Source organism: Tiliqua scincoides, chromosome 2 (genome assembly GCF_035046505.1).
Source record: "Tiliqua scincoides isolate rTilSci1 chromosome 2, rTilSci1.hap2, whole genome shotgun sequence".
Classification (NCBI taxonomy): domain Eukaryota; kingdom Metazoa; phylum Chordata; class Lepidosauria; order Squamata; family Scincidae; genus Tiliqua; species Tiliqua scincoides.
The window spans coordinates 241493362-241781719 of NC_089822.1; the positions used below are offsets into that span (position 1 = coordinate 241493362).

Here is a 288358-nt window from a genome sequence, read left to right on the forward strand (position 1 = left end):
GTACAAACTGTTAAATGGTAGTTTCTTTTTTTGACCTCTGATAATGATTGATTGAGTGACACCACAGCAGACATAAACCACACAAGGAGCTGATAGGCTGCAGTATCCAATTTCATGGTATCCAGAAATGTATCACAAATGTGCAGCTACCAGAGAGTGGCTACAAACAATTATTCTTCTACTTCTTCTGCCATATAGCTCATAATTGCACCTGGTGTGTGCGAAATCTTTCTTGCTGTTGGACAGGATGAGACAGATGACCAAGTTATCCCAAGGTGAGAGAGTTAAGCCCAGAGTAGTTTTGACACATCTGTGGGCTCTCAAATCAGAGAAAGTGATTTTTTTTTTTCCCCCTCACCATAAGGCGTGATTATACAGATAGCAACCCAGCAGATGCCCAACAGGCACCTGAAGCAGGGCATCAAAGGCTATTCCCCCTACTCCTCAACAGATGCATACTCATCCCACTTACCTGACTGCTCAGTAGAGCTGGGTGAAGGGTACTGGGCAGTGAATAGCACCTTGCTGCTGCTCCTGCCACGCTGCCTTTGCTCTTTGCTGATAGATTGGCAGTGAGTGGGACCACTGCTGCAGTGGAAGCCACAGAGGAGGGAGGAGGAGTGGAAGGGGAGGCAAGGAAAGGAATAGGGACCTGTGCTCTTACCATTGGGCTAGAGTGGTGCCTGTAGAGTTGGTACCTCTCCTTATCTCCTCTTACACTTCCCCTCCCTCCTTTTGTGGCTTCCACTGCAGCAACGATCCCACTCACTGTTCTGCCAGATTCCCAGTCCAAGCCTCACTTAGGGAACTTATGCCCACTCTAAGCTAATTAGTTCCCCTTTCGTTCCCCCAACAATGGCCCCAGTTCTCTACAGCAGCACTGCTAGACTCCACCACCAGGGTAGCTTGCCTGTTTAAACTGCAGGGAACCAGTTCCTAAGGCAGCAGTCCTTCCCAGTATAGCAGCACACCTCAGCTCTCCACATCCTGTTCGAGTAGTCCTTTAGTCAGTCCATTAGTCACAAAGTCAGAGTATCCAGGGCAAAGTCCAAAGTCAATAAGCCAAGTCGCAGTTCAAGGTCAGATTCCAAAGTCAGTCAGTCCCATCCCATTTCCAACCTGTACTCCTTCTACAACCCACAAACCCTTCCTGCCTCAGGTGCTCCTTATATCCCTGAGGGCCCTATTGCCTTCCAGTGGCTGCAGCTGTGCAGCACACTCTGCTGGATGCCCAGGCCTTACCCTTAAAGGGGCCACTGCTGACACCACATCTACCTCCTCACCAGATCTTCTGTGATTCCTATACACTCACCCATAGAGTTGGGCTCGAGAGACTGGTGCCACCACCAGTTCTGTAGCACTTTCAGCTGTAGTGTAGGTGAGCTGGGGTGGTCTTAGCTCCAAATCTGTCACTTCTCCAGACTCACCACCTGAGGCAATTCACTCCACCCTTCTTGCATGGTAGGACCAACTCTGTAACAGTCTCACCTTGGTTACTCTACAATCACGCTTGCTAGCCATTCACCATGGTTTGTTGTCCCTTGCGTTAAATGCAGGCACTGTTCGAAGAATCATAATTGGAGCTTCACTTCAGCTTTAGACAGGGATTAATTTGCATTTAGTTATCTTCTGAGTGTTTTGCTGTCTGTCTCCATGTCTCTCATGTTATACCCTTTCCTCTGCCTCAGGAAAGATATTAAATGGCTACTCATATTTCTTCCCCTTGGTTAAGGTTTACACCTAAACCTTTTAAAGTGTGGCTGCATTGAAGGATTCATAGAGGAAGGTAAACCTTCTGTTTACATCTCTAAACAAGATAAGGCATAAACTGCTACAATATAAACTTTCTCCTGCTGGCCTTCTCTTAGCACCAGTCCCCCAAATCCGTCCTAGATGTAACAGAAGGCACAATGATCAAGAGGTTGGAGCACCTTCCCTACAAGGAAAAGCTAAAACACTTGGAGTTTTTAGTTTGGAACAAACACAATGAAGGAGAGAAGACGTGAATTATTATGCCTTTAGTATAGAAAAAATGGCTAGAGAACAATTTTTTTAATCTCCTGTAATACTACAACTCAGAGTCACTCACTAAAACTGATTGTCAGTAAATTCAAGGCAAGCAAAAGACAGCCCTTCATCACACAATGCATGATTATTCCTTTATGGAGTTTGCTGCCACAGGATGTGGAGGTGGTCACTAACTGATAGCTTAGTTCAGTGGTTTTCAGACTGGGGCATCATGACGTCCCAGCCTGTGGGCCCTGGCCTGTTCCCCCTTTAGGGGTAGGGTCAGCCAGGAGGCAGGGAGGAGGCAGTGGTGCAATCCCCAGGATCGCATCACTCAGGGGGGTTGCAGGGGCTTGGGTACACTTACCTGAGCCTCCTGCAGCCTCCCAGGGGTGCAGGGAGCCCTACGCAACTGTCCACAGGGTTCCCTGATGCTTCACAAGCGAAAGCGGAGCGATTGCACTCCGCTTCCACTAAACAGCCCCACTGCCTTCCCCCTGCTCCCGCTGCCTCCCCCCCTCCCCTGCAAGAACTTATTGCGGCTTTCAAACTCCCTGGGAGTTTGAAAACCACAGGCTTAGCTGCTAGTGACACTGATTTTCAGCAGGAAAATGGTGCAGAAGTAAAGGGTTAAATACATCTACTGTGACTCCAAAGCCCCTATCCAAACCACAGGCCCACATGAGTATAGGTAAGACCTTTATATGTCATATGATTCATGTTCCAAATAGGTTGGGCCTAAATAATTTTTAAAAAAAAGTCTCAAACATACAGCAAAGGCAGTGAATTAAAAACAACTCTTAAAGTTCACTTCAGACTAAGACATCAGGAAAGAATAGTCCAAAGCAGAGTGACATGAAGGTATGTGGAAAACATAAAACAGAGGAGGAGGGGAAGAAACGTCTCTAAAGTCAACTGGAAGAGGAATTCATTGTGTTGTCATACAGACTGTCACTATAATAACCATATAGAAACTCTGTACAGTAGAATGTGGTAACTAAAGGGGTTATGGTGGCTCACAGCCAGAAAGCAGAGCTATAAAACAGGTGGGAAGATGCCAAGAGCAAGAGAGGACGTTCCAGGCGTGTACATGTACCTACATAAACAGAGTAGAACAGGCAAAACATTGTAAAAGACAATTGAATTTATTGCAGAAAAGAGAATAACAGAGAAAAGCTGAGCAGATGTGTGCTCATCAAGCAGAAATTAAAAAGAAGAAGAAGACAGAACCACCATGTGACAGAGTTATTGAGAAAGTAGCTGGAAGAGCACAAAATGCCTTTATGTGGAGAAATAAAACAGAAACAAAAAGCCCAGGCCCATTCAGAGTGGCAAACACATCATCTATCTTTATATAGGCAATTTGATACATGGCCTATATATGTTGACTTTGGGTGTCAGCATGGCTCGGCTAAGCGTTTCAGGTGACGGAGAAGCGGCGACCATGAAGTCACCTGCAGTCTCCGTGAGAATGCAACTGTCCCTTTGACAGAGCATCCAAGGTGCTCACAAAATCTTGGAACAAGTGAGCACCTTCACAACATTTTTAGGTGATACTTGCCAGTACATCAGTGCGCTTTATCTTGTTACCTATGGGAGTTCATTTTAAAAATTCCATCTGGCCATAGAGGACATAGAGCAAGAAGCTGTGTATCATGGCAGTGTTCTGCCCCAACTGGGCATTATTTGTTATATTCCGACCCCCATATATGAACTACTTTTTGTTGAAAAGCAGTATATACATATAATAATAATAATAATAATAATAATAATAATAATAATAATAATAATAATAATAATAATAATGTAGAAATCTCTTAATTATCCCTGCATTAACCTGTTACCAATTGATTAGAACTTACTGTTTGTATTCAGTCTATGTTTGATTTGCCCAAGCTAGCGTATCTATCCTTGCTTCGTTTAGGTCTGGATAGTTGTAAAAAAAAAATCCTTCCCGGGGAGTCCTTTGCCTTACTGAACTGCAGAAGCGGCCTTGCATTGACTTTTCACCTCATCCATTTTCATCCAACCTGATCCAGTCTCAATTCATCTCATCCATCTTGTTCAACCTTGAATTTGCCAATCTGCACAGCTAGGTATTTCAATATCTGTATTTAGAAGTTGTTTGATGTCCCAGTTGTATATCAATAATGTTCAAGATCGGCTAACAAAAGTTGTGGCATTGGATGTGAGTTTAGCTGACTGAATAGACAAAGGATATCGAGGCCAGAACAGACATAACAAACCTTTACACTAAAGAACACTCTGTGCCACCCCATGGGAAATTAGTTACACATTAGATCCAGCAGAAGAAATTGATGGGCCAGTCCTACACTTACCTTCCGACATCATCACATCTCCTCCACCGATGCTGACTGTTGTAAGCACTCAGTGCTAATTGTAAAATGCACTCTGGCAATGTACTACTCAGCATGCTGCCAGGCAGGGCCTAGGAAAGGTGGGTAAAGGGGGTAATTTGTACCCAGGCCCAGGAGCCAAAGGAGGGGGCCCAGAAATTTCCTGGGATCTTTCATTTTCCAATCTCACCCAGACTCACTGCCCATGTGGGGTGCTGACAACACCGGGCAGGCAGGTAGACCTGAACTATGCATTGGAAGATTGGTACACCTTGGCTCCAAAGACTATTCCGGCTTTTGCCACTTTCCCCATTTTGCCCCCCTGCCCCCTGCACACCCCATTGCCACCCCCCACTCTGTTTCACCCCCTTCCTCTTTAGGAAGGGTCCCAAAAGAAACTTTGTACCCGTTGATAAAATTTCTCTCAGAGGCCCTGCTGCCAGGGATGCTGGTGGGAAGGATCACCAACCACCTGCTGATCCAGGGAAGATAGGGGAGGTGGGAGGGGTGGCAGATGGGCAGAACAGGGTGGGAGAGGGCAAAATGAGGCGGTGACGTGGTTGGGAAGGTGGAACGGAGCAGTGACAAAGTGCAGGCTGGGTGGATTGGGTCTGGGAAGGGGCAGTGGTGGCTCCTAAAACCCTTCCCAGACCCGATCCCGTGTTGTGATCCCACGCAAACCTACACCAGTGTAATGGAAGAGCAGAAGATCATCAGGTGGCTGATATGGTGTTGACAGTGATCCCATGTTTTGACAGCTGGTTGACAGCTCTGGGAAGGGCAGGGCTGGCTCCACAGCTGTAATCAATCAAGGCCAATGGAGACTCTGATGGACACCTGAGCTTCATTTGACCTTGATGGGACTTTGAATGGACATGGACTGAAGAGATGGCTCACCTGAGCCTAATTTGGACTTAATGGGGCATACAAGGATAAAAGGCAACTTCAAAAGGAGCAAAGCTACCAGACCAAGAGGGCTACCTGACCCAGAGGGAACCAGACCAAGGGCTACCTGATCCAGACCTACTGGAGTAGGGGACTGCCAGGACCCTGCTGGAGGGCACAGAAGAGAGGACTGCCAGCACCCTGCTGAACAGGACACAGAGGAGGGACTCTGCTGCAGAACACTGGACTGGACTGTGCTTTGGAGATTAGACTGTGGACTTGGACTGGAGGCTTTGGACCTTTACCCACTAAGTTAAGTGGAGTTTTGGGGAGGGAAAGCCTCTGGACAAGAGGAATTGCAGGGAATAAGTGTTTGTAGCAATAAATCTTGTTAACTGCTCAACTGATAAGGAGTTCTGTTCATTTCTTTGCACACCACAGCTGTTGTTCTTGGAAAAGGAGGGTGTTAATTAGCCAAAAAGTGGGCATCAGAAGGGAGTTGGAATATTTGGATGGGACAACGAGTTATTTAGCTAGTACAGAACTGAGTATACCCCCTGTGCTGCTGAGGCTTGCCCTTGGATAAGGGACCAATTGTTCCCTTACCCAGAGGAGACCTCTTGGACTGCCCTCCAACGAAGGATGCAGTGGTAGCCATTTTAGCACTGCTGCATAGGCGGAGGAAACAATAGGATTGGACTCTGAATTATGTTCGCAGGAAGGAGAGAATCCCAATCTAAATCCTGTTGGTATGCCGTTTAACCTTGATAAACCAAAAGATAAAACCATATATTTTCTTTATTATTGTACAGTAGTTTGAAACTGGATAGGAGCACTTGCATACAGTATTCTTACAGGACTACATTGTCTCAATTTTTAATGTGGGAGTAACTCATTTGAAGTGATTTAATTCCTCTATATCAAATTTAGTACTACAGAGAAGGTACATTTTGGCACTGGGTGCAGTTTCTTGAGAGTCTCTCAAACTGGTGGCTCCCCATATGAAAACAAAGGTATTATATTCTTGTGAAATAAAAGAAAATAAATGTTCAAGCGCCCAATCCTATCCAACTTTCCAACACCTGTGCAGCCACAATGCAGCCCCGAGATAAAGGAACATATGTCCCCATACTTTGAGGAGGCATCTGTGACTGCCTCCCCACCACAGGATGCAGTGCATGCCCCATTGGCACAGCTGCACCGACACTGGAAGATTGGATAGGATTGGGCCCTGAACTGGCACTCGGGTCTAAATGTTTTAAATTTTGTGAATTTACAGGAGGAACAACCATGGGAGCTCTACACAACAATCTCTTTGTCTTCAAAAGAAAAGAAGACCAGAAAAAAAAAAATCCTTCTCAACCTTCTGTTTTAGAAAACATTCAGTTTCTGCATTTTCTTTTTTATTCTCTGGTTCACATTTTCGTAGTAACTAAAACCGACAATGCAGACAAATTTTGCTTTAAAAGAAATGTTCTGTTGTAAATATAAACACAACTCCTCGATGAATTTAGGCATGCCAGGAAAACTTGTCTTCTGTTTAATATTCTTCCAAAACCATCTGGTATCTTATACTCATGGCCAAGAAATACAGTAATTTTATTTCTTTTAGAAGAAGATCCCGCTTCTAATCTTAGACTGTCACCTCTCTGGGGTACTAGTACCGACAAAATATTTCAAGTAGTACAGCACAGTCTATCTAAAATTGGTGGGTGGTTTGAATTAGTCTGTGCCAGTGGTCAGGACCTCTTTCCAGGAAAGGCCTCAGAAACAGCTGTGGTGACCAAGCCATAGCCTAAAGGCACTCATTTCTTATGGCAAGCAATTAAGGCTTCGAGTGGAATGCTGTACTGTTCCATTTGCTTTCCACACCCATAAGTAGCGTTACTTCAAGGGTCAGCACGCCCACTTCATCAGCATTCCAGAGGAACCACTGCAGTGAACTCAAGACATCTAAATGGCTGCCATGCCCACGGCCAGCTTGTTTGGCCAGGGAGAGAACAACTGCGCTAAGCCTTTGGAATCGGAAGCTTCAGGATGGCAGAAAAGAAGCCCCTGTATCAGGGGTGTCAAACTCATTTAATCTAGCAGACCGAATAGCAGTCACGATGCCTGCTAAGTTTCAGGAGTGATGTCATTAAGCAGGAAGTGATGTCATTAAGGAGATGATGACCAGAACCAAGCACTTTTTTTCTTGCTTCGGAACACATTAGCTGCAAATGGCAGAACAGACTGTTACTTTTATTTTATTTTTATATAAAAATAAAATTTGATTAAAATTTCTTTAAGATAACAAAAGCATTCATGTATAAGAAGAGCCAAAGTACATTTCTTGATTCCAACACCTCTGAAAGAAATGCCATCTCACTGGAAATTTGTCCTGGAATTATTTCCTTTCCTTCAGATCAGGTTTGTGGGGGTTTTTTGCCATTAAAAACATTTCCAATATTCTATATAATCCATTATTTATTTCCAGGGTCCTTGTCGAGGGTTCCCATGACCAGTTTTCTGTGGCAGTAAGGTGATGCTTTTAAGTTATTTTCTTCCAGGGTAAAAATATTGAGATGCATCTATGCAGCCCCCATTACTATGCCAAGGGGATGTATATGGAAAGAATTCATCATTTGTTCTGAAGTTTGACAGCTTGAATAAAACAGTGCAAAACCTCCAAGTCTCGCAGCCTATATTTCACACTAGTACACAGGTTTTGAATGCATAGGCCTCGTTTTGCTTGAAAACAACGTATGGAATTGGAAATAGGGCCCTCTTCTTTCCGTTGCTGATAAATTGCTTGACTTTGGCAGAAGCATTTGATTGCCGCAGGTTTCCCAGCTGTAAGAACAAAACAAACCAAAAACTTTCCTCGTGGGCTGGTTTGAGTGATTACTTTATGGAAACATGCATTATGAAATCTTTAATGGAAGAATACATGGCCATAGGGCCAAAAGCTCCCTGGGCCTGTATATAAGCTCCACATTTCACAAGTCATTTTCTGGCTTGGAGGCAAGAAGCATCTGTGTTTGCACTGAATTGAGTACTATTTATAATGTTATTGGCAAGGATGCCTGGGTCACACGCCCAAGTGCACTTGTTCCCACAGATTCACCACCACATCATTGTATTAGCTCAAATGTGCTTGTTCAGTCATTAAGTCATGTTCCACTCTTTGTGACTCCATGGACCAAAGCAAGCCCCCCTCTCTACCACTAACTTCTGGAGTTTGTCCAAATTAATGTTCATTGCCTCTGTGACACTCTCTTACCAACTCATCCTCTGCCATCCCCTTCTCCTTTTGACTTCAATTTTTCCCCAGTATTAGGGTCTTTTCTAAAGAGCCCTCTCTTCTCATGATATGACCAAAGCATTTAAGCTTCAGCTTCATTATCTGTCCTTCCAATGAACAATCAGGGTTGTTTTCCTGTAGGATTGACTGATTTGATCTCCTTGCAGTTCAGGGGACTCTCAAAAGTCTTCTCCAACACTATAATTTGAAATGTGCTTACTCGTAATTAGAAGGTGCTTACTCACGAGAAAACCATTTCAGTGGAACTGTTAGGTACACTATGAGCAAGCACAGTAAGAAGATCATATCCAGAGTTAAGGGGGAAAGTACAGTACTGTATAAAAACGACATTTAACAAGAACAGATCATAAGTATTCAAAAAGAGTTTGGCTGTGCTCTCCAAAGGTTGCTGCACACGCTACAAAAATATATTTGAGTGAAATATTAGCTGAAAGAAGATTGCTGACACAGCAGAAATACAGCAGAACCTATCCCTAAACAATTGTAATCCTTCATAAGATTCTCAATAAGCCTGCAGTCCGACATTTGGTTTAAGCATCGATAAGCACTATGGAAATCAATGGGACTTGCACAATAATAATTTTTAGTAGTTACGTAGAGCATTGCAAGACCTTCACATTATACACAGTTCCATCTTATAGCCCAGTCCTATTGCCTGCTCGTGCCAGCCAGCACGAGATTAAGCTGGGGTGGGGTCAGTAGCATATGTTATAAAGGAAACCCATTCCTGCCTTCTTCCTGCCCCTTTATGTCCCTTTCCGTCCTCCCAACCACAAGCCAGACCTCATGGAGCTTCCCTTCCCCAGCACATGCTAGTCTTCTGCAGACACCGGCAGGCTTTCCTCCAGTGCCTCAAATCTTTCCACTGTCACAATGTACTTTCCAGCATGCAGTGGTGTAGCTAGTAGGGGCAGGGGTGCTGGCTGCCTCAGGTGCCACCCTTGGAGGGGGGGGCGTGCACCACTAATGACCAAAATGGCAAAAATCACAGTTGTTAGAAATAATACCATTGTGTTATATTCCATTCAATGTGTAATTTACAACAGAATTCAGTGAAAGAAACCAGAGTGAAATATCTCCATTCTATCAAATGTTATGGCCAAAAAACCAGGGAAAAAATACAACTGTCTTATGTAACGAAAAGTAGATTCCCTGAACTCAAAACAGACTAATAAGACTGATTGTTCAAAGAGGCAATGAGATGTTACTATGACACTGAATGGAACCAATAAGGTGTTATTAAGGTGACACCTTCATGGGAAGGGGGTGATAGCACTAGTGGCAAAAATTGTGGAAAATCATAGTTTTTAGGAATAATATTTATTTATTTATTTATACCTGCCTTTCCACCGCGTTTAAGGGCCTTCAAGGCATCTTACAAAATAATATTTCAATGCAATAAAAACAATGCTAAAAATATTAATATAAAACAATTGAACCCATAAAAACAATAAGACACAATTAGATCACTGCTAAAAGACGTTTCATAAAAAACGCCAGCCCCCCTGATGTCAACATTTCAAAGCTTCCCTAAATAAAACCCCACCCAAAGGACTTCAAAGAGGTTGCTGTTCTCAAGCCCAAGAGGAAGGGAATTCCAAAGATGGGGCACCATCACCGAGAAGGGCCTGTTTCTTGCTGCCACCCCCCTCACTTCTACTGGTGGCAGCATAATTATTAGGGCACCCTCTGAGAGGATGGGTAGGATTATATGGAAGGAGGTGATCCCTCAGATACCTTGGACCTGAGCTGTACAGGGCTTTAAAACTCAAAACTAGCACTTTGAATTCAAACCAGCAGCCAGTGTAGTTGCTGAAGCAATGGCTCAACAGGGTCGAACCAGCGAGCCCCAGCAACCACAGCTGCATTCTGCACTAACTGCAGTTTCCCAACCATCTTTAGAGGCAGCCCCACATAGAGCTCATTATAGTAATCTAATCTAGATGTCACTAGAGCATGAGTCACTGTGGCCAGGTCTGAGCAACCCAGGTTTGATTGCAGCTGGCGGGTCAGCCAAAGCTGAGTAAAAGCTCCCCTGGCCGCAGTTGCCACCTGGGAATCCAGGAGCAGCTGCCAATCCAGGAGCACCCCCAGGCTGTGGACCTGCTCCTTCAAGAGGGAATGTAATCCCATTCAGAGTAGTACAATAGTCCAATACCCAAGTCATGGACTTCCAGACTAGGAGAACCTATGTCTTATCAGCTTTTTCATCCACATCCAGCTGCCTCCAGACAACAACCCAGTACTTCAACTGCCCCCTCAGAGGAAGGGAGAGAAAGGAGAGAAAGAGTTGGGTGTCATCAGAATACTGATGGCATCTACCCCAAACCTTCAGATAACCTCTCCCAGCAGCTTCATATAGATCAGGGGTGCCCAAACCCCAGCCCGGGGGCCACTTGCGGCCCTCGGGGGCTCCCAATCAGGCCCTCAGGGAGCCCCCAGTCTCCAATGAGCCTCTGGTCCTCCAGAGACTTGCTGGAGTCCATGCTGGCCCGATACATCTGCTCTCAGCATGAGGACGACTGTTCGACCTCTCACCTGAGCTGTGGGACAAGGGCTCCCTCCACTACTTGCTGTTTCACATCTGTGATGCAGCAGTGGCAGAGAAGGAAAAGGCTGGCCTTGCTTTGTGCAAGGCCTTTTATAGGCCTTGAGTTACTGCAAGACCTACATTCATTCACATAAGTGCAATCTCTAATAAATTCATTTATGTAAATTTATTCACATTTTAAATGTAAATTAACTCTTTCCCCCCCCCCCCGGCTCCCAATGCCAGAGAGATGATGTGGCCCTCCTGCCAAAATGTTTGGACACTCCTGATATAGATGTTCAATAGCTTGGGGGATAGAATAGAATCTTGCGGCACTCCGCACCTAAGAGGCCAGGATGCCGAACAAGCATCCCCCAGCACCACCTCCTGGGATCTGTCAGCCAGGAAGGAGTGGAATCACTGCAAAACAGTGCCTCCAAGCCCCAACTCAGCCAACTGACACAGAAGGACACCACAGTCGATGGTGTTGAAGGCAGCTGAGCAGTCCAGTAGGACTAATAGGGATGCACTCCCCTTGTCCATTCCCCAGCTCAGGTCATCCACCAAGGCACTGTCCCATACCCCAACCTGAAGCGAGACTGGAACAGATCTAGATAATCAGTTTCCTCCAGGACCCTCTGGAGCTGTGACGCCACCTGCCCAATCACCTTGCCCGAAAAAGGAATATTTGAGACTGGTTGAAAGTTGCTTGAATTAGTGGGATCCAAGGAGGGTTTCTTCAGGAGGGCGCAAACCACTGCCTGCTTCAAGGTCGGCGGCAACACCTCCTCCCTCCGAAATGAATTCACTACCCTCCCTGTACACTGGGCCACCCGGGCTGATCTAATAGGGTTGGGAAAAATATATTAGAAAGAATTCCTATATTAGAAAGAATTGGGTAGAACAGGGTACTGACAGGAGTGGGGGAGACAGCGGATTGGGTCCAGGAGGGGGGCAGGTTCAGTGGCAGTGGTACACACCAAATCCTGAGCCCCCTCCCAGACCTGATCTGCCTCCTGGGGTCAAGGTGGACTTCCTTCTTCCTGTTAACATTCTCTGAGTTGTCCCCTCTACCATGCAGGCTGCCTGCCTGCTTGTCTGTCAGAGTTTTCTGCTTATAGCGTCATGTAAAAGCAAGATACAACTGCTTCATGCAAGTGCAAACAAGATAAACAAAGGTAATGGGCTCGGGAGAATTGGGAGCAAGGGAAACTGCAGAATCAGATCCGCAGATACAGAATCTGTGGATACCAGGGGACACCTGTAATTTTCACATAACGTTAAAGGAATGTACTTATTTTGTCTGGCAAATGTTGGACAGTATGTGAATCCACTGTGTTTAATCTAGCTGCCTGTGCTCCACAGAGAAAGAGGTGGTGGAGAGCATGTATACTGCATCAAATCTTTCTGAGCGCTGGCAATATAGGGACATTGAGATATAGGGATAAGTGGAAGCCAGAGGCAGAAGGACTAGCTACTGGGTAAGAGTTAGACCAGAAATTAAAAACCCTTGAACCAATGCATGATCAAAAGCTTTTGCTTGGCAGACATTGAAAATTAAATGTATTCCAAGAACCTGCAGGTTTTTGGCTTCCTGGCCAGGGATGAAAATCTTGGATGCCGTGGGATTTATAACAAAGGCTCTGGCACCATTACTGAAAATATATTTACAAGTGATAACCTCTCCCTGAAGAAGAAGGCTCACTGAACTCAAAAATAGTGAACAGTGTAAGAAAAAGAAAAAGAAAACCAGGAGCAGAGCTTGAGTGAACACAGCTGAAGTGTGCAAGACCAAGAAGGAAATGTTTTTTTAAATACTGGATTTTACAAAATGTGATGTCTGTGCAGAATCAGAATTATTTCTAATTCCCACTAATATGCAGTGCATCATGAGTATGACCCACAGAAATGTGCTGTATTGTGTTTTATTCTGGAAATGGTGCATTTCACATTTATGATCTTTGGATTCAATCCAGAGAAAGATTATATTTGTGCTCTGAAAAGTATTGGGCAGATATTATGAAATTAACAGCCCAATCCAGCGCAAATCCCCAAACAGAGATGGAGCAGGGCCAGGATGGGCTGAGCTTCATCCTATGTGGGGATTAAGGCTACTGGAGGTTTCCTTGAGGTAAGGGGGCATTTGTTCCCTTGCCCTGGGGTAAGCTCCGGCAGCCACAATAGGGAAATTTTGGCCCGCACAATCCATGTTGCCCCATGTCAATGCATAAGGCCCAGGAAGGGAACAGAATGTGGCACATGCCAGCACTGCCAATCCTGCCCTTCTACACCCCATCCTGCCTGCCCCCACCGCCTCATTCTACCGCCATGCTGCCCCATTCCACCACCATGATAATCAGCTGCTCAACAGTGGCAGCAGTCCCACTGACCCTATGCCCCCTTCTTGGCCTCAACACGCCTCCCTGGACCCACTCAGATTTATGCCAGACAATGGGCTGGTACAGATCCAAGTAGTCCCATTGGTGACCATGGCACAGCAGGATGGGTACATTAAAAAGTTGTTTACTTGCCACTCCATCGCACCATGGTCTTTGGCTGGCCCATAGCATGCAACGGAAGCTGCATCAGCACCACTGCATGCTATGAGCCAGCCCAGGTTAGGCAGTTTGGTTGGCAACCTTCAGTCTGGAAAGACTATGGTATAAGCCTACAGCACCCGGTATTCCCAGGCAGTCTCCCATCCAAGTACTAACCAGGCCTGACCCTGCTTAGCTTCCGAGATCAGACGAGATCGGGCATTAGCAGTGTGGGAGATGTGCCATGGAAAATGAAAGTATCGGAAAGCATAGATGTTCCTCCAGTTAGATTGTGCAGAATTCTAATGCTGTTGTAGCTTAATAAAAGATAAGATCCTGAAAAGTAGTTTATTCCTAATGAATACTTCAGCACTTGTTTAAGACTAACCCATGCAATCCATGCAACCTTGAGATTTATTTTCTCCCCCTTCCAAGTTGTCAGGGAGCATACATCCTAATCATCAACAAGTAGATGGACTGTTGGAAACAAATGCAACTGTATATAGCCCACAACTTCTTTGCAGTCTGGAGCCTTTCTCATGGTTAGCCTCTGATACTGAGAATTGTGTGGAGCAGAGGTTGTCAAGCTGTGGGTGGTGATTCAATTTCTGATGGGTCGCGAGAAGCTGGTGGCCGCCATCTTGAGAAAGGGCAAAATGAAGTGGGTGGTGCCATTTTGAAAAAGGGCAAACAGACCCTGGGGGCCCCATTTTAGGCTTCCAGGCACAGAGTGAATAAACCAAAAGAGCGGCTTGCACATGCGCAGGGCAGGCAGCGTGCTGCTTTTCCTTTGTGAGTGTGCTGCTGCCCAGCCCCATTCGAAGGAGAGGAGAGCATGCTTAGAGATTTTCAGGTGCGTGCTCCCTCATCCTTGGAGGGTGCAGGGCCCCTCTGTTTGGCTCCCTTTTAGGCAGGCGAGAGGGAGTGTGGAGAGGCGTCCTGGAGTGGAGCCTCTCACCTGGCTGAGTCTGTTGGTTCCTGCTCCATCAACAGGTGTGCCTGGGTGTCCCTTGCCTGCTGCTGCTGGTGGTGGTGGTCCTCGCAGCCCCCCCAGCCCACCCCTCTCCCTCCCTCTGCGAAGCTGATCCTGCTGACTCCACTGCAGCACAGACCCCTCCCACATGGCAGGCTTGCCTCCTGCCCCCTCCTCCTTCTTCTAAACTTGAAGCCCGGTCCCCCGTGTGCTTGCATCTTGCCAGCCAGGCAATCATGGAGACCCCTTCAGTCGTTGCACCTCGCCACGTGTCCCAGCCATGACAAGCAAGCGCTCCCTCCCAATGTAGCTACCCCACTGTTTGGTTCCTTTTAGCAGCTGGGAGGAGAACAGTAGGGCATCCCTACTCCACGGCCCCCCCCCACTCACTTCTCTGATGCACTCCATTTAAAGTAGTCAAACAGATATGATACACCACTCCAAGTGCCTTGGCCATCTCTTCTGCACTGAGCATATGTCTGAGAAGCTACAGACGGGGGTGGACTAGATGACCTCTTATTTCCCTTCCAGCTCCATGATTTTGGTGATCTTTGGGGTTGTATGTGAAATTGACGAAAACTTGAAGGGGAGTTGCCAGTTTCTACAAGGGATGCTTGCAAACTCCAACATGGTGTCTTTTTAGACTCTGGCTCGGATGTATCCTGCTTCACAGCTGAATTTCTTCACTGTTATGCTACCCCAGCTCTTAGCAAATGTACCCAGGTAAACAGACTAAAGTGGAACTGAACCAATTTTGTCAGTGGTTCCCAAACTTTTCAGAAGTCCTAGAATAGGAGTGTCAGACATAAGGCCCATGGGCTGAATATGGCCCCCGGAAGCAATTTATCTGGACTCCATTATAATTGGGCTCTCCCAGCGTGACAATTAGGCTCTCTCATGTTTTGAAAGTATGAATAAAATTTGCACATTTTATCTTCTGTCATTTGCAGCTAATGAGTTTCTATGTGAGAACAAAGTGCTTATTTCTGGCCATCTTCTGCTTAATGATGTCACTTTCTAATTAAGGATGTCACTTCCGACCCTCAGCAGGCACCATGAACGCTAACTTTGACCCTGTGTTTTAAAGGAGTATGACACCCCTGCCCTAGAGGCTGCTGTCTGATTTATAAATGCCAAGGGGTGTGGCTATAATAGTGATTGGGCAGCAGTGCTCTCCCCCCCAAGAAGCAGCTAGTTTAACCCTTGATGCACATAGCCTAATCTGCCCTGTTGGTTTTGCGAAGCACCAAAAATTGGGTCACGACCCTCTGGTGGGTCCCAGACCCACAGTTTGAGAACCACTGACCTATGTCATTTTAGTAATACAACAATCAAGTCTATGTCTTGGTGAAATAAGTTCAACAAATTAATCTTTATTAGCTTCATTTCCATTATTTCTATGGACCATATTTTCAAAATAGTTTGAGTAGTCACAGAGCCCTAGAATCAGATTACTCACCTAATAATCGCAATCATTAATCCAGTTTCATATAGCAGAAAGGATCTGCGGTTGAGATCCATATTAATGAGATTTTCCATCTCTTTGTATTGTGCATATGTTTAGAACAACATTTGCACAAATATTATATCCAGAGCTGCCTGTAAGTAGAAACAGATCCTTCATGGTAGGGAAGATATTTGCTGAGTTTGTATTTCAGATTACGGTTTCATTCTTTCTGATGCTGCATATATTACATTCATTCAGGCTACGATTATCCTGTTGTCCCTCGGAGCCTCCCATCTGCAAAGATTCACAGTATGGAACCATACGAGGCTTATCTGTGTAACATCCAAGCTGCCAATAAAAAAATCATTCAGCTTGTCAAATACTGTACCACCCAGGAACTGGTGACAACAGCATGAGATGATGTTTAGCACCATTCCACAGTTGATGAGTCTTTAATCATAAGCATAAAAATCTGTTGATTGAGTCTTGGGGGGGAAAAAAATTCAATTATCGTCTGATATTAAATTTGGAGCTAGTTTTAAAGAATACAGAAGAAAAAGCAATGTGATTCAGATGGCCATCACTACTATCGCAGGATGTATCTCTCCCTCTTATCCACAACAGAACAGCCAAATCGGTTTGTCAGTTCCATCTGGTCACACAGTATAATGTTATATCAACAGATCTTAATACTGCATGCTCTTCCTTAAAGCAACTGCCCCTTATGGCACACACTCTATATAGAAAACACAAAAGATCAAAAGGTAAATTAAAAAGGCACCATTCTTCTTAAGCTTTGTACTGAAACGTAATGGTTAGATGCTTGAGTTTCTTTTCTTTTTTGTTCTTTTTTTTGTTTAGGATTCTTTTTATGTTTTCCAGGTTTCCTGTGGTCTGCTCAGAACCTGTAACCTCCAAGGATATGACTACATCAGCCAATTTTAAGTAATGTGATTCACAGCCCAGTCTTAACTTGCGCTGGAACAGGCAAGCCGAGTGGTCTGTGGGGTATCCAGCGCAAGGTAGGTTCTGACTGGAGGGCAACCTGGGATAGGGAGATATTTTTCCAGCCACTCCTGTGGGGCTACTCGGATCTGCACAGGTGAACTTGCTGGTGCAAATCTGAGCAGCCCATGTAAGGCCATAGAGCCCGGGAGTGAGGTTTAGGATTTGGCCTGTGCTTCCACAGCTGATCCTGCCCCCCTCCTGGGGCCCGATCCACCTATGGAACCACCCTCCCCCTGTCCAAAACCCCCTGCTCACCATCTTTCCACCCTCTCACCACCCTCCCACCCACTCCATGCTGGTCTGCCTTGGCTGGCAGACCCTCTAGGTCTAGATCTGGTGCAGGGAGACTGGCACACATCTCACACCGGCCTAGCCATCTCAAGCATAGTTGTGAAAGTACTTTACGGCAAGTGTGTGACACTCTTGAGGCAGCGCAGGAGGCCAATCACTCTGTCTGGTTTGCACTCTTCCAGTGCAATCCTATGCATATCACCTCAGAAGTAAGTCTGAAGTAGCAAGAGCAGAGGGTTAGAGCAGAGGGTGAGAAACATGCGTGGAGTGTGATTAGTGGACCTCTGCCATTTTTTCTGAATCCAACAAGTTGCAGATGTTCACCTGTTCACACTGACCTTCACAAAACCGAAACCTCTTCGGTTTGGTATGTTTCTGCCTCTCCCTCCTCCAGCCCTGATTTTCCACATGCCCTTCTCTTTTGGAGTTGCAATGCCTGACATGGAACAGGTAACATTAGAGCTCCACAAGAGTACGGGTATGGTCTCCATCAGCTTTCAAAGGCCTGCTTTCATCCGGAGCCAGAGCAGAACACGAGAACAATGGCTTTGCGTGAAAAGTGTGCCCAACAGCCTGAAGTAATTTTAAAATGGATTGGTCTCTTTCTGATTCCCAGGGTTTATTTTAACTTGCTCAGACACGTATATCACATTAGCTGCTAATAGACCGATGTGGTTTACAAAAATTGGACCTTGCAGGATAACGTTAACTAGCGACTGTTAAGCATGTTGAGAAAATCTTGACGCACATCCAACAGCACATCTAGTTGAGCCAACGTGACTCTCGCACTCAATATAAATTTGGCGCACAAGAGAACAGGAGGAGGTCAACCACCTTTCTCACTGGGACCTAACTCTGCTGTTGTGGCCATGATTTTGTTACAGTTATCTCCAGATAGGTGACCAGATGCAAAAGAAAGAAAGTGCTCTTCCTTTAGCAGAAGTAGAGACAGTGGCATCACTAGGGTTTGCATCACCTGGTGCGGGAGGCCAACACGTCACCCCCATGATGGACCACCTCCCAAGCTGTGTGCGGGCCAACATCCCAAGCAGTGGGCATGGTGATGCACCATTGCCCCACCCAATGGTGTTTTTTTTTTTTTTGCTATATTATTTGATAGAATAGAGATATTTAAATGTGGTTTGTTTCATTGCATTCTGCATTTGTACTATTTGAAATACCAAGATTTTAAAAATTTTGACCAGTAGTGGTGTCACCTCCCCTGTGCATGTCACCCAGTGCAACCTGCACCCCCTATACCTCCCTAGTGACACCACTGAGTAGAGAAACTGGAATTTTTTGGCAGGTTCGCCTTTTCATGCCAACGTGCCAGAGCACTATTGTCATAAGAACATAAGAACAGCCCCACTGGATCAGGCCATAGGCCCATCTAGTCCAGCTTCCTGTATCTCACAGCAGCCCACCAAATGCCCCAGGGAGCACACCAGATAACAAGAGACCTCATTCTGGTGCCCTCCCTTGCATCTGGCATTCTGACATAGCCCATTTCTAAAATCAGGAGGTTGTAACCCGTAATGGATTTTTTCTCCAGAAACTTGTTCAATCCCCTTTTAAAGGTGTCCAGGCCAGATGCCATCACCACATCCTGCAGCAAGGAGTTCCACAGACCAACCACACGCTGAGTAAAGAAATATTTTATTTTGTCTGTCCTAACTTTCCCAACACTCAATTTTAGTGGCTGTCCCCTGGTTCTGGTGTTGTGTGAGAGTGTAAAGAGCATCTCCCTATCCACTCTGTCCATCCCCTGTATAATTTTGTATGTATCAATCATGTCTCCCCTGAGGCACCTCTTTTCTAGGCTGAAGAGGCCCAAACGCCGTAGCCTTTCCTCATAAGGAAGGTGCCCCAGCCCCGTAATCATCTTAGTCGCTCTTTTGCACCTTTTCCATTTCCACTATGTCTTTTTTGAGATGTGGCGACCAGAACTGAACACAATACTCCAGGTGTGGCCTTACCCAGCCTGGGGGCTGGGGATAAGAATAGGCCCTCAGTTTGGCTGTACTTGTTGTAAGAGGCGACTAAACAGCCACCGGGTAGATGGGACTCGTCAGCCTGGGAAGGCAGCTCATCTGAGAAAAGGAAAACTTTGATGCCAAACCTCCACTGCCTTGTGGCTACATCCAGTTATGGAAAAGGCTTGAGGAGTCAACCTCGAGGCAAAATCAGGAGCCGAAGTCCCTGAGGCAGTTCATGGCTGAACACAGTCACGTTCTGGCAACTCCTGCGACGCCGCTGGAACCAACCGTATTGGCCTCTGCCTTTCCATTGGACCATTTCAGCGACGTGGAGAGGGGGGATTTGCTGCATGGGTAACAGCCTATCCTCCATACCTACTTTACCCAGGCTTCACGCACTGGAGAGGACACTCTGTTCCAGAACCACCATTCAGAGCGTGACACCGTAGTCTTCTGAGACTGAAGGATGCCAACAAGGCCTTACCATTGATTTGTACAACGGCATTATAATATTAGCCGTTTTGCTCTCAATACCTTTTCTAATGATCCCAAGCATAGAATTGGTCTTCTTTACTGCCACCGCACATTGAGTCGACACTTTCATCGACCTGTCCATCACCACCCCAAGATCTCTCTCCTGATCAGTCACAGACAGCTCAGAACCCATCAGTCTATATGTGAAGTTTTGCTTTTTTTGACCAAATGTGCATGACTTTACACTTACTGACATTGAAGCGCATCTGCCATTTTGCTGCCCATTCTGCCAGTCTGGAGAGATCCTTCTGGAGCTCCTCACAATCACTTCTGGTCTTCACCACTCGGAAAAGTTTGGTGTCGTCTGCAAACTTAGCCACCTCACTGCTCACCCCTGTCTCCAGGTCATTTATGAAGAGGTTGAAAAGCACCGGTCCCAGGACAGATCCTTGGGGCACCCCGCTTTTCACCTCTCTCCATTGTGAAAATTGCCCACTGATACCCACTCTCTGTTTCCTGGCCTTCAACCAGTTCTCAATTCATGAGAGGACCTGTCCTCTAACTCCCTGACTATGGAGTTTTTTTAATAGCCTTTGGTGAGGGACCATGTCTGTGAACACTGCCCTAGATGTCACAACTGCTTGAAGTAGTACCTATTGAAGTTCTGGTAACTGTTGGACCAGCAGCTCAGATTCAGGGAACATCCAGGGAATGGAATTTCCAAATCCTTTCATTCAAAACCCCTCAGTTATAGACTGAGCATCATCCAAATGCTTGACTGATCCATCATGTTCTCTGTGATACTTCAAAAACCTCCATAAAGACAAAGGCAGCTGTTGAATGCCAACTGCATACAGTGCTGACGATAATGTCCTGCAGTTTGAATCTGATACCAGTTTGAATAGGGTCATGGCTACTTGTTTTTGGGGGAGGGGGAGTACTTGGATCCTGCATTGGGAATGACTTCCAAGTGAGCTGCAGTTCCCTGAATTGGAAAAGGACGGGGGGGGGGGGCAGAGTGGAAGAGAAGGAGAAGCATGAAGGAGAAGCAGAGAAGGTGAGTGGCCAGGCAAAGGTGGGTACATCCCACCAATCTGCTGCTTGGGATAACAGCCTCATTAGTTATGTGGGCCATTCCTGCCTGCAGCAGACTGGGATCCCCCAAGATCCCAGTCTGCCAGTGATGCCCTGCAAGCCATTGCCAGTGATGCATTGCAAAGAAGCTGGCCAATGACATCAGCAGCCAGCAATGCACAGTAGGACAAGGCCAGCAAGAGCCAGCTGATCAGCAGCCAGCACAGGTGAAGCTTGTCAGCTGGGCTCATCTATATAAGGCAGCCATTTTCAACCACTGTGCCGTGGCACACTAGTGTGCCTCGAATGGTCCCCAGGTATGCCACGGGAGTTTGGTGGAGGGTCATTTATTAATAGGACCATTGGGGGATAAGAGCCCCTCACTAACAGCATGGTGTCAATTGCCCAAAAACTGATGTGTGCCTTGACAGTTTTAGTGCCTTCTCAGTGTGCCATGAGATGAAAAAGGTTGAAAATCATTTATATAAGGGGATGCCTGAGGAGGAAAGGAAGAGGGACAGAGGTATGAAGGAAAGGCAGAGAAGCTGAGTGGAGGAGGGGCAAGACAATGGTGAAGGAAGGAGATGAATAAGAGACTAGAATGAGAGGAGTACCCTTGGAGGAGAGAGGAACAAGGAAGGAAGGCAGATGAGAAAGGAAGCCAGGAAAAGCAAATTGAACCTGAATTGGCAAGGGCAGAAGCAGTCCTGGAACCAGTGCATACTTCTGTCCCTGCTTGTGTGGGTGCCTTAATCAGAGGTTAGGGGCAGGTCCAGGTCCCAGGCTGGTGAACCAGAGTCTCCCTAGAGTACAAGCCTTGCCCCCAAAGTGGGGCTTTCCTATAGACACTGATTCAACCACTTGACCTGGACCAACATGCAAGCCAACTCACCCCCCCCCTCCCAATTCACTCAAGAAGGTGGGACCAAGACTGTGTCAATGTGAAAAGCCTAGGGCAAGGGATGAGGTTAACCACCTGGATCCAGAGGCAAGTTGATTGGGGTTGCAAACTTTGGGTGTATCCTTTGGGCTATTCTCCAAATAAAGTATGGTACGCTAAAAGCCACCTCTGGAAAGCATTTGGCCTCCATTCTTGGATAGAAATGTGCAATCCAACCCCGCAAGATGTGGAAATCCTCCCCCCATGGGAATTGGGGGACAAGTCCAGTGGCAACACAGACTCATGGATGGGCTATGCTTGTTTCTGGTTCTTTGCCATGACATTTGTCAAGGTACCAGAGAAGGTAGTAGTTGATTGGCTTAAATTCAGAATCAGAGATAATCTGGGGAGAAAGTAGCTAGGTAACTGATGAGCATTATAAGGTGAACAGGCTCATGTTTTGAGCCAGCTAATTAAAAACTGGCAACATTACCACATCTTTTTTGATATGCAGAGTCATCTTCCACCACCCTTTAAGATTATTTTAAGTGCTGCAGAACTAAACAGTTTGATAGCTCATGTGGGTTTCAATAAGCTTTTGAATAGCCTTGGGGAGAATGGATCATCTTAAAGAGAAAGTCCTTGTTTTTTTAAGAGCAAGCATAACACATAAACATCAGGTATCCAGGAAAATAAATACCTTAAACCAGGGGTCTCCAAACCCCTGCCCGGGGGCCAGATGTGGCCCGCAGCAAGCCTCTTTCCAGCCCACGGCCAACCTCTTGTCCCCTGAAATCCTCTGGCCCACTCAACTGAACATGACCAGAACTGTGCTCTGATAGTGTCTGGAGGGTGTTCTGAGGGCCAGAGAGGTTGAATGAATGAGCCCATTCATTCATTTATTCACTCACCTAAGTTCAATCTCTAATTTATTTATTTAAATTATATATATTTAAATAAATAAATATATATATTATATATATTTTCTGGCCCTCCACACCACACTGGATATTTGATGCAGCCCTCTGGCCAAAAAGTTTGGAGATCCTTGCCTTAAACTTTCAGAAGGTGCTGAACTTTTCAGAGGAGATTTGACACAGTCAAATTATACTTTAAAAGAACCTCTCACTCCTGTAGAAAGGGTCTTTTTACTCATGTACACATACTGAGGGCCCAATCGTATGCATGTCTACTCAGAAGTCCCATTATAGTTAATGGAGCTTACTCTCAGGTACATGTGGGTAGGACTACAGCCTTTAATATATACACACCCCCACCATAAGTCAATGTAGAAAATATTATTTTCCAAGGTGAATGTGAGAATTGTTTATTGAAAGCATGGTAACACTGGTATTCCTGCCAGAATTGTCAGAGTAATGTTCTGAATTATCAAAACTGAAATAGTGCTCCCAATTCTAGAGGGACTTTTGTGTGTGCTAAGCAAAGAAAATAGCATGGTTTATATTACACCAGATCAAAGCCTAAGACTTAAGAAAATGAAGGGGAAGATGATTTACAAGACTGATGTTGGCCCACTATCATTAAATCATTGTTAATTGTTCTGCGCTTTTGATATAATCATGGTGGTGGTGGTAGTGGTAGTGGTAGTAGATAGTAACTAGACTAACAAACATTTTTGCCTATATAATACATACAGAGAGGTTACACAAATCGTGTAAAACATCGAGCAACTGGTTTTAAAGAAACTCTTTTCCCCCTTTTCCATTTTTTGGTCTCAGTGGCATTGCTAGGGGATACTGGCTGCACCAGGTGACGCACACGGGGGAGTTGACACAGCAACTGGCCGGAATTTTTAAATCTTGGTATTTTCAAATAATACCATCATGTTATATATCATTCAATGCATAATTTCATGCAGAATGCAATGAAAAAAACCACATTGAAATATCTCTATTCTATCAAAATTATAGCCAAAAAACCAGCGGCGGTGGGGCAATAGTGCATCACCAGACCCACCACCCTGGGCATTTAACAGAAAATGTGTTTCCCCGCCCACTGCATGGGAGCAGATTCGTCGTGGGGGTGACACTGGTCTCCCGCACTGGGTGATGTAAACCTTAGTGAGGCCACTGGTAAGTCTGCTATAATTAGATTGGAAGTGCAAGTTTATCGCTACGTATTCAAATTAGTTTCAAATTTGTATTCAGTGATACTAATAATCAGTGTTTTTGTATGAGAATTTCACACATTTTCTGTTAAATGATGAGGACACACACATCTTCCCCAGTAGAGGAGATGCTAAGGGGATGTAGGGAAAATTCTGTATCTGTCAAAAAAAAGGACTTGGCATCAGGAGACTTTGAGGGGTGAAAGCTGAGACACTGGCCCATCATTCAACCCCTTCTTCAAGTAGTATCCAGGAAAATTATTTGCTAGTTGGAAAATTAGTTGGAGATTGCACCAAGGACAAGAGAGGGTTTTTTGTTGTTGTTGTCGTTGTTTTGGTTTTTTTAATGGTATTAGCTATTGGTATATACACGCTTATCCTTTTGGCAAAGTTGCTATTTGATTGGCAGGCTATTCTTAGTCCTGCAGTGCCAGTGCTACACTGTACAGTAGTTGTATTATTGTAGTGCACTTCCACTGGAAAGTAAAAAGCACAGTAACTGCAGTCAAAACAACAGTGACAGCCAGGCACCGCTGTGACAAGGTCTTGAAGGACTAATAACACTTCCTTCTAGTAACCTGGTGCCCCACCAGAATTTCAGGCAGGCTTGAAATCAAGGCTGAAAGTAAAAAAATATTTATATAAAAGATTTTGATGCTGTTTTTTCCAGTCCTCAAAGCAGTGTACAACTCTGGGTTGTTTTGTTCCTCCTCCTTTCACTGTGGGAGGCAATTTCAAATCCAGCCGCCCTTCTCTCCTTTTTTTAAACTTACATAATTTTGAAGGAAAACCTTAAGTTTGCCTTCTAACGGACTTCACACAAACAGAAAATAATACCGCTTTCACATCTGCTCATGGCACTGCAATGTGCCTTTTTTTTTTATTAAACCTGGTGTGCTTTCAAACACATGTTAACATGCACGCATGGGGAAAACCATTTTATGTGCTGGGATCCTGTGCAGTGGCCAATTGGTTTGGCTGGGAATGAAGAGCGAGGCAAGAGAAGCTGCAAACAACAAACTTTTATTGTGAGGATAATTGAACCACAATAGAGAAAGGGAATAAGGCAATAAGACCAAAATAAACACTCCCTCACATCACAAGCGCTCAAAGGGGGAAAACGGTGGAGGGTTATCAATTTGACTATACGTGAAATAAATGGCAAGGCTTGCCATGGCAAGGCTGTCGGGAAGCTCCTGGAAAGGCTTTTGTTGCAGGATCCAATTTTCCGTGCAAGCAAGGTGCAGTTGCCCATGGAATTTTCTTTGGTGCTGGTGAAGCTCTAACCAAGCCAGCCTGATAAAGAGGGACAAGGGGGTGATTGTTCTGATCAAAAGTGTCACCTTCCTCTTGACCTCTTACCATCAGTTCTAATCACATTAAGACTATGCTTTCTTAGTAGACACCTAGCACCCTAGCACCCTTAGTAGACACCCTAGCACCTTAGTAGACACCTAGCACATATGCACAAGCCTGTCCCTGCATTCATCAAAACACAAATAGAAGAGAAAAATAGAAGACCTTTCACCAAGATTCCCGATTCCTACAGTTCCCATTTGTGTATCCATCAGTGGTGTTGTTTGTTACTAGGGTGTGCATCACCCAGTGCGAGGGGCCAGCATGTCACCCCCGTGATGGACCTCCTTCTACACAATGGGCAGGGCAACATCCCAGGTGTTGGGTGCAGGGCCTAGGAGAGGGGGGTAAAGGGGGTAATTTGTACCCAGGCCCAGGGTCAGAAAGGGGGCCCAGGAGCCAAAGGAGGGGCTCCGAAATTTCCTGAGATCTGACATTTTCCTGTCTCACCTGAACTCACTGTCTGCGCCTGATGCTCAGGCACAGCCCCGCACATGCAGTGTCACTTGCTGCTGCACGCCATACGCACTGGGCTCAGGAATGCCTCCATGATCCACAGTGTCAAATCTGGGAGGAAACTGGCCTGCCACAGTAGCTCTTTGGCTTGTGGATCCCATAACCATGAAGGAGTGCATAGATGCTCAGTGACCCAGGTGTGGGGCTACTGCTGCTGCAGCTGCAGAAGTTCATTTTGGTCCATTCTAGTGTGAGCCTAAACACAATGATGCTAATTTTCTGCAATCCATTTTCTGTATTTCAAAGATTTGAGAGAAACTTAGGAATGTGTTTGGTTTCCCATATCACTTTATCTAGCTGCCGGTGCTGCATGATCCCTGGGCTCTGCATCAAGTAGCCTAGTAGACCTGGGCTCCAAAGACTATTGTGGCTGTCGGCACCTTCCCCGTGCCTTATTTTGCCCCCCTCCTCCTCTGGGAAGGGACTTGACAAAATTCCTCTCATAGGCCCTGGGTGGGTGTGGTGATGCACCATTGCCCCACCCCTCTAGTTTTTTGGCTATAACTTTTGATTGAATATATTTCAGTGTGGTTTGTGTCATTGCACACAGCATGAAATTACACATCGAATGATAGTATTATTTGAAAATACCAAGATTTTAACATTGTTAAGATTTTAACATTTTTGGCCAACAATGATGTCACCCCTCTTATGTGTGTCACCCAGTGCAAGCCACACCCCCAGCAACTCCCTGGTGCCAATCTCTCTGTAGCCGTGAAGGCAGAGTATGCAGTCCCATGCTACATGCCTTGATATTTAGGCTGTGTTCCCTTGCTGAGGAATGGGCTACTGAATTATTCAGAACTCAGTCCTCTAAAGCAGCTTTGGAGGGGGTAAAACAAGGAGGGGGGAGTCATCTTAGACTTTTCACTGACTCCAGTGGGAACATTTTCCATATTATTTATTCGATTTATAACTTGCTCGGTCCCATTGGCACAGATAAGTTTACGGCAGTTTGCCTAAATGAGAACACTTCTGTCTCCAAGGGACCTCATAATGGAAGTAATTAAATGGCTCGAGGAATAAAAGAGGCCAAATGGAGTAAAGATTATATTGTAGAATAAAAAACTATTCTAAAACACACACTCAAAGTGCTCACAGCATGCCATACAGAAGTAGTTCCCACGGGCATTAAAAAAAACATTGAGCTCTGCTTGTTTGTTGAACTGGTGTGGTAGAGTGGACTGAGTGATGGACAACAGAGCACAATCTCAGCTGGGATGAGGGCGGTACCTCTTCGACAGAGTACCAAAGGCATCTCCATTCTCAGGTTCTGGAATGTTCTCTGGCAGCAATAGCAGCTGGTAGCTGTCACTTGGAAAAGGTGATGCAGAATAGGATGGGCTGTTATGTCATAGTGGGGAGCAGGACCAATCTTTAAGTGAGCAGAAGATGCTAAGTCAGTGTGCCTCCTACACCTTCAACAGTGATGTGCAAGTTGGGAAGGCAAGGCCTCACTGGACCCAACAAATAATGAAAAATGTTTCTTTTTCTTTCTTTCTTTCTTTCTTTCTTTCTTTCTTTCTTTCTTTCTTTCTTTCTTTCTTTCTTTCTTTCTTTCTACATACATACATACATACATACATACATACATACATACATACATACATACATACATACATACCTCACCTTTCTATCCAGCTAAGGGCACTCAAGGCGGCTTACAGGTAAAACAATGCCAAAACATATGTATAAGATAAAAACAATTAAAACAATAATTTCTTCTTCTCCAGCACAGTCAGTGAGTTAGGCAGCACACACAGAGACATTACGATTAGCTGCAATCATGGCTGGCTTCCAAAGACAAACAGGCAGGGTGCTTGCTTCCGCAATTGCTGGGGAGGCAGCCGGAAGAGCTGCCTCAGCAGGTTAGACAGCAATCATGCCTGGCTTCCAATGAAAAAAAAAAAGGCAGGATGCCTGCAGCAGCAAACCCTGGGGAGGCAGCAGGCAGAGTTCTCTTCTTAAGAAAGTCATGAAAAAAGCAGGGAGCTTGCACAAAGCTTGCCCTCTCTAAGGGCTCGATCCTGAGCCCAGCACACAGGCTTTCCGCTGGCGCACACTGTGGCAAACATGCTCTAAAGCATATTTGTAAGCCTTACTGTGGGCCCAGTGCTGGAGCTAGCCCAGTGGAAGCTCGCGCTGGGCCAGCTCTGGCGCTGGGCCTGTGGTCCACCACTTGGCGGCTCACCCTGACACGGGACTCCTTGATTCTGCGCCAGCTAAAGAGCTGCTGCAGAATTGAGTAGCCCCATTGTGGGGCTTCTTCCCTTATCTGGGGAAGGGGACAAAATTTCCCTTCCCCTGAGGAGCCACTGGTGGCTGCCCAGAGTACCTAGGATGCCACAGCAGCCATTTTTGGTGTCGTGGCACCCCACACACTGGGGAGCTCAGGATTGGGTTGTGAGGCAGCTCAGCAGACATGTCATTGAGCTCTCTAGTTCTGAGTGGAGGAAGAAAAGGTGAGTTTTTAAAACTTATTTCTGGAGGGTGGTGTGTGTGTGTGTGTGTGTGTGTGTGTGTGTGTGTGTGTGTGTGTTTCAAGGAAGGTAAAGTCCACTGAAAGACTGAGCTTAAGGGTGAGTGAGTGAGTGAGTGAGTATTTGTGTGGCTGTGCTTCACAAATACCCACAATATCCCACCTGCACAGCCCACAGAAGGGTAACACTCTGCTGGTAGAATTCCACTGTCTTTTCCCCTGCACCATTTTGATCCATCAACACAAGGGACACAGTAGTGATTCAGTCCTGTCCAGTGAGCATAGCTTCAACATAGGATCTTACTGATAGTAATATAAAATCTTTATTATTGCATATATTTTCAGCTGTGGATGAGCCAAGCATTCTTTCAGTGACTCACTTGTTTTCCTTACTCTGAAAAAACATCTTTAATATTTAATTTCTTTTTAATATTTGAACATTTTGTTTCTTAATGAAATTACTTGCTCTAAGCCTTCAAGGACGGAGTAACCTTAAAATCCCAAGCAAGAAAGAATATGAGTGCAGTCATGCTAGCCTGTGCCTTTCATATGCCTATGCGATAAGGGGAACAGTGTTTTTTATAACTACCTGACACACTCAGCTTAGAATTACATAAATGGAATAAAACCAAATTAGCATAAATAAAACTGTTCTTATTTTTTAATGGATTTTAAAGTACTGCTCTAAGAGTATATTGTAGATTTTTAATATACAACTTGAAGTGGCAGGAGCAATTATCAAATATAAAAAATTGCTCGTACAATCTACATAGTTAGCATTAAGCACTTTTAAATCCTTTTGTTCCACAGAGTGTTGCCATTATAGAATGATTTATTCTAGGTTATTTCTTGACTAATGGCCAAACACACAGGACTGCAACAATCGGTTATGGTAAGGTAATTATTCTTTTGTGTTCAATGTATGTTAATGGAAGTAACAAATACAGCTTCTATGCATACAGCTTTTCATACTAATGCTGCACACATGTTGGAATGGGGCCAGCAGGCAAGTCTTAATCCCCCCCTCCTCACATTCAGTGCACATGGGTGGGGAAAATCATGTGAAGATATCTCTTGGCAGGACAGTATGAATTACCGGTTTGTCAGACAGCACATGTACACCATGGTAAGCTGCCACTTCATAAGTGGTAAACTGCGTACCCAAAGTATTTTAAGAATTGGGGTGCCTTCCAAGAGCTGAATATGGAATAATCTGGACAAAGATTATAATCTAGCTCTGATCATTTGTCTTGATCAGGGGTGCCCCAACCCTGGCCCAGGGGCCATTTGCAGCCTTCAGGGACTCCCAGTCCAGCCCACGGGGAGCCCCCATTCTCCGATGAGCCTCTGGTCCTCTGGAGATTTACTGAAGCTTGTGCTGGCCCAATGCAACTGCTCTCAGGATAAGAGCGAGTGTTCGACCTCTCGTGTGAGCTGTGGGATGAGGGGTCCCTCCACTGCTTGCAGTTTCACGTCTGTGATGCAGCAGTGGCAGTGAAGGAAAGGCCAGCCTTTCTTTGTGCAAGGCCTTTTATAGGTCTTGAGCTATTGCAACACCTTCATTCATTCATATAGGTTCCATCTCTAATATATATATTCATTTATGTAAATTTGAAATGTAAATTAATTTTTTTCCCAGCCCCTGACACAGTGTCAGAGAGATGATGTGGCCCTCCTGCCAAAAAGTTTGGACACCCCTGCTCTAGACTTACATTTTCATGCATGTCAAAAGGTAGACCAATTTACAATGATTCAGAGTCCAATCCTAACGGGCAGCCCAATCCTGAGCTGCCCGGGGAGCCCCAACTCTGCGGCACCTTGAGGGCTGCCGCTGAAATGCGCTACCACAGGAGGCACCTTGGGAGTAGGGGACATTCGTCCCCTTTCCCCGGGTAAAGGAGGCAGCCCCATAATGTAAAGGCGCTAATGTAAAGGCGCTCGTGTAAGGCACGCAGCCATCATGGGCGCCTAGGATTATGTGGAGCAGAGCTCTGCGAATCTTCCTCCCACCCACCCCCTGGCACACCCCTTCCCAGAATCACACTGGCCTCCCCTCTCCCCGGAATGCCCCCGTCCCCGCCCCCGTTTGCTGTTCCACAGCCCAGCAGTGTCATCCACTGCTGGGCTGCGGAACCTCCGCCACCACCCCGCGCTAGCCCAGCACCAGTCGGCACTGAGCTAGCACAGGTGCTAGCTCGGCGGTGAGCCCTGTGAACGTGAGTTGCGGTGCATTTGAGACTGTTCTCAGCAGTGCGGGGCCATGCCGCTGGGTTCGGGATTGGGCTGTCAGCTGGTGAAACTGATTTGCAGTGAGTAAAAGCTGCCATTATGAACAAATATCTTCATAAAGGTAAATCATTATAAGCGGCATGAGATATTGTTAACAGATCAGTGTTGTGGTGGTAAATTTTGAAGTACAGGAACTCTCCATGACCATGCTCCCCACAGCCACATCCCACTAAGTTATACACACACACACACACACACACACACACACACATGTTCATTAGAGTGTTCTTCTGACACTTATTTCTACTTTAAAATTTATTGTCCTTCATTTAAAGGTCTAGTTTATTTCATTCCAAACTCTTGGAGTGAGTTATCATAGCTTACAGCAGATGTATGAAAACTGAGAGATGGAATTTAAATATATTCCAGATATAAAAAGTACAAGGCAGTCCAGTCCTATTGGGTGCATATGATGGGCAGATCTCCTAATCTACTGCCAAAAGAATGGGTGTGGTGCCGCAAGAGGCACGCTGCAGTTGTGAACTGTGGGACTGCAAAACATAAATGGTCAAAGCCTCACATGTGTACCAGTGGCCACCCAAGTTGCACCAGCGGAGGTAAGGGGGTGGGATGGGAAGATCGGGGTGGGGAGCAGGCCAGGCAGGGGCAGTTTGGGGATGGATCTTGGTGGCAACAGGATCCTAGCCCTCTTTCCCTGCCTGGATTCACCCCTGAGGCTCCTCAGACACATGTCAGCAAAATAGCTGGTGTAGGTCCAAGGAGACCCACTGGAGACCAGGTAGCCTCCAATGGGTCTCCTTTATTTAAATTTACTTTTTATTTTTACTTACATCTCCCAGGCAGTCTGATGCCTCTTCCCACCATAGGATGCAGCTCTGCTGGCACTACTGAATCACGTAAAATGGTGGGGATAGGATTGGGGCCTTAGGGCCCCAATCCTATCCAACTTTCCAGCACCGGTGCAGCTGCAATGCAGCCCTGATGTAAGGGTACAAACGTCCCCATACCTTGAGGAGACCTCTGTGATTACCCCCCAATTGCAAGATGCAGTGCATGCCCCATTGACATGGCTGCACCAGCACTGAAAAATTGGATAGGATTGGGCCCTTAGACCAGCCATTTTCAACCACTGTGCCGTGGCACACTGGTGTGCCACTGGAATTTGGGGAAAGGTCATTTATTAATAGGGCCAATGGGAGATGTGAGCCCCCCCACTGGCAGCATGGTGTGCCTTGTCAATTGTCCAAAACCTGCTGATGTGCCTTGACCATTTTAGTACCTTGTCAGTGTGCTGTGAGATGAAAAAGGTTGAAAATAACTGCCTTAGACTGTTACCATATTCATGCCTACTCATAAGTAAGCCCTACTGTGTTCAGTAGAACTTTCCTCAAGGTATATCTGCATATGATTGAAACTCTGAAGTAACATGAGCTATGTCTTCCAGGCAGCCCTTGGGAAACTCAGCCCTAGACATTAACGTGAGTCTTTTGACACAGTTCTCAGTTTGCCTTCTGCTGAGTCTAACCCCCCCCCCTTTGAAAACGTTTCAAAAGCAGCTCCGGGGACTCCACACCCCACTCTCTCTTGACTACACTCAAGAATGATCCTGTAAACCTGCTCTTTCCTGAAGTTACTTAATGCAGAATACGAACCCTGTGCTTCCATTTCCATTCCTTCTTTCCGAGCCCAAGCCTATGCCTGTCTACTCAAAAGTAAGTCCCATTATAGTTAATGGAGCTTACTCTCAGGAAAGTATGGAAAGGATTGCTGCCTTACAGCCCATTGCTATCCACACGTTCCTGTGAGTAAGCCCCATTGACTCTAATGGGACTTACTTCTGAGTAGACATGCATAGGATTGGGCTCTCAAACAGCACTTTCCCTTTCTGCCATCATCCTACCATACTCATAATTGAGATGTCTAAAATATAGAAAAATGAATTTTTTCTCTTCCCCTGCCTTTTCAAGCATGGTTATGGTTTAAGCAGGGAGTGGGAATTGATCCCATGAAAGCAACTAGGAGTGCAAAACAAAAAGATGATAATTAACATACAGAGATAAATGTTAACTACAAAAGTAGTTTGCCACCCTTTTTATATGTAGATGTATGCAAACTAATTACACATTTCTTCAAGCCAGGTGAGTTAGGGTTTCCTAAACAAGGAAACAGCAACATTTAATATCTAATGCAGGGAAATCTGGTCATTTAAATGCACATATACTATTCATGGTTGATAGGCTTACATGCATAGTTTGCAATTAAACTCAAGTGCTTTTTGTACCCAAGCGTGACTTTACTGTCAGCTCAGTTATATCATCATAACTTGAGTTTCATATACACACACAGACATCCATTCATTCAGTGCCAACACTGGGTTGATGACAGTGTATAGAGGGCTCTACCACCACCATTAGTCCTGAAGGTTCACGGGTCAGCAGGGCAAGATAGGCACTGCAATGGACCGGAGTTTTCAGCCCAAGCTGACCAACCTCTGATGCATCTTTGCATCCATTTAGGCTTTCTCAAGCACAGATTAGATTTTCCAAGTTCTGTCTTGCAGGCCTTCTGTCTCTTTAACAAGGGGAAATTTGTCAGGTGAAGCTTTTCCCACAATTTCATCAGTATGCCCTCATCAGCTGAACATGGCTACCCTTCACTCTGACTTCTATCCCTTCAGAGTTCTTCACCCAGTGTCAAAGAATAGCCATTCCATTAAAAAAAAAAATTAGGGCACAATCCAGAGGGCACCTTTGGCCCGTGCAAGTCTCTTGCGATGGTCAAAGAGTGTTGCAAAAGTGCCATAAGGCTTTTCTGCAATGACTCTGGAGGAGGGAGCTGGCCCAAGCCAGTGGACATTGGGCACACAGGTCAGCCTGCGCTGACAAGTCAGGCCAGTGTGGAGGTCTGGGGTGAGGGGTGGGCCCATGGGCAGGTGAGGCAGGTGGGCAGGTGAGGGGTGAGGGGTGGGCCCATGGGCAAACTGCAGGTTAGTGGGGATACTACCAGCATCTGGCACTTGTGCTGGATCCTATCCCATGTCCCGGGCAGCCTGGTGCAGCTCTGGACTACTTGGATCTGTGCCACTGGACTGCCCTCCCGCCACTGATACCAAAAGCTGTGGATAATTGAATCAGTGGGTGGGAGCCATCACTTGTGTCCAGGAGGTGGTCTGAGGCCTGGCCTGAGCCAGAACACCTCCAGGAGGTGGTGTGTGGCTTTCCCAGGTGTCAGAAAGCCTCCTGGATGCCTTAGAAATGCACTTCTGGTTTCCATGATAATTGAAAGTGGAGAGGGTTTGTAAGCACATCAGCACAGGGTTTTAAGAGTATTCTCTTGTGGATGCTGTACCTGGGTACAACCAGAGCTTTCCCTACAGGTGTGGGCAATTCAGCCAATGCAAGAGCCCCCTATATTTTGACCATATATTGGTCATGAAAGCATGGGGTCCAGGGCAGCCACCCCAGTTGCCCTACCCAAAGGAGAGCTGTGGGAACAACATTTAATGTCTGAATAGTGCTCTCTTGAATAGGACTCTCTAGGTAGCATCCATACTTTTTCGTCCTCTGGAGCAAGTAGCTCTGGATGTTGTCCCATGGCTTCAAACAGCCAAGAAAGAAATAAAATGAAAGTAAAAGGGTTGGGGTTGGTTAGCTCATGGGGTGATTCTGGGGTTGCCAACCCTGTGGTGTTTGATTTTTGCTTTATGTGCTTCATAACCACAGGCATGGAGCAAAAAAATACAAAAGCAGTCTTATTGAATTCTTATTAAATTCTTGTCATTAAAAGTCAATAGAAACTTGGATTTCCAAGAAAAGGAGCGAAAATGCACATAAGTTATTGAAATGTTCCTGGTAAAAATCTCAGAACCCTAAAACTATTTATAGTGGATAGGATTTAGTCCAAATCAAACAGTTTGAAATCCCAATATTTCAGCTGGAGTGCATTAACCAGAGCGGGCAGAGTGCATTAACCCAACCATATATTGATTTATTTTGCTATGTAAACTGCTTTGTGAACTACTTGTTATTGAAAAATGGTATATAAATATTCTTAATGAATAATAGTAGGTATACGCTTAGTTAGGGCGCATTATAAAAATATACAACCCGGAAGCAAGTCTCATTTAAATCAAGCTGGATTTACTTTGAGTAAGAATTAGACTTGTGCTGCAACTCACCCATTGAATTTAATGAGGTTTCAAGCACTTGACTGTCACAAAGTTCACTGGTGCACTTGGGCAAGTCACTCAACATACGTCACAGAGTGGATGTGGGGATGCATACTGTATGAGGATATATTGGAAACTTAAGAGCATAAGAGTAGCCCTGCTGGGAGAGGCCAAGTGCCTAGTCTAGCTTCATGGTTGGTTGGCAATCTTCAGTCTCGAAAGACTATGGTATAAGCCTACAGCACCTGGTATTCCCTGGCGGTCTCCCATCCAAGTACTAACCAGGCCTGACCCTGCTTAGCTTCCAAGATCAGACGGGATTGGGTATGTGCAGGGTAACAGTTGCTGACTTATGTCTAGCTTCTCACAGTGGCCTACTAGATGTCTCTGGAACCACACAAGACAAGACACCTGTATCCTGTTGCCACTCCCTTGCATCTGGCATCAGTTTTGGACCAGGCCCCTGTGCTGCCCTGGGGTACAGGACTGCAACATGTCGCCCCCCCCAGATACTTACCTAAGCTGCACAGAGCCTCTTGTAGTGTTCCTAGCAGCTCTGAAAGCCTTCTGAGGCTTCTAGAGCGCTCTTAAACAGTACTTAAGGTTTTTGACAAAAACCAGAAGTACTGTTTAACCCATTTATGCCCAGCCACAGGTGTACACATTTGGTACCTGTTGCGTATGTGCAACGTTGGGCAGAAATGGCTTTCAGAACGGTTAGGATTGCCGCTCACAGAATGGCTCTGGAGGGCAAGTGGAGGTGGCACGGTGGACGAGCTGGCAGTGGAGGTGGTGCAGCAGGCTGGTTGTGCCGCCCCACAAGGCCCAAAGGAGCTTGGAGCTTTTGCGCCCGCCCCCGCCACTGTATGGCACTCTGAGGTAGCCTACTTCTAAAACCAGGATGCTACATACACCATCATGGTTTGTAATCTGTGATGGGCTTCCTCTCCTTTCTACTACTCTACTCCCCCTAGGGCCTAGTTGGATGAGGATGGGACGCAACTAATCTCCTGTTTCACCATACTATTTACTCCGTCTGAGAATCAGTATCAAGTACTATATTAGGAGTCTACCTGGGATGGTTTTTGTGGTATTTTCTCAGTGTTACAGTTGAAGTCATGTTCTGCTGATGTCAAGCAAATATTGAAGCTTTGTGTGCATGGTTAATGTGGGCTGGCCCTGCATTTTGATCAGTGCCTGCCATTCAGGAGTAGAGTAGGGAGGGGCATCAGCAGCAAGTATCATTCTTATTGGTCGGTGGCAATGGAATCACTAGCAAGACTATATCGGTGGCCAACATTTTTTGCTTTGTTGTCTCTCTGACATAAGAGTGGCCATTTGAATTGAACTGCAGGATTGCCTTGCCCAATAGGTTAACTTAAACTCCCCTGGACTTCAGTGAGGCATACATTCAATCCTAGCCATGTTGTGTCTTAGAAGTTCCACTGAATTACATGGAACATAGTAAGCAAGGGTTACTTCCAACCTACTATACACAGGACTATAGTCTTGAATGTCATTCATCTTTGATGGGATCATGTCTGTAATGAGAAAGCCTATATTTTGCAGGTTTAAAAATAAATGAAAACACTGACCACATCCTCTCCAAGCTGAATAAAAGGAACCAAAAAAATTGCACTTCCTTAGAGCCCAGTCCTATGCATGTCTACTTAGAAGTAAGTTCCATTGTAGTCAATGGGGCTACCCATTGTGTGGATAGGATTGCAGTCTTGGGCTACCACAGTATGGGAATCCACACTTTCCTGGGAGTAAGCCCCATTGACTATAATGGGACTTACTTCTGAGTAGACATGCATAGGATTGGGTTCTTGGTGGTCTTAAAAGAAATGAAAATATCTAAGGCAGAGGTAGATTTTGTGCTGATGAGAGAGAGAGAGAGAGTGAGAGAGAGAGCCCCTAGCTCAGCAAAATGACAAAGGCTTTTCACACTCCATAAAGTATTAATAAAGTGCTTTATTGTTCCAGATTAACTCTTAATCCAGGGAAGGCTAAAGAGATGCAAACTTCACTGGCTGCCCTCTATAATTTCAAAAGCTCAAAGTGGCTTCCCTCTTTTAGAAGAACAAATTATAGTGAAGAATCCATTCCAAAGAGGCCGTTTAGGCTTTCACAAGGGAGGTGGGTGGCTGGTGGGTGGGAAAGAGGACGGAGTGCCCAATCGGAACCCAGCCACTAAAACTTGGTTGAAATGATCATATTCTTCTGTGCCACTTTATGGGCACCTCAAGCTGCTGAATGCGCTCTCTCTCTCTCTCTCTCTCTCTCTCTGTGATCACTCCTCAAAGGAGAAGGCTAGAGGCGCTCTCTGATCCTTGCATAACTTGGTCTTGGCCTCGATTCTATAGAACTGTCTTTTTTATTCTTATATTTTCACCCCACCGCTCCAACACACACACGCGCCCGCGCACAAGGACTTTCTTTCGCTGGACTCCTTGGGACTGCTGCCTAGGGGGGAAAAAAAGTGACCAGGATCAAGGGAAGGAAGGGACTCCCCCACTTGCTCCCCTCCTTAAGGAGAGGCGGGATCTCTGGGCATTTGATCTGCAAGATTCCGCCCCTCTGGTATCCAAAAGCACTTCCCAGGCACTCCAGTCCAGCAAGCAAACGGGGGGGGGGAAGAGTGAGAGAGGAAAGGCAGCCCACCGAAAGTGCAGCCGCGTCTTTTGCCTGTCTCCTCGCCAGCCCCCCTCTTACTGCACAGTATGCTGGTGCATCCGATCCTCCTGCGGGCTCCAGTCTCTCTGCTCCTGCCGATCAACTCCCCAGAGTGGGCAGCTGCGGACTTGGAGGAGAGTGTCCCCCACGTTTAATCAAAGTGAAGTTGTGGGAGGAGGAGGAGGATCTAGGGGGAGGAGGAGGAGGGGCAGCCACAGAGGAAAAGCTCCTTGAAGTTTTGGCTCCAACCCACCTCCCCTCCCCTTTCCGCCCCCCCCCAAAGGCTCAAGAAGGGAAGGACCACTTTTTTTTTTTTGCAAAAAGGGGGGGTGGAAAGGCTGATCGCGGCAGCGAAGCGGCACAAACCACCATGCAGCTTGTGTTATGGGCAGTGGGATTAAGCACGCTCTTCCTCCTCCAAGGCTTCTTGAATTTAGCCGGTGCAGCAGCCAGAGCAAGGAAGCAGGGGTTGCATCCGAGACAAGGTAAGATGCTGCAAGCAGCCGAATAGCCTCCAAGCTTTTGGATGAGACAAAACTTTGGACCTGGCTTTGCTGGGATCGGGGAGGGGGTCAATCTCTCAGTCCCCCTGTGGACCGAGGGCTGGTGGAAGCCTTGCCCAGGCAATGCAACTGATGAGGCAGCGGTGGCTCCGGACGTATCCAATCCTCTAGCAGCTCCGCCTCCCAATGTATGCTTAAGGTTCCAGAGCACTTGTAACCCTCCTTGCTTGGTCGTCTGTGGCTAGAAAGTTTCGATCCTCACCCCAGGCTTCCAAAAAATAAAGCATCCACACACAGCCCTCCACAAAACTGTGGCATATTTATTTACGGGCTGCAAACTTCTGTTCCTCCTGAAACTTTGCTTCTTGCATTGCAGCTTATTCAGTCCCCCCCCCCCCCAATAAATCTTTTGAATTGGAGGGGGAGGGTGCATCATTTAAAACCATTGGCGATCAGTACATGTGCACTGGAGTTTATTGATAGGTTGAGATGCTGCTTGCAGTGGCCCAGGGCTTTCAAAAAGTGTCCTCTTCCCAACACTGGATGGGCTTCTCTTATATTAGGGTTGTAATGTGGGTGTATTCATACCTGTGGACTGTATATTGCAGTGAGTGGGTTTGTAGGCTGCCCATGCAATTAAAAACAGGGTTACATTTTATTTTGTGTTTCCTGTTGCACTGCCTAGCCTAGTTACATAAGAGCTAAAAGTTGTTAGAGCTCTCCCGGCATCTTTGGCAGGAGCTTTCTGGGCCAGTGCTCTAATTTATTTGCCGTCTTACCTATTTAACTGTAGGCTGCTTGCTGGACACCCCAGTTTGAGGCTCCTAATCTGGAGTTTGCTAATCCTAATCTAAATTACATCTGGAGTGGGGAGGGAAGGGAGACAGATTGAGATTCTGAGCTCAGTGAGTAGCATTTTGGAAAAGTATCCACCAGTTAGCAGTTGTTGCCAAACATTTGGTGAAGGAGATCCCACTCTTTGGGGAATTGTGATTTGTCCAGCACCTTGCACTGTTTTCCACCACTTACTGTAGTTGCCCCACGTGGTAGAATTAATATCTTCCCCCCCAGCCCCATAACACAGGCACATATGCGTATCTATTCACATTGGTGTTAATTCTCCACAGCCAAACTTCTGGAGACACTGAGCGAATACGAGATAGTAACTCCAACCCGGGTGAACGAGTTCGGCAAGCCCTTTCCTCACAAAGTCCATTTTCAAAGAAAGAAGCGAAGCCTTCCTTTGGACACTGAGCCTTGGGGCCTGAATGCTACCTCCACCTCCTCTTCCAGTACTACCCAAGCTCACTACAAGCTCTCAGCGTTTGGGCAGCAGTTCTTTTTCAACCTTACAGCCCATTCAGGATTTATTGCCCCACTTTTCACTGTCAGCCACCTGGGAGAACCTGGGGTTAACCAAACAGACTTTTACACTGAGGAGGAGAGTGATATTAAGCATTGCTTTTATAGAGGACATGTCAATACGAAGCCCCAACACACTGCAGTCATCAGCCTCTGTTCTGGGATGGTAAGTGCTTGTTTCACTCTTTGCTGGATTCAGCTGTAACTCAAGGGGTACATCTTAATAGCCCATATTCTCTGTATAGAGTTAAGGGTGATATATCAAGGGTGATATACATAAGATGAGAACATTGGGTGTTGGGAATGATGTTCCAGCTTAAAAAAAAAAAATCCTTGTCATGGTTCTGTACAAGGGATTATAGAGGGAGCTAATTTACAGGCATGGAATTTACAGACAAAATAAAACTATTCTTTCTGAAAAGTTGTGTCATGCTAACGGGCATTAGAAGCTCTCTGCTTTTTTTTTTAAGTCCTCTTTACATTTTTAACAACTCCCAGCAGTCTTTTAAAAGCTGGCCAGAAAAGCATAAGCAACTTCATCTCCTTCACAACCAGGGCAAAAGAAAGTTAAGAAATCATTATTGAAGCCAATGGTGAAAAGGAATGGATCAAGAATCAAAGGGTTGGCTTTTGAGAGGGCTCAGGCTGATTGATGGGAAGGAGGAGGGGAGGGAATGGAGAAACCCGGGAACTGCCAGGAACAAGCAGTGGTAATTAGCGAATTCTATATTTTCTCGGCAAGGTCATGAGAGCCAGGTAGCAGTGTCCAAGGAGACTTCACAGGGAAACTGTGGGGCTCTGACGTGAGCTGGGATAGCAGTGGGAGCGGAAGCAAGGAGGTGGGGTTACCCCAGTCGGCTTTTGGAGGAGGGGGTAGTAGATGGGTGGACTGGGGAGGAGGATTCTCAGTCAGAACCCCAAACAAGAGTAGTGCTTTGAGCCTGGCAGCCAAAGACATTTAAGGTGGAAGGAGAAAAACAGCAGCTTTGGGCTTTCTCCCCCCTCACTCCCTCTAGGGACAACACTTTCTTTTAGAGAGGAGATTGCACGGCCCTTGCTGACTCAGTAACTCTGTGATTCTAGGCACACTTCCTTGCTGATCCCATATTAAACTCAGTTTAATGCGTTTGGGTCTGAAAAGTGTGAACCTGTCACATGATGGACAGGTCTTGGCAGAGGAACAGCAGTAGTGCTGTGTGTGTGTGTGTGTGTGAGGGGTAATCTTTCAAAGCAGTGAAACAGCACTTGCGTTAAGTTCTCACTTCCAATTTTTGGGAGTTCTGTTGTCAGGAGTTAAGACAAAGCCAAAATTGTAGATTTCTGCCTGGATGGGCCAAAGGTGTGGGTCTTTGCTCTCTGCTCTTCATTTACATCTGAGACAAAATATGCCACTCCACCCCCTAATTCCCTTCTCTATTCTAGAGGCAGAAATGCAAGCAGCTGAGTTTAGCTATACTTACCACCCAGGCAGGACTGTCCTGTTGTTGGGGTGTCCAGTGGCAGTGCCCTACATCAAAAGGAGTACAGTGAAAGGAAGCCCCCTTCCTCCACCCCAAAACAATCTTTGTTTCCTCCAAGGTGCTGCTTGCGCAGTTATAGTAACTCTCCGTGCTTGTTGTTGTTGTGATGTTCGGTGGGCGGAGGCAGGGGAGGGAAGGAGGGACAGCCGCCCAGGGTTCTTGCGGAGAGATCCAGCAGGGGGTGGAAACAGGTCAGCTGTCCACATATGTATCACAGGGAAGGCTTGTAGAGGAAAGAAAGAATTTGCACCCACAGGGCCATCACCCTAATATAGGCTTTGTGTCTTCTTGTTGAGATCCACCTTAAGGGAGTCCAGGAACTTCCCAGTCCCTTGGGATCTGGAAATTTAAGGCAGAAAGGAGAGGGAAATGTCAAGAGAGATCTTTCCTTCACATTCCCAGTGAGAGCAGAGGGATGGACAGCCAAAAGTATGTGGAAGTTTTGTTGAAGGCATCTGTAAGGAACAAAGGCAGTGGGTGTCTTTAGAAGTAGCTAAGGTGTACTATTTTAACTTATCTTGAGCATGTATTTATGAGATCAGCTTGAGAAGAGGGTATTTTTCTCCTTAATGTGGCAGTCTCAGCTCTTGATCCCTGTCACATTCTGCTGGTTGGTCCTCTCTGTGGTAATGCCTTAGTTCCCCCCCCCGCCCGCCCCGAGAAATAAATAACTGCTAAATAACTTGAGGTGCAGCTTGACAATGAGCCTACGAATGGAATGAGTAAAATGCAGCACACCCGAGAACTTCTCTCTTGCTTGTTTGCTCTATTACGGTATATTGCTCTGGTACAGTAAGTGTGCAGTTTGCGCAATGTTTGCAAGTGATTTTTTTTTTTTAAATAAAAGTTCATCAAGGACTCGAGAGTACCAAGCATCCATGCAATCTGTTGCGGTGCATGTTTTCTAATATGCATTAGGGTCATTTTCAGGGACGGGCACTTGACGACTTGATTCGAGTCATGCTAAGAGACTGTTTTTGATGAGTCAAGTTGTGAATATCACTGACCTTGACTCAACTATGACTCAAGGCCAGTGACTCTGGACTCAAAATGACTCAAGTCACCTATCTCAGTGGTGGCTAACCTATGGCATGTGTGCGAGAGAGGGCATGCAGAACCCTCTCTGTGGACACGTGCGCCGTTGCCCCAGCTGCCAGGTGCAAACATCTAGGCTCACCGCCCCCGGATGGCACCAGCAGCTGCAGCGCATCTGCCTAAGGAGCCCGTGCAGCCACAAAGTCAGCCTCCTCCTGCTTGGCAGCAGCTAGGGCAAAGGAGGGAGGGGCAAGGCCAAGGGGGGGGGAAGGAACAGACAGCATGGGGAAGAGGGAGATGGGGGGCTGACACCAAAGACCCAGGCATGCTCCCAAGGCGCCCCATCTAGCCAGACCACCCTGGGAGCAGGAAGGCTGAGAGGCTCTGTGAGGGGACGTTTCTCACATCACACGCCCCTCTGCCCAGCAGCCCAATGGAAGCACTTCCTCCCTCCCCTGTCTGGGGTAAGGCGGGTGGCTCGCATGTGGGTGGGCACAGCGAAGCTGCTGCTGTGGGCTTTGGGGTGCCAGCCCTGAACTTACTAAGTGGCTAGGATGGCAGCCTGAGAGCCCAATCCTATGCATGCCTACTCAGGAGTCAGTCCCATTATAGTCAATGGGTCTTGCTCCCAGGAAAGCATGGCTAGGATGACAGCCTTGGAGCCCACTCCTGTGCTTGTCTACTCAAAAGCAAGCGCCATTACAGTGTGCATGTCTACTCAGAAGTTACAGTCGATGAGGTTTACTCCCAAGAAAGGGTGGCTTGCATTGCAGCCTTGGAGCCTGCTCCTATGCATGTCTGCTCAGAAGTAAGCCCATTACAGTGTGCGTGTCTACTCAGAAGTAAGCCCCGTTACAGTAGATGAGGCTTACTTCCAAGAAAGGGCGGCAGGCATTGCAACCTTGGAGCCCACTCCTGTGCATGTCTACTCAGGAGTAAGCCCCATTAGAGTCGATGAGTCTTACTCCCAGGAAAGAGTGGCTGGGATTGCAGCCCTAGAGCCCACTTCCATGGGTGGGGCTTTTTTAAAAAAAATTTTTCTTGTTTGAGAAAATGAGCAGTGGCAAGTTCTTGCAGCCACCCCCTCCCTGCCAATATTTCTTTACCCAGCATGTAATTGGTCTGTGGAACTCTTTGCCACAGGAAGCGGTGATGACAACTTGCCTAGATGCTTTTAAGAAGGGATTGGACAAAGTTCTAGAGGAAAAGTTCATTACGGGTTACAAGTAATAGTAGGTAAAAGATGTTAATATATGAGTTGTTCTTTCTAAACTAAAACCTCAGTATTCAGGTTAAATTGCCGTGTTGGCACTTTGCGATAAATAAGTGGGTTTTAGGTTGCAGTTTGGGCACTCGGTCTCTATAAGGTTCGCCATCACTGCCCTATCCCTTGCGTGTGTGTATTCTTGCTTACCTTTTTTTCCTTCGTTGCTTCCACATTATGCCGAAAGACCTCATGGACGATTGGAAGCTTAGCCTTCAGAAGGATGGCGGCAGCAGCAGACGTGGTGGGAGGGTAGGTTGGCTCCAAGAGGCAGAGGTGGGGTGGGTTGAGGGGAGGAGGAAGGCTTGGGTTGTTGTTTTTTGGCTGCATGAGGTTGTGGGCGGGAACAGAAGGTAGGGGCAGCCAGGACACAGGGGGAGGGGGCTCTTCAAGATACATAGGAATGAATGGTTTAATTTTTTTTTTAGGTGAGGGAGGAGAGAGAAGAAGGCACCAGAGGAATGGGGGAAGGGGTTCTTGCGCCAGCAACAAACTGCTGGAGGTTTTTTTCTGTAGAAGCCTAGGAGGGACAAAAGGAGGCAGGGAAGTTTTGCTCAGGGATGTCCTTGACTCGCGACTCTGCTCATTTCTCAAAATGACTTGGGACTTGAAAGACTTGAAACTTTTCTTGAGTTGAGTTGCGACAGCCTCACTGTATGACTCATAAGTCGAGTCATGGGCTGCTAACTTGTGATTCAACTCGTGACTCAGGCTCAGTGACTTCAGCACATCCCTGGTCATTTCACTTCTTGCATCTCTGCAAACTTAGGTTTGCTACCAAGTGCAGACTCCACAAGGAGCCCTTACCAGTTATGGCTCCTGTAATAAATACAGGTTTTCGAATATGTGTCATGTTTACTTTTAGGTGTATACTATATATATCTTAAGGCCAAAATTGTGACATTAGTCACATCAGTAGTCCTAGTATGCTTGTATTTTTCTTCTCTAAGTAGTGAGTGAGGGTAGGATTCCAATTATGGTGGGAGGTGCATTCTTGATCCAGAACCCATATGCTATTTATACCAGAAAAAAGCAAGCAAGGGCTAATGATGCGACTGAACTCGTATCACATTTGGTTCAATACTGAGATGTACACCAAAAATGCAATCTACTAGGTCTACTAGATCACAAGTGTCCAAAGATTTTGTCCAGGAGGACCACAAAGGGGTGTCCAAAGATTTTGGCAGGAGGGCCACATCAGCTCTCTGACACTGTGTCCGGAGGCCAGGGGAAAAAAAGAATTAATTTACATTTTAAATTTGAATAAATTTACATAGATTTACATAAATGAATATATTAAAGATGAATTTATATGAATGAATGAAGGTCTTGCAATAGCTCAAGGCCTATAAAAGGCCTTGCAGAAAGCAAGGCTGGCCTTTCCTCTGCTGCCGCTACTGCATCACAGACATGAAACAACAAGCAGTGGAGGGAGCTCTCATCCCACAGCTCACACGAGAGGTCAAACAGTTGCCCTCATGCTGAGAGCAGTTGCGTTGGGTCAGTATGAGGTCAAACAAATCTCCAGAGGCCCAGAGGCTCATTGGAGACTGGGGTCTCCATGAGGGCCGCATTGAGAGGCCTTGAGGGCCGCAAGTGGCCCCAGGGCCAGGGTTTGGGCACCCCTGCCCTAGATAAAGAACCTTGTGAAACAGCAGACAAAGCAAAGCAAATTTGTTGCATGCTGTATGTATCACCGTCGTACTAAACAGAACTAGGGAATCCTACACTTGACTTGCTGTTCTTAGCAGAAGATTTAGGTCCCTGTGTATGAATCCATTGAGCTTCTTGCATTTGTCTCTAGCATTGTTCCACCGAAAACTTCACTAGGGTGTCTCATTCCTTTTCAGCTAGGCACGTTCAGGTCTCACGACGGGGACTATTTCATAGAGCCGCTGATATCGCTGGACCAGCAAGAGTACGAAGAAGAGCATAATAAGCCACACGTCATCTACAAACACAGTGTACCTCCAACAGATCAGCCAAGAGACAAGCAGACTTGTGACACTTCAGGTATTTGATATTTCTACTTTCCCAGTTGGTCTGTCTGGATTTGTGAGATGTAAAATAAATTTGAAACTGCTGAAGAAATGCCAGGGAGATTGGAGTTCTGTATGTGAGCTGCCTTGCCTGTAGGTTGTGGCCCCCCCCCCCCAACGCAGCCCTGTGCATTTGAACATTTCTCTAATGTATACTACCTGCAACTCCATGGTTGCAGAGTTCAGCGATGACATCATCGCCATGCAGTCCGGATGCCAATTGCTGAGGCTATGCTGCCACCATAGGGCTCTGTGCAGTCAGAGGAAGAAAAAAAAATAGGGGAAGAATATAAGTGTGATTAAGGAATGATAACACAAAACTTTTTTTTAGTCGCCAGCAATGTTTGAACAAATTTAAGATATTTTTGGGGTGCTGAATCCAAAAATGGTGCCAGTTTTGCCCAATTGGCTCTAGTTTTGGGGGTATGGCATAGCCATTTATATGCTGATTCAAGCATTGTCCTCATGAAGAATTCAATGCCTCTCGAGAAAGCTTCCTCTCGTGAGGAAGTCATGGCCAGGATAGGATGTCTGCAGGATAGGATGTCTACAGTGTGCAGCAGTGCTGTTTCTGCTGCATGCTGTGGACCAGCTGGGACCCATGACAAGAGAATGCCTCACGAGAAAGCTGCTTGTATCAGCATATAATGTGGCTATGCTACCCCTAACACTAGAGCCAGTCGGCAAAACCAGTGCCATATTTGGATTCAGTACCCCAAACATATGCAAGAATAGGCCTATCATTTAAGATAGTAAAATGCAGTGTAGGCCTGTGTAATGTGAGCCTTGTTCTTTTACTTACTATGTCGGAAGAGTTTTCCTGAATTAATAACCTGATACCAGCGCTGAGCTGAGATGTCTTTGGTATTGATCACCCTGAGGCAAGGCTCAGCTGCCTTATGTTCTACTTTTCATTGCTTGTGTTTGAATTCTTCTGTTTCACACTCCTTGCATCTGGAAATGTGCCCTCTTTCTCCTTCAGACTACAAGTGGATGGTATTTTGTGTTTCTCTTCTGAAACTGAGGGCCAAAATACATAAGCTTTCCATTAACCTGCAAGCTAACCTGGTTTATCCTGGAAGTGAAGTGGAATTAGGCCTTTTATAACCAAAACATAAACCATGAGGGGATACTGACTGGCACAGGAGTGTGGCATGCAGGAAGGGTTTTTGAAAACACTTTTTTTCTGCACTGTTTCCATGCTTAAAAAATCATATCCCAAAAGAGATATTTGTAGTCGATAATAGCTTGCAGTGTGGAAATAGCATGGGGGGGGGAAGTGTTAATCCCTGTCTCTGTACACTCTGCCAGACTAGATCAGGCCCTGCAGTTTTTTAAATGATAAAATGGCACTTGTACTGTCAATTAAAGGTTTAAGGTTCAATCCTATCCTTGGCCAGGATAGGATATCTGCAGGATAGGATGTCTACAATGTGCAGCAGTGCTGTTTCTGCTGCATGCTGTGGGCCAGCTGGGACCCATGACATAAAGGAAAGGTAAATAAAATAATTTTTATTTTATTTTTTATTTTTATTTTTTTACTTGCCTGCTTCGTAATCCCCAATGGGCCTATTCAGATGTGCACCAGCTCTTTAGCCGGCATAAATCCAAATGGGCCCAAGGAGAAGTGTCATGATCTTGAAGCAGCTATTGGCTCTGCCACTGCCTCCGATATCTACCCCCTGCCCACCCTCAATATGCTCTGAGCGGCCCCAATCACTGCCCTGTTCCTTCTCCTGCCTGTCTATGCCCCACATACCCCCAACTTACTGGCATTTGTGGTGGCTGGGTGCTCTGATAGCATAGTTGTGTTTACTAGCCATTCACACTGACCACCCCATTGCGGCTGCTGTACCAGTGGCCTGAGCCTTCTGTCGACAGAGTGTGAGTTCCATTCATGGAAGGCCCTGATAGAATTGGGCCGTGACTGTCACATTTAGTTGGGTCCTCAACCCATATCACCCTTTAGAAAAAAGAAATAATACCCTCCCACAAATTTATTTTTTCTTATATATGAAAATATCCAATCTGTTAGACCAAACATTAAAACAATTAATTGTAGGACTGCCCCCTGTTGATCCTGGACCCTATGCTGCCTGGGGCTAGGATCATAGGGTGCCATCCCCACATCTGGGGGCCTTCAGAGAGCTGGGGAGGCCGTGTGTTGCCTTCCTGATCCCCTGAAGGCTTTCTGAGGTCTCCAGAAGGCCAAAAATTCTGGCCTTCTACGTAGTTCTGGTTTTTGGCCAAAGTAGCAATTTTTAACATTCCGGAGGGCTCCGGAGATGGTGCACGTCCTCCCCAGCTGAAGGCCCCTGGATGGCTGCAAGAGGACAAAGAAGGTGATGGTATCTCTGGGAACATGGTGCCCTGGGGCATTTTACCCTCATGCCCCCCTAGGAACGCCACTGGGGCTGCCTTGATGTATTCACTGATTTTGAATGGAGAGCAGGGTTGCAACTTAATTGTCGAAACCTGCTAAATATATCACAGTTAATTCCTCAGCACCACTCATTAATATTAATATTGCTCACAATGATAAAATGACACTTGACATCATTTAATGTTTTGCACATTAAAGCCCTAGGCGAAAGGCCTTATATTTAAATTTGGTAGTTAAAAAGTTAGCAATATACTAGTAAGAAACAGGTTCACCTGAACAAGGATTTCCTCTATCGTTGTATTGTGCGATGAGGAGAGTGAATGAGGGATAAAGAGTTATGTCACTACATATATACTTTTGTGACTTTCTTTATAATGTTGACAGGGCAGAATGCTGGGGAACCAAATAGCACTAGCTGTGGGGCCATGGGCATATGTACAAATAATACTACTGTATTTATTGATATGAAATGAAAAGCAAGGTATAAATGCAATGGAAAACAGAAAAGATAGTGTAGTAGCTTATTCAATTTGCCTCACAAAATTCTGTCAGCAAGCACTACCCTGTAAAGTAGGTCAATTGGAAATGGGGAAGCTGAGGTGAAATTTGAACTGGGGACGTTCTGCCTCACACTCTTGGGCAAGACATCAACTCTTGACATGTGGATAGAGGTTTGGCAAAGACTGTAGTAGGAGAAACCATGTAGTGGATAATTGTAGGCAGCCTCTCACCTACCTCAGTTAATATCTATGCACTCTCAAGAGACAGGTACAAAGAGTCATCACTACACCTAAAATACCTGTAAGGAATTACTGTTGTGTCCAAACATATTTTGGAGGCTGAGATGCCAAGATTATGTTGTGCTTTGCTGCTGTCAATCTAAACCTGGTTGTCAAACTTCTTTCATATAGTGGGCCAAATAGCATTCCAGGCACCTGCTGAAAGGGCAGTCTGTGTGATAATTAAGCTCTCCCAGCACATTGGCAGCATCTCCCTCTGTCACCCCTCTTGGTCTGCCCCTTACCCCATAGCATTCCTTGCCTTCTGAAGCCTCCTTCTGTCTCTTCCTTCCAGAGTCTGTGCAGAAGTGATGCTGCTGAAAGGGCGCTACTGGGAGAACCCAATCACAGGGGCTGGATAAAGAGCTTCTGGGGACTGCATCCTGCTCTTATATTTGACCCCCTTGCTCTAAACCAGGGGTGTCCAAACTTTTTGGCATAATCTCTCTGACACTGTGATGGCGGCTGGAAAAAAGAACTTATTTACATCTCAAATTTGAATAAATTTATATAAATGAATATATTAGAGATGGAACTTATAAAAATAAATGAAGGTCTCACAATAGCTCAAGGCCTGTCTTTGCACAAAGCAAGCCGGCCTTTCCTTCACTGTCACTGCTGCATCACAGATGTGAAACAGCAAGAAGTGGAGGGAGCCCTCATCCCACAGCTCACGCGAGAGGTCAGACAGTTGCCCTTATGCTGAAAGCCGTTGCATTGGGCTAGCACGGGCTGCAGCAAGCTTCCAGAGGGCCAGAGGCTCATTCGAGACTGGGGGATCCCCGCAGGCTGGATTGGGAGCCCCTGAGGGCCGCAAGTAGCCCCTGGGCCAGGGTTTGGACATCCCTAATCTAAACTATAAAACTATTTTTTTTTTCATGATTGGAAATGGCAGTGATGTTTCTAAAGCAGTGATTTTCAATCTTTTCCATCTCATGGCACACTAACCAGGCACTAAAATTGTCAAATTGCACACCATCAGTTTTTAACGAGGTACACCATGCTGTTGGTGGGGGGACTCGCATCTCCCAATGGCCCTATTAATAAATGACCCTCCCCCAAATACCCGCGGCACTCCAACAGACCGTTCGCAGCACACCAGTGTGCCAAGGCACAGTGGTTGAAAATGGCTGTTCAAAAGCAACCAAATCAGTAGTCCCCGTTTTCTTATAATGTGGTTGCAATCCTCCCCCAACACCTTTTGAGGTTTAGCACTAATTCTAAATCGTCCCTAGCTCACTTTATTCTGTAGGCAGATAAGTCTTTTAGTTGTACAATCTCCCATATATCACTGTTTGAGATAGTTGATGTGGTGTTTCTCAGTACAAAGGACTTGGGTTTCTTTTTTTTGGGGGGGGGGGGAGGCATTACTCCATTCCAGTTAATTATTTGTGTTGAACAGAGAACTGAAATTGCCACAGGAAAAGTATAGGAAATGCAGAAATGCAGAGGTGGAACAAGAACAGCCTTCTCATTGTCCTTGGCAACGTAGATGGGCAGAGAATGCTGGTGAGAATGGTACCTCTCACAGGCTTTTATTGTTTGTTCTCTCAAGGGTTGCTGCTGGACTATGCCACTCTGGTTTCTCTCTTCCAGCTGTCTCTGCTCCCTTCTTTGAGATCAGATGCAGGAGACTCAGAACAGTTGGAAAGAAACATAGGATCTGGCACAATTCATCAGCAACTCCTTGGAAGAATGGATCCGTGGATCATGGAGCTCACTGAATCCAAGGTAGTTAGATGGACCCTGAACATTATTTGGGGATCCTCACTCTTTCTCTCTCCCTCTCTCTCCCTCCCCCCTGGTCTACCTATCTCCACACCTAGGATGATAAAAAGAGGGCCATGCTATGAACTGCATATCATTGCTGCCTCTGTAACCAGAAGGAGTCATCAACAATTTTTTCTTAAATTGTGACAGCTTCACTAGAGCAAAGTTGGAGCATCTCTTCTCCAGCAGGTGTCGTCTGCTTTTCTCAGTGCTTCTCTAATGCTGACATATTATTAAGGAAGATAAACCATCAGCAGAATGCTGCCCTGCTCGTATTCTTTCCTCTGATCTTTTCTATTTGAGCAGCATGCCCTTGCAACTGTCAGATTTATCATTTGGAACTTAGCTTGCTGCTGTTCTTTGTGCAGACTGACTTCATCAGTTGTGGTCACCAGCTAACCAAAGAAAAATTAATAATCCCATTAGAACTTTGATGCTCAGTGGTAGGTCATCGAAAGACTTTGGTTGCCTTTTATAGCATTTCTGGAGCAAGCAGTCATTTACACATGACAATTTGGTAGGAAGGGTTGAGATCAGATAAAGGACAACATTGCAGTTACAGAAATATCTCTAAGGCCTAAATCTTAACAGTTAAGCTCTGTGAAGCAAAGACGAACCATGTCGTTTACCTAGAAATGAGAATTTCTGAGATACTAGCATCAGGGCTGGACTTAAGAGCTGTGGGGCCCAATGCAAAACTTTTGCGGGGCCCCCACCCATCCATGGCCCCTGCTACTCACCAGGATGAGTGACAGCGTCAAGCCCAGGGCCAACGGCATCCTGCTCAACGTGTGGCATGTGAAAGTAGGTGGTAGTGGCGGTGACGTATGGTTGGCAACCTTCAGTCTCGAAAGACTATAGTATAAGCCTACAGCACCCAGTATTCCCAGGTGGTCTCCCATCCAAGGACTAACCAGGCCTGACCCTGCTTAGCTTCCGAGATCAGACAAGATCAAGCATGTGCAGGGTAAGCGCTGCTCTAACTTCATATGATAATGTCACTGCCAACAGCTTCAAGGAGGATCTGGGGCAATCAGACCCAGAGTGTGGGTGGAGAAGCCATCCAGCAGCAGTGCTCTCCTTACTGCACTCTCCTTGCAACTCCTTGAGATGGAAGATTCCTTGCCAGAGCATCAACTACAGAGCAAGCTGCGGGCACTTTGCTTGCTGCTCTAACATGGAGCCCCTCCAGGCATGGGATCTAATTTGTCCAAATTGTTCAAACTGCCTTAAGGCCAGCCCTGGCTCTGGGACCAAGTGGGACATGTGTGCTTTGCAAGTGCTTGCTCAGTCCACACAGTGTCTCTTCCACCAGCTTGGTATGTTGCTGCCTGCAAGTGATCTCTCAGATTCAGGCAAGTGCCACAATCCACCACCCTAGCCGGGGGGGGGGGGGGAGAGGCCTTTAGGAGCTTGGCCCAATTTGGCCAAATTGGTCAAATTGACCTAAAGCTAGCCCTGACTTGCATCCTGTAAATATTTCTTAAACAATATGGTGATTTAATTAGCATTCAAGAATGGCAGTTCTCAAAACACTTTAAACTTAGAGACTTGAGAAATTTGTTGTGGTTTTTGACACATCTTCCTCCCTAAGAGTCATTCCTCAGAATGCCTTATTTCCAAATTACTTCTCCAACCTTTTCCTGGTCAGTTTCCCCAATGACTGCCATGATTCACACAGTCTTCACAATTAAGAAAGCAATGGAGTTACTGGCCTGTGAATTCTTTCACTTCCAATTCACAGCAAACTTTATGGTGGTGGGCAACCTTCAGTCTCGAAAGACTATGGTATAAGCCTACAGTACCCAGTAGTCCCAGGCGGTCTCCCATCCAAGTACTAACCAGGCCTGACCCTGCTTAGCTTCTGAGATCAGACGAGATCAGGCATGTGCAGGGTAAATAAATTTTTCAGTAAAAGATATTGCCTTATTTCATCACTGTCATGTTTTAGAACCAACACAACTGCACCCGAAACAGCATACATTATTTTAAGTATAAAAATAAGGCCAGCTCCTCCCTTGCTTCCTTGACTATGCTTGAGCATACACTGCCAGTTATATAGGTGATGATTGCTTAAGCTAGATACTCTGCAGATTCATAATAAAGCAGAAAATCACAAATGCAGCTCTTTTCATTCTTGTGATTTATAGGCAAATCTCAAGCTTAGAATATCTGTGTCTGGGAGTGATTAGATAGGACTGGCATGTAGTTCATCAGGCTCACCTTGGTGTAGTGGAAGAGATGGATGAGGAAGGGCCTGAAATGACTTCCCTGAAGGTGAGAGGAGTTTGATAAGTAGCACTGATTCTGATCCAGTTATTGAAGGCATCCCAATATGTCTGACCAATAATGTATTATTCAGGGTCACTTCTTAATGTGTTTTAACTCAGAAGTATTTCTTCAGATTACTCCTACATTTGAAAACACATTGAAAGTGATAGACATTCATCCCTGGGTTGAAGGTTACAGTGGATTTAATGCATGGAATCTGTATATTTTATGCATTAATGGTTCAAAAGTATTAAGGTGCTGCAACGTATTTGTCTAGCCCAAAGTATTAAGGTGCTGCAAATAAATATGCTGCAATTTCTAGGGAAGAAGGAGGAAAGCTAAGCATGCATCACATAGAATGGATGGGTTTGGCCATGGGTAGGTTGTGTCAAACACAGTGCTGTGGCGAAATCATGTCTGTAAGGCAAGGATCCCTAATAGAGTGGATAAGCCAGCATCAGTCAGGCAAATCAGAATCATTCACTGTCATTGCTCTCAAGTGGCTATGTTGCAGTGGACTGAGCTGTGATAATGAGAGTTTGTCCTGTAAAAAAAGAAATCACATCTTTGTTGTTTTCTTATTTATTATGACACAGTAATTGAAGACTGTCACTTCATTCCTAGGAAGTATGCACATGTGTTCAGTGCAGACAGGTTGCAAAGTGTTGTTTTAAAACATTTTGGAACCTTCGGTTTAGTCCCTTTGAGTGAGAACAGAAACCATTTTCATTGAAGTTAAAGCTTCTTTTTTTTTTTAAAGTAGACATGGGAGCAAGTGGTCCTGCACATGTGTGCAATGCCTTTCATTTCTTTTTAGGTTGTGGGATCTTTTGAGTCAGGGAATTTATTTATTTGCTGCAGTACAGGAATCCCTCTCTATCTGCTGGGGATACATACCTGCTGCAACTGTGGATACCTGAAACTGCAGATACTAGCAAACTCCACTCAAATCCTCCCCTCCCCCCCTCCGGTTACACACCTTTCTTCGTCTGTAAGTGCTTTACACAAGGAATCTTTTTGGAAAAGGAAGCAGACAGTAAGAACTTAGACTCATAGCTGCTAGAGCAATGCTAGAGGAGGTGACAGCGAGAGTGCTCGCAGGAAGCACTTGCAGGAAGCATTTTCACTGTCTGTCTGCTTCCTCTGCTGTCCACTTCCTGTTAATGTTCTTGCTGTCAACTCTTCTCTCATTTGTCTAGCACAGTGTTTCTCAAGGTTTGTCCTCAGCTGTACCACTTCACATAGTCCACCTGTTCAAAGTACCACCGGAAGTAACTGGTGATGACTTTTGAGTTGGGAGGCCAGATGCGATGGTACAAACACCAGTAAGAGGCTCAGGGTGGACTGGAGGACTTTTTGAGTATGGAAAAGCATGCTTTGGAACTCTGCTTGCCGAGCTGAGTCTCCTACCACTGTTTACTGCATTGTGTTTGCTGCCAGGTGGCAGGTGTCTAGGGGTCCCGTGAGTACCAACAGACATCATCTCAAGTGCCTTTGGTGGTACCCATACCACTAGTTGAGAAACACTGGTCTAACAGCTTCGAGGCTAGGTTCTCACTGTCTGCTTCCTTTTCCAAAAAGATTCCTTTTGCACAAAGTATTTGCAAATGAAGAGAGGTGAGTCATGGACTTGGTGGGGGAATTTGGGAAAGATGGATAAGTGAAACCATGAATATGAGACCCACAGTTACTGGAGGCTACTGCTTTTTAAACTTTTTTTTAAATTGAAAAGTAGTATACAAGGATTCTGAATAACGATTAACAATAATTTCTCACGGAAATGTTCTTCTTGTCTGTTTAGTGATTGTACTGCAGTTGAATCAGGCATCCTAGGCTTTGCCATCAGTCTTTCAGCCTAGATTGTCATTGACTGAGAGAGCCTAGGTCTTTCTCTAGAGTAGGTGGTTGGTCTGTGCACCTGAGGCTAGAGGCCAACATGCATAACCAGTCTAGCCAAATGTACCATGCAAAATTGCAGCAACAACTGCTGCACCTCTCTTATTAAGGGGCAAAAGTGCTAAAACTGTGCGATTAACTTCTCCTGTAGTAGCTGCTTTCTGTGTAGTCGCACGAAATGTCATGTGGTAGTTCAGCTGCTTTGGAACCATAATGGTTACTTCTGAGTGAAAATGGTAGTACAAAGACAATTGTGTTCTGTTTGCATGTCATTTCATAACATATGCTGCTTGGGTAGTATGCAATTAGCTTTCTTAAAACATAAGACAGCACAATGCACATAAGCTATACCTTTGAAATGTTCTTGCCAAAGCTATATTGTTGTTCCTTCTGGCAAAGTATATAATAGCTAGGATTATGTATCCAAAAAGACGAGACATGCGTTGCATTTTCTGCTTCTTTTGTATCACTTACCTTGTATTTAGCTTTCCGTTCTGAAATAGCTTTTTAACTGTTACTAGAAAGATCTGGGTCCTTACTGTGAGACAGTGAGGGAAATTGTAGGATGGACCTATTTTGATAATGGCAGTGAACGCTTATGAATAGAACTTAGTACAGGTTGAGTATCCCTTATCCGAAATGTTTGGGACCAGATGTTTTTTGGAAACTTGTGTAAGGTTAAAGCTTTCAAGAGCATGCCTCCCTCGGAAGGAAGCTTTGCTGATGTCTAAAGGGCTTACTGCCAAGGAGCGGCACATAGGTGTCTAAACATTTGCTTTCCACCATTCACCTTTGAGACTACCTTCATGCAAGTTCCTGAAGCAGCTGAGCATTTTCCCCTCCTGAGGAAGGCATGCTACTCTTCCGCCTCTTGCTACATAAGACTGATGTCATGTCACATGGCTCTGTTGTGCTCTGCCAGGAACTGAAAAGTGAGCTCCACTCCACTCTGCTCAAAGCTTTGAAGTGGGACTGGCCTCCATGAGTTTCAAATTTTGGATAAGGGATACTCACCCATTTTTTTCATACAAGATGTATGAAAAAGCCATATCTACCCCCTGCCCACCCTCAATATGCCCTGAGCGGCCCCGATCACTGCCCTGTTCCTTCTTCTGCCTCTCCATGCCCCACACCACCCCCAACTTACTGGCATTAGTGGTGGCTGGGTGCTCTGGTAGCATGCGTGTGGTTACTAGCCATTCACACTGACAGCCCCATTGCGGCTGCTGCACCAGTGGCCTGAGCCTTCTGTCAACAGAGTGTGAGTTCCATTCATGGAAGGCCCTGATAGAATTGGGCTGTGACTGTCACATTTAGTTGGGTCCTCAATCCATATCACCCTTTAGAAAAAAGAAGTCATAACAGCCTCCCACAAATTTATTGTCTCTTATAAATGAAAATATCCAATCTGTTAGACCAAAAATTAAAACAACTAATTGTAGGACCGCCCCCTGTTGATCCTGGTCCCTATGACGCCTGGGGCTAGGATCACAGGGTGCTGCCCCCACCGTCCGGGGGCCTTCAGAGAGCTGGGGAGGCCGTGTGTTGCCTTCCTGACTCCCTGAAGGCTTTCTGAGGTCTCCAGAAGGCCAAAAATTCTGGCCTTCTATGTAGTTCTGATTTTTGGCCAAAGTAGCAATTTTTAACATTCCAGAGGGCTCAGGAGATGGTGCACGTCCTTCCCAGCTGAAGGCCCCTGGATGGGTGCAAGAGGACAAAGAAGGTGATGGTATCTCTGGGAACATGGTGCCCTGGGGCATTTTACCCTCATGCCCCCCCTAGGAATGCCACTGGGGCTGCCTTGATGTGTTCACTGATTTTGAATGGAGAGCAGGGTTGCAACTTAATTGTCGAAACCTGCTAAATATATCACAGTTAATTCCTCAGCACCACTCATTAATATTAATATTGCTCGCAATGATAAAATGACACTTGACATCATTTAATGTTTTGCACATTAAAGCCCTAGGCGAAAGGCCTTATATTTAAATTTGGTAGTTAAAAAGTTAGCAATATACTAGTAAGAAACAGGTTCACCTGAACGAGGATTTCCTCTATCATTGTATTGCGATGAGGAGAGTGAATGAGGGATAAAGAGTTATGTCACTACATATATACTTTTGTGACTTTCTTTATAATGTTGACAGGGCAGAATGCTGGGGAACCAACTAGCACTAGCTGTGGGGCCATGGGCATATGTACAAATAATACTACTGTATTTATTGATATGAAATGAAAAGCAAGGTATAAATGCAATGGAAAACAGTAAAGATAGTGTAGTAGCTTATTCAATTTGCCTCACAGAATTCTGTCAGCAAGCACTACCCTGTAAAGTAGGTCAATTGGAAATGGGGAAGCTGAGGTAAAATTTGAACTGGGGACGTTCTGCCTCACACTCTTGGGCAAGACATCAATTCTTGACATGTGGATAGAGGTTTGGCAAAGACTGGAGTAGGAGAAACCATGTAGTGGATAATTATAGCCAGCCTCTCACCTACCTCAGTTAATATCTATGCACTCTCAAGAGACAGGTACAAAGAGTCATCACTACACCTAAAATACCTGTAAGGAATTACTGTTGTGTCCAAACATATTTTGGAGGCTGAGATGCCAAGATTATGTTGTGCTTTGCTGCTGTCAATCTAAACCTGGGTGTCAAACTTCTTTCATATAGTGGGCCAAATAGCATTCCAGGCACCTGCTGAGGGTGGGCAGTGATGTCATTGATGGTCAGAAATAAGCACTTTGTTCTCACATAGAAACTCATTGTCTGCAAAGGACTGAAGAGAAAATGTGTAGATCTTGGTCATATTTTCAAGATATGGGACAGCCCAGTTATGACACTTGGAGATCCCACTGATCATGCAGGCAGCCTTTCAGCAGCGCCGCTTCTGCCAATGTCCCTTTGCAGGTCAGCAACTGAGAAGTGATCTACAAAGTGATGACTCCTCGACAGAAACAGTGCTGCTGAAAGGGCAGTCTGTGTGATAATTAAGCTCTCCCAGCACATTGGCAGCATCTCCCTCTGTCACCTCTCTTGGCCTGCCCCTTACCCCATAGCATTCCTTGCCTTCTGAAGCCTCCTTCTGTCTCTTCCTTCCAGAGTCTGTGCAGAAGTGATGCTGCTGAAAGGGCGCTACTAGGAGAGCCCAATCACAGGGGCTGGATAAAGAGCTTCTGGGGATTGCATCCTGCTCTTATATTTGACCCCCCCCCCTTGCTCTAAACCAGGGGTGTCCAAACTTTTTGGCAGGAGGGCCTCATAATCTCTCTGACACTGTGATGGTGGCTGGAAAAAAAGAACTAATTTACATCTCAAATTTGAATAAATTTACATAAATGAATATATTAGAGATGTAGGAAAAAGTCATACAAGGCACTTAGCAGAGTGGCTAAGAAACGGGCAGCCCAATCCTATGCTTCCCACTGCCCTCTGGAGCAGCAGCGCCACAGCACCTACTGCTGTATCCATCAGGTGCCAGGAAGCTGCCATGAGTCTCCTCAGTAGAAGGGTACTTTTGTCCCCTTCCCTCAGGGAAAGCTTCAAACCCCACAATAGGGCTTACCAAGTCTACGCCGGCTATTTTGCCAGCGCAGACTTGGGAGACTCAGAGGCATCAGAGTTCAGAGTATGGTGGAGGTCTGCTCTGCTGATCCCACCCTGTTACCACCCTTGTTCCTTTCCCTGCCTCACCCTTGTTTTACCCTCTTTCTACCCACCCTAGAGGCTGCAATGCCGCCTGGTGGTTTCACTTGCCACCAGCAGCAGCACATACTCCTGCTGGCTCTGGACCTTGTGCCTGTATTGGCCCGAGCCCAGTGTCAGTACTACCTACTTTCCTGGTGTTGTAAAATGCTTGACGGCACATTTACCCAGTGCTAGGGCTCAGGGCTGATGCTGGGAGGGTTCAGGATTGGGCCCGGAGAGCACAATCTTATATGTGTCTACTCAGAAGTAAGTGTTCAATGGGGCTTGCTTCCAGGAAACTGCGTATGAGATTACAGAGTGAGCTACAGTTCCAAACTTCTTTAGCTGAATCTTTCCTCTGCCATGAAGTCACCAGGTGGCCTTTCCTCTCGGTACCAGCCCAGCTCTGCTGAAATATGAGGACAATAATACTCGCCTATCCTACACAATTGTTTTAAGATAGTGGATCTGAAGTGCTTGGAATACTTTGAAGTACTATGGTTGTTATTATTTTGAGTGAGGCACTCATAGGTATGCCAGTCTTATGGCCCAATCCCAAGGGCCCAGTACACCTCTGGAACTCGTATTCTGGGGGCGCAACATGGTTGACAGTGGTTGCAAAATGCAACCCGTCATTCCGCGCAGCTGCCACGTCATGTGGTGAGTGGCTGCACACTAGTGGCCTCCAGAAAAGCCCTGGTGCTGGTAAGTCGGCACATGGAATTGGGCAGAACGGGGTGGGATGGGAGTATCAAGGCTGCGAAAGGGGTGGTATTTGTGGCAGCAGCTTGGCCAATATCGTGCTTCCATTCCTGGCCTCCATCTTCTTTCCTGAGTCCACTCAAACTTGGGTCAGCAACATCGCTGGCTTTGGTCCAAGAAGTTCCATCATGGCAGGAGAGACATGCCTCCAGACAAGGAACAAAGGTTCCCTTGACCGGAGGAGACCTCAGGACCTGCACCCCCCCCCCCCGGCAAGGTGCAACATGTGCTGTGATGGCATGGCTGCATCAGCAGGGGGCTTTAGAAAGGACTGGGATGTTTCAGTGCATGTCTACTCAGAAGTAAAACCTATTGATTTTAGTGGGACTTCCTCCCAAGAAAGCGTGTATGGTCTTGCAGCCTAAGAATAAAAATTCTTGAATCATGAAGTAGAATAATAATTTTTAATAAAAAACATAATGTAGCATTTTTTTAAAAAAAAAATTATTTGATTTTTGAGCAGTTAAAGTGCAGTTTGTTGTTCAAGCTTTTCTATCACACAGTAATTATAAGATTTATTTTAAGATAAAATTTTGCCTTTTTCTAAATTACATAGTAGGTCAAAACCTTAACAGATGAGAATCAACATAATTGCAGCAAGAGTAATGATTATGCTGATTTATTAATACCATTTACTGCACCTTTCTATTGTTTCTTTTTGTGTTCTGTAAAATTTAAATCTGCCATAATGCTATAATGATATTCAAACTTATGCAATTTCAGTTCCCCAGAAAGTAATGGGGCATTACTTGCACATTTTAGTATTGGTCTGTTGTTGGCATCCTTCAGTCTCGGAAGACTATGGTATCACACTCTGAATGATGGTTCTGGAACAGCGTCCTCTCCAGTGCGCGAAGCCTGGGTAAAGTAGATATGGAGGATAGACTGTTTCCCATGCAGCAAATCCCCCCTCTCCACGTCACTGAAATGGTCCAATGGAAAGGCAGAGGCCAATACGGTTGGTTCCAGCGGCGTCGCAGGAGTTGCTAGAACGTGACTGTGTTCAGCCATGAACTGCCTCAGGGACTCCAGCTCTGGATTTTGCCTCGAGGTTGACTCCTGAAGTCTTTTCCATAACTGGATGTAGCCACAAGGCAGTGGTGGTTTGGGATCAGAGTTTTCCTTCTCTCAGATGAGCTGCCTTCCCAGGCTAACGAGTCCCATCTACCCGGTGGCTGTTTAGTTGCCTCTTACGACAAGTACAGCCAAACTGAGGGCCTATTCTTATCCCCAGCCCCCAGGGGAGGGGGGGTCTAATTAGTATTCGACCAATTAGTATTGGTCTAATACTCCTTAATTGTTGAGGTGCTCTCTTGAACATATAGAGAAATCCCATGTGCAGAATGCTTTCTCCAGTATTGGAGAGGTCTTGTGCACAATCACACTGTACAGAGACTGAACTAACATTGAAATGTAATATGAACAAAATTGCTTGTGTTTGATATTTGTGTATTGTTGTGTGTGTGGAGCTTTAGATTGAGCTGAGTGCTTGCAATTCAGAGGAGTAAACAACACATATGCAACTCTTATCTGTTTTGATTTAATTTTGGCTACACAACCTTGACATTTAGCTAGAAGAGTCCTTCACTTTGGGGAATTGTGATATATTAGGATTGGGTTAGATGTGGTTACAACCTGCTCTCTTGGCTCACAAGTATGCTCTGATTCCAGAGGTTCTTGCCTGTTATATGCCGGCATCCCTGCTGAGTATCCTTTCAAATCTGTGCTTCAAATAGCATTTGAGCTAAACATTTCCAGTTATTGTGAGGAGGGATGTGGGCGAGGAAGTGAAGGGGATAGTTCCAGGAGGAAGGAGGAGGGGACTAGGAATTTAAAAATAATCTTTAATAAAGAGAGGAAATTGCTCACTGAAGAATTTGGGAGCTTTGTCTTTCCTGAGGTGGGGAAGGTGGTTTTAAGAATGATGTGGGCAGAGGGGTGGGATTGGCTGAATGGGTATGAGGTCTAGAAGACAGCAGGGAAAGGAGAATAGATGAAGGGTTGGAAGGGGGCATTTTGCAGAGTTAGAAGTCATTGAGTACTATAGAGCCATCCAATTGTGAAATACAGCGTGCTTCATTTATACAAGGTGTTTATGTCCCACAGCCGCCTATGGTACCTGTTCAGGAGGTCAGCAACTATTTTTCTCACAATGAATAGCAATTACAGGTTGAGACTAATTTGAGTGGGTTCCAAGCACTCAGGTGAATTAAAAAAAAAGCAAATCAATGTAAAAAACAAAGTTTCTTTGCCCCAGTGATTGAAAAACAGCCTTGCTGACCTTTTGAGTCTAAGATAAGAGTCATTAAGAAGACAATCCATCAGCACTTCACTCAGCCCCTCCCTTCACCAATGCAAAATGATCACCTTTCTTTCACATGCTGGGGGAAGGGAGGGGCCGCAGGAGAGAGAAGGATTGATGGATTGTTAGCCTGCTGCCCTCTCTCTCTCTCATTAAGGAGGCTATTCTTAAAGGACTGTTCAGTTTTTAAAACTGATTCTAAAGGGATGCATTTTTCCCCTTCTCCAGGGATCAGCACATTCTCTCTCATTTTCAGGGGCCATTCATGTTGATTCAAATCCGTGTTCTGGTCGCCACATCTCAAAAAAGACATAGTGGAAATGGAAAAGGTGCAAAAGAGAGCGACTAAGATGATTACGGGGCTGGGGCACCTTCCTTATGAGGAAAGGCTACGGCGTTTGGGCCTCTTCAGCCTAGAAAAGAGACGCTTGAGGGGGGACATGATTGAGACATACAAAATTATGCAGGGGATGGACAGAGTGGATAGGGAGATGCTCTTTACACTCTCACATAATACCAGAACCAGGGGACATCCACTAAAATTGAGTGTTGGGCGGGTTAGGACAGACAAAAGAAAATATTTCTTTACTCAGCGTGTGGTCGGTCTGTGGAACTCCTTGCCACAGGATGTGGTGCTGGCGTCTAGCCTAGACGCCTTTAAAAGGGGATTGGACGAGTTTCTGGAGGAAAAATCCATTATGGGGTACAAGCCAAGATGTGTATGCGCAACCTCCTGATTTTAGGAATGGGTTAAGTCAGAATGCCAGATGTAGGGGAGAGCACCAGGATGAGGTCTCTTGTTATCTGGTGTGCTCCCTGGGGCATTTGGTGGGCCGCTGTGAGATACAGGAAGCTGGACTAGATGGGCCTATGGCCTGATCCAGTGGGGCTGTTCTTATGTTCTTATGTTCTTATGTTCGTGTATAAAAAATCCGTGTATAAATAGGCTGGACCTGTATTATGCACAGAATGTGTTCCTTATGGTGAAGTGAGTGAAACCCAGGAGTAATTTAAAAAAAAACTGATACAACAATAAAAGGAGAATAAAGCACTACAAAATGGAACAAGCAGATGAAAGGCAGCCTTAAAACAGTTCATGAAAAGATCAAAAAGGTGTCCAGTTAGGTGCCACATGAGACCCCCTGGGAAAAACATGCCAGAGGTTGCCACCACTGAGAAGTCCCTTTGTCCAGTTGCCATCCACCTAATCCCAATTGGCAGGGATACATGGAGAAAGGGCTCCAAAGACAACTTCAGGTGCTCAGGTCCTCAGATCTCAATCTATGAAGGGCTTACAGAATGATCATAGACCCCAAACCTAGTTTATGTTATTCTTCCTCTTCCCATCATTGCATTAGGCTCAATGATTAGGCACTATTAGGCACTAGGCATAGAACTGTTCCATCAACATTAAAATTTGTCCCATGGAATTAACGCTTACCAAGTTAATAAGACAAACTCTTTTTATCAAGAACACAGCTGACCTACGTAAATCTTAAAATGGCACTAACAAAATATTTATTTTCAACAAATGTACCATAGAAATTTATCAGATATACAAATATCAAGAACAATTGTGTAAAAAAGAATTTTTTACCTAAATCTACTTCCCTATAGTTTAGAACTGTAGGTTCCTGTGATAGCCTTAGGGCACAATCCTAACCAGGTCTACTCAGAAGTAAGTCCTATTTTGTTCAATGGGGCTTCCTCTCAGGAAAGTGTGGTTAGGATTGCAACCTCAGTGAGTTAGCAATTTTTGTGTGTTTTTTTTCTGTTTGAGCCTTTTTAAAACAACTGAAAACTTACAGCATCATCAGTTTTAGTATTAAGAACATAAGAACAGCCCCACTGGATCAGGCCATAGGCCCATCTAGTCCAGCTTCCTGTATCTCACAGCAGCCCACCAAATGCCCCAGGGAGCACACCAGATAACAAGAGACCTCATCCTGGTGCCCTCCCTTGCATCTAGCATTCTGACATAGCCCATTTCTAAAATCAGGAGGTTGCGCATACACATTATGGCTTGTAACCCATAATGGATTTTTCCTCCAGAAACTTGTCCAATCCCCTTTTAAAGGCATCCAGGCCAGATGCTATCACCACATCCTGTGGCAAGGAGTTCCACAGACCGACCACACGCTGAGTAAAGAAATATTTTCTTTTGTCTGTCCTAACCCTCCCAACACTCAATTTTAATGGATGTCCCCTGGTTCTGCTGTTATGTGAGAGTGTAAAGAGCATCTCTCTATCCACTTTATTCTTCCCCTGCATAATTTTCTATGTCTCAATCATGTCTTCCCTCAGGCATCTCTTTTCTAGTCTGAAGAGGCCCAAACGCTGTAGCCTTTCCTCATAAGGAAATTAACCTCTCCTCATAAGGAAATTAAAACATACATCTGGTTTCTTTTGGATGTCCCCATTCTAGACATCCAGTTTTCTTTTGAATCCTTTCTAGTTGTTGGTTTTTCTTTAAAAAAATACCCTTAGAGTACTGGGATATCAAAACTATCTAGTTTTATTTTAATAGAAAGACTTCAATTTTTGTTGTGTAGCCCATACCCTACTCTTAGATGACTGTAAGTGAGCAAGCTGTCTCTCACAGAGTTTAGGGGAGTGCTTTCACTTAGTACATAAAGGGGACTGCAATGAGGTGTTTACTTGGTTTGATCAGGAAACTTTCTGGGCACTTACAAGTGAGTTGTTTAGTCTGTAGTTGTTGTAATTTGTTTGTTCGCTCTTTACAGGGAGGGGGCAGTTTCACTCAGAGTTGTCATACATTCATTGACTCTTTATATTTTCCCTGCGCTTAAATCATCACATTTATTAATAGAAAAAATTGGATGTTTATATTTCAACAGCACAATGACCACTGATATGGACTCTTGTTAGTTCTACTGTTGTGTCTTTTTTGAAACATGCATACTCGGACCCATCAGACCATAACCGAAACAGAAGGGATAAGCTAGAGAGGGTCAATGTGATGTGGCCCCAAAACAAGCTGTATCTACTGTGGAAGGAACATTGCCATGCTGTACAGTGGAAAAGCAACTGGCTAGTACTGCAAGATATATGTCTACTATACTGCAGAATCCGTTACAGCAATGGAAGAGATTTCCACTGTCGTAAACTGGCTGCTAACAGAGTGCGGAGTGCTCCATCGGCAGCCATTTTGTGTGTGCTGCTACAACTCCGCTGCCAGACTCCGTTGCACCCGCTGGAACAAGCAAGCTATGGGTGGGTTGGGAGGGTATAGGGCAAAACTGGGCAGGGGGAAGAATAAGGGAGGAGGGAGTGGATCCAGAAGCAATGTCACACCCTGGATCCCTGCTCTCTTTTAAAAACCTGCTTGGCCCTTTCTTCTCCTTGAACTTACGTGAGCTAAAGAGCTGGTGCAGGTTGGAGGAGACGTATTGCAGAGCAGGAGGCTTATAGAGGAGTTAGGAGAAATAGTTCCCCTTTCTCTTTCCCAAGTCTCTCAATCTGTCCTCCGTCTGCTGGATACAGTCCACTCCTTTTGGGGAAGGATAAGATTAGACTCAAAGTGTCCTTGATCCTTGAAGACTTAGTGGCTACAGAGTTTCTTGTTCCTATGGTTCAGAAGCTTTTTGAGCTTGGCCCCTCGGCTGTAGGGTAGTGTGCAACAGTTTGGAATAAAGATGAGAAAGGTGGTATATAAATAAACAAATGAACTATATCACTAAGTGCCAGAAGCAGAAGATGCTGATGAACAGTGCAAAGGCTGGTTCTGTAATCTGATATCTATATTGTCATTCAGCCCCTGATTCCAAGACAGGTTGGAAGGCAGCCTGCAGCTAGAGGGGATGACTCAGCCCCTGAGTCCTCCTGAGCTCTTTCTGTCACTTTTCTCTTGAAGGAAAAACCTAGAATCTGGAGTGTTTCATGAACTGCCATGCTTCAGAAGACACTTTTGCCACCTGCCCACCCCTGCCATTATAGTGTATCTTTGTGGAGATCTTGATTGTTAGCCACTTTAGGAGCCAATCTGAGCTGAAAAGCAGGGTATAAATGCAATTTATATTTATAATATATAAGGGAGGTGCATGGGACGGTGGCAAGAAATAGGTCCTACTCAGTAGTGGCACTAATGCTATGGAACTACCTCCCCCTTGATCTGTGAACTGCTTCCTCCTTGGAAACATTCCAGTGTGGCCTGAAAACTTTTCTTTAAGATCCATATAATAGCTAACAAGAAGGTTCAGGGGTAAACCTTCCTATGGTCCTTCAGACAACTTTTTCACATTGACTGGAATAGTGGGTAGCTAAGTGGAGCAGAGCCTGAGAAAGAATAGTGATGCTATAAGAAAGCTAAGAGAAGAATCAGGAGTGAAAGAACTTACTTTACTGCAGGTGCCCCCCCCCCCAATATCCACGAGGGGTGAGTTTGTGACCCCACTGTGGATATAGGAAACTGGATATGGGGAACCCTATCTCCACTGCCCCCCAACAGCACTCCTTACCTTCATTTATGTTTCTGGTCAGGTGGAGGAATTGCATACTTGTTTTACCCAGACGGTATAGCCCTCAGGGGCTGGGGATTAGAATAGGCCCTCAGTTTGGCTGTACTTGTCGTAAGAGGCGACTAAACACCCACCAGGTAGATGGGACTCGTCAGCCTGGGAAGGCAGCTCATCTGAGAGAAGGAAAACTCTGATCCCAAACCTCCACTGCCTTGTGGCTACATCCAGTTATGGAAAAGGCTTCAGGAGTCAACCTTGAGGCAAAATCCGGAGCCGGAGTCCCTGAGGCAGTTCATGGCTGAACACAGTCACGTTCTGGCAACTCCTGCGACGCCGCTGGAACCAACCGTATTGGCCTCTGCCTTTCCATTGGACCATTTCAGCGACGTGGAGAGGGGGGATTTACTGCATGGGTAACAGCCTATCCTCCATACCTACTTTACCCAGGCTTCGCGCACTGGAGAGGACACTCTGTTCCAGAATCACCATTCAGAGCATGACACCATAGTCTTCCGAGACTGAAGGATGCCAACAAGAGATAAACAGAAAACTTATAGCAAGACAAGCAGCATATAGCCCCTGCAGTTAGAGGGCACAACTCAGCAAACATTAACAGGAAACAGGAAGCACGTTTGCTGAGCCGTCCCCTCTAGCTGCAGGTTGCCTGTCAGCTTCGCTGGCTGACAGCTTTCTTCTTATAGCGTCTGGGTAAAACAAGAAGTACATGATTCCTTTACATGACTATAAAAAACATAAACAAAGGTAATGGGCATGGGAGAACTGCGGGGAAGCACAGATAACCAGATCCACAGATACTGGGGAACATGTGTGTGTATATAATGACTGTATTGAAGTTTTGATATGCTACTTTTATATATATAGAATCTCTTTTCGTTCCCTAGATGGGATGCTTACAATGATCAAGCATGTCTTGCTTTCTTTAAAGTTGTTGGTAGTGAGAGATAGTGAAATAGAGTGCTGTATTAGAGGTAAATGCTGTTAAAAATCCTTGTAGTTAGCATGAGAAACAAGTCAGACTTTTTAAACTTTTTTTTTACAATGTTTAACATCTTAACTAATGCTGGAGGTGTCTCACACTAGGTTGAAGAGGGAGTAAGATGAGCAATCTTTTTGAGGAACCAAAGAGATACTGAGCAAAAGTGCATCCACCTGATTTAGTAATTACTATAGTGGTGGGCAGTATTTCTCAAACTATGGGTCGAGACTCACTATTCATTTCAATATTTCATTTCAATATTTTATTTTTAATGCATTAGGGCAGTGATTTTCAACCTTTTTCATTTCACGGCACACTGACAAGGCACTAAAATGGTCAAGGCACACCACCAGGTTTTTGACAATTGACAAGGCACACCAAGCTGCCAGTGGGGGCTCACATCTCCCATTGCCCCTATTAATAAATGACCTTCCCCCAAACTCCTGTGGCATACCTGTGGACCACTCGTGGCACACCAGTGTGCCACGGCACAGTGGTTGAAAATGGCTGCATTAGAGCGTGGTATGTGACTACATTTGGGGAAATGTTACAGACCTGTACTTTTAACAAGCTACTATACATATTATTTTAACAGAGATAATAAATGGGACTTACACCTGGGTAAGTGTGGGTAGAATTGCAGCCTAGGATTGTTAAGAATTTTCCTGCTTGATGATGTAACTTCCAGTCATGACATCACTTCTGGTGGGTCCTGACAGATTAGCATTCTAAAAAGTGGGTACCAGTGCTAAATGTGAGAACCACTGGTAGTGGGTATTCTGTGTTATAATACTATTCTGTTGTGTGTGTGGGAGAGGGAACCATAGATCAACACAGTGTGCATGCATTAGATGTATAACATCCCATGTCCACTGTGCGTGTGCGTGTGCGTGTGTGTGTAATGTCCAGCTCCCTTGTTCTTGAGTCTAAGGTGCTTAGGGGTTTGCTGCCATGGCACCTTTCTGAAAGTATCAGTGGAAAACAGTCTTATGCAAAATTCTATGGAAGTGTTGCATGAGATGCTGAGGAGCTATTGCCAAATGAGTCCAGAATACCTTGACTACATTATATGTAATATAAATGGTGGTTTTCACTTTGGTAAGCCTAATTACCATTTGTCATTTTTGTGTACTGCAGTTTTCTAGACCTTTTTATTTATTAATGTTACTAATGGCAGTGGTAGTATTCTCTCTGTGTTCTAGCTGTATCTTTTTATTGCTATCAACGCCTGTATTTTTAATAAGCTATTTCTGGTGTTTCCCTCTGAGTGCTGTAAATGATTTTAAACATCTTGTTTTCTTATTGCTTGACCTTTCCTTACAATTATTCTGTTTCCTTCCTGACTTCACCTTTATGTTTTCTAAATCTGTAATACAAGATGCCTCCTTTTTTTCTTCATAGCATTTTTCCTTTGACCTTTGTTTGGTATAATGGCAGGGTCTGCCTCTGGCCGTGGTCGCTGATAAGAAGTAATTTCTCATGTGTTGGGCGTGAAGATGATCTGTTGGTTTGTGAAGGCTGACTCCTCCATTCTTAGTGAAATACCAGGCTGGTTGCACTTATCTTGCCTTTTAAAACAGTTACATCAGAGATTGCAGAAGAATAGATCTGATGTTCTTCAAATCCCACTGTGTCATAAGTCTTTCAGAAAAAGGCGAAGCATTTGGGAAAGGCCAGCCACTTCAGTGACCTTAAGTTACTCATCTCATTTATGAGTCAGAAAGTGATCAGAGACCTCTCTTTCTCAGAGACCTCCCTGTCTTGAGGAAGAACTAAAAAGGTTGTTATAAGGGGTGGGGGAAAGGACTTCCACCAATTCTCACTGTGGTGGCAAGAAATTGTTCTCAGCATGGTGCGACCTCTGGGAGAACGTGTAGGATCTAACGCCAAAATCTTTCTTCCTCTCTTAGCAGTGACTGATAAGGCGAATTGGGGGTGACAGAAAAGCTAAGGGCATTGTCTAAGATTATTTCTTTCTTCACTTCCATGGACATAGAAACTCATTCAGGCTTAACAACATGAATTTAAACACCTAATGGGAATTTTGTGCTTTAAAAAAAAAAAATGAAATCAAATTCTTTTTAAAAAATGGATCAAATATAGTTTGAATAGTTTTCATTTACATGTTTTTTCCTAACGGTTTAGTTTCCACACTTCCCTCCACCAAGGGAAATAGTATACTGGATTAAGGTGAACAATGTGGAGAAAAAGCCAAACTAAGGGCACAATCCTAACCCCCTTATGTCAGTGCTTTCCAGCACTGGCATAGTGGTGCCAATAATAATAATAATAACTAGGTATTTATATACCGCCTTTCTGGTCATCGGATTACTCATCTGACTTTATTCAAGGCGGTTTACATAGGCAGGCGTTTACAATCATAGAGGTTCTCTCTTTCAAGAACCAACAACATTTCAGATGGATCTTCCTGGTTTGGTCTCACTTCTGGCCTCCAGTTCTCCCACGCAGGCTGGCAAGCAGCTCCATCTCTCACATGGAGGCCGGCCAAGACGCTTCTTGCTCACACCAAGAGCAGGTGGAATCACTCGGCTGGGCTTGTCAGCTGCTTCAAGGTCTCGCCATTCTCAGCCTTTCAGGGAGCTGCCGGTGTGTCCTCAAACTGGCAACCTTCTGATGTTATCTTCGGGCTAAAGGAGGCTCTGCCCTCTAGACCAGACCTCCTGCCAATGGGACGTGTGCTGCATCCTGCAGTTGGGTGTCACTCATGGAGGCCTCCTCAAAGTAAGGGAATGTTTGTTCCCTTACCTCAGAGCTGCACTGCCCTTATGTCAGTGCTGGAAAGCATTGACATAAGGGGTTAGGATTGTGCCCTTAGTTTGGCTTTTAGGGGCTTTTAGGGGTTAGGATTGCGCCCCAAGTGTGTCATTATTAATAACCATAGAGTAAGCCCAGTGAGGCAGCAGTCCTTTCATTTATTTATGTATTGGAAGAATATCACCTGCCTCACAGCCTAATCCTGAGCTGCCCAGCGCCTAGAGGAGTGGTGGTGCCAAAATGGCTATTGCTGCATCCTATGGGCGCCAAAGCAACCACCAGATTCTCCTCTGGGGAAGGGAGCATTTGTCCCCTTTTCCCTGGGCAAGGTCACAGACCCCGCAATGGGTCTCCTCCAGTCTGCACCAACTATTTTGTCGAACTTTTCAGCCCAATCCGTGAGTGGGTGAGTGAGTGAGTGAGTTACACTCGAATGGTTTCTCTATTACATTAGACACACACTAATGCTTTACAGACCCCGCAATGGGTCTCCTCCAGTCTGCACCAACTATTTTGTCCAACTTTTCAGCCCAATCCGTGGGTGAGTGAGTTACACTCTAATGGTTTCTCTATTAAAACTCCAATACAGTGATTTTCAACTACTGTTCCATGGCACACTGATGTGCTGTGGAAGATCTGCAGGTGCGCCACAGGACTTTGGAGAGAGTCATTTATCAGTAGGGCAAATGGGGAATTTGAGCCCCCTACCAGCAGCATGGTGTGCCTTGTCAATGGTAAAAAAAACTGATAATGTGTCTTGACAATTTTAGCACCTTGCCAGTGTGCCATGAGATGCAAAAGGCTGAAAATCGCTGCTCTAATCACTGCTTTCTGTATTACATAGCTGAACCTGACACCAATAATTGGTGTGTTTTGTCAGTCTATGACTACAATTACCACAATTGTATGTGTTGCAGATTTGAAAACTGCTTCTCCAGCTAAAATTATGAATAGTAATGAATAGACTTGCTGTTTTCATTTTTGATTGGGGGGTATTGGCTTGTTTAGAATTAACATTTAATTATGTTTGTATAGGGCTGCTGTTTTGCTTTGTGGTATTTATACTGCTACTGTTTGCCATCTTAAATAAAAAGGCAGTGCTGTGTATGTATAAACCGTTGCAATGATCAAATAAAAAAACAGAGGTACTTAAAACCTTCATAAAGGCAGGAAAAAGAGAGTGAATGAGTAAGTATATTTGCTGGCATATTTTTCCAGTCTTGCCTTTGTAATATGCTCTCAATTTTGGAGTCCACATTGCTGAAAGCATAGACCAAACTTGGCTCTCTTTGTTGGCTGTGCATTTGACCAGGTATGGAAATGGAACTCTTCTTAGAGTTGACCCCATAAAGTCAAGGTTGAAACACTTTAGCAGAATGTGGAAGGTTGGATTACTGTAGCCCCTATTATGTACCTGGGACTTTTAAAGAGTTTTTTCAGGTATAGCAATACAGCTTCAGTTTCCAGTACCTCCAGCCCTAGCAGTTTTCATTAGCTTTTGTCAAAAGGTCCTTTGAAATAATGGAAATGCTATAATGGGTACATTTAGAGATAAGCTGAACTGAAAGACACCTTTGTTATCAAAATTTTAGGACTAGCTCCACCACAAGGAAAGAGCCAGGATTTTTAGAAATGTTTCCTATGGTGCCATCACCTTTCTGTCATCCAAGAAAACTTTTGAATAGATATTTACTATTCTTTCTTTGCTTTATGTCTCATTTTTCACTTTTTTTAAATTATAGAGTTGTCATGGCCTCACATCAGGTTGATTGAAGCTCAGCAGCTTTCTTTTTTTCCCTTCAGGCAGGGGGTTGCCCTCCTTTTTACCACGTCTGTCCCATTAACACTTCTTCAGAACTGGCCATTATGGGGAGGGGGAGAGATCCTCCCCATGTTGGCCTGTTTTGAAGAAAGGTTTGTGGGGCTGGAGCTAAGGAGCACCTCTGGAGAGCTACCACCAGCACAAACACCCAGAGGACATGACACCAGCAGACTCCAGTTTGTCTGCTACACTGGTAATTTGGCAGGGGGAGGATCAAGGGTGCAATGAGAAGAGAAGCAGGCTGGACCACAGGCAGTTCAGGGGTGGGGTGGGAAGGGCAGAATTTTGGTAGCAGCAGCAGTAGTTGCCAAGATCCTATTCCACCAGGTCTGGCCTGACACATCCCTTTGGATCTACTAGATTTACACCAGCAAAAGAGATCTGAGTAGGCCAATTGGAGACCAGGGAGCATCAGAGTAGGTAAATAAAAATGTTTTACTTCTATGCTGCTGCCTGGTTTATTTCTATGCTATGCCCCAGCCAGCCTGCAGGTTGCAGTGGAGGATGCATTTGAACCATTGGATCCTGCAGGCTGGCCAAGCATAGGATTGGGTCCTTAGGTAATACCCTCTTGTTTAAGAGTAGACCCTTTTGCCTATAATGGGATTTACTTCTGAGTAAACATGTACACAGTAGGTTTGTGTCTTTAGACACTTACAAATGGTAAGAATGTGGCAACTCTACTTGTTTTTGGCAGGGTTTGTTGATATATTTACTACCTTTATATAATGCTTTTCTGCCTTGGCAATCAAGTGGTTTCCAGTTTAAAATAATCAACAACAGTTACATGTGCTGCAATGGTCTGCAGGTGTGCCATCGGAGATTGAAGGAGAGTCATATATTAGCAGGGCCATTGGCAGATATGAGCCCCTGGCCAGCAGTGCAGTGTGCCTTGTCAGTTGTCAAAGAAACTGATGGTGTGCCTCGACAATTTTAATGCCTTCTCAGTGTGCTATGAAATGAAAAAGGTTGAAAACCACTGCTTTGCTGGCTCTTCCTCCCCCTCAGAGGGCAGTAATTCAGTTATTGGTTCTATGGCTGCTATGAGGTGCTCAGTCAGCTTGAAAGGTATCAGAGGTTGGAGGTTGCAATAGTGGCTCTTGCTGGCATTTCCTCTCACAGGGCAGTCAGTGGTTCTCAGGGTTCTTTTTTTCTTTATTCCCCTCAGGACACACAGAAGAAGCCCTTGAGAAGGTGGGGGAGAGGTTGTCCCATAGTCTTTTCAGGCCCATGCTGGTCTCTTCAGGAGCTGAGATGACCTGGCCTGGATGCTGTTTCTTCTCCCTTTCCCTTGGAATACATAGGTCTTAGAATAGGTCTTTCTTGGGGAAGTTGTAGCCAGGATATTTTGTTTGTTTGTTTGTTTTGCTGGTCCTGCTATTGTGTCTTTACAGTTTACACAATCGAGGCCTTTGCTGTACTTTGACAAGTACCGTATTTGCCTTTGCAGTACTTTTGCATGCCTGTCGCGTTAAACAGGCTTTCCCTATCACTTTATCTCCATGCCAGGAAAAGTTTAACAGTACTTTGACAAGTCTTTACAGTACTTTGACAAGCAAAGTACTTTTCTTGGTATGGAGATAAAGTGGTAGGAAAAACGTCACTGTTTAATATGACAGGCGTGTAGAATGTTTACGTGACAGCAGTTAAAAGCACAGGAGCAAGTTCATTAAAAAGTTGTCCATTTTGTGTCACTGTGCTTAAGTTCTGACAGCTTGCCTTGCCAAAGATCTGTATGACCCATAATAGAAAAGTGACTGCTGCTAAGAAGATGAAATGTGGTAGAATGCTGAAATGATTTCATCTAAGATTATGTCTCTAAACTGTTTCTCTACACGGCAAGCCTTGGTGTTGTCTATTCTAACCTGTTTGCTTATTAAAAAGATGAGTTGTTAAAGCCTTCTTATGAGAAAGGCAATGTATGAATGCGCTTGTAGTTCTCAATCATGTTTTATACCAGTGGTTTTCACACATTTAGCACCAGGACCCACTTTTTAGATTGAGAATCTGTCAGGACCCACCGGAAGTGATGTCATGACCGGAAGTGACATCATCAAGCAGGAAAATTCTTAACAATCCTAGGCTGTAATGCTACCCACACTTACCTAGGAGTAAGTTCCATTTACTATCATTGTTAAAAGAATATACATAGTAGCTTGTTAAAAGGTCAGGTCTGTAACATTTCCCCAAATGCAGTTACTTACCACTTACCATCAACTCTAATGTATTAAAAATAAAATATTGAAATGAATGGGGACCCACCTGAAATTGGCTCGCGACCCACCTTTGAGAAACATTGCTTTATACAATACTATAGTCACAGCAAAAGAGATTTAACAGCCCATTCCTATTTTGGGCACCTGTGGTGGCGTCATTGGCCTAGATGCCTTTAAAAGGGGATTGGATAAATTTCTGGAGGAAAAATCCATCACTGTTACAAACCATGATGTGTATGTGCAACCCCCTGATTTTAGAAGTAGACCACCTCAGAATGTCAGATGCAAGTGTGGGTACCGGAATGCAGGTCTCCTGTGGTCATGTGTGCTCCCTGAGGCATCTGGTAGGCTGCTGTGAGATACAGGAAGCTGGACTAGTTGGGCCATTGGTCTGATCCAGTGGGGTGGTTCTTATGGGAGGTAAATGGAAGGGATTACTTACCTCTCCTGTGCAGTCTAGTTGCCTCCCCACTATATGCAGTTTAGTCTCTGTTGGCACCAGTGCATTGCATAAACTGGCAGGGTATAGGATTGGGTCATAAGTGTTTCACTTCCTAGCAAATGAAATAAAGGACAATTCTAAGTATGACATCTTTCAACTAGTGCAGTGATTTTCAATCTTTTTCATCTCATGGCACACTGACAAGGCACTAAAATTGTCAAGGCACACCATCAGGTTTTTGGCAACTGACAAGGCACACCATACTGCCAGTGGGGGCTTACATCCCCATTGGCCCTACTAATAAATGATCTTCCCCCAAATTCCTGTGGCACACCTGTGGCCCACTTGAGGCACACTAGTTAAAAATGGCTGAACTAGTGGAATAACTGCAGTACAAACTTTAAATTTGTTTAACCGCCTTTGCTGATTCACAGTGATCTCTGGGAACAATAATTCTGTGAGAGATTATTAGTGCACTTGGATGTTATAGCTTTAGTTTGCAACTCTTTCATTTGGATAGGTACTTCTCACAGTTTTCAGGATGCCTTGTGGGGAAGCCATAATAGATATCCATAAGTAGATAATGTTTCCTAACCTATTGCTAATATTGGTAGAAGTTACAGTTACAGTAATTAGAAGTCTGACAGTGCAATCCTACCCATGTCTATTTAAAAGAAAAATCCATTAAATTCAATGGAACTTACTCCCAGGAAAGTGTATATAGGATTGTTGCCTGCATTCTCAGTTTCTGTATCATTCTTTCATACTTCATCATAACCATACTTGTTATCAGTTTGTTTTTTTTAACCTGACTTCAGTGGCATTCTGGTATCTTTTCTGTATGTCAATCAATCAAATCTCTGTTATGGTTACAGACCTGTGTAGCTTCTATATGTGTGCATATTTCCAGTAATTTCAATTTGCACCTTTCTACCAGAACTTGTGAAAAGTTATTTTTTTCCCAGTTTCCTTGTAGTTATGATGAATGTTAAGAAGAGAGAAAAAAACTGTCCTCAAAATTCCACAGAAGAGTAAAAGGAGCAAACACCTCTCTAGTTTAGATTGCTTCTGTTGGAAGCTGTACAGCTTTGTGAAAGGGAAGGCCCCCATGTTGCTGCCTGGCACCTTCACCACTGTGGTAAAATGCGATGCATAGCATAACCTGTTTGCTGTAGATATACACAACGGCGACACCGCTTGGGATTGTGCCAATCACTAAGAAATGTCATTTTCAGCCCACAACACGTGTATCCGCCTGAAGGTATATTGGTTAACATTTGATAAGCTTTGTGAAGGTCTGTGAAATAATTAACTTCCTAGTTATTGCATTTAGCCTCAACAAGGCTGACCCAGGGTAGCTTGAGACCTTTCTTTTTTCAATTTTAATGAACCTGAAACTGAATAGGATTGCTTTTGTTGCCACATGCTGCATTTAGGGGTGTAAAATACTTTCAGTTCCAAAGGACAAGTGAAAATGGAAGGGATTAGAGTGACTGAAAAAAAGTGATTGCCTTTTTTCAATTTCTCAGTTTAGCATAACAATGCTTGTGGACACAAGGGATAATGTATAGTGTTGGGTTGACTAGTCACATATTGCCTCAATTCTAGGCCTGCCACCTGGTGCCTGTTTGGGGCATTAACTTGCCTGCAGCACAATCCTGTACATCTCTACTCGGGAGTAAGTCCCAGTGTGGTCAGTGGGACTTATATCCAAGTAAGTGTGCATTAGATTGCAGCTTTGGACTCCTAGATTTTATCTTTAAAAAAAATGTATCTAACCCTGAACTGTGCAGGCAAAACTTTGCCTTATTATGTAAAACACCAGCCTGTTCTACCTTCTACTGTTCTAACCAATGAAGGAACTTACAATTAAGACTGACTTATAAAGGCACTACAACTACTGGCTAATGAGACGAAAGCAACAAGATTTCTGTATAACCCTCATTTATAGCTTGTATGTGTGTGTTTAAGGCTAAAAAGGACAACCAGCAAAAAAGAGCACTGGCATAATACAATACAAATTTATCTAAATGTGGTACATTTATACAGCCTGATATTTTTGTTACACTTCATGTCAGAGGGTAGGATTAAAAGGTAGGAACAAATGCCAAGATTACAGACATGGGAAGTTTAGGTACTGTGTGGTTTGGAAAGCGCTTTTTTATCCACACTTTGCAAAAGTTTTTGTCCTTGAAGACGAAAGATGAAATACCTACTTGATGAAGGTACATATTTTTAATATGTACTTTAAGTCTAAGACATTCTTGAAGGAGATGACATACAACTCTTAGATGTTTGCCAGGTTTGATTGTTTCTTAATTCCCTAATATGGCTTATACATTTCCCTGTAGGCTCAATGGGTTGTGAAAATGCATCATTTTGGCCAGCGTCATGGGATTAAAGCAGAACTTTGAAATAAACTGGATCCAAAATTTAAAGTCGGAGCCTTGATCTACAGCACTGGTTCCCAAACAATGGTCTGAGGACCACTGGTGTATGTGGTCCACGACAATTCCAATTTTTGCCTCATGGCACTTTGCAACACCATAGGCTAGCGCAGTGGTTGCTGTGCCAACATAAGCACCAGTTAGGACTGCACCATTCACTATCTAAAATTAAAGTGGCATTAAACATCATTGCTCCCATTCTAATTTAAAATAATACAATATATAAGATAGCACTATACAATAATATATTGTATTCCTCAATATATAATAATATACAATATTCTTCAATATACAATAATAAGATAGCAAATTTTAACTATATAATACGGTTATTTTTTCCGCATACTTTCTTTTGCACTCATAGTAGTCTTCTTGTTGCTCTCTAAGTATGCAGGATAACTTATTTTGTTCTGTCGTCTTTAATATTAAAAGTGAAAGTTCTTTTGAATTGCAATCCTATACACACTTTCCTGGGTGTAAGCCCCATGAACATAATGGAACTTTATTCTGAGAAAAGACATGCATAGGATTGTGCCCTGAAGTTGTACTATTACATGACTTTTCAGGTTCCTGTGGCACAGAGTAATAAAAGTGACAAGGAAAAATGATGTACATATTTAAGGGCTGCCATTCTACTGCCAAAGTAGAGGAAGTCATATGTAATTGACTTTGCTTTCAGGGTTAGGACCTGCATCCTGATCTAAGGTAGAAATCCTTGAACGTGTCTGAATTTATAACTGAGGCTTGCAAGTTTTGTAGGTCTTAAGTGGATGTTGAAAGTATGAATTGTGTTCAGTGTGAGAACAGGATGGAAAACATACAACATGATTGACTGTAGTACTAGAATGTTATCATGGATTTATGGTTATGTTATCATGGGCAGGAGGTCTGGTCTAGAGCGTAGAGCCTCCATCTGCCTGAAGATAACATCCACAAGGTCGCCAGTTCGAGGCCACCAGCACCGTGCGACCTTGAAGCAGCTGACAAGCTGAAGCCGAGCTATTCCATCTGCTCTGAGCGTGGGAGGATGGAGGCCAGAATGTGAAGCCAGATCGGAATGAAACACCTTGAATGTAGTGGTTCTTGAAAGAAAGAACCTTCTTTCAAATTGTAAAAATCCCTATTTAATAAGGGATTTAAATAAAAGCCTGCCTATGTAAACCGCCTTGAATAAAGTCTTGAATAAAGACCAAGAAAGGCGGTATATAAATACCTGTTATTATTATTATTAATTTCAGGGACTGCCACTGGAAATATTTTGTAACCGAACCTGACTCTTGTGCCCCTGACTGGTTGCAAAAACCACCTGGAATTTTCAAGTGTTTCCCCAAGTGTGTTCCATCCCAGCAAGTTCTCATGCCTGCCTCCCCAAATAAACAAAAAGTACCTAGGGGAGGGGATAACAAGTTATAGGAAGGACCAACTCTCATACAGGATTGTCATAAGAACATATAAGAACATAAGAACAGCCCCACTGGATCAGGCCATAGGCCCATCTAGTCCAGCTTCCTGTATCTCACAGCGGCCCACCAAATGCCCCAGGGAGCACACCAGATAACAAGAGACCTCATCCTGGTGCCCTCCCCTGCATCTGGCATTCTGACATAACCCATTTCTAAAATCAGGAGGTTGCGCATACACATCATGGCTTGTACCCCATAATGGATTTTTCCTCCAGAAACTTGTCCAATCCCCTTTTAAAGGCGCCTAGGCTAGACGCCAGCCCCACATCCTGTGGCAAGGAGTTCCACAGACCAACCACACGCTGAGTAAAGAAATATTTTCTTTTGTCTGTCCTAACCCGCCCAACACTCAATTTTAGTGGATGTCCCCTGGTTCTGGTATTATGTGAGAGTGTAAAGAGCATCTCCCTATTCACTCTGTCCATTCCCTGCATAATTTTGTATGTCTCAATCATGTCCCCCCTCAAGCGTCTCTTTTCTAGGCTGAAGAGGCCCAAACGCCGTAGCCTTTCCTCATAAGGAAGGTGCCCCAGTCCCGTAATCATCTTAGTCGCTCTCTTTTGCACCTTTTCCATTTCCACTATGTCTTTTTTGAGATGCGGCGACCAGAACTGGACACAATACTCCAGGTGTGGCCTGACCATAGATTTGTACAACAGCATTATAACACTAGCCGTTTTGTTCTCAATACCCTTCCTAATGATCCCAAGCATAGAATTGGCCTTCTTCACTGCCGCCGCACATTGGGTCGACACTTTCATCGACCTGTCCACCACCACCCCAAGATCTCTCTCCTGATCTGTCACAGACAGCTCAGAACCCATCAGCCTATATCTAAAGTTTTGATTTTTTGCCCCAATGTGCATGACTTTACACTTACTGACATTGAAGCACATCTGCCATTTTGCTGCCCATTCTGCCAGTCTGGAGAGATCCTTCTGGAGCTCCTCACAATCACTTCTGGCCTTTACCACTCGGAAAAGTTTGGTGTCATCTGCAAACTTAGCCACTTCACTGCTCAACCCTGTCTCCAGGTCATTTATGAAGAGGTTGAAAAGCACCGGTCCCAGGACAGATCCTTGGGGCACACCACTTTTCACCTCTCTCCATTGTGAAAATTGCCCATTGACACCCACTCTCTGCTTCCTGGTCTCCAACCAGTTCTCAATCCACGAGAGGACCTGTCCTCTAATTCCCTGACTGTGGAGTTTTTTCAGTAGCCTTTGGTGAGGGACCGTGTCAAACGCCTTCTGAAAGTCCAGATATATAATGTCCACAGGTTCTCCCGCATCCACATTCAAAGAATTCTATAAGGTTTGTGAGGCAAGACTTACCCTTACAGAAGCCATGCTGACTCTCCCTCAGCAAGGCCTGTTCGTCTATGTGTTTTGAGATCCTATCTTTGATGAGGCATTCCACCATCTTACCCGGTATGGATGTTAGGCTGACCGGCCTATAGTTTCCCGGGTCCCCCCTCTTTCCCTTTTTAAAAATAGGCGTGACATTTGCTATTCTCCAATCTTCTGGCACCATGGCCGTTTTGAGGGACAAGTTGCATACCTTAGTCAGGAGATCTGCAACTTCATTCTTCAATTCCTTAATAACCCTTGGGTGGATGCCATCAGGGCCCGGTGACTTATTGATCTTTAATTTATCAATGAGGTCTGAAACATCTTCTCTTTTAACCTCTATCTGACTTAACTCCTCGGTCAGGAGGGGCCGTTTGGGCAGCGGTATCTGCCCGAGGTCTTCTGCCGTGAAGACAGATGCAAAGAACTCATTTAATTTCTCTGCCATCTCTAAGTCTCCTTTTATCTCCCCTTTCCCTCCCTCACCATCCAGAGGGCCAACCACTTCTCTGGCGGGTTTCCTGCTTCTAACATATTTGAAGAAGCTTTTATTATTCCCCTTAATGTTGCCGTCCATGCGTTCCTCATAGTCTCGCTTGGCCTCCAGTATCACCTTCTTACATTTCTTTTGCCACAGTTTATGTTCCTTTTTATTCTCCTCATTAGGGCAAGACTTCCATTTACGGAAGGAAGCTTCCTTGCCCTTCACAGCCTCTCTAACTTGGCTGGTTAGCCATGCGGGCACCCTCCTGGATTTAGTGGAACCCTTCTTTCTTTGCGGTATACACCTCTGCTGGGCCTCTATTACTGTTGTTTTAAGCAGCCTCCATGCACTCTGGAGAGTCCTTTTCCTTAGCTGAAATTCATGACATACAGGCCCGGCAAGGCTATTTTCCAGCGTTGTAGTTGTGGGAGAGGTGACGGCATGAGAACTGTCATCCAGTGTATCTACTGTATTCATTAAGTGTGTACATGTTTTCCTCCACCAATAAGGCTTGTAGGTTACTCTCTCCTACTTTGGCTGGACTTCTGGTTAGCTGCTTCTTTTCCTGTCTTCTTGTTCTGTCTCTATAATAATGGCTGTATTTTTTTTTCTTAAAAAAAGCTCTTAAAAGTCAGTTTTACTGTGCTCAGGACTATAGCTGTGCTAACCTTAGTGTACCCCCCCACTTGTTATCCCACCCCCTTTTCTGAAAGCAAATCTTTTTTTACTTGAAGGGATAGGGATAGTTGCTCTCCTTTTGCTAAGTGTAAAAGAGCCACCATTTTAAAGGTGCCTCAATGCACAGTTACAGTTAGCAATATATAAGTCATTCAGTGGCCTACCGTTAAAAAGCTCCTGCAGTACTCATGGGATTCAGTTTTCATTACAGCTGTTGGCCGCTACCCATCCTTATGGCTGCGGGAGCTCCAATGTATTTCAGAGGATATAGAGCTCTCTAGGCTGCAAGGGTTTCCCCCTCAGCTTCCTTTGCTTCATATACAAAGCAGAGCATCTGGAACTGCTCCAACCTCTTAAGAGGGCTGAACTATAGTCTCTGTTTACCATGTGATGGTGAACAGATATTGTGTGTAGCAACAATGTGGGGCTGCAACTTGAATCAGAGCCATAGTGCAGAAGTAGAGAGTATATAACCCATTGATACAATGTCATTCAGTGGTTAAATAGCCACTTTTGGTGTTGGGGTATGAAAATAGCACAGATGTAAAGAGTTGCATGCCTCTACCTCCACACTCCCAATACCTCCAAGCCACCTGGTGGCTACACATGAGCAAAGCTAAGACCCATACTACAGTATCATGTGGTAAGCAGAACCTGTAGTTTCAGCCTGATTCTACACATAAGTGAAGTAGTAAACTGAGGCAGTAGACCTTCATACTGCTTAAGGAGCTCTAATATGAGGTGGGAAATCATATTTTTGAATCCACCTCCATGTAAAAAAGAATTCTGCAAGAATATATCAGCAAATCAAGGAAAATTTGAGTTAAAACCTTTTCTTCAATGTACTCATTTTACTGCATGCGGTTAGTTCTTTTGCCTGAGCATTCCAAAATACAAATGCACACCTGTAGTCTGAATTGAAAGTGTCCAGAATTGTACCACCTCAGTTTATCAACTTTGGGCACAATCCTAACCTGTGCTGGAGCAGGCAAGCCAGGAGGCTTGCGCTGCATCCAACACAGGTTTGTCAGCTGCAGCGGCTCAGCCATGGGCAAGGGGAAGCTCTTCCACTTACCCGTGGGTAAGGGCTGTGTGCCCCAATGGGTCTCCTTGGGACCTGCACCACCTCTGCAGGTAGTGCAAGTCTGAGGAGAACAGAGCGGCTGGAAGGCGCTCCGTTCACTCCGGGGACAGGGGTTGGGATCCGGCATAACTGCCAGATCCCAGCCCAGCTCCCAGCGTGCCCGCCCATGGGCCCACCCTCCCCTGCCCTCCTCCCGCCCAGAAACGCCCCCTCCCCATGCCTTATCTTTGCCGCTTGTGTCAGCGCGCTCACGATGACACAAGCGGCAGCACGGGAGCCGCGGCGGAGGCTTCTGCCTCCATCCGCGCATCGGCGCATCTGAATGCACCGACGCGGCTCCTGCCTAAGGTGCCCGCTCCTTTGGGGCACCTATACCAGCATAAGTGGCATAATACCGGTTAGGATTGCGCCCTATCTCTATGAGTAATATGTTGATTGGTTCAGAAAGCCTGCTTGCTGAAGCACTCCTTGCAAAACATAATGCACAAAGGGCTTTGGAATTGGGAGCATTGTCTTTTTGAAGCATTACTAAAAAAAAAACTCTTAATGTTCTTTTAATTTTTTTTTCCTTTTCAAACTGACAGGGCATGCAAAAAATCACAGAAAGTTCAAGAGGAAAAGCAAGATGAGACAATGGCCAGCAACTAGCATATTATCTGATTTAGGGGCACTGAAATCTAGCATAGTTTCTGAGCAATTTCCTGCTACCAGTAAGAACAAGACTGACAACATAAGGGAAAAAAACACTCACAGAAGAACCAAGAGATTTCTCTCTTATCCTCGATATGTGGAAGTTATGGTCGTGGCAGACAGCCGGATGGTCGCTTATCATGGAGGAAATCTACAACACTATATTTTGACATTAATGTCAATAGTAAGTATTCAAATCAGGATTGACATGGAATTCATTGGGGGCAGGTATTACTAGGCTTAAATGAAGGAGTCTGTTTTGCATATAGCTTCATTAATACATGTGAAAGTGTAGTAAGCTACAGGTGTGCCCCCTTATCCATGGGGGTTCTGTTCTGGAACCCCCCATGGATTGCTAAAACCGTGGATACTGGTGAATGCCTGTCCTCACAGTCCACACCACCTGCTGGAGGTGAGGGGAGCTCCACTGCCCTTGCCTCCAGAGGGGCTTCTGAGCTCAGCAGAGGCCAGGGATGTCCAACTAAGCTCAGAAGCTTAAAAAATGTGACTTTCACAGAGAAACTGGAAATGATGCTTTTAATGCCTTACAAGGCATTGGGAGGTCTGCCAGATCAAGAATCCTGTGTTGGGCCTCTCAACTCTGCACCTGCAAAACAGACAGCACAGACTTAAGTAGCCCCATTGTGGGACTTGGATCTTTCCCCCGGGGAAGGAGTCAAGTGTCCCCTTACCCCAAGGAGACTCTGGTGGCTGCCCAGCGTGCATGGGATATAGTGGCAGCCATTTTGGCGCCACTGCTCCTCTGGGCTCCAAGCAGCTCAGGTTTGGGCTGTTAATGCCCTTAATGGACTCAAGTAAGGTAAGCAGGATTTTCATCTCCTCACCAAAGAAAGTACCTGAACTGTATGGTTGCTGCAATTCCAGGCTATGACTTCTGGGCAACTACCGAGAGTATGAGGTGTGGGTGTGGAGGTGTCTGGAATGGGGCATATTGTCAAGCTGGGATGACAGATTTTCTTTTTATTATTATAATAAATAAAAAATAACAGTAAAGTTATTTACATGCCACTTTCCAACTGGAGAAGTTCGCAAAGCAGTTTACACAGTACAATAAATCAATTTTATTTTAGGGACTATTTTATTTTGGGGTGAAGAGGGACAGTTGCTCTCCCTTGCTAAATACAAGTGGACACCACTTTGAAAGGTGCCTCTTTGCCCAGTTAGCAGGGACTAACATGTTTGTCTATTATTTGTAGCAGCAAAATTGTAAACAGTTTCACCCATGTTGTCAACTACTGTATATAGTCCACATTCTTCCTCCTTAGCCTGTAACATTTTGTTCCTGGAGTTTTTGTCCGTTTCACTCACTGCTGTGTCTGCATATTGGCCTTTCTTGCCCTGAGGAGACAATGCTGATTGAAACTCTTTCCTAAGGAACAAAATTAAATTACGTGTAGCGTAGGCCAATGAAGTCATGAAAGCAGGGCAAGTGAGGGGTGTAGATTGTCGGGAAGGAAGAAGAGGCAAAAGTTGACTGATGACAGTAGGAGGGAGGGAGTGGGGCAGCAGAGGAGAAAACTGAGGAAAAATAGAGAGAACAAAGGAAAGAAGGCCACTAGAATACTGAACTATACATGTTTTCGAGTACAAAGATCATGCCCCCAAGTTTAAATTATTCATTTCTTATAGATTTTGAGGGGCTGAATACAAATATGACAAAGAAAATGCAAGATTGGCTATGGTTTGTGTGAGATCTGCAATACATAGTGCATAGACATGTACTGGTAAATGTTCGCTTCTTTCCCACAAACTATGCATGCAATGCATTTAGTTTCTCCTAAACTAGAGCCAGTCAACAGATTTCATTGTCATTCACATCATGTTCAGCTCATCAAAATTAGTAAAGATTAGTTTTTTTTCTTCATTTCAGAGGCAAATTGTGCATTGTCCAGTGTAGTTACAACCTCAAAAAGCAGAGAGCGAGCACAAGCAACAGAATGTAAATCTGAAAGGAGCTATTTCTGCCCATATACACAACAGGGATCAAATGTGTACACCTGTGGGCTGGGCAGGAAGTTAATCAGCTAGCAACAGTTACCCAACACCATGCCATAGAACATTATTGTACTTTTGGTCACTTATATTTTTGCATTGTTCATTCATTATTAATTGACTGTTTTAGCTGTTTTTAATTTGTAAGATGCACATACATAGATATACAATAGATACATATTCTGCACTCTTTGAATGCAAAGTGATTGCCATCTGCCTCTCCTCATCCATAATTGAGAACTTGGGTACACCGCAGACTTATCAGCTGTAACCTTTTTTTAATGGACAAAACTGCTGTCCTAACGTTTTGCTTGCTTGTATACTGTTAACATTCAACTTTTCATAATTTATCTTTTATGCAGGTAGCTTCAATATATAAAGATCCAAGCATTGGAAATTTAATTAATATTGTTATTGTGAAATTAGCTGTCATACAAAATGAACAGGTAATTACTTTTTGTTCTCTCTCAGCATGTCATGGACATATCTCAAGCAAATACAAAATGTATTACCAACTTATTGGTATTCCTGCAGCAAAGCACTTCACTCTTGGGGGGAAAAAAGAAATTGGGCTTGCTAAGACTTGTGTTGCTGAAAGCACTGTTTGCCCTGAAGGTTGTTTCTTCAAGTCCAGCATGGTTCATGGTCATCCCTACTCTTCTTGTGAAGGCTTTGAACTTTCAACAATTGTTTGATATTTGTTTTTAGTGCAATTATATGTTGTTTTCTAATTTTATCTTACTGGCACACACTTTGAGACCTGTTGTCAGGTAGAAAGGTGCGCACGAATAAAGAAATAAATTAATAACTAAATCATGCCCATAGGTAGGAAGGGGGAAATAGAATGAATAGAGAGTACTAATGCTGCTTTATATATTATAACTAGGAAGGCCCTTCCATATCGTACAATGCTCAAACAACATTAAAAAACTTTTGTCAGTGGCAGCAAACCCAGAACCACCCTAATGAAGATCACCCAGCTAAACATGACACTGCTGTGTTGGTGACAAGGTATGTCATGAGTAGAATTGTTGGTTTTGCTATAATAACCATGCACTTATATCTCACAACTGTTACGCATGATATCATCAGAGATTATTGAGTCTTTATGACATGAGAGAGGATAAGTTATTGTATTCTTGCTTGGTTTTGGAATAGACTCCCAATTATGTGGAAGGAGCCATAGGAGCAATAGAATTTCTGGAGCAAACAGACACACCATTCAGTTCCCATTTCACCATATAGTTAACTGGGAGTCTGTTCCTACTGGGAATCTAAATCCATTGGGACAACGCTCCTTCCATACAGCTTTGTTGAGGCAACTGCTGCAGCACTATACACAATTTTGTTATAAGTGAAAGTTCTTCTAAAGCAACACCGGTTACCAATAAAGATCATGTTTTTACCACAACCTTTTCAGATAAAAGGTTTTTAGAAAGGGTTTTAAAGCAAAGTGTGGAAGTGGCTTTATTGATACATAAGCATTTGCACTGCAGATGTGAATGTGGACCATGATCTAACATGTACGCATCCCTTTTTCATTTTGCTCTTTCTCCCTGTTACAAATTGTGCTTTAGAAGAGTGAGATTTTTCACACACAGTTTACCAGTTTGTTCAGATCTACTACTGCAGTGAAATAGAAGGGGGGAGGAAAACCTGGATGTTCACATGTAGCAGAGATCTACTTGACCATAGCTATAGATTCTGAATGAAGTAAATATTTGTGCCTGCTTTAAGTTCTAAAAATATACTGTATCCGCAGCCCATATTACTGACTAAACACCAGCTCTTTTTAGTGGGAAGAATAAGGAGATCTCTGATCTGTTCAGTTTATTGATGCAATATACTTGGAACATTATGGACTATGGTACAGAATACATTACTGTTACCACCTGCCTACATAATTTTAGATCTGGCCAAATGCCTTATAACCAAGAGGCATTGCCAGTTACCTCTAGAACGTAACATAACTTGGATTTTCTTCCAGAGTGCACAAAAAAGTGAATGAAAAATCTCACTTGTTTGCGTATTTTGGTTTTAAGTTTCAGACAGACAGTGATTCAGAGCAACGCAAAGAGTACCCAGTTAACTAAATTGTGCAGGGCTTTCAGGTTTTGTTTTGGAAGTTTCATTGAGGTGATAACTCATGCTTCAAATGTATATGGTTTATGGTGTTATTTGAAAATATTAAATATCACACTACGCCTGCAATCCTAACCAACTTTCCAGCACTGACATAAGGGCAATGGAACTCTGAGGTAAGGGAACAAACATTGCCTTACCTTGAGGAGGCCTCCATGACTGCCCCCCAATTGCAGGATGCAGTACATTCCTCATTACATGACATCCCACATTACAATTGCACACCTATGCCAGTGCTGGAAAGTTGGTTAGGATTGAACCCTATGTTAAATATCAATGTGAAAATAATCAGTCCATGATAGCAACCCTTTTACAATGCAAGATAGATCTTACTCTTCCTTTTTAATCTCCTTTCTGCCTGGAGCATTTCAAATTGGGAAAGCAATATACTGAAAGAAATTAAAAAGAAATACCAGATGAAGATCCCACAGCAGTATTATTAAATGGCACATATTTATTGTTGTGTTTTTTTAAAATGGTAACTTGCATGGAAATTAAAAGCATCGAGTCTGTTTTGCTTTCAGACAGGATATTTGTAGAGCTCACGACAAATGTGATACTTTAGGTAAGCCTAATCTCCTTTTTCTTACTCTTTAAGGTGATAATGTTAATATGTTCTTGACATAATGTTTTTGTTTAGATAGCAAGCTATAACTATTTTTTGTTCTACTTTTGGTTTCCTAGGTCTGGCTGAATTGGGTACAGTCTGTGATCCATACCGGAGCTGTTCAATTAGTGAAGACAGTGGACTAAGTACTGCTTTTACAATTGCACATGAACTTGGCCATGTGTATGTTCCATAAAAATATAGATATATTTACAAAGACTGCAGTAGGTCACCTAAGACTCTAGGTTGTATGTTGAACATAATTAATTTCGGAAAGCAAAACACCTGAAAAAAGAGAGCTTCATGGGTGCTGACCACTATTTACTATGATGTTCCTACTTCTAATCTTATTAGGGGTACATGCAACCACAAGTTGATCTCCTGTATAGTTCAGGAACAGAGCAAAGCGGTTTTTCCTATATCTTTGCTTCTGTCACAAAGGAAGAAGCTATAAACAACTGGTTTCCTTCATGGTTAATGTGCATCTTGTGGTATGATTACAAGTAGCAATAACAGTTAATTGTAACTAGCCATTGATTCTTTTTTGAGACTGTGTACTTTCATCCTGAGATATGGATGCCAGAGAATTCCAAATGCTGATAATCCCATTCTAGGAAAATTTCCATCCTAGTAACATTTCTTTGAATACAAAATATAATTGCAAATATTTGTTTAGTCACAATGCATAAGCCATGAGAATGTTGTAAAATCCAGTAGCTGGTAAACAATATTGTAAAATTGGATTTGCATTGTTCTATTGTTTGTATCTTTATTTTAAAAAATACTTTACTAGAGAGCCCAACACAATGTTAGGTAAATGGCTGCTTTTTTATTTTCCAAATGTCTGAAATCATGGTTGGCAACCTTCAGTCTCAAAAGACTATGGTATAAGCCTACAGCACCTGGTATTCCCAAGCGGTCTCCCATCCAAATACTAACCAGGCCTGACCCTGCTTAGCTTCCGAGAACAGACAAGATCAGGCATGTGCAGGGTAATCATGTTATGAAAGTAATTGCTACATGTGGAGTTTCCTTGTCGGATATCTCCCATGAGATTACATAAGAAAAGCCCTGCTCAATTAGAGCAAAGGCCCATCTAGTCCAGCATCCTGTTTCACAGTGGCCACCAGTTTCCTCTAGGAAGCTCAGAGGCAGGAAAAAAGACATACATCTCTACCATCATTGCTCCCCTGCAACTGCTATTCAGAGGCATGCTAACACTGAACCTGGAGGTAGCACATAACCATCATGACTAGTAGTCATTGATAGATATATCCTCCATAAATTAGTCCAAAACCTTTGTAAAGCCACCCAAGCTAGTGGCTACCAGCACATCTTGTGGCACCAAATTTCACACATCAATGATGCCCTGTGTGAAGTAGCACCTCCTTTTATATGTCCTAAGGCTCCTACCAATCAGTTCCACTATATGACCCCTGGTTCTAATATTGTGAGAGAAGGAGAAAAGCTTCTCTTTCCACTCCGTACGTAATGTATAAATCTCAATCATGTCCCCTCTGCCTGATTTTCAAACAAATGCCCCAAACATGTAGCCTTTCCTCATAAGATAGGGGCAGGCAGCCCTCCTGTATTACATGGTTGGCAACCTTCAGTCTCGAAAGACTATGGTATAAGCCTACAGCACCCAGTATTCCCAGGCAGTCTCCCATCCAAGTACTAACCAGGCCCGACCCTGCTTAGCTTCTGAGATCAGACAAGATCGGGCATCTGCAGGGTAACTCTGGTCTCTTAGCAGTGGGCAGCCCAGTCCTACCTAATTCCCTGTTCAGTGAGGCATTGGTGCCTGTGTGGCTTCTGCTGCATCCTGTTGAGGATTTTTGGCTGCTGGAGGTCACCTCAGGGTAAGTCTCAGCAACTTCTGTGGGACAACTTGGACCTGCACCAGTGATATCACTAGTGCAAGTCCTTGTTGCCCTGTGTAGGCAAATCAAGCCTGGGAAGGGGCTTGGGGTTCAACATGCACCACTGCCATCAATCCTGCCCCCGTTCCACCCCTTGTGAAGGGCACACCTGCTCTTGTGGGCATCCCAACATCCACTAGAGTATGCAGAAATGCTCTGGCCTTCTCACTGACGCAGTGGCTGCTTTACAGCTGCTTTGTGGCCTCAGGATGCACGTTCTACCGGCACTTCCTTTAGAAAGGCAGCAGACCGCCTACAGCAGACCAGTCAAGGGCTGTAATTCAGTAGTATAAAAGAGACTTCTTCCAAGCACGCACATGACGGAGAGGGCAGTGTGTGAGAAAAGAGATAAGAAGCTACAGGTGGAAGTAGGACTGAGAAAGAGAAAATGAGGAATAGGTCTACACGTCTTGCCTCATCTGCTTTCTCTAATTTTCATGTTTGGGTTGCCAGGTGCTCTTGACAACCTCTCAACAAAATGTGTTGACTTCCAATGCTTAAAATGCTTTATTTCATTTGAAATTGAGGAGATGTAAACTGGTTAAACTTAAACTGGTTCCTTTGGAGCAGGATATAATGCTTTTATTTTAAATGCTTCTGAATTGTCATCCTTTCCTTGGTTCCCTAATGACAATTTCCAGAAATCAGGTCTTGACTACACTTAACTTTGCTTAGTTCATTGAAAATGATTTCTGGGGTTAGAGGCAGCTCCAGTTGGAAACCTCCTCTTTGCTCTTTTAGAGGGAAGGGGATAGAGTTTGTTCACTAAAGTCAAGCTTAATGGAAATGTAAACTCATCAGCCTTCAAATTTAGGATCACATCAGGTCATTTCCTCTTTTCCACTTCAGATAGCACAGCAGCCTAAGCTGTTCTGTCTCTGTGTATTACCACCATTCTTCAATATATCATGTGGTGCAAACCTCATATAGGGTAGAGGGGAGTTGATATTGATGCTTAATGGCATAGCGTAAATGTACCACATTAAAAAAGGAACCATCCCTGGAATCATGTTCCTCCCTAGAGACTAACTCCATATAATAGAATGACACCAAAGATAATGTTGTGCATGGGTGACTGAAGCTAAAAGTTCAGCTTCATCAGAAAACTTTGTCAGAGGAGTGTAAACACTTGGGAGCTGCTGCATATGAGGATTTGTAGAAAACTGTTTTACAGCAAGTTTCAAAAACTAGGTTTACCAGTTAGGGCAGCGATTTTCAACCTTTTTTGACTCACGGCATACTGACAAGATACTAAAATTGTCAAGGCACACTATCAGTTTTTTGACAATTGACAAGGCGCACCATGCTGTTGGTGGGGGCTAGCATCTCCCAATGGCCCTACTAATAAATGACCCTCCCCCAAACTCCCATTGCACACCTGCAGACCATTCATGGCACACCAGTGTGCCATGGCACAGTGGTTGAAAATGGCTGAGTTTGGATCATGATTAGTTAGACTGTTCTCTTGAATGCAGAATGTGCACCGTTTTCCCCTCATTCTGTATAATGCTGTCTATTAAAGACTTAACAAATTTATTTTGGAATAAGCTTTGGCGGACTAGAATCCATTTTATCAGATGCATAAAATATTATCCTCAGTTGACAAGTGGTTTATAATATATATACACATATGTAGATTTGTGTATACATACACACACACACACACAAACACACACACACACACATGTATAGAGCAAAAAAGATTGTAAACCATCGAATCAAATGACCATGAACTGCTAGATGGTACAGTCTGTGACAATTCTAAATAAACTATAATTTGCAGCTATAGGTCACCATCTTTCAAAAGCAAAGAAATAGAGCCTTTAATATATTCAAAAACAGTCAGACATTTCTCTTATAGGGTGTAAAGCAAATGAAATAGATCCCTATAGTCTAAACAGTTGTTATAACAAAATATTTCAAATTCAAAGATACCTCTAAAATGTTAACTATTGGATTTCCTTTGATCTTTTTGCCCAAGGTGAATTCATCACCTATGGGGTATATATTTTGCAAAAATTTGCAAGTTAATTGTTCTGCAGCTTTCCCCTTTTAAAACATTGTGACCAGCACATTGTTTCATAAGATAGACATTTTCAATTTATTTTCTGTGAATAAAAATACACCCAGGGCAGAAATGCATTCCAAACATATTTAATGCCTTGTCTATGTCAGTAACTGGGGTGAAAAAGCTACCCCAGCTTACTTTCAGTGCTCTTTGCAAACTAGATTAACCCTGAAAGGTGTTGGTTGTTCTTTAATGACTCTTACCATCAATGCTTGATTGCAATAGATAGTTAATCTGCAATTCTAAGTTTACCTCTGGTTTGCAAAGTTTTCATACACCTAATTGTTGTTTTCAGACTATCCTTTTAGAACCTTTGATGGGTCACTATGTGTTTTCAAAGAGCAGGAAGCTAAGAGCAAGTGTGAAAATGATCAGATCTAAATGTTGGACAAAGTAAAAGGCAGAGTGTTCCCCACAGAGGAAGAAAAGAGAGAGTTCTCTATAGAGAGCTCCTTCATTCCCGAGCAGGGATCCATTTCAGCAAGAAACAAGCTTGCATATGTAACACAATTTTGTTTTTAAAATCTTCAGAAGCAAGTAGAATTGGGCTGCCCATCTTGTAACTGACTCACTAAGTAACTGACTCATCTTGTAACACAACTCACTAAGGCTGCAATACTAGCCTCACTTTTCTGGGAGTAAGACCCACTGAACACAATAGGACTTACATCTGAGTAGACCTGGTCAAGATTGAGCCCAAAGAGAGCCAGTCAACAAAATGGTTTCAGTCTCACAATCTCTGACCATTCATAGAATGCAGAGATTTTTATACCTATTTTTTTTTGCCACCCACTTCCCTTTAGCATAATAAATGCTTAGCAAATGAGCTAGTCAAAGTTAGAGTCTATGTCTACTCAGAAATAAGGTCCATTGTATCAGTGTTTTACTCCCAGGAAAGTGTGCATAGAATTTCAGCTGTAATCTCTCAATTTCAAAATTGCTATCTTTGGTGTGTGGGGGTGGAGGTGGAGGTTCCTAGCCACCTGTTGTATCCCAACCAGTCCACGGGGAAGGCTGCCTATGGAACGTCACTGGGGCCCCAAGGACATAGGCTGCTTCCTCACAGCTGTTCTGCAATTTCCTCCCGCAGATCTCAGAGCAGAGGCAGGCAGGTGTTTTACAGCACTCTACTTTTCCTCCACCTCAGGGCTTTACTAGCATCCTTATGGAACCTCCTTATGGGCTAGCCTCAAGCCCTCAACCAGCCCTCTCTGGCGCTCTCCTTATATTCCCCTGGCCTTGGCTGATCCCTTCCTCCTTCCTGGTTCCTCCAATCCAGCCTGGTTATCCCCTGAGTTCTAAACATTCTTTCCTGTAATGTCCCATGCGTGGCCCCACAGAGGTCTTTCCAGTCTGCACCTGGCCAGATGCCTGCTGGGCAGGCCGTTCCCTGGGTCAAGTAAATCTAGCCCCAGACAGTCAAATTCAAAGTTGTCTTAACTTTGGACAGGGTCATATTTTTTGATGATTTTCTTTTTAAAACCCTCATTAACGTGTTAGTCACCATTTTGTTCTCTTTTAGATTTAACATGCCTCATGATGACAATAATAAATGCAAAGAAGATGGGGGGAAAAACCAACAGCATGTTATGGCTCCCACCCTGAACTACAACACCAATCCCTGGATGTGGTCGAAATGCAGTCGGAAATACATTACAGAATTTCTAGAGTAAGGCATTCACTCTGTCTTAACTGTTCTATATTAATTGTAGGATGCTATCTGGGAAGGAAGAATGGGACTCTGTGGTTATGGATATGCAGTTGATAGGGGCAAGGCTGTTGAGATTTATGTCAGTGGGCAGGAAAGGAAATTGAAAAGAGTTTTAAAGTGTTTTAGTCTTTTGATCAGAAACCCTTTCTGGTTTCAGCCTTTTGAATCCATTTCATCGAGTCAGTCTAAATGTAATATATCCCCACAACAAGAGAGAAAAGCATCTAGTTTAAATAAAAAGAAAAGGTGTGATCCTCATGAACAAATTAAGGGCAGCAGTATCATGCACTGCAAACAGCATCAGGTTGTAATTCAGGTTGTTAAATAAATAGGATAGCATCCCTGTCAGTGGGACTTTTTTTAGAGTTTGTATCCATTACTCTGGTTACTTCTGATTGATGCTGTTATTCAGTAATGATAAGCTGTTGACTAGTGTGACCACCTGGCATATCTGCCACCTCGGGGAGTTCGCTGAGGGCATGGCTCCCTAGGCCTGCCCTTGGTGATGGGTATCACCGAGTGACACTTGAAGGTGAGATGCTGGCAACTCACCCACTGACAGCAATGCCGCAGAAGGCAAAAGGGTTTGGGGGTAGGAAAGTACAAAAGGGAAGGCAGGCTTGGCACTGGAGGAGGAGATGGAAAGTCGGAAGGGCAAGAAAGGCAAGTACAGTGAGGAAGACAAAGATAGGGAAAGCTGAGACTGGGCAGAAGAAAGAGGGACAAGGGACTAAATGAGTTAATGGAAGCCCGGAGGAGAGAGGAGAGCCAGTTGAGAGGAGAAAGAGGGACAAGTGAGTGTGGCACAGCAGGAGGCAAGCGGTGGAACAGGGTGAGAGAACAAAGAGCCGGTAGGGAGACAGTGCAGGGGCAGGTGTGAAGGGCATGAAGGAGAGAGCAAGAAGGCACAAGGAGAAGCAGGAAGGGGCTCAAGAGAGAAACCAGTTGAGAGGAGGGGTCCAGGCAAAGAGAACAGGAGCCACTTGGCCCAGTCTAGCACCTGAAAGTAACATCTAGGGGAGATGGGCGTCCCATATTGCTCAACCACAGATAGGGGCTTATCAAGAGTGCTCTTGAAGGCACCTCTCCTTTTTGTTTACTCCTGCTCCCCTCTGATAAACAGCAAGTGAGTAGAGTAGCCTGGTATAAAGAGTGTGCGTAAGACCCAATGCTAGAAAAATTGCTCACATGCCCATATGATGCGGACTTTCCTCCTTGGGAGGATGTGGAGAGGGGCAGGGTGCCCTTAACTAGTCATTTAGGAATTCTAGAATTATCTTAGCTTGCTTCTGCAGCACTTCAGTGGAGAAAAATGTAATGATTTTCATTCCAGCACTGGCTATGGAGAGTGTTTGCTTGATGAACCTTCATCAAGATTGTTTGCTTTGCCTCAACAACTTCCAGGACACATGTATGATGTCAATAAGCAGTGTGAGTTAATTTTTGGGCCTGGAGCTAAGGTTTGTCCCTATATGGTAAGCGCTTTTCTACTTGTTTAACTTTCTTCAAATGTGAAATACTAATAGACTTTCCAGAATAAGATTTGTCCATAATTTGTCCTTAAATGGACAAATGCATGGTCCTTAAATGGAATCATTCTCATAAGGAGTGTATCAAAGGAAAGTTTTTTTTTTAAAGAATCCTCAGTCATTTATTAATTACACCACACAGAAGTATTTTACAGCACAGTCCTGTATATGTATATTTAGAAATAACTCCAGCAGTGTTAAGTGGGGTCTACTTTCAGGAAAGTAAGCATAGGATTGCAACCTGTGGCTGTAATCCTATGCACGCTTTCCGTGGAGGAAGCCCCATTGAAGATAATGAGTCTTCCTTCTAAGTAGAAAAGTATAGTCTTAGTCTTTTTGAAACATTGTTGCTAACAGTTTTGAGAGTTTATGCAGAAGTAAAATCATGATTGGATCATTATTTACTGCAGAGATGGACACTTTGTTTGGTACTAAGGTGACCACTAGAAATTTGTCGTGAACCAAAGAGTTACAGATAACAGACCTTTTTATTTTATACTATTGTTAACTTTAAGTACATGTATCAGGGTGGAGGAGTGCGGATCAGGCCCGGGACAGCGGTGATGGCACACACCGAATTCTAAGCCCCTTCCTATCACAGTTGCGCCAGTAATGGAGCTGGAACAGTTCCGGGTTTGTCCCATAGCAACTGCTAGGGCAAAGGGACAATGTCCCCTTACCTAAGAAGACCTTCAGCAGCCAAAAATCCCACACAGAATGCAGGACAGGTTTCTGGAGGAAAAATCCATTACAGGTTACAAGCCATGATGTGCATGTACAACCTCCTGATTTTAGAAATGGGCTATGTCAGAATGCCAATGCAAGGGAGGGCACCAGAATGAGGTCTCTTGTTATCTGGTGTGCTCCCTGAGGCATTTGGTGGGCCGCTGTGAGATACAGGAAGCTGGACTAGATGGGGCTGTTCTTATGTTAGTCAGTGGAAGCTCTGCCGATGCCACTGCAACACCGCACAGGGACTTGGGTAGGATTGAACTGTATGAGATAATACAGCAGCTCAGGGAAATTTGCTGTCTAAGGATAAGGCCCATACTGGAAGAACTTGGTTGGGGAAAGCTAGTGATCCAGTCTTTTGCAAGGTATCGGTGATGACTGATAAAGGGAAAAAAAAAAGTTCATGTTTTCCTGACTGTCTGGTTTATTGCTGTTTTTACTCAAAGCTGTGTTTTTTACGGGAAAGTTTCAGTCCACTCTTTTGAAAATATTTCTTCCAGACTTTCTGTGTACAGATTTAACCACTAGCCCAGCTGGTTAAATCCAGGATAAGACATTTGGGTGAAAAGATACTACTTTCCTTAGCCAAAGTATTTTCCCCTGTTTAATCGTGTTCATTGTTTATAGAAACTTTCATAGCAATAGTAATAACACCAGGGAGATTATCTAAAATACATTGGAGGCCTGTAACATATGTTCAACTGGCTGTTCAGTAATGCTCAGACCACTTAAAATTATTTAAGCAGAAGCAGTGCAGAAGACTCTGGTGCATCAATGCTGATGGAGCACTCAAAGGATGTCGCACTCAACACACGCCATGGGCTGATGGGACAGAATGTGGCCCAGGAAAGGTTGGTTGGCACTTTTACTATTTCTTGGGGTTCTTTATTCTGTGCAGGAAGAATAATTACTGCATTATGTCCTCTGTTCAGTAAGAAGGTCTTTGATCACTTTGTGTCTTTGTAGCAATGATTTTTCAGACTGCTAGATCACAGATCAGCGCACAGATCATAGACAATGTTCAGCCTGCCCTTTCCAGAGAAATCTATTCTGTCAGTTCTTTATGAATAAAAAATTTTATTCTCTCCTCAGCAGCAATATAAGTTTTAGTTTGGAGTGACCACTTAAAAATGAAATCGCATGCGGGTGTCTGTTTTTGCAAAACGTTTCCACAAGCTGCGGAACAGCAGCTGTGGAAAAACTGCCTGAACTGCATGAGGCAGGATTGGCCCATACATGCAGTCAGCTAAAGAGACTGCCTCTGGGAGCAGACTGATGGGAGGCTGATGAGCAGTCTGATGAGCAGACTGATGGGAGGTCTCTTGTTATCTGGTGTGCTCCCTGGGGTATTTGGTGGGCCACTGTGAGATACAGGAAGCTGGACTAGATGGGCCTAGGGCTTGATCCAGTGGGGCTGTTCTTATGTTCTTATGAGGCACCCATCTCTGTCTGTCTACTTGCCTCCACTGCTCCTCCTTCCACTCTCTGGGTTGGGAAGGACGAGAGGGACAAAGAGTGTGGAGGGGAAGAGGTTGCTGAGCTAGAACGTTGCAGAATGTGAGGAGCAGAGGCTGGCGCATCATCAGGTAAGGAGGGCAGCATTTGGCATTTGCCTCAGGTGCCAAGAGCTTTGAGCCAGCCCTGGCATGGGAAATCATTTGGCTGGCTATGAGGAGATGTCTCAGAGAGAGATTGTCAGCCTGCTACCACACTACAGAGTGAATGGGGCCTAAACCAGTTTTCCACTGGCCGGTCCAGTCATTGTGCAGTACCGTGGTTTCATTCTGGTTCTGTGTGATCCAGGTTTGGGCTAAAATGGCACTTTTGAGGGTTTGGAGAGGTGATTTTGAGTGGAAAACAGTTCAGAAGTAAAGAGTTAAATACCCTCTTTCTGTGCTGCAGTCCCATTCCAAATTGTATATTTACTACTTGTGAGTAAACTTAAGCCTGTAACTACACACTGATGCATTTAGTGTTGTTATATGTAGTTGACCCTAAAGAAACTATGGGTGCAATCCTAACCCCTTATGTCAGTGCTTTCCAGCACTGACACAAGGGCAATGCAGCTCTGAGGTAAGGGAACAAATATTCCCTCACTTTGAGGAGGTCTCCGTGAGTGACACCCAACTGCAGGATGCAGCACATGTCCCATTGTCTATGCCAATGCTGGAAAGCACTGGCGTAAGGGGTTAGGATTGCGCCCTATGTTGTTGACATGCCTGATTTAAGTCACACAGACATACTCATGTGACATATTTTAAGTGTGAGAGTACTGAGGTGGGTAGCTTTAAATCAATTAATCTAGTCTCTAAATGTTAGGCTTTTCTGAGTTAATGCTTGTCAGAGTAACTTATTTTGCCTTTAAGTTAGCATTTTGTTGATGACATAAATCTTCAAACCCCAGTTCCTGACAAGACACTTGTAACTTTTGAACTTTACCTATGTGACTGCTGGGTGGATTCATTCAACCAAGTTTTTCACATTATGATTGCAATTTCTGTTGACAGTTTGTTTTGAAACATGGATGATTTTCCGCCTTGATGGGCAGAGGGTTCTCTTAAGGTGAAAGCAGTAGTCATGCCTGGAATTCCTTACCTGGATAGGCCTAGGGCAGCGGTTTTCAAACTCTCAGGGAAAGTTTGAGCCGTTCTAAGTTCCTGTGGGGGCAGGGAGGCAGCAGGGGCAGGGGGAAGGCAACAGCGTGATCCCTAGGTTCACGCTACTGGGGGGGGGCTGCAGGGGCTTGTGGGGAGCCCTGCGCGACCTTCTGCGAGGCTCCCTGCAACTTCAGAAGTGAAAGTGGAGCGATCACGATCGTACTCCACTTCCGCTTTAGCTGAGGCAGGGTAGGATTGCTCCACTTTTGCTTTCGAAGCTGTGGGGAGCCCTATAGAAGGTCATGCAGGGCTCCCCGCACCCCCGGGAGGCTGCAGGAGGCTCAGGTAAGTGCACCCAAGCACCTGCAGCCCCCTGAGCAGTGCGATCCTAGGGATCGCACCACTGCCTCCTCCCTACCTCCTGGCTGCCTCCGCTGTTTAAGGGGGCAGAGACCAGTGCCCATGACACCCCAGTTTGGAAAGCCCTGGCCTAGGGGACACTATTCTGCAGTGCCTCTGACCCTCCCTGGAGGCTAGATTCCTAAGTGTGGGACTTGGGAGCTCCTGCTTGCTGGGTTCTGAGCTGTCTGTGACAGATCAGGAGAGAGATCTTGGGGTGGTGGTGGACAGGTCGATGAAAGTGTCGACCCAATGTGCGGTGGCAGTGAAGAAGGCCAATTCTATGCTTGGGATCATTAGGAAGGGTATTGAGAACAAAACGGCTAGTGTTATAATGCTGTTGTACAAATCTATGGTAAGGCCACACCTGGAGTATTGTGTCCAGTTCTGGTCGCCGCATCTCAAAAAAGACATAGTGGAAATGGAAAAGGTGCAAAAGAGAGCGACTAAGATGATTAAGGGGCTGGGGCACCTTCCTTATGAGGAAAGGCTACGGCGTTTGGGCCTCTTCAGCCTAGAAAAGAGACGCTTGAGGGGGGACATGATTGAGACATACAAAATTATGCAGGGAATGGACAGAGTGGATAGGGAGATGCTCTTTACACTCTCACATAATACCAGAACCAGGGGACATCCACTAAAATTGAGTGTTGGGCGGGTTAGGACAGACAAAAGAAAATATTTCTTTACTCAGCGTGTGGTCGGTCTGTGGAACTCCTTGCCACAGGATGTGGTGCTGGCGTCTAGCCTAGACGCCTTTAAAAGGGGATTGGACAAGTTTCTGGAGGAAAAATCCATTATGGGGTACAAGCCATGATGTGTATGCGCAACCTCCTGATTTTAGAAATGGGTTATGTCAGAATGCCAGATGCAGGGGAGGGCACCAGGATGAGGTCTCTTGTTATCTGGTGTGCTCCCTGGGGCATTTGGTGGGCCGCTGTGAGATACAGGAAGCTGGACTAGATGGGCCTATGGCCTGATCCACTGGGGCTGTTCTTATGTTCTTATGCTTGATGCCAAGGCCATTGGCATTCCACAGAGTTCCATTTTGACCTCCCCATATTGATTGACATCTACATGAAACCCCTGCCGGAGGTTATCAGGGTGTTGACTTCTTTAGTTACAGGTGTTATAATCCTATGCACACTTACCTAGGTGTAAGCCCCATTGAATATAATGGGACTTACTTCTGAGTCGATATGCCTGGGCTAGGACTGTAAGAAGTTAAATGACTAAAACTAAACCAATGCAATAAAAGGTCATAAAGACAAAAAAAACTTATTTGCACAGTGCTTTTTTAACAAATCAAGGTTTTATTAAACAGTTCAATAGAAAAAAGTACATATACAGAAACTGCAGTTCTTACCATTCATTCTCTTACAATTTCCTAGCAATTTACTTGCTAGTCAGTTTCATTGGCTAGTGCTATGTCAATGAATTATATTATATTCTTGTCACTTTCACTCAGTTCATCCCCCACCACCAGCACAGGATGCAACTTAAGTCCCTTGGTACAGCAGCATCAGTGCAAAAAGTTGGGTAGGACTGGGCTCTTACTGTATTTAATACTGACTTTTTGACTGGACTTTATTGCATTACCTAAGATTGTATTATCATAGTATAGTGTTGAGTACCTCCCTCGCAGGAGGAGAAAGGCATATCCAGCCATATCCAACTATTTTTAATTAACAAATGGTGAGGAAAGCTCACCTGTATCACTGACAACATATCACTGAAAATCAACAGTGGATTTTATTGAGTTACAGCAGTTTCTTAGATGAGGTTCTTCATCTGTTGTGTACAGAATGTGTCATATTGTGTGAGTTTTCTGCACTTGCAAACCAAAAGGTCTGCCCCATGTAAGCAGAGCAGCTTTATGAAACTTTTACTGCCTATGCAGAATGTTCCTCCTTTGGGACCACTATGTGCATATTGGTGCCTTGGGTTCTTTTCTTATGTCAGCTGAGGAACTTGCCTTCTGCCGTGGCAGACTAATGCTGGCTGTTTCACCAGTTGTTAAGTTCTCAAAGCTTTGTCATGTCTGGGAATGATGGGCACATAAGTGTCTGCGTATAAGTGATACAGGATCTTTTCAGAATGGTACCTAGAACATCCAAGTATGTGGGTCAGTAGTCTTTCTAAGTGAAAAGTGCTTGTTTTTATTCCCTATGTTAATTACATTGCTTTTTCTTTTTTGTTTTTTCAGTATGATTTGAGAGATTCTTTCAACATGTCTGATATGCCATGCATTGTGGCATCTAATCTAAAAACACAGACAGACTGCTTTCCCCAGAAGCTGTTGTAACCTGTGCTTCTTGTTCTGGATCAGTAAATGGGCACAACTCAATGGCTTGGGGAATTGTCACTCATAGTTATGATTGTATTTTCTTTAGCAATAGAATTTGATTTAACAAAAGGTTGTTAATATGTAACTAACATATAAATGTTTTATGCTCTGTGTTTCCCACATCCATAGCTCCACATCTGCATAATTCTTTTTACCCAATTTCTTAAGGGTTTTACAAGCAATTTGATTAATTAAATTGGGTTGTGTTTTGGGTTGTTTCTTCATCATGAACATCTATTTATGAACATCTATCTGTGATAGAAAGGTGGGATATAAATTATTTTAATGACTTAGGGCCCAATCCTATCCAAATTTCCAGCACCGGTGCAGTGGCAATGCAGCCCTGAGGTAAGGGAACAAATGTTCCCATACCTTGAGGAGGACTCTGTGACTGCCTTTCCACCACAGGATGCATTGCTTGTCCCATGGGCACAGCTACACCGGCACTGGAAAACTGGATAGGATTTGTCCCTTATTTACTATGGTAAAACATCTTATGGTCTGGTTATCCTAGAAACCCCTTGTCTGCTTTATTTATTTATTTATTTATTTATTTATTTATTTATAGAATTTATATCCCACCTTTCTGTCCCATTAAAGGGCACTCAAGGCGGCTTACAAAGAAATCATATAAAAACATAAAATATATAAATACATGTAAAAATAAAAAATTTAAAAAACAATAAAACACAGTAAAACTTGGAACCCAAAATTAAAATAAATAAAAATTTTAAAAAATCCACTCACTCTATTAATGGTGGCTGCACTCCCACCCCCCAACTCCCTCAAACACATTACCCTTTGTCAGGGTTGACCCAAAAACCACACAACCTCAACCACACACTCCACTTAGCATTCAGTCACTCTCACTTCACTATTAAATTATTACTACATACAACATCCCCTCTCTCACCCCCTGTCCCCCTCTCACGGAGCTAGAGGTCCCCACCTTCTCCCCATCTCTCTCTCACCAAGACAGAGGACACCAGCTTCTCCTTGAGTTCCTTAATCCAAGACCAAAGGTTAGCACTCCTGAATCACAACCAAAACTCACTCACATGACACCTCCTCAACCACCCACTCACAATCCTGCATTCAGTCTCACACAAACCCTAATGCTGACACAGTGCCTCCCAACCCCTCCCAGATGTCCAAATTATTAAACAGCACGGCACTGCATAAAAGGGAAGGGTATAGTGCTGGTGATTAAGGGTCCAAAGATAACGAGCCACTCAGCAACAAGAAGAGCCATAACAAAGAGTCATACAGCCTCCTGATCCACTGGCTGAGAGCCAAGGGCAAAGAGCCCTTTAGCTCTTGCCCTTTGGCTCGCGCCAAAGGCTAACACCTCTGGCACACCAGAGGCTGATGTACCTGAAGACGTGGGGAGGAAGAGGAGAAAAGGCAGTTGGAGTCAATCAGCCACCCCACAGGTATTACATTTTAAAGTGTACTACAGGCGTGCACCACTTAACGACAGGGATACATTCTCCTATCCCTGTTGTTATGCAGTTAGGTCATTAAGTGAACATTCAGTCCAATCTATTGCCTTTGTTGTGTAAAAAGGCACTCCCTGCCAGACACTCACTGGCTGCACAGGCTATTGGAGAGACATTGCCTCTTCTTTGCATTAAGAGCCTCTCTGTTGTGTGAACAGACACTCTGCTGCAGGCTATGAGAGACAGATTGCCGCATTAAGAGCGTCTTTATTGTGCTTTGACCACCATGCTTTGACCACTTTGGTCCGTTGTTAAGCAAACGGTTGTTAAGCGGTGCATGCCTCTACTTATAAAATGGTGTAATATGTGTGCATTGCCAAATGCCATTTCTTCACCTACATGTGTTACAAAGGACTCACCGTGTTTTCCCAGATAGGGAATAAAAATATGTATGCAACCACACAATAAGTGATTTAGGCTAGTTCAGCTCAGAATAGTGGATCACGCACTTGTCTTCCATCTAGAACAGCAAACACAGTTTTCAACCGCTGTGATGTGGCACACTGTGTGCCGTGAGGCTGCCTCAGGTGTGCCGCAGGATTAGAGGAGGCAGGTAGCAGCTGCATGCCAGCATGTGGGAGAAGCGGCTGCTTTGAGCCTCCCACGGCAGGCAGCACAAGCAAGGGAGCAGCCAGGGAAGGGGCTGGTCGCGGCTGCTTTGCATCCCACAAAGCAGCTGAAGAGTCTGCTTGGAACTTGCTCATGACTCAGGCTACAACCTGATCCTCACTTTCCAGGGAGTAAGCCCTGTTGGCTACTATGGGGTTTACTTCTGAGTAAACATGCATAGGGTTGGGCACTAGGCGGCTGCTGCCTGCCTGCATGCTGATTGGCCCACAAGAGAAGCCTGGAGGAGCCAGGAGGTGGGAACTGCTGAGTAAGTGGGAAGAGGGAGCCAGAAGCAGGCAAGCAGGTACATAGCGAGCGAGTCTGCTTTGGCCCCCAACCTAAGGTTTCAGGGTCCCTGAAAGTCCCTTTTCCTTGCCAGTTTGCCTACAACTCCCCAAAGTGACCCTCCCTGCACTTTGGGGCTTTTAGAGGAAGGGCGCTGGGCCACAATCCTATCTACACTTTCCTGGGAGTAAGCCCCATTGACTATAATGGGGCTTACTTCTGAGCAGGCATGCATAGGATTGGGCTTTTGGTTGCACTCTTTTTTCCCAAATACACAGGCAATTGCCACTTCTCTTTCCTCTTCTCCCCCACCCCACCCCCTTCCCCAGGCATATCTCCCCCCCAAATCTCACAATCACAGTTAGCAACTCTCTTACTGTCCCTCCCCTCACTTGTCCGCATCTTCCAAAGATACAGAATCACTGCCTCACATTCTCTCTCCCCCCCCCAGTTTAATCCTGCACTTGTTTCAATCATTTCTCCTCACTGCCCCTCACCTACTATGTGATCAACCTGCCCTGTCTTTGCCAACACTTTCTGGCACTTTTGATAAGAATTTGAACATAGAAGTTTTCCTCCTTTTCAGAAACCACATATACTTCCCTCTCCATGCTTCTTGTCAATTTTTTTTGTCATGTAATGATTTAATTGTATTAATTTTATTAATTCAAGATTAACTGCAAAGTAGTAATTTAATGTAAGTAAAAAAACTGGTAGTGTGCCTCGACAATTTTAGTGCCTTGTCAGTGTGCCAAGAGCTAAAAAAGGTTGAAAATGGCTGATTTAGAAGCTGTAATTCATTCATATTTTATACATTCATACTCTTTTGTCCCCCACGCCCCTGCCAATGATCTATTACTGAAACTAATCGGTGTGTTTTATGTTTTGCATTAAAATTCCTACCTACTTTTTTTATTCATGATAGGCTAGATTTATCATATCATTGCTCATAATAGTCTGCTGCTGAATATTTTAATAAATAACTGCTAATGTTATAATTATATATCTTGGGTGGAATTCGTTTAGTGTGTCCTGCTTTCTTCAAAGAAGCAAAATGACGTTTAATTGAAGCATTTAAGAATTTCAGTTACTGCGTTGCACTGAAAAATACACTGAATTATATTAGCATTGAGTTGTCATCACTTTTTTTCTAGTCTTCTTTTAATTTCACAATCCGTAGTGACGCTTCTGATAAGAATTCAGGCCTGATTGCCTGTCTGATATATCAATAGAGCCTGTGAAATGGACAGCCCCTTTTGCTAACACTCAAACACATGTTGTTGGATGATTGTGAACCCAATTCTATCCCCCGCCACACTATTGCATGCAGCCACGCCAAAAAGGCACGTACAGTATGCTGTGAGGGTGGGGGGTGGGGGGAATCTGAAGGCAAATGGGAGGTAAATTAAAAAAATTTTTTTACTTACATCCACGAAAGCCCTCTGGCTACTTATGGTCTCCTCAAACAAGTGCCACCCAGTTGGGTGGTGGTGTATGTCCAAGGAGGAAAAAGGGGCAACGAGGTTTTCAAAATAAGGATTAAGACCTAGCATGCTCAACTACTGCTGCATCCAGTCCATCCCTCCCCTGAGATGCCCCCCCCCCTCATTCCTTCCAGGGAACACCCATTCTTTCCCCTTCCCAACCACTTCCCACCCCTGCAGCTGACTTACTGGCGCCGGGTTATCTTGGAAGGCTGTTGCTGTGTGACTAGCACCACTTGCCATTTCAGGCAGCAGCCCAACCGCACATTTTGACATGTGTCACATTTTACAATGCTGTAATTCAGTCTGTGCTGCAGGAACATGAGTCTGATTATAGGATTGGGCTGGGCCTTGGCAGGTAGACCATCTAACAGGCTCTCTCTCTCTCTCTCTCTCTCTCTCTCTGTGTGCGTGTGTTCCGTACTATTCAGTTTGTTTCTCATGTACTCCATCCATCAACTTACTTGCCACCTTCTCTTCAAGCAGATTACAGACTCTTAATAATGGCTGAATCTTATCCATGAAATGCTTGATCTGAACAACATGAAAGGGGGAATTTGTTGTGTAAACATGCCGACCTGTTTTGTAATCTGCCTTGCAGAGTCTAATTCATACATGGGTTTTTTCAACCTATGTGTTACCATTTCCAGCTGGCTGATAAACTGATATCAGCTGATGATTCTCACACAGTGGACACTAGTGCTAAATATGTTAGAAGCCTTTGTGTCATTTATGAATTCTGAAACAAAGAAGTCAGTGCAATTATTTCTTGCTTAGTCAGCATTACAAGCTTGTTCATAGAACTGTGCTGAAAACGGGCTCTAAAATGATACAAGATTGAGTAGCTAAGCTACTATAGCTATCTCAATTTTATGTAAATCTTTATGTAATGTTTTTGTGCTGTCTAGGCTGCCCTAAGGGAGGGAGTTGAAAGAATACTGAATACATTTTTCTGTTAATCAAAAAAAATCTAAAAATAAAGTTGTACTAGCAAGTTAAAAGTCCCCTCCCCCCGCCAAGTCTAGTTAAGACTTAAAAAGATGAAGAAGTGTCATCATCACCTACTGCATGGGGCATGGGCAGGACCAAGATTAGGAAGTCTGCATGTGAGTGACCTGGTTTGAACTTGGCATTTCTAGATCAAAGTAGCAGGGCTGGGCTGCCTACACTAAAGCGGGAGTGGAGCACTATCGCTCCGCATTTACTTTCACTGCTGCGGGGAGCCCTGCTGCATGTCGCGCCGGGCTCCCTGCAGCCTGGGGACCCTGCAGGAGGCTTGGGTAAGTGCACCCAAGCCCCTGCAGCCCCCCTGGGCGGCGTGATCTTGGGGATCACGCCACTGCCTTCCCCCCCGCCCCCACTGCCTTCTCCCCACCCACGCAAGTACTTAGTGGGTTAATGCCAAAGTGAGAAGGGAAGGAGAGGAGGTGGACTTGTGCACCTCTTTCTTTTCAAGTGACTTAATGACCTAGCCTCATCATATAGGTGGAGGACAACACACAGGATATTTACGTAAAGCTGCAGTCCTGTTCACACATCCCAGAATAAGCCCATCTGAATATAGTGACACTTCTTAGCAAACATGGATAGGATTGCACTGTAAGTCTGGCTTCTAGCCCTTTCTGCTAGTCTTTTAGTCAAAGAGTATGTCCTGATTTTAAAAGGGTGTTCAGTATGCGTTCGCTTTACTCTAGCTTTATCTTGTGTTTTCCCTTGTCTTTTACTGTGGTGCCTGCAGGCAGCCCTGACCTATAGACCTCAGGTTGCCTGCTGCCAGTCAGGCCTTCGCAAAGACAATCATTTGGATTCCAAGACGTTTGTATCTATTGAAGTTTGTGTATTTCTCTTGAGAGTCGTATCTGCACAGAGTGATTCTGGAAGGCATACTCAGTTACAGAACCTGGCGTGATTTGACCACATTTTAATTTTCTAGAGCTGGGGTCTCCAAACTTTTCAGTAAGAGGGCCACATCATATTTTACACATTTTTGCAGGCCAAAATCAGTTTTATTTATGAATGAATGAAATTTAAATGAATGACTCAGCACAATCCAGAGCGTGCCCTCAGCCAGCATAAGTCCCTTATGTAAGTGCCAAAAAGCATTTTCATGCCAACTCTGGGGAAGGTTGGCTGATCCTGTTGGTCCGGCAGACCAGGTAAGCCCGCACCAGCTGAGTCAGGCCAGCATGGGGGATGTGGGGAGGGCAGGGAGGAGGCATTTCAGGACAGGGGGAGGGAGGGCAGCAGGTGGGTTTGTGGATGGGCGGCGGGTGACCAGGGGACGGGGCCAGAATCTGGCACTTATGCCGGATCCTATCCCTGGTTCCATGCAATCTGGGGCAGCTCCAGGCTGCTCTTGAGGTGGCGCAGATTCAAGTAGCCCCTTTGAGGCTACTGCAGCTTTTCCCAGGGCAAGGGGACACGATTCTCCTTGCCCCAGGCTGAGCTGCTCTGAATGCAGGGCAGGTTAGGATTGGGCTGTAAATTTTTTCTTGAATCTTTTTTTGTAATCTGCATGATTACAGATTACAGAATTCAGAGCAAAAGAGAAATGTGACAATTGCAAAGAACCAATGCCATGCTTAAACTGAGAAATTATATAGAAAGTGTAAAATGTCAAACATTAGCAAGTGCTCTGACAAAAAAGCCTAGTTGCTGGGGGCCAGTTAAATCTTGTTGTGGGCCTGATGTGGGCCTTGGACCATAGTTTGGAGACCCCTGGTCTAGAGTAATCTTGGAAGAATAGAGTCCTAAAAATTATGGATTTATATGGTTATCTTCTGATAAAGAAGGAAAATATTCTGTGGTTGAAATTTTCCCTCCTACTGCTACTGTATTCTCCAGGCCATCATGGGATATGTAACTGTCTTACACGTGATTCCCTTCTTACACAGGGAAATATCATAGCACAGCCAAAGCACTTTCACAACTCGAGGATTAGAAGGCCTAGCTTCACAACTTGGCTAGAAAATATTCATGAGTGATATTGCTGTTTCATTAACTTAGGTTACGGTAGTTCCTAAAACCTATATCTCCCATGGCATGAATTACCTGGTGTTGTCTGTTTCTGCATTTGCTGGCTGGCTGATTTTGTAAAATGCATCTGAAGAGCATTTTGTCTGTGTCTTTGCCATTGGCAGCAGGAATCAGTGAGTAGTATTGATGCTGCTGGTCCGTCTGTCCTTGCCTGAATAAAAATGTGGCCCCAATTACGAAATAACTGTTAGCCTTAAGGACCATCTTTTGCATGAATATACTGTGGTATTAAGATAATCCTCATATATTTTCCCTCTGCCTTCGTCTTCCATGCCTTCAGAAGTGAGTGAGGGATGGTGAGTGGGGAATAGGGTGGTACGCCATCATTGGAACAGCTTCTTCAGGGAAGCTTGCCAGGTGTCCAGGGCTATTCAGAGCTTTTACTCCTGTTTTTAAACTGGCCGTTTTTATTATTGTGGTAGTGTCCTTTTAATATCTGTTTTGTTTTTCACTGTTTTAAATTATCAGCCTGTAGGCTGAAAAAAAAAAGCAACTGTTAATTTTTTCATGGTAAATGAAAAGCTTAATAACACCAGGGCCATAAATGATAGGCCTATTCCAGTAACCCAGTAGAAAAATTGACTGCAAGTAAAGTCAAGGGAACCTTGTCTACAGTTCTTCTGAGCTATAGAGACATTCAGAATGAAGCAAAAAATTTCTCCCAGCTCCAAGTGCTTCCAAAACTCAGACCTTGCTATTCCACCAAAATTATGAACCAGTTCTGTGGTTTGGAAGTACCAGCATACTGGTTAGTGGTATGCAGGTGCAATGACAGCTCCGTGGTTTGCAGCAGCCGCTCTGCCTGTGGTACAGCTGCTTGCTACAAGCAGTGCAGCATAGACCAGTCACTGGCAAAACCTTGCTAGTGGATTCGTGGGAAAGGAACAGGGATTGGGGGTAGAATGAGGGCTGGATGAGGCAGAGCCAGCAGTGGCCAGAGCCTGAAGTCCTGTCACAGGCTGGACATACCCCCAGAGGCAGAGTTACACAGCTGGCACAGCAACAGAGCTGGCATAGCTCTGAGGAGTCCCGGCAGGGACTATGTGGTGCCCAACACACCGGTATGTGTGTCCGCATCCCACCCTTGCAGTGGTCTGCTGGATGCAGTGGATGCTGCTCCTGCAACACTGTGTGAAACATGATATCCCTGGATAGGATTGGGCCACTAGTGGACCTCTACATAAGCTGACCAGTATTCTGCAATTTGGTGTCATATTGCTCAACTCTAGGACAGATAGAAGGGATTTTATCTGCCATGCTTAACAATGTGTAGGCAAAAAACATATGAGTTTTATCTCAGGTAGATTTTGGAATGCTAGGATCCAGACTGTGGCAATGAAACAGTATTGTAAATCTGTCTGTCTCTGTCTCTTTCATATCCCCTTTCTGGACTTTAGCACTGCAAATATGGCCATTGTGTTTCCCGAGAGCGCGAAGTACCTGTGACAGATGGGGCATGGGGCACGTGGAGTCCCTTTGGAGCTTGCTCACGAACGTGTGGTGGGGGTATTAAAAATGCTGTTCGAGAATGCAACAGGCCTGAGTGAGTACATTGGCACTGTACAATTTCACTGATGAAAATGTAGGATCATCCCTACCAGAGTGGATGCACGCCACTCCAAAGTGCAGTGAAAAATTATATCTCACCATGAAATGCATGAGAATGTCATCAAAATATCTTGTGTCCAGTATTTCAATCCTCCGTTTTTAATTGAGTTCACCCAGTGAAGGTGAATGTATAAAGGGATGCATAGCCTCCAGGAACCAGCTTGCTCCTGCCCTTCCCATTGCCGAATTATAAACTGAAAATTAAAATAAGGCTGCATTCCTAATCATGCTTACTTGAAAGTTAACTACATCAAAGACAATAATTTTACTGCATTTATGTGAAATAAACAGCCCAGTCCTATGTGGCCCCGAGTGTGCAGCAGTGCTGGTGCAACCTCCACTGCATGCTGTGGGCTGGCCGGGGACCAGACAGTGATAGAGAGGTAAATTCATTTTGTACTTACCTACTCCATCATTGCCTGGTTCTTTATGGACTGACTCAGTGGTTCCTAATCTGTGCCAATTCTTTGGCTGGCATAAATCTGAGTAGGTTCTAGAGGGCATGTCATGCTCAGGCCAAGGAGAAGGAGTTCCGGTGCCATTTGACAACCTGAATCCAGTTGTGCTATAGTTTTTGATGGGGACTCTGAATTCAGAATTGGAATCTGGGACTTAAAAAAAAAAAAGCTACTTTATTATTTCTTCAGAATGTTTCTCCTCTGTCTTTTGGTCCTAGAAAGGCACAGCAGGGAAAAAAAAGTAAACAAAAGTTGCAACACAGATTTAGACAAAAGTCAGTGTATCCAGAGCCAAATACCTATTGAAACTGATAAGTTTTTGCCACTGGTTGAGAACCAAGATCAGAGGGAGCCAGACTTGCATGTGACCCATGGCATTTTCATTCTATTCCTTTGAACAGCAAACCTTCAGGCCTGTATGTCAGACAAGTCAACTGCTTTTGAAAATTCCCTTGGCTTCAAAAGATATTTACCATGTGACATAGGAGGAGTTTGGTGTTTGGAAATCACAAATCCAAAGACCAATCCATGGATTAAACAAACTAATTGCTGGATCTGATCAGGGTCTATTCAAATTGAAGAGTTTTTTGTTTTTAACTTTTTTGTTTGTGTAGAATATGGCTGATCCAAAGAAGCAGGTGACTAGTTTTATTAGACATTGAAAACAAAAATAATTGCATTCATAAACTTTAAGAGAAAAATGGTTAAGGGTGTTGGTCAACCACTGTGTTTCTTTTTTATGCTGTGGAGAGAGAAAAATTTGACATGGACCTAACACTCTGGGGATGGTGAAATCAGTAGCAATTACAGTTTCTGCAGCAAGGGTAAAAATGTTTTTCCAGACATGTACAGCAAGGTGCTAAAGTTCAGATTACTCCTTCTGAGCAGTTTTGTTGGTTCGATAGTTTGAAGATTGTGGTGAACATATTTTGCTATGGAATAAAAAGGACGCATGTGATGTCAGGGGGCAATATAAAGAAATTTAAGTTTTGTAAGCTGTTGCTTTAGCCCAGTGATTTTCAACCTTATTCATCTCACAGCACACTGGCAAGGCAATAAGGCACATCACTAATCTTTTGACAATTGACAAGGCACACTGTGCTGTCAATGGGGGGCTCACATCCCCCAATGGCCCTACTAAAAAATAACCCTCACCCAAATTCCCGCGGCACACTTGGGGACTATTCGAGGCACATCAGTGTGCCATGGCACAGTGTTTGAAAATGGCTGCTTTAGCCACTGGGTCGGTTTATAGTGTGGGTAGGTGAGGACTGCTGTTGGCATTCCATTTGTGTTCCCGTCCCATTGAATCACAAAAGTATATGTTTTAAATGGCATTTCATCCATGATATGTTGCCCTCAAAACGTGATATCTGTCTCCACACGTTCACTAGTTAAAACTGGAAACTACCAAGTATCTTCGCAGATTTGCATTCTAACAAGTCAGAATGGGAAACTCCAAAGTGTCTTTGGAGAATCTAGTTCTGAATGCAAAAGCACAAGGTGTTTTAATGGAAGCACTTTCTAGTTCTTACTAGTCTGGCTGACAAGGACACTCTGGAGCTTCGCATTTGCACTAATTGGAACCATAAACTCTGAAGAGGCTTGGGAAATTTGCATTTTCACAAGTTGAAACTAGTTCTGATACATTTCATGTTTTTATAATGCACACCGTGCACTATAATGCACACGCACACCGGTGTGTGTCTAGTGCAGCAGTGGACCCACTAGCGTAGACGTTTGTCCACTCATGAACATACAACAGATCTTGATGCAGCACCAGTACAATACTGCACTAACACAGCTTGGCTGATGATGTAATTCTGCCAGTGTAGAGGCCAAAGCAGGGAGAAGATTGGACTGTAATGTGGGAGGGATGTGGGTAGGTAGAGGAATCGACACACGTGATATCCTAATTCCCCTTTCAGAAAACAGACACAACCCTGATGCTCGGAAAATGACAGAGATGTCATAGGAAGGAATAAACAGTGGAACAGATTGCCAAGGGAGGTGGTGGATTCTCCTTCACTGGAGATCTTCAAGCCAGAGGCTCGACAGGCACTTGCTGGCTGAAGCTCTAGGAGGATTTCTTGCTACAGGCACGGGGTTGGACTAAATGACCTTAGGTCCCTTTCAAGCCTGTGATTCTATCAAACCCATTCGGAACAATGGCGAAGGGAAAAACACCAAAAAAGTCTTGCCTCCTGCCATATCTTGGCTCATTCTATGATGGAGAATAGAATGTAGACTACGTGTCACCACCAATATCACACACCAACTGGAAGTGGGTTGTAAAACTGGAAGTGTTATGTGATCTGTATTTTTAGATTTTATGGGGCTTGGGGAGCCCTGCAGAAGTGTCTGCGAGCTCCCTGCAACCCCCAGGGGAATGTCCCCTTCCCCCAAGGAGCCACCGCCAGCTGCCCGGTGCACGTTGGATGCCACAGTAGCCATTTCAGCGCCACAGCAGTCTCGCACACTGGGCAACTCAGGATTGGGCTGTCCGTCTGCTAGTGTGACCTGATTTTCCCATGATGCTTTGCTGTGGTAATTACCACAAGGTGATTTGATATGGCAAACCGAGTGCTTGAATGAATCCTATGAAGTAAGATTTCATATCTATTGTGTTGGAACAAATTCCTGTCTGTAGCAAGCTTCCTTTTTACTTTTTACTTTAGTGATTTTCCCTTAAACGCTCTTTGAGGAGGCAGTTTAAGAAAAAATGTCTTACCAAACCTACCTTGCAAAATGATGTGACTTTATCACATCAAAAAGTAATGCAAAAACTGGAATAGAGTCAGTCATTTTTGTTCTACAAAACCTTGTCATTAAGGTTTGTGGAAAGAAAACTTCAGCCTATACACATTAATGCTTTTAAAAATGTGTTACATAAGGAGATACAGAAAAATCGTATTTCTGGGGAGTTCTCTTATATTATTTTGCATGTTCAGGTTTTGAACTGTAGAAAGTTAGTTGAAGCAAGAAACTGCTGATAACTCAAAAATACTGAATTTGTTTTAGAGGCTGGACATATCGGTGTCTTTAGACATGTTTGCTTTTAAGTACAATAAATCTAGTAGGTAATGCAGAACATTGCAATAATGAGGAGAGGAGGCTCTTATTTTGCAGTAGGTCTTCGGTTTTCAAACTCACCCAGAGTTTGAAACCCGTAGTAAGTCCTTGCAGAGGCGGGGGGGGAGGCAGTGGGAGCAGGGGGAAGGCAGCGACGCAATCCCTAGGATTATACTGCTCAGGGGGGCTGCAGGGACTGGGGTGCCCTCACCAGTCCCTGCAGCAGCCATCCCTGGGTGTGTGGAGCCCTGTGTGAGCATCTGTAGGGCTCCCCAGGTCAGCAGCAGTGAAAGTGAGCAATTGCGCTCTGCCTCCGCAAAACCAGAAGTGGAGCGTGATCACTCACTTTTACTGCTGCTGTCCTGGGAAGCCCTGCAGAGGCTCGCGCAGGGCTCCTCGCACCCAGGGATGTCTGCTGCAGGGACTGGTGAGTGCACCCCAGTCCCTGCAGCCCCATCAGAAGTAAAAATGGAGCGCTCATGCTCCGCTTCTGGTGTAACGGAGGCAGGGTGCAATCGCCTCACTTTGGAAGCCTCGGAGAGCTACGCAGGGCTCCCCGCACCCCCGGGAGGCTTCAAGAGGCTGTGGTAAGTGCAGCCAAGCCCCTGCGGTCCCCTGAGGAGGCTGCCTCCTCCCTGCCTCCTGGCTGCCCCACCCCTTAAAGGCAAAGAGGCCAGGGCCCACAGGCTGGGGCGTTGCAGTGCCCCAGTCTGAAAACCTCTGCAGTAGGTGGAAGTGACAAGAGACATAGTTGTACAGTGCACATTATAGGATGATGGCTCAAAAAATAAATATAAAATGAATAAGAAGAATGGGTTCTTGCATATGGTTTCTGGCACAAATCGGTTTGCTATAGAAATTACCCTAAGCAGTCTGTCTGTATCTAGTTTTGCATTTCTCTGCCAAATTTCATACTCTTCCCACTGAAGCTAGTGATACATCATTGTTAATTGAGGATGGGACAATACATGCAGTATAACTCGATAGAGTACTCAAATACTGATGGATTTTCTCACATTGCAAGGAGGGGGCTCACACTAAGAGAATGGTAATCAATACTACTCTATGGCCATACTACCCTGAATGCGTCTGATCTCATCTGATCTCAGAAGCTAAGCAGGGTCAGGCCTGGTTAGTACTTGGATGGGAGACTGCCTGGGAATACCGGGTGCTGTAATCAATACCTTAAAAATGCTAAAAGAATATCGGTGTTGCAGAAGCTTTAAACTCACCTTTCAGTTTGCCTTAATTACGAATGGGCAGAATAAATGTGTCTTTTTTGTTCAGCCACCTTTATCCCCATTAATATAACAACATGATTGTGGTACACAGGCACTCCCTGACCTACTTAAGGGTTCTGTTCCAAACACCCTTACGTAAGCTGAATTTTATGCATGTTAGAACCATGCTGTGCAAGAAGAGCCACTCACGCTCACTGCTTTGTGAGACCTGCCACTAGCTTTACTCTGTAAACTGGATTATTCCCAGCATGCCCCATGTTTCCTTTTTTAGGAAAGGTGCAGTGGAAGGGTGAGCAAAATGAGTGGTGAGTTTTACAGAACAGCAAATGCTGTGTGCATTTCTTGCACAGCCCAGAACTTTGCATAAGCCCATAATTATATAAGTCGAGGCTAACATAAGTTGGGGAATGTCTGTCTCTGCAAATTTTCAGTCTAGGAACAATGATCACCACCACCACCACCACTCCACCATTGTATGCAGCACTCACCCCACTGTAGCCTTTGTGCTACAGTGTGGTTGGAGATAGAATTGGGTTGGCAATGAAATAAGGTGTTTTAGATTTTTGCATACCGAAGATCGGGCTGTAGTTTGCGGCAGAATTTAACCTCAGATGAAATTTGAAGTTAATTTGGAATTGCGCTGGGACAAAATGTCTGTGGACGTTTTGATAAAGTTAGAAGGATGTTTATGATAAGTTTCAATGCACAGGGACCTATTGCATATATCTAATTCTTTTCCATCAGCTCTCCCAACTTGCTTGCTTGAGGCAAGCATTTTAGCGGAGCGCATCATCTGTGAAGGCAGTTGGTATCCTGGGAGTTTATTCCAGAAATTTCAAAAATTTATAACATGAGAAAGAAATGAGTGCATTAAGGCAGTTCCCCCCCCCCCCAAAAAAAAACCTGTTTATGATTTCCTTTATAATCTAAATATCATTCAATTTAACCATGTGGAATATGTAATAACTCTAGTTACTTCAGCAAGACTTTTTGCTTGATAACTAGTTTTTTGGAGCACACCTTTTTTGGCAACTTCCTAAAGTGTTTAAAACTATGTATTTAAGTTTTTATTTCACCCTACTGTCATTTTTTTTACAATATTTTGGAGATCTTGGGGCCAATGTTAGAAATATGTCATACAGTCCCAGACTGTAAAAGAGATTCTCTTTGGTCATTCTCAGTTTGCTGAGAGAGGAAGTTGTGGGTAGAACAGAAACTTCAAAATGTTACCAACCCATGATTGGCTAAAAGGGTTTGGGGGGGAGGGTGTTGTACTCAGCTCTTTTAATACTTGCATCAGAATACTCTATTGCTATCTTCACCCCTTAAGACTGGGTTTGCTTTGCATTGCTTTGAGCACAATCCTGTGCATGTTTACTCAGAAGTAAGTCCCATTGTGTTCAGTGGAGGTTATTCCCAGGAAAGTGATAGAAGATCACCTTTGTCTCCCTTTGTTTGCCTTTTGGAAGCAGAGTTGAACACCAGGTTGCTTAGCCCTTGCCCCTTACTCACATGACAGAATCAGCAATTTGGTTGAACAGATGCAGGGTAGCAAAATGGGAGAGCACCTGTCTTATTACTTCTGCATCCATCAGTCAAGCTACTGCTTTCCTTAGGTTGATGCTTCAGTGGCTTGTATAAGGGGTTCAAGGATTGTTTGTAGAAGGAGGGAGAAAAAGGGGAGCTGGCATGGGAAAGGAGGCTCTTTCCTTGCAGCTGCTTAGTTCCCTTCATCTTCAATTAAACCTGATGAACCAATCAGTAATAAAACATTCAACGCCCACAGTTTTACCTTGTGTGCTTTTGCTTTGTTTTAAAACGTTCTGACACCTACATGAACAAGCACTTTGTAGAAGTGTAGGAGGTCATAAGTGACTTGCAAGCAGACTATGCTTTGATAAAATTTAAAGAAATGATCAAACTCAAATGATCATCTCACTAAACCATCTGACTAGGTGGTCAGGGCAGAATGAAAGCTTAAGGGCGCAGTCCTGTTCACACTCACGTGGGAGTAAATCCCACTGAACTTATTGCTGAGTACACATGTTTAGGATTGTGCTGTAAGCCAAGCTGCTTTCTCTACTGCTTGACATTGGTGGGCTTGCTGGATACTGTACCGGGGAACATACTGTAGCAAAATCTCCTGTAAAGGGAAATCTTGCCTCAACCACCATTTAGAAATCTGTGTCAACTGGGATATATATTATATATTCGGCTTTTATGTGATGCTTAAAATGGTATTCTTTTAATATTTTAATGCTAAACTGCCTTAAGCATTTTTTATTGAAAACCTTATAAAAGTTTAAAAATTAATTAAAAATTCAAAATCCATCACCAGTCCCACTCCACTCACCCCCAGTACTCCAGACAGAGAACAAGAAGGTTTTTATACTGATGATATACCTATGCGATTGAATCAAGGCAAGGCAAGCCACCATGAAATGGAACAGCCATAAAACTAAGAACCTGCATTCTTGAATTTGACCTGGTGGAAAAATTATTCTTGATACCTAATATGGAATCCGATTGGATCCCAAATAATTCCAAGTAATTGTATGTCCCCTGAACAAGAGCAGAGCTGGGGAAAGGAGATTGGGCAAATTTCCCCATTCCACAAAATATAACCACTTGTTGATGCAGAAGGGGGGAGGACTTTTATGACCCCAGCAGATCACAATCAAGGTATCGGAACAGTAAGGAAAATAACAAACATTTATAAATGTATCTAGCTCAAATTTCACACAACCCTAGGAACTTTTTGAATCTCACCTTTCTCGCCTTTCCCCATATTACATGATAACAGAAAGGCCAAGAATCCTATGAATGGCTCTTTGAGTATCTCTGATATCCCTGGATGTAATTGTTTTCTATGGGCCCAATCTTTTCCAACTTTCCAGCACTGGTGCAACTGCAGTGCAGCCCCAAGGTAAGGGAACAAATGTTTCCATACCTTGAGGAGGCCTCTGTGACTGCCTTCCCACTACAGAATGCAGTGCATGCCTCCTTGGAACCACTGTACTGGCACTGGAAAATTGGATAGGATTGAGCCCTACCTCTCTTGAGAGCCTGTCTTGCTGGTGTTTGAAACTGGCATTGTTGAGACATTAGCACCTCTGCAGACAAATATATAATAGATCTGGATGTTTAACAGCTAGCTACAGTCTAAGGTCTGCCCTATAGCTGCAGCAGAATGAGGTGGCAGAGTAGTAGAATGCTGGGACAGTACGATGTACTAACTATACCATTCCAGGCTGCAGGTGCATCCTCACATTTTAGAGTGCTACCCTATGTTAAAAACTCCCTGAAAGTAAAAAATGTGAACAGTTGACAAAGGAATGCTGGGCTAGAAGCTGCATCCTGATATGCTAGTTCCACATTTATCAAACTGTGGGTCACGAGCCAATTTCAGGTGGGTCACATAGCACCTAGCTCAACTATTATTGAAAATAACTAAATTGAAAATAAAGAGAATAGAGCTGCTGGGCAGGGCAGGTGGGAGAAAGGCATGGTGCTTTGTCCTGAATATTGACCTGAATAGGTGGGAAGATGAAATGCTGGAAATAGGGGAGGGCTGTGTGGTTGGAGAAGAATCCAAATCTGTGTTCTGCTTTGACTTCCAAGCTGGAATGTTTGAATTCTAAGCTATGCAAAATAATAGCACAAGTGTGCTGTGTAATGGGACCTTTGGCTGATCGCAGCTTAGGTTTGAAGCCTGAATTGCTGATGTCACTTCTGGCCATGTCATCACTTCCAGGTTAATGACGTCACCTCTGGTGGGTCCCAACAGATTGTCATTCTAAAAAGTGGGTTCTGTTGCTAAAAAATTTGAGAACCACTGTGCTAGTTTATTGTGTACAAGGAGTGTTTTACATGGGGATATGTTCTGAAAATCCCGTCATTAGGCACATTTGTCATTGCCGGGACAACTGCTATGGGCAGCTGGGTCATGCCCCAGAATGGGCCAGGAAATCAGGAAGAAGGCAGCTAGCTGGCGAAACGTGCACAGAAAGTGTGCAAGCTGCTGGTTAGCCAGTTGAGCTAGGAAGGAAGCTAGCCTGGTGAGTTCAGTGGGTTAGTCATTTGTCAGAATGTTGGTGTGTGGCCATACCTGTGTTGGGAACAAAACCCAGCTTATTGAAATTTCTGATGGTATCATATATGCATGTATAGTGTTTCTATATATCAAAACACATCAAAAACACACTGAAAAATGGAGTGGAATTGAAATGGTTGGTAGCCTCCAGAGCCAGTTGCATGTGGATGAGAATCCCAGACATTATTGTTCACTCTCTTTGCAGAAAACATCCATGCCAGCTGAATAAAAATTTCTTTTAAGAAGGATTACGATGTGAAAAACGTAAAAGGGTATAGTTTCCATATCTCTTTAAAAACAATTTCAGGCTATTGTGTTCACTTTCACTATGAAGTGAAATACAGGCGTGCCCCCTTATCTGTGGGGTTCCATTTCATAACCCCCTGCAGTTAAGTGAAACCATGGACACAGACGAATACTTCCCCCCCCCCAGCCTCCAAAGAAGAGGGGAGCTCCAGTCCCCTCACCTTTGAAGGTTCTTCTGAACCCAGCAGAGGCCACAGACGTCCGACAGTGAGAAAACTTAACTTCCAGTTCTCTGTGAAATTGGAAGTGATGTTTTTAATCCCTTATAAGGCATTGGGAAGCTTGGGAGGCTCCACAATCTCTACTGGACTCAGAGGATCGTTAGAGCTCCTTTCACCTTTGTGGGGGCAGGGGGGCTGGACCCAATCTGTGGATAAGTGAATCTGCAAATATGGGATCTGTGGATACAAGACCCCCCATATATAGTTCTGATCACCATACCATCTCTTGAATTGAATGAATTCTCCAGTATTCATTGAGACCAATTTGGGTAATTATGTTTTGGATTTCAACCTGCACTGGTGTCAAAAATCTTAATTCTGTGTAACAGGGCCTTGACCAGGGCCCCAGTCTCAGAGCTCCTACATGTGTGGCATTTATTTCTCCCCACACAGATATTATGAAGTGCAATATATTTTGCAACAAGTAAGTGGATTAGATAGTCACATGTGACCCCATCTCTTCTCTTATTGGAAGGTTTGTCAGTGGTCTTTAGTCAAAATCAAGCAGTTCTTTTAATTCTGCCCCGTAAATGACTGTAAAGCAAGTAAATCGGATCCACACTTGTGCTGCATCAAGTTAAATGTAGCCCATTTATTTTGATCTGGCCAGTGCTGTTCAACACCCCCACTTTTGGAGCTTCAAGCAGGCAGTAAAGTAGCAGGTTTATTGAATCCCTGGTAGCCTGCCTTACCTGGCTGGTTGGCTTTGATTGGCTTGATGGGCCATACATTTTGTAGACCTGAAGTTCGTTCAGGTTATGAACTCTTATCTGTACAGAGAATGCTTGAACACAAAGTATATTACCTCTTCTAACGCTGCATGTTTGTTGTGTTTTTCTTCATGTCATGCAAATATAGGAATTTTTTTTTCTGAAAGAACTAGTACCTCATGCAAAACAAATAGCAAAGTAACAGCATTCTGGATAGGTTGGTGACTTTCAAAGACCACTATCCCCATGTCTAAACGGGAAAGAAACAGCTAACGTGCCTCAGTCTGCAGCAGATATATTGAAATTAAAATAAATTCTGAAGGGAGTAGACATAATTCCAAAAACCGATAGGGTAAAAATGTATTGAGGATTTTTAAAAATGTTGTTATTTTTAAATATATATATATATGTTTTCTAATTCTATTTTTTTAGACCCAAAAACGGTGGAAAATATTGCGTAGGACGCAGAATGAAATTTAAATCCTGCAACACTGAACCATGTTCTAAGCAAAAGAAAGATTTCCGTGAAGAACAATGTGCAGTCTTTGATGGGAAGCATTTTAACATTAACGGTCTACCTCCTAATGTGCGCTGGGTTCCTAAATATAGTGGAAGTAAGTATATCAAGAAAGCAGTAGCAAGTTACTTGATTTTTGGGGTAGTCATATCTACCCCCCTGCCCTTCTGCCAGCTTAATGATATGTGCTCTCCTTAGACTAAGGCTGACTCACACAGCCATTTTTAAGATAAAAGCATCATCATGCAGTGCCTTTTCTCACTCACTATTCTTGGGACTAATTAGCCTCGCAAAAGCTCACCCACATGATGAAATAGCAGGTTGTCATATCCTGAAAAGGACGTTAAACAACTACGGACAAAATCGCTAGAGACTTTCAGAACGTGGTAACTGCAATCTTGCAAATAAACTCCTTGAGGGGAAAAGTCCCTTTGCAGAGACTTGGGCAAATTTTGTACTTGTCCAGAGCGTTCTGGTATTTTGATTTCAGGGTGTTTTATCTGATGGGTTCCAGGTTTATCTTCCATGTTCTCTTTGGGATTGTTCAGATACTTACTGAGCTGGTCCCTGTTCTCATGATGTGGAGTGGGATTGCCCACATCCTTCTACTGGTACACTTTCCCCCTCTCCCTGATCTGCAGGGGGAAGTTCATTCAAGTGTCATCCAAACTAGACTTTTGTTTAACACCTTTCGTTTTGGTAGCCATTGAACCAATTTTATCTTCTCTGGAGTTCTTACTTCCATTGACCAGTTCACTGCCAAGCCCCTGTCTGGTGGAAGCAACCTTCAGACTGTAGCTGCTCTCAGTTTTCCCCTGATAACCAAACTAGTGTGCAGCCCAGGATGTAAAGAATCAGCTGCTTTGGTCAAGGAAATGCCAGCAATCAATTTCCTCAGTATAGGAATGTGAGGAAAGGGACAAGTATTGAGAGCCGTGCAGGAATGACAGGGTAGCTTTCACCATGCAAAGTAAAAGAATGGCATTAAAATAACTTTTTTTTTTTTCATTGCCTTGGCAGTTTTGATGAAAGACAGGTGCAAGCTCTTCTGCAGAGTGGCAGGAAATACAGCTTATTATCAACTCAGGGACAGGGTTATTGATGGCACCCCTTGTGGCCCAGATACAAATGACATCTGTGTACAAGGACTTTGTCGGGTAAATATTTCTTTCTTTTGTTTAGCTAGATGATTGTCTTCAACTAAGTCTCCATTTCCCCATCTTCCTCTCACATGGGCTGATAACACTATTTCACATTCTTTTTGGCCCAAATCCTAACCAATTTTCCCGCACTGACATTGCTGTGCCAGTGGGGCATGTGCTGCATCCTGCAGTTGGGTGGCACTCACAGAGACCTCCTCAAGGTAAGGGTATGTTTGTTCCATTACCTCGGAGCTGATTGCCCTTTCCTCGGTGCTGAAAAGTTGGTTAGGATTGCGCCCTTTGTTAAGTAAACCAAAGAGCTTTGTTATCTGCCTTAACTTGTAATATTTCCCTTTCAGAGTTCTATTTCATGTTATTCTCTGTGATTTATCACAATATTTGTTGTGTTTGGGAGTTAAACTAAACAATGAAATAATGAAAAAAAATTCAAGTTTGGGTGGAATGGGGGGCTTATTTCCCATGTCAACTCTATGGCAGAGAGTGATGCCTCCAGTCTCAGAAGTATGTGATTGCCATGTGCCACAGTTTAGAGACATCTTTGAAATCTTTCTTTGAAATCGCATCCAGGGTCCAAAATGAATCTCAAGGGATTGAGCGATGAAAAGCCAGTCTTCCCCTCTTATGGAATTTGCTGCCATTTATACTATCCTGTTAGTGAACATCGCTGGCAAGCAGAGCAATCAGAAATTAGAAGTGCCTTCCTGTTTCCTGTGCTTCTCTGAAATGCCTGAGCTAGAGCTTCTCTTTCTCTACCACCACTCCGTGGAGAGATTTGCAAGACTCAGGGCACAATCCTTTCCCTCTCTGAAGGTACTCTGAGAGTACAAGCCTATGCCTGTCTACTCAGAAGCAATTTTCATTTGGTTCAATGGGGCTTATTCCCAGAAGAGTCTGTATAGGATTACATCCTGAATGTATTCTCTGAATTGAGTGAAAATGTTCTTGAAACATAACATGAAGAACAACCTATCTGAAACCAGGAGCATACACTGTATTGAGCAACTGGTTTTGGTCTTAGGCTACATATTAGTGAGGTTATATTGTATATTCTGCACTGGTTTTTTCACAAAATTGTAGGTGGCTGTGTTAATCCATTGATAGAAAAATCCACAATTTGAAGTAGGGTGATGCCTTTATTAGAGTCAACTCAAAGGCAAGCTTTCAAAAGCTGTAGAATTTTTAAAATCAAGCTAGATCAGCGTCAGCCTTTCTCATCTCATGGTACACTGACAAGGCACTAAAATTTTCAAGGCACACCATCAGTTTTTTGAGCACTGACAAGGCACACCAAGCTGGTAGGGGGCTAAAATTCCCCAATTGCCCTACTAATAAATGACCCTCCCCAAACACCCGCGGCACACCTACAGTCCATCCATGGCTCACCAGTGTGCCACGGCACAGTGGTTGAAAATCCTTGGGCTAGATGGAAGCAAAGAAAGAAGTTTATATTAGAGAGGTGTTGTAGGTTTCCCCAAAATGGGCAGTTTTGTAAATCATAAAATGGGCTTCGCGAAGTTTTCATGCAGGCTTGAGTCAGCTCCTGAAAGGTGTAAGATGGTTTCATTACCTACACAGGACTGTCAAGGCAAAGGAAACAAGCAAAAATAAAATAAAAAGGATTCAATCCCCTCCACCCACCCCCATATTCTGAAAAATATACAGTATATAAATTCAGTTTTTAACAGAAATATTTTATCAGAACTATTTATTGAGAGATTGTGCAGGAGAAAAAGGAAGAGGGCATGCATGATTAGCACCAGTTGGTCTAAGCATTGGCACTGTTGCATCTTGCAACATGAGCACCAGAATGTGGATGGTGCTCTAGTGAGCAGCTGTAGCCCATTCCATTTTTATTTTATCCCTCTATTTTATGAATTCACAATTCACCTTTCATTGTAACACATTTCCAGGGCACTGGGGTCAAACGTTCTGTCTGAATTACTCTGTCACAGAGTTGTATCACTGGTAGGCTGCAACTTCAGTAAGGCTATGATCCTAGCGATGCGGACACATTTTGATAACCAAGATTTGTTCCTGTGTGTAGATCCTGTAGCTCTTTGCATCTTGTCCCCTCTTCTCCTCCAATCTCAAGTAGTTCTGCACTTCACATGGCGGTCCTGGAAGAGACTCATTTTTCAAGCTCTAATTGGAAGATGGTTACAATTACAGCTTAATCGAGGCTATTTTTAAAAAAAAATATGAATGAGACTATCAGAGGCAGTTGCATGGTTTTAATTTGGTGCCCTGTAAATCTTATCCTGTTTTCATATTTGTTCAATCTAGTTCTGAACTTTTCTTTCTCTAAAGCAAGCTGGCTGTGATCATGTGCTCAATTCCAAAGCGAGAAGAGATAAATGTGGTGTGTGTGGTGGTGATAATTCGTCATGCAAAACAGTTGCAGGGACATTCAATACAGTGCACTATGGTAAGAACCTGTCACTGAAACCTCTGCTACAGAAAAGCCAGGAAATAGAATGCCCTTTTACCACACACAATGCACTCAAAAACGTTCAACACGGAAATGTACGGAAATGTACAAAAATCCCAAATACTAGATCTTTTGTGTTCTTGCTACTTCATTGTAGCCATAAATGTTGATGCCATACTGAATATTTGCATTTTTTAAAATTATGCCCATGTAAAAGCAAAGGATACAAATGCATTTTAAGTTTGACTTTCTAGTTTATCTTCCCAGGTTATAACACTGTGGTACGTATACCAGCTGGTGCTACAAATATTGATGTACGGCAGCATAGTTACTCAGGGAAACGAGAAGATGATAACTACCTTGGTAAGATGTGACGCTTTCTCGCTACTCTTAAATCTTGTTATATTCTTGATATGCCTATATTTTCATTACAGTGTCACAAAACCACTGGGTTGGAAAGTCTTTTCCCTTTACAAGGTCCTCCCCCTTCTGAGATGGGATGCTGTTGTACCAAAAACTTTCTAACACGTTAGACCAGAGATGTCAAACTTGTTTCATTCAGAGGGCCGAAGTTAGCATTCATGGTGCCTTCTGAGGGCTGGAAGTGATGTCATGAAGCAGATGATGGCCAGAAATAAGCACTTCATTCTCACATAGAAACTCATTAGCTACAAATGACAGAAAAGAAAATCTGCAAATCTTGTTCATAATTTCAAGACATGAGAGAGCTCAGTTATCAAACTGGCAGAGCCCAGTTATGATGGGGTTTGGGTAAATTGCTTCTGGGGACTGCGTTTGGCCCTCAGGCCTTATGTTTGAGACCCCTTCATTAGACCAAGGGTGTCCAAACTTTTTGGCAGGAGGGCCACATCATCTCTCTGACACTGTGCCAGGGACATGCGAAAAAAAGAGAATTAATTTACATTTAAAATTTGAATTAATTTGCATAAATGAATATATTAGAGATGGAACTTGTATGAATGAATGAAGGTCTTTCAATAGCTCAAGGCCTATAAAAGGCCTTGCACAAAGCAAGACCTGCCTTTCCTTTGCTGCCACTGCTGCATCACAGATGTGAAACAGCAAGCAGTGGAGGGAGCCCTTGTCCCACAGCTCATGCACGGTGTCAGCAGTTGGCCGTCTTGCTGAGAGCAGTTGCATTAGGCCAGCGTGGGCTCCAGCAAGTCTCCAGAGGGCCAAAGGCTCATTGGAGACTGGGGTCTCCCTGAGGACTGGATTGGAAGTCCTAGAGGCCCACAAGTGGCACCAGGGCTGGGATTTGGGCACCCCTGCATTAGACCATTAGATTCAGTATCAAGGATAGCACCTAGGACATCAAGTTGCGCCACAATAAGCATGTCTACAGAAGCTTATTGTAGAATTTTAATAAGATCCACCAATGCCCCAGGGAAAGAAAAACATGTTTTTAAAAGAGGGATAAGATCCAGCTTGTGTGACTGCCAGTGTGGATCCACCCCCTTCCCTAACACACCCTCCTGGTTCTTTCCCCAACATGCCCCATTACTCTCCCTTCTCAGCCAAGAATTGCCCCCTACACTGGCTTACCTGCACTGGAGCTGGTTGTTGGCTGCAGCAGCAGGACTCTGGTGCCACTGCCACTCGGTGGCAGTAGCTCAGAAATAGCCACCAGAGGCACACTCTGTGTTGTCGAAAACCTCTTTACAACAGCGGCACGTCTGTCTCACTGTCTTACAACAGATGATAGGATTGAACTGTCAGATATCTTTCACTGATAAAACAGTGATGTCCACTGGCGCAGTGTCTTTTACTCTGTCTTGGCTGAGTGAAAACATCAGTTATGGTGGTGGTGGGGGTAGAGACCATACTTGAGAAGGAATTTGATCACACCTTCCAGTTCTGAGATGTATCACCATTTTGTTCTGCTCCTTCACCCTCCCTCAAGAAAAGGGTCTCAAATTTTCTATGCATCCTTTTGGCTCATCAAGCCTGGCAGTATGTGGAATACAAATAGTTGCTGGATTTGGTGGGCTGTGACGGTTCCCCTGGCCTTCCTCAAATTTAGTATTTCGTTCTTATCTCTTACCATCGTGCGCAAAGAATTCTTTCAGTTTTATGTGGAGTACTCCTTTAGGGCAATGTAATAGCTGTGATGGGTGAAATGGTGGGGAAACTAACTTAGAAAATTAACTACATAATCTCATTAGTGTGAAGTTGTGCAGCAGACTGTTGTTTTCAGGAAACCGTCCCTTTTAAGAAAGCTTTCAGAGTTTTAAGGTTTTGGCATTTTTGTGCATAGCTCAAGTTTGGCATGCAACAAAATACAAATGAGGGTGCTGGCCAAGCACCTTCTAATTCTTAACTGGAAGGTTATCTTATACATACCTATTGATTTTTATAGTTGAGGGAGAGAGAGAGAGAGAGAGAGAAAGAGGCTTCCATGATATGACGCTGAGGATAAGAGCAAGTGAGCTAATGCATATCTATGAGAGACAAAGCCTTCCACATATTGGCTATGTGGAAGATGGCAATGACTGTATGTGTGCATGCATGTTGTAGAAATGTGCATCTTGGGAGTAATGCATGTTTGTAGATTCCAAAGTTCAAACTATGAGGGCGTGTATGTGCATTGATTTATGCTTCATTGGGCACAATGCTAATCGGGTCTACTCAGAAGTAAGTCTTATTTTATTCAATGGAGCTTACTCTCAGGAAAGTGCGGTTAGGATTGCAGCCTTTTTTAAAGCAAGGAACAGGGAACAGATGTATCTTTTGCATTCCTGAAATACAGTCTGTGAGTGGAGAACAGGGTTGATAAAAGGTATCTATTATTCCTTTATTAATTTTTAAAGGAACCCTAGTCTGCTGGCTGTGTTCATACTATCACATGATGGATTAATACTTAGGAGTAAGCTTTAGGAATTCTGCCTGATGAGTAACAGAGACTTGAAATATTTTGAGCCCAATTCTAGGCATGTCTACTTAGAAGTCCCATTATTGTCAATGGGGCATATACCCAGGAAAGTATGGATAAGATTGCAGCCTGTCTCAGCAGTATGCCAAAAGGCTCAGTAGTCTTAAACTGCTAGTTGAGCAACTATAGCAAAAGTTTTTCAAGGGCTGTGTTCAGAAATTGTCATGTAGCCTGTGACTGAAGGATGAGGTAACTCACAGTTCTCTTCCACAGTAAAATTTGGCTTATTCATCACAAACAGAACACACTGAAAGAATGAACTTCTTAATTAAGAAGCTTGGGTTCTTCCAGATGCTGAGGGTTTTGCTTGGAATTTTAGATATCAGTAAGCTCTTGTACGTGATCCAGATAACTTTGCTCCACAAATTACCACTGTTGCTGAAAGGGAAAGCAGAGTTTCTCAGGATTCAAAGTACCCAGTCTGTTTACTGGGAAATTGTGGTGCTTCCCCACCAAGCACAACTTCTGTGTATGTTAACTTATCCTCCTTGAGTGCCATTTGGAGAAAGGCAGGATATAAATTTTTATGAATAGATAAGTAAGTGAGTAAATAGGCAAGCAAGCAAAGGTTGTGTGGCCTACACTTGACAATACATGAACACTCTGCTTAGATAGCTGATGATGCCAAAATAGAAATTCCATGTTCAGAAGCAATGTGCCTCTGAATAGCAGTTGCCAAGAGCAACAGCTCCTTGTACAAATCTATCTGTACAAATCAAGCCGTTGTACAAATCTATGGTAAGGCCACACCTGGAGTATTGAGTCCAGTTCTGGTCGCCACATCTCAAAAAGGACATAGTGGAAATGGAAAAGGTGCAAAAGAGAGTGACTAAGATGATTACTGGGCTGGGACACCTTCCTTTTGAGGAAAGGTTACAGCGTTTGGTCCTCTTCAGCCTAGAAAAGAGGCGCCTGAGGGGGGACATGATTGAGACATACAGAATTATGCAGGGGATGGACAGAGTGGATAGAGAGATGCTCTTTACACTCTCACATAACACCCAGAACCAGGGGATATCCACTAAAATTGAGTGTTGGGAGAGTTAGAACAGACAAAAGAAAATATTTCTTTACTCAGCGTGTGGTTGGTCTGTGGAACTCCTTGCCACAGGATGTGGTGATGGCATCTGGCCTGGATGCCTTTAAAAGGGGATTGGACAAGTTTCTGAAGGAAAAATCCATTACGGGTTACAAGCCATGATGTTTTATGTGCAACCTCCTGATTTTGGAAATGGGCTATGTCAGAATGCCAGATGCAAGGGAGGGCACCAGGATGAGGTCTCTTGTTATCTGGTGTGCTCCCTGGGGCATTTGGTGGGCTGCTGTGAGATACAGGAAGCTGGACTAGATGGGCCTATGGTATGATCCAGTAGGTCTGTTCTTATGTTCTTAACAGCTTAGGAATACTATTTCCAGGCCTTCCTAAGGCATCTGGTCAGCCATTGTGGAAAACAGGATCTAGCAAGTCTCTTCTTGCATTTTGATGTGTTTATTCTAACGTTGGAGTCAGAAATTGGATAGAGCCCCAATATCACTAAGAAGAACTTCTTAAATTGATCTCTAGTTGCAGCACGTCGAGTGCTCTCCCCATTTAGATCACTGTTTTTTGAGGCTAGGCGCTTTCCACTCCAGGGTTGGTGTGCATGTCATCCACATGTAGGGAATGTATATATGAAAAGAAAAGTCTGTCTTCTGTAGCAAGGGTATGTAGAAGCCTGTCTGGGGATCCAGTACTGCAATGCCTTCAGTGTGAAGTCTGGATCCGTGGCCATGTTGGCCAGTATCTTGATTGCCACTCAGTGGTAGCTGTCTGTAAATGCAATGTGCTCCTCTCGGGGTTTTTTGCTCTGAATCCTTGATATAGTGGAATACCCATTCTGGCTTCTTACTAGGGAAGAACCAAGGGAAGGCTTAAGTTGGATTGCCCAAAATTAGTTGGCATTTTAGAATTGGATTTGCACTGGTTGTCAGCAACACTGTTCCATGCATGTTCACTCTGAAGTAAATCTGTCTATATTCAATGGGACATACGTTTGAATAGGCACAGTTGGGATTGTGTTGTAAGAGAATTTAGCTTCTGAAATGCTGTAAGAATTTGTAGTCTATAGTCTGTAAAAACAGACTTGAAGTTCCACACAGGCACAGTGTGAATGCCAAGAAATAGAGAGCTGTATGAGTCACCTTTGCTGACATGTACTTGCTCTGTGGCATTTCATGCTGAAAACCATTGGAGAGAGTCAGATGGACCACTGTCTCTTTCAGCAAGATTAATCCAATTAAGGGCGCAATCCTAACCCCTTATGTCAGTGCTTTCCAGCCAATGGGACATGTGCTGCATCCTGCAGGTGGGTGTCACTCACGGAGGCATCCTCAAAGTAAGGGAATGTTTGTTCCCTTACCTCAGAGCTGCATTGCCCTTATGTCAATGCTGGAAAGCACTGACATAAGGAGTTAGGATTGCGCCCTTAGGGTTGTTCAGCGAATCTAGTGCAAACCACCAAATTTGTGTTTTATTCCAGGCCACTTATTCTGTAGATGGGAACTATTCTGGAATACTTATACACAGCCTGGAATACTTATACACTTTAAAAGTACACAGACTATGCAAACCATTCCAGGTTACCTACATTGTGTGTGCCATAGGACTAAGTGTGTGGTCTGTGATTCCCCCTCAATTTTATTCTGCCTTGATTGCTTCTAGATATTAAGTTCCTGACTTCATGTTAGATGTTTGATAAATAGGATACAAGCTGCAAAGGATGTTGCTTCTGATCTTTGCAAGCAAATTACACTAATTAAAATGATTTCATTTGTTTCTTTCTCTGTACATAGCATTGTCAAGTAACGAAGGCTTCGTATTAAATGGAGACTATGTTGTCAGCATGTTTAAAAAGGAAATCAGAGTTGGAAATGCTGTGATAGAATACAGTGGCTCGGACACTCCCATTGAACGAATCAATTCTACATACCGTATTGAACAAGAAATAATTCTTCAGGTTAAAGACATATATATGTTGTTTTTTTAAAAGGAAAACAGTACAGCTGCTGCTCTCCTAATTTAGTTTTGAGAGAATATCAGCTCTTCAATTCATTTTCTGCTTTTTCTATATCTTTCCTTAGGTTTTATCAGTGGGTAATTTATACAACCCTGATGTGCGATACACATTCAATATTCCTATTGAAGATAAACCTCAACAGTTTTATTGGAATATCTATGGCCCTTGGCAACCTTGCAGTAAACTGTGCCAAGGTTTGTTACTTTAGGGTATTTAAAAAATAATTTGCTTTATTTATTGGTTTATCTTAGATTTGGGTGGTAGTGACAAATGTATTTCTCTTGTCTGCTTTTAGCTTCCAATTGAAGTGTTAGGTTTTCCAAGAACTGACATAATGGAACGATGTACTATATGTTGTCTTTAAGTCATTTGATAATGCTATATGGCTGTTTTATGTTTTCAAGTTGCTTCACAAACCACTCCGCTTGCTGTTTACGTACTGTCTTCCGCTGCTGAAAGCAAATAGGTAGATTAAACTGTGAGGCACAAACATACTCTGGAGTCTGCTTGCAATTACTCATTCACATGTGGAACTTTGCAAACAAAGAGTTCTTGGATATTATTTTTAGGGCGCAATCCTAACCCCTTATGTCAGTGCTTTCCAGCACTGAATAAGGGCAATGCAGCTCTGAGGTAAGGGAACAACCATTCCCTTATTTTGAGGAGACTTCTGTGAGTGCCACCCAACTGCAGGATGCAGCATATGTCCCATTGGCACTGCTATGCCAGTGCTGGAAAGCACTGACATAAGGGGTTAGGATTGCGCCCTTAGTTGCTTATTTGTGTGCCACCTTTTGCCTTACAGAACCAAGATTGCTTCCAATATAAAAATAATATATATCGTTCTTTTAACAAAACATCTGGATTTTACAGGTTCTGCCCTTTGGTATAAGGTGTCTGCTGTGGTTCTGCTCTTGTGGTTTATTGTGATTGTTTTTTGATTGTTTTAAATGTGCTGAGTTTTTGGGATATTTCATAATTGTTTTAACTGTTTTAACTTATCTGGTGTGCTCCCTGGGGCATTTGGTGGGCCGCTGTGAGATACAGGAAGCTGGACTAGATGGGCCTATGGCCTGATCCAGTGGGGCTGTTCTTATGTTCTTATGTTCTTATGTAACTGTGATTTTATTAGTTTCTGATATTTTCTGTTTTTTAATGATGTTTTGTAAGCTGCTTTGGGTCCCCATGTGGGGAGAAAAGTGGGATAAAAATACAGTAAAAAATGAAGAAATAATATAATGAAATGTAAAAACAACAAAGGTTGATATAATGAAAAAACATAAACCAGTATACAACAGCATAAAACCAACCTGCATATGCTAAAAATCAACGCAGCAGTTGTGTACATTATTCATCATTTTGCTGTGCAGCTGTCCTGCCAACACACAATTTGCTGTGTAAGTACAACTCTCTCTTTTCCATTTAGGGGAACGAAAAAGGAAACTTATTTGCACTCGGGAGTCTGACCAACTCATGGTGTCTGACCAAAGATGCGATGGAATTCCCCAACCTGATCCAGTGACTGAGCTGTGTAACACAAACTGTGAATTAAGGTATTCCCTGAACTTGTGTGTGGAATGTGTATACTCTTTGTTGCAATGTATATTTTAGGCTTGCCCTGTTTCCTAATTTCTGTCTGTTTTGTTTATACCTCAGTCACAAACATGCTAAAAACCAAAGTGTACAATGATATGGCATTGATTTAGCTTGTGGAGAGACTGGTTCTGCTACCATTGTTGGGTTGAGAGACATTGTTGTACACCATGTTTTTGTTGTTTCAAGAAATTAGCATAGGGTTTAGGGAACATACAAATGTACTCTCTTATTCGGGGGGGGGGGTTCCCTTCCAGAACCCCCTGTGGATAGCTGAAACTACTCCCCTCTGAACATACGCCCACAGCCTCAGCAGGCCTCAGAATGGCCATGTTCGACTGAAAACCGGAAGTGACATTTTTTGGCTGAAAATGGCCATTCTGAGGCCTGCTAAGGCAAATGTCCATGGCCACTGCAGGGCTCAGAAGCCCCTCCGGAGGGGAGGGAGGCACCTCCAGAGGGTGGGGGCGTGGAGAGGAGCATCCCTTATTCACAGATATGTGAAACCATGGGTACTTCCCCCACCCTATCCACAGATACATAAAACCATGGATACTGCCCTCATCCCCTATTACACAGGCCAACGCACATTTTGCTTCCTTAAACATTACACCAATTCCTGGGTATATTTGGGGTACCAATAACAAAAATGGCATCCGTTTTGCCCCATCACATCTAGTTTTGGAGACATGGCATAGCCTCTTTAGTGAATGGTTCAAGCAGCTTCCTCATGAGGAAGCCTACACCATGGCTTCCTCATGAGGAAGCTGCTTGAACCATTCACTAATGAGGCTATACTATATCTCCAAAACTAGATGTGATGGGGCAAAATGGATGCCATTTTTGGAACAGACACCCCAAATTCATATCAAACCACCATAAAGTTTGGGAAAAACTTTTCTGACCCTCAATTTTGTGGGCCTGTGTTATTCGTTAAATTGAAGTCTTGGAAGTTAGCAGGAATGTGAATAAGACTTTCTGATTTTTATCCACTTGGTCTTGAACAGAAATTCTAACAATTAAAATGTAGTTAGAAATTTTGTTTCTTGGGCTTAGTGAGCTGGATAATTCAAGTTACAACCTCCCCTATGTCCTAAAGCTTCACCTTATTTCAAGCTGGACATAGACTTTGTCACCATCTGACTCAAAATGGAATTTATCTCCTCTTCTAGCCAACCCTTTCTGATTGTCCTCCCCAGTACCCAAGCAAAAAGCCATACATTTGAGAACTGGAGATGGGTAGCTGGTGATGGGAAGGATGAACTGGAGGCACTTTTCAGTCTCTCCTCAAATGTAAATTATGTTTTCTTTCTCCTGTCTGCCTAACATGACAGATAACAAGAGGATCTTATTTTCAAGTGGCTTTCTTTTTCTCTCCTGCTCAGGACTGAGAAGACAGGTTGATAACCTGTCTTCTGTGTCATTTGAATAGCCACAGAGCAGCAACCAGAAGCAATGAGAGACAACAAATATTGCGTTGACTGCAACCAAACCCAGAAAATAAGCAGTGGCTGTGACCAAATTGCAATATGTAGTTCCCCAGAAGAGGTCCATGAGGCCTTCTTGCCCTTCTTAATTTTTACCTCAGTAGTGCTACTAGCAGTACTACCTCCTCTTTTTCTTGACTCTACCTCACAGTGGCAGTGTGGTCATGATGGAGAGAAGTAGCTCCTTGTAGTCTACCTTTCAAGAACAAGGAGTTCCACTTGTGAACTCCTTATGAAATGCAAGACCAGAGTGTGGCAAGAGATAAATAGTAGTACTGACGTTCAACAAACACAATAAAGAGCAATGATACCTCTCAATTTCTCTCTTCTCCTGAGAAAGACTCCCGTGTTTCCCCTTTGCAGATATCAGAAATGCCACAAGCTGAGTCGTTCATTGTCAGCAGCTCCAACAAGCTCAGGGACATGACTGAAACTATTTTCATGTTCTGGAGTTTCTCTCCTGAGCCTTGAATTTTTGAACAAACACTTTACAAGGGGTTAGATTGCAAACAGTTTCTGTAATATCCTCCTTCCCTTTCTGACAACTGACAGCCTAATCCTGTCCACACTTTCCTGGAATTGAGCCCCACTGACTCTAATGGGACTTGCTTCTGAGTAGACATGCACAGGATTGGGCTCTGACTCATGTCGGGGCTCACGTCCCTTCTCTTAAGGCAGGGCTTTTCAGACTGGGGCGTCGCGACACCCCAGTCTGTGAGCCCTAACCTGTTTCCCCTTAAGGGGCGGGGGCAGCCTGGAGGCAGGGAGAAGGCAGCGGTGCAATCCCCAGGATCACGCCGCTCAGGGGGCTGCAGGGGCTTGAGTCCACTTACCCAAGCCTCCTGCAGCCTCCCAGGGGTGTGGGGAGCCCTGCGTGACCTTCTGCAGGGCTCCCTGCAGCTTTGAAAGCGAAAGTGGAGCAATCGCGCCCCACTTCCGCTAAAGCGGAGGTGGAGTGCAATCGCTCCAGTTTCACTTCTGAAGCTGTGGGGAGCCCTGCAGAAGGTTGCTGCCTCCCCCCCCCTCCGCCCCAACTGCCTCCCCCCCACCCCCACAAGACCTTAGAGCTGCTGAAACTCTCCCTGAGAGTTTGAAAACCACTGGCTTAAGGAATCTCTTAAGAATTAGGGCAATGTTAGGAGGCAAATGGTTTGGGAAAATAATTGAGTCTTAGGACATGTTTCAAGCAATTCTTCTAAAAAACATTTTTGAAAGAGTTCAGACAAGTTTCTGACTTAGTGGCAGACTCCCAGTATATTTCCGAAAGGGACAAGTCCAGCCTAATACCGCATACTGAACCTGCAGAGAGCAGAGTATGCCACTATCTCCGGTGAGATCTAGGTTTGGTTTTGTGTTTAACCAGGGGCCCTGACTTCTAATTAACCTCAGTCCTGAGTTGTAGTGAGGATAAAATGGGATAACCCCAAGTATTTTGCTCAGAAACATCGGGAGGAGAGCAGAATGGTAGATGCAATAATATCCAAAAGGAATATTTTTGGTCCTCAGAGTGCACATTGCAAAGGCTGTGCCTGTTTGACCTGTTGAGGAAGGGTCTGTGAATGCAGTTGAACCTTTTTCTTATGAGGTTTTGCCCTTAGCACTTAAGGGGTCTTTTTGAATATTTCCTGTTGGATTCAGGAATAAATCCGAGTTCTTAGGTTTCCTAGCACCAATTGTTGCTTTTACAATAGAAATTTCCTGTGTTGCAAGACTTCGCAATACCATTCCCTTCCCTGCCTCTTAACAGAGGTGAGCTTAGTAAATGGTGCTGCTGCTTGCAACCCATTCCAAACTGTGTGAGTCTCAGTGGAAGTTTGGGTTTGGATTGCGGACAAGCTCATTGTGGTCCCTCGGCATCACAAGAATGGGTGCCATTGCTAATACCTAGTATGGAATATTTGCTCAATAAATAAAGTGTGTGCCACTTAACGACAGGGATATGTTCTCTGATCCCCCACTGTTATGTGGTTAGGTTGTTAAGTGAACATTCAGCCCATTCTAGTACCTCTGTTGTTTAATCAGGCACTTCCTGTCAGATACTTGCTAGCTGCCCCAGCTGCTGGAGACAGATTGCCTCTTCTTTGCTTTAAGAGCCTCTTTGTTGCGTAAACAGGCACTCTGCTGCAGGCTCTGGGACTCCTGACAGCCTCGTTAAGAGCCTCTTTGTTGTGCTTTGACCACCATCGTATATGCGGTTGTCATTAAGCGGAAGGTTGTTAAGCTGCGCAAGCCTGTAATCAGATATTTGAGAGCTTAAGGTGTGTGGGGGCCCATTGGTGTATTCTTGCTTGACAAAGCTGTGCCTCAGTAAGTGGTGGCAGCAGTACTTGAAGATCTCTGTATTCTTACCAGCCACCACTGATACCCTCCCATATGCTGGTATCAGACTACTGCATCATTTCCTAGTGCATTCCTTAGAGCTAAATGTCATTATTCCATAATATGATTCAATAGGCTGCAATCCTAACCACACTTTCCTGAGAGTAAGCCCCATTGAACAAAATAGTATCTACTTTTGAGTAGACCTGGTTAGGATTGTGCCCTAATATCTTACCTTAGGTTCTTCAGAAGGTTCTTGGTCCAAAAGAATGAACTTGCATATAAAAGCGTGTAACTTGTAATACGATTTCCCCAACTTCAAGTAAACATTGCAGTAAACTTCCCCAACATTGCAGTAAAAATTGGGCACGACAGAAATAACTTGTCTGGATGGCAACTTGTTTTTGATGGTTATAACCCCACCCCACCCCCCCAAAAAAAAACCACAACTGGGAAATGCTAACTTTCAGAAACCAGTAGAAACCAGCTCCAAATACCTTTGCTATTCGTTTAGATTACACTTATGCTGAAGATTGCCAGATGCCACTTACTTGAAGGGTTAATATGAGTTTCCTATTTGAAGGGTGTTTTTCTTTTTTTCCAGAACATTGCAACCTCGTCAAACATGAAGGAAGCCTTTTGTTTTAGAACACTACATCTTCATAATATAAATACCCACAGTGTCGGCCCCCTTTTTTCAGTTCTGTATCCATCTGGCAACCAGAATTGCATATGGTCCAAATACACTGTTTGTCAGGGACAGTCCCTTTTTTTCTGGTACTTGTTCCTGGCAGATCACTGCTCCTATAACTGGGGAATCCTTTTAAAGACTGAGCATTTGTACACTAATTTCCCTTGATTCATCCTACTTCTAAAGGTCTCTCCTGAAAGTAAATGTTCCTTAATGTGTGTGAGATGCAATTCTTCCATCATAAGGGGAATTAGATCCATTGTGCGATTTGAAATTCTGTAAAATATTTTTAAATTTTTAAAAGAGGAATTTGTTACACCCTGTTTACTACAAATCCTACTCCAGAAGCTTCTGCAGGACAGACTTTTTCAGGGTAATGCAGAGTGCAGCAGATAGAAAAGAGTCTTGAGCAATAGTGTGGGAAGGGGAGTTAAGGCAGTGATCCTTCATTTGAAAGGGTGCTATGCATATACATGAGCCCATGTTTTCATCTGTGAAACATTGCAGCATATGAAATTGGATAGGTGCCTTGTTGCTGTTCTATTAACAGAGTACTGCTATACAGAAGATTGCTTTTTTGTCTTAACATGTATTGAAATGAATGTCTGGCAGTGTTGGATTGACCCTGAAATTCAGCTGTGTCTAAATATCTGTCTTTGCTGTGGTTGTCATACTGAAGAAACATGAACGGTTGCTTTCTCTTGCTTCACACCAAAGGTCTGCCATACATGATACTGTTTATCCTGAGGAACTGCACATTATGAGAGACATGTAGCAGACACCAAAAACCGCAGCCCCAAATGTCCTGTTCTTCTCTCTGTCAGTAACAAGTACATGTGTGAAGTCGTGTCATCTCACTTTCATGGACATGTCATGGACATGTACACATGTCTGTCTGTCTGTCTGTCTGTCTGTCTGTCTGTCTGTCCTTTTAAGCCTGGTTATCCTTGCTACTCTTTTAGTCCAAGGCTCTCCTTTCTTGTACCAGTGGATATTCTCTCCAAATCCAGCAATGCCTCTAAAAGAGATAATGCCACAACTGGCTTGGATGCCAACAGGAATTGGCAGTCTTTACCAGTCTCTCATTTATTATAGCAGGGAGGGCTTTGCTTTGACATCTTCCTCCATGCACCCCCATCTGTTAACCCAGTGATTTTCAATCTCTTTTGTCTCATGGCACACTGCCAAGGTACTAAAATTGTCAAGGCACACCATCCGTTTTTGGACAATTGACAAAGCACACCATGCTGTCGGTGGGGGCTTATATCCCCCAATGGTCCTATTAATAAATGACCCTCCACCCACACTTGGGAACTATTCACGGCACAGTGGTTGAAAATGGCTGTGTTAACCAATAGCCTGCTATAAGGTAGACAAGAACCTGTTGCTGTAAAAAAAGACCCTCCTTCTGAACAGTGTCAACAAATCGCAGTCTGTTCCCGTTTCATGGAACGTTTTCTGCTTGAGGAGTAACTTGCAATAAGAAGCAGTCTCTTCAGTGTTTTCTATTTGCTAGTGGGTGATGTGCTGATATATCTGGATGAGATACAGAAGCAGTTTGAAGTCCTTAAATTCACTCTAATCACAGTGTTCCTTCCACTGGAGTATTGCATTTTATGGTTTATTTTGTATCTTTTGTAGTTGCATGTTACAAAGATTTTAACCAAGTGCATCTTTTTCCCATTAGGGGACTGCATTGATGAGAAGAACTGCATTTACTGCCATGCATTTACTACAATACATGATCCTCTGTATGAAGAGGAATTAGCAACCCTCACCTTGCGAATTGAAAGAGAAGCCACATTGTGAAATTATACAATGATTCAAAACCCCAAGGCTTTCCATTGAATCAAGTAGGCCAGTGTTTCTCAACCAGTGGTACAGGTACCACCAGAGGTACTTGAGGTGGTGTCTGGTGGTGCTTGCAGGACCTCTGGACACCTGCTGCCCAGCAGTGAGACCAGGAACGTGACACAACAAACAGTGGTAGGAAGCTCAGCTTGGCAGGCAGAGCTCCAAAGCATGCTTTTCCATGCTTGAAATAGCTCTCCGGTCCACCCTGAGCCTCTTACTGGTGTTTGTTGCATTGCATCTGGCCTCTAATCCAAAAATAACTGGTGATGATGTCATCGCCAGTTTCTTCCCGTTGTACTTTGAATAGGTGGACCATGTGAAGTGGTACAGTGGAGGACAAGCGTTGAGAACCACTGAAGTAGACAGTTCCCTAAGATAAAAGCTTTCCTGAACGCTTACAGAAGCTTTTGTCTTTTAAAAATGAATGACCATTTTAAAAAAATTAAAGTTCAGTGGAAACCAGCAGGGCTTACAGGGCTGAGCAAATATTCTTAGGTTTAGACTGCTTTCTGCTTCTCTATTTCAAGCTCATTTCTGATGGTCTTGCCAGCTTTCTTGTGGGTCTCCTATCAACAACGCATTGCTAACCGGTCTTCTTGGTTATACTTAGGTGGCATATTGCCAGAAAGAGTGAATGTACTGCACAGTGTGGACTGGGATACCAAACATTGGAGATTTCCTGCACAAAATACAACAAGCTGGAAGGGAAAATTGAGAAATTTGATGACCAGTATTGTAGCAGCATACCTAAACCAAACTCTAGGGAAAAATGTTCAGCAGAATGTAACACCGGAGGATGGCGCTATTCAGCCTGGACAGAAGTAAGAGAAATTTAGGGGTAAATATAGAAAGCCATGGGAGCTGGAAAGGGAAGGCTTGTGGAGGAAGGGTGGCATGATCAGAGTTGTGGGCGCTAAAAACAAATGAAATTTTGAAGTGAGGCAGTCCAGATTCTGAGCCAAGACAGGTTTGCTTCCGCAGCCTGCATAAATTATGCAAAGGAAGAGTTTTGTTTTTCATGAGAACAAGCAGTTATGCAGAGTGGTGAAACATCACCCCTGACCATGGGCAGTTTTGTTCAGTCATAAGTCTGGCTCCAATATACTAGGCGTTGATCATGTGCTCTGACAGATTATAGTAAATGTTAGGCTTAGCAGTTGAAGGCCAGCTATGAAGTCACTGCATAGCTTTGGTCCTCAGTTCCATATCTGTGAAATGGAATAATAAAGACAAAGAAGACTAATGGATTTTTAAAAAGCTATTATTTACCAACATTTGCTCTCACGAGTGCTGCTTCTTCCATTACAAATACAGATATAGCTATAGATGCAGATATAGATCAATATTACCATCAGACTGTTAGCTTACATGCAACGTATAGAAGTGACATGGCATAATCATTTTCAATGCTCCATAGAGTGGATAAAATTTTGTCTTAACCAGGACATGCCATGAGTTGCTTAGAGTTAGGGTAGAAATATTCCTTTTAGGAATACCAGAATTTTCTGAAGATAAATTCTTGCATCTTCTACCTGAATTACCTCTGGGCGCTGTGAACAATGCAGCCTTGAAGCTAAATGGCCTGCTGTTCTGGGGGAGTGGGTGTCTGTCCTCCACTGATTTTCTTTTCTTCCCTAAAGTGCTCTAAGAGCTGTGGTGGAGGCTCAAAGAGGCGCCGAGCCGTCTGCATGAACACCTTCAATGATGTTCTGGAGGACAGTAAGTGCAGTCAGCAGGAGAAGGTGACTGTGCAACGATGCAATGAACTGTCGTGCCCAGAGTGGAAAACAGGCGATTGGTCAGAAGTAAGAGTTTTTAACATTAAAACAGTGAACAGCATGGTAGGTTTTGCTTATGGGAAAGTTCCAGTGCAGTGATATAGGAAAAGAGCCACATCACTGGAAAAAGTCTCCCCTGTATACCCTTCCCTGCATTTAAGTCCTCAACCGTTTGAGGAATGAAACGTAAAAATTCCCCACACTTTTTTCCTTTCTGCTGTAGCCCTGCCTGTGTATCTTCTTCCTCCTATGAGCTCTTAAAGAGACATCCCTGATATTTAGATTTTGCCTGTTGTTGGGCCTGCATGCTTTCCTTTCTCATCCTTACATCCTTCAAGCTCTTCAAGGGACATTGTTATTTATTACATGAATGTTAATTTTGATGTTGCTGTTGTTGTAATTAATTGGAATAAGAGGGAGAGGCCTGGACGCCTTTAAAAGGGGATTGGACAAGTTTCTGGAGGAAAAATCCATGACGGGGTACAAGCCATGATGTGTATGCGCAACCTCCTGGTTTTAGAAATGGGTTATGTCAGAATGCCAGACGCAAGGGAGGGCACCAGGATGAGGTCTCTTGTTATCTGGTGTGCTTCCTGGGGCATTTGGTGGGCCGCTGTGAGATACAGGAAGCTGGACTAGATGGGCCTGTGGCCTGATCCAGTGGGGCTGTTCTTATGTTCTTATGAGTAACCTCCCAACTCCTGCCCACTTCACTTAACATCTATCCCAATTCTTCTGCTACTACCACCTCCTTTAGAGGCTGGTGCTAAATGCTAAGGGGAAGGGGTAAGTCCTCCCCATCTTCCTCTCACATGCTACAGCATGAAAAGGTGATGGAGCTAGTCTGGATTCCATGGAGGTGGCAGCGGGGGAGGGGAGAAGGCACAGACAGGCATGGAGAACCTTCTACCAACTTGCCACCACCTCCAATGTGCTGCCTGACACGGGGCAACCCGTCTGGGGGCTTAATGATTCATATTTGTGCAGCTCTGCAGTTCCTATCCCTACCTTATTCCATTGTTTGTTATGGGAAGACACTCGTATGTGCAGTTGCCATTAACCTCTATTTACATTATTTCTATGGGGGGAAATTCCCCTTTATAAGTTGTTTTGTTCTGAGTGCAATTTTTAGAATCTCTAACCCCAATTTATAAAAGGAATCCCATGCATTTATTTTTCTGTTCATCATTTGCTAACATACAAACATCATTTGGGGTAGATCTTGATCAAACCATCCCCCTTCATTAGTAGGGTGTGATAAGAGAAGGATTAGTCCTTAAATCCTGATTGGAGAAAGAGGGCCTAATCCTATCCAACTTTCCAGTGCCAGTGCATCCACAATGCAGCCCCAAGGAAAGGAAACAAACATTATCTTATTTGGGGGATGCCTCCAAGATTGCCCCCCTACTGCAAGATGCAGTGCATGCCTTGTTGACATGGCTGCAGCAGCTCTGGAAAATTGGATAGAATTTGTCCCTCAGACTGCAATCCTATTCACACCTAGAAGTAAGTACTTTAGAGTTAGACATACATAAGAGTGTACTGTCAACCTTCAAAGCCTCACACACAGCAGAGCAGAGCAGAACATGTGAAGAGAAGGTGGCACCATGGAAATTTAAGTACCAGTTGCCATCCTAAGAATGCTTCTTACTGTAAGTTACTAAGTGGAAGCTCCTTGAGGTTGAATGGTTCATACTCCGCACAGTGAGCCATTTCAAGTTTTGTGTTCGTATCTCTGCTTCCCCTTTTCATGGTCTGTGGGATCAACCTTTGACCTGGTGTCTAAGCTGAGAATTGAGGTTTGTGATGGCACAAGAGGTGAGGTTAGTTTTATAGGACTTGGCAAATGCTAGAAAAAATCTGCACTGTCAGTCAGCTCAGGCAGATACTGATTATCAGTTTCTGATGAGTATCCAAGAGACTCTTGGTTTTACAGCCTCTTGTTAACTGAACAACAGAGAGCATCAGTATGGGAATCTAGTTACCATACTGGTACTCCTTCTTAACTGTAGGCTTAAGCCATGTTTAGAAATGTCTAAAGATAATTTTCCTGGAGAAATTTCTTGCTTCTATCCCTTTAACCAAAGCATATCCACATGATGCATCTTTAGTCCAGCTGGCTATATGGTTGTGTCATGTGGGGCTGTGTATATCAGCTACCTACATGTCTTCAAAACTGAATTTTTAATATTTTTAACCTTTGTATGGCATTCCGAGATCCAAGACACTTTGTCACCCTGTTTGAACTAATTTTTTTCTTTTTAAAATTTAAGTGAGTGTTGCATTGACTTTGATTGGGCAACAACAAATTCTACCACACCAACTTACTTAAGGCCTAAGACTGTTTGTTTGTTTTTTTAATTTCAGTGCTTGGTAACCTGTGGGAAAGGACACAAGCACCGACAAATCTGGTGCCAGTTTGGAGATGATCGGTTAAGTGATCGACTTTGCAATTCTGAGACCAAACCAGATTCTGTGCAGGGCTGTCAACAACAGGAATGTGCTTCTTGGCAAGTAGGACCATGGGGTCAGGTATTTGAATCTATTTATTTATTTCTTTTTATTGCTACCAAGCTTTTATTTAGCTTCAACTGTGTACAATTCGGGAACAAATATCAGAGGCACAGTCCCTAGACAGAATATTACAAGATGAGTAAAACAGGATCGAATACACTGAAAGACCAGTGATTTAATAAGAGGCCACTTTAATAAGGAGTGGTGAGAGTAAGACGGGACAGCTTGTGAAACAGTAATGCCCAAGGACCTTAATAGTCTACTGGTACAACCTTGCCCTAAGCCAATATATTATGTCCCCTTAAGGCCTTCATTACCTGGATGAATTGCCTATGGGTGGAAACAAATGTTTTTACCCTTAGGCGTTTGGCTTCCAGTTCTAGAGTGATAAGGCTGGGCTGGAAGTGCCAGTTCTGTAAAATTCTAATGCTGGCTGTGGGCAGTATTGCTTGGCTAGCACCACATCACCAAGATGTCTCCCCTCCGTCTTTGGCTCCATTTTGCATTTAAATTAATAAGGCAGACAGTGTACATATAAATATATACATAGTACTTGATTGAATAATAATTTTAGGACTGAGTGAATACGCCTCCCCAAATTACCACTGCACTTGCAGCAAGCAAATTTCGTGGAGGAGCAGTTTTGATAACTTTTGGAAAGTGAAATTTTCAGTTGTGGAGGTTTGCAGGGGTCTTACTATTGATGGCAGTCCTGTTTCTTTTTAGTCTACTTTGGATGGAAGGGAGAAGTTATGAGCTTCGAGTTTTCTTACTCCTGTTAGGTATATTTGGAAATAGGACATATCTATACTGTCACACAAGGCATATTTCATACCATATACTTAAGCTGGTTTCCTGGTGAACTGTAGTTCTGTGAGTCAGGGTAGATTTCAGTAACAGAGAATTCACAGTACGCTCATCAAACTACAGGTGCCAGGATTCCCTGGATTCTCTCTCATGTCTTTCCATGTCAACTGATATGCAACCAGTAAGAGTTTGTTTTCAGACTACTGTTTTCTTTATCTCTTCTCTTCTCCAAGTGTACTGCAACATGTGGGCAGGGCTATCAGATGAGAGCAGTGAAATGTGTGGTTGGTGCCTACGTGTCTGTGGTAGATGATAATGAATGCAATGCTGCAACCAAACCAACAGATACACAAGTAAGTGTTTTTGATGTTCTCAACAAACAAAAAATGCTTTTTTTACCATTTCAAAGACATTAACTTCTGATGAAATGTAAACTTCAGTGCAAACAAGAGGTTGCATGTTGAACTTGAGTACCATCAGACATGGCAAGTGTTGGGGTATGTAGACACCTATGATGAATTGACAGGGAGATGAAATAACACTTCAGCTAACACAGTCAAGACAGACATGTCAGCACGGATCATGAAAGAATGCAGTTCTTTGTAGAATATGTAACATTGCAAAAATCAGCAAAGAAATTTTTTTAGGCTATTAGAGATTCTTTCCTCCACCCCCCCCCCACCACCCAGTGTTTCGTAATCACATTGCCGCAACTTTCATTCAAGCTGCAATGAAATATCTATGAATTCTTGATGATTCTCAGCAGCCTGCCTTTTGCATGTTCTTGTTTACGAAATAGGACTGTGAAATAGCACCGTGCCGTCTTCTTCCAAGTAATCCAGACCCAAAGCAAAGTATGCCTGGCAGCTCCCGAACACAATGGCGATTTGGATCATGGACTCCTGTACGTTAAAACTGGTCAGCTTAGATTACAAGGATACATTTCATCTCCTTTGATGAATCCTGTAGCCTATAGTCTATGGTGTGATCAAAAATTTCAACTTGTCTATCGGCATTCTTATCCATTTTCCCTAGTGCTCGACTACATGTGGGAAAGGCACCAGGATGAGGTATGTCAGTTGTCGTGATTATCAGGGCTCTGTGGCTGATGAGGCTGCCTGCTTTCACCTTCCAAAACCATCGGCGACAGATGAGTGTATTGTAACATCATGTGGACAATGGAAGACCATGGAATGGAGCTCCGTAAGCAACTTCCTTGTTTAACAATGGCATAATATAAGTACACTCCAAAGTTTGTCGTTTTTTCTACATCTACCCCTCTGCTTTTTGGGGGGGCGGAGATACCCTGCATTTTGTAATTTAGGGTGCAAACCTAACCCCTTATGTCAGTGCTTTCCAGCATTGACATAAGAGCAATGAAGCTCCCAGGTAAGGGAACAAACATTCCCTTACTTTGAGGAGGCCTCCATGAGTGACACCCAACTGCAGGATGCAGCACATGTCCCACTGGTACTGCTATGCCAGTGCTGGAAAGCACTGACTTAAGGGGTTAGGATTGCGCCCTTAGCTGCTTCTGTCATGGAGCTATTTGTTTTGCAGTCTCCTTGCTTGCGGCATGCTATTTTCTGAAGTACAGGGATAGATCTTTGGGAGACTGATGAATGGATTGTCCTAACTGTTGGCCAATATGTTGGGCTGAAGCAGCGTCTATTCAGTAATTTCCTCTCCAGCTGATTTGTGCTAGTGGGAGGGAAGGTCTCTTAAGGAAGCGATACTTAGTACAAGCGTTGAGTGTGTGACACTCATTCTTTATTACCCATATTGCTCTTTCTAGCTCCAGTTTGTTGTTTGAAATAACAGCAATCTGGATTTGGACTGCCTCAATTCTTAGGAGGGTTGTGAGTGTGCAATGTGGTGAATCACCAAGCCTAACACTTGAAATGCTGTGTCTGGAAGAAACCTCTGATGGTCTTCCAACTCTGATTCTGTAATTATGTGAAATAACCAGACATATGGAACACATAACAGTGAAAATAATGAAGTGAAGAATAGTTTTGCTCAAGCAGGCAACTTCATTTAGTATTTTTAAAAGCATATCTCATTGCTAAAGCAAACCATTTGCAATTCTCTCTCCGCTATTCATGCAGTGCTCTGTAACTTGTGGGCAAGGCAAAGTCACTCGGCAAGTGGTCTGCATGGATTATAGTGACCAGGTTGTGGATAGGAGTGAGTGTGATCCTGAGGACGTCCCTGCAACAGAGCAAGATTGTTCTATGCCATCATGTCAACAGATCACCCCTGACTATAACAGACCAATCTATCCCTTCCCTTACCCTGACTATCGTCAAAAGAACAACCAGGGTGGAAGTCGAAACCAAGATCGTGGTCCCATACATGGAGGCAATCAGTGGAGAACTGGACCATGGGGAGCAGTAAGTAGTCTACTGTGTCCAATTCTGGGCACTTTAGGAGTAAGGTGTCATACTACCCAAACACTAACAAACAGTGATCTTAGCAGTGAGCTATGTATTCTGAATACTGTAAGATCGGTTTGGAAATAAGCAAGTCCCCATGAAGGTAACAGATACATTCCTTTGAGTTTAAATGTAAGAACACAGTAATTTCCTTTCTAGCTCAGATCAAAGATCTGTCTAGTCTAATTTGCAGCAGTGATTGAGATACCCCTGGAAGCTCACGAAGAAGGTAAGAATGACCTTCTGTTCAGTGTCTCTAGTATCAGATGCTCAGAAGTATTCTTCCTTAGAATATGGAGGTTCAGTTTAACTATCAGGGCTAATAGCTGTTGATAAAATGATCTTTTTTTTCTCTTTAAATTGTGGCTGGGTGTGTGTTGAAATGGGGCAGAACCACAGTGGAGGCTTTAGAACTCATTCCAATCACACTGCACACATGCTATTCTAAATAGGAGGGAAGCTTCACGTGGCTTTCAGTTGAAGCTTTTTCCCGTTTAAAATAGTTTTACAGCCCAATCTTATTCTTCCCATCCCCACTGGCGCAGCCCACCAAAAAGGCATGCGCTGTAGCCAGCAGGTGGTGGAGTGGGAGATGTCGGAGAGAAATCCTCTTTGTCCCCTGTAAGCCTCCTGCTCCGCAATGGGTTTTGTCAGACCTGTGGCAGCAATTTTACTGGTCCAATTTGAGAAGAGAAAGTGGCAGGGAGGCTGCTGCCAGAGGGGATAAGGTCCCTGTGCACACCTTCTCTGCTGGATTCACCGCCTCCCCTAGCCTCTCTATCCCTGTTCCCTCCCTATCCCCGTTCCTTCCCTCTTCCTGCCTCCCTACTCCCATTCACCTCCTTGCCCCATTCTTCCCTGCCCCCCACTTCCACTCCCCACTCTGGCTTACCTGCTCTGGTATGCAACCAGCGGTCCAGCGACATTGTCAAGAAGGCTCTAACCTTCTTGCTATTGCTCCGTCAGCATACTACTCGGCATGCTACCAGAATGCACTGTACAGCTGCTTTTCAGCAGCAGTACTAGCGAATTGCTAGTTCTGCCAGCGCAAAGAGCCCATAGGATTGAGCAGTTAATTCATTTAAAATAGTTTTGACCATAGTAGGGCAAGGCCCTAAAGCCCACTACATTCCTGCTGTCTCTGTTCTGCCCTGATTTTTACCTCCAGCCATTCCTTAAAGAAAAGACTTCAAACCACCAGGCTACATTATAAATTTGGCATAAAGTCTGTTTGGCCCTAACCCTTCCTTAAAAAGCCATCTAACCTAACAGCCATTTCCACATCTTATGGTTATGAATTCTCCCAGTTCTTCATGCAGTACATAATTAATTTGTAGAATTCACAACCATACAACATAGAGATGGTCACTCATTTAGCTGGCTTTTTAAACAAAATGATTAGACTAATTAATAGAGGATTAGTCCTTGAAGCAGCTATTGTGTTTCCTTTTCTCCTCCTCCTTCTTCTAAAGCAGGCGTCTCCAAACCCTGGCCCGGGGGCCAGATGCGGCCTGCGGCGAGCCTCTATCCGGCCCGTGGCCAGCCTCTTGTCCCCAGAAAGCCCCAGGCCCACTTTGCCGAACATGCTCTGAACTATGCTCTGGTTGCATCTGAAGGGTGTTCTAAGGGCCAGAGAGGTTGAATGAATTAGCCCGTTCATTCATTTATTCACACATCTAAGTTGCATCTCCAATTTATTTATATAAATTTTATATTTAAATTTTTTTTCAGCCCTCAAAACCATGCCAGACATTTGATGCGGCCCTCTGGCCAAAAAATTTGAAGACCTCTGTTCTAAAGGAAGGGTAGAGTGTGCATCATTCTTCTGGAGATGTTTTTAGACTATTCTGTTTTGGGTCAGGATACTGTTTTGGGTGTAGCCAATGAGTTTCTTTCAGTTCCATAGAAACTTAGAAGCATTCAAATTCCATTGTTGATAATGGTTGGCAATGTTGAGTCTCCTTAGAAAATATTTGGCAACTAGTATTTCTGTTGCTATTGCTGGTGTATAGTTAGAATATATTAATTACCTCTACTCTGATAGAATATATCACCACTACTGCTGATGAAGAGAAGATGGGAAAGCTCACAGGCCACAACACATAGGTGGGACAGGAGACAATGGGCACCAGAATATATTAATGATGACAGAATGAGGAACAGGTGTTAACAGTGTAACTAGTGTAGTAGCCTAGACTAGACTTCTTCAAGCTTTGAATATTTATGTTTTATAGTGTTCGAGTACATGTGCTGGGGGATTCCAACGCCGGGTTGTGGTGTGCCAAGATGAAAATGGATACACTGCCAGTAACTGTGATACAAGAACAAAACCAGATGAGCAAAGATCATGTGAATCAGGGCCCTGCCCTCAGTGGGCCTATGGCAGCTGGGGTGAGGTGAGCAGTGTTACTTAATTAAAAAAAAAAAGAATTTGAAGGAGCTTCAACTGAATACTCTCATCTTTTCATTTTTTAAAAAAAAAAATCTTAATCACAAAAGAAGCAAAATAGCACAAGTCAATAGGTTTGTGTATCTCTTTTCAGTTTTCACAAGTGGTGCTTAATTAAGAGTAGTGCTTGTGTGAAAAATGGCAACTGTTAATAAGGGCTGTGTATCTGATTTAAGACAATTGAAATTGCTGGAATTACAGAAAACTGTTGTTCATATTTTGCATGAATTAGCTTTGTTGCCTTTGAGATGAATCCATTAACTGGCTGTAGAGGATTCTTATGTATGTCATTTCCCTACTGAACATAGAACTGCTCTTGTCTGAATGAATGGTGAAGTCATTGAGAATTCTGTTGGGATATGACAGTACCTGTTTAGCTTTTGATCAGAGGCAGTAAGTGTAATCAACGCCTAAGCCAGGTGATATTACCAAGGGAAACTTTCTTCACTCAGGCAGTTATCCAAATCTCTTGAATAATCTTTTGATAACTTGTATAGCACAATCCTATGCATTGGATAGTCCCGTTACATCCCATTAAATAAATGTCCCATGAAGTTCAATAGCACTTGTTCTCAGATAAGCCCAATCACTGCATCCCGTGTGGGAATTTCAGCTGCTGGAGGTCTCCACAAGATAAGGAGACATTTGTCCCCTTACCCTAGAGCAGGGGTGGCTGACCTTTCAAGGCTCCTGGACTTTTAACAATTTTTTAGAAGAGGGAATTTCAGCAGGTATAGCTTTTCCTCTGCAAAATGGTTGGCAACCTTCAGTCTTGAAAGACTATGGTATAAACCTACAGCACCCAGTATTCCCAGGCGGTCTCCCATCCAAGTACTAACCAGGCCTGACCCTGCTTAGCTTCCGAGATCGGACGAGATTGGGCATGTGCAAGGTAACAGTCTAGGAGCCCTAAACTTGAAGGTTGGCTACCGCTGTCCTAGGGTAAACCTCAGTAGCTGCAAACGGTCAACTTGGACCTGTACCAGTAATACTGCTGTCACAAGTCCGAGTTGACCTGTGTGAGTGGATCAGCCTGGAAAGGGGGATAGGATACGGTGTGCGCCCGCACTGCTGATTTCACCCCCTCCTGAACTCGATATGCCTGCCCCTCCCCCGTAGCCGCCCTCCCTTGTCTCATTCCACCCCTCCCCACCCTTCCCCTGCCCCTAAGCTGGCCTTACCTGCTCCAGTGGGTCATCTTTGGTCAGATTCAGGCACTCTGGAATTCATTTAAGTACATAGGTCCCAACTGCCTGTTTTGTTGCTTTACACATTAAGGTCTGTTTTTCCTGGTATCAAATCCAACAAGTCTCTCTTGAGTTAGGAAACAGTAACATCCGCATTGACTCTGAGCCAGATCCACTAGAAGAAGAAAGTAGCTATCCTAAATGAGCCCCGTTATTGGTAATGTAATCTGCCCTAACTGCCTTTTTCCAGTGTACAAAGCCATGCGGTGGAGGAACCAGAACAAGATTGGTTGTGTGCCAGCATCCCAATGGAGAGAGATTTACTGATCTGAGCTGTGAAATCCTTGACAAGCCACCAGACCGTGAGCAGTGCAGTATGCAGGACTGCCCTCCAGATGCTGCCTGGCATACTGGCCCTTGGAGCTCGGTACGACCATAACATACTTCCATTCTTTGCTAATCATTTTGCGAATATTTTATAGAAATGGAATGGGTGTGCTTAAAGTCAAGGTGCTATATTTGGTGTGTATGCGTGTTGTTTTTGGTGTGTTTTTTTTTTAAAAGGAAACTGCACTTAATTTTTTTTAAATGATACATTCCAAATAAAATAGGCGTTCAGGAAGGGCTTCAGCTAGGAAATCCATTCATTTTGAAAGGCACTTTCTGCTCGATAACAAAGTTTGTACTTTTTATTAGCCCATTACATGTGCTGCAGAATTTTCCATTGTGAAGGAACTTGGTGCAAGAAAATGAAAATCACAGAAGTATTCCGTTTCCAAAATCTTTCCCTTCTATTTACTTAAACTCTTATTTTAGCACCCGTTGCAACCCTTGCAAAAGTACCATAGTTATGTGACAATTCCAGCGTTAAGCTGCTGTAATCTATACAACTGTATATTTCTCTATGAGGAATGAACTCATCTATAACCTGGGAGAACATTCCGATATTTTTTTAGAAATAAGAATCACCTAAGTGATGCTGCCATAGGGCTGCAACAGCAGACACACAGTGAATATGGGTATCTGCACCTGGATGTATATGATAATGGTAAAGATCGATATTAGGATGTTTCTAAGAATGACTTTTTAACAACTGAATAATATAAATTTATTACAATAAGACTCTAGCTAGGCTTGATTAAAAGTGCTGTTCTTAGTCCTAAGTCATTTTGACTAGACAGCACAAAAATTCTCATGAACTTGCTGAAAAAAAACTTTTTAGAAAGAGAATGAACTAGCACAAGATCAACTGCTTCCAGACAGCTTAGCAGAGTAACTAAATGCCTTTCCAGTCACAAGACCATTGGTGAGTAACAAAACATATAGACCTAGTCTGTGTTACCATGTTGCATAAGAATATGATCTGAATATTAGACATTCAGGCATTCCTGAGATCATGCTTCATCCAGCAAGCATGATCGCTTTGTGTATATAGGCGTAAGGCACAACAGATATGTACGCTATGGACCACATACATCTTTCAGCAACTGCTGTAAACCCCTGATATCTAGGAACCCTGGCCTCCTTGATTTTGAACAAGTTGCATGGAGGCTCCTTGCAAAGAGGCAACTTGGGCTCAACTGCATCACTTATAATGGCCCTATGACCAAAGAGCTTGTACAGCAAAATTGCACATGGCTACAATTTTCCCCGTGTAATACATTGTTTACTGTCTATTTCAGCATGAGAACACGTGGCCCATGGGCTACATGTGGCCCGTAAGGCCCTTTTTGGCAGCCCTTAAAATCACAGCCACCACTCACCACCCTCCTCTTGCTTCTGTGACTTTTCGATCTCCCTGCCATGCCTTTAGAGAAAGAGAAGCTGGACCAGCATGGCAGGAAGATAAAAAAGCCTTGTCTTACCCGCCTCCTGCTGAGTGACTTCGGTGACTCAGAACCATGTAATAATTGGTGGTGGCATCATCACAGCACCGCCAATCGTTCCCCAGTCTGCGCAGTTGGGGGGGAATGGCACAAGGGTCCCCCTCAGCTGATAGAAGTTGGATTGCCCTGATCTATATCACCATGCAGCTAAGTGGTATGAGAATTTCTAGATTATTAGGCATGATGAGGTGAGGTGATCCATGTTGGTTATCTTAGATTTAAGTTGTTTTTAGAGTAGTTTTATGTCACAAGCAAAAAGAGACTGCCAAGTGCAAAATATCTAATCTTTTTATGAGCTCCATTTTCAGGGAAAGTTTCTGTTTAGTATGGCAAGATCTGTTGATTAGCATGGATCTCCCATTAACCTTCTCCTTTCTGACAGCATTGTAATGGGTGATCGTTCCCACTAGCCTATTTCTTAGGATATATCTTGGGAACAACTATTCCTGCGTGCAGCAAACTCTTGCGGAGTTGCTGTTTACTGCTCCAGTTCCAGGCAGGTTGTAAGGAAAGTTATATTCTTCTTAAAGAGAAACAGAGTTTCCCCGCAATATGATGTCTGAAGACGTATCTCAAGAAGCATTGCCTAATCCCACTGATGAGCAGATAGGAAGACCTAAAGAAAGACTGAAGATTACCCTTCCTTCCCAACTGCAGATCTTTTGAAAGGCGTTCGCATCAAAGGCAAGCTGCCTGCCCTCCTTCCTAATAAGCAGACCCACAGGAAGGAAGAATAGATAGAAAGTCTCACTTTCTACTCTCTTTCCGTGTGCAAATCTGTTTATAGAGAGGGCAGGCAGAGAACTTGTCTGTGATGATGCCCTTGGATACTACCCTTCCCTCTCAAGATCCATTGCAGGGGGAGAGAAGGGTTTACTTTTTCTTTGCAAGTGGCTCCCCCTTGTCAGTGGGTCTATTTCTGGGTCATTGTGTAAGATATTGTGTCGAACATGAGGCTGACGTGGTTACTCAAAAAGTAATTACTGTGCATGTGAACCGCAGACTCATGGCCAGGCATTTACTTACCAAGCCAAAGAGGGTCAATCTTAAGAGAACTTGTACCTCCTTCTGCGTAATGTTAGACAACACAAACCCTTACTGGTTGGTTGGCTGAGCCCTTATAATTGAATTGCCTTTTTTGTCCAGCCATATGAGTTTAGAACATAAGACCTTAGTGACTGGATAAAAAATATTGCTGCTTCCATTTAAATGTCTCATATAAATCAGTCCTAATTTGATTCTAAAGCACTTTATAAAGAGGAGACTTTTCAACCAATCTGTGAACTTCCTAAGCTTGCATGGTTTTCATAGTCATTTTGCTGGAATGATACTTTTCCCCCTGTCATTTCTGTGAGATGTTTTGTGGTGACTTTACTTTTCATACCTCAGCAAATTATGCAATAGCCATACATCTGCTTACGTAATATTTATATGGTGCTTTATCATTACAAGGGACAGTGCTATAAAATACTCTGGTTTGAGGTGCTAATGCATCCCTTTCTACCTAGAGGGGCAAATTGGTGCTAAACACAAATTGTGCTCAGCAAATCTGGGCATCTGCAAGCATTTGGTTTTCTCACCAAACAGTGTTCTGAGAATTGCTGCTAACATTGCATCACATTGCTTTGAACATTTCCAGCGACTAAAGAAAATGGACTAGAAAGTCTGTTCTGGTGAAATTCCGCAAATGCATTCTTGCCATTTTTTGTCCGGTAGTTCTTCAGTTCTGCTGGGCCTCCTTGTCATAATTATCCATTGCTGTGGAGCCCTTCCTAATTACAGCAGAAAGTTTCCTTTAGAATTTAAAATACAGGGTTCAGTCAAACAGGCAATCATTATCCAGGTAATAATTTAAGGTGTCAATGATAACACCACTATTCCCGATATGAAAAATAATCAGGAAAGTCCTGCAAAATTAAAAAAAATAAATAAATTGTAACATTTCATAACTTTTTTATAAAGAAAATAGAATAAATCTAAATTACATCAGCATATTTTTTTCTGCAGCCATGAGAGCTCGAAACCTAATAGTTTAGTACAAAAGATAGCAAGATCGGACTGTTGGTAAATTTTGTGCTATGGCTTAATAAGAGTGCTTCCTGTTGTGCAGTTAAAGATATTACATTAGATCAGAAAAAACCTATGTGCAAAACTGGGTTTTACATGCTTAAGTGTAAGTGCAAATCCTAAAATGGATTTGGTTCTCTTGTATGAGTAAAGTATGTATGTCCTCCTGTCTTTCCACCAGTACAGTTTGTCCAGCGATCTTTTTCTCCTGCATATTCACTATTGAAGGATCAAGACAGAAAGGGTAGGTGGTAGCAGAGCTAAAGTCAGCTCTGGATAAACTGTTCAATACAAGAACCCCTCCTATTACTACTCCCTAAGACTAGTAGTGCTCCATCCAAATATCACTCTGGTATCACTATTTAGACAGATGCATGGTGCAATTAACTGCCATGCTTGCATGAATGGGTAGAAAGTCTTGTGACTAAAGTACTCAAAATCTTCACTAAATTCCAGCAGGCCTTCCATGTAAATAATCCCTGCCCTCCCCCCCAGTGGAAGTCTGCAGAGCTGAGCCACTTATTTGCATATGATAAAAGTTCCTTTTTATGTCATGTAAATATCTCAGTTTCAAACAAAGCTGAGCTCTAGTTTAATCCTCCTCCAGAATTTAAACGGATAATACAAGTGATGCTGAATAAGAATAAAACTAAAGCTTTACCCAAGATTGATAGCTTTTCCGGAAAAGTGCAACCAATAATGTTTGTCTACCTCGTTTTGATACCATGTGCTACTGCTATAGGTAGTAGAGGAAAGTTGTCTTTTTAGTTTCATGTTGCTACACTTCTTTCTGGTTCTGACATTTTATCACCAGCTTCTGCTGTAAATGTTTGAACTTCATCTGTAGCAGATGGAGTGTGGCTTTGATGTTTTTGGACACTTTTGAAACAAGAGTATAGTATTGGCTGAAACGTTTTTTTTCAGCAGAATGGATTTCTTTATGTATTTATGTTAATGAAGTGTATTTATTTTTCAACTATTGTTATTTAATTTTATATAAATGTTGCTTTGCATTTACACTGTTTGAACGCTGGACAAAGAAAAAAATTAAAGTAGAGTGTAATCATCAAAACGTTTTCTAGAATGATTTCTTGGTTTGGTATCATAAGTCAGAACGTATATTTCATGCTGGGTGACAACAAGGTTTTTGAATAGAAGATACTCACGCTGTCCTTCAAGTTCTCCACAATGGTGCTGATTATTTATATAATACAGTAATAAAACAAAACTGCATATGCAAAGACCAGTCAGTGCATATATATATAAAGACACAGAGATATACAGAGATTAATGTCATCTCAGTCCCCTTGCTTTCATCCAGCATTCTGCAGCCAAAATCATTTACCTTTCACATTGCTATGTTACAACTCATGTGGCATTGGTTTCCTGTCCGTACCTATGGCCAACCCAAGTTTCTGATCATTCCTGAGAAATCCTGAGTATATGTACATGAAATAATCATGCATTCTATCCCATTTCCCCTGGTGCCACTCCTTCCCCCTTCCCCTGCTATCTCCCATGTGTCTTCTAAATTTTAAGACTCCCATCTTCTCTGTCACTGTAAACCACCATGCACACTGATGACACTAAACAAATACATGATGATAACCTTCAGGAACCTGGCAGGTACCAAGCTGCAGCTGAGGGACATGCTGAACCTACTTAATGACAGTATAGGGGTGGCACTATATAAACATCAGTGTTGTCCTCATTTGTGAATTTTTAAGCTCATTGTTGAAACTTGAGTCAGTCTTTGGTAGACTGAAGCTGCAATCTGAAACATACTTAATCAGGAACTCAATTCCTTTTAATTTTGTAAGATGTACTATTAGATAAACATGTGTGATCATGCTGCCATGCTGCAAATTATCTGATATCCTATCCATGGATAGGCATCAAACATGGAATTATGGTCATGTATAAACTACTGCTAGTTTCCATTACAGTAATTAGTTGGATATCTCATCAAATATAATAAGTATATAACCAAGTCATGATGTTTATGATGCCCATGAAAATGATTCTTCTTGACATGCGTGCATGCTGGGTTGAAGGGTATACCACACATAGAAAGAAAAGCTAGCATTTTGAAGACATACATGAATCCACCTCTTGTATCAGCCTTTATTTCAAACATATTGAAATTTTAAGTTTTAGTAATCATGACAGGTGAAAAAGGAAAAATGAATTTGGTTTTATTTTACTTGCTTCTCTGTTAATTGAACATATCGCTGGATTTACTTAGCAACCACATCTCGGGTGTGTATCACGAGGTCATGTTTGTCCCACACAAACAAGAAATTTCAGTGTGCTTTCTGCTACATCCTTTTACTGAGTGTCTCAAATAATTCGCAGTTCATTGTTGACTCTAAAATACATCCAATCCATTATCAGTCCCCACATCCCTGTTTCTTTTTTAGGTAGGCAACCCAATCCTACCTGCACATGAATGCAGCTGCGCCACTAGGGGCTCACTGTGTCCCACAGGGAAGGAGTTTTGAGCCATGAAGTCTTCCTTAAGATAAGGGAACACTTGTTCCCTTGCCCTCGGGTAAGCCTTCACACCCCACCCCCGCTGGGTCTATTCAAACCTGCACCAACTACATAGCTGCCACAAGTCTGAGTGGACCCAGGAGGGCAGATTGAGGCCAAGAAGGAGATAGGATATTGGCAGTGCCACTGCAGCCAATACCACCCCCTTTTCAGCTTCAGTCACCCTCCTCCCTGCCCCATCTTATGCCTGTTCTCTCTCTCTCCTTGCCATTTTGTCCACCCCCTGCCTCTCGCCCGCACTGATGTGCTGGCACCAGAGGACATGGATGAATAGCATGCCGACCTGGCCACTTGCTGCTTGCGGTGGCAACCAGGCCATGCTGTATGGTATCTCATTTTATGACAGCCATAAATGACCTTATGCTGCCGGAACCCTAATTCCAGCAGCAAAAGGCCTTATTAGGATTGGGCCAAAAAGGTTGAAGTGAGTTCACAGGTGTCTATATGAAGAAGATATATGAATGGTGCCTCATCAGTATGATTTTCAACTCCTTTCCATCCCCTCCCAGTCCTTGCCCTTGTGCCTTTATGCATCTATTGTTCCTCCAAATTTTTATGAATTTCACTCTTCTTGTTTGTAGAAGAATACAGCGCTTTTTCACAAAAAAAAAAAAAGTTCTATAGATGGAGGAAGAAAACACCCTGCCAACAGTGTATACAACCCAAATAAACATGTGCAACTGTGCATTATTTGTTCCTGTTGCAGAACTTTGGTTTTCTGGTCACAGAATTACATTTTTTTTAAGTACAGAATGCTAGACTCACTCAATCTATCTGATTATATGTGATTCCATTATTTATTTATTTTTTTCACATTTTTATACCACCCTTCCTCCAAAGAGCTCAGGGTGGTCTACACAGCTGCTCCCCTCCTTTTTTTCCCTCACAACAATCCTGTGAGGTACTTGAGCCTGAGAGAAAGTGACTGGCCCAAGGTCACCCAGGAAGCTTCATGGCTGAGGGGGGTTTTGAACCTGGATCTTCCAGGTCTAAGTCCACCTCCCAAACCACTAAACCAAATGATTCCGGTGTTTTTCCTTTTACAGAAATTCTTTCAAAGGTTTATATCTCATACTAGTTGCCCACAATGGGGTAGATTCACATGTGCTTTCAAAATGCTGAAAATTATGTGTCATGCATGCCCCCCTCCTGCTAGTCAGGCTTACCTTTGAAGATGTCAGATATATGTTGCCAGTGATAATCCTGTATAGGATTGCTGCAGAGTGACATTTTTCCCTAAGCATATAACTGGAAATTAACTTTTTACTTTCTCGACCTTTATGCATTGTGGAAGACATCGAATATGCAAAGACTTATCCAACTAAAGGCATGTGTAGATCTACTCCCAAGCCATTTTGGATGTGATATAGGAGAAGAAACCCAGTGTACAATTGAGGCTCTTGTAGATAAGCAAGAACAGCTATTCTGGGTCATACCACTAGCCTGTGTCCATATAACGCAACATTTTGTTGCCCCAGCAGGTGTCAGCTAGATGTCAATGAAGTAGAGTATAATGGAGGTATCCATTCCCCCTGTTTCTGTGGTCCAAACATCTAGTAGTCAGAGCTTGTAGATTGTGCTGTAAATCGTAGCTGTAAATACCAATAGACTTGCATTCACTCTTTTAATTCTTGAACATATGAATGCGCTTTTACTGAGTCTGACCATTCAGAAGTTCAGTATTGTCCGCTCTGACTGGCAGTGCCTTTCCAAGGTCTCCAAGCATTTCTATCCTGATAACCTAAGATCTTGTGCAGCGCAATCCTATCTTGTGCTGGAGCAGGCAGATCAGGAGGCCTGCACTATATCTTGAGCAAGATAGGGCCCTGAAGTGGCTCAGCTGGAAGTAAGGGGTAAACTTTTACCCTTACCTCCGGGTAAGCCGTCGCAGCCCCAATGGATCTCCTTGAATGTGCTCCACCTCTGGAGGTGCTTGGGATTGTGGGCTAAAATTCCACCTCCCACTCCCCCCCACCCTGGGACCATCCTTCCCCTGCCCCAGAGCACCTCCCTCCTGCCTCCCCCTTGCTTTGCGTTGACTGAGCTCGACCAACACAAGGCTCCCCCATGAAGTTGGTGCGGAGACTGGATTCAGCCTCTGTGGGCCAGTGTGTGTCCCTGCGCCGGCCCAGCTGACTCCTGAGGAGACACAAACGTGCTTTACGACATGTTTGTGACCCTCCTGGGCCGATGCAAGGGACTTGCACTTTCCCAAGGGTGCCTTAGGATTGTGCCCTTTGTTGAAGATGCTGGGAAACCTGCTTGTTTTCAAAAGCATATCCATTAAAATATGTGGTTTGCCTTCACTGTCAGTTTTTAGTTAATAGCCTCACATCTCCGTAGTGTGGGATATTTGCCTATTTATATTCAATTCCTTTCCTAATCATGTTTGCCTTTTTCAATGCCATAAGCCCGTAAAATAAATTCTGGGACGGCAGCATTTGTGAATACAAATTTGCTGAGGCAGTGATGGGTAAGCTTGAATATGTCAGGGGGAAGCAGCCATGAAGCAAATATTGGACCAGAAAGCTTGGAAATCTTATGATTGTCCCCTCCCCAATTGCCTAGCAAAGGTGGAGGATGCATAGAATTGTATTCTAACACTCCTTTATCAGCTGAAATGTTACGCCTTAAATCCCTAGGTAATTCTGTCATTATACAATAGCACCAGTGTCCGGGGGCATTGGATACACATTCTTTCCACGTTGATCTCAGTCTCTCTTTATTTTCATTCCTGCCTGGGTTTCCTGCACTAAAATGCCCATGGGAACTAGGCAATTTTCTCTTCTTTTAGAGAACTCCTAGGTCTGCAATCTAACCCTACTACTGTTATCTAGTAATTTGCTGTACAATCGTCTAGTTTTCTATTTGAAAAGTGTGTTGGGAAACAAGTTCACAAGCAAGGAAGGCATAATTGCCAAGTGCATTTAACTTTAGTTTAGCTGAAACCTATAAAATGAATGCTTTAAACTCTTTGTATCCATTTTTCCCAGCAACATGGCCATTGTGTATAAATAAGTCTGGAACTCGTACTTTGCTGGTCCTTCATGAAGCTCTTTCATCAATAGATCTCAATCTACAGTGATGATTTCACGAAATACAGAGAGGCGTCTATGGTGCACCATAATTGATCCAGCTGGGCTGAGTGTCATCAGATGTAGTAGCAGATATATTCACATAAATAGAAGGGTTGTTCACATAATTCTTTAGGTAGCAAGGGAAGAAGGGAGGATAGCTCACCATGGCTTTTATATGTAGAGTGATATTTGCCAAAAGAATGACTTAAGAGTTATTCCATTGATTCAGTAGTGTTACATGACTCCATAAAGATCTAGTTCAGCCATTTTCAACCACTGTGCCATGGCACACTGGTGTGCCGTGGATGGTCTGCAGGTGTGCCACGGGAGTTGGGGGCAGGGCCTCCTAGAGGAATTTTATCAGGGGGTACAAAATTTCTTTTGGACCCCTTTGCAAAGGGGGGGGCTGAAACAGAGCAGGGGAGGGTGGTGATGGGTGAGCAGAATAGGGGCAGGGAGGGGTAAAGCTGGGTGAGGGAGGGTAGAAACAGCTGGAAAAGTCTTTGGTGCCCAGCTGTACCCACCCATGTGGCATCAGTAATGTCTCTAGCATCCCCAGTCATGGTAATGTCCCCAGCATCCCATACAGGCAACAAATCTGAGTAGACAGGAAAATGTCAGATCCCAGGAAATTTCTGGGGCCCCTCCTTTGGCTCTTGGGCCCCCCTTCTTGCCCTGGGCCCGGGTACAAATTACCCCCTTTACCCCCCTCTCCTAGGCCCTGGTTGGGGGAAGGTCATTTGTTAATAGGGCCACTGGGGGATGTGAGCCCCTGCTGTCAGTGTGGTGTACCTTGTCAATTGTCAAAAAAACTGATGGTGTGCCTTGACAATCTTAGTGCCTTGTCAGTGTGCCATGAGATGAGAAAGGTTGAAAATCACTGATCTAGTTACTAAAAATCCCTGCAATGGTGGGAAGGGGGGGGGTATAACAAAGCCATTCTAGTCATGGCAACTTCTATTCAAGGAAGTATTTGTTCTCTCCCCTCCCCTATACTGATTCTATATGAAATGATTTAATAACATGTTCCATTATAGGAAATCAGCAGTCTGGTGAAGTGTCTTGTCCTTGAGATGAATGACTGTATTGTGAATTCTAAAACTTGTTCTCCACCATATGTATTGAGCGTGTATATAGAACATCCTCAAATAGGAGTCCCTAAACTCTAAGCTGTTTATAGTTAACTGTTAGAAATAATCTTGTTTTTCTTTGCTGATACATTGAAATAGAAAAGGGTTTCCTCTTCAGAAATAAATGATACAATATCTGTGACTGAAGGAGACTGGAACATGTAATTATAACTTCCATACTGCTCATTGTTGACATAAAGAGAAAAACATAATCACTGCCAACCCAATGAAAAGACAATTAAAGTTGCAGTCCTGATATCACTTACCTGGGAGTAGGTTTTATTGAACTCAGTGGAACTTACTTCTGAGTAGATACGAATAAGATTGCATGACTAGTAGGTTCTATTTTTGCATTTACTTTTTCTCAGGCTCACAAGCAATTTCATCTTCTGATGGCAATAGTGGTTACAGTCTTCATACAATGTCCATATATTAGCTTCGAAACAGGATGTGATGTTTGCATGTTTTTTTTTATATATTTATAGTTTTTTATTATATTATAAAACTTGTTATTTTTTTAATTATAGGTGGCATAAAGAAGGTCAACACAGACTTACACCAGCGATATCACTGGTGCAGGTCCAAGTTGACCCATGGTAGCAGCAGGGGCTTACCCCGGGGCAAGGAAGCAAATGTTTGCTTGCCCCAAGGAGGCCTGCAGATGCCATAACTTCCTTGTGGGATGCAGCAGAGGCCACACTGATGCCACTGCATCACTGCGGGGGAGTTACATAGGATTAGGCTGCCCCTCTTTTTTAACTTCGCATATAATAATAATAATAATAATAATAATAATAATAATAATAATAATAATAATAATAATAATAAACTTTATTTGTATCCCGCCCTTCTCCCTAAAAGGGACCCAGTTATTTCCTGTAAACTAACTACTGCGAGTTGCTAGAAACAATATAGATCGACGACTGTGCATATCTTAATAGTAGGCAGTAGGCTGCCCTTGAAGATATTTGAAAGTTTCAACTGCAAGTGCAAAATGCAGTGACTCAGTTTTCGCTGAAGGGAGTCTATTAGAACGCCAATGGAGTCCCACTTGCACTGTCAACCTTTTGGCTTCCAGGCTGAGTTCAAGCTTCTGATCAATTGATCAGATGACTTCATCATTAGATTAAGCCCTACATGTCCTGGATCCAAGCATGCCAGATGGAGGCTTTTAAGAAGAGGTTGGTGATCGGAGGAGGAGGAGGATGGGGGGGCTTAAAGGGCTCAAGTCCACTGTTCTTGGAGGAATATACTCTGGGACATGTTTCTGCTCCATGTTCAGAGTCCTGGGGTCAGAAAGGCCTTCTTGCTCTGGTCAGTAGAGTAGAAAAGCTGCTCTGGTGGCTTCTACTCACACCTACTGGGATGGAGGGCATGGATGTATGGTGCAAGCTATGGAGGGGGAAGGCCCCCAGCAGCTTGCCCTAAATCAGCTGCCCTCAGGCTCTTCTTTCTCTTGCTCTGTCCTGCCTTGCCCTGCTGGTGCCATATCTGACTCACCATGAGGCTGGCCTAATACTATCTCCTTCTGTTCCTAATTCCTGCTGCCATCAGCTCTGGAAGGAAAAATTTCCTCTGAAGAAGGCTCATGGCTCTCTTCCCATAAGGGAATCCATCTGCCACCTGGACTGCAACAGAGGGAAGTCCTTCACATCACTGTGTTCAACTGGCACCAAACCCAAGTGCCACTGGGCACACACAGGCAGTGTCTGGTTCTATGCTGAACTTCTCAACCCCAAGCAGTGGAAAGCAGTGCAGTGTCTTCCTAGGAGCCTCCAGCTGCCATTTGCTGCTTCCTGTTGTGGGTCCTTGTTGTCATAGGCTCACTCACTTTACCACCACCTTTGCCCTTGAGAGTGTATGTCCAGGGTGCCTCACAAGTACAATCTTCTTGCAGTCCTCACTGCCCTCCCTCTGACCTTTTCCACCCCCCTGCGTGGCCTTACCTGCTGCAGTGGGTCTTCAGCTGTTCACTGGCACGCAGGGGGTCACTCTATCCTCCCTGCCAACAGCCTGATAATGCATGTTGGTGGAGGCCACTTTGCAACTGCCATAAAGCTGTTGCTGCCTGTGCAACATGGGTTGCGCTAGTGCCAGACCCAGTTAGGACTGGGCCGTAAAATAATGCCTTGCCTCTATTTAAATGTTTATTTCAATTGCTGTTAAGTCTCCCCGAACTCTTAGCATTACATGGACTTCGAATAAATAAAATGAAAGAATGGATTTTTTTTCTGCCTTTCAGAGCATCCAGACTACTCAGCACAAATCCAGGGGTGGTGGTAGTATTAATTTGCATTTGTGCTATATTTACAATGTATAAAGTACTTCACATCCATTTATCTTTGCGAGAATCCTGTAATGCAAATAATGGCAATGATACAAAACTTAATACATTCTATGAGTTGAAACCAGAGAATCACATTGATTTGTCTGAGACTATCCACAGATTGCAGCAAAAGTGTCATAGTCTCAGATTTGACCAAGGGGGCACACTGGCTCTAGCTACCTGTCGTAAGTTACTTCCATTAGAACAGGGGTGCCCAAACCCCGGCCCGGGGCCCACTTGTGGCCCTCGAGGACTCCCAATGCGGCCCTCAGGGAGCCCCCAGACTCCAATGAGACTCTGGTCCTCCAGAGACTTGCTGGTGGAACCCTTGCTTGCCCAACGTGAGTGCTGTCAGCATGAGGGTGACTGTTCAACCTCTTGCCTGAGCTGTGGGGTGAGGGCTCCCTCCACTACTTGCTGTTTCACATTTGTGATGCAGCAGTGGCAGCGAAGGAAAGACCGGCCTTGATTTGCACAAGGCCTTTTATAGACCTTGAGCTATTGCAAGACCTCCATTCATTCATAGAAGTTCCATTTCTAATATATTGATTTATGTAAATTTATTCAAATTTGAAATTTAAAGTAATTTTTTTTCTCCCCAGCCCCCGACACAGTGTCAGAGAGATGATGTGGCCCTCCTGCCAAAAAGTTTGGGCACCCCTGCATTAGAAGAATATAACCTTGAGTGCGAACCCAGAGACCTTGCCCTGGCTCATACAGTCGCTGAGGGTGATGTGGTTCATGTTCTGTCCTTCCCCAGTTTGAGTGAGAAAAATCATAGAATCTGAGAAGTCAGGAATCATGCAGCAGATCCAGTTCATGTCAGAGGTTGTCTGCAGTGAAAATGAGGAAGTGGTGGAATAGAAAAGGGTGGATTACATGTCATGCATGTCAAGGTGTCTGCATGATATGTGTAGAGCAATCCAGAGACAAATGCTTACCTGTTAAATATTTGTTGATACGACTACTCTCTGTTGATATGATGGTCCCACACGTTCAAAAATTCTGAAATATCACTTTTCTGGGAAATTATTTAAGGAGGGAGAATTATTTAGAGTGAAGTTTTGCACTTTTCATGCCATATTGTAACATGATTTGTGGTTTTGTATAAAACCACAATGACTACCTCTGTGTGTGTGTGTCTACACGCGCAAAATAATCAGTCTCTAAAAATGTGCCTGGCATGTGATTCTACAGTGAAATAGGTCCCCTATCAAATCTGATGGTAACTCCTATGAATTTCAGTAGTCCTCGTGATTAAAGAAGTGTGGGAGTGTATTCTCCATGTTAAAAGCTAGAGGATGTGTAGACTGACACTTCCAGTGTCTACCCAGGAGAGTGCCTTGCATTCACAGAACAGCTTCCCATACCTCCTTCATTTTAGATCTCTGCGTTTTTTGTACTACTGCCCATTCAATGTCCTCATTGCCTGATCTGTGATTAAAGATATTGAAGATTAAAAATGTTATAGATTTGGGAGAGGGATAAGCACAGCTAAATACATGAAAATGAAATAAATATACACAAATATGTTTCATCTGATAAATTTATCCCAATATCAGAACATGCACATTCTGGGTTTTTGTATAGGAATCCAAGACTTACGCTGTCATGATGTTTTGAAGGCTCAACTGGATAATTCAATTGTAATTTGACAAGTCAGTATTTCTGGTAAAGGAATAAGTACAATATGCATACTCATCAGCTATTGGCTTAGCATCATCCAATATAATTCATATATAATATATATAGGGCACAATCCTAACCAACTTTCCAGCACTGGCATAGCTGTGCCAGTGGGGCATGTGCTGCATCCTGCAGTTGGGGGACAGTTATGGAGGTCTCCTCAAGGTAGGGCAATGTTGGCTCCCTTACCTCGGAGTTGCATTGCCCCTTATGTCAGTGCTGGAAAATTGATTAGGATTGTGTCCATAGTTACTTAAACTAAAAAAAGATGCAAATGTTGGATTGTGGCTATATGTGTAACTCATTTTGTATTTATAATACGGCTTGCCGGGTAGAGTAGATTGTGTACTCCAGTTGAACAAGTTGTGGCCTTATCCTATCCAGTGGCACGTCTAATGATCTGCCACCACAAGTCCTGGGTTGGTGGCATGACAGATGTTCTGCCACGCTGTGGACATGGCCACTGGCACAGATGCCCAAGGTTGTGTACAGGCAACATTGGCCCACAGAACCAGTAAGTTGGCACTCTGGGGGCATATCAGGGCAAGGAGCAGACTGGAACTGAGGTGGCAGTAGCACACCATATCCTATCCTTCTTCCTGTCCTGAAACTACCTGGTCTAAAGAATAGGTCTAAGGAGAACCAGGTGACCTATCAAGAGGTGAACAAAAATGTTCTTAATTACCTCTTCTGGGCTGTCTGGTCTCCTGCCAGCCCATAGCATGCACTTCATCTGTGGTGCTACGTGCTCTGGGCCAGGGAGTGATAGAATTGGGCTGCTAAGTCTGTGATCAATAGTATTCTTCAAGATTTGTGCATTTCAGGGCGAATCTAGACTACTCCCTGGGCCAGCGCAAGTCCCTTGCACCAGGCCAGGAATGTCACAAATGTGCCATAAAGCAGAACTCTGAGAGAGACTAGGCTGGCGCATGGACGTTAGGCGTTCTGTGGAGGGGGAAGGCAGGTGGCAGGCATTCCTGGGGGTAGGCAGGCATAGAGCAGGAGGTGGGGCCAGGATCTGGCAGTTATGCTGGATCCTAACCCTGTTTCCAGGCAGCCCAGGGCAGTCCTGGGTTTCTCAGATTTGCACCACCTTCTCAGATGGCACAGATCCAAGTAGCCCCATTGAGACTGCAGTAGCTCTCCACAGGGTAAGGGGAAAAGATTCCTCTTGCCCCTGGCTGAGCCTTTGGCTTCCTGAAACTTGCCCTGGATACAGCGCAGACCCATTGGCCTGCCTGTTCCAGCGCAAGCTAGGATTGGGCTGTTATTTAAATATTTGTATTTGCATTTGAACTGTGAAAATCTTGTTCAAATATGGCTCTATATCCATTTCTCCATGTTGGCACTCAGAGCTTTAGGACATGACCCACAATTGTCTTACTATTGTCTTACCCAATTGTCTTACCCAGTGCTTCACCCTCTGTGCTGGAAGTTTGATCTATACCACTCTTCCAAATCACATACAGCTTGTCCCTTGTTATCCACTTGCGTTCCATTCCGGAACTCCTAGTGGATAAAAATCAGTGGATAACAAAACAGTGGAAAAATAGATTTAATGACCCACTGCCAGGTTTCTTGCCCCTCTGTTGTTCCTAATGGAAAAAGGTCGTGCCTTGACATCTGCAGGGGTTTGATTCTGGCACTCCCTGCAAATATCATAAACTGTGTTAAATAAAAAGCAGTTTAAAAAAATTAAAAAGTGTGTCTCTTTACAATGTGGTTTAAAAACCGCTTTTCTTACTGTTGAAGAGAGGCAGTCAGCAATTAGAAATGCAAAGGACCCCCTGCCTTTGCCTGGTTCAGCTGAAGAATGGAATGATTGCTTGCACGACTGTCTATAACAGTAAGAAAAGTAGTTTGTTTTTTAGACTAAAAGGATACATTTTTCCCCTTCTCCAGGGATCAGCACATTCCTTCTCATTTGCAGTGGCCATTTGCGTTGAGTCAAATCCGTGTATTAAAAAATCCATGTATAACAAGGTTGGACCTGCATTCTTTTCCTTAGGAATCAAATATTTTTAAATGTTGTTTTCCCATGACTATTCGATTGGGCTGTGCAGTGCCTGAACATGAGTTCTAGTGGTGCAGCATGCTTTATGGCTGTTGTGAAAGGTGACACGCCATAGAGTGTGGCTGGCCATGCACCAGCAGCCTCACAAGGAGCCCCAGCACTGATAAGTCAGCAGAGTGAGTGGGCAGAACGGGGTTCGGAGGGTGTGAAATGGAGCAGATAATGGAGTGGGGAGGGGGGCAGGCTAAGGTCAAGAAGGGGCGTTATCAGTTGCAGCCAATATCCTATCCCCTTTCTTGGCTTTCACCTGCCTTCCTGGGTCCACTTGGACTTGCACAGGCAAAATTGCTAGCAGATATCTGGTTCAGACAGTGGAGGTTTACCCCCAGGCAAGTGAACAAATGTTCCCTTACCTGAAAGAAACCTCTGGGACTGCCCCCTTGCGGAATGCATCATGCACTCAGGGGGCTTTAGTTAGGATTGGGCTGTTAGCGATGAAACTCTGAGTGACGTCATCTTGATTCCTATTAAATGACACTGAGCTGCTTTGAAACCTGAAATCAAGGTCTGTGTCTGCTAACTGGCAGTAGTCAACAGGGAACTTCCTTCAGGACCTCAAATGAAATCGGTTGAGATTCTCTCTACCAAGTTCATAGGGCTTTTAGCTGAACTTTGATATATCACAAAGAGATTGTAAATTCTTCCATTCAAAAATGTTTCAAACAGATACAGCCACAGGAGTGCTCTGATCTGATGTACTTCTGTGTATTCAAGAAGCCCAAGGTCAAAGCTTACCTCAGTGTGGTTGTTACTGATAGAAATCACAAACAGGATGTATTGTTTGCAGCTGTGAAAACAATGCTTAGAGTCAGCCAGTGACATGTGGATTTCAGAAAAGAAAGAGGAAGAGTCAAGGAAGACTGAATCACCTCTATGCACCACCCGCACAAACTGTGTGTTGTATAACTTTTAGACACAATAGTTGACTGATTTCTGTATGTGGATGTTGTCACGCATTCCTTTCAGAAGGGAAAACAAAGATGCAGCAAAATCCTTGGGAACAAAAGACCCATTGTGTCTGATTTATGTGCTATATGCAATGGAATCGACTGGGCTGTAATCATACAGTGGGCTCTCCTTATCCGTGAGTTCGACTCCTGTGGATTTGACTCAACATGCCAACTCCACATTGGGACGGTCTCAGACCTACCGAATGCAACCAGAAGTGTCTTCTGGTCATGTCTAGGAGGTCCTTGAGGTCCTCCCCATGGATTCCATTATATGAGGAAATAAGTACCTGCAGGGGGTCCGGAAATGGATCCACCACACATACGGAGGACCAACTGTAGTAACGAATAATATCCCAGTGAAAATTGGCCTGTGGTAGGGTAAGAGGAGAGCGTTTCCTCTATCAATCTCACAATCCTATTCTTAGTTCACGACACTCTCTTGACTGGCAACTGGGTAGTACTTTTTGTTGAAAGTGGAAGGCATTGTGTTAGAGGGGGGTGTATGGCCATGAAAGGAAACCTCCAATTTTGTGTGAAAGAGAATTTAAAGTTTGATAGCAGTAGCACTGCAAAGCTAAAAGGTCATCATGCTTTGATTAATTAAAAAGTAGATAGCTTGACAGTTGTCTAAATCGCCAGACAAAATATTGGATCCTTCCAGCTTCTGTATCCACCTATTTCGCCTTACCTTTAAATTGGTTTGTTTTGTTTTTAATGGCTGTTTAAAGCCCTGCACTCATTAGGGTTTCTCAGAAGAAAAGCTGGAGCCTATTAGATGTTACTGGGCTGCATCATCTCGCATCAACTCCACTCTAAAAAGAAAACAGGAGAACATTACTCTTAAGAGATCACAGCAAAGTGTGTTTGTGCTGAAGGATTAAGCTGACACTGTGTGTGATATAACATGTAATGACTTGCTTAACATGTAATGAAGAAATTCAAATTGAATCTCTCCTTGCATCATGCTGAGTAAGAGGCCCGTTCGGCAAGGAACTGTCATATCAAATTCTTGTTGTGCCTCCAGACCCCTTTTGATTCCTAAATCTTTTGGTGTAGACTAATCTAAAACCAAAATGGTTCAGGGGCCAGCATGCCAGAAGTGGTCACATTTGAAAAAGCTCAATGAACCTGCAGGAGAAGGTTGAATTGTGTTGCTTTGCTACAAAGCTTACAGCCAACCTACCTGCTGGTTTGCTTTTTGGTTGGGCTTGCAATGTCATGTTTTGCTGCTTTGTCTTCGGTGCTGACTACAAAATGTGTAAAAAAAAAAAATGCTGAGCCTCTTCTGGTTAAATAAGCGTGTGGTTAACAAGCAGCTACAGTCGGCTAGCGCACATTTTGAACATTGTCTTTGTAGCTGCTTCTCTCAGTATGGACCCTCAAGTACAGATTCCTGCAAAGTAGAACATGAGTCAAAAAAGGGCAGCCTCGTTACACAACTAGCTTTTATAAGCTGACCTGCCTTTCAGGTCTATCTGACCTGCCGCAGAGCCCATCCACCTCCTTGCAGTGCTAATTAGGTATTTCCAGCATCTTTCATAGCCATCTCTGAAAGCATCAGCAGTCTCTACACAGCCGTCTGACCAGCTGTAGCCAAATCTTACTTTTTATACATCAGTTTTTATTACACACAATCAACTCTTTTTTACTTTTACGTTCAAGTCACACTCCCAGCCCTGTTGTGCCAAGCCACAACTTCGCTTAAGCCTGTGAGAGAAACAATTTTGCACTGAATCTGCAAGTTGCAGTTTCTAATTTCTTCCTGATTCAGTGACATGATGACTTGGGGCCCAATCCTATCCAATTTTCCAGTGCTAATGGGGTGTGTGCGGCATCCTGTGTTGGGGAGGCAGTCACAGAGGCCTCCTCAAAGTAAAGGAACATTTGTTCCCTTACTTCCGGGCTGCATTACGGCTGCACTGGTGCTGGAGAGTTGGACTGGGCTCTTATCTCTTATTAAGTATTTCTTTGAAAGTGGATTGATCCAGACTGGGAGACATAGAGGTTGGTGCTCAGCTGCAGCTTATTGTTTTTGCTTGGGAGTGCAGACTATGCTCTGTTCTGTTGCTCTTGGGAAGGGTGTATAGCCTCATGGTGCAATTTTTGCCCTCCTACACTCCAAATAGTATTATCATTATTAACAGTATTTATATACCACTTTTCAACAAAAAAGTTCACAAAGCGGTTCACAGGAAAAAATCAAATAACTAATGGCTCCCTGTCCCAAAAGGGCTCATAATCTAAAAGATACAAAACACCAGCAGACAGCCACTGGAAAAGACACTGCTGGGGCGAGGTGGGCCAGTTACTCTCCCCTTGCTAAATAAAGAGGAGCACCCACTTGAAAAAGTGCCTCTTAACCAGTTAGCAGGGGTATCATTTACTTTGGTAAATGTGTATAAGGATGCAGACTTACCTGCTTGAGATACATTTATCTTTACCTTTGCATTACAGTGTTCTGTCTCTTGCGGACGAGGGCAGAAGTACCGAGAAGTTTATTGCTTATCAAACGGCGGGAAACATTTAGAAAACAGTCTTTGTAAACAGCTGGCTAAACCGAATGTGCAAAGAAAGTGTAGAGGTGGCAGGTGCCCAAAGTGGAAAACCGGAGACTGGGAACAGGTAAGGCATGATATCCTACTACTTTTTACCCCTATAACTATGACTATTAATAAACATTTGGGTTATAAGGGAAGGACCATAGTTCATTGGTAGACCATGCCCTCTGCGTGCAGAAGGTTCTCGGTTCAAATAGCAGGGCTGAACTGGATCTCTGCCTGAGTCCTTGGACAGCTTCTGCCAGTAGAGAAAACTGGGTTAGGTGGACCAATGGGCACCTTTGCTATAAGGCAGCTACATATCTTACGTTATTCAGCATGAGTTAGATTTTCTTTTCCTATTTATTGGTCCTTTCTCCTCCTCTGTGGTAGTCATATGGCTAATGCCCTCAATTGCATTCATATACAACTGCAATCTGCTCTTCACTTACCTGGGAGTAAGCCTCTTTGACAACAATGGGGCTTACTTCTATGTAGACATACATAGGACTGGTCTCTTTGACTGCTTTACAAGCCTTGCATGATTTCCTAGTGGATGGCCTCACCCAATTCAGCCGTTCTGTGTGGGAGTTTGATCCTTCAGACAGAAGTAAGTGAATCAATCAAAGGTAGATCTAATGCTGGCAACAATATTCCATTTTGGCATATAAACATTTCTGCTTAACCACCTTGCGTTGCTTGGGGTAGAACTTTTGTTTATTATTGTCCATTAACGCCTCCCTTCAGTATAGGTGTTTTAAAGCTCCCTTGTAATCCCTAGTGTTAAAAAACGTCATAATCAGATGGTAAAAAGAGGGTATAAGACTTTAAGACTGCATGTGGGGTCTTGAGGAGGGAATCTAGGAAATTGTACTGTAAAGGGCAGGTAATATTTCTACAGTTCTAGCCCTTTGACACCCTCGTAGCCTTGTCTTCAATTTTATCCATGTTATGGTCAGTCCAGTTAATATTTGCAAAAAGGGGCCTTTCTAGGGAATACATTACCCTCATTCCATAAACAGGCAACACACACAAGCAACCTGGACCACACAAATAGCTCAGTCCTATTGAAGGCCTATATCAGCAGAACGCATGTTCTGTCAGCATGCGCTGTTGCAAAAGTGCCATAAAGTGCTTTGTGACAGCGCAGTGGGAAGGCCAGAGCCTTCCTGCTGGCATCATTGGGAGGCCTGATAGAGCAGGTAAGTTGAGTGCAGGGGGAGAGCAGAATGGGGTGGCAACGGGGTTGGGGGTGGATGGTTTGGACCCGGGAGGGGGCAGAATTGGCAGAACCAGTGCACGCCATCTCCATTTCTGGAACTGATCTGCCTGCATGGATCAATGTGGACTTGCACCAGCAGTATCACTGGCTCAGAACCGAGTTGATTCATTGCAGCTGCTGGAGCTTACCCCCGGGCTAGCGGCAAATGTTACCTTACCCCAGGGAGAACTCCAGAATCCCACACCAGCAGTGCTTCATCACCATGCAGGGATTTAGGTAGAATTGGACAGAAAATTATCAGGGTGCATCCTCTAACATGGAAAGGAAATGGTTAGAACGGGTTAGGGGGCAAGAGGTCTGGTCTAGAGGGTAGAGCCTCCATTTGCCTGAAGATAACATCCACAAGGTCACCAGTTCGAGGCCACCAGCACCGTGCGACCTTGAAGCAGCTGACAAGCTGAAGCCGAGCTATTCCATCTGCTCTGAGCGTGGGAGGATGGAGGCCAGAATGTGAAATCAGATCAAGAAAGTAACACCTGAATGTTGTGGTTGTTGAAAGAAAGAACCTTCTTTCATTTGTAAAAATCCCTACGGGGATTTAAATAAGCCTGCCTATGTAAACTGCCTTGAATAAAGACCAAGAAAGTCGGTATATAAATACCTGTATTATTATTATTAGAACGGGACAGGATTTTTCAGTAATTGAGTAGTAGTAGTAGTAGTAGTAGTAGTAGTAGTAGTAGTAGTAGTAGTAACTTTATTGTCATTGTGCTACAGCACAACAAAATTTATGCACCTTTGAGATACAAGCATAAATATATACAACAATTCCATCAATCATACTGTACACACTCACCCACACATTCTATACAACTTACATCATAATATAGAAACAGTATATTCACCAGATTGTGGTGAAGGACGTGCAAAAGCATGGGATGAAGGTGTGCACATAAGAAATGGCGGTAGAAGATTTGTCTCAGCTAAACCAGGAATGTTAGTGGCATTCAGCCACAGGAAGCCACAAACCTGAAACATGATTTGTTACCATACTCCTTCTTGGTTGTACCACAAGGGACAATGACAAAAGAACAGTGAAAATGCCTTAATGCTAGCTTTTTAATGATGAGAGTTTTCTTTGTTCCTTTACACTTCCTGAAATCTTTCTGAATAGGAAGCCATAGAACCAGTGCTCTGAGCCTGACAGTGATATCATAAGCAGTGAGAATCCAAGTCCTGGAGCACCTGGGCCTTTCTCCAGACAAATAAGGGTTTGGAAGTTGGCTGTCCCTGAGCTGAACTGTTGATGCACCAGTTTGGTTTTTCTTACTGTCTTGAATTCATCAATGGCTAAATGTTTAATTTGCATCTCCTTAACTGCTTGTAGACTATTACCTTAAAAAGACAGTGCTGCAGAAGTCATGATTATACACCCAATTCGGAGTTCAGTTATTGTAATACTAGGATCTTGCCTTCAATGTTAAAAAGACTGAAATAATGTACTGTACTGGTTTTGCTCACAGGATCTGCAGAAGATTTGTGCCTCTCTTTTATCACATCTCCTCCTGATAACAATTTTTGTGACTAATAAAGGCATGCCGGCAAATGTGTAAACAGTCTGTGAGATGCTTGATGATATATAAAAATAGTCATTTTAAAACGTCCAAGTGTTATCTCACACAATTGGGTCCAATTTGAAAAGAAACACAGATTAATAAGGGTGTTGCATGATTTATAGCCTATGATAATCTGTTCTGACTTGGCAATTAAAAGCTATGATTGCAATCCAGCGCCTGGTTGCATATGCCTTAGCTCCATTGACAGCAGTGGGTCTAAATATGCATAACTGAGTACAGAATTACTGCTGATCTGTATGCTAATGATCAGTCCCTGGGCTGGCCAGTCAGGCTTAGCCAGAGGCTTTGTTCCTCAGTTGGTATAAACTAAAATATCTGCCGCCATAGCATAGCGAGTGATACCAATTTAAGCCATCTGGTGATCTGGCCATAAGGTCATAGTGTCACTGCTGTGAAAGCAACTTTTTTTGTTTGTTTTCTTTCTACAAAAATATATCCAGTGGCACTCACTGAGAACATTTCAGAAATCAACTTTCAGTGCTCAAACTATTGTCCCTTATTTAGTCAGTCTAGAAAAAAACATATTCATCACGAAGACACTGCAGTGGCATATTTTATTTAACTTTTCAGCCCAATTCTAACTGGGCTTTACAATAAAAGAACAGTAGTTCTTGGCTATACAACAATGGCTATACAAATGGCTATACAACAATGCACACAGCAGTGGCCTTTCCAGAACCTCCATCACAAACTGTGGCACTGTTGGAAGCCCACTGCTGGCTACTAGCAGGAGCACAGGTAAATTAGAGCAGTGAGCAGGCAGTGGGAGAAACGGGAAAGGAGCAAGGGAGGAACAGGGGGAGTGACTGGGTGGGAAGGGGGCAGGTGGGAAGCAGAACAGGGGAGGCAGGGGGTGGATCCTGTGGCGCCGGCGAGTGCCAGGATCTTCTCCCTTTCCTTTTCCTTTACTCTCCTTGGACTTGTGTCAGAAAAAATGGCTGGCACAGATCTAAGGAGACCCATAGGGGCAGTGGAGGCTTGCACTGAGGTAAGGGAACAAATATTCCCTGATCTCAAGGAAATTTCCAGGACTGTCCCCACCCCCAGGATGCAGCATGTGCTCGGTTGGTGTGACTGCATCAGTGGAGGGAATTTAGCTAGGATTGACCTGTTAACAGTAGAAAAATCAAAGCCACTGGAAGGCTTACATATTGCCTTTTTGGAATGTCATGGCTCTTGCTGTTGGAAGTATGTTCATTCGCTACTGCAACTACTTCCTGTTAGCATTTCTAAGGCCTGTTCATTCTATCTTGTAGAGCAGGGGTGTCCAAAGTTTTTGGCAGGAGGGCCACATCATCTCTCAGACAGTGTGTCGGGGGCAGGGGAAAAAAGAATTAATTTATATTTAAAATTTGAATAAATTTACATAAGTTTACATAAATGAATATATTAGAGATGGAACTTATATGAATGAATGAAGGTCTTGCAATAGATCAAGGTCTATGAAAGGCCTTGCACAAAGCAAGGATGGCCTTTCCTTTGCTGCCGCTACTGCATCACAGGTGTGAAACAACAAGCAGTAAAGGGAGCCCTCATCCCACAGCTCATGCGAGAGGTCAAACAGTCTCCCTCAAGCTGAGAGTAGCTGCGTCGGGCCAGTGTGGGCTCCAACAAACCTCTGGAGGGCCAGAGGCTCATTGTAGACTGGGGGCTCCCTGAGGACTGCATTGAGAGGCCTTGAGGGCCACAAGTGGCTCCAGGGCCGGGGTTTGGGCACCCCGTTGTAGAGTAATAATCACTTAGAAAGAATTTTAAAGCACCCAAGGTTTTGTGAGCTTTTTGCAAACCAAGGAAAAAGAAGGTTAGGTATAAGATAGAACAAAGTTAATGTTGCTGCTACTTTGCAGTCTAATATCAGGGAAGGAAGGAAGGAAGGAACAATGGCATTGCTAGGGAGGTGTGGGCCACATCGGGTGACACACACAGGGTAGTGACACTACTACTGGCCAAAATTTTAAAAAATCTTGGTGTTTTTGAATAATGCCATCATGTTATATATCATTTGATGTGTGATTTCATGCAGAATGCAATGAAACAAACCACATTGAAATATCTATATTCTATCAAAAGTTATAGCCAAAAACCCAGTAGTGCCGTGGCAATGGTGTGTCACTATGCCCACTGCATAGGGCATTGTCCTGCCCACTGCATGGGAGGAGGTCCCATGCTGACCTCCCACACCAGGTGGTGCAAACCCTAGTGATGCCACTGAGAAAGAAGGAAGGAACCTCGTGTATTTAGAGGTGCCAGGAAGCCGGACTTGTGGGAGGAAAAGTCTTATAAAGCAAGAATGGGTATTGGAAGAAGCAGCTAAATCATGACTGTGAATTAAGAATAATTAAAGAATCTCTAATCCTGATGAACAGCCGATTTTATTGAGGGGTCACATTAGGGGAGGAAGTTGGTGCAGTTCTCTCTATAGTGAGCTGTTGGTCCTAACTATAGGAGCCATACAATCCTTTGCCAATGTATTGTACTAGTTATTTGTTCACAACTTTTTTTTCAGGATATGAATTCCATAACCTAATATATTAAACCTACTCCATCTCAGTGGTTCTCATGAAGATGTATCAAAAGTTCTTTCATTCTTTTATGGGCTCATGTGAAATCAGTGTGGATTCTGCACTGGATTTTGGCATGTTTTCAGAAATAGGGCCAAGAGATGTCCAATGGCTAGATCACCACATATTATTCTCTACGACATTACCAATGTATCCATCACTTTTGCATAATGAACCAATTTCTTCTCCTATTCCTTCTTTTACAAAAACTATACCAGGGCTGGGGGCAGGAGTGGAGAAGTAAACAAGCCAGCAACTCACCGCCACTAAATATGAAAGGAATCCTGTTTCTGTGCAGTTGGAAAAATTACTTCTCACGGACTAGATGAACACTTTGGCAGTCTGAACTAATGAACTCTAAATGGAGGCACATCTAAAAAGTGGAAAGACACACTTTTAAAAGCTTCATAATTTACACACATACACATATTAAAATTTGACCTAATAAACTGTTACCTAATCTGTATAATGTTGAAAGGCAGTATCCTTCTATGCCACAGAGGTTTGTCTACATTTTTTAATTGGGGCAAAGCAAATATACTGCAGTTAAGTATGGTTTTTCCCAAGATAAACGACATTTTTCATAATACTAATTTTTCCCAGCTTTGCACTAGGGGCTATGCCTTATTGTGATTTACTGTCATTATTAGCACACAGTACTTTTTCAACAAAAAAACTTAGCAAAGCAGTTTTCAGAGCAAAATAAATGAAAGGATGGTTCCCTGTCCCAAAGGGTTCACAGTCTTAAAAAAATGTGCTTTTAAGTAAAGGCTTTATTTGCATGAATTGTGATCTGACAAGTGTCAGACTTGTCACTGGGATCTGTACACTGGGATAAACATTGGGATCTGTAATGTGTACCTGTCATAGCACTGATGTGTTCTTACATCTGTCTCTGAAGAGCTATTACTGCTTTGCTATCAGTATTGTGTCACTGCTAGCAGGGAGAATTCCCATGATTTAATTTTGCTTCACCCACATTGTATCATTTTCCTGTATTATTCTAGCATTTCTTAAAAATGAAACCTTTGCAGACGACAAACAAGGGCTAAAATTCTTTTCAAAATATATTAAAGCAAGCTGTTTTGTGTAAATTCCTCTGGCTCTTATTCTGCTATTCCATGATCCCATGAGGAATGCAGAGGATAAACAGTGTTATTAATCACAATGGAAAGCACTAGACCATATGGGAAGCATTTGTATCAGCCAGTGTAGAAATCTAGCTGCATTGTGCCCCACTTTTCCAAGTTACACAAAACTGGCCTTTCCTAAATATTTATAACCCCAGGAATTTCCAGAGTCAGCTGCTCATTGGGTCTGTTCACTTTATGGGACACACAGACACTAACATAAAAGCTATGATATAGGAGAAGCCCTTTTTAATATTGCTTGAGGCAAGCACCGCTTTCTTGTACATTATAATTGGCAGCAAACTATAAATGTAAGAAAATTGAGATTGGCAAAAAAAAAAAAGGGCAATTTGCGATGCAATTAAAAGGAAGTTTGTTTTTATGAATGCAGAACTATTGGATGTATAAGCTTGTTTTTCATAATCCTTATAATAACAAGCTCTCAAGTAATACTTGTACACTGCTAAATGTCATCCCTGATGTCACATATTATTAATTCAAGAAAGCTTACAGATACTACATTAATAAATGATTGTCTAATAGCTCTTGCATTATTAACAAGAACTATCACTCGTTTACCTTCAATAAAGCTAAATGTCACCCATAATATCTGTGTTTCAGTTACAGACATTCCTGACTCTCTAATTTTAATAATCCTCTTCTATTCACACTCAACCTGCCTTCCAGGATTTATTTAAGAACATCCATCAATATTTAAGGCAGCAACGTTATACATCCAATACATGCAATCCTATATATGCTTTCGTGGGAGTAGCTCCCATTGAATGCTGTGGAGTTTACTTCAGAGTAGACCTGCATAGGTTTGGATTATAAGTCCACCTGAATCAAGTGGGGCTTTCTCCTGAGTAAACACGCATGATTTGAGCTACACTTACACTTTTAAAATCTTAGCAGCATTGTGTGAGTAAGTAATTAGTGGAATTTATTCACATGTTCTGGATTTCAGTTATTTTCAAATGTTGATATACAGTAATATTTAATAATGCTGTTAAAAGTGCAGTACTATAGGTGTTTTAAATATTGCTGGTTTTCATTAGCATTAGTTTAGAGTCTAGAGACAATAGTAAATCATGAAGAAATTAAATGAAACAGGAAATACAGGAAGTTGTAGGCAGGGAATTTACTGTGCACAGATATGCTATAGTAGATGTGGGAAAACCTATTACCTGGGGAGGCAAAGGAAGATGACCAGCAATTACATAATGGGGTGTGTGACCTCATTGGGTTACCCCTTAGTTTTCCACAATGGCACCTTTTCATTTATCTGCAGGTGCAGGAGCATCTGTACATCCTTTTGCTACTTTATAGTTCTCTAGATCAGAACCACTCCTCATTTTTCCTGACAAAGATGAGCAGTGGAAGGTAGTTGTGGCATGCAAGATGTTGATATTTTAGAATCTTTGCTATATGACTGCAGTTTATTTGCCTTGCAGGGTGAAAGGTTTTGCTGTCTTGGATTGTTAATTAGAGGGGGATATGTTTATGCAAGCAATTCTTATGGATTAAATAATTCTGCTAGAATCCTGGAAGTGTATTGTATGCACACATATACAAATGCACAAATCTTTTGTGGACTGTATGATGCTTTCCTACAAAGAAAGAAATTTTTAGCTCAAAATCAGAGTCGGCACTACCAGGACACAGATTGAGGTGCTTGCCTCAGTTAGCAGATTTCATGCGGCACTAAAGGGTAATTTATCATCAATTACTAATGTCATGATTTATTTTGAATGTGCAACTTGCTGGAAAAGGGGCTGCATGTTCCTTGTGCAGATCAGGCTGCACATTAGGGCCCAATCCTATCGGGGCTTTGCACTGGCAGATCTCACAATGTGGATCTCACACAGCAAGTGCTCCACTGTTCTGCAGGCCGCTACTGCCAGTGCAGAGCCCTGGAGGCTGCACGTGGGTGATTCTGGCCAGCAGTGCCTCTGTTGCTACCAGTAAGCCAGTGGTGGGGCAGATCAGGAAAGGGTCAGAGGCAGATCAGATCAAGGTCAGGGAGTAGGCTGGGTCTGACCAGAGGCATGCTAGTTCCTATTCCTCCTTCCTGGGTCAGACCCACCCAGCCACCCTTAGACTTACATCAGCTAAAGAACTGGTGTAGGTCTGAGGATACCCATTGGGGGCCAAGTGGCCTACAGGGAGGTAAGTAAAATGATCTCCTTCTGGTCCATAGCATGTAGCACATACTCCTTTGGCAGCACTACACACTCTGGGCCAAATGGGGGAAAGGACTGGGCTGTAATGATATACTTTCAGCCCAATCCTATGCATGTCCACTAAATCCCATTCTAGTCAGTGGGGCTTACTCCCAGATACTCCATAGTATCATAGGTGTGCATAGGATTGCAGCCTTTTTCACCCCTGCAAAAACATTTGCATAGACTACCCTTTGCAAAGGGATTCTATTTGAAGGGGAAAGGAGCCACTTGGGCACCAAAATGCCATGTTGAAGCCCTGTTCAAAAGCACTGGCAAGCGGCATATCTGAATATCCTGGAAAATAGCAATGGAAATCTTTCTTAAGATTCACTTGAATTCAGAATTATTCCCTATGAAGGAAAAAAATTTCAGTAAGAAAAAAAGAACAAAATCAGAACTTTTGACACTTACTTTTTCTACCTCTTCAGTGCTCAGTGTCCTGTGGGAGAGGAGTTCAACAGAGGAGCGTCTTCTGCCACCTTGGTACTCACAAAACAATCATGGATACTGAATGTAATCAGTCCAACAGACCAGCTTCTGAACAGGAATGCCAAATGGCTGAATGCACTACCTACAACTGGGAAACAGAAGGTTGGCAAGAAGTAAGTAGTAAAGGAATGTGGTGGGAGGTATGAACGACCTTCAGAGTTCATCAGAGCAATGTTGTTCCTGATAATAGTTACTGTCACTTTAATTCTTGTGGAGATTTATGAAGCACTGAAACATGGATGGGATAATTAGTTGATTCAAACTACAGGTACACTGCTACCAGGTGGCCAAAGTTTGTGATACTCAAATGTCATTTAACATGCCATTACAGAGTTGCTAAAATGTGGCTCTGCATACGTGGGTTGTAGAGTGTGCTGCAGACACAGCAATTGTATAACCTAAATCCATGCAACCTGCATTCCTGTTGGACCTTGTGAATTGGCTGTCAGAAATCATATTTTTGCAGGCACAGTAGTCCGAGTAAGATCTATTGTCAAGACTAATAGTAGATAAGACTAAGTCAGATGTATGTCTTACATTCAGTGCATTTACCGGTACTCACAGTGTCAGGATGGTGCGCATGATGTAAACATTCCTGCAAAACATAATGTCAGAATCCTCCCCCAGAATAACATATGATGCATATTGTTCTGCTTCTTTGAAACATTAAGGTTACTTCTGGCATTATTTTTTGGAGACTCTTCTTAGGGTCTAATCCTATCCGACTTTCTAGTACTGATGCAGTCAGGCCAACGGGGCATCCTGCGGAGGGAGGTGGGCAGTAATGGAGGCCTCCTCAAGGTACGGGAATATTTGTTCCCTTACCTTGCGGCTGCATCAATGCTGGAATGTTGGATAGTATTGGGCACATTCATGTTGGAATATACTGTCGAGTTGTGATGTTAGAACTAGCGTGCATGCATCTATCCTGAAGAATTCACATCATACACAGCCCAAATCTGTGGACTCTCTATGATGGCAGAACTTATGTTCTGCTGTTGTAAATGATGTGCTGCTCTCATAAATGATGTGCTGCTGAAGCCAGGCAGGTCAATGCACCTGGCACGAATGAACCCAGATCGTGCCAGAGCAGGGAAGGTGATGGGCAGGGACATGCCATGGGCAGTTTGATGGAGGTTCAGGGTGGGAGAGGCTAGATCCTAGTGGCAGCAGAATGCACCAGGATGCTATCCCCGTTTTTTGCAGCCTGACCACCCCCTTCCCCTTCCTCTAATGCCAGCTAAATAACTGGCTTGAATCCAAAGAGACTTATAGGTGACCAGGCGGCCTATTGGGATGTAAATAAAGAAGTTTCACTGGCCATCTGGTTGCCCACCCTCCCCCTACACTATATGATGCAGTACAGCTCTGTTGGCACGGCTGCATGCTATGGACTGGCAGGGGATAGGATTCCGGGGTGGAGGTGGGTGGGTGGCAGGCGTTCTCGGGGGCAGACAGGCGGGCAGGCAAGGAGCAGGAGGCAGGCCAGGATCCGGCAGTTACGCTGGATCCTAACTCTGTTCCTAGGCAACCTGGTGCAGTTCCAGGCTGCTCGGATTTGCGCCGCCGATTGAGGTGGCGTAGATCCAAGTAGCTCCATTGGGACTGTAGTGACTCTCCCCAGGATAAGAGGAAAAGTTTCCCCTTACCTCTAGGTGAGCCTCTAGCTGCCTGAAACTTGCACTGGATACAGCGCAGGCGTGCTGGCCTGCCTGTTCCAGCACAAGTTAGGATTGTGCTGCACGTATACCTCTACAGCAGCAACTGTTACACTGCACATGCCCGATCTCATCTGATCTGGGAAGTTAAGCAGGGTCAGGCCTGGTTAGTACTTGGATGGGAGACCGCCTGGGATTATTGGGTGCTGTAGGTTTATACCATAGTCTTTCAAGACTGAAGGTTGCCAGCCACCATACTTCTACAGTTTAGGAACAGAAAGAGCCATGCTTTGAAGAGTTCAGGCACTGGCATTAACAGGTGGACCTGCAAAACAGTAGAAGGGCTTATCGGAACAAACTTGGGTCTTTTTGAACTGGTTCTCAGCTGAGCTGTATTAACTGAATCCTTCATTAGAGGATTTAATTTGGCAAGAGAGCGTAAAGAGTGGACATGCTGCCATGGACAAGTGTCAGCTAGATAATCAGAACTGTCCTTCAGGAAAACTGAGTATTAAGTTCATAAGGAAACACCAGGATATGTTCTAGCCTCTTAATGTCAGTAATAAAATATGTTAATTAAAGCAGGACATTTAATTTTTAGAAGGTAAAATACAAAGTTTTTTAAATGGATGTGTTTTGAGCTTCCCGATATACAAAGTGGACAGCATAAGCAGTTTCCTTAATTTTTATGGAATTTTTATACTGTTTATTGAAAATATCAGTTTTTCACCAGTGTAATCTGCTGTGTTTATTAATACAAGATAAATGCAGAGAACAAGTCTGTTCTAATATAAACGTGTATTTTTATATAACTCTTAAATGCTAGAAAATGCAACAGAGTCCTATAGCATTTGAAAGACTCCCAGACTGATTTTGGCATTGGCATGTGGAACTCCTTGCCACAGGATGTGGTGATGGCGTCTGGCCTGGTCGCCTTTAAAAGGGGATTGGACAAGTTTCTGAAGGAAAAATCCATTACGGGTTACAAGCCATGATGTGTATGCGCAACCTCCTGATTTTAGAAATGGGCTATGTCAGAATGCCAGATGCAAGGGAGGGCACCAGGATGAGGTCTCTTGTTATCTGGTGTGCTCCCTGGGGCATTTGGTGGGCCGCTGTGAGTTACAGGAAGCTGGACTAGATGGGCCTATGGCCTGATCCAGTGGGGCTGTTCTTATGTTCTTATGTTCATGGAGTAGCTTCAATAGACAACCCTTCTGAGAGTCATGAATACTGGATTGTATTAATCCAATACAATTCCTACTACTTTTTAATTTTTCTTACTGTAAAACAGATTACTGTACTATCTCAGAAATGCTTCAGGTATCGTTCTGGACGTGCCATGATAGGTTTGATCAAGCAGGTCTAAAGATGATGAGTACGGGTCACATAATGGCTAAGGTTGCAATCCTATATATATGTACCTGGAGGTAAATCCCATTTAACTCCGTGGATTTACTTCTGAGTAATCCACGCATTGGCTTGAGCAATAAGAGATGTCCCTGTTTTGAATCTCACCTTGGCTATGAATTCTTTATGCAAGCCACTTGCATTGCTTTATGGTAGCTTTATGCAAGCCACTCCCTCAGTCAAAGCTGTCCAACTGCTATATGGGAATAATGATACTTACTTTGCCAGGCTGTTGAAACAATATTATAAGCATAAGTCATGTAAAGCACTTTCTACACTTAGAACACAATCCTATGTTTGTAAGTCCCCATTGTCTTCAGTGGGGCTTACTCTCAGTACAGTGTGCTTAGGATTGCAACATCAGAAATTCTTATATTATTATTAATATTAGAAATGACTGTTCTGATCCCCATTTATGACAAACCAACCATTTTCATTTCTGAATTTGCTGGAACTATTTGCTAATTCAGAGCATTCAGCTATATCTAGATGTGTCACGGTTCACACAAAACATATATGTGAATTTGTGCCATCTGGCCCAACACAGAGGGATTCAGATATCAGCATATATGTAATTATTAAAGAAGTGGGTAATATTGTAGGTGACGCAAAACTGCGTAACAAAATCTGTCCTATGATCTAAATTTGCTTTCAAACCTTTTAAAAAAGATTTTTCTGTCTGCTAAAAATGGTACTTACCAGATATGAGAAAAGGAGTCAGTAGGTGTAGGGGGAGGGATACAGTTGAGAAGAGTTTAATGTTGTTTAAAAGCAGAAAGCAGGGATATCAGAGAAAGCTCTCAATATTTGTGGTTTAATAAATCATGGCATTTATCTATACTGACCTACGCTTTCAAGATTTCTCAGGAGATGACTGACATCCATGCATGTCTGCTCAGAAGTAAGTCCCATTATAGTCAGTGGGGCTTACTCCCAGGAAAGTATGGATAGGATTGGGCTGTTAAAATCTACTGTCATGGGGAAAAAAGGATGTATGCAGAGGAGCCTGTCCTTGTTTTTTCTCTGTTGTCCTCCTATTCCTCTTTTGAAAACAATATCCCAGACAGGTAGACCAGATGATTGATTGATTGATTGTTTGTTTGTGGGGGACTCAGAGACGTTTATATTAAACTTGAAAGCAGGATCTGTAATGGTTTATATATGCGTTTGTATGTGGTAGGTGAATACAAATGGTGTTTGTTTCACAGTATGCCACTGTAACCAATTGATTGAAATATATACCTGTAAGTCTAAGCTGTGCATCCACATAATAAAGTTTCGGACTGAGTCTGTAGGATCCTTTACCTGATGTCTTCCCCACCCACCCTCACCAATATAATTTTGGCACCTTCTGACAGTATCATCACCAAAACGGGTATCTGGCATGCTCTGGTCACATGCTTAGTGTATCTGCCTTTGCTATATGTTCACAATTGCACAGAACTTGTTTTTTCTCAATCTTTTATAGTGCTTTGAGGTTAAATTTTAGAGGAAGGAAGACAAATATGCAAAAGCAAACACAGTGCCCTTTTCTGCAAAGTTTGAGAGAGACGAAAGACTTTTCAAGGCTGAGACAGAAGTTTTGTTTTTAAAATTTTTGTCTTCCACTATGAGCTTGACTCACCACAATATGTTGCGCTATCAAATCTTTCAGCATACAATATTGTCGGGACATCATCTAATTTACTTAGGGATATTTTTCTAAAGGAAAATACATGCTTGTCTTCTTTCTGTTAATTTAAATTCCAAAGGTGCTCCAGTCCCATGTAGTAATAAGTAAATAGAAATTCTGAGGGAACATCTATTCAGCTGGTATAAAATTTCACAGCTTGAGCAGCATTTCTATAATGTACACTGGCTCCGGGTCCAGACCCTACTGAACTTATCAACTAAGAAAGGAACAAAGAAAAGATGCAAACTTCCTTTGCTTGTCTCCAGCAATACCCCTCTTCAGAGAAGTGTGTGAATATGGCAGGAAACGCAGTCTAAATATAACACATCAGATTTAATTCAGGTAATACACTTAACAACTACTTAAAAAGTAGGTCACTAAATAGCATGCATTTGCAGAACTTACCAAATTGGAATAATTAGCTCCCAAACTGCTCGTGCCCTGCCTCTCCTTTTCTCTCTCATTCTGTCTTTGTTTCTCCCTGTCTGTTTCTCACCATTTTTGGTATAACTTTCCACAACTGGAAAGCATTAGATATCCCTCCCCCCCCCCACACACACACATTGCCAACCCTTTTGTGGGAGGTGAATGTTTGATGGGTCACGCTGGTTTTGAAAAGCTTTCCAGGCTCTCCCTGTGCGGGTTATGTGGGCGTCCTTGTCTGTGTCTGTGCTCTGTAAATCTCTAACATGTGATGAAACAGACTACAAGGAATGCTAAAAATATTTGTTTAAAAAAAAAAAAACCCTACTGCCTTCCCCATCAGTAATCATCAATTAAATGACAGCCCAGATTTTGCAGGCTATTTAAACTTGGTAGCACCTTACATGTCTTTCCAGTCTTTTTTTTTTTTTTGGGGGGTCTGGTTGTCTGATGGACAGAAAGGGAAAAAAGTCACCTGGCCTGCCACAGAAATAGTTTACATATTATTTACTGAGTTGAGGTATATTTGAATTAAACCAGCTGGTACTAAATCCAAGTTGACACAAATGGCCTGTTTGAAACAAGGTTACAACCACCTCATTAATTCCTGAACTTGAACCTCTTGACTGCCTCTAATTTAGTTTTCCCCACTTTTGCTCAGGTGTGCTAACACTGCTTTCCTTGTTTGGACATGGAAAAGGGTGGCTTTTGATGTGGGGCTGACTTTAAGATGATTTGTAATTCTCAGTTTGTACAAAAATGTGGCAACCCAGTAGTAAATGGGGACCTTCTCACAGAGACTTCAGTTTGCCAGTGTTGAAAAAGTTGCACTGATCAACAGTTTGTCTCCAGAGTCAATTCAAGATGCCAATTCTGTCTTTAAAGCTTTGCACCATTTGGGTCTGCTTACTTAAAGAAATATTTAAATATATATGTCCCTGGCCATTTCACTTTGCATAGGTCTTCGGGCAGTGAGGTTGACTCTGAACCATGATGTCTACGATAGTGCCACATTGGTGGAACTGTCTCCTCCTCAACTACCTCGAACTGTTGCAGAATTTGAGAACCACTGGGCTAAGAAGCTACTAAACCCTTGCATCCACATCACTGATTGGCGTATCACCCATGAGGACCTGTTGGCCACAATCATGAGCCCTCTGTAAAGTGAATAATGTTGTATAGTGAACCTTGTTTTACTACAGATAATCCCTTGTAAAGGAATTTAATTGTAAAATGAAAAAAAAAGCTTTGGAAAAATCCAAATATGTCACCTCCGTTACCAGTGTCACAAGGCTGTAAAAAGCTGCTTTTACTTTGTTAACACTCATCTTTCTTTTATTGCCTTTTCAGTTCTGAAATGCTAGTGTATTACTGCAGAATAAGACTTTTGCAGAATGGCAGAATATGCACTTTTAATTAATTAAATAAATAAATATTGTAGTGTATCATGAACAAAAACTCCCCAATTTTTTTCCCCCCTTCAGTTCATTCAGAAGAACTTTTGTAATTCACAGGTGATAAATAACCACAGTCTGAAAGCAATATTTATCTTTCCCAGGGTTGTTTCTATCTTCTCTTCCCTGTTTTCCTCTTCTCAAGGCTTTGTTTTGACTCTGCCGTCTTCTGTTTAGTACAGAGTTTCTCAACATTTGTTCTCCACTGTACCACTTTACATGGTCCACCTATTCAAAGTACCGCCGGAAGTAACTGGGAATGACATCATTGCCAGTTACTTCTGCGTTGGGGGGCCAGACACCCCTCTGGGTTTGGAGGTCAGACACCAGTAAGAGGCTCAGGGTGGGTGGGAAGGAAAGGGTTTTTTGAGCACAGAAAAGCATGCTTTGACGCCTCCTGCCACTGTTGTGTCATATTCCTGGTCTCGCTGCCGGTCAGCAGGGGTCCCTTGAGTACTACCAGATATCACCTCAAGTACCACTGGTGGAACCTGTACCACTGGTTGAGAATCACTGGTTTAGTATGTTCATTCCAAGATATCATCCTGAGCTTTTTCAGGTTGCCAGGAGTGATGTAAAAATACCTGTTAGTGTAAAGTCCTACCGTAATATAATGCACTAGGAACACAATATAAAATACACAAGATAAAAAAGAATAATAAGAGTATGAAAGCAAGAATGACTTTAAAAACTCAGTAAAAATCAATACTTGTTGAATAATACTGTGTGCTTCTATCTAGACTTGTTTCAAAAACTGAAGTTCTCACTGTCACTTCTAGTCTAGATTTCTAACTTAACTTTAGCCCATGTATAAGGAACAAAATGGGAGATAATTTTTTAGCAGGAGAATCTTGTAATGGTCACATCTGCCCCTTCATCGATCTGTTTCTTACTTTTCCTGAGTGCTGCCAAATGGCCACCAACCTCTCTAGCTGATCTTTTTTGTCTTGACAGTGTAGCAAAAGCTGTGGTGATGGGTCCAGATACCGCAAAGTGACCTGCATGACTCAAAATATGCAAGAAGCTGACAGCCTTCACTGTGATCTAAACAAGAGGCCACCTGATATTGAGAGCTGCAACTTGCCACCCTGCGAGTATGTCTGGATTACAGGGGACTGGTCAGAGGTACGTGTGCCAAATCTGGGAGAATGAAGAAGATGAGAACTAGGAGGGTTTGTATTTCACACATTCAAATGCGAAGAATAAAGTATGCAAATGTGGCAGGTTTACATAATTCTCCCTGATTTTCCATATTTGCAAAACTGGGGGGTCCTGAAGAGGAAAGGGGCATTCCAGGAGGCAGGGCTAGTCAGCAGCTACGTCTCTTCCACTGTTTGAGGTCCTAAACCATATCACCCCCTCCTTTGCCCTAGGAGAGAAGTTCCCATTGCTCTCCTCCAAGGCAGATAGCATCTGTAGATGGATCCAGATTGAGACCATGGCAGGGCAATGTGTTAACATTCCTTGTGCCACATTCCCAATTTGGATTGGATCCCACCAGTCTTTAGGTTACTATTTACTAAATTGGCTACAGGCATCTCCCCCCCCCCTGTATCTACAGGGGATACATTCCCACACCCCTGTGGATACTGAAACCACAGATAAAAGGGGACCCTATATTTACTGTGGTGCCAAGCATGCATCTCTCTTCCACTGCAGCCTGTTATAGAATACTAGAGGAGGAATGTGAGAAACAGCTGTCCGGAATGCTAGAGGAGGTTGACTAAAAGAATGCTTCCTGCTTCCTGTTAATGCTCTCTTAGTCTCCCTCCTCTAGCGTTCTGGCTAGAGGAGTGGCAGTTCCTGCTTCCCTGCCCCTTTTCTCTCCTCCACCACTACAGGGCAAGGGAAGTAGTTGGAGATCTCCTCGGAGTAAAGGAACATCTGTTCTCTTGTCCTGTGTCAGGACCAGTCAGCCCCTATGGGGCTATTCGGATCTGCACCAGCTCCATAATTGGTGCAGATTTAAGTAACCCATTTATGGCTTTCACATGTGTGTGGGGGGGGGATAGGATTTGGTAGCAGCCTCTGCAGCCTTTCTTGCCCTCCCTCCTGTGTCTGAACGGCCTCCTTGGCTGCCCCCTCCAGTTTCACCTCCTCCCTGCCGTCCTTCTTACCAGGAACACCTCCCCACCACCTGGCGGGGAACTAACTGTTGGTGGCTCCATCCAGCATGGAAGTTCAGAGCCGACTGGTGCTGTCCTCTCTGCCGGTGCCATTTGTCTCCTGGCCACTGCAAAGTACCTTACAGTACTTTTTGTGTTGGCCGTTGCCTGGACAGTGTGCATGCGAGCATCGCTGCCCAGGCATAGGATTGGGCCCTTAATTTCATATATTTTGTGTCCAATAGATATGCCCATATTTGGTCCAACTGTTGTGAAAACTAAAATGAAAAATCAATCAGAACTTGTGACTACGAACTAAAGAATGAGAGGCTGAGAACTAAAAAAGCTGACAACTAAAACTAACCATTTGTTCTCATAAATATGAGGGTCGTGTTCATACTTCTTGAACAAATTTGAGCTGGCAGCTCTGCCCCTCAACCCTGAGCATACCTGTCAAGAGAAACCGATTGCTTTCCATTGTCACCAGAGCTGAGCACAGAAGGAAACAGACTGATCCTGGCCTGATCTCTCTGCTCATTTCTGAAGGAGCATTTCACACCTGGAAGAGCCACAAAGGGAAATTTGCTATTGCTGACCAAGCAAAAAAGGGAAAATGAAAGAGCAGAAGGGAACTGCGTTGTAAAAAGAACAAGCATGCAGATATACAAGTAGTAGGGTTGGGAAGGTCCAAGTGAGCATTCCCTAAACTTAATTCAGGGTTATTGGGGGAGGGATTGAAGACTGATATATGCCTTTAATGGGGAGAATGGACAACTGGCTACATTTCTGTACTGATTTTGATAATGCTATCAAAAACCTTTGATTACACAGAGCAGTAATTTTCCTTAATTCTCTAGTGACAACTTCTAAGGTTTCCAAGGATTTAAAATTTGGGGAATAAGCAGGACCTGGGAAGGAAATTAGAACAGATAGATTAATAGATACCTAGATAAAGATAACAGAATCAGCCTGCAATCCTAACCGCACTTTCCGGAGAGTAAGCTCCATTGAACAAAATAGGACTTACTTCTGAGTAAACCTGGTTAGGATTGTGCCCTCAGGGCTCAATCCTATCCAACTTTCCAGCACTGATGTGGCTGCAGTGCAGCACAAACATTTCCTTAACCTGAGGAGGCTTCCATGACCACTGCAAAATGCAGTGTGCACCCTGTTGGCAAGTCTACATCGGAAAGTTGGATAGGATTGGGCCCTCAGTGAAGAGCATACTTAAGAAAGACCCTGCTGGATCAGGCTAAAAGCCCACTAGTCTAGCATTCTGTTTCCCACAGTGGTCCTCCAGCTGCCCATGAGCAGGAGATAAAGGCGTACTTCTTTCCCACTATTGCTCTTCTGTGTTATTGGATGTGTAACACAACTGCTGGGATCCTGTGTAGTTACCAGTGGTGCAGTATATTGGCTCAGAGGGGAATGACAATTTAAGAACATAAGAAGAGCCCTGCTGGATCAGGCCAAAGGCCCATCTAGTCCAGCTTCCTGTATCTCACAGTGGCCCACCAAATGCCCCACGGAGCACACAAGACAACAAACACAACCTGTGGCCTGGTGCCTGATCCTGAATCTGGCAATCAGAGGCAGCCTGCCTCTAAAACCAAGAGCTTGCACATACCTACTATGACTTGTAACCCGTAATGAACTTCTCCTCCAGAAATTTGTCCAATCCCCTCTTTGGGCATCCAGGCAAGATGCCATAACTACTCCTTGTGGCAAAGAGTTCCACAAACTAATTACATGCTGGGTAAAGAAATGTTTTCTTCTGTCTGTCCTAACCCTCCCAACACTCAGCTTTCGTGGATGTCCCCTGGTGTTATGCGAAAGGGAAAAGAGCGTTTCTCTATCCACTCTGTCCACCCCATGCATGTTTTTGTATATCTCAATCATGTCCCCCCTCAGGCGCCTCTTTTCTGAGGGGAGGGTGAATGGTGCAGCTAGCAAACTTGTGCAAAATGGTGCAACTAACAAATATCAATAAATTATGGGGGATAATTTAACAATAATAGAGAAGGGGAATCAAAATTAAGTGATTATTTATTGTTGTGCAATGCACTGCAGGAGTTGCTGGGCAAGAGCACCAAGACTAGGTGATTCTCCTGTTTCAATGTGAAGTTTAAAAGACAGAAAAGTGCTTTTAAGAAAGCCCAGGAGCAAGCCCTTGTTGGCTTGAGGGAGGGGAGCAGGACAAGAGAGTTGGAGCTGCTTCCCTGGCAGAATGGAGCACACTGCATAGTGGTCCACGAGAATGACTGCCCAGCTCTCACTGTCTGCTGTAGCTTTGGTTGCACTTGCATCCAGAAGCAGGGGAAAAAAAGGTTGGGAGGAGTTTACCCATCCAAGGTGCTGGCTTAGCACGGTGGTCCTTGAATTGCAGCTGAAATAGGCGGCAGCTTATTGCAACACCAGCAGGTGACTTGTTCTTATGGTCAAATGTGCTATCCAAGCAAGATGCAGTTGCCCGTAGAATTTTCCAAGGAACAGGCAAGACTCCTTCCCAGCCAGCCTGATAGACTGGGGAGGTAAGGTGATTGCACTGTCAGTAAAAAGTGTGACCTTTCTCTTGGTCTGTGGGTCTTGAGGTCTCTTGTCATCACTCTTGCTTCCGAATCACGTTACTGGCCTGGGTTGTGCCATGTACGTACACACACACGCACTCTCTCTCTCTCTCTCTCACACACACACACACACACACACACACACACACACACACACACACACACACACACGTTTCCTCTATTTGCATCAAGTGAAAGAAATCAAAAGGCTCGTCAGGCAACACTTGCACCTGGTATTCACTGACATGTTACCACTGAGCCCTGAGCCATTATGATTAATAGATATGGATAGAGCTGCTCTCCATGAATTTGCCAATTCCCTTTGGAAGCTATCAGCACATCTTGTGGAAACTTATTTCATAGGCTACTTATGCGGGGTGTGAAGTACCTCCTATTGTCTGTCCTAAATGCCCTGCCAATCATTTTCACTGGTGACCCCTTGGCTCTCCTGTTGTGAGAGGAAGAAAAACTTCTCTCTATCCACTCTTTCCACATTGTGCATTATTTCATGTCTCAATCATGCTCAATCACCATTTTTTCCAAGGTACAAAAGCCCCAAACATTGTAGTTTTTCCTTGAAATGGAGGCGCTCCAGTCCTGTGTTTATTTTAGTTGCTCTCTTCTGCACCTTTTCCAGCTCTACAATACCCTTCAAGAAGATGACCAGGAAAGCGAATAGTTCCCTGGCTATTGGAAGGGCCTTACTTTTGCTTCTTTATTCCTTACAGAAATGGGTGTAATTTCCCTAAAAGCAACAAAGCAAAGAACATCTGAAACATAATTATTTTCTATAAGCCACAGTAGTTCCAATGCTGCAAACACATTCATGCTTTAATTCAGGTCTATCGCATGTTGTCATCCCCATGAAGCTGACTGTTGCCACATGCATGATGTAAGCTGTTCCTAACCATTGATGTTAAAAGCAAGAGATTTGTATAAAAGAGAGAGCCTCTTTAAAAAAAAAAAAAAAAAGACTGGAGGCAAATCTTCATCTGCTTCTTCTGCAAACATTTTAGAAATGGGTTATGTCAGAATGCCAGATGCAAGGGAGGGCACCAGGATGAGGTCTCTTGTTATCTGGTGTGCTCCCTGGGGCATTTGGTGGGCCGCTGTGAGATACAGGAAGCTGGACTAGATGGGCCTATGGCCTGATCCAGTAGGGCTGTTGTTATGTTCTTATGTAACATTTTATTTTACTTTGGATTGACATCTCTTGAAAACATTTCCTTGTGTGAAGGTTTGTTTTCAAACACTTTTGCACGTGCTCCATATGCCCTGTTTTTGTGCTATTAGGAAACCACAGGACATCTGATCCTGCAGATACTTGAAGTACGTTCCTTAACATGGGAAATGTACTCTGATCTTAGATAGCAGGACATGATGGCATTGCTATTGCCAAGTGTGTGCTCATTTGCAGGTTATAACTGCAGTGAATATAGTCGGCACTGTTAGTCTTCTGTGATAAAAACATAGGGAAACTATTACAGAATTAACATTCTACTTTAAAAACAGGGTGTTAACTTTGACTCGATCATGCCTAGATGTCCAGTTGTCCTGCTGGCAGAGAGATTTTTGAAAATACACATGCAATCAGGGCAGCTCATTCATGCTCAGAGGTTCCCAAAGTGTGTACCAATTTTTCCAGGGTGCTGTAGAGCCCCTGTGATTTCTAAAGGTACTGTGGCCCCAGCAAGTTTGTGAACCACTTTTCTAGGTGATACAGGTCAGCAGCTGATTGGGGGGGGGGGATGGCGAGAGGTTGGCAGATTCGGGATGATCTTCACCTTAAGTCTGCCACTGCCACCTCGCTCCAGCCTGCTGCAGATGCAGTCTGCACTGATCCTCCTACCTGCTAAAAGCAAGCAAGATGATATGCCTCCTTGCCTAGATCCTGGTGCAGTTAATTCAGATAAGGAAGTGCAGAACTTCTGGTTTGATTTATGAGAATCATGTAAACAAAGGAACTTCTTCATTTGTGCGGTCCCAAATCAAACTGGAAGCCCTGCACTTTTGAAGAAGGCACACCAGGAGCAAAGTAAGGGGTTTTATTTTTCAAGCAGAGATGGCAGCATCAGGTGGCATTTAGGTTTGCACCGCCCCTGCATGCAGTCACCCCAGCAGAAGGAAGCAGTACCATTTACACTTAACATTAGAATGAGCCAATTTATCTAGTCTGTTTCGCTTTCCTTTTGTTTGTAAAACATTCTCTCTCTTGTACATTGAGATATTGAAATGGACTGTGACACACAGATTCAGGATGCACTTCTACTTTTCCAGTTGGAATACTAGCTCAGAACCTGTATTTGCTTTCAGTAGACCAGGATAGAGATAAAATGCACCACAGAGTGATATCTATCTTGAAGACTGAGATAACAGAATGAAATTTGGTACACCCTTTTCAAGCAGGGCAGTAAAGGTGTCAAACACAGAATAATGCAATACCTTCCTTGAAATACTGGGATTTAAATTGTTATAATGTTTGCAGTATAATTCACCATTTGAAGTTTTTATACCTGCTCAGTCCTTCACCCATTTTCAAGGCAGGGTGGTGAGAAGAATGATGTAAAACATACCTCGTATAGTAACACAATAATTGAAGGAAGGCCTCTTGAACCATATACCCCTACTAGTTATTGCTCATTGAAGGTAAAAGTTGCATTTCTTTCATGTACCTGCCTCAAGCTAATATCATCATCCATCTCACTACATTATCCTTCCTAGCAATCAATTTATTTATCACATTCTTAACTGTCATACTCGGACTGTGTCAAAGAAATGGAAGTTGGGCTGCTGGTTTGGGGGAGGAAGTAAGGGCACTGCCTTAGCAATGCACAATGTTCCCCCTGAAACTAACTTGGAAAGGGAAAGGGACGGTAATTTGTGTCTGATGGGCCACTGTCTTGGTCTAGAGGCAGACATAGGGAGGAGATGGAAAGACCAAGGACAGAGAGACTGCATGGGAGTGCTGAACAGCATACAAGGTAACTTGAAGTGAGAATGGTGGGAGCAGATAAGGGCAAGAAAAGGTTATTTGGGGGGAGGGCTGGATCCTTCCTGTACCCCAAATACCCACTCTGCCCATAAAATTTCACAGGTCTTGGAACTGGCAGATAACAAATGAACCAGGTTTTTCATCATCTTCTTTGTCAAAAGCTTAATTTGAGCATCCATGTGTAACACTGACAAAACCCTGTGATTTTTCTTTTTCAGTGCTCTGTGACGTGCGGCAAAGGCTACAAGCAACGGCTGGTCTCCTGCAGTGAAATTTACACTGGGAAGGATCATTATGAATATGGTTATCAGAATACAGTCAACTGTCCAGGCACACAACCACCAAATCTGCACTCATGCTATTTAGGCGATTGCCCAGTTTCAGCATCTTGGAGAGTTGGAAATTGGGGAAGGGTAGGTTTTTAATCGTATTCTTTCCGTTTTTATTTGTTATTAGTGTTAACGTGTAGCCTGTCCTGCCCTAAGAAAATGAAGTAGGCAAGTACAAAAAAAAGATGGTTCTTTGTCCAAGGAGTAACTACCCAAAATAAGCAGATGGGGGAATGGCACCAATAACTGATGGCCTCATCTCTTCACATCTATATTTCCTTTTCAAAATTCCTAAAGGAATTCGCAATCCATTCACCAGTCAACATACATCCCATATTTCCCTCTTGCATCTCTTTTTAATGGATAGTTGTACACTGTCCCATAAATCTCGCACTTCCCATCTTATTTGCCATCAAGTCTGCCTGCTCAAGTTGACTAGTGCTTACAAGTGCTGTCTACCTTGTTGCACATGTGGCAATTGATTTATCATCAAAAGCAGAATCTGCAATGTTTTTGTCTACTCTTTGGCCTACATTGATTATGGTAGCTTGCAAATTCTAAGATATCTTATATCATATGAGTCAGACCAACCTGTTACCAGTAGCCAGAAGGAGCCATCAGAAGTAGCCACCGAAAGGTGTCTGCCTTTTGCCAATAATTCTTCATCCCTGTCAAATACGGAAGAACAGTTCAATTCTTAGCAATTGAAAGACTGAATGAAGAAGGGCAGGATGAATAAACTAGTGTTGACCAAAGCATATTTAACCATGGTGGCCTAATTGTGTGATCCTGTGTTGCTAGGAGCTATAGAAATTCACTACTGGAAAACTAAAAATTCCAGTTACAGGATTGTATATAAATTCTTTTATTTTTCTTTTCATTTTTTTTTCTTTTTTACACTAATTCTTCACCCCTAAGAACTTCTGGCATTTGTTTGGAGTTCAGAAATATCTGATCTTGTTGCATCTAATTGTTTTATTGCTTGGACTAAAAGTAAATCCAGCTCATACCAACTTTTGAAAAGAGCTTTTCCAACAGTGTCCCATTAAATTTCAAGCCTGTAAAATGAATTTTTTGCCTGAGCTTTTTTGCCAACATTTTGTTTGAATTTTTGCCAGCATTTTGTTGTCGATAGCTTTCTTGTATATTTTTGCTAGTATAAAAAGTCCATCCACTATACTGAACGAATGGAATAGTTAGCCAAGGCGATCCTTTGCTCCTAGAGACAGTTTCTTCCTTTTAGTACTTGTTATTGCCATTGACACAGAGGTGACATCAGGGTTTGTGGGCTTTAGAACAAGGGGACAAGCTAAGTGATGGGATACAAACATCCTAAGATGCCAGGATCTGGTACGGAAACATATGGCCCAATCCTATCCAAAGCTGATTCAGGGGGGCCGCTGAACCCATACTGTATCCAGCGCTGGATTTGTGCAGGTGGGAGGTATCCTTGGGGTAAGGGAACATTTATTCCTTTATCCTGTGTCGAGCCCCAGCCTGCCCTATGGAGCTACTTGGATCTGAGCCAGCTTAATTGCTGCCGCAGAAGTCCTGTGTAGAGCTTTCAGACCCAGGATGGGGGTTAGAATGCAGGGGAGGCCTGGTTCACCATCCCTGCCCCCTCCCAGGCCTGAACCGCCCTTCCCCACCCTCCCTCACCCTGAAACATTCCCTCCCCGCCTATGGAACACCTGCCTCAGTGCAGGACTTAACTGCCCCAATGGCTGTCGGATGGGATGCGATGCCCACAGGATGGCACAGGCTTTCCCGCTGGTGCCGCTTACTCCCAGGATGCCAAATAGTGCTTTACAGTGCTTTTACAACACCCAGGGCATAATGCATTATGATTATGAAAATGCATATACCATTTTTCAGTTTAAAAAAAAAAAAGTTTACTAAGCAGCTGCCACAACAAAATGAATAAGTAACTCCCTGTCCAGAAGGGCTCACACTCTAAAAGTAATCCTGGAAGCAAGTAGCTCTATTTGTGACTATACATGCGTACCCACATGGTTTCTAGCAGTGAGCAAGAGAATCCAGATGCTGCTTGCAAAACACTCTAAAAACATCTTTACACACAGTCAGCCCTGCTATATTTTTGTTTTCAAATCAGTGGCCTAAGCTTCACACAGATGTACAGGATATGCACAAATTATACAAAGACATCCCACACAGGCATGAGCATATCCTCCTTGCCACTGATTTCAGTTAACATAAGAACATAAGAACAGCCCCACTGGATCAGGCCATAGGCCCATCTAGTCCAGCTTCCTGTATCTCACAGCGGCCCACCAAATGCCCCAAGGAGTACACCAGATAACAAGAGACCTCATCCTGGTGCCCTCCCTTGCATCTGGCATTCTGACATAGCCCATTTCTAAAATCAGGAGGTTGCGCATACACATCATGGCTTGTACCCCATAATGGATTTTTCCTCCAGAAACTTGTCCAATCCCCTTTTAAAGGCGTCCAGGCTAGACGCCATCACCACATCCTGTGGCAAGGAGTTCCACAGACCAACCACCAACAGATCAAGTTAAACTCCTTCTTATTAAGTATTATAACTTCTTCTTCTGCCCCCCCCCTCTCAGCTTTTGGGTCTCGAGAATGGAACTGAACTTGATTTCCCTTATTTTTCAGTGCTCAGTGACTTGCGGAGTTGGAATAATGCACCGGTCAGTTCAGTGCCTTACAAATGATGACCAAGCAAGTACTTTGTGCCATGATGATTTGAAACCTGAAGAAAGAAGGACATGCCATAATATCCATGACTGTAAGGACTTTAAATTATTTTACACACCTGTAATGTTCCCTTACAGCACTGAACTATGCAGATTTACTAGGACATAAGTTCCACTGGCTTACCTGGCAGAGGGTCAAGGTGGCAAATGCCCCAGAGTGCCACTCCAGCAGGGGTGGCGCTGCCTCCCGCCCCTTGGCCACAACCCTCCTTGCCTCTCCTGGAGGCCTCTGGAGGGCCTTTAAAGCACACTGCTAGTTTTCAGGTGTAAACTGGAAGTGACAAAGACATTCTGGAGGCCTCAAAAGGCCTTTGGAGGGCCAGAGAAGGCCTCATGTGGCCTCCCCCAGCCCTCAGAAGGCCCCCGGTGGGAGGACATTCAACTGGGGGGGGCATTCTGCAGTCCTGGCCCCGGGCAGGATCAGGTTTGCCACTAATAAGTTCGACTGTGTTTAATGAGGTTTACTCCCAAGTAAGTATGCATAGAATTGTACTGTTGATGCTATATTAATACAAATTCAACTCCTGTAGTTTTAATGCTTAGCAAGTATCCCTGCTAAGTATATAGTAAATTGCATATATTAAAGTGTATATTAAAACTCATATGTGATCAAATGCCTAGGGTTGAGTGCCCTATACAGCCTCCTGCTGTGCTTTTCAAAATGTTTTGTCTTGGATTTGCAAAGTCCTCCCTAGTCAGCCTGGAATTTTGTTGGTTTTAGTCACACAGAACATAGGAAATTATTACAGGTGGAGCCTATTTATCCGCGTTAGTTCCATTCCATGACTCGGTGCGATTAACAAAAAACATGTTATGCTAAATTCCATAGAGTTATGCAAATACGCTGCAGCCTGACACTTCCGGATGGAAGGAAACTAAGGCAGCTGTTATCAATCCCCTCCTCTCCATCATACTCAGCCCTCCCGTTGCCATCTGTCCAGATTCTTTCACAGGTGGGATGCTGAGCTTTTAAGAGTCCAGTCCTATGCCTGCCTACTCAGAAGTACTAACTGCCTACTCCCAGGAAAGTGTGGGTCATTTTGTTTGTGTTGGCTGGAGCAGGAGAGCCTGCACCTTCTTGGGGGAGGGGGAGATTTGGCAAACACTCTCTGGGTTTTTTAAAGCAATCCCCTCTCCTCCCCCTCCTGCCTCCCCCTCCGTTCTCAGTTCTCACCATTGCCAGCTGTCCCACTTCTTTCACAGGTGGGATGCTGACCTTTTGAGAGTCCAGTCCTATGCATTTCTACTCAGAAGTTCCATTCTAGTCAATGGGGCTTACTTCCAGGAAAGTGTGGAGAGGATTGTAGCCTTGCTGGGCTGTTTTGTTTCCGTAGGCTGGAGCCTCCACCATGGGGGGGGGGGGTTCAGTAAACACTCCCAGGGTTTTTTTAAAGCAATCCCCTCTGTTGCTACTGCTCCTGCCTCTGTGTGTGTGTGTGTGTGTGTGTGTGTGTGTGTGTGTGTTTGAGAGAGAGAGAGAGAGAGTGCACTCCACCTTGCTGCAATGCTCTGGCTGCAGAGGTTTTCCGCCCCCCCTCCCCTCTTCAGCCTCTTTGCTGGCTCAGGCATCTAAAGGGGAACCTCTTCCATGGCTCCATATTTCCCTGTCTGTGCCAAGTGGAGCCTTTTTGCAGTGTTTTGGGCTGCCTGGAAAAGGAGTGAGATGCCATCAAAGGGCAAAGGAAGCAAAGGTGTGTGTGACTTTCAGGTTCCCCCCACCCCATTTGCATTGAGACAAATCCGAAGATAAAAAATCCGTGGATAAATAGGCTGCACCTGTATAGTGGTTGAGCATCATTAATCCTGAAATGCTCCAAAATTCAAAAGCTTTTGAGCACCAACATGATGCTCAAATTTCACATCTGACATCATGTGATGGGTCGCAGTCAAATCACAGACAGTTTATTCAGTGTCCCCAAGGGAAAAAAGACCCTCCTGGACCCTTCAGCTATGATATATATTTTCCGTACATTCCTAGATTCCCGTATCTCATTATATATATGCAAATATTCCAAAATCTGAAGAAATTTCAGAATCTGAAGTACCATTCTGTTCCCAAGCATTTCAAGATATTCAACCTTCCTTGTCAACTACATGGAAGTTTTGCAATGGAAAATGTTGATTTATTTTTTAAAAAAAAATCTGTCGAACATTAATTATCTTGCTCCTTAGTTACTAACATTTTTTTTTACTTTAGGTGAGTTGCCAACAAGCTGCAAGGAAGTAAAAAGGCTCAAAGTTTTCACTGATGATGGTGAATATTACCTTAAGATAAAAGGAAGGCACTTAAAGGTCTGTTTCAGCCACCCCCTGTGTCGTCTTTTTCATGTATTTTCTGCAATTGCAAAACTACGTGAGACCTCCTAACTTTAGACATTGCCACTGTGTTATGCATTTTCAATGGAACTAAACTCATCCAAAGTGTTCTTATTTATATTGTGTAATTCTACACTAAATTGAAAGCAGGACGTTCCATTTGGATGTCCTTAGAACTCCCTGGTTTTCCAAGGCGTTAGAGCTCTGGACTTGGAGGGGGGGAAAAACTTGTGTGTGTGTGTGTGTGTGTGTGTGTGTGTGTGTGTGTGTGTGTGTGAGAGAGAGAGAGAGAGAGAGAGAGAGAGAGAGAGAGAGAGAGAGAGAGAAATACTTAGAATTTTATTGCACAATCCTATACATGTATACTCAGAAGTAAGTCCCAGTGAGTTCAGTGTGATTGACTCCCAGATAAGTGTGGGAGCTCTAATAACATACATATGCCCTGAGATCCACTTACATTGTGTAATTCAATGATTAGATTTTTTAAAATCTAAATCATAATTAATTCTGTTACCTTGACTTCTGCCTTTGTCTCTTCCATCTTTTGATTTCTTAATTGTGCACTTAGCAGTCAGATGTCTGATGAAATTATGGGCTGTTTCTTCCAGATATATTGTGCTGGCATGGAATCTGACAGACCCAAAGAATATGTGACTCTTGCAAGTGGAGACGCCGAGAATTTCTCGGAAGTATACAGTTACAGGTAAGCACACCAGCCACTTGTATCTGATGATGCTTTGTTTTCTGTTCCTTTGTTATATTTCCTGTCATGAGTAGAAAAGGGTTTTTCTTTTGATTCAGATTGCATAACCCGACTGAATGTCCTTATAATGGGAGCAGAAGAGAAGACTGCCAGTGCAGGAAAGACTATACAGCAGCTGGGTTTTCTGCCTTCAGCAAAGTAAGGCTGGACCTGAACACTATGCAAATAATAAGTGAGTAACAACAGGCCTTTACCACCAAAATGAGTTTGTGTGTGAAATTTTAAAAAAAACTGAAAAAATCTAGGGCAATCTAGCAAGTAATTTCCTTCCACAGTCTAGGTCAACATTTTATACTACACTCTCCACTGTAGAAGTTTAAAGCCACCATTGTGAGCTTCTCTTAGTTCAGTTTCAATAAGAACGTTGTGGTGCTCTACATTCTTCCACCCTGCCACATATCTAGCTTGTCACATCTTCAGGGAAGTCTTTTCCTCCAGCTGAGCTCCAGTACAGAACTATAACCATAAACATTGCCATGCAAAATCTGCTTCCTGTGTCACTCCCACTTAGTTTGGTTGTGGAATACACTTCAGGGTGAGGCTCTGTGGTCTGTGCCTCAGTGTTCACTTCAGAATCAAGCCCCACTCAAAAGCATGGAAGGTATGAAGCAGCAGAATTTGTCAGATTTCACCCTATGGCAGCAATTAAAGGCTTATTTTTGCTTCAGCCGGAGTTGGACCTAGAGACAACTCCAAGTGAAATGCTCTTCAGGCGTGGAAATGGAGGTTGAATTAGTCTTAAAAGAGTTACAGCGCAATCCTATCCTGCGCTGGAACAGGCAAGCCAGGAGGCTTGCGCTGTATCCAGCGCAGGATAGGGGCCAGAAACAGCTTGGCCAGAGGCAAGGGGAAACTTTTCCCCTTACCCCGGGAAAGGGCTGCTGCCCCAATTTAGTCTCCTTGGACTTGTGCCACTTCTGGAGGTGGCACAAGTCTGAGGAGAGTGGAACGACCTGAAGCCGTTACGTTCTCCCTAGGATTGGGGGTTGGGATCCGGCATAACTGACAGATCCCAGCCCTGCCTCTCTCTCCCTGTCCGCCCCCAGGGCCGCCCACCCTCCCCCCGTCCAGGAGCGCCTCCCTCCCTCCTCCTCCCCCCGCCCAGGAGCGCCTCCCTCCCTCCTCCCCCCACACCTGCCTTTCATCCTTGTGTTGGCTCATCTGAGCCGACACAACGCAATGGGAGGAAACCGGCGCAGGGGCTTCCGTCAGCTTCTGCAGGCCAGCGCTTATGGGAGCGCCAGCCTGGCTTCCTCCCAAGGAGGCACAAACATGCCTTATGACACATTTGCAACCCTCCCAGGCCAGCCAAGGGACTTGGGCAGCCTAACTCCACATTAGGATTGCGCCCTTATTTTCGAAGGCTGCCATTCTTGACACACAGTAAGACCATATTCAAAGTCCATTTATGCCATTCCTGGGGATGTTTGAAATGGATTTGTTTTTTTCACAGATTTTGTGATTTGAAAGGCAGAAAGCAGTGTTATGTGTTTTTATTCCAAGTTCTTATTCTACATTCTCATTTTCATTCATTTTAAACCCTTGAAATGCAGACTAGGTAGGTGATTTAGGGCCCAGTCCTATCTAGGGGTATGCACTGCATATTGTGGTGGGATGGTAGTTATGGAGACCTCCACAAGGGAACATTTGTACCCTTGTCTCTGGGCTACATTGCAGCTGCATCGGCACTGAAAAGTTGGATAGGATTGGGTCCTTAGGCTGTAATCCTATCCACACTTACCTGGAGTAAGGTCCATTTACTATAATAAGGTTTACTTTTGAATAGATGTGCATAGGATTGGACTCTTAGTGTCAGCAGATTGAGCCACAGTATTATTTCTGACTGGAAAACTAATCTATTTTAGCTTCTGGAAATTATCTTAAACACTATAATGTATTGTACTGAGTACTTATTCAAATATTGTGATCACAAAATGCAGTGTTTCGTGTTTCTATGTGTTTTTAAGCAAAAAACAAACAAAGAAAAACAGCTCTAGCCATTCCCCAAACAATCTGATGAGACTCTGAATACAATGCTATCCCACAGTTCCAGGAAAATCTCAGGATACCAAACATGCTGCTGAAAAATAGAGACAGCATAGGGTGTAAATAATACCAGAAATGTCCTTGGTCTTCAGCATATTTCATCAGTGTAAATAATGGTTTGGTTCTCTTGCATGTTTGGAACGCCTCTGTCTTTCAGGATAAAGCAGTTTTATTATGCACGCAATTAAATTGCTTGCTGAGTCACACATTTAATTGACAACATTATTCAGGGACTATCCATGTGGATTCACAAAATTAATGTATAAGAGCGAGTGAACTATACCGATTGAGGTTCAAATAATATGTTTAGCTTTTTTCTCCTTCCTCTACTGCTCTCTTCTCTTTGCCTCTTACCAAACATTTTTCACAGCAACCGATTTACAGTTTGCCCAGACACTTGATGGAAGACCTGTTCCTTTCGCCACTGCTGGGGATTGCTACAGTGCAGCCAAATGTCCACAGGTATCTTGACAATAATAACTCTTAAAGCAAACATTCCAGCATTGTATGAATTATTTCTGAGCAGGACAGTCACATTCCAGCTGCTGTCATATACTGCTCTGATCGTTTCTTTTGTCAACATACTTGTGTCTTTAAAACAGTGTTGGGTGGGGGGCATGTGTGGAAATATTAGATGCTCTCGTCTAATGTTACTTGAACTTTGTCACAGTCAGCTATTGCGAACCTGCTTGAACTTCCCTAAATGTAAGTGCAAAGCCAACAGGTGCCTTCTCACCCAACAGCAATTAAGTTGTTGGGGATGAACACTTCCCATTCAGCAGGCATAGAATGTCTCGGCCATATCTCCAGACCACAAACCATTGTCAGAAGAAAAACAGAAGAATTGGGGTTTTTTCTACCCTTTCCTTCTCTTTGTGGCAGAAAATACACTGACTGTATTTCCAAGAGATGGTAGGAAATGAATAAATAGGGAAGGAGAGGACTTTGGAGACACTATTGCTTTCAGTTGGTCCAGTCATGGTCTAGAGCAGGGGTGCCCAAACTCCGGCCCTGGGGCCACTTGCAGCCCTCGAGGCCTCTCAATGCGGCCCTCAGGGAGCCCCCAGTCTCCAATGAGCCTCTGGCCCTCCGGAGATTTGTTGGAGCCTGCACTGGCCTGACGCAACTGCTCTCAGCATGAGGGCAACTGTTTGGCCTCTCAGTGAGCTGTGTGGGATGAGGGCTTCCTCCACTGCTTGCTGTTTCATGTCTGTGATGCAGTACCAGCAGCAAAGGCTGGTCTTGCTTTGTGCAAGGACTTTTGTAGGCCCTGAACTATTGCAAGACCTTCATTCTTTCATATACGTTCATCTTTAATATATTCATTTATGTAAACTTATGTAAATTTATTCAAATTTTAAATTTAAATTAATTATTTTTTTCCCCGGCCCCCGACACAATGTCAGAGAGATGATGTGGCCCTTCTGCCAAAAACTTTGGACACCCCTGGTCTAGAGCAGTGGTTCTCAAACTTTTAGCACTGGGACCCACTTTTTAGAATGAGAATCTGTCATCGCCAGAAGTGATGTCATGACCGGAAGTGACATCATCAAGCAGGAAGATTAACAATCTTGGGCTGCAATCCTACCCACACTTTCTCAAGAGAAAGTCCCATTTACTATCATTGTTAAAAGCATATACAGAGTAGCCTGTTAAAAGTACAGTTCTGTAACATGACCCAGTGCAATCACATGCCATCGAGTCTAATATATTAAAAATAAAATAGTGAAATAAATGGGGACCCAGCTGAAATTGGCTCGCAACACACCTAGTGGTCCTGACCCACAGTTTGAGAAACATTGGTCTAGAGAAATACTTGATAGTCAGTGTTTAGACTGTTGGTTTAGGACCAGGAGGACTGAGTTCACCCACTCAACCATAAGGTTTTATGGTGAGCTTGTGGCAGTCACCACGCCCATTCTGACCTACCTCACAGATCTGTTGGGAGGATAAAATGGGAAAGTTTTTATGCCACTCTGAGCTCCTTTGGGGAAGGACTAAAAATATTGCTTTGAGTGTAATGTTACATCAGTGTATTTCAGAAAGAATTAAACTGTGAGGATGGGTCTGAAAGAAGAACTTTTGGGGTTCTGTCTAACAAACAAAAGTGAGACTGAGGCAAAGTAGTGGGTTACAGAATAGAAGTATAAATGCCCTGTCAAGTTGAAGAACGACAACAGAGATGACAGCCACATAGTCAGTGAGTCAAATGTAGACTGCTTTTCTCTGAGCACAGGACGTTAAGCAGAGCTTACTCGGCAAAGGGCAAGAGTGCCCTCTGCAGGCAGCTGATGGGTAGGCAGCCTTTTCTCAGAGAGCTGCAAATGAGAAGAAATGCTTAACCTCACTCCTGCTGTGATTTGTACAGTATGTGCTAATCACTACAAGGGTTTGGAACAATTGAAAACAGGGCCAGGGAGATCTTGTTAGAATAATGACACCATGGCTTCTTGTTAGAGGGAGACTTGCCGCGATGGAGAATAACATGATTCAGAATTACTCTTTCTCTCACCTTTGTTTTTTGCAAGCATGCATTGTGTTGTTCAGCAGTTACTCCTGAACAACATATACAGTATGATGTGTTTTCTTTTCCATTACTTTTCAGGGACGCTTTAGCATCAACCTCTCTGGAACTGGTCTCTCAGTACCACAAACATCAAAATGGCTTTCCCAAGGGAATTACGCTGTCTCAGAAATTGTAAAATCACCAGTAAGGAAATGCACTTTGTTCTAGCCAAATGAAACATTACACCTGTTAACCTGCCGTATCTAATTGCAATGCACCCCCCCCCCCCCGCATCTTGTAAATGTTATTCTTCAGTATAAGGGTGGGGGGAACAGAGATTAAAAAAAAAAAAAACCTCTTGAAATGTAATGCATAAGAACTGTGAAGCATGGTCTGTAATTGGTGGATTTGGAGCAGCAGATTGGAGTAAATTCAACTTGATCTGTATTATTGCAATTAATTAGTGGGTCTGCTTAACCGTGAAGCTAAAAACACTGAGCACAGTGGTGCAGACACTTCTTTAATTAGTTGTCTGAGTCCTCAGGAAGTATGCAGTAGGGAGTCTGTTCTAACAGTGCTACTGAGCATAATAAAGTACTAAAGAGCTTACCTTTTCCAGTGCCTCTGGTTCTTAGGCTAAAATTCTGGCTTCTTTCCCCCTCCCCACCCTCACTCTGTAGATCAAAGTATAATACATGCAGGAGCAGTGTTGGGCTTTCATTTAGCACAGATTAGGTACACGTTAATGCAGTGGTTCCCCAAAGCACCAGGACCCACTTTTTAAAACAACATTCTATTGGGAATTCTATTGGGACCCACCTTTTGGTTTAACAGACTTTAAAAAAGGAGATCTAGAAAGAAATAATATTTTATTTATTTATAATATCCAGAAAAAGACCCTCAAACTTTATCTCTCTATGTTTACACATGGTTGCAAATGACAGGAGCTCAGCTCCTTGCAGGGCAGTTAGCAGCTATCTTGCAAACTGCAGGAGCTGAGCTCTTTGAAGGGTAATTAGCAACTAGAATATCTGATTTTTCAAAACGCTCAGGGCTAGAGGCAATTAGTTACCTGATCTTTCTGTCACCCTTTGGCGACCCACAAAAATTCAGGTTGCGTCCTACCAGTGGGTCCTAACCCACAGTTTGGAAACCAGTGTGTTAACTTACTGATATTCACCTTTAGTATAGTATTTTTCAGCACACAGTTACCCTGCACATGCCCGATCTCATCTGATCTTGGAAGCTAAGCAGGGTCAGGCCTGGTTAGTACTTGGATGGCAGACTGCCTGGGAATACCGGGTGCTGTAGGCTTATACCATAGTCTTTCGAGACTGAAAGGTTGCCAACCATTTTCAGCACACAAAATGTTTTACAGTTCTTGCATCATTTATCCTTACAACAGTCCCTGCACTGGTGCGAGCTAGTTTAAACAAGTGTCCTCTGCCCACTTGGGACCAACACTCTGTGAACCATTGATAAGTGATTGGGATAACATCTCTCACATGTTAAACCTACTAAGGACCCAATCTTATCGAACTTTCCAGTGCCAACACAGCTGCAATGCAGCCCTGAGGTAAGAAAATAAGGAAATACTCCCTTACCTGGAGAAGGTCTCTGAGACTGTCCTCCTGCCACAGGATGCAGTTCACAGGATGCTGGCTACATCAGCGCTGGAAAGTTGCAAAGGATTGAACCCTTTGGGCAATTTGTTGAAGCTTATGCTTTCAGGTGTATGAGATGTTCTTTTTTGTGATCTCTTGTGTCAAACATTCTGCCCTTGTGCTCATGTGGGGGAATCCCAAACATTAGCTGTATGCCTTAAACAAAGGAAGAACTCCCAGTCCTTTTTTGAGTGCAGCTGAAACATCATCATTTAGGAACACTTTCCTTTGTCCCTCAAAACAAAACAGTCTTTATTCTCTTCATCAACTTCATTGTTACTGATATTTTCAATCATCTAATTTCTGTGCCAACTACCAGGTTCCATTTAGAATTCCAGGTATACATAAGCCAATGGAGATGGAAAACCTAGTGAAAGTTTTGTGTTTCCTTTTTGATTAGTGGTTGCTGCCCTCCAAGAAAGAGAACAGGTCTTGTGCTACAGCCAGTGACAGTCTCAGCAGTCATGAGTAAAACACAGAAGTCACAGCAAGTAAAAAAGAAGAGGAGTTAGGCTCATCTTAAAAGGGGCAGTGCAGAAGGGGAACTTTCACTAGAAAATTGAGATCAGTATTTAGAAATGGGCTATGTCAGAATGACAGATGCAAGGGAGGGCACCAGGATGCAGGTCTCTTGTTATCTGGTGTGCTCCCTGGGGCATTTGGTGGGCCGCTGTGAGATCCAGGAAGCTGGAGTAGATGGGCCTATAGCCTGATCCAGTGGGGCTGTTCTTATGTTCTTAACTACAATTCCCAGAAAGCCTTGCAGGTCTCTTGTTATCTGGTGTGCTCCCTGGGGCATTTGGTGGGCCGCTGTGAGATACAGGAAGCTGGACTAGATGGGCCTATGGCCTGATCCAGTGGGGCTGTTCTTATGTTCTTATGTTAGTACTGAGCACAATGTCTCACCTGACCAAATTAAAAAGAAAGGCAATCAGTGTAAGACACTTACCTGGATCACCTGTCAGGCGCAGTCCTTGAAGTGTAGGTGCCAGGGGAATAAGACAGAATGGATGCTCATAGGAGCTGGTAACAGCATCACAGATCAATAGTTTCAGGCAGAGAAAGTTCATAAAACACAGCTCAAAGACAACAAAAAGTACTGGGAACTCTTGCACTCCATTTGATCCAACTTTTGATGTATTTTCCTTTTTCTGAGAAGTATCTGAATGCCAATACATACCAAAGCAGCATTCGATGTGAGTCAAGGGGTGCAGAAGATTTTGCTGTGAGCAAAACCTAAGCCTACGTAGATTGCACTGGTCAAAGACCTAAAAGCTGAACTGTGGGTGGGAAAAGACATTGGCTGTGCTATTTTATGTATCTTAAAACTGTGTTGTTTCTGTTCATAATATTTTAAAATACTGGCAGGGGAATGGGTTTGGCATGCTTCATTCCCCTTTTAGTTATTCTTCCAGTGTCAGTTTGTCGTTCTTTCCTCTGCAAAAACATGCTATTGTTAGGTAAGCAATTCTCCCATTCTTATCACATAAGTTGCTTACATAGAGGGACTGCAGTTGCTGAGATGTTATCTCTTTTGAGATATTCTTTGTGATTTTGCCTGTAGGATGGTACCAAAGTAATAGGAAAATGTGGTGGTTACTGTGGAAAATGTACTCCATCGTCTGGTACTGGCCTCGATGTTCAAGTATTATAGCAATGGTAAGTGCTGATTTTATATGTATTTTACTGCTATAAAAGCACTGCACTTAAATCTCTGTGCTAGAAATCTATTACCCTAATCAGGAGTGCAGTTAAGTCCCATTCATTTCAATGAATCCCAGGTAAGTTGGCTTTGCATCACAAATTTACAGCCCAAAGCTATTGTGGACTGAGCTGGCAACTATTCTTATGCAACTGGGCTTAGCAGTCCCATAATTACATAATTGGACACTGCCCTAAACTTAGCACAGTGTAACAGGAACCATGAGGGCTGCCCACCTAACGTAAAAATTCAGTATATTCTGAACTATTGGAGGTGAGGGCCAAACAACCTCATAAGGCAGCATGATGGTGGCTGAAGAGGTCTGTGGGCAAATGAAAGCTGATGCAACTCTACATGACTCTCCGCCCCATTATATACTGAAAACTTGCTCTGATTTTAGTTCCAGCACTTGCACTGCTGCTTTTAGCACTTGCACGTGTGATGGCATGGATTCCCTTCCACAATAGACTGTGGGAGCTTCTGCAGTTATAGCACCATGCAAAACAGAAGTGAACACACAAACACAGCTGCATTAGGTGCTCCAGAAATTCCACACTGTGATCTTTTAGACATAGTATTTATATACTGCCTTTCTCTGTTTTTACACAGTATTCAAGACAGTTCACATAGGCAGGCGAATCTTAAACCACCATTTTTCAGTGGGGTTTTTACAATACAGTCATGCGTCGCTTAGCGACAGGGATGTGGACCAGCGCCCCTGTTGCCAAGCGACTCTTGAGGGTATGCGAAGCCTCCAAAAGGTTAAGGGATCCACACTAGTCAGGACTGGGCTGTTAGTCCCTGATCTTTCATACTCCACACAATGGTTCCTGTTCACCAAGGCACCTCTTTCTATGAAACATAGACTGAATCGTGACAATGCATTGGTCACTTGGTCAGAGTCAGGTCAAGAATTTCTTTCAGGTTAATCTTATATGACTATAATTGGATTATGTCACCATTCCACCTCATTGGGCAGATCATGGTAATTTATGCATCCTTACCTGTCCTTCAACCCTCATCAAGAAGGCAGGGGTGCCTGATCTATGCTCATGACAACTCCAGTAGAAGGAACATGTTAAACTGATGCTTTCTGGGATAGTGGAGCTAAATCCCTAACAACAGAGCATGTAACTGTACTCTAGTGGCAGTGATCATAAAGTATTCACTGGTCCATTTTGATATACGTAGAAATTTTCACAAACGTGGGCACATCCTGTCCATGAAGAGTTATCAGTAGACAAAACCCAGGGGGAATTAGGGGCGTATAATTTAGTGACATCAGGATTTAGTCTTGGGAACATTGTTCCAATGGGAACTGAAGTCTCTTGGCCCTGATTTGATGTTCAGACACCAAAGGGAGTGCTCTTTGGAGCACTGTACCCATTCCTCCATGGATGGATAGCCCATGTAGTGATGAATGCTGCCTTTTGTTTTTATTGCAGTCTTAATGGCACGGAAAGTAGAAGTGAGCACTCTGCTTCATGTTTTTAACTTCCAGGATCTCTGAATGCCGGGAGCTGAAGCAAGACAGATGAAGGATAATGAAGCAATACCTCTGCCTTCCACTTTTGTACTCCTTTCTGTGCGTGTGCATGTCAGTGTGCAAGTGTGCCTGTGTGTGTGTGTATGTATGTGTGTGAATATATATATATATATATTGTATATTCTTAATGTTGAAAGGATAATATTTATGTCTGGAATTATTTATTTTTGATTTAATATTTTTGTATGTAAAATGTTTATATTAAGGCTACTTATTCTGTGGTGTTTTTTTTTTTTTTTTTACTTTTTTAACTTTGCAGTCAAATCACTGCATTTTACGTACTCTACATTATATGTAGCATTATGACAAAAGTGATACTTCTATTGTCACTGTACCCAATTGTTTACTTTCAAGCAGTAATTTCTCTTCTGGTTACAGGTTGCACTGATCTTTGTAAGGTGCTAAATGGTTTGCATTGGGGTATTTTTGGCATTTTAAAACTATTCTATCAGGAAAATGATGCAGTTGTTTGGTTTTTTTAAAAAACTCATAAGGGACTCAAGGAACATGCATTTTCATGTCATGGCTATATTGGTAGTTAGGTTTTTTAAATAGTATATGATCTCTTTTGGCCAGTGCTGACAGCTACTGGTTTGGTGCTAACATAGTAATAGTTATTAATATCTATTGGCTTTAAATGCCAGATTTTGTACCATACTACATGGCAGTAGTAAGAGTGCAGTCCTATGCACATCTGCTCAAGTAACAGTGCAGTCCTATGCACATCTACTCAGAAGTAAGCCCCACTAACAGCCCAATCCTAAAGGTGTCCCTGTCGCTGCCGACAGTCCTATGGCCCCACAGTGGTCACCGGAGGTCTCCTAAGGGGAAGGGGACTTTTGTCCCCTTCCCACAAGGAAAGCCCCAAGCACTGTAATGGGACTTCTCAAGTCTCCACCAGCTAATTTGCCAGCGCAGCCTTGAGAGACTCCATGTTGGGCCAGAAGCTCCACCGGTTCCTCTCCCCTCCTGCCCCACCATCTCTTCCTCTGTCCCAGAACGCCTTCCCCCCCACCCCCAAAGCCCTCACCGCTGCCCAGAGCTCTTACCTAGCTCCAGGCAGCATCCAGCCACGCTAGGCTCAGCGCCAACTGGCCTGCTGACTCAGTGCAGGCTGCCACAGGTATGCCTTACAGCATGTTTGCAACACCTAGTACTGGCATTAGAGGTCAGCGCCGGTGCTAGCCCAGCTCAGGATTGGGCCCAAAGTTGAGTGGGACTTGTTTCTAGGTAAGTGTGTCCAAGACTGTAGCTTACATAAATTGACAGTGAGTTCAAGCAATTAATTTAAAGCGGTAGCTTTCAAACTGTGTTCTAGGGAAGCTCAGGGTTCTGCAAAAGCTCATGTAGGATTCCTCAGTGAGAAGATCAGTAATTAGTAAGTGGTCCACCACTGCCAGTCTTCTCTTATAACATTCAGCCACATGCTATGGTGGGGAAAACCATAGGATTGGGCTGTACATTTCAGCAACGAAGTTATTTTTGAAGCCTAAAATTACATTTTTCTCTGAAATATCTTGGCCTCGTTTCAGCTCTAGTCACACCTAACTGGTTGCACCTATTTAGTGACCCTAAAGAATGTTGTGTATCTTCACTCATATCACAAAAAGAATCCATCTAGTTCAGTGTGGCATAGGTGAGCAGGGTAGCTGCAGAAGTACATCCAGAAGTACCTTGGCTCCATGTGTGGCAACCTGCTTCTGTGCCTGGGACCTTCCAGACATTCACCCTCATCTTCTCAGCAAACTTCAGGTCACTGTATGCCTGTCTGTATTGAGACTCCTACTGCAGGCACACAGAGTGCATCTGTTCTGTCCATCTCCATTTCATCTGGCCATTCATGACTATTTGGAGGATTTTCTTATATCAGCCTATGAGGACCAGTCAGACATTGAAATTATTTTATTTAACTACAACAGCATTTTATGTATTTTGGATTTTTGTATCTTTACAAAAATTATATAAAAAGCAGCTGGGTGGTTTTTTAATTAAAAAAAAAAACCAAAGCATTTAAGTTTTTCAAATATGTTATAAAATAAAGTTTATTTTTAACTAAAATTTTTTAAAAAACCAAAAATTAAATATACTATGTCAAGTCAGGTCAACATGAGAAACTTAAAATTTTGTCCTGTGCAGCCAACTTACTTTTAGCTTCACCTTCTTTTTCCTGTTTCCTTCTTTCTGGGAAAAAAAAAAAAAGCTTTCCTACTTCTCAGATCCCAATTTCTCAATTCAGGATGGACTAGTCCAAAGGATAGAAATACTCTTTTCACACGGTCAGAAGAAGCTACTGCTGTTAAAGATTTTAAACAGTCTCTGAATCCAAGTACTTAAAACTTCATCAGCAACCATATATGCCTTGAATGGTTCACCCTTGACTTTGAAATTTGTTGGATATTATGGAGGGAGGATTTATGGATGCTCGTGTCATATCGAACTCTTTTTCTGCAGCAGTTAAGGTACCCTGGTACTGGGTACTGAAAATATTTGCAAAAAAAATGAGCTGGGAATAGTGGGCAGTCATGCTCCATGGGCAGCCCAATCCTAATCTGCAGTGGCGCAGAGGGGCCACTTGGCCTATGCTGTGTCCAGTGCAGCTTGTGAGGCGGCTGAAGGTCTCAGGGCAAGGGGATATATTTCTCCTTACCCTGAGTAAAGCCCCAGTTGTCCCTATGGGGCTCCTCAGATTTAGCCCTTGTGCTTTTTTAAATATCTCACTCAATTTTTAATATCTCACTCTTTTTAATGTCTCTCTCAATTCCTTCCAGATGTCAACATCACCAGCAATAAAAGCGGTATTTCTCTGCACTTTGTTCAAGGCTCTGGAAACAGGCTTCAGGATAGTCAGCAAGTGTTCCATAATTCTCTTAAGTCTAATATTAAAAACTTGGGCTATTTTCTCATGGTTTTGTTCACAAAGCTTCATCAGATCAACTCAATTCTTTAGTGCTCCAAAAAAGAAAAAAACCCCACTACCAAGTTCTCTCCCACTTTGGCGGAGAGTCTCCCACTTTCTTCAGAACAGTTACTGCAAAGTGGTTGTTGTGTCCATATTTTGTAATTTCAGCAACTGTAGCTTTTTTATTTCTGAAGCACTGGAATCGTTGGCTTAGAAGTGCATCAAACAAAAGCGCTGCAGCTCGATGCTGTTAGTTTGGGATTGTTTTCGCTTTCTTCTAGATTTCTTCTCATCTCGGTTACATTTGCAGCATTATCTGTGACCACCTAGACATTTAAATCTTTTCTCACAGTTTGCTGTAGCTTTTACTGCTACTCTCTGTTAAGAATTCTGCTGTGGGTGCTTTTTGTGATGTATCAGTTGTTTCTATAAGGAAGTCAATTCCTTCTTAGTGCATTCGATGGGATGATTGTAGACATTGCTCATGAATACTCAGACCATTGTTCATGAAGACCATGAAGACTCAGGCTAACCATGTTCCCCTCTAGACCTTTTGCACACGGTGCAGTTTCACTGTCATAAACTTTATCCAGCAACATTTTCCTGCAACATCCTCTAGGTCTGCTAGGTGGACTGCATTCTAGTCATAATGACTGGATCATGTTAATGAAGTATATGATCTTGACCATTCAAAAAGGGCAGTTTCTGCATCTACAAAGTGAGCAATTTTTTGGTCAATTACTTCTTACTGAAATTGCTAGTTCTTACCACTGGTTTATTTATGGTGGTTTCTTGATAGTGGAGCTATCAAGAGATAGAAAGAGATTTCTTTCTTTTTTTTCTTTACTACATTGGATGTAGTAATCTTATGTGACATGCATGATGTTACTGAATCACTGTCCCTCTCCTGTGCTGAGAATGGATCCCCCTAACCAAAATAAACCGATGTGATTAGTGATACCCATTCTGGTCACAGCATGCACTGACGCGCAGTACTAAAAGCGATGTTGGAAAAATTGGATTTGTCTATTTCAACCATTATTTTTTATCACAGCTACAAGACAACTGATCATCCCATAAAATAACTATATTTTACTCAAATAAGAAAACTCAAGTAGTCTGTCCATTCAAAAGCTAAAGCTAGGGAGTACAGGCACTTGTTAAGAAAGAAGAATGACATAATAAAATTTCCTAACTGGAAGTATCCTAAATACTTTTATCATCTTCAAAGCAACTTCCTTCTAAGAAGAAATGCTTCCCATGATGCTGTTTCATTCAGGCAATCAAGCGTTACATTTCTTTTTGGCATTGATTGCATTTTGCATATGTGCCTGTCTTATCCACAGGTACAAGAATGTCATTAAAATATTTAGAGTCTCTTTTACAGCTGGCTGCAATTACAAGGTTTCCCTTCTGGAGAAAGGGAATGGTATAGTAGACATCAAAATCATGGAGACCGCATTCAAAAGACCTCAAGCCTTCTAGGATAGTCTGCTCATATACTTTCATTTTGCTTCTATTGCCTCTCCCTCTCTTCTTGCTTTTATCGCCAGGTCTCTTGTACAGATTGACTCCACCTCCAACAATCCTCTGTTCATTGGCCTTCTTAAGAGTGTGCACTGTGCAAGAGTGTGCGAGAGAGAGAGGTGAGGTCTTGCCTTTGACAACACAGTCTTGCAGTGATAAACAAAAGGATTGCAACCCTAAAGGAACTAGCATCTCTCAAGGAGATTATTGAAAGCAATCCTGGAGATTTTAATAGAGTTTCCATAAATTTCCAACGTTGTATCAAGTTGCAGGGGGGAAGCTTCAATAATAACTTCAGTCAGAGTTGATCCAGACAGATTGATCTGCAAGTAGATTTCTTTGAATATCTGATATGGATGGAGATGTGCATCATTTTTTAAAATAGCACGTGTTCTAGCCAGAGGTCATTGGTTACTGTACACAACTATTTTCACACAATTACAGCTGGAATGAGGCCAATATATAGACAACCATGGTATGGCAAACAACAAGGCTGTGCTCTCTCCATCACCATGTATACACATGCAGTGTGCACGTCTGTGGGCTCATATACACAAACACAAGCAGACACACACCAAATGAGTCTATAGATATAAAGAATAAAATGACAAGGTAAATTTAAATGTACAATATAAACTGCTTTTAAAAAAAACAACTGCTACTACTACTACTACTACACTCCCATGTCCATTGTGCAATTCCATGTCAAAATCACACAGGGAAAAAGCTGCCCAAGTCCTGTGTCCAGTCGCTGGTTTCTCCAGTAAAGGGCCTAAGAAATGTCCTTTGAGATTTTGGAGAACAACTACCAGTCAGAGAAGACAATGCTAGGCCAGATCCATCAGCAGTCCAACAATATTAGGAAGCTCTGACATTTTGAGAGGATTATAGTGGGTTGGTCAGAGGAGTCAGATGTTTGGAAGGGGACATATGCTGGGTAGAGACTGTTTTGGGTTCAGACTCTCATATAACCTGTGAAAAGGGTTTCAGGTAGGAAAGTTAGGAATGATCTCTCCTGAGATAGCTGCAGCCAGTCCAGGTAGACATTCTGGGCAAATTATTATAATTATACTTTATTTTTACCCCACCTTTCTCCCCGAAGGGACTCAAGGCGGCTTACAAAACAAGGTTAAAACAGTTAAAAACATAATTTAAAAGCAGATAAAAACATAACATAACATAACATAAAAACATGTTATAAAAACATAACAAATGGACCCATGGTCTGATACTTATATAGTGTCTCCCTATGTTCACACCAATCCAGCCAAACTTCTGATTATCTAAGGATTATCTGATTATATTTCTGCCATTCAGATGAATTGGGTTGCACCTCTTTTGGCTCCATATTATCTCTATATAAATTATCTTTTCAAGGAGCTAATAAGAATTACATCAATTCATTTCTCAAGCTGGATGTTGAGATACAATTTGTTTTAAATGCATGAGAAAAAGATTGTGTACTTTTTTGATAAAATGCCAGAAATACCATTTCAAAGTACATTCTCTGAAAAACTATCCACTTGGTTCAAAGGAGAAGTGATTCTTATAGAGACAATTACCACTCATCCTTTAAAATTTTCTGTAAGGAAAAGGGAAAATTGCACTATAAGCATTAGGACAGAGACAATGGTGCTTAATTGATACTTAGAAAATTGCAATCTGCTTTTTATTTTCAGTACTGAAATAACTGAGTATTTATACAATAAATATTATTTTAAAAATCTATATATTTCTTTATAGTATGTCTTATCGTAATGACTATCCACACAACAAAAATTATGAAATGAAATGTAAGGAAATTGTGGGACCACTAAAAAATTAGACAGTTCTTGTAAAGTAAATATACCATAGTTCTCTTGAACCAATGCCATTATTTTTTATATACAATACAATAGTACCTTTATTGGAATATACATTATTTTTTATGAAAATCAATAACTTACTTTTTCAAGCATTTCTGTTATTTTGCTTTTTCTTTCCTCTTTTTTTGACCATCCGAAAGGAGACAAAAATATTTTAGCTGGTGTGATATTCCATTTTTTACAAACATTTTCCTTACCTATGCGCTGTCCTAGAGACAAAACACAATGCATGCAAGGAATTAATAAAATGGATTTTAAAGAAAGCGTTGTCCAATGTGTAGCTGCCAGCTCCATAACAATTTTCATGCATGAGGATAATCAGAATTAGCAGAGCAAGAATACGATGAAGCTTAATTTATAAGATGTTGGAGCTCAAGACTATCTATGAGGTGCAGACTGACCTGTGAGCCCTAACCCTGATATGTGGGAGCTAATTTTAGTTATTCAGAAATGAGAAGAAAGCCCCGTGCACTTGCTCTCCACATTATTAGTTCTCATGTTATAGAAGGACCTAGCCCTAAGCCGAAACGAAGTTGCATAATTAAACCAAGCAAAAATTAAGGTACAATTATAATTAGGACAAAAATTCTTAAAATGTCTTCAAAAGTGAACTTTCACCCATGAAATAAAATACATTTCAGCCTCTCTGCTTCCATAAAAACAACAGACTGCATAGTGATAACATTAGCTCTTGTTGGCAGCATAAAGGAAAAACAAAATAAACTAGAGATCAAGGTGTGCTGAAGATCAGGGTGTGCTGAAATAGGTGGGTCAGGAGGCAGAATCCCAGTCAACCTTGACACAAGTCTGAGAGAGCTGAGGAAGAAGTCCAGGACCTTCTTCAAGAAATGATTTCAAATGGAAGCTTTTCATTTCAAGAATTGTATCTCATCAAAAAGGTGCTCACTGTTACCCAAAGCAGAAGGTTTTCAGATCCCTTATCTGGAGACCACTTTGATAATATTAACCTACCAAGCAGCCCAGTCGTAACCAACTCTTGGCATGGTAATGCAGCCAACGTGGAGCTCGCTGTATTCTGCAGGAGAGCTTTGGCCTCCTCAGGGTAAGGGAATATTTGTTCCCTTGCCTTGCAGTAAGCCGTGCCAGGCCACTGTGTGTACTTGGACTTGTCCCAGCTCTATAGCTGGCACAATCCATGTATACCCAGTCAGGGCATTGAACCAGAAGGGGCGACTGGGTTTGGGCAGATCCTGCTGCAGCTGAACTCACCCCTTTCCACTCCTGATTTGCACTCCTCCCTGCTCCTGTTGCCCCCCCCCACTTCCCTCCCATCCCCTGCATGGACAGTGCTGGTGAACATCTGGAGTCTGCTGATAGGTAGAGCCAGCTGTTCACTGCTTGTGGCTGTGGCCAGACCATGTACTCCAACATGTCACCTTTTGTAACAGCCGGAAAGCATCTAGCGCCACCGGAATGCTCATTCCAGTGGTGCTGGGTGCTGAAAGGATTAGGCTGTAAGTTGCAAGCACATTCTTGCTCAGAATGAATACAGGAGGCAGGAGGTCTGGTCTAGATGGTAGAGCCTCCGTTTGCATGAAGATGACAAGCCAAGCCGAGTTATGCTGAGTCATTCCACCTGCTCTTTGGCCGCTGTCAGCCTGTGTGGGAGGAAAATGGAGGCCGGAATGTGATACCAGATCATTAAAGATCCATCTGAAATGTTGTGGTTCTTGAAAGACAGAACTTTCTTCAATCGTAAAAATCCCTATTGGGATTTAGTGTAGCCTGCCTATGTAAACCGCCTTGAATTAAAGTCTGAGGAGAAATCTGACGACCAAGAAAGACGGTATATAAATACCAGTATTATTAAAAAAATACTAATGGGAAGGATTGAAAAAGTTACTCTAAGAGCACCTGTGAACTGGGGTGGATTTTTAGTTTTTTGTTCTGAAGATCAGGTCCTCTTTCCCTTTCACTGACTGAATTCTGAAACAACCATCTGTTTCAAAAGAGTATTGTCTTCTGGCATGAGGAACTACTTGTTCAAAGTGCATACATCCAAAACTCCCTCAGGCATGCAGAATTAATTGCGATGTTCTTTGGATCCAGGCTAATGATGAGTGCAAATGCTTTGGTGCCCAATCCTACCTAACTGGCGCACTGGTATAGCACACACTTTGCCAGCGCATAAGGCCGCCATGCTTTGCAAAAGCACCGTAATGCACTTTGTACATATGGGCACATTGGTTTGCTCAGGTCCAAGCAGATTCATTGTGCAGGCTGGGGCTTTCCTCCAGGGTAAGGGGGCAAATGTCCCCTTACCTTCTGCCTGCTAAATTCCCACGCAGGATGCAGCGTAGCCTGTACTAGCCGCATTGGATTGGCATGGGGGAATTTGCTCTGAATCAGGCTGCCCCGACAGTTAAAATCCTACATGCGTCAGTGTTATTCAGTCATATTATGTCTCAAACGTTGTAATCATTTTCTGTTTCAATGGCAGCTCTTATTGATCTAAAGCACTGCATCCCATTTACCACCCAGAAACCACATATGTGGACAAACACATGGTTGCTATTCACTGATCATTCTTTTTCAATATTATACCAAGGTCAAAGCCACTAGGGTAATCACAAGCAAAGGAGAATGTGGTTTCTGAAGCTTTGGTGGAAGAAAGGATTTTGGCAGGTGCAGCTTGTCGTGAAGTAAGAAAAAAACACTGTGTGCGCGAAAATCCCCACTTGCACACAATTATTCAGGGTAGAGTCTCCTTTGCTTCTGCTCATCCTATACTTCTGTCGAATTAATAGCAAGCCACAAAGCAAAATGGATTCTCTTTGGTTAATAAATATGAGGTTAGGGGTGCACTTTGGCTACTAGTGCTGCATTATAATGATGGTAGATCCACATTATTGCTGAAAATGAATGGGGAAAAAAAATCAGTTTTGCCAAATATGAAATTATAGCTACTGAAGAAATACAAAGGGGTAAGAAAATTAGTCACAGGAATATATAAGAACATTGGTTCCTTATACACACTTCATTTAGATTACAGCAAAGAATAGATTTTTAATGCACAGACATATAAAGGAAGTTAAGGAAATTGATGTACATGTGGGTGCACTCTGCTTTTTGGATTTTTTTTTACTTCCTTCTGGCCTCACAAATGATCTTTCTGGTCAATTTCATGCTATGCATGGATTACATCTCTCCCTCTCCCCATCTCTAGTTCCAAGTCTCAGTGGTGTTTATTGGCTAGGCTGAATGTGTTTGGGGATGGATAATTTCACTGATCATAATAAATCTGGGCTAGAAAAGCAGTGTGACTGAAACCACAAGCCACCGGAGGTTTCCACAGCTCTCATTGACTCCTGGATAACCTTCTTGCCTGTTTCCTTAGTAGTCAGTCATCGTTTCACTATCTTCCAAGTTAATTAGTGCCTTCACTAACCTTTTCTGATTTATTCCTTCAGAGATAGTGTCTGAAGACATGTGATGTATTAGTAATACAGTCAAGTTGTGTGAACTTTGTATTCTGCAGATTTCTTAAATGCGTATCTAGATCCCATTGAACACATTAAGCATGTGTTTTGGAGAACTAGAACCTCAAGGAATTTTATTTAATCAAAAGAAGATTATACCTATCCCATGGCCAAGAGACATGTTATTTTAAAGCTCTCTGGTCTGTTTCTGAAGTGACGTTCCTACAACAGGGACGTATTATTTAAAGATAATATGCATTACCCTTCCCTCCCTCTGTTGTCTTTCCCACTGTCAAAATCTGTGTTGTAAGCTCTCCATGGTCAAGAGCATGGCCAAGGTTTGCTTTTTTTGTTTGTGTTGTAGATTTGTTGTTTACTTCGGGCCCAATCCTATCCAAGTTTCCAGTGCCGGTGCAGCCATGCCAATGGGGCATGCACTGCATCCTGCAGTGGGGAGGCAGTCACAAAGGCCTCCTCAAGATATGGGAACATTTGTCCCATTATCTCAGGGTGCATTGTGGCTGCACCGGTCCTGAAAAGTTGGATAGGATTGGGCACTAAACCTGCTAAGAGCCATATAAACTGGTGGTATTTATATATACGTATAATACATATACGCATTCTGTATGCACATAAATAGATAAATTACTACCTTAAAAAAAACCCAAAACATGTGTGCCACCAAACTGCACATTCTTCTGCCCATCCTGGTCTTTTTTTGAAGCTATACTGTACTTTTCTTACATAAAGATTCCAGTAGTCTTTTTTGAATGTTAAATGCAACATGGAGAAGCCCAAACTGGATATGCTTCAAATCTAGTCCTGAAAGGTTTTTGCTCTTGCATCCAGGGCTGGCCTTCGGGCAATTTGACCAATTGGTCCAGATTGGGCCTCATGTCTGGACACTCATTGGGGCAGCGAGTGTCTGCAGCCAGCGCCTTGCTCTTTAGCTAACGCTCCAGCATGGAATCTTCTGGAATGGAATCTGAAGCAGTGTGGGTTTGGTAAGTTTGGCAGTGGGGCTCTGGGCTTAGGAACTTTGGTGGAGCCAGTAGAAAAGTAGACCATGACTTGGGGAGGGCAGTGGTTGAAGGAAGTGGGGAAGTTACATTCGTTTACATACCATTTTGTGTAGAGGCAAAGAGGTTTATCTCTTCTTCACAGGTAAACGTTTGTCTGATCTACAGTGGGACCTAAGCAACTGTTACCCTGCACATGCCTGATCTCGTCTGATCTCAGAAGCTAAGCAGGGTCAGGCCTGGTTAGTACTTGGATGGGAGACCGCCTGGGAATACCAGGTGCTGTAGTCTTTCGAGACTGAAGGTTGCCAACCAAGTGGGACCTGTGGAATCTTCTGATGGCAGGTGGGGTAGGGGTTTGCTGAGCTCCAGGCTCATCCTCCCACATGGCAGGGATAATGTGGGACAGGGAGTACAAATAGATATTTGGTGGTCTATAACCAAGAGCCAGAACCAATCTCAAGAGGCTTTCTGGCTTGGAGATGCTAGCTGATAACCCTTCAGCCTTGGATTGCAAAGTCAAGTGGCAAAACTCATCTTCCTCAACCCTCCTTGGTGTTGGCATAGTGATGGTTTGGCACCAATGGATTTACAACTTTGTGTTAAGATAGGAACTCTTGAGATGATTGCCTGTTACCTTCTCCAAAGAGGAGGAGACAACTTATGCCAAAGTGGGGAGGCGTATCTGGAGACAGGACCTGCCTACCTTACACAGCCTGTTAATTGACATTGATTTCAATAAATGTGGGCCACTTTTAATCCAGGCTTTGTTCCATGTCTTATTGGGGGGGTTACATTTGTGAGACTGGAATTCTGTCAGGGCTGCACCAACCATCACAGCCAGGGCTGGCCTTAGGGCAATGTGACCAAATTGGGCCCCATGCCTGCAGGGGCCCCACACTGGGGTGACAAACAAAGCACCCACACTCCTCACTCTGTAGCTGACACTCTAGCATGGAATCTTCCATGCCAAGTCATTGCAAGGGGAGCACAGCAAGCAGAGCATTGCTGCTAGATGGCCTGCACTCCCCCCAGGTCTTATTGGCTTGAAATAATAATAATAATAATAATAATAATAATAATAATAATAATAATAATAAACTTTATTTATATCCCGCCCTTCTCCCCAAAGGGACCCAGGGTGGCTCACAACATATTAAAAACAGATTAAAGACATAATTTAACCACAAATAAAAACATATTAAAAACAGATTAACATATACCCATAAAAACCATAGTCAGATAAAAAGAGCAAAACGTAGCAAATCAGAGGAATCAGGCCTGTAAAAATACTAAAAGATACAAGAAAGATGTTTAAAAAGGCCATACACTCAGAAGGCTTCTTTAAACAAAAATGTCTTCAGGCCTCGCCGAAAAGTCTCAAGAGAGGGAGCCATTCTCAAGTCAAGGGGAAGGGAGTTGATAATGTTGGTGCCACTACTGAGAAGGCCCTATTTCTTGCCGCCGCCACACGTACTTCCTTAGGCTGCGGCACTTGTAAAAAGGCCTTCTCTGATGACCTAAGAGGACGAGCCGGATTGTGTGGAAGTAGGCGGTCTCTAAGATACCCTGGCCCGGAGCAGTATAGGGCTTTAAAGGTCAAAACCAGCACCTTGAATTGGGCCTGGAAACGAATGGGCAGCCAATGCAGCCCCCGGAGAAGCGGGCTGACAGAGTCAAACCGCCTAGCTCCAGTTACCACACGGGCTGCACGAAATCATTCCCCTCTCCCTGAAGCAGTTGGTGGTGACACTGCTACCATGTGCTTTGCTACTGCCTCACATCCTGGTGGATACAGGGGCAATGGGGGTGGGGTGGGGGCACAAAAATGTTGGCCCCTGCAGTTCCTAAGGCTGGCCACAATTCCTTGAAGGATCTCCTTTGATGTCAAAGGTTTCTGAAGCATTTGTGAAGGAATACCTCCTGTGGTATTTGCCATATATGATGGTAGAATTTGTAGAACTAGATTAGGTTGCTTTTTTCAACCTTTTTATTGCAATGAATGTTTGTGTGTGTGTGTGTGTGTGTGTGTGTAGTACTTAGAACAGGGGTGCCCAAACCCCGGCCCTGAGGCCACTTGCAGCCCTCGAGGCCTCTCAATGTGCCCCTCAAGGAACCCCCACTCTCCAGTGAGCCTCTGGCCCTCCAGAGATTTGTTGGAGCCCACACTAGCCCAACGCAACTGCTCTCAGCGTTAGGGCGACTGTTTGACCTCTCACGTGAGCTGTGGGATGAGGGCTCCCTCCACTGCTTGTTGTTTCACATCTGTGATGCAGTAGCGGCAGCAAAAGAAAGGCCAGCCTTCTTTTATAGGCCTTGAGCTATTGCAAGACCTTCATTCATTCATGTAAGTTCATCTTTAATATATTCATTTATGTAAACTTATGCAAATTTATTCAAATTTAAAATGTAAATTAATTCTTTTTTTCCCCTGCCCCCGACACAGTGTCAGAGAGATGATGTGGCCCTCCTGCCAAAAACATTGGACACCCCTGACTTAGAACACACATCATAAGTAATATAAAGGGGAAGCTGTGCAGAAGGCCTCTTCATTGCCTGTAGGTCACCTCCCGGCCCCAAACTCTTCTGCAGTGCTAGTGCTAGTGTGACTCTCAAATGCCAAAGGTTTAGGGATCAGTCCAGGAAATTAATCTAGTTACTCCAGGTTATTTCTACTGCAGATTTAGAGAGGAGATCTACCCTCCCCATTCCACTCTATGACATACATATGCTAAGTTTTAATGGAAGCCAACTGATTATAAGTTAATTGCATAGAATGTGACTCATTTAAACATTTGAAAGTGATATTTTAAGCATATTAATTGCTGATAGAGACAAAGCAGCTCTCTCTGAAGTTTAATCCCTGCCTGCAAAGCTTCTGAAAGGTTATATGAGTGCATTCATTCTCTCCTATATAAAAGTGATTATGTGACTCCATTCATATGTTGATCATTTTCATCATTCATTTCCTATCCTTCACAGGAACAATTCAATTAATCAGTTCTTTGTAGTGGTGCCCCATAGTAATCCACCCTTGCTAGCTACTGCTGACCTTCCCTTTTGACACACTTCTCTGTTGAGGTTTGGCTCCAATGCATTATCATAAGTTAAATTATCATAAGTAAAAGTCCCGAGCTGCTCTTCTCATTGTAGTAGAAAATGATGGCTGACTTCAAGGGGATTAATTGGGAACACAGCAGCAAATTCTATGCATGCCTGAAGTCTCTGTTACATGACAAAAGTCAATAAATGCTAGCTCCTTGGGTTCTGGAGGTGGTTCCAGTTTCTACGTTGTAAAAAGGCACAATTTTTGCAATTCCACACTTTATAAACACAAAATAATGTTTCCCTGGTGCTCTTCTACACACATCACTTATTCAGTCATCTGCCAAGTGACCAGATACAAAGCAAAACAGGGTTTCTGTGCCTTTAAAAGTTCCTGAGAAGACTTAGGGCCCAATCCTATCCAACTTTCTAGCACCGGTGCAGCCACAATGCAGCTCCAAGGTAATGGAACACATGTTCCCATACCTTGAGGAGGCCTCAGTGATTGCCTCCCCATTGCAGGATCCAGTGCATGCCCCATTGGTACAATTGCACTAGCAATGGAAAATTGGATAGGACTGGGCCCTTAATTTCCTAGGTGTAGCTTTTCTCATCCACAAATCACACCTGCTGAAATTTCCTCCTCTCATCAGCTAAAATACAAGAGAACTACCTCCCACTGCATCTGGCCATTTATTAAACAACTGTTACTTCAAACAAGTAACAGCCCATTTCTCTGCAACAGGTTGATTGACTACAAGCATTTAGTGCCCGACACTCAAACAGCACTGCAGTGGAAAAGAGCTGACTAGTGTTCATCAGTAGTGATAGCAAACGGCTGATACCTATGAGCTAGACACATCGAGATCAAAACTATGCATGGATGTCCAAATGGAGAAGTATAAGCATTACTATTCCACGTTCATGAGCAAAAGCCTTGCTCAGTTCAACAGACCTTGTTAGACAGCCTCCTCCCTGAAGTATAGCACAGCACATCCCTAGTCCAACCTGTCCATGAAGTGACATTAAACTGCTTCATGGAGTGGCAAAGTTAGAGGGGTGGCAAATTGATGAGCACCCCCCTCCCATCTGTCTTCCATAATCTCCAGATTACCGCTCTGGTGGATGCTCCAATTCTTTTCCAACTCACTAAGGGCAAGTCATGGCAGCAGTAGCCACTCCACTAAATGGGTAAGGAAGGTTATCAGGCCTTTCATTTCCCTTCCCTTATCTGGAGCTCAGTGCGCAACCTCCTTCCTCCATGCCATTTCTCTTTTAATGACCTAATCCAGTGATTCCCAAATTTTTTAGAAGCCCTAGGGACTGATGCTGCCTGATCTATAAATGCTAAGTGGTGTGACATAATGGTGATTGGATAGCAGTGTTCCCCATCCAGCAGTTTGTTTAACCCTTGATGTACCTAGTCTACTGTTCTCAGTCAGTTCTGCAACCCTCCCCAAATGGGTCATGACCTACTGCTGAGTCCCACACCCACAGTTTGGGAACCACTGACCTAATCCATTTGCTTTTTGCAATCTTTCCTTGTGAAAGCTCCAAAAGGCTAGCAGTGATTCTCAAACTGTGAGCAGTGGCCCCTTAGGGAGTCATAAAAACCAACCAGGGGAGCTTCTATCATGCAAAACTAACCACCCTATACAACATATAGAATTGTAGCTCTAATGGGGAACTGCAGCCAATAGCCAGTAGGTCAAGGAAGCCACCAGCGGAAAATGTTTGGGAACCAGTGGACTAAAGGTTTTTTCACATTGTCATAAGATTGAAATAAAATGAGTAGAAATAATGCAAGCCAAGGGGAGTTTGGCCATCACTAGTATTGTAACTAAAATGGACAAAAGTAATTGCATCATTTTACAGGGATCTAGATTTTTGCATCAGACACAGACATTTCTAGTGAAAGCCACTCCTATCTGGTTTCTTTAGCAAGTCAAAGAATAATCATTTGGACATACGTGCTTTGGATGTATAACTATCAAATCTAGTCTTGGTATTGCTGTGGGTAGAGGAGATTAATAGGAGACAGAATTGGGTCATACTCTGAAGAGCCTCTATCCTGGGTGTGCTGAACTGTATAAACAAATAATTATCTAAAGTGCCACCAGAGGGCGCTAAAGACCGGTTTTTAAATACAAGACCAACTCCTAGTTCTTCCTCTTGCAAGTGTTCTGCTCAGGATGTGCTTGAGTTTGGGGTACATTTTGCTTCTTTATTTGTTCCCAGCTGGGTCTGAGAGGCTTTTTTTCCCATTGCAGTGAAACTAGCTAGGAGGTTTTATGGCGTTTCGGCATGCTGTCCTCTTCCAAATGCTTATTTTACAACCAAAGCAAAGACTGCCTTTTCAAATTAACAAAGGAAGCCTATAAATCTTGCTCAGTTCCCTAGCAACTAACACAATAAAAAAAAAATCCAAAGGTTAGAAGGAGGGAGCTTGTTTAGAAATACCTTCATGTGTACATAACAGCCGGTTTCTAATTCAACTTAGAGAAGCTGGAGGAGGAGAAGGGAGGTGATTAATGCATGGCAATAGTTACCAGAGTATTGATTGCCCTGCTCTAGCTATGGCAGATGACTCAGGCATCTGAAAGCATTGATCATGTGTTATCTAACTGAATGCATAGCTTTCCATGGGGACTCAAGCAATGTGGGGAGCATGCAATGGTAGGTATCGATAGGTTTACTTCCGGCTGAATGTATCTATCCCCCAAACCGTAATAAACAACACCAAGACAAGAATGATGACAAAAAACCCTCACAAGGCAAAATGAAGTGAAATGAACATCTGCTGCCTGGATTCTCTTCTGCTCCAGGCAGACTAAAACATTCTCATCCACCTCACTTTCCAGTAACCGGGAGATCTTCATAACCCGAGACATGATCATGATGCCTTTTCTTATAAAGCCAGGCGGAGAGATAAAATGCTTCATAACGGCAAGGGATTTGGAGCATAAAGAGAGCGAAAATGTAGCAGAGCAAATTCCTCCATTTTATTGCACACCGTTCTTCATTCAGTGACATTTATTCAGGATGCTAGATTTTCTTTTGCCTAGGGGATTCTGGAAATTGACAAAGAAAACGAGGTGTGTGAGCAGAAACCGAGCTTTGGAGTCATTCTAAGGTTTTTCAACTACAGCCTGATAACCAGGTATGCCAGTTCAGTTATCTTTGGAGCTGCACGATTCATCACAAGGTTCAGTTACACATATAAACACATGCCCCACCTTTCTCTGAATAACCCAGAATGAGAGCAACCAAAATGATTACTGGGCTGTGGCACCAGAGGAAATGTTACAGCGTTTGGGGCTCTTCAGTCTGGAGAAAAGGCACCTGAGGGGAAGACATAATTGAAATGTATAAAATTATACTGAGGTGTATATAGTGCATAGAGTGATGTTCTTTTCCCTCTCACACAACACCAGAACCAGGGGACATCCATAAAATTGAGGGTTGGGAGAGTTAGAACATACAAAAGATAATATTTCTTTACCCATCTTGTAATTAATCTGTGGAACTCTTTGCCACAGGACATAGCGATGGCATCTGGCCTAGAAGTCTTTAAAAGGGGACTGGAAATTTATGGAGGAAAAGTCCATCATAGGTTTCAAGCCATGATGGGTATATGCAACCTCCTGGTTCTAGATTTGGGCTATCTCTGAATGCCAGATGCAAGGAAGTACAGGATACAAGTATCTTATTCTCTTGCATCTCCCTGAGGCAACCAGGTGGGCCACTGTGAGATACAGGAAGCTGTACCAGATGGGCTTTGGCTTGAACCAGCAGGGCTCTTCTTATGTAATGGCTGAGAAAAAATAAATCAGTAAAATTTAGATGATGAAATAAGGCACATTGATCAATAAAACAATAGCCTGCACCCACAATGACATCATGATATATTCCAAGATTAAATTGCAAAAAGGCAGTTGTGGTTTCTAATCTATATTTGATTATGATGAAGAGTCTTTCTTCCTCCCCATTTTTCTCTAACTCTGGACAATTCCTAACCCTCAAAGGGTGATGTAATGTCTCAGCATCCAAAAAGTGACTCTTGCTCTTCATGCAGTCGCTCTTGTTCTTTGGGATTCATCACCATTTCCAGAGAGCCACATGGCAGAGGACCAAGGTCAGAATGTAGTTTCACTGTCTTTCCCAAGAACAGGGGTGTCAAACTTGTTTCATACGGTAGACCAACTAGCATTTTTGGTGCCTACTAAGGGCTGGAAGTGGCATCATTAAGCAGATGACGGCGAGAAATAAGCACTTTGTTCTCATGTAGGAACTTATCAGTTGGAAAAGACAGAAGAGAAAATAAGCCAACGTGGATCATATTTTCAAAATGTGGGGAAGCGTAGCCACCTTTCAGCAGCGCAGCTTCTGCTGAGACGACTCAGCTGCTGAGAGGTGCTCTGCTAAGTGATGCCTTGGCAGAAGTAACAGTATCTCCCTCTCACACCCCTCTTGTTCTGTCCCTTCCCCTGTAGCAATCCTTGCCTTCTGAGGGCTCTTTCCGTCTCTCCTTCCCAGAACAGAAGCGGCACTGCTGAAAGGGCGGCATGGAGAGAGCCTAATTATCACGTAGGCTGACTAAAGAGCTTCTGTGGGCTGTATGTGGTCCACAGGCCTTATGTTTGACACCCCTGCCTAGAACAATAGCCCTCTTCCTGGGGTTGACATCACCCCAGGCCACAAGCTGAGGTCAGGGAACAGGTAAATATATCCATGTGGTTGTAAGTCAACCAACTGGATAAACCCATGACATCATCAACCTAAGTTTTATAAGGTCCTGCACAGGAAAGCTCCATGCCAATGCCTCAGTCTGTCACTGAAAGCTGCTACTGTTCTGCAAAAGGGACTCCTTTTCATTCACCTTTTAAACTAAGATTAATATAACTAATATAATTAGGCATTACTATAATATATTAGTTCCGCCCCCTTTCCCATCCCTACTACTACTTTTTAATTAATGCCTCCTGTTTTTGACTGACTACCTGCCTGGGCTCAGTTTATTCAGAAGGAAAAAGCTGGTCCTGCTTACCAAGACTGCTCAACTTCTGTTATTGTTTGGTTTTAAGCAGAACTCCTTGGATTTTAGGGGGTTCCTTGCTAGCCTGGTGGGGAGGCCTTCCCAATGTAGCCTCTGTTTGTTTTGTCTTCCTAGCCTTGGGTGGTAGCAGTGAAAGTGACTGTGTTCCCAGGGAATCCCCCGCTGATAGTGGAAAGGACTAAAGGGAAGAACATAAGGTCTTCCGTTAATTGCTAAGCAATGTGGCTGGTTTGGCTGTCAGCTTCCTGCACGTCCTTTTCCCTGCACTCATGCTGACCAGAGAGGTGGCAATGAAGAATGAGATTTGAAACACAGAAGAGCGTGACTGTCCTCTTCAAAATAGCAACCCCCACTGGAAATCCCAGGCAGGGCTGGCACCACTTGTCTTGGTGTCAAGATGAGGTATGGTGGAGTGCTTCAGGCGCTGGATGGACACGGATGGCACCATGAGCCCACTGGCTATCTCACCTGGTCCCCCATGTACCTCCTCTATCTGTGCTCTGCTTTGAAACAGAGCAGCAGGGTGGGCTGCCCAACTTCCAAATAAGGAAGTGTGCTGCCGGGCTCCCAAAGGAAAGAAAAAAGGAAAAGGCTTCCTTTTTCTGAAAGCAGAACAGTGCTTCAGCTCCTCACAACTTCCTTTTCTTGCCAGCTCTGCTGCTGCATTTAAAAACAAAGCAACAGAGTGAAAGCTATGGAGGAAAAAGGTAAGAAGAGCTAAAGGAGGAGGGTGGTCACCTGGCACCAAGCCCTTTTCTTCATTCCTCCACCAGATTCTCTGCACTGGCTGGCCAAGGGATCCAGCCAGCTCAAAGGAAGTAACAGTGGGTGCATACTAACAAACATGCCAATAAGCAGCAAAAGGGGGTCACGTTAAAGTGTGACCTCAGGCACCCCAGGTGTGTTTATGTGTAAGAACATAAGAAGAGCCCTGCTGGATCAGGCTCAATCAGTGTGCATGTGCATGCCATGCCTAGGATGTTGACGTAGTGGCGTCGCTAGGGGGGTGCGGGGGGTGTGAGCCGCACCGGGTGACATGCCCTGGGGGGGCGACATGCTAAAATTGCACCTTTACGAGCTACCACGTCATGCCATACACCATTGGATGTGGAATGACCAGTGGAACACAATGCAAAAACCCCGTTGAGATAGCTCCTTTCGTTCAAAAGTTATGGCCAAAAAACCGGAAGGAAAAAATGCATGGAGCCCTATAGAAAGTGAAAGTGAGCCGTATTGCGTGTTTACTCGCAAGTAGGCATACTTGCCATTGTCCGTCGGAAAGGGCAGGCTGAGAGGAAGCCAACATCACCAGAATGGTCCTGAGAAGGTCCAGTAAATGCACCCGAGAAGGAGGTCCCTATGGAAAGCAAACAAAACCACGTGGCTGCGTTTACTCATGAGTAGGCACACTTGCCTTAGTCCGTCGCAAAGGGTAGGCAGAGAGGACTCCAAGGATGTCAGAATGGTCCTGATCCAATGAGTGCAGGCCCCCAAAAACACCCGAGAAAGAGGTTCCCCCTTCCAGCTGCGAGTGTGTTCAGCTCTATGGGAAGGGAAAGGAAGCCATGTGGCCGTGTTTACTTGCGAGTAGGCGACCTGAGAGGACTCCAACATCAGAATGGTCCTGATCCAATGAATGCAGCCCCAAAAACACTTGAGAAGGAGGTCCCTCCCCCCCCAGCTGCGAGTGTATGGAGCCCTATGGGAAGCGAAGCAATCTCATGTAGTGTTTACTCGCGAATAGGCAGACGTGCCTTGGCTGGTAGTCAGGCCAGGCAAAGAATGTGAGGACACCAGAATGGTCCCGATCCGATGGGACTGGAGTGCAACAAAAGCCCCAGAAGGCAGCCTTCCTCCCCCTCCCCCACGAGAAAGGACCAACAAAGAGGCTTGAGCTGGTAAGGGGAAAGTTTTCTATTTTGCACTTGCAAAGTTTCCCTCACAGCCCAATCCTACCCACACTTTCCTAGGAGTAAGCCCAACTGACTCTAATGGGACTTACTTCTGAGTAGACATGCATAGAATTGGGCTCTGAGGCTGGACTCCTATTCCCACTTTCCTGGGAGTAAACTCCATTGACTCTAATGGGACTTACTTCTGAGTAGACATGCATAGAATTGGGCTCTGAGGCTGGACTCCTATTCCCACTTTCCTGGGAGTAAACTCCATTGACTCTAATGGGACTTACTTCTGAGTAGACAGGCATAGGCTTGGGCTCTCAGACTTGTAAAGCCAGGTGGGTCTTCTTTGCATTGATGTGCTTGAAATAGAAGAACTTTCAACTGGGGAGGGCTGAAGATCTCACTGATTCTTTTGGGGGGGTGTTTTTGCAGGCAGACTACAGAGAAAATTCACTTGGTGGAACAGGACTGGCTCCCCCTTATTTAATTATTTCTTTTATTTTAATTTAAGTATTTATAATTATTTATTTTAGTTTGCTTGATAATGTCACTTCTGGCCATGACATCACTTCCAATGGGTCCTGGACAGACTGTCATTCTAAAAAGTGGGTCCCAGTGCTAAAAGTACGAGAACTGCTGCAATAAGGTGTTAGTAAGTTGACACGGGTGTGTGTGTGCGACTCCACAAGTTTTCAAAATCACTAAAATCAGAATTTGGAGGAATAATCCCATCGTGATATATATCAATCAATGCGTAATTTCATGCAGAATGCAATGAAACAAACCACACTGAAATATCTGTGTTCTATCAAAAGGTACTGCCAAAAAACCAGTGGGGCGGGGCGATGGTACATCACCATGCCTACCATCTGGGGTGTTGCCCCACGCACTGCATGGGGTGACACACAGGCGTCCTGCACTGGGTGACGCAAATCTTAGTGACGCCATTGGTTGGCAGTGCTCACACATGCACTTGTTCATGATTTTTCACGATGGAACAAACAATTTGGGGGAGGGAGTGGCAGGTATTTGTTTCAGGTGAGGAATCAGTTTGGGCTGCCGTTGATCCCTGTATCCTTTCTAAAATTGAAAATGTATTACTTATGCTCCCCTTCCCTCCCTTGGTACTCCCACTGCAATTCTTTTTGGGCACAATCCTAGCCAACTTTCCAGCACCGAGGTAAGAGCAATGCCACTCTGAGGTAAGGGAACAAACATTCCCTTACCTTGGAGAGGCCTCTGTGACTGCCCCCCAACTGCAGAATGCAGCACATGCCCCATTGGCACAGCTGTGTCAGTGCTGGAAAGTTGGTTAGGATTGGGGCCTTTGTTACAAACATAGAACGTGCAACATTAAAAGTGTCGGTTTCTACATTCATCAGATTTCTAGCTTCATCAAGTTGTCCAGGTGGTCTAGCATTGCCAATTGTCCAGAATCAAGCAAGTATTTATATGGGGAAGTTATGAAACAGCTGTTAATTTGAAGCCATCATTTTTTTTAAAGCTGCCACATCATTAAGCAGTAAAGTAAGCCAAAAAGTGTTTAAATGGGAAAGTATAAAATTATACTGCTGTTTCCAGTCCCATCCAATGACAGGATTTTTCATAGGAATGTACCATAAAATCCTTCAAGTTTCTCTCTCTCTCTTCTTGCCAGATAGTATTGCTGAGGTGTAGGCAGATTTCATATTTGCAGGGTCTACTTTTGTTTTGTTCTAGGACTCCCAAGGTCCACCAGTTGGAGCTGGTTGCAAAATAGTAGCTGATGTGTGTGGAGCCACAGGCAAAATAGTGGTTTGGAGTGAAGTCAATGACCTGCTCTGCTCCATGACCCAACCTCTGAGATGACCTGCGTGTACAAGCACAAACCTACCTCTGAAGCACTTAAGACCAGGGATTCTGACAGCCTCATTTAAAATTAAAAAACAACAAAAGCTTTTGCATGTTATGATTGTTAAAAAAAATGGCATGTTTGTGACAGTGTGCACCAGCGGTGAGCCAGCACACAGGGCTCTGGATAGGGCCCTTATTCCTTTATTTAGATGCTTGTGGACACAATCCTATGCATGTCTACTCAAGAAGTAAGTCCTATTGTTTTCAGCCGTGTCCTATTGTGTACTCTCAGGAAAGTGTGGATAGGAGCTGGTTGGCAACCTTCAGTCTCGAAAGACTATGGTATAAGCCTACAGCACCCGGTATTCCCAAGCGGTCTCCCATCCAGGTACTAACCAGGCCTGACCCTGCTTAGCTTCCGAGATCAGATAAGATCAGGCATGTGATTACAGCCTTAATCTATTCAACCCTGTGGCAGTGTTTCAACTGCAAAACAAGTTAAATAGATGACTACAGTATTGAATATATTTAAATATAAAATGTTCACTTTCCTGCTTCCTTTTGGCTTAACTTTTTTTCTAGCCCCCCCAAAGGCAGCCAAAATTAATTTAGTTGCCAAACAGCATCCAGGGTTCATGGTTTGAGGGGTAGCAGGGAAAATGGACTTCCACCTCTGTGCTGTACATCGTCCTCCCATTCTCCTTTTCTGAGTGTCTTTGTTCTGCGTATGAATGGTCAGGAAACTGATTTGCAGTATTCATAGAAATGGTAGAGTTGAACAGAGAGCTGGGCAAAATGCTGAGATAAAATGAAACTTATTTTTATTTTTTCCCCTCCAATCATTAGGCTTCTTGCACAGTGCCACCTAAATGCCACCTTGTCCATAACAGGAGATGCAGCATAATTTGTGTGTGCATGTGTGTACAAGGGGGCCCCATATCTGTGGAATCCATATCCACGGATTCAGTTATTCATGGGTCTGCAGCCCTCTCCGCACGCACCCCCTGGCATGCACACCCGCTGGAGCTCTGCTCCCCTCACCTCCAGAGGGTCCTCTGAGCCCAGCAGAGGCCACTGATGTCTGTTTACAGCCTCTGCCAGGCTCAGACTGAGCTTTACAATGAAAAAAAGTCTCTTCTGTTTTTTTCCCCTTAAAACCAGAAGCAATGTTTTTAATGCCTATACACACTTTCCTGGGAGTAAATCTCAGTGAAGTTAATGGGGCTTACTTCTGAGTACAGACATACTGCAAGCCACCCCTTCTCAGCAGCGGCTCCCCAGTTGCAATAAGCATAATGTAAAGGCAATATCAAGGTAATATACTGTATGTCAAACACCTCACACACTCAGAAAGTGCTATAAAACGTTAAGCATTATATTGCATGCATTGGATGCATACTAAACCCTTTAGAAAATCTTCATGTCTGGCAGTGAATCTAGTACATTAATAGTTCCACTATGCCCTCTTATTTTATAGGGATATTTGAGAACAGATTTTCAGGTACAAACCTTTATGTAATAGTTCTGAAAAAATTATGAAATGAAATGTTATTGCCTCGTATAAAATCTAGTATAATTAAGAAACTATTAGAATTATGTGTAGGGCATATCTGTACACCTGGCAAATAAGGACTAATATAGAAGAAGCTTTCCTTAAACTTTCATCAGACTTTTCGCCTTTTCCCCCCCAGACCTATTTCTAAAAAGGAATACAAGAAGACTATCATGGACATGGCAGGTGTTGGAAGGAAGGAAATTATGAGAGTGAAAATTTAATTCACATTACAAACAGAGTCATTGGAATGATTAGTAGTTGAAAATATATTTATCAAATATTAAGTGGTAAAAAATTCTCAACCATTTGAAGAAATTAATAAGAACAGGGGTCCAGGAGAGGTTTTGTGAGTCTCTTGTTGGCAGAGACTCATGTCAGAAGAGTGATTGGGGCACTGAGTGCCATCCTGAAGGTTGGCCGTTCAAGTCTAGTTTGATTTAATATTTATTAGTTCCATGCCAGATGTAACTGGGTAAATGATTATGACTCTGAGGAAAGTCAAAAGTGATGGTTACATAACTTATTTTGTTCATGTGGTTGTCACACCAATGCTGTCTGGTGGTTAGAGCATTTATCAGGGTCAAATTACATGTGACATTAAATGCATGATTGTCCAGTTAGGGGCTTATTTCCACTTTAAATATGGCAGTCACACAGGAACTCAATTCAGATAGGACCATAACATAGAGGGGGAGGGCTGTTTTTACTTTTACTTCCACACCATAACCCTCCCCCCAATTCCCCCACCCCCTACAACGGCTATTAACTCAAGCAAATGGCACCATTTGCTCAATGCACAATGGCTGAAGCACAATGGCTATTTGACTCAATCAAAGCAATTTGGGGGCAGAGGGCACTATGTTCTTCAGGAAATCGGCATGGAAATAAAGGTTTACCCCCTAACTCCTCAGCCTAGCCTTGATCTGGTTTATACCTCCACATGGCAGCTGTTTTAAACTGAAAATACATCCCTAAATATATTCCAGTGCATTTCATGTAATGTCTAGTTTGGCCCTTAGACTGGGATGATGCAAGTTCAAGTCTCTGCTCAGCTTCAAAGCATACTGGGAGACCTTAGGCCAGTCATTCTCTCTCTCAGAGTAGCCTACCCTGCATGATTGTTGTGGGAGTAAAAAGGGGGGGGTGACTTTGAATGCCATTCGGATGCATTTGGAGGAGAAATGGAATATCAATGAATTAATTAAATAAAATGCTTTCAGCAGGTTAAGTAATGTTGGTGAGACCATTGCTGGCCATGACATTCTTTGAGAATAATACCATCGATGGCACATACTATATGTTTCTTGCTAAGGAGTACGGGCAGAAGCCTCGGTGAGTAAGTGTACTGGAAAGACTAGGTCTGGCCTGTCCATGAGGCAAACTGAAATGGTCATCTCAGGCAGCAGATTGATGGGAGGTGCCCATATCTATCCACCTCCTTGCTCCACTGCTCTTCCATCTCCTTGCACTCCCTAGATTGAAAAAGGAAGAGGGGAATAGAGAGGAAGACAAAATGTGGAGGAAAGGAGAGTGATGGACTACTCAACATCAGAGAATGGGAGGAGCAGAGACTGGCACATCATCTCATAAGGGGCCAGCATTTGGCATCAGGAGGTTTGGGCCAGTCCTAGGATAGACTGTCCTTGGAAAGTACAAGTGGCTTTCAGGAAACTTACGTGGCTGGATCTGAATTACATAAAGATGAAGAAGTGCTTCAAATGTTAATGAAACATTTCTTACAGGGAAAACACTTCTGTGTAGGAAACAACAACGATCATGCAAACCAGAAAGCCACAGGCAACTGTGGTTACCCCAGCATGTGTAAACATAGGGGGAAAGGTATAATACGTATGTGACTCTCCGCATGTGGTTTATATGCTGTTTTCTCCATAGATGTGCTTCCTTTGGAGAATATTTGTCACTTCTGATCTCAGAAAACGTGAAGATTTCAGGCTTCCATTCAGACCTCCCCTTTACTGTTAGGCAGTTTTCAAATGTCACACTTGTCGATGGCAACTGGCAAAGTCCCAGCAGCTTAATTACTGGGAGGCAGCATATGGTACAGCCCCAGAACAGGCAACTGAATTTAAACAATGATGGGTGCAGGTCGCATGGAAATTGAATATGGTTTGGGAACTTCTGCTGGTGCAGAATGTCACTGTCTGCCTCTGAACAGGTGTGGGGGAACTGGGGCCAGATGCAGTGCTGGGTCAACTGCACCAGCCTCTAGTTAGTCTCTTGCTCCAATTAAACTTGCGGACTATAGCTTGAAAGACCCACATGGATTATGACCCGCATATTACCAGTGCAGTGTAGTGGTTAAAGTGATGAATTAGAACTGTAATCTTAACTCGGTAATGAAATTCACTGGGTAATCTTAAACTAGTCAGTTTCTTTCAGCCTAACCTACCTCACAGCATTGTTTTGTGGTTAAAATGAACAGAGAGTTTGCCATGTATGCTGTCCTGAGCTCCTAGAAGTGGGATAAAGATGGCATAAATAATATTAGACTGTGCATCTTCCTGTAAGAAACATGGAAGATGCTGTCCTGAATCATATTTTGAGCCACAGAGCATGAGGGAAAGTGTGAAAAAAGAGTGATAGTGGAGTAGGGGAGAGAGGAAGGTGTCTCCTCCACACACCTTCCAGTCAAGGCTGCAGCCAGACTTCCTTGCTAAGAGGGATGGCCACATTTCTTGGCGAAGCTCCAACTGCATGGATCGGAAACTGGCGATTTCAAGGGCCAACATGTGCTGTGCCGGGCAGTCTTTAGACCAGCCAGACAAGCAAAGGCAACCCCTCCCCCACACACAGTGGCCAGGAATGGCTCTGAAGGGGAGGGGCAGGGTCTGCTTGCACACTGTGGTGAGGCGCCCAGCAAAACTTAGCGCTTTGCACCCCTCTACCTATGCCACTGCACACATGCATGCACACCCATGTGCACACACAGAGTGGGAGGGGCTTGCACACTGTGGTGAGGCGCCCAGCAAAACTTAGCGCTTTGCGCCCCTCTAGCTAAGCCACTGCACACATGCATGCACACACATGTGCACACACAGAGTGGTAGGGGCTTGCACACTGTGGTGAGGCACCCAGCAAAATTTAGTGCTTTGACCCTCCTCTAGCTATGCCACTGCACACACACACGCAGCGGCCCAGAATCGCTCCGAGGGGGGAGGGTCCCCTTGCACGCTGCTGAGCCGGTGCTCTGCACTCCCTCTAGCTACGCCACGCACATGCACGCACACACGTGTCCTGCAGAAGCAGAGCACCTTCCCACCCCCCCCCCCCCAGACTTGAGCGAGTTGGCTGAGGGAGGTTCGCCACTGCCCGCCAAGCACAGGAGGCGTGTGGCTGGCTGAGCCTCGACTCTCGGTCCCCTCCTGGGTCGCCGAAGGGGCGTGGCGGGGCGGAGGGGGCGAGGGAGCCCTGCCTGTGCCGCTGCGGGGGACCTGGAGGCGGGGCGAGGCGAGGCTGTGCTCCACGCCAGGAGACGCACGTGGAGGGCGCAGTGGGGGTGTGGGTGGGGCGAGGGGGCTGCCCCCGGCGCGTGAGCGAGGAGCCAACCTGGGGCTGAGCGGTGGGCAGTGGGCTGGGCTGCGAGAGGAGGGGACAGCCCTCCGCGGGGCGCGCCAGGAGGAAGCCGGCACCAGCTGCTCAGCCTTGTGCCGCGGAAGGTGCAGCTCCGGTTCCAGCAGCAGCAGCAGCAGCAGCTCGGGGTCTGTCGAGCGGGGCCAGCAGCCCTCGGGGGAGCCGCTGCCATGTTCAGCCGGGGCTCTCGGAAGCGCCTCTCCAGCAGATCGGTGAGTGCCTCTCCCCCGCCACGGGGCACGCTGAGTGGGTCCCTCTGGCGTGGCTGGGCAGGCGGGGCGGGGCGGGGCGCCCGGGAGTGCCCCGATGCGCTCCCCTTGGAACGCGGGGCACCGGGCGTCGCGCGCCCTGGTGCAGCCACTGCGCCCCGCCCGGTGGCACCCTCGACCACCCCCTTCTCCCGCCAACAGAGCTTTGTGCCTGCTGGGCCAGCGCCAGTGCGCAGGGTCCGGACCCCTCCCCACGTCACTGTCACTTCCCAGTAGGAGCCTGGCCACCTGGACTCGCCTGCGCCCTTTGTCCAAAGCAGCGCCTGGGGGCTGCTGGTTGAACGCACTGCTGGACGTGTCACAGTTCCTCTCTCTCTGGCTGCAATCCTGTCCTCACTTACCTGGGAGTAAGCCCATTGACTATTTTGGGGTTTACTTCTGAGTAGACATGCATAGGATTGGGCTCTCTGTTTCTCTTCCTCCCCCCAGTCATGTCTTTGAAAGAAGAGAGTCCTTTCTCTTTCATTCTTCCTTTTTCACTTCTGGGTGTGAAGTGGGGTCCACACCTCCTTTAGTAAATGGGGAGCAGACGGGCATCCCCTGATGAGCAGGGTGAACCACAAGGTAGGGGGTTTCAGTCTTGTGAATGGGGTGAGAGAGAGAGAGAGAGAGAGAGAGAGGGTATTGTTTCCATCCTGTCTTCTTTTCTCCTTTTTCCTTCAACAAAGTTGACTGCCTTGGGTGAACTGGAAAGAGAGCATCCTTGCAACACATGTGGTGACCAGTGTCCAGGCTTTGCGCTTCATAAGTGGAGGTAAGGGACGAAAAATGACACACCCCCAAGGACTTAGAAAAACAATGGCACTTGCACCATGTGTGCTTAGCAAACAGCCCAAGCCCTGTATATGTGTGCGTGTGCACACGTGTGCCCTTTAAATATGACCTCCCCTCCCCACTGTGTCAGGATAATGCTTGATTGCATTTGTGAAAATTTCCTGCTCCAACCATCCATTTACCTTTTTCAGCCTTCAGTGGTCAGTGGTTCCCAAACTGTGGGTCGGGACCCACTGGTGGGTCGCAACCTGATTTTTAGTGGATCACCCAAGGGCAATGGAAAGATAACTAAGGGTGTGATCCTAATCAACTTTCCCACACTGACATAGTGTGCCAGTGGGGCGCATGTTGCATCCTGCAGTTGGGGGACAGTCACGGAGAACTCCTCAAGGTAAGGCAATGTTTGTTCCCTCACTTCAGAGTTGCATTGCCCTTACCTCGGTGCTAGAAATTTGGGTAGGATCGCACCCTAAGGGCTCAGTCCTAACCCTTTATATCAGTGTTTTCCAGCACAGGCATAGCGGTACCAATGGGACGTGTGCTGCATCCTGCAGTTGGGTGTCACGCACGGAGGCCTCCTCAAAGTAAGGGAATGTTTGTTCCCTTACCTCAGAGCTGCATTGCCCTTATGTCAGTGCTGGAAAGTACTGGAAAGCACTGATTGCGCCCTAATTGTTTCAAGCCTTGAGGCGATTGAAAAATCAGATACTGTAGTTGGTAACTGCCCTGCAAGGAACTGAGCTCCTGCAGTTTGCAAGCATGTGCAAATATAGGGAGATAAATGTTTGAGGGTCTTTTTTCCTGGCTTTTATTACTTATAAATAAAAAAAAGCAATTTCTTTCTGGATCTCCTTTTTTAAAAGTCTGGTAAACCTAGGTGGGTTCCAACAGAAAGTTGTTTGAAAAAGTGGGTCCTGATGCTGAAAAGTTTGGGAACCACTGGTCTGGGTTCTAAAATTAATTTACCAAATGTCATTCTTATTATTCTAATATCTCAGAACGTTTTACTGCTAACATTGGAACTTCAAATGGTATTTTGTGCACATTTAATTGAGAAAAGTCTACCACCTTTCCATTTTTGACATATTGATAAATGCCTCTAATTTTCACAAATATTTGACTTCCTTTTATTAGCAGCACATCATCCTCTTGGGTCTATAAAGTAAGACCAATAAAGGGCAGTGGACCTATAAAGTACCCCAGACCATTATTGTTAGTCTCGAGCAGCAAGAAATGGTCATTTGGCAGTACTGTAAGGGCAGTTCCTGAAACCGCCTTGATTATGGTCAGATGCTTTGTCCCCTTGCTTATCTGGATTAGACTATGCGTCTGACAGTGAATCTGCTCAATTACTCACCGTGAGCTCAAGGTGCAACGTTATGCTTTGCTACAAACTCTTTGAATGTTATTAAAGTGATTGTGTTCAAAATTGCTGTGTGTGCTCCTTGCGTACAATTCATGTTGTCCTAGGGCTGGTTCTATTGTCATACGACACATGGAAGAATTGGGCTGTAACCCAGTGATAGAGTATCAGCTTTGCATGCAGCTGAATGCAGGTACAATCCATGACCTCTCTAGGTAGGACTGGGAAAGTTACCTGCCTGAAATTCAGGAGAGCCACTGCCAATCAGTGCAGGTACTAAACCGACTAATAGTCTGTCTCAGTGTAAGGCAGCTTCCTACATTTACCTAGTGGTGCCGTCACTCTGAAAGTATATTTTGGTGCACTTTGTCAAAGATGCCTAATCGTGGTTTCCTTTTCCTTGTCTATGACTGCAGTCTAGGTCAACAGCCAGCCACCTTTTGTGTCTCTTGGATAGTTCTCTGGTGGGCGTTGTTCAAGTCAAGTGGAAACCATTCAAATAATACACAAATGACTTCTTTGATGGCATTTCTTTTAAATTTATCTGATATGGTCTGCAGGATCACACTACATATAACATTTTTAAATGGATGCTTTAGGTTAGCCTGGAATATTCCTCAAAAATGTAAATGTGACTAACACCTGTATCTCATCGTCAGGGACCCCTTGCTGTATATTTGTTCACTGGGGAATCCAGCTTGACCTTTGTGTAATGTGCAAAATAGCTTATCTTAAATATGTGTTCTGATTTACACATTTTCATGTCTGAGAAAAGTTTAAGCAACATTAAGCTGTTAAGGGTGCAATCCTAACCCCTTATGTCAGTGCTTTCCAGCACTGACTTAATGGTAATGCAGCTCTGAGGTCAGGGAACAAACATTTTGCTACTTTGAGGAGGTCTCCGTGAGTGACACCCAACTGAAGCATGCAGCACATGTCCCAATGACACCGCTATGCCAGTGCTGGAAAGTACTGACATAAGGGGTTAGGATTGCACCCTAAGAGACTTATTCTTAAAGATCCCCCCCCCACTTTTCCATAAACATTTATATTCAGTGTGACTTAGGGATAACAATCAATCTCAAAACAACATAAATAAATGAAAAACGGCATTCATTATGTATTCACATAGCAACTATACTAACAATTGCTAGCAGTCTGTCCCTAATTCTCTGTAGTCCGCAACTATAAAACTCTTAGCAGCATTGGAATAAGACTTAACATTTGTACGACACTATTGGGGCAGGCAAAGCACTTCACATGTATTTATCTTATGATGTCCTTATAACTACTTTGTGGTATAAGCATTATCCCCATATTGCTGAGAGGGGGTGGCTTGCCCAAGGCCACCTGGTAAGTTCATGGCACAGGTGAGATTTGAGCTGGGAAGTCTTGATTCAGGTAACTTAAACATAAAAACCTTGCTTGCGCTTACACATGCATTTCAATAGAATCCTATGCATGTTTACTGAGAGTTAAGCTTAATAGGCCACACTGAGTAATATCTTCCTGTACTAGGGCTGTCGAGACAGTTGGCATGGGAAATAATAAGGCTTCCTTCTTCCCACCTCACACGATTCATGTATAAAGGCTTTATATAGCATGGATGTGACCATACAGGAGCACCCCTTGCAGCGTATGAGGTGGATGGTTTGTACAAACTCAACCCAGTTGCTTTTCTGGCGTAGTGCCATTCCTTGTTTGCTTGCTTCTAACATTACTCAGTGGACTGTGTAGTAACAGGGCCCAATCCTATCCAATTTTCCAGCACCAGTGCAGCCTCAATGCAGCCCCAAGATAAGGGAACAAATGTTCCCATATCTTAAGGAGACCTCTGTGATTGCTGCCCCACCACAAGATGCAGTGCATGCCCTATTGGCACAGCTGCACCGGCACTGGAAAATTGGATAGGATTGGGCCCTTAGGCTGCAATACTATGTGCACTTATGTGGAATTAATTTTTAAAGGGCACAGTGGGACTTGCTTCTGAGTAATCACGCATAGGATTTCACTGTTAATGTACTTTTCTAGCCTAATAGATCAGATAGGGCTCTGTCCTGGTTCACGCAAACATGTAAAATCTCAAATGCTGTGCGTTGGATTACTGGTATCTAAATGCAGGAACACACTATTGAAAAACACTGGATTTTTGAGACTATGTAAGATAGTATGGTATCTGTCGTCTTGTATTTCCGATAGTTTATCAAAGAAAGCCATCATTTGATCTTCATGATGATGGCATCAAGGCTGATGGTATGCATGCGTGAACAGGCTATCTTACTTAGATTACTACAGAATATTGGGAGTGTTTTTATACATTTCAGCACAAAGACACAGGAGCAGTTTATGATTGATGGCTATAGTAACTAGATGCAGTCCAGTCCATGTAATGAATGGTCATGCATAAGTGTTACAAACTATCTACCTATCTATTGTGAGCAGTGCAATGTAAAATGCGGTCTGCTGCTAGCACCTACAGTCGGCAAAGGGACGTTTTAGAGAACCTGCAGAGATACTCATTCTTCTCTCAAATTTGTTGTACGGTGGGCCCTCAGTATTCACAGGGGTTCTGTTTCAGGACCCCCTACAGATACCAAATTCTGTGGACAATGAAATCCATGGGGGGGGGGGTGCGCCAGCAAACCTGAGGTGCCTTCCAGTTGCATCTGGGAGGCCTGCTGAGGTGTGGCTTTCCTGCAAATCTCCAATCACTTCCAGGAGGGGAGGCCCTCTGTAGTAAGGTAAGGCTCCAGGTAGCCTTCCCGTACCTCAGAAAGTGACAGGAAGCCTCTTCCGGGTGTGTCCGGGAGTCCTCTAAGGATCTCCAGCCATGGGTTCAGCATTTGTAGATATTCAAATTCATTGATGCCAAGGTTGTGAATAAGAAGGGCCCACGGTACTTTATATTATTCAGTGTTTACAAAGGCAATGTCACACAGGCCTTAAAAATCTGTTATGCAAATATACGTATTTATCCTGCTGGATCTTGGTGTCATATGTGACTGTGATGTGTACAGGTCTGCCTGTGTTATCCATGGATTTGTACCCATGTATTTCTTTTCTGCAGATCTCTGAACCCCTTGGGCCGGCAGACCTGGACCCTCATAATGCCTTCTAAAAGCATAAAAAGTCAGTTCTGGTTTCACAAAGAACCTGAAAGTAGCATAGGTTTTTTTTTTGCCAGTCTGAGCCCAGCAGGGGCCACGGGTGGACATGTGCAACCTCTCTGGGGCTCAGAAGAGCCTCTGGAGGTGAGGGGATTGCAGCACAATATCAGCAGTGGGCCTTTTGTATTAGCTTATTTGCTATTATGCAGGACTGTGGATGAAGTTGAACCTGTAGTCCATTTGCTGCTTGTAGTCCATTGTAACGTCATGTCACAGCTGCGCTACATGGGTAATCTAGTAGGGCAGATGGAACACAAGCTTAGACACTCTATCTGTCTTGTCATGTAATCCCTTATGCCTTTATTGAATTTGTGTTGCCATGGGGGTGATGGGGACTATGACTGTGTCTTCTGGCTCTGACCCCCTGATGTTGATACGCATGTTTAGTACCCATGAAAATGAGAACTTCCTTGCCCCTCCCCCCACTATGGACCAGTAAAGAAGGCTATATGGAATAATGATTCATAATAAGAATTAGGGAGAATATAGTACAGCAATTGTCAACCTTTTTCATCTCATGGCACACTGACGAGATGCTAAAATTGTCAAGGAACACAGTCAGTTTTTTTGACAATTGACAAGGCACACCATGCTGGTGGTGAGCTCACCATGTGAGCTCACACCCACCAATGGCCCTACTGATAAATGACCCTTCCCCCCAACTCCCACAGCACTCCTGCAGACCATTCATTGCACACCAATTTGCTGCAGCACACTGGTTGAAAATTGCTGAGAGCACATTCATGTTTCAAATGGCTTACAACTGGTGACTTTGTACCCCATAATGAAAGTGAACATAGCGTAAGAACATATGCAGAACCCTACTGGGTCAAATCAGAGGCCCATCTGGTCCAGAAGCTTGTTTTTCCCTCACAGAGGCCAGTCAGATGCAGTCTGAAGGGCGGACAGCCCCCCAGCCCTGGCCTGGTATCTACAGGAATCAGAATCAATCCCCAGGGGACTAACTGAAAACAATTTTAAAGATTTTAACAGGAGCAGCTTCAGTCAGAGTTGTCAACCCTACTGAGCACATTAGCCTTCCCTTGTTGTTTGACACCCCCCCCCCCAAAAAAAATTGATATTCATGGTTATATGGGCTGTGAACCTGGAGTCGTCATACAGACATCATGACAAATAGCGCTTGCTAGATCTCTCTCCTTCATGAATTTGTTTTTTTTTTCCCTTTTAAAGCCATCTAAGGCAATAGCCGTCACCATTTCCTAGTAGTGAATTCCATTATGCATGGTGTGAAGTACTTTTTTTTGCTTCTGGCCTGAAGCTGCCAGTTAATTTCAGTGGGTGATCCTGAGTCCTGCCAGAGGGAAAAACTTTTCTCGCTCTTTGCTTTTCCCACACCATTTTAAGAGCTTGAAAATTTGACTGGCCCTATTTACTAGTCAATATGTTTGTCTTCCACCCATCACGGTCCTCCTTCAATGAAGAGGTAAGGACTTCCTGACGTCATGCTGAACTTCATAGGGAGCATCTTCACAATCCATTACAACTGTGGAGAAAGCCCCTCATGTGGAGCTGTGAAGGCCAGTTTAATCCTTGTCATACTCTGCTTCAAGGGTCCTTTAGATCACTTCTAAAATGAAGCATGACTAAGAACCCAATTTTAATCCAATGTTCCAGCACTGATACAGCCATAATGCAGCCTTGAGGTAAGGGAATAAATATTACCTTGAAGAGGCTTCCCACCGCATGATGCAGTGCACAACGCATTGGCATAGCTGCATCACTACTCAAAAATAGGATAGGTGTCCTAGTTTGTCCCCATGTGCTTCACTTTATGTTTGCTATATTGAACCTTGTTTGTGATTGCATTGATCATTCAGTTTGAAGGGAACTTTTTGGTGTTCTTCGCTATCTACTTTGATTTCCTGCGATACAAGGACATCTGCAAGAGGGATCTGAAGGCCTTAGGGATGGACCTCAACAAGTGGGAAACCCTGGCCTCTGAGCGGCCCGCTTGGAGGCAGGCTGTGCAGCATGGCCTTTCCCAGCTTGAAGAGACACTTGGCCAACAGTCTGAGGCTAAGAGGCAAAGAAGGAAGGCCCATAGCCAGGGAGACAGACCAGGGACAGACTGCACTTGCTCCTGGTGTGGAAGGGATTGTCACTCCCGAATTGGCCTTTTCAGCCACACTAGAAGCTGTTCCAGAACCACCTTTCAGAGCGCGATACCATAGTCTTTCGAGACTGAAGGTTGCCAATACAAATACTTTGATTTCCTTTTTGGAGGAAAGTGACACAATCTGTCCAGCCATGTTTAAATGCTTTATAAAGCTGAAAGAAAACAAAAGCTTTCAAGGGAATGTACAGCTTAAAAAACAAGGCTAGATCAATTAACCACTGGGGTCCTTAAGCCTTTTTGTCCATAATCTTTTAACTGTTCAGTTTTGCTGTTAAATGTAAATTGGACTTGGGGCTTCAAAGATGGGAATTTACAAGATACCTTAGGGAGACTGCAGTTTGTGAGCCTGCAATACATTCAAAGAGCAGTTCATCTCAGTTGCTGATGTAAGCTTTGTGCATTTATTATCGTTATGTGGAAACTTATGGCTCCTAATTAGCTGTGGGGTTGTGTGCTGTGCAGTCATTTTCTTAACCTGGCAACATTTGCTTTGAGTAAAAGATCAAAGGGGGAATTTAAGTCCTTTTCCTGAGCTGCAGGGATGTGGGGAAAAAAATCCTAGACCCTTCACAGTAGTAACCATATCTTAAAAAGAAAACTGATTTTATATCAAATGTGTTCATTTTAGTTACAAATATTTGAAATATTTTGACCCACATCCTAACCAACTTTCCATACTAATATAGCTGTGCCAATAGGGCATGTGCTGCATCCTGTAGTTAGGTGGCAGTCACAGAGGCCCCTTCAAGGTAAGGGAATGTTCATTCCCTTACTTTAGAGTTGCATTGCCCTTACCTTGGTGCTGGAAAGTTGGTTAGGATCGTGCCCATTGTGTGATAAAACATATTTTTAAGAGACCACAAATCTGTGTGTGTGTGTGTATGTGTGTGTGTGTGTGTGTGTGTGAGAGAGAGAGAGAGAGAGAGAGAGAGTATACTTTGTGTTTTCTTTTTCCATTAAATACTTTGAATTGTCACTATAGGATGGTAGTTTATATTAAAGGCATTGTCCATACAGGCAAAAATATAGAAGCAGCAATATTGTAGTTTAGAATAAAAGTTCAAGGTTAGACATTACAAATGCTAATTCCTCAGCCCTTGTACCTGTCGTATATGAAGCCCTGATAAGCTATCTGGATTTTAGAAATGACTCAAGAGGCTTCTAGTAATATGTAGGTGCAAGCTTGGTGAGAGGGCAAGGTGAGGAATTTTCATAGTTATGGGGCTGCCCGTCTCAACTTTTTGCTGTGTACATTTGCTGTACAGTGATTGGGGACACAATATTGATCTTGCAGAGCATAATGGGATGTAAGGGAGGGTCTCTAAGGGATTTCTGTCCAGGCTCAAGCTATTTCTTTAATAGGCTCTGTTTGGGTATAACTCCTGGAGAGCCAATTCAAATGTGCTGCCAAATGTAGAATCATAGAATGCTAGACTTGGAAGGGGTTTTGGAGATCGTCTAGTCCAGGGGTGTCCAAACATTTTGACACGAGGGCCACATTATCTCTCTGACACTGTGTCGGGGGCCGGGGAAAAAAAAGAATTAATTTACATTTAAAATTTGTATAAATAAATGAATTTATTAGAGATGGAACTTATATGAATGAATGAAGCTCTTGCAGTAGCTCAAGGCCTATAAAAGACCTTGCACAAAGCAAGGCCAGCCTTTCCTTTGCTGCCACTGCTGCATCACAGATGTGAAACAGCAAGTAGTGGAGGGAGCCCTCGTCCCACAGCTCAGGTGAGAGGTCAAACAGTCATCCTCATGCAGAGAGCAGTTGCGTTGGGTCAGCACAGGCTCCAGCAAGTCTCCGTAGGGCCAGAAGCTCATTGGACATTGGGGGCTCTCTGCGGGCCGGATTGGGAGCCCCCGAGGGCCGTGAGTGGCCCCTGGGCCGGGGTTTTGGCACCCCTGGTCTAGTCTAACCCCATACTAGGTACAGGCAACAGCTACGCCCTCTGCTGGCCATCCAAACTTTGCATGAAAATCTTCAATAAGAGTAATCTTGCAACAGTATGAGACAGACTGTTCCAGCGCTGGACATCTGATACAGAGGATGCAAACATCGTTTAGTATTATGGTGCTTCCATGCTGCAGCTGTAATGTTTTGAAGCTACATGTTTTGTGACTCAGTTCAGTTGCATGGAGTCTCCAAAATATTACCAACCAATCCACACTATTGGGGGTGAATATGAAGCTGCATTGGTCAGGACATTTCTGTCTCCACCAGTATTGTCTATCTGACTGATAGCTGCTCTCCAGAATCTCAGGCAGAGTTCTTTCCTAGACTCAGTATTGGATATAGTTTTAACTAGAGCAGTGGTTCCCATCCTGTGGTCTGTGAGCCTCTGAGAAGTGGTCTGCAAGGTCTCGGGGGGGGGGGGGAAATCACCTTTGATCTCTTCTAGTGACTCACCAAGCAAGAAATCTCCAGTGGACCCCCAGAAAGGGCGGAGAATGAACTGCTTGCAGCCACAGCCACTGAAGTGTCAACTGTGGCTGTGGGCGATCCATTGTCTTCTGATAGTCTGTGGGTGAGTGCTCGGGAGACGGACAACCAGAGTGGGCTTAGACCAGACTGCCCACAACCGCATGTGGTCTATGATGATTCCAGTTTTTGCCTCAGTGTTCCACAGACACCTAAAGGTTGGGAACCACTGAACTAGGGAATCTAGGTATTAAACTTGTGATCATCTGCATGCATAGCAGATGGTTTAGTACTGAATGCTGTGTCCTTCCCAAAGTTGAGGACTGTGCTACTCATACCCAAATGATAACCCACAGGCTGCCATTTGGAGTAAATAGCGATCGACATGGAGCACTCCAATCCTTGTGATTTATAGGTGCCAGGAATACTGCATTAGTATGCTGGGAATTGAAAAAAAACATGTATTTGGCAGCACCCCAAGTTTCTTATTCTGTGAATTAAAAAAAAAAAATGCTTAACACTCTGTTCTTCATCTCTGAAGATGTTCCTTATTTTTAAAACATTGAACTGCTACTCTTTAACATTGTGTCAGGATGTCCAAATATATGCCAGTGAAGTTATGAATACACACTTATGTATATCTACAAATGCGCACCTATGAAAGTGAACATGACTCATGAGGCCGCATCTACAGAAGTATCCAGTTTGTGAGAAGTAATGGTACAGCTGTATTCCGCTTTAATCGGAGAAGGGAGAAAGTGAATCAAGACACACATCTCATATACTGTGGGAAACGGGGTCATCCGATAACATTGATTGGTAGTAGATCCATAAGACAAAAGAGAGCACATCTTCAGACACTGTATAACTTTTTTTTTAATTATCCGCCACAAGATTTGGGGTTCAATCCTATTGGGCTTCCAGGCTGCTGAAAGGTACATTCCAATGGTGTAGTGTGCTTTACAGTGGTCGCAAAGATGGGCTGCCTTTGCAAGCGGCAACTGGCTGTAGCGGTGCACCAGCGGCCCAAGAAAAGCCCCAGTGCAAGTAAGTTGGTGTGGAGGTGAATGGAACAGACTGGGGGGGGAGGGGTGTGTTGAGGGCAGGAAGGGAAATACAGCACCACTGTATACAGTGGCAGTGGTGCTGCTGATATCCTATCCCCTTTCCCAGCCTCAGTCTTCCCAGGTCACTTGGTCTTGTGCCAGCAAAATCACTGATGCAGGTCCAAGTAGATCTGTTCAGAAATAATGTTTCCCTTACCTGGAGGAAACCACTGGGACTGCCCCCAGCAAGATGCCACATGCTGTCTTGTGGGTGCATGGGGGGGGGAGGTGTTTAGATAGGATTGTGTTTCCCATGATGGCTGCTTGCACAGATGACTTTAAAAGGGGTTTAGGTATATCCTTGTCTAATGACTGTTAACCCTGGTGGCTAAGTAGAATGTCCACACTCAGTGTACATCTGAACTCCAATTACTAGGAGGTAACAGGGCAGGGCATTTTGTCTTCATCGCCTGCCTCTGGGCAAATGACAGAAGAGAAGAGCCTTGGCAGAAGCAGCACTGCTGAAAGGCACTGCTGAAAGGAGGGTTGGCAACCTTCAGTCTCGAAAGACTATGGTACAAGCCTACAGCACCCGGTATTCCCAGGCGGTCTCCCATCCAAGTACTAACCAGGCCTGACCCTGCTTAGCTTCCGAAATCAGACAAGATCAAGCATGTGCAGGGTAACAGAGCCCAGTTATAATGGGGGGCAGATAAAGAGCTTCCAGGGCCACATCTGGCAGTCAGGCCTTATGTTTGAGATGCCTGCTTTAATGCCTCTCACTTTAAATGTCACAGTTTGTTAAATATATAAAGATAAACCATGACTGAGATCTGTACGGTATTGAAATGTCAGTATGCGCACACATTGGGGTGGGGTGGGGGTGTTTTGCATTAGACCAGCAACCCTTTGGATATGTAGTATCAACTGGCATTTGGAAAAAGGCTGCTTTGTGTGTGAAATCCCACTAACTGCCTCAGAACTGGTTGTTGTTTTCTAATCAGATCTGCATTTTTATTAAACTGGCCCACCATTCAGCTTGTTAGCAAGCTTTGTGTCTTAAATAAAGCTGTCACTGGAGTTGGGTGACTGAATGGCTATTAGGAGTGCCTTTGCATAATGCCTTCCTCTCCACAAGAAAGAAGTCTAAGGAGTGAATAGAGAACAGCACAGTTTTGTCCCTTATGCAATTGAAATGAATATGTAAACCTTTAAGGGGCAACAAATGGACACCAGCCAGAAGAATGAGGCAAGCTGCATTTTCCACCTTGAAGTCTTTGATTAGAGAGCCTATTCAAATGGACAGCTACTTAAATGCAGGACTGCCTTTAGTGCAAGCTGCAAAATACTCTAGTGACTGCACAAAATGATACACACAATTTTCTGATCAGGTTGTGTGCTTTTGCTTGAGCCCGATATTGCATATGTTCCATTGTCACCCAACTCTCTTGCTGGAAATTTTGTTGCCATAGTTATGCTTCCTTCTCTGCAGAAGCTTAAAATATCCGTGTGACACTGAGGAGGACTCTTGACTGGCAAGTGTAAAAATCACATTAATGTTCTGTTTCATGAGCGCTTGCCTCCTCCTGCGTACACTTTGCAGAGAGATTGCTCTGTGATCTTCTCATCCCATCTGGATGGTAAAGAAGTCAAGAAGTCATCATTTCTTACATTTCAAGTTGTGTATGGCAAGCTTTCTGCTATCTTGTGTTACCTCAAGAAGCTGGGGCTGTAGACTCAGAAGGGCACCCCCAATTCTCATCCAGAGAAAGATAAGCATGCTGAGAAAGGTTATGATTATACAAAAGCGAGCTAACTTTCTTTTAGTAGGGTTACCAGATACAAAGGGGGCAGAATGCCTATACCTTTACACATTGTATAGAAGAGGACATTTTGGCAGGTGCAGTTTTTTAAACTCTTCCAAAATTTGGCAGAGCTGCACCTGCCAAAATTCTCTCTCCTATACTATGTGTTAACGTATAGGCATTCTGTGTCCTGCTGTATCCGGTCACAAGCCATGATGGTATGTGCCAACTCCCTGATTTTAGAAGTAGGCTACCTCAGAATGCCAGATGCAAGGGAGGGCACCAGGATGCAGGTCTCTTGTTGTCTTGGTGCTTCCTGAGGCATCTGGTGGGCCACTGTGAATTACAAGAAGCTGGACTAGATGGTCCTTCAGCCTGATTCAGTGGGGCTCTTATGTTCTTAACACTATCTTTTACCTGTCTTCATTGAATTTGCTTTTTGTTCAATAGAGCTATTGAAAACATACATTGGAAGTACTTGCAAAAGCCTCTTGGAAGCCTGATATTAAAATGTTGCGACCTCACTGTCGAATGGGCACTCCACTGTTCAGTTTTAATACATATACCTTCATGCCCCTATATTCATAAATAATGTGATTGGAGAGGGACATATTCTGAGTCTGAAATGCAGAAATCAGAGTCGTCATGTACAGTTTGAAATTTGGTGTTGATTGAGAGTGTTCAGTTCTTGGGTGGATTTCACCTGTATGTGTGCAAACTTTGTTGAAAACTGGGAGTTCTCGTAGTCTGAAACTTGAAACATTTTAAACTGTCCATGTTCTGGTTGCAAGTTCCACACTTCACACTTTGAATTAAACCCACATGTTTAATTAGGCTGCTCACCCACCTTCTTTTTTTCCCCTCAAGTGCTACACAAATTCTCTGCTAAAGTTTTGCCTGTTACGATCTACTGATACAGCCACATGTGGGATATCTGTATGGTGCACAGAGATGGTAAAGCAACCTGGGTGCAAGCAGCTCCACTTCGTACTGCAAATGGGGGCTCAACATAATTGATCCATGTAGGAAAAAATTAGATCTTGCACATAAAAAACTACATGTCAGGGAGAAGGCTAGGCTAGTTTTCTATGTGGGGGAAGTTGTTTTTGTAAGGAAAAAAGTTCGTTCATACCTGACATAGTACAGCTCATATACTGGGTTACCACTTGAGCAAGGACCGTGCCTTCAAAATACTGTAATGACAGCTTTATGAGTTGTGATCTTGACAGATTGAGAAATTTCAGTTTCAAAATTGCAACCCAAACCTACTAATTTAGTAAGAATCTGCCTGTCTGGTTTGAAGCACTTTTGTAAATTTAAATGATTGAGACTTTTGTTGAGTTTTTGCTAGTCATTGTATTGTCTAAATTTGCATGAACATGCATTGCATGAGCTGAAAGATTGCAGATTTCAGTGATGACCATAGTATCCAATTTGCATTGTTTCAGGGCATTAGTGGTTAGGGAAACTGATGTAACATAGATGTGTAAACTATGTTACACATGTAAACTGTGTAAACTCCTTGCTTGTACATGTTTTCTGTATGTTTGTGTGAACATAAATTAAATCGACCCAAAAGAAGTAGGCTCAATGGAAATCTGGAAAGTAAGTGAATCAGTTTCAAGCTGAAAAATGTTACCCTAGAAAGAGTATGTCTTGTTCTAGGGATTAAATACTCTTTTGAAAATAAATATCAGTTGTATTTTCATACATTGTATGATTTGCTTATATGAGAGAGAGAGAGAGAGAGAGAGCTCAAACTCTTATATGCTTTACTAGTTTTTCAATAATAATAATAATAATAATAATAATAATAATAATAATAATAATTAATATCCTGCCTTTCTGGTCATTGGACTACTCCTCTGATTTTATTCAAGATGGTTCACATAGGCAGGCTATCTCTAAACCCCCGGGGGGATTTTTACAATAATAGAAGGGTTCTATTTTTCAAGAACCGAACAACATTTCAGATGGATCTTTCACTGTCTGGTCTCACTTCTGGCCCCCAACACTGGCTGACAAGCAGCTCTTTCATCTCTCACTTGAAGGATAACCAAGATGCTTCTTCGGTCACACCAAAGAGCAGGTGGAGTAACTCAGCTTGTCAGCTGCTTCAGGGTCTCGCCATTCACGGAGCTGCCGGTGGCCTCGAACTGGCGACTTTCAGATGTTATCTTCGGGCTAACAGAGGCTCTACTCTCTAGACCAGACTTCCTGCCCCAAACAATATGGCATCAGAAGAATACTGATGGACTTGTGCCACCAAGTTTTGCATCTGGTTGCAGTCTTTGAAGAAACATGCATCCTTGTACTCCAGGCACAAAGTTATTTACAAAAGAATTGTTTACATATTTAGTTACAGTATCTCCCTTTATGATATTTGAACAGTATTCAGGCAAATACCTAATCAGGTTTATTTTGGTCTTTTCTTTGACTTCTACGTCAGATTTTTTTCAAAGTACTAAAAATTAGTTTCTTTTTTGGGGTGGTGGTGATTGTTCAAAGTTGCAAAGGAATAACTGTGAATGATGAAGCACTTGTCTCTGGTTTTGCAAACAAGAATCATCTCAGTATTGCTGCCACATGTTTGCAGTCTTTTTGAATTTTTCACGCCCACACTTGCGCTTGGTTCATTTCATGATTAACGTGTTTTGGGATGGACTGCTAGAGCTGCCTTGGTTTCATGGAATTTGATTTATAATGTAAATTTAAATCATAGAGGCGGTCCCGGAATGATAAGTAAAAGGAGTTTGGTAAAGCGGAATATGCTTCCCATTCAAACAACATTCACTGTGAGAAGTAGAGAAAAGTGTATTGAGGCCATATTCAAATGAATATTCACCATGGAATGCATTGAATTCTGGCAAATTACTTTGAAAGCAAAGGAGCAACTTAGTGCACTTTATGCCTTGAAATTTGGGCTTTGGATTTGGCCCAAAGATCATAGATCTAAGATCGTATTGTATTGGCAACCTTCAGTCTCGAAAGACTATGGTATCGCGCTCTGAAAGGTGGTTCTGGCACAGCGTCTAGTGTGGCTGAAAAGGCCAATCCGGGAGTGACAATCCCTTCCACACTGGGAGCAAGTGCAGTCTGTCCCTGGTCTGTCTCCCTGGCTATGGGCCTTCCTTCTTTGCCTCTTTGCCTCAGACTGTTGGCAAAGTGTCTCTTCAAACTGGGAAAGGCCATGCTGCACAGCCTGCCTCCAAGCGGGCCGCTCAGAGGCCAGGGTTTCCCACTTGTTGAGGTCCATCCCTAAGGCCTTCAGATCCCTCTTGCAGATGTCCTTGTATCGCAGCTGTGGTCTACCTGTAGGGCGCTTTCCTTTCACGAGTTCTCCATAGAGGAGATCCTTTGGGATCCGGCCATCATCCATTCTCACGACATGACCAAGCCAACGCAGGCGTCTCTGTTTCAGCAGTGCATACATGCTAGGGATTCCAGCACGTTCCAGGACTATGTTGTTTGGAACTTTGTCCTGCCAGGTGATGCCGAGGATGCGTCAGAAGCAGCGCATGTGGAAAGCGCTCAGTTTCCTCTCCTGTTGTGAGTGAAGAGTCCATGACTCGCTGCAGTACAGAAGTGTACTCAGGACGCAAGCTCTGTAGACCTGGATCTTGGTATGTTCCGTCAGCTTCTTGTTGGACCAGACTCTCTTTGTGAGTCTGGAAAACGTGGTAGCTGCTTTACCGATGCGCTTGTTTAGCTCGGTATCGAGAGAAAGAGTGTCGGAGATTGTTGAGCCAAGGTACACAAAGTCACGGACAACCTCCAGTTCATGCGCAGAGATTGTAATGCAGGGAGGTGAGTCCACATCCTGAACCATGACCTGTGTTTTCTTCAGGCTGATTGTCAGTCCAAAATCTTGGCAGGCCTTGCTAGAACGATCCATGAGCTGCTGGAGATCTTTGGCAGAGTGGGTAGTGACAGCTGCGTCGTCGGCAAAGAGGAAGTCACGCAGACATTTCAGCTGGACTTTGGATTTTGCTCTCAGTCTGGAGAGGTTGAAGAGCTTTCCGTCTGATCTGGTCCGGAGATAGATGCCTTCTGTTGCAGTTCCAAAGGCCTGCTTCAGCAGGACAGCGAAGAAAATCCCAAACAAGGTTGGCGCAAGAACACAGCCCTGCTTCACTCCGCTTCGGATGTCAAAAGGGTCTGATGTGGAGCCATCGAAGACAACAGTAGATCTAAGATTTAAAGATCTAAGATTTAAAGATCAGTAGATCTAAGATCGTAACCAAACAACATCTGACACTCAGGGCCCAGTTGTATGGGTCTGCTGTGCTACCGGAACTCATGTTCCAGCAGCACCATGTGCTTTATGGCAGTCATAAAAGGCAACCCACCACTCCATGCAACTGGGCTGCGCAGCAAGCAATGAGTGATGCGCAAGAAGCTTCCAAAGAAGTGCTGGCAAGTCAGCACAGTGAGCAGGGGAGTGGACAGAATGGCATTGGGTTGGACGGGTTGAGGGCTGGAAGGGGGCAATATCAGCATCAGCACCTCCAATATCCTAGCCCCCCTTCCCAGCCTTGATTCGCCTTCCTTGGTCCACTTGGACTTGCGCCAGCACCGGTGCAGCGCATGCTCCAGTGATGTGCCTGCATCGGTGGGGAAAGTTGGGTAGAGTTGGACTTCCTGTTGTGTATAGTTTTCCTCCAAATTTCAAAATGTTACAAGGCATTGTTACAAAATGCAACTATGGGGCCCCAAATTGCTGCAGAAGGCTTGTCAGGGAAAGGGCAAGGGGGGGAGTTCTTAAATTTTTGATAGTTTCCCTGCAATGAATCACCTCCCTCAGCTTTTCCCCCCCTTCTGTTCAAGACAAGTTTATCACTTCCTCATGGAGCGAGCAGAAAAAGAACTAGAGGGGAAAGGCTTATGTGGCGCAAGCTTTCCCTTCCTTTGCTCAAATTCTACAGCACATGCCAGCCTCTGCAGTTGCCTTTTGTGAAAAAGGGGAAGAAAAATCATGAACAACTACAGCTGAGTGATGTATGTGATTTGGCTCTTAAATAGCTTCTATGGTCGGGTTTAATTGCCCCCCCTTTTGGGGGGGGGATTTGCAAAAGTTCCCAGTGTTTAATAGCTGCACCCCAGCAATGTGGGCATGTCAGTTTTGAGTTTAGTGCACCAGCAGTTCCTTACCTCAGAGTCCTATTTATTTTATATTCCCTTGAATTTAAAGAGACCTGGCAGCTTTGCTGAACAGTACAGCAAAATCAAAGGAAACTGGTTACAGTGTGGACTAATGCCAATATACTGAGTCAGCCAGTAGTTCATCTGTCCAGGGACTGTAACTTGTTCTTCAGCAGAAGTCTTCTCTAGCACTGCTGCCTGTGCTTTTTTGAATGGAGATGAAATCTGAGGCCTTATCCCTGCAAAACACGTGTTGTACCACTGTTACAGACTCTCCCTAGAGTTTTCAAACCTGATACTGAATTAAAGATTCTTAAAGAAACAGTGATGGATAAAATAGACCTTCCTCAGTTGTTATGTTTTTGTTGCCATTTTTCATGGCTAAATACTTTTGGGTGTTGTTTTTTTTCTTTAGTATGTCAGTATTTCCCCCAAAAATGTTTGAAAAACGATTTTTAAAAAAATGTGTTGTGTGAGAGACATAGAGGAGCAGGTGTGGTGCATACTTTGTGCTTGGCAAATACAAGGAGGCTCTGTTTGTCAAAAATATTTGACTTCTTACAAGTTACTCTAGATTACATTTCAAGGATTTAAAGGGCTTTGAAAAGCTGCCTGATTGAATTACCTTTTTGGATCAATTGTACAACTCCACCGCTAGTGTAATGTAGTGGAGCCAAGGCTGTTACGTTGACACCCACCAGTAAACATTTGGGCTCTTCATCTTTGCCTGGTGCTTAAATTAGGAAAGAGAATTCTTTGTCCGTATTGATTGTCATTCAGTATTACATCATCGTACATGTTCTACGTTGTGGAATGTGGTTCAGCAAAAAATAAACTTCTCTTGGGTGAAACAGCAGCACACACAGTGTGTTTTAACACTGAGTGGCATAGAATGACCACATATATGATCAGTTTTGATATTATCTCCTATCTCTTGCATGCTAGACTAAATACAATATTTTTTCCTTATTATATATTTGACGAAACTTGGGCCAGTTTCCTACTGTTTGTCTGTAGTTTAAAAAGAATGACAGGTTGTCTGTATTACATACAAATATCTCCATGCAGCCTTTATTACCACCCTCCTTGTATAAATTAACATTTGCCCTTCCTGCTTTTACTTTGCAACAGAAATCTCCGTAAAATACAAGATGAGTCTACTGGGGGAGCATGTAATGACTTTGCCATTTAGACTTTTTGGTTTGGAAACTGTTCTTTACTTACAGGAGCCTGTGGTGCAGTGATAGTTATGCAACTTCTAAAACTGAGGAGAAGGGGGATGAATGGCAGAGAATTTATAGAAAGGGGCCATCACCTGAGAGAGATTCATAGCTAGTGTCAGTTTCATTTAGCTTTTGATATCGATGTGTCAGTTTGTATTAGCTGGAGGAATGGCTTGGATCCAGAGAAGTGGAAGTCTGTTCATATAATGCGGCTTTCCTGCCTGCCTCCCTTCTTCTGTTGCCCTTTTTGCTTCTCTGAAAGCTGAGGCAGTTCTGCTGTCACATGGCATCTTGTATGGGACAGTCAGGCAGAGAGCACACTGAGTGTAGCACCCGATGGTTAGTGACTGGCACCCACCTCTCTGCTCTCACTTTCAAATTGGAAACAAGTGGGAATGGTAGATCTCAGGCATCATCCTAGACTGGGAAAACTAGACAGAAGTTGGCTGTCTGGAGCAAACCACTTTCCCAGTAGGGTTGAGAATTCTTAAAACAAGGGACTCGCTTAAAACAAAACAGTAGTGGAACATGGGTGTCTGGGAGACATGGCAACCTGCTCTCTCCTAAGTGAACTAAGATCACCTAGGTGAAACCATAAAAAGGAAAGAAGTTTGTTTAAGAAGTGGTACAACATAGTAATAGGGCAGACAAGGCTACTGTTTTCAAATGACTCTGGAGCCACTTCAGAATATATTGCAGAAGCCTGAGTTACTAGAAAGGACTAAACAGCTAAAAAGGAAAAAATATTTCATTCTAATCAAGTCAAGGATTTTCATCCCATAATACAGATTTGGAGGGGCTAGCATCCTGGTGCAATCACCTGCACTGCCACTTTCTCCCTCCTCCCTGGTGCTTCTCTCAGGATCAAGACAGTGTCATTTTAATTGTCTTATAATGCCCCGCCCTGACATGGCATTACTCTCGGGCAGTGGTTCTCAACCAGTGGTATTGATACCACGGATGGTACTTGAGGTGGTGTCCTGGCAGTGAGACCAGCAATACAACATGACAAACAACAGTAGGAGGCTTGGCTTGGCTCCAGAGCTCCAGTGTGCACTTTTCCTGCACTCCAAAAAGCCCTCCTGTCTGCCCTGAGCATCTCACTGGTGCTTGTCGCATTGTGTCTGACCTCACAGCCTGGAAGTAACTAGCAATGACATCATCGCCAGTTACTTCTGGCGGCACTTTCAATAAGTGGACCATGTGAAGTGGTGCAGTGGGGGACAAGCATTGAGAATTGCTGCTCTAAGGGGCATTTTGTGCAATTAACATGAAAATGTACACTACTGCTGTCACCTTCTTCCTCTTAAACTCATCTGTGCTATACCACTCCTGATAGAGGAATTGGTTGTAGATGCACTCATATATTACTTAACATCTGTACAGTATAGTGATTTCTGAATGTGCAGAGCACTTCATATGTATTGACGTGGGGTGATCCATAAACAATTATGTGATCTCAATACTATTACTGTATTGTAGATGGGGGATGGGGAGCCCAATCCTATCCCTTGCACTACTGCCAGGTGCAGCAGTGCCAAAACAGCTACTGCTGTATCCAGTGGTGCCACTGGAGGTCTCTTCAGGGGAATCCCCAAGTCCTGCAATGGGGCTTCTTAAGTCTGTGCTGCTATTTTATCGGTGCAAACTTGAGGACTCTCAAGCTGGCACAGATTTGAGAACAACTTGAGAACTTGTTTTCAGGATATGTGCTCTGCCGATTCCACCTCCTCTAGCCCCAGTTCCTCAATCCACCCCAAAGCTCCTCTCCCCACTCAGCTCCCAAAGCCCTCATCGCCACCCAGAGCTCTTACCATACTCTGGGTGGTGTACGGACTCAGCACTGACTGGTGCTGGGCTGGCACTCCCTCCTCCCTGGGTGTCACGGATGTACCTTATGAGCTGAGTGCCAGCACTGAGGTAGGATAGGATTCGGCCCTGAGGCCAGGGGAGAGTGGCTTGCCTAAGACAACCTAGTGAGTCCATGAAAGAGGCGAGACTCAAATGTGGAAATCCTGATTCACAGGTGCCAACTTATATCACAGCAGTGGAATTCTCTGCTTCTAGTAATAAGTGTTTTCCCCATGAGAACACTGCCCCTCAAATAAGATGTTAACAAATGATTTCCCCTGAGACTTATTTCAGAACCTGGAAAAATGATCTGCTTAATATCAATCATATCCATAATGTGTAGATTAATAATGACCAATATTAATATATTCTGACACACTGCTACATCTCCTGAATTTTGATATTTGTTTTGATCTTTCTAAATTGCCTAGAGCTTTCTGAATTGGCAGAAAATGAATTCAATAAATCAAATGTAATCCGATTAAAAGCCACTGACAAGACACAGCAATGACAAGCCTTTCTATTGATGACAGGTCCACACTGTTCCTCACAGACTTGGAACATTGCTGCAGATACCAGCAAGGAAATTTACCAGGAGTAACAGAAACAGGAAAACAAAGTGATTTCCATTTCCTTTTCCTGTCCCTAACATATGGGAGCCAGATTATCTGAAGGCGTTAGTAATTTGCAGTAGAAGAACATAATGATGCAAAATAATATTTCATTCTAATAAGGATTTGTTCTAGTTTAGGAGTAGGAGATTCAAATTAGAGTTCGTATGATGCTTCATTTTGGGCTAACATAACATTTTCTGCAGGTGGTTATTCTATATGATTTTCCTCCTTCCCATCAATCTAATTATTTTACATCAGTCTTTATAGTAAAGCAGCCATTTTCAGTGGGAGCCATTTAGCCCCCTGGGGAGCCCTGGCACATTTGAAGGGGGCACAGACTGAAAACTGTGAGAAGGGGATTTTATGTTTATCTGTTCATGGTGCAACCTTGTTTGACAGGGAAGGCCTGGGACCTGAGGAAGAGCTCCTAAGAGGCCGTAGCCAAAAAAAAAAAATGCTGAGAATGGCTGCAGTAATGGTTATACAGGACAAAGTTAAATCTGCCAGTGGTGTACTGGAGGTGTAAATGGAAGAGGGGACAACAGAACCATCTTCTCAAGCATTTAACCAAGAGATACAGGAAGACACATCCTTATAGAACACAGTTATACCATATCCTGTTCTCATCTATTTAACTGGCAGTTGAACCCATTAACAAATGGAAAATATGAAGTGGCCCTTTCCATTTCTCTTAGGCACTCTGCTGTGAAGTGACTTTCATGATGTAGGAATGCCTTATGGTCCTACTTTCTTGAAGTTGGTGGGTTGCCTTCAACCGAATGGCTCTTTCTCATGCTTCTGTTACTGAAGAACTACAGTAAAGAGTCATTTTCCTTCCCATACATTTACGGCAGCCGTTCCCAATCTGTGTACGTGTTTTGTGCATTGAGGAATCTTACTGTGAGCTGGTATTCTGTTGGGACTTGAACTCTTGTATCACAAAGAGGAAATTGCAAAATCAGGCTTAGGATTTCTGCAATGTGAGGAGAGATAATAGGCCTGGCTCTTTCTCATGCAAAGCGCAGTTTTTTCAATGCCCTTTATTGCTGGCTATGCTGACATGGTATAATTATAAAGCTTGCGTGTGATCACACCATCACTGTGGATCTTTGTTTTCTGTTGGAGGTTTTTCCATATCACTAGTAAATTTGCGCCCAAAAGGAAAGATGAACTGTCCTCCAGTTTTTAAAATAAATTAAAAATGGCACAACCTGTGTTTCCCATTGCATGCACTCAGGATTCTACGTTTTCCTCGTGGCAGGTGCTGGAGAGGAGCAGTGGAGGACAGAGGTAGGAAACACAGCAGCTGTATCATCATTGGTGACCTTGGGAGTTTTTAAAGGTGTAAGCATGGATTAAGACCTGGAGACCTGATCTGTAACATCCACACAGCCAGACACATCTGTTTGCCATGTACATATGTTACAGTTTTATGGGCACATGTAGAACATTTTGCTCACACCCATTATAATACAGTCTGTGAAGCAGCTCTAAGAGGGATCCTTTTCCTATCCTAGGAAGATCATATTGTTAAACAAGAAGCTTCACATAAGTTTGTCAAGGCCCTTAAACTGCAGCTGCCTGACTTCGGAGTGCTTCGTTTTCTGGAGGCAGATTTTTTTATAGGCTTTTGGAGCGAGATGTATTTTATGCATCTGCTAGAGCAAATCCTGCATTTGGTAGCAAGTCCCTTGTGCACAGATGCTGCTGTAATTATAAAGTCACAGCCATTCCTGTAGGGGAGGCAGCTCCAATCCTTACAAGAGTCCCAGCCCTTTGACTGCAAAGGAGGGATTAGACATCTCTGACTAGAGAGTCCCTTTTCCTATATGCTTCCTTGGGTTTCAGGCACTCCTGTGACACTTGGTTACAACAGAGCTTATCAAAGGTATAAAAAGGCCACCTTCTTTGCTAACCTCACCCCCTTCAACACACACTCCAGCTGGTAAGCTAAAGTGGGGATGTGTAGTCACAGCTGCAAGCAATTAGCTAAAGTAAAGCTCTCTTTCCTCCTTTCCTCCCATTTCTTGACACCAACCCTCTGCAACTTATGAAAGGCATAGAACAAAATGCCTAGCAACTCAAGAGTAAGATTAAAGTGTTCAAGCTGAGCTACAAGCAAGTCGGGTATAAACAATTTTGCAAAGGTCTTTTAAACAGGGAAGAGGCCCTCCACATCGGTTTAAGATGTCGATTATATATCACTCTTACTGCTGAGCTGGGGTTGCCAGATTGTAACTTGGATCTCATACCGATACCTAAAGCATGACTGATCTTGCACAGTCCCTTCATCTATCCTCATCCCACACCACCAACTGTAGCACTCCAGAAGAATATAAGGCTTTTTTTCCAGTCTAAGCAGGATATTTTTCATTTATTTTTGCTAGGTAGACTGCTTTGTGAACACTTTTTATTGAATAGCAGTGTGTGAATGTTTTTAATAAAATATGCTGAGCTCAGTGAAGAGAAGCATTCAAATATTGTTGGCGGACCTTTGGTGGGCAGACACATTTGGGGTTGGTAGCATACCTCCACCTTCCTGATATCTCCACTAAGATAAGCAAGGCATGTTTCGTCCTGCCAGCAACATAGAGGCATGTTTTCCCCCCCCCCTTTTTTAAGTCACTGCACTTTTATGAAGAGACACGGGGTCCTGCACGAAAGAGGCAAGTAGAAATTCCCAGATCTGGAACTGCTAGGAAGACCCAGATTGCTGTCCTGCCATGGCCTAAAAAAAAAGTTAGTCTCCAGCGGCTTAAGCAACCACAGTTTGCTATTATGTCAGCTTCAGTGGGGGCTTCAGTATTCATTAACCAGTTTGCCAACATTGCTGTGGCAAGCTCCAAACTGGCCACTTGCTATTGCAAGATGTGATTAATCAATCTGGTTCCCATTGTGATGGGGATGTTCTCCTGTTTTTCCATAGGTTCTCCATCCAGAAGTTTGGGGATGGGAGAGAACATGCATAGCCTGAGTTTAAAAAAGAGAAGTGGTGGCCAAAGAGGTCTGAAGAATGCAGTTAAGGATCCCTTGAAAAGGATGGGAGCCCTCTTCTTCTCAGTGCCATTATTTTGGTGTTGTACCTTTCTAGCCTCTAACACCAGGGAAACACAGATTCCTGAACTGGACCTGCTTATTAAGGAGCAGGTCACAAGTCTCTTTTGACATATGTCAGGAGAGTGGCAGTGGGAGACATTCCAAGCAGCCACAGAATATTACGATGCCTTCAAAATATCTCATCGTCCATTCACCTTGAGGATCAACCTGGGCACTAGCTGAGGATCCATGAGCATTAGGGGATCTATCAGTCTGGGCCAACCACCTGGCAGTGGTAACACTCAATTATCATTGGCTTGGGCCAATGATGAGCTTGTCCTGGTGACCCCAGTGACTGGGTGCTGGCCATGGCATCACTTGACCTGTGTGCCCTGTTGTCAAGGTAAAGGAAGGAACTGAGTCAGGAGATTGCAAGCTGACCAAAGGGAGTGGCAGCTAGTGGTGAACACAAGTGGACCCCTTCCTGGAGGAGGCATAGCTAATTATAAGGGCCCGACCCTGACCTTTGTGTGCTGGCTCATCGCCAGCAGACACTGTCGCAAACATGCCATAAGGCATGCCTGCAACATGTTCTCCCAGTCAGCGTGGGTGCTTGCTCAGTGCAAGCGTGTACTGAGCCAGCGTCAGGCAGAGGATGGGCGACCACCATCTAGCGCTCCATGAAAGCACCAGGCAGAGGAGAGGTAAGTGGGTGCATGGGGGAAGGATGGGGGGAGGTGTGATAGGCGAGAGAGTGGGGCAGGACTGGCAGAGCTCAGCTCTGCCAGATCTGGAGCCCCACATCAAGCCTTTTGGCCCGACACGGAACTCCGTAACTCTGTGCCAGCTAAATAGCCGGCGCAAAGTCAAGTAGCCCCATTATGGGGCTACTTTCATTACATAGGGGAAGGGGGTGAATATCTTCTTCCCCCAAGGAGCAATTACCGACTGCCTGTCATGCTCAGAATGCCATGGCAGCCATTATGGCACTGCGGGAGCCCAGCATGCCAGGCAGCTCAGAACTGGGCTGCCCTACAGGAAGAACTGCAATTCATAAAGACCATATGGAGTTTCAGACAGACGGAAAAACAAAGACTGCTTGCCAGCAGCTTTTTAAGTTGCTGAACACGCACTGTAGCTTCAGGGGAGTTACAAGTGTACAGAAATACAGACAAATAGGCAACGAGTAGGAGAAAGAAGAGATCATCACACCTGTGTTGGAGGCATGGAGGGGGAATGCAAATACAACTTCCTGAGATAGTGGTTGCCATTTCCCCACAGAGGCTCATCTGTTCCCTGTATTAGTTTTCAGATGCCCAGTTAAAAAAACAATTATTTTAAAGGAGGTTTGGATTTTGCTGCTCAAGAGTCAGTTGACATTGCTTTGTTTTGAACTGTTTTCTAAGCCCTAAGCCAGTGGTTCCCAAACTGGTGGAGAACAACAGGAGAACTGGAAATGGGCCATTCCCCCTTAAGGGGAGTGTCCCAGAAATGGGTTCCCTACAGCACCACAGTGATTGCAGCACCAAGGGGACACAGGGCCATTTTACGATACCTGGGGGCATCCTGAAGTCTCCCAGAGGCTCGCAGCCCCCTCTGTGACTCTCTGCGTGGGTGCAGTGAGCTCTGGTTTACACAATCGCAAACTGGAAGTGAGCGCTGATAGCAGATCAGAACTCAGTACAGCCATGCGGAGGGTCGCAGAGGGGGCTGCGAGCCTCTGGGACCTTCCGAGAGGCTTCGGGATGCCCCCTGGTATAGTAAACTGCCCCTGGGTCCCCATTGCTGCCACCCCCTTGCTCCCCCCACCCCCACAGCAAGTCATAGCAGTCCCCTCCCTCAGAGGAGTTTGTGAACCATTCCCCTATGTAGATGTTAGAGTCAATATGTGGAGTGGGGAATGGAAGCATGGCAGCCACCCAAGCATGCCAGTCCACTTGTGCTCTGGACACTCCCCATGTGCAGTGCTTATCTAAAGAGGCAAGTAGTCAATGTGGTGACACCAGGGGGCATGACTAGCCTGCATGTTGCAGGTGGTGTGGCTAGAGAGCATGGTCCTGCAGTGTACCTCAAGTTCTTCCTACTTGTTCATTTGTCTGAAAAGGTTGCAGACTTTGTTAGTACTGTCTTGTTTTTGAATTGAAACCTGCTTTATCACTCTATTTTAAGTGAAAATACAGAATTAAAAAAAATTGAATGAATTGTTAAGGGCCCAATCCTATCCAGTTTTGCTACGCTGGTGCAACTGTGCCAATGGGGCATGCACTGCATCTCGCGGTGAGGCAGCAGTCACAGAGGCCTCCTTGAGGTATGGGAGCATTTGTACCCTACATTGCGGCTGTACCGGTGTTGAAAAATTGGATAGGATTGGGCCCTAAGTTGACTGTTCGTCACTGATAGTGGCAACCATACAGGGTTTAGTTCCCCTAGCTAAGAACATTAGACAAACTCAATTATAACAAGCCAATGGCGAACAGTTCAGCATCCTGGAAGAACACCTTCCCTACACTTTCTGCAGTGAAAACAAATGTATTCATTCAACTGATCTGTGAATCCCATATCCTCTTTAACATTCCCTTGTTATCTAACAGTCCATCCACCACTCTGGCAGGTTTCCTGTTTTTAATATACTTAAAGAAGTTTTTATTTGCCTTGACAGTTTGAGCCCTGAACATCTTTGTATACTTTTTTCACGTCCCTTATTGCTAGCTTGTGTTTCTTTTGCCAGAGTGTGTGTTCTTTTTTGTCCTGCTCATTTGGTCATAACTGAAGGAAAAGGAAGGGAGTGAGTCGGGAGAATGTAAGCTGACCAAAGGGAGTACTACTAGTGGTGAGCAGTAGTAAAATTAAGCTTACTTAATTTACTTACTAGTGTTCCTTACTAGTGGTGAGCGCAAGTGCACCCCTTCCTGGAGGAAGCATAGCTAATTATAAGGGTCCAGTCCTGACCTTTTTGTGCCGGCTCAGCGCCGATGTGCAGTGTCACAAACATGCCCTAAGGCATGCCTGCAACACATTCCGCCCAGCCAACATGGGCGCTGGATCAGTGCAAGCTTGTACTGAGCCAGCACCAGGCGGAGGATGGGTGACAGCAACCCAGCGCTCCATAAGAGCGCCAGGTGGTGGAGAGGTAATTGGGGCCATGGGGGAAGGCCAGGGGAGGAGTGAAAATCTTGTCATTTTATTTCACTTCTGAGCCATGATGGGGTACATCTAAAACTGGTGATGTCCACTCTAAATGAGTTTCTGTTATTGTGACTTTAAGTAACTTCCATGCACTCTTTACCTGTCCCTATGAGTTTCCTTATTACCAATTCCCTCCTAGCCATGCAGCTATTTTTTTTAGAAATTTAGATAGACCATAAGAGTGACAACAGCCCTCCCAATTTTGTCAATGGGGAGCTGCCATCCCCCCCCCCCCCGAATCATGATGTTTTCTTCTTTTCAGAGGTCATTCTCGGCCAAAATGACCCCTCTACTGCTGCCAGTACCATACAACTGGCAGTGCTGGCAAAAAGAGGAAGCTGATGAAGGTTTGCTTTCCTCTTTTTTGCTCCTAGAAAATACAAAAACAAAACAGAGCTGAAAGTCATTCTTTCAGAATGTTTAGCTAAGCCCTGCAGATTCAGAGATGCTGTCTTTTCTGTGTCACATCTCTGGAGAGCATTGATTCTTGGCCCAGACCATGCAGGCAGATTGCCCATTCAGGAGAACAGCTCCTCTAGTAGTTAGGTCCCATTCAGAAAACATCAAACTGGTCATCCGGACTCTTCCCAAGCAATCGCATCACAAAGGATGGTCAGTCATCCGACAGCTGTAGCAACTCTTTATATCTGAGAAATGGTTATTCGGAATATAGCTGCAATAGTTTTCTCTTTTATGCTACATTTTCAAAGGCTGCCACAAGAGCACATTATCTGGTTTGTCTCTGAAATTACGTTGATGGAATAATATCCATGGCAGCAGTAACCATAGGGAGCATTCAGAATGTGTCTTTTCTCCCCTTCCTTTTTGGATTCTTGTCTGCTTAATTTTAACTGTTTGCTTTCTGGACAAGAACAGCAGACTTTGCAAGTATTTTGTGGGCACTGCAACAGTGCAAGCAGTCAAGAATGTCCACTGTGCTCTTTAGGTGGTGTGTGAGCACCTCACATCTGTCATTCCTCCAGGAGTACTGGAATGCTTCAACGCTACATTGCAGGACTGCAGAGTGGGTGGGAGGGGAAAATGCAACACTTCATATTTTCGTTAGATAGTTTTCAGTTTTTAAATGTGGTATCCTAAAGAATGGCTTATGTGATCAACTATAGAAAACTGTGCTGCTTTAGTCTATGCGCCTGTTACCAGCCTATCAGTTGGCAGTCAGTTCAGAGGAAAGTGGTCTTCACTCATTGTCAGAGCTCATGCCTTGCATGCAGTGTGCTACAAGGTCAATTCCTGACATCTCCTGCTAAAAGAATCACTGATTGCAGAATTGGAAAATAGGCCAGTCCAAGGTAGTGTAGGCTGCACCTGCTGTAGGCATTCATATACAAGCTACAGGCATTCTTGGGCATTCCTATAACCTTGCCTTCATTGCTTATCCATAGCTAATTATTATGCCCTTTCTTCCCCTGACCCATACTGAACAATACTTTAGGGCAGGGGTCTCCAAACCCCGGCCCGGGGGCCAGATGCGACCCACAGCAATCCTCTTTCCGGCCCATAGCCAACCTCTTTTCCCCTGAAAGCCTCTGGCCCACTCAACTGAACATGACCAGAACTGTGTGAGAATGAGCCCATTCATTCATTTATTCACTCATCTAAGTTCCATCTCTAATTTATTTGCTTAAATTTTATATTTACATTTTTTCTGGCCCTCCACACCACACCAGATATTTGATGCGGCCCTCTGGCCAAAAAGTTTGGGGACCCTTGCTTTAGGGAAATCCACAAATCTTTATTTGGCTCCCTAGCCAGCAATTATTTGTTGTTGTCACTGATCTTACCCCTCGGTGTAGTTCCTTTCCCTCATGCTGGGCTTTGGAAAAGGCAGCAGCATCAGCATCTCATTGCTGTATTCTGCAAAACTTCAGCAAGAAGAGAGCTCACCCCTCTCTCTCCTCCCTCTGTAATAGAAAAGAAGAATGGCTTTCTCTTCCATGCAGTGGGTTTTTGCAGGAGGCAGAAGAAGAGGTGGTGCAGTGCTGTTGCATTTGTTCAAGCTCAGTGTGATGGGGAAAAGGTTCTCTTTTCCTCCCCTAATTACTCAAGATAAAAGAGGATGGGTATTCTATGATAGGAAGACCATTTAGCCATTGTGTTCCTTTCCTTCATGGCTTTTTACTCAGAAGGTAAAAAAGAGATGTTATCTGCACTATTTACTTACTGATGGAAAGATACCAAGTTTTACAAATGACTTTGGCTCCTGACAATTGCACTTTCAGTTTCTGCAGAAATTCTACTTAATCATCATCATATTACAGAGCCTTTACTGTATTGAAGACTCCTGGTTTTGAACCTTAAAATTACAGGACACTTAGAGAAAAAGCAGCTATCTGGGAATAATGCTAAGATGCAGAACAACTCCCTTTCCCCCCCCCCCCTTTTTCACATGTGGAACTGAGTGTTACATTTTTGTTGCCAAGTCTGCAGTCCTGCTATATTGAATCTGTGTTCTACATTCTGATGTGTAGGAATTGCATCCTCTCTAAATGTCACATTTTCAAAAGCCAGCATTTTAAAATGAGAAAATTGAAAATTGAATATAAATTTTTCCCCCAGAAAAAAAGAAGGAGGTAATGGTCTCTGCAGCAACTGTTACCCTGCACATGCCTGATCTCGTCTGATCTCAGAAGCTGAGCAGGGTCAAGCCTGGTTAGTACTTGGATGGGAGACTGCCTGGGAATACCGGGTGCTGTAGGCTTATACCATAGTCTTTCGAGACTGAAGGTTGCCAAACAAACAATGGTCCTCAAACTCCTGACCTTGGCAACCCACTGTGTCATCCACCGTGGATTCAGGGCCAGGAGGCCTCAACCTAAAATTGCGTGTGACCCACTTCAGTGGCCGCAGTGTGCCACAATGGGTTGTGACTCAATTTTTGGGCTAGGAAGAGGTGCACTTCGTCCTCTGAAGCCACAGAAGGCTTCTGGGTTGCATGCCCTTTTAGGTTGCAGCTTCTTGGTAGCCTCAGCTTGTTAGCCTGTGACCCATCAAAAATTGGGTCACAACCAGTAGGTGCAACCCACAGTTTGAGAAACACTGGCTTAACCTATCACAAACATTTAAATGTGAATGTTTGCAGAGTTTTTGCTCTTTTCTGTTTGTCTACTGGAATTATGTTTGTTTTAATGTAGAAAATTAGGCTCCACACTCATTTGCTTCCAGTTACCTCCAGTCAGTGTGCGGAGGAATAGACAAAGAAGAAAGCTGTTTCCTTCATGTTCTGATTGTGGGCTTTTTGAAAGTATACATGGTTGGCTACTTGTTTGCATTTATTTATTTATTTGACTTGTATCCAAATCTGTCCCATGAGCTCAGAATGGCTTCCAGCAGATTTTACAAACAATAGTTTTGTCCCCAAGGAGCTGTTGAAACAGAGTACCGTATCTTTCGCTCCATAAGACGCACCTGACCATAAGACGCACCTAGTTTTTAGAGGAGGAAAACAAGGAAAAAAATATTCTGAACCAAATAGTGTAGTAAAATATTTAATAAACTATAACAGAATAACATTTGAACCATGTAAAGTGAACAGCAGTCAACAGTGGCATTAAGAACCATTATCACTGTCATTAACAAATGGAGACTTAAAGGTCTGAGTACTCTAGTTTTCTGGAAACCCCAAGAACTCATCATCGCTAGAGTCAGAATTTATGAAGCTCACAAAAGCAGGTGCACACAAATAGGGGATCACATTATCTTTCTGCTACAATGATGTTCTGCCAAATCCCAATCCACTGGGCCTTGTGCCCGCTTAAGGCTGATCAGTCCCCCTTGTGCAACTCACCAGTGCAGCAAGCAAAAGTGAGTCCAGTTCCAGTCCACAGATGCAAAGTAAATCAGTCCCATCAATCAGAGTTACCAAATCAGAGTCCAGAGCCAATAAGCCAAATTACAGTCCAAGGTCAGGTTCCAGGTAGGTCAGTCAAATCCATCAGGGTATCCAAGTCCAGTCACAATCCACAGTCAGATTCCAAATTCAATAAACCCAGTCAGTCTCCTCTCCTACCTCCAACCTGCACTCCTTCAAAACCCATAAACCCTTTCTGCCTCTGGTACTCCTTATATCCCTGAGGGCCCTATTGCCTTCCAGTGGCTGCAGCTGTGCAGCACACTCTGCTGGATGCCCAGGCCTTACCCTTAAAGGGGCCACTGCTGACACCACATCTACCTCCTCACCAGATCTTCCTGGATTCCAATACAAGGGGGGGGGGGAAGCAGATCTCTATACAGACCAGTGCAAAAACAGCGGAAAGGTGTGGGGAAGGGAAGATCTCTGTATAGACATCACAGCAAGACCAGTGCAAAACCCCTTGCACGCAGAACCAACAGATGGAAGTTGGGGGGGGGCAGATCTCCATACATACCAGTGCAAAAGCAGGGGAAAGGTGTGGGGGTGGGAAGATCTCTGTATAGACATCACAGCAAGACCAGTGCAAAACCCCTTGCACGCAGAACCAACAGATGGAAGTGGGGGGGGGCGCAGATCTCCATACATACCAGTGCAAAAGCAGGGGAAAGGTGTGGGGGAGGGAAGATCTCTGTATAGACATCACAGCAAGACCAGTGCAAAACCCCTTGCACGCAGAACCAACAGATGGAAGTGGGGGGGGAGGCGCAGATCTCCATACATACCAGTGCAAAAGCAGGGGAAAGGTGTGGGGCAGGGAAGATCTCTGTATAGACATCACAGCAAGACCAGTGCAAAACCCCTTGCACACAGAACCACACAGAACCGTCAGGTGCTCACTCCCTGGGCTCCCTGGACTCACTCCCTAGGCTCCCTCCCTGGGCTCACAAGCCTGCCAGGGGCTCACTCCTAGGGATGCTTGGACGGGAGAGAAGCCTGCGATTGACTCATTTCGCCTGGCGATCAACTGGTAGCTCTCAATCGACATAATGAGCACCCCTGCTCTAGGGGCTTGCTCAGCAAGACTGCCACCCCACCCATGCTTTCCTGGGAGTGAGCCCCAGTGACTCTGAGACTTACTTCTGAGTAGACAGGAGGGCTTGCTCAGCAAGACTGCCATCCCACCCACACTTTCCTGGGAAGGCAAGCAGAGCAGAGCGGGCAGGGGGCGGGGCCAGGGGCGGAGTTTTTTTTTTTTTTTTTTTTGCAGTATTCGCTCCATAAGACGCACACACTTTTCCCCCCACTTTTTTTTGGGGGGGGGGGAAGTGCGTCTTATGGAGCGAAAAATACGGTACTTCCATATGGTTAGAGAGAACACACAGCAGTATCCTTTCTTTCCTAATATGACACCTAGTTTGGATCAGGACGTCTTACAGCATAATCCTATGCAAGTCTATGAGCCAGTAAGTCCCAATGTGTTCAGTGGGGCTTCCTCTCAGGAAAGCGTGCATAGGATTGCTGCCTCTGTCTAATCCATCTTGGATGTTTTTTCATGTTGTTAATTTCTGTACAGGTAAATGAATCTCAGGTTAATATACAAGTTGGTTGGCAGCCTTCAGTCTCGAAAGACTATGGTATAAGCCTTCAGCACCTGGTATTCCCAGGCAGTCTCCCATCCAAGTACTAACCAGGCCTGACCCTGCTTAGCTTCCAAGATCCTTTCAGTTATTTAAGCTGGTATACTATCTACATAAATAGATGTAAATAGGGCAGAAATGGATCTGGCCACTGTTACACTTAATTTGATTACACCAAGTTCATCTACTGTAATCAGGGCCAGCCTATCCATAAGATTAACAGCCTGATCCTATCGGGCTACCCCCTCTATACTCACCGCTGGCTCCGGGTGTCACAAAGAGTGCCATAAGGTGCTTGGGTGCCAGCGGTGAGAGTGCAGGGTTGGTGCTGCGGCCAGCACCAGTGAGCGCTGTGTCTCAGCACCGAGCAGACAACTGCATGGCGCTTCTACACCACCTGCCGGCAGTTAGCTTATTTGGGATGGGAGAGGCAGAATGAGGCGGGAGGGCAGACTAGGCCTGGAGGGGGCTGGAGACGGCGGCAGACTCTGAGCATTGAATCCAGTGCTCCCTCCTGAGCTGGGAACTGACACAGTTCTGCACCTGCTGAAGGGTAGGCACAGATCAGTGTACGCCCATTGGGGCTGTGTTTATTTGTTCACATTTTTATACCGCCCTTCCTCCAAAGAGCTCAGAGCGGTTTACACAGCTGCTCCTCCCCTCCTTCTTTTCCTCACAACAACCCTGCGAGGTAGGTGAGGCTGAGAGAAAGTGACTGGCCCAAGGTCACCCAGGAAGCTTTGTGGCTGAGGGGAGATTTGAACCTGGATCATCCAGGGCTAAGTCCACCTCCCAAACCACTACACCATCCTGGCTCTCAGGATTGAGCCCTAAGGCTGCAATCCTATACATGCTCACCTGGAAGTAAGTCCCATTGAAATAAAGGAGATTTACTTCTGAGTAGACATGCACTTAGGCAGCAGATTGGTGGGGGATACTTGTCTCCCCGCTGCTCTTCCTCCTCCCACTCTCTGAATTGCAGAGGAAGAAAGGGATGAAGAGGGGAGGACATTGGTGGGCTACAGCCCCAGAGGTGCTCTAGCAGCCCACAACCCTCCTTTCCTTTACACTTCTGCTTTGTCCCTCCTTCCTTCAATCCAGCGAGTGGGGGGAACAGAGCCTGGCACATCACTAGGTAAGGGCAGGATGTGTGGTCTGGAGGTTAAAGCTGTGACTTGCCTGAAAAAGCTAAGTGGGAGTAAACATGGCCATGGTTTGGATGGGAGAAAGTCATAGCTGAAAAGCTGTTGTGAAACAATAAAGCCACGAGGAATTGCCATTGAGCTTGAGGCTGTAAGAGGGCAAGGAGTCAACTGTGATAAGCCATCGAGAGGTGGAGGAGAGTGGAGATCTGCTGCCAAGAACAAATAACACCTGGCTGATTTGTAGCTGCTCCTGCTGGAAGCTTAGACAGCATGTGTTGGCAAAAAAAGATGACCACACAGGAGGGAAAACATCTGGAAGTGAATTCAGTGAGATTCCCGTAGTACATTGTAAAAACTCTATTTGTAAAAATGGGATTTTGTGTCACCCTGCCTATGTGAATCGCATTGTGTCTGTAATACTGTCACTCATTGTTAGAGTCAATGAGAAAGGTGGTATACAAATACAGGTGGAGCCTGTTTATCTGTGGATTTTATATCTGCAGATTTGGCTCAACGCGGGTCTCTTGGACCCGTGTTACATAAGAACATAAGAACATAAGAACAGCCCCACTGGATCAGGCCATAGGCCCATCTAGTCCAGCTTCCTGTATCTCACAGCGGCCCACCAAATGCCCCAGGGAGCACACCAGATAACAAGAGACCTCATCCTGGTGCTCTCCCCTACATCTGGCATTCTGACTTAACCCATTCCTAAAATCAGGAGGTTGCGCATACACATCATGGCTTGTACCCCATAATGGATTTTTCCTCCAGAAACTCATCCAATCCCCTTTTAAAGGCGTCTAGGCTAGACGCCAGCACCACATCCTGTGGCAAGGAGTTCCACAGACCGACCACGTGCTGAGTAAAGAAATATTTTCTCTTGTCTGTCCTAACCCGCCCAACACTCAATTTTAGTGGATGTCCCCTGGTTCTGGTATTATGTGAGAGTGTAAAGAGCATCTCCCTATCCACTCTGTCCATCCCCTGCATAATTTTGTATGTCTCAATCATGTCCCCCCTCAAGCGTCTCTTTTCTAGGCTGAAGAGGCCCAAACGCCGTAGCCTTTCCTCATAAGGAAGGTGCCCCAGCCCCGTAATCATCTTAGTCGCTCTCTTTTGCACCTTTTCCATTTCCACTATGTCTTTTTTGAGATGCGGCGACCAGAACTGGACACAATACTCCAGGTGTGGCCTTACCATAGATTTGTACAACGGCATTATAATACTAACCGTTTTGTTCTCAATACCCTTTCTAATGATCCCAAGCATAGAATTGGCCTTCTTCACTGCCGCCGCACATTGGGTCGACACTTTCATCGACCTGTCCACCACCACCCCAAGATCTCTCTCCTGATCTGTCACAGACAGCTCAGAACCCATCAGCCTATATCTAAAGTTTTGATTTTTTGCCCCAATGTGCATGACTTTACACTTACTGACATTGAAGCGCATCTGCCATTTTGCTGCCCATTCTGCCAGTCTGGAGAGATCCTTCTGGAGCTCCTCACAATCACTTCTGGTCTTCACCACTCGGAAAAGTTTGAGCCAGACTTGGTCCAACCTGAACCTTCCAAAGGTGACCCACAGCTCCGGTCACCACTGGAGGGCTTTCTGAAGCCTGCAGAGGTCTGCCTCCAGCCTCTGCGGGCCATAGAATGGCGAAAAGGCCAAAAACCGCTACTTCTGGTTTCTGGAGGGAGTGTCGTTTTCATACCTTATAAGGCATTTTGAAACCTGGGGCCTCATTCTGAATGCTCAGGCCTTAGAACTAGCGGTTTTTTGGCCTTTTCAGCTATTCTGAAGCCCACAGAGGCCATGGGCAGTCGTGCATGTCCTCTGCAGGCTTCAGAAAGCCCTCCAGAGGCAAATGGAGTGCAGTGCCTGTCACCTTCAGAAGATTTAAAGGGGTCAAAACAGCAGATTTCATTATCCATGGTTTTCAGTAGGGGGGGGGGTCCAAGAACGGATCGCTCACAGATACCAAGGCCCTACCTGAATTGTATAAATAATAATAATAAGGGCAAAACAGAATTTGGCATGTTGCATCAGGTGGCAGGAAATCTTGGGTCAGTCCTGACCAGAATACCAATATTGAAAATAAAATCCTAGAAAGGTAGAAGAAAGCCCATGAGTGTTACAACATCATGTTTATACAAACCAGGAGGTACAGAAGAACCATAGTTATTTCTTAAAGGATGAAGAGATTTCCATGTAGAAAATGTGAACTCTCACTTTTTTTTTTAATTTTTGAGCAGGTATATTCTATTAGTGATAGATATGGGATCCTGTAAAATATGCTAGACTCAGCGGGTGATGGCTAAAAATCATAAAGCTCCTCCAATGTGTTTTTCATTTCTCCTTTGTTTTTCAGGAAAAAAGGAGAACTTAAGAAAACAAAAACCCAGCAGGGGTCACATAATATTCATAGCAGGGCACATTTACTTTTCTGATAGGGGACACAGACCATGAAGCATAATACATTAATATTTAACAGTCTGTCTTCAGTTACTAACATTATATATCTGGACTTTCAGAAGGCATTCGACACGGTCCCTCACCAAAGGCTACTGAAAAAACTCCACAGTCAGGGAATTAGAGGACAGGTCCTCTCCAGGACTGAGACCTGGTTGAAGACCAGGAAACAGAGAGTGGGTGTCAATGGGCAATTTTCACAATGGAGAGAGGTGAAAAGCAGTGTGCCCCAAGGATCTGTCCTGGGACTGGTGCTTTTCAACCTCTTTATAAATAACCTGGAGAGAGGGGTGAGCAGTGAGGTGGCTAAGTTTGCAGATGACACCAAACTTTTCCAAATGGTGAAGACCAGATGTGATTGTGAGGAGCTCCAGAAGGATCTCTCCAGACTGGCAGAATGGGCAGCAAAATGGCAGATGTGTTTCAATGTAAGTAAGTGCAAAGTCATGCACTTTGGGGCAAAAAATCAAACCTCACATGTAGGTTCTGAGCTGTGTGACAGATCAGGAGAGAGATCTTAGGGGGGTGGTGGAAACGTTGATGAAAGTGTCGACCCAATGTGTGGCAGCAGTGAAGAAGGCCAATTCTATGCTTGGGATCATTTGAAAAAGTATTAAGAACAAAACAGCTAATATTATAATGCCATAGTACAGATCGGTGGTAAGGCCACACCTGGAGTATTGTGTCCAGTTCTGGTCGCCATATCTCAAAAAAGACATAGTGGAAATGGAAAAGGTGCAAAAGAGAGTGACTAAGATGACTACTGGGCTGGGGCACCTTCCTGATGAGGAAAGGCTACGGCGTTTGGGCCTCTTCAGCCTAGAAAAGAGGCGCCTGAGGGGGGACATGATTGAGACATACAAAATTATGCATGGGAAGGATAAAGTGGATAGAGAGATGCTCTTTACACTCTCACATAACACCAGAACGAGGGGACATCCACTAAAATTGAGCGTTGGGAGGGTTAGGACAGACAAAAGAAAAGATTTATTTACTCAGCGCCTGGTCGGTCTGTGGAACTCCTTGCCGCAGGATGTGGTGATGGCATCTGGCCTAGATGCCTTTCAAAGGGGATTGGGCAAGTTTCTGGAGGAAAAATCCATTATGAGTTACAAGCCATGATGTGTATGTGCAACCTCCTGATTTTAGAAATGGGCTATGTCAGAATGTCAGATGCAAGGGAGGGCACCAGGATGCAGGTCTCTTGTTATCTGGTGTGCTCCCTGGGACATTTGGTGGGCCGCTGTGAGATACAGGAAGCTGGACTAGATGGGCCTACAGCCTGATCCAGTGGGGCTGTTCTTATGTTCTTATCTCTCAATCTCTGGATCTTTCCAATCATTGTTTTAATAACCATTTTTTTGTCTGCAAGAATGCTATAAATATTAATATTTCATGAAAAGGAACTTTTATGTCAGTATACACCAGATGGCAGCCTATGATGCTTAACTAAACCTTTTAATTTTGTTTTTTCCATCTGCACAGTAGGGAGATACATGGATTTGAACTGTGCAATTCCTTTTTTTCTTTTTTCATAGAAAGTCATTTCTATACAGGATTTAGTGATCTGTTATGTGTACCGTTGCTTAGCTTTTGCTGCTGGAACATTTAAGCATTAATTTGGGGTAGGATTTTAAGAACAGAGATAAAGCACATACAGTCCTATAGTTCACAGGAAGCAAATGCTACTGGGGAAGGTTCATTCATGCAGTACCCTACAATAAATGAACCTATTGGCCTGGTGGCAGCCTGGGAAATCTATTGTTAGTCAGGTTACTGGTTAACAGCCATAAAGGGTTAGTTGATATTTCTCCATTCTGCAAAATTGGTTGAAGACAGCTGGCAAACTCTCTTTGCACTGGAATGAGAGATCCCGCATTTTTAGGAAAGGCTGCCTAACTATGTGGAAAGGGCTGGTATAAAGTAGGAGCGTGTATGTAAAGAAACAGTCATTTGCAGTTTGCAATAGAAAGAAGGAGCTGTGAGTAGGCTGAAGGCAGCTTAGGCCCTGTCCAAATGTGTAGTATTTCCATGACTAATCACATCTATGAGTGTCAACCCACATGGGATCTGGAACCACACATTCACTCCAATCCAGGGATTTATCTGTGGAAAAGGCTGTGCTAGTCCTTCTGGGGCTGTCATTGTCCTTCGGCGCTTTTCCTGTGTCTGTGCCTATCCCAGCAGCGCTTGCCCACCAAAAGGGGCAGGAATTTCAATCTGAGGGCAGAACACTTCTTGGTCCTGCAAGCAATGGGGCAAGGATTGCGGCACAGCAGTAGTCACATGCTTTTTGTTTACTGTACCAGCATGCACTAGGTGTTCAAGCTGCACTCACTTGAGATTACTTGGACTTCCACAACTGTATGTGTGCTCTGGATTGCAGATGATACCTTGTCCCCCCCTTGTCCCAATGTACAGAGCATGCACAAAGGCTTGAACTGCTTACCCAAGAGCAAGCCTCTGGCTACTGCTTCGGGCTTGCTTCCTGTCAAGTGGTCATAGGTTCATGCCCTAAACTTAATACTTGTTTTTTAAAATGATAAAATATATCCTTTAAAAAAAAAAGATGGCATGCCTTGACAATTTTACTACCTTGTCATTCTGCTGTGAGATGAAAAAGATTGGAAATTGGCGAATTAGAGGTTGTAGGAACCTTTTGAAGTGTTTGACTTGGAAAAAGCTATCAAAGTGAGACCTTCCGAGGCAGTATCTTCTGAATGTACAGAGAAAAGAAAAACTCCCTCTAGAGCAACTTTTCCTCAACATGAAGTGCTGTACCACTTCACACAGTCTACCTATTGGAAGTACCACTGGAAATAACTGTTGATGATGTCATCACCAGTTACATCCGGTTTGGGAGGCCAGATGTGACACAACAAACACCTGTAAGAGGCTCAGGGTGGACAGGAGGGCTTTTTCGAGCACCCGAAAAGCACGCTTTGGAATTCTGCTCGCTGGCCCAAGCCTCCTACTGCTGGTTGTTGCATTGTGGCACTGGTCTCAATGTCTGCAGGTCTCACTCATACCACCAGACATTATCTCAGGTACCACCGGTGGTACTCCTACTACTGGTTGAGAAACATGGCTCTAGGGACGAGAATTCTGGGATGCCTTTGTGTGATTTTACTGAAGTTTTTCTTTCAAGTTACCTTTAGCAGCATGGAAGGAAGCCTCCGCCCTGTATTTTGTTCCTGCTGCACTTGTTAATGCTAGAAGGCCTCTTTCAGGCAAGACGAGTTCACCTATGGATCTTTCCCAAGTCCCAGGTTCCTCTCACATAAGAGCAAACTTCCAGTATTACCAAGTAGTTCAGAAAAAACTGCTCCTGAGGCTCCTATGCTGCTAAAGGTGCTGTGAAGGGCTAGGGGAACATCCTAATTGAGTAATAAACTCCTGTACATAAATGCGTGATCAGGGCAGGTGTTAAGACCTGCTTCCCTGAATGAGCCCTGCAGGAGTACCTAATTCATGCAAATGCATCCTGAGATGTTCTATTAGCTATAACAAAGGCCAGTATTGTATTGAATATATCTTCAGAGCTGGTTAATCAGCACCGAGTAGTAATGTATTTGCTCAAGCAAACCTTCAATTCCTTAGCTGTATTTGTTCCCTCACATATCAGCATAAAAAGCATCAAGACCAAATTGTCACAGTCTGAGTCATTGAAAATGAAATTGCTGGCTACAGAAATCAACAATTCTTAAGAAAATGAATGAGGTTTTCTGATAAGCCAGCAACCTAATATTTTAATGGTTCCGTATTGCAATAGTAATTAACCTGTAGTAAAACTGTCACAGCATGTGAAAAGAGCAAAGTAACTGGTAGAGAGGATACATCTTAAAAGCAACTAATTAAGGTGTGCAGTGGTGGGAAATAAAGCTATTGCATCTGTACCATAAAAGGAAGGAAATAATTAAATAACCTGTTGAGAGAACCCAACAAAGTAAAGCAGTTTTAGTGGTGTTTACAACTTCAGTCTTGCTTCACAGATTTACATTATTGAAGTCCCACTTGAACATGGCTGAAAAATGTTGGGTTGTCTGTTTGGGGTATCTAGAATGTCTTATTTGAATTGATGTGGTATTTTAGTTTCAGAAGCCGATATTGGGCAAGTTTCAAACTGAACAATAGTGGCATAGTGTATTGCTTATGTGCAAAAACCATTTTTCTCTGCAAATGAAATTTTAGTACAAGCATACTTGAGAGCAGTGTGAACTTTAGAAAAAAAAAAACTATCAGCTGTGAACGCTTCCTAGCTGGGTGATGTGAATTTCATAAAGCAAGAACACATTTTATTGTGAGCATAGGCTGTAGTGGTTAGACTGGGATGAGAACACTCTCATTCCAATTCCCTGCTTAGCCATAAAACTCATTTGGTGATCTTGGGCAAGTCAGTATCTCTCAGCTTAACCTACTTTGCAGGGATGTTGTGAAGATAAGGGGGAGGGGATAACGATGCATATCAACCTGAGCTCCTTGCAGAAATAGAAACATATTAGATTACAATATTAATACTGTGATCCAAAGAGCACCTTTAAGTGCTCCTAGATAGGATCTTATATAAGATTTCCCTGCAATTTCCTCTTGGTAGTAATTGCATCAGAGAGAGTTTGGGGTATGTGTATGGCTTGTCCAGCGGCCTGAGTGGATTTTGAGAACTCTTTTTGTAAAAAGGAGGCTCGCAAGGTATATTGCAAACCATGGCTTGACACATTTTGGTTTTTTTTTTATCTAAGAGTGGATAAAAACTTCCAAAAACTTGGAAGCCAGAACAGTTTTCAGCTTGCAAGGTTTTAGATTTTAACAATTGCGAAAAACTCAAGAACATCAGTGAACAGTATACATTAAGTGTTGGATATAAACAAGCATAGTGAAGAATCTCGTATCATACAAAATGGCATTTTGTGGTGTGAAATGGCAGATGTGCTATACTTACTTTCTCTGTTGCTTTGCATTTTCTTGTCTCCCAGGCCAGCTGTTGCAGCACACTTTATTTTTATGATATTTGCTAATAAAAATTAATACCTTAACACACAGACTTCCGCACTCCAGAGACTATAAAATGTCATTTGTCCATGTTTACTGACTATTCATTTGAGGATTTTCAAACCAGCACACAAGAAAATCACTGTCCTCCTTTCTTCGTTCTGTTTGCAAACTGGCAGCCCAATCCTGAGCTGCCTGGAGCATGGGACCGCAGCGGTTCCTAAAATGGCTGCTGCCACATCCAGTGCACTCCAGGCAGTGGCTGTCTCCTCCTCGGGAGAAAGGGACTTTCGTCCCCTTCCCCCAGGTAAACTAAGTAGTCCCTCAATGGGGCTACTTGATTCTACAATAACCCAAAGGTCAGCGTAGAATCAAGAGCCTCCATATCAGGTGGCCAGCTTGACACAGAGGCTCTGGATGGTCCTGCCTCCCTCTCACCCTGCTCCTTCCCGCCCTCCCTGCACCTCCCCCCACCCCAAAACACTTCCTCCCTCTTTGCCCCACACTCCCACCTACCTCTCTGCTGCTTGGCGGTCCGCGTGACCGTTGAGCGGTGGAGCTTGAGTGCTCCACCAGCGCTAGCCCAGCACCAGCCTTATGGCATGTTTGTGATAGTTTGCCCTGGGGGTGAGCCGGCACATGAAGCTTAAGATTGGGCCCTAAATTTCCATCAACCATACACCGTGATGGCAATTGTTGCTAAACAAGCAACTTGATGTCCTTATTCACTGCTGCAGATGAGCAGCTGAGTGTTGCAGTAGCTGGTGTTCATGTTTTACTATTACGATAACTTGAACATAAAGGGAATAATTGTGAAAATACAGGCACGTCTCCCCCTTGACAGCTTAGGAACCGGAGCAATGGTGAAAAGCAGAAATGGTTGAAAAGCGGAACCTGGTCTTTTCTTGGTTTACAAATGTTGCTTTCAATTCTTTTTTGACTAGCAAATTGCAAGTGCCTTTTTTATGTTGTAAAATTCTGCTGTCACACAAAAATTTCTGCGATTTCTGCCCAATGGACCCTCATTAACACCTTCTGGAATGGGAATAGACCTAGAGTGTGCTCTCTCTCTCTCTCTCTCTCTCTCTCTCTCTCTCTCTCTCTCTCTCTCTCTCAAACACACTCACACATACACACACCAAAACAGTTTGAATCACACTGTCATATGCAAATCAACACGGGAAGGGCAATTTTAGCCTTTAGAATAGCAGAAAGGGGTTGAAAGAGCAGAGCATACATTGAATGAATGACTTCTGGGTATTATTTAAATGTGTTGAAAGATCAGATTGTTGAAAAACGCATCAGAAAGCAGGGATCCCACGTGTTCCCTGTAAGATTCAGGGCCACTGTATAGAGTTCTTCTATGCTGTGCATAATCAACAACTTCTCAGCTGACCAAGCCCTGAGCTACGTCTAGCTCAGTTGAGAAGCTCAGTTGAGAAGTGCTCGGTTGTGCATCTTGGGTGAACACTGGCCATTGATGACATTATGGTGCTATAATGATCTCTGGTGTTCTGGTGCCCAAGACTTGTCAAGTTTTGTCATAAGTATGGAATTTGCTGTGCAGATATCTTGTCCCCAAAAATGTTCCATCTCCCAATGCCCACTTTTTTGGCTAATTAACACTTCCTTATCTCTAGAAACAACAGCCTTGGTGTGTAAAGGAATGAACACAGAACTGCTTATCTATAGCAGTTAACCAAATTTATTGCTACAAACACATTCCCTGCAAGTCTTTTTGTCCAGAGGCTTTCCCTCCCCAAAGCTCCACTTAACTTAGTGGGTAAAGGTCCAAAGCCTCCAGTCCAAGTCCAATCCAGTTTCCAAAGCAGAGTCCCTCCTCTGTGTCCTCTCCAGCAGAGTGTCTCCTTCAGCAGAGTCCTGGCAGTCCTCTCTTCTGTGTCCTCCAGCAGAGATCCTGGCAGTCCCCTTTTCCCAGTGTGTGTCAGTCTGTCTGGGTCCTGTACGTCTAGGTCAGAGTACCTGTAGGTTTGGGGCTTTGCTCCTTCCAAAGCTGCCTTTTATTCCTGTATGTCCCATTATCCAAATGCAGCTCAACTGTGAGCTACCTCGTTAGCTCATTCAAAGTCCCATCAAGGTCAAATGAAGCTCAGGTGCCCATCCAGGTCTCCATTGGCCTTGATTGATTACAACTGTGGAGCCAGACCTGCCCTTCGCAGTGCTGTCAATCAGCTGTCAAAACATGGGATCACTGTCAACACCACATCAGCCACCTGATCATCTTCTGATCTTCCATTACAGCAGATTTTTGCCTATCAATTTACAGCTACTATTCAGTTCTACAGGACTTGAATGTGTACATGGAGGTCTTGTGTAAGCTGGACTTGCTATTCGTTGTTACGAAATGTGATGTGTCTTACTATCCATTCTGCACATGGTCCATTGAAAGGATGCTGCATATCCGGTTTACGCAGAGCTCACAACTGTACATTGGAGACACTGGATTAGGACAATTACCCCTGATTCAAAGAAGCTAGTTAGAATGGTACTGTTTGTTTCCATGGAGTTTCCATGGATCACTTATGTTTTCTTTTCACTTAAAAAAATCCCCTGTATTTTGCATTGCAGAAGATAAGTTTTTTTTTGGCATTTGTTCTTCAAGTAGTTATGTAATTGTGAAAATGCCAAGTCTGTGTTCAATTTAAACTTTTTACTTTGCTACGGTGATATTAAACTAGTAAAAGCAGCTGGATTTCCAATATTACACTCTCAGCCATGCATTTTATAGAGGAACCATAAAACGCCATACTAAATTTTAGAATATTACCCACTAATTTGAAATGAATTCAGCATTCAAGGCAAAATGACCTCCCTAGGTGCCTTCTCTCCATGACTGAATTTTAGATTTTGTCAGAGGGTACTCTCAGCTCACATTGATAAGGCATATATAATGTCTGAAACCATTGGTCTTAAATGTGGTGCTGATAGGTGTGGGAATAGATAGCAGATGTTGTTACTTAGTATCACGGTTTATTGTCTGTACATTTTATTTCCTGGATTCTTTTTTTTTTAATTGTTGAAGTGGATTGTTTTTACAAGAATGACTTAATGTGAACTTGCCTAATGGAGCACCATGAGAAATCAGGTTTAGTGTCTGTTCCTCTTCTGTAGAGATAGTGGCCTTAGAAGAACAGATCAAGACCACCAACACCCTTTCAATACACTTTTCCACGGGCTAATATGGACTAGCCTTAACTCAGATGGATCAGCCAAAGTGCTACATTAGAAATGCCCTGTTAGATCAGACCAAGAGTCTTGTCTGGTCAAGTGTTCTGCTTCTGCACAGAGTGCAGTTCATTGCTTCTTGGAAGCCCCAAAGGAAGGCATGAAGGAATAACCTCTACTGGATGTTGCTGCTGCCCTCCAGTAGCACTACAACCCAGAATGCCACCCATTGCTGCGCCAGGTCTGCCATCTCTATACAATTTTTTTTAAAACAGCCACTTAGCGCAGTTCTTGCTCAGTTTCTTCAGTACAGAAGTTCTTCTGGTTTTATTAAAAGAGGCTGTGTGAATGAACAGGCTCCCTTGTTCATGCACTCCCTCTAAATCAAACTGGAAGTCCTGCATTTCTGTGCCTTGCCTGGAGCAAGATAAGGAGGCAGGTGATCTAATTTGCATTTTCTTTTAGCAGGCAGAAAGTGGATTGGTTTGGATTGATTCCATGGCAGGCTGGAGGGATTTGGTGGCCACAGAAGCAGAGTTGTGGTGAAGGTCAACCCTGGCTTTGTTGCCTTCCAGCCTCCCTGCAATCTGCCACTCACCCAGTGAGTGGGCCACCTCTGCTGCCCTTCCCCAAAACTATTATTCGTAAGTATCTGCCCATGAACCTGGAGATTTCATATAGCTATCATGAGTAATTGCTATTGATAGGTCTTCAGCTTCAAGAATTTGTCTAGTCTTCTGTTCTGGCAAAGGAATAGTTCACCTTGTCTTCAATCCCAAAACTGTGAATTATGATACTGTCACAACGAAGGTTATTTTTGATACTGGTATGTTGTGTTCACTTTTGTTCCTTGTTCTCTTGCTGCTGCAGCATAACAAATCCAAATCAATGGAACACATGCATTGTGTTCCTAGATTCCTCCTGTGATAGATTCTTCTGTGTATTTTCTTAACATCCGAGTTTCCCCAGTGTTCTGGCAAGAGCAAGAAATGCTAGCTGCGCTGAAGTAAAAGTGCCTTAGCAGTCTGGACATTTTAGAAAGGATGTCCGCAAGGGCTTTTTAAAAAAAAAATGAATGTGGTTTTTAACACCACTTTACCCTTGTAGCAAGTCAGCTTGTGGAAGCCCAGCATTGTTCCAGAAACCTCATAGGCCTAAAGACACCCCTCTGCCAATGTCAATAGAAAGTGAACTATTTAAATATACAGTTTAAATTTTTTATTAGACTGTGGACCTCCATGCAAAGCTGCTGCTGAACTGTGGAACCCTTGCAGGATTCAGGCAAACCATACTGCTTAAGAATGTTTTAACCCATTCCATTCGTTAACCCATTCCATTCGTAGGAAACTGCCATATGAGTCTGATTTTGGGTTCATTTTAGCTCAGCATAATCTACATTGAGTATAGTAGTGCTCCAGAATTTCAAGCAAGGGTTTTGCCTAACTCTATTGGAATATTCCAGGGATTCAGCCTTGAGATCTTACACAAGTAAAGCGTGTGTCTCACTGCTGAGCCTAAAGGCCCCTTCTTGCTTGCTTATTAAAGCAACTACCATGAACGCATACTGAACTATGATGTGTTTCTGTTTCCAGAGGCAAATCACATGCCTTTTTGCACCTCAGTCTATTGAAGATCATATTGCACGTCATCTTTGGCTCAGGGAAAGTTAGTACAGGTCGTACCTTGTTATTCATTGGGGTTCCATTCTGGAAGCCCCAGTGAATTAAAAAAAAAATCAGTAACCAAATCAGTGGAAAAATAGCTTTCTTGCTTCTCTTTGTCACTAGATGGGGTGAATAATGGAATCTAATGGAATGAAAATATAATTATTTAACAGCGCAAAGGTAGGAAATGGGATTTTGGTGCTTTTTTCTTTGTTACAAGGCATTTAAAGGAAGACCTCAGTACCAGTGGTAAGTCAAATCAGTGGGTACCAAATCAGTGGATACCAAGGTCTCACCTGTACTAAGAAAGTGAAGAATATGCTATTCAGTGGAGGGAAGAATTACCTCCACTCTCCCTTGTTCGTCCAGTAAGAGAAGGACACATATTTGGCATATCTTGATTTTTTCTACATTTGACAATTAAAAGTTCACTGAAAAACATAATCTTTGTGGTTTCACCAAATTGAGACTTCACCAGACATGAAAGAACCTTGGGTAATAGGGTCATTTGTGAGTATAATCCTTATGTCAGTCGCTTCAGCCAAAGCACACTTTGAATATTGTAAAGCACATGAAGTAAAACCTGAAGCCACTGTTAGATTCATATAATACAAACTATAATTTGATACATCAAATTAGCTTGACATATGTACTGTCCTGGGGCTCTGGATTTGTGACGCATCAGCAGCCGTATTGCTAGAGAGTACGAAATGGTGTAGGCAAGACAAAGATTTCATAACATAAGGCCTGCTGCATTAGTCCAACAGTGGCCATTCAGATGCCTTTGATAAGTTCACTAGCAGAGCTTGAACTCTTGCCATCCAGCCACTAGTGAGAGGCATTCTGCCTTCAAATGAAAAGATTCCATGAAGCCATTGTTTAGATATGGGCCTACCCTTCTTGAATTTGCCTAATGGCCTGTGGTGGTAGGGTTACAAATAGTTGAAATAGTTGATTTCAAAAGCTTGGTGAAACTAGGACAGGCACAGACAGGCAGAACCTGGTAGGTTTGGGGGGGGGAGGTGAAGTTGAGAGCAGAACCCAACAGAGCCTAGCAGAATCCGTTGGCTGGTTATTGACTTTCTGACCCTAATAACAGTTACGTAATTTCAGAACAGAATTTAAGTTGTTCCCCTTCTCTCCCCCCCTCCCCAAAGCTAATTCTTCATGCTGACAATGGCAACTGGTAAGCGTGGCTTGCATTAGGGTTAGTTTCAAATGTTCATCCTGTGTGCCCGTTGGGCTTAGAGAAAGAAGGCCTCATTCTGGTCCAGCGTGCTAGTAATAGCCAGGAGAAATTCACTGCCAAAAGTACATTTATACTGCGTATGTAGTACCAGAAGCCCTGTGCTTGAGACCTTAACAATAAATAAATAAATAAAACCAATATATAATAGCAGTGCCAGGAATTTACAGCTGGTTTCAACAACTGATGAGTTTTGAGAAAAGAAAAAGAATTCAGTAGCCTACTGTAACTCAAAGCTAGGAAAAATTCTTGATTTGAAATAGAAAATGAAACTCAAAAGTGGAAAAGGAAGGAGCAGAGAAAATACCTGCAATGTAACTGAAGAATTAAAGAAAATAATGTGTCCAGTTTCCATGCTGTAGGGAAGCTCGCTCTCTCTCTCTCTCTCTCTCTCTCTCTCTGTGTGTGTGTGTGTGTGTGTGTGTGTGTTTTGCTGTTGGAATGGGCTGTGTACCAATGGAAAGAAAACATTTCCCCAACACTTAATGGGGGGAAAAAATGCAATGTAGCTCTCTTGCTGGAACTGCTAAAGGAATGGAATTGTGAAAAGAAATACATTTTCTAAACACCCAGGCTATACATGCAACAGATTTTGACAGTACTTGACCTTTATAGTGCGTAGGCAGATAAAGATGCAGGCGAAACTCCAGTAGGGTAATGAGTGCCAAAGATGGATATTCAGTTTTTCGTCAACATTACAGTGATTCTGTTTTGATGGAGGAAGGAAAAGAAAAGCCATTGTACCATGCATTGTTCCCCCTTAACAATAGTGGACTGACATCCCCTTCTACCTTCTCTTTCCTTCCTACAATCACTACCAATCAGTGGCAGTCCCACCACAAAAAATGCATTTGCATTCCTGTGATTTTGATTATGCCCACAGAACACATTTATTGGCATTAAAAAAAAATTTTTTTAAGAAAAGAAGGAAAAAGCAATCTTTATACTGTTGCTAAGGAAAAAAAGACATATTTGTTCATGAGGGCATTTTTAGCATTTGCAGCTGATAGCAGTGTGGAGAAGTGGTATGGAGAGAGGAATAAGAACTGGTGCTGTTTAGTGGCTGTGAATTCAGAGCCTGAGCTATGAATCAGGACTTAAATAGTTTCAATCTTGCCTCTGTCAGGAACTTGCTAAATGGACTTAAGCAAGACATCCTCTTACCAGTTTCAATATGGGGGAGTAATTCTTACCTTCAGGGTTGTGAAATTGCAACAAGCCAATACAAGTGGGGGGGGGGAGAAGAGAGAGAGAGAGAGAGAGAGAGAGCGTGTGTGTGTGTGTGTGTGTTTCAAACACTTGGAAGTGCTATATATTATCATAAGTAATACCCTTTAATTTTTGGGGAGGGAGGGGCACCTGATGTTGCTTTCTGATGGTGTACTTGATTGGTTTGCACACTGTGTTCTGAAAACACTGGAGTTCCTCAGAAGTTTATCATAGCTTCACAGAGAAGATCAGTATAGCAGACCAGCCTTCCTTAAAGCCAGCTTATTCAGTTCATCCCCTTGCAATGTAAAAATGCAGCCTATGCTGAACCTTGTTCTAATTTATGCTGTTGGCTCACGTTGAGCAGTAATGAAGTCCAACAGCCCTGACCAGTTCTTCATATGAATTGCATTTGTGACCTAGAACATGCTCTGGATTCATTTTCAGGGGTTTATTGTCTGTGCATTTTATTTCCTGGATTCTTTTTTTTTTATTGTTGAATTCTTCCACAAGTGAGACGGTGTGAAACAGGGGTGTCAGACTCATTTCAAACAGGGGGCCAAATAAAATTCATGATTCCTGCTGAGGGCTGGAAGTGACATTATTAAACATGAATTGACATCATTAAGTAGACGTTGACCAGAAATAAGCACTTTTTTTCCTCAGGAACTCATTAGCTGCAAATGACAGAAGAGGAAAATATGCAAATCTTGACCATATTTTTCAAGGTATGTCCCAATTATCATGTGGGTGTCCCTTTCAGCAGTGGCCCTTTGGCATAGCTCAGCAGCTGATGGTCGTTCTGGGAGAGCGTGAGGGCTAGATAAAGAGCTTCCAGGGACTGCATCTGACCCGTGGGCCTTATGTTTGACACCCCTGGTATAGAAAGTGTTTCCTGAACATATAAAGTATTTCCTGAACAAATAACAGGTGTGCTCTAGGAATATATTTATGACATTGTGAACTTGTTGTTGTACACTTGGTCTCACACTCCCAGGGTTTTGGGGTGCTCAGAGTTGTTGGTTCTGAACCCTAGAGCCCTCAAAGATCCCTGTTTGGTAGTACTGCCACCACCCTGTAAGAGCCAGTGCCTCAGTCCAGGGACACTGAGACCCTCTAGGCTTAACTATATCCCTTGTAGGCACTGAGCACTTTCTTTACTTAAAGTCTCAGTCCTCAAGTTACTAGTCCACAATGAGGATTTTTGGTAGCTTGCTGAACGGCTAGGCAGGATTCTGAACCTTTGTCCCCAACAGACAATGAACCAACATGGTGAAAGGATTTTTACTTTATTAAATACATAGGGTTACAAAAAGTTACAAAAGGCAGCAAATGCTAGAGGCATAAAAACTTCTAGGAAACATATCAGCATAAAACAACAAAGCTAACTGGCTAACTCTATTATTCTCTGACTCTCACCTGGGTCAGCTTCTTTTGTAGATCCTCAGGCCCAGTTACCTATGGGCCACATGGTCCTGGCGGGGCAGGATGTGCACCCACCACCTTTTCCACCAAGAGACAAGGAACAAAGACCCTGTCCTCCGGAAGTGGGGCTGGAAGCTCGCCCTCTCAGCTCTTCCCTCCCCCCTGGAGATCTACAGCTGCATTCCATCCTTGATGGGCGTCTTTCTGGCTGCCTAGGTGCTACATAATCACCTTCCATTGAGTTGTAAATTCTTAGAGTTAGGAAATGCAAGCCACTTCTGTGTTACTGTTTTAGCTTGGTTCAGGCTTTGCAATGCTACTAGGCTAAAACTGTACATATTCATGACACTTGTATGTAGGAATTTCTTTTTTAACCAACTCGCTTACCAAATGTGGGCACTCCATGTTTTGACATATTTCTGTTAATTCTCACCTTTTCCACTGGCAGATCATGTATACTGCTATGGCTGTTGCCCAAATCACACTTGACATCGTAGCTTTTTCCTTAGTCCAAAAGAAGATCCCTGCTCATTCGTACTTAAGGTCCACCAAATTTAGCATTTTTCATTCCACAGTGGCCAACCAGATGCTTCTGGGAGTACCACAAGGAAGAACTGAAGGCAACAACCCTCTCCCAGCAGCTGGTATTCACATGTATACTGCCTCTGAATCTGGAGGTAACATATAGTCATGGTGAGTAAGAGCCAGATTTGTCATCCCTGAAATACAGTTGGACCTTGGTATCCACAGATGTGTGTGTGGATACCGAAATCCTCAGATAATTGAATCTGTAGGTGGGGTCATCAGAGGATCTCTGGACGTGTTTAGCGAAAAACTGGAAGTGCCTTTTCAGAAGTGCCTCCACCAGGCCTTCTGGGGCATGGGGACATCACGCCTTCTGGTATCTCCTGGTCGTGTCCAAGAGGTACAGTGAGGATAAGGAAGACCAGCCTGTAGTCTAATCCTCATTTGAAGACATCTTATCAAGTGACTACGCTCTTATTTCATGAGTTTATTGAAGAGACTTTGTCAAAGCATTTGGCAAAGTTCAGAAATACAATGTCTACTGGACCTCTCATATCATGTTTGTTGGCACCTTCAGGTAGCTCAAGAAGGTTAGTGAGACAGGACTTCCCATTCCAAAAGCTATACTGATTCTTCTTTAGCATTCCTACAAATTCTAGTGCAGTCTAAAATGGTGAGCAAATTGTTCTTGTTTTTTAAAAATGGATTTTGCTAGCTGCTTGAGTTGCTTTTGGAGAGAGAGGAGCTAGATAAAAAATATATATATTTTTTAAATTCACTCTTTATTACAGATGCTTGACCAAACACATTATTTCTTTAGAAATGGAACATAGACACACACGCACAGTATTGATGCACACTGTTGCCAGAGATATGTCATATCTTCTTTACTCTTTTCCGCTAACAGTAGGTGTGGCTTCTTGTTTCCTTACACCCACACCAAATTATTATTAAAAGGAACCCGTCAAAAGTATTCCAGATGGCTTTCAGTGCTGGTGTTGTATTGCATAGCACATTTGTAGGTTTTGCTTGCATGTAAATTCATCACCAGACCCGACTGTTTTAACTTTCTTATGTTGTTTCTTTCTCATCAGGTTATTGAGATGGCTCTGCAGTTACTGATCTTATTTTTGTGGGTTGGTGCCCATGGAAGAATCAGTATTCATGAATGAAGTGGTTTCCAATTGCAATTTTTAGTAAATTGGAGTAAACTGCCCCCCCTTCTGTCCTGGCGATCGCATCGCTGCTGCAGCCTTGCCTCCACAAAGAAGTGATGTCATCAAGCAGGAGTGATGTCATTAAGCAGGAAGTCAAGTGGTTCCCTCCTCCACTGCTGTAAATTGGTGTAAGAGATTTGAATGTAATCAAATACAACAGTTTTCATCTGGGAAGGATCTGCTGCACTTAAGCCTATAACACCCTGTTCAGTAACTTGTTTTAGAGGGTGCGGTACCTCAGTAGGAGACCATTTTCTTTGTTCCAGATCCAGTACTTATTTCTGGTTGTCACCTGCTTAATGATTTAACTTCCTGCTTAATGACATCACTCCTGCTTGATGACATCACTTCTGGCCCTCAGCAGGCGCCATGAATGCTTTTCGGTCGAATGTATGAAATGAGTTTGAGACCCCTGATCTAGATGAGCCATGATGTGGCTCTGATTAGATTGTTCCCAGGTCTCATTTCCACAACTACCACTTCCTCCATACACTTTTCTTAGTTATGGGCTGGTATTCTGTATACTTTATTTATGAATATGATGTTGTGGGTAAGAATTTTTATTTTCTTCTTTTTCCTCCCCCATTCCTGCTTGCTTCTCACTTTTCAAGACTGAGCCACCTTAATTAAACAGTCTAGTGCCTAAGAAAATGAACCCCACCCTTTTCCCCTCATTAATATTTAAATTATATCTCATTTTATTGCTCAAATTGACTACTGGGGCAGGAGAAGACCCCAAAATACAGAAAAACAAAACAAAAAACTCAGGCTTACTTGCTGCTTTGACCCCAGAGAATAACTCCCCAGATTTTGCACAC

The 288358-nt window shown here is 43.8% G+C and overlaps 1 protein-coding gene, 1 non-coding gene and 5 pseudogenes across 2 annotated transcripts; 5 read left to right on the plus strand and 2 right to left on the minus strand.

The window, feature by feature from the left end:
* Positions 1-13748: 13748 nt before the first annotated feature.
* LOC136642663 (5S ribosomal RNA) lies at positions 13749-13870 on the minus strand (annotated as a pseudogene).
* A 21003-nt stretch (positions 13871-34873) lies between these two features.
* Positions 34874-34990, minus strand: LOC136643133 (5S ribosomal RNA; annotated as a pseudogene).
* Positions 34991-37686: 2696 nt separating this feature from the next.
* ADAMTS9 (ADAM metallopeptidase with thrombospondin type 1 motif 9) lies at positions 37687-205585 on the plus strand. Its single transcript, XM_066613881.1, has 39 exons — positions 37687-37801; positions 38947-39347; positions 44851-45013; positions 81710-81999; positions 84191-84274; positions 84715-84839; positions 86495-86535; positions 86655-86760; positions 92090-92236; positions 93612-93753; positions 95283-95390; positions 108193-108338; positions 118937-119118; positions 120042-120178; positions 122492-122609; positions 122880-122975; positions 128398-128561; positions 128686-128815; positions 130048-130174; positions 137176-137386; positions 138206-138370; positions 140711-140875; positions 141898-142017; positions 142464-142568; positions 142700-142867; positions 143773-144057; positions 146334-146495; positions 147986-148162; positions 167939-168106; positions 177225-177398; positions 184857-185027; positions 191785-191979; positions 194536-194668; positions 196834-196928; positions 197561-197655; positions 197754-197887; positions 200132-200223; positions 202367-202471; positions 205496-205585. Exons 1-39 carry the CDS (start codon positions 37687-37689, stop codon positions 205583-205585), a joined length of 5832 nt encoding a protein of 1943 aa, XP_066469978.1.
* Positions 112995-113113, plus strand: LOC136643081 (5S ribosomal RNA). The gene has a single exon (XR_010793983.1). It is a non-coding gene; the product is annotated as a 5S ribosomal RNA (ribosomal RNA).
* On the plus strand, positions 203468-203581 carry LOC136643003 (5S ribosomal RNA; annotated as a pseudogene).
* Positions 205586-218100: 12515 nt separating the features above from the next.
* Positions 218101-218220, plus strand: LOC136643094 (5S ribosomal RNA; annotated as a pseudogene).
* A 47330-nt stretch (positions 218221-265550) lies between these two features.
* On the plus strand, positions 265551-265670 carry LOC136643300 (5S ribosomal RNA; annotated as a pseudogene).
* Positions 265671-288358: the final 22688 nt, after the last annotated feature.

What these genes read in the sequence shown, in the direction of transcription:
- ADAMTS9 (XM_066613881.1), top strand. Translation starts at nt 37,687, where the DNA reads ATGCAGCTTGTGTTATGGGCAGTGGGATTAAGCACGCTCTTCCTCCTC. An exon ending in CGACAAATGTGATACTTTAG is followed by an intron (nt 86,536 to 86,654) that starts GTAAGCCTAATC and finishes TTGGTTTCCTAG; the next exon opens with GTCTGGCTGAATTGGGTACA. An exon ending in TTACAGGGGACTGGTCAGAG is followed by an intron (nt 185,028 to 191,784) that starts GTACGTGTGCCA and finishes TTTCTTTTTCAG; the next exon opens with TGCTCTGTGACGTGCGGCAA.